The sequence below is a fragment of the Salvelinus namaycush genome, chromosome 21 (genome assembly GCF_016432855.1).
Source record: "Salvelinus namaycush isolate Seneca chromosome 21, SaNama_1.0, whole genome shotgun sequence".
Taxonomy (NCBI): Eukaryota; Metazoa; Chordata; class Actinopteri; order Salmoniformes; family Salmonidae; genus Salvelinus; species Salvelinus namaycush.
This window is the reverse complement of record NC_052327.1, coordinates 46,160,821-46,395,977: the sequence shown is the minus strand read 5'-3', so window position 1 is coordinate 46,395,977 and position 235,157 is coordinate 46,160,821. Positions and strand designations below refer to the sequence as shown.

General features: G+C 43.6%; 3 protein-coding genes and 2 pseudogenes across 3 annotated transcripts; 2 read left to right on the top strand and 3 right to left on the bottom strand.

The window, feature by feature from the left end:
* Positions 1–8,979: 8,979 nt before the first annotated feature.
* On the bottom strand, positions 8,980–171,264 carry LOC120065930 (SLIT-ROBO Rho GTPase-activating protein 1-like). Its single transcript, XM_039016971.1, has 22 exons — positions 171,096–171,264; positions 122,544–122,739; positions 102,507–102,669; positions 93,232–93,294; positions 78,382–78,561; positions 77,052–77,180; positions 71,306–71,527; positions 69,966–70,067; positions 62,791–62,988; positions 62,087–62,171; positions 60,733–60,760; positions 45,961–46,069; positions 43,637–43,697; positions 42,759–42,836; positions 40,705–40,839; positions 38,117–38,225; positions 37,159–37,383; positions 34,321–34,400; positions 26,101–26,281; positions 19,691–19,828; positions 11,217–11,598; positions 8,980–10,265 (listed from the first exon to the last, which is right to left on the bottom strand). Exons 1-22 carry the CDS (start codon positions 171,262–171,264, stop codon positions 9,864–9,866), a joined length of 3,435 nt encoding a protein of 1,144 aa, XP_038872899.1. The 3' UTR covers positions 8,980–9,863.
* A 14,863-nt stretch (positions 171,265–186,127) lies between these two features.
* Positions 186,128–191,766, bottom strand: LOC120066424 (annotated as a pseudogene).
* Positions 190,842–194,360, top strand: LOC120066423 (cytochrome b-c1 complex subunit Rieske, mitochondrial-like). The gene is made up of 2 exons (XM_039017786.1): positions 190,842–191,092; positions 193,630–194,360. The coding sequence occupies exons 1-2, from the start codon at positions 190,927–190,929 to the stop codon at positions 194,238–194,240; spliced, it is 777 nt and encodes a 258-aa protein (XP_038873714.1). The 5' UTR covers positions 190,842–190,926; the 3' UTR covers positions 194,241–194,360.
* Positions 194,361–195,283: 923 nt separating this feature from the next.
* Positions 195,284–196,583, bottom strand: LOC120066004 (annotated as a pseudogene).
* A 5,501-nt stretch (positions 196,584–202,084) lies between these two features.
* LOC120066422 (unconventional prefoldin RPB5 interactor 1-like) lies at positions 202,085–214,747 on the top strand. The gene is made up of 10 exons (XM_039017785.1): positions 202,085–202,541; positions 203,517–203,551; positions 203,836–203,914; positions 210,559–210,694; positions 211,768–211,859; positions 212,019–212,284; positions 212,433–212,697; positions 212,803–212,954; positions 213,182–213,422; positions 213,794–214,747. Exons 1-10 carry the CDS (start codon positions 202,470–202,472, stop codon positions 213,974–213,976), a joined length of 1,521 nt encoding a protein of 506 aa, XP_038873713.1. The 5' UTR covers positions 202,085–202,469; the 3' UTR covers positions 213,977–214,747.
* The last annotated feature ends 20,410 nt before the right edge of the window (positions 214,748–235,157 follow it).

The window sequence follows — 235,157 nt, the reverse complement described above, 5'->3', positions numbered from 1 at the left end:
AGTGTGGTCTACAGCTTATCATGAGATATTCTACCTCAGGCGAGCAAAACCTCAAGACTTCCTTAGATATCGTGTACCAGCTGTTGTTTACAAATATGCAAAGGCTCCCGCCCCGTGTCTTACCAGAGGCTGCTGTTCTATCCTGCCGATAGAGTGTATAACCCACCAGCTGTATGTTATTAATGCCAGCTGTATGTTATTAATGTCCTTGGTCAGCCACAACTCAGTGAAACATAAGATACTACAGTTTTTAATGTCCCGTTGGTAGGATATACGTGATTTCAGTTCATCCAATTTATTTTCCAGTGATTGAACGTTGGCTAACAGTATGGATGGCAAAGGCAGATTAGCCATTCGTCACCTGATCCTCACAAAGCACCCTGATCTCTTTCCGCGAAATCTCTGTTTCTTTCTCCAGCGAATGACGGGGATGAGGGTCTGTTCGGATGTTTGGAGTATATCCTTACCGTCCGACTCATTAAATAAAAATTATTTGTCCAATTAGAGGGGAGTAATCGCTGTTCTGATGTCCAGAAGCTCTTTTCAGTCATGAGAGATATTGAGAATTTTCCAGAACATGTGTGGCCATTATACATTTCAGGATAGTCAGCAAAATTAGTTCTCTCTATATGTGCTCTGGATCATTAGACACCATTAGACATACCTGTCTGGGGAGTGGAAACGACTGGTTATTCCTGTAACTGTGTTATGGCCTAATATGTACTGTTGCTATGGTTACACCTCTTGGGTCTTTTCCAGAACATGGGTGTCCCTTTCAGAGGAGTTAGCAATATGACATGTCTGGTTATTTCTGTAAAGTGCCAAGGACTGTTACTATGGTCCTACTGTCTTAAAAAATACAGACATGTACTTGCCTTAACTATTGGTGTGGCTCTACAGTTTCCATGCCCTAATATGAATCCAAACTAAAAATTAGTGCAAGGCAATAAGATAACGGTGGCTAAATGCCATAGAGGATGAGTCATTAAGAGGAGTTACAATGGGTGTGACGTAAGGAGGAAAAATGTATAAGAACTATGCGCCAAGACTGGAAAGTAGTTGCTTCATGAACCAGCTCGGCTTATATTACTTTGTAATAAAGTCTTATTGAACTCACTGGCTCCAGTATTTGAGAAATATTATTGACTGAATAATCCTACAACAGAGACGGTAGCAGCAACATTATGTACAAAATAAGTTACAAACAATGCGAAAAAACAAACAAAATAGCACGGTTGGTTAAGAGCCAATAAAACGGCAGCCATCCTCTCCGGTGCCATCTTTCAATCTCCCAGTCCCTGACGCTGACGCTGAAAAACATCTCCACAACATGATTCTGCCACCACCATGCTTCATCGTAGGGATGGTGTCAGGTTTCCTCCAGACGTGACGCTTGGCATTCAGGCCAAAGAGTTCAATTTTGGTTTCATCAGACCAGAGGATCTTGTTTCTCATGGTCTGAGAGTCTTTAGGTGCCTTTTGGCAAACTCCAAGCGGGCTGTCGTGTGCCTTTAACTGAAGAGTGGCTTCCGTCTGGCCACTACCATAAAAGCCTGATTGGTGGAGTGCTGCTGAGATGGTTGTCCTTCTGGAAGGTTCTCCCATCTCCACAGAGGAACTCTAGAACTCTGTCAGAGTGACCATCGGGTTCTTGGTCAACTCCCTGACCATGGCACTTCTCCCCCGATTTCTCAGTTTGGCCGGGCGGCCAGATCTAGGAAGAGTCTTGGTGGTTCCAAACTTCTTCCATTTAAGAATGATGGAGGCCACTGTGTTCTTGGGGACCTTCCCCAGATCTGTGCCTCAACAGAATCCAGTCTCGGAGCTCTTCGACCTCATGGCTTGGTTTTTATTCTGACATGCGCTGTCAACCGTGGGACCTTATACAGACAGGTGTGTGCCTTTCCAAATCATGTCCAATCAATTGAATTTACCACAAGTGGCCTCCAATCAAGTTGTAGAAACTTCTCAAGGATGATCATTGGAAACAGAATGCACCGGAGCTCAATTTTGAGTCTCATAGCAAAGGGTCTGAATACTTACGTAAATAAGGTATTTCAGTTTATTTTTAATATACAGTGGGGAGAACAAGTATTTGAGACACTGCTGATTTTGCAGGTTTTCCTACTTACAAAGCATGTAGAGGTCTGTAATTTTTATCATAGGTACACTTCAACTGTGAGAGACGGAATCTAAAACAAAAATCCAGAAAATCACATTGTATGATTTTCTCGGCTCATCATCTGCTGTAAATCAACTAGCCTACCTGGTTGAATAAAGGTGAAATAAATGTAAAAAAAAATAAATTAAGTGTGTAAGTTTTTCACCTTTTTTGCAGAAAACACAGATATCATGAATATCAACAAATGTGGACAACATAGAATTACATATATATATATATATATATATATATATATATATATATATATATATATATTGTAAAATCTTCAAGTGCACTTCCTTAAATGTGTTTGGTATTCCATATTTGTAAGGCATCAAGCAAGCTTTTTTTCAGACAATGTCAGGAATAAGCATGTTCCAAAAAACCTTTCCTCTTGGCATAAGTTGGTTCCGTTAAATTTGTATTTGTTACAAGATTTCTCAAGTAAGCCCACACCTTCCAAGCTGAGTTCTGCTTGTCTAGCTTGCTAGCTAAGATTTTGAGAGTATGATGTTGACATGATCAGTCCAATCAAAGCTATGGTAGATATAATGTGATTTGACGTCATTTTATCAGTGGTCAATGACCTTGAGCCTTCTTGGATGGGCACTTCTAATGTAAATCTATGGCAGCACCCAAGGTGTTTAAATTCCCGAGCTCTCCCTGTAGGTTTTGCGGTGACGTAGTGTCCATGAGTGACAGAACACTGAGCCAATCATGGCACAACTAGAGAACATTACCAACCCCTACGCTCCGTATTTTCTGCTGGCTGCCCTACCACCACAAAAAGCTCTGAGCTAGGCTGAAACACCTGAATTTTGGAGCTGCCTAACTCAAGAAAGCAAAAAAGAAACTATGCGGCTTTATTATCTCAATTATAATTGTTTTACATTGTTTGCAAACTGATATGTGACACGTATTAATGCAAAAAAAAGAAGAAAAAAACAGGCAACAAAAAGGTGAGACTAAAAAACAGGTGAGGCTCAGCCTCACCTGCCCTGAATGACAGGTCGTCACTCTTCCGCATACAAAGTATCTGCTCAGGTGTAAGTTGTCGCACTGAAGACACTCTTTAGGAAAGGATTGACAGACTCTTGGTGAAGTATTAGCAAGAAAAACACTGTCCTGGCTCATAACACGACCCAAAGCCTTTTCTTTGCCTTCACTGATGGCATATCTTCCACTGTCACAAAGTATTCCAAGTAGGACCACATCTGCAACAGTGAACTTTTGACCAACGATCTGGTCAAGCTGCTTGTCCAAACATCCTTGATTTCCACAGATCATTTTTTAAAACATTGAGACACTACAGACGACATCGTGTTACTGTAGGCACCTGGTATCTTTTAAGTGATAATGCCCTCGAAGCTGGTGTTTGGAGGATATATTGGCTCGGGTGTCGTTAGGCCCGAGACGAAGTCAATATATCCTCCAAACACCAGCTTCGAGGGCATTATCACTTTAATGCAACAGGTTACCAACATATTCAAATAATGATTAACATATTTTCATTCAAAACTTTATTTTGATGAATTTATTCATACTATTTCATCCTTCCACAAGATATAGTCCCGACTCGAATCTAGGGTTACTAGAGACACGACCCCGTCATTCAGTCTTTTTGTTCTGTATCTATGGACCCGACCCAGTCATTCAGTATTTTTGTTCTGTGTCTATGGACGCAACCCAGTCGTTCAGTCTTTTTGTTCTGTATCTATGGACACGACCCAGTCGTTCAGTCTTTTTGTTCTTTATCTATTGACGCGACCTAGTCATTGTCTTTTTGTTCTAAATGTTCCATTGCCATACTGGGTGGCAACGTTCTTATCCCTTGCTTGCTAGCTAGCCAACTACGGCTAGCTGCATTTGCCTTTGTTTTAACTGTTTTCTAGTGACATTTATTTGGATACATCCATAACAATGAGCTAATGAGGCGCAATTTCGCCTGGCATAGAAAATGTGCTCACTCATCAGGACACTATTGTTCAGAGGTGCTAGCTAATAATACAGACACAATCACTTTAAACAGAAGCTGGAAAGACTGCAAACTAGCTGCATTTCGTTGTACCTTTTTTTGTTTTTTTCTTTTGTGTGTATATCCGTAAAAATCAAACCAGCTGATTCAAGATTTCGACTGGCTGAGAAACGCTGCCTGCCTGTCTTTCTCGTCCTGACTCCCGACACATTCATTACTTTGGGACAGCATAATCGAATTTGAATTATTGAAATAATTTTGCAAATGTCAAAGAGACAGACAGCAAGGTTTATACAAATCTCCGCTATTGAAAACGAAATGTAAGTCTAAAAGAAATGTGAGATAATATCTAGATGCTTTTTATAGTGGAGATCAAGTTTATAAGTTCCCTGGCTGGGCTAATGAGACAGTGGATTGCACAGTCAGAGGGAACAAAGTAAATGGGCATTTTGACGTCATAGATTTAGTCGGTGGCAACTTGTGGAATGGACACCGGCTGGAATGCGGTTTTAACCAATCAGCATTCAGGATTAGACACACCCGTTGTATAAATGCTCATAACCTCACCCTAAATTCTTCGGTTGTCTGTCCCACTTCTGGTGAAATGAAACTGAAAGTCAAAGCTCATGCCCTATTTGGGATCCTTGGGACGTCCCTATCCCATTTAAAAATGGGTAAGGGTAGGGTTAGGGTTAGGGTTAGGATTAGGTAAAGGTTATGGTTAAGGTTAGGGTAAGGGTGGAGGTTAAAGTTTTGGGTAGGGACGTCCCAAGGAAGGATCTAAGGTGGCTGACCTTAAAATTACCTCTGCTTTCGACATGAACAATCTGGCATTTATTGAAAATTCACTCCTCTCTTCTGTTGATATGATTAACATAAGGTTTTGCCTTACATGGACCCCTCTGCTTTTTTTTCAACTGTGTTGTATGTAAAACATTAAATAAGTAAATCGATGCAATAATACTAATGGTCACATGATGGAACTACAGTGTTGCAAAGAACATTAACTTTTGTTACAATATACTGTCTATCATATTGGTGTAACTTATAACACAGGACACTTTGTGGGAACTTTGCATGCTTACATTGAGTTTTATTTGGAGTTCCCTTCCCTACATTCAATTATGATTTGTAATTCAAGAAATCATTTCAAATACATCAACTATGGAAGAGATTGGTTAGTCAGTAGACCTAACAGGTAGCCTATAAAGAAGGCTTATAGAGAGAGCAAGTAAAGTTGATGTTACCTGAGCTGTGTATGAGTCAGCTTTTAAAGTTACAAATACAGAAAACCCTCCCTGTTGTAACCTACTGCATTGCAAATTCATACTCATACTTGTATTACAGTAATGATGAACATTATAATTGTAATTGACAAGATATGTTGTATAGTTGGCCTATAGAAACCAAGATCTGTAGTTTCTCCTTCAGGCAGGAGAACTTCTCAGGAGACACTGGTTGTAGGGGAGAGTGGGTTAAGTTGAGCCACTTTTTACATTCAACATCACTCTGTCAAGGGAAATATAGTATTCTTTCTAACAAAGATATCTACATATATTTCAGGATGTTGTGTATCTCTGGAAATAATCAGAATTCATGTAAACATTACAGTTTTTAAAACATAGTTTCCAAAAAAAGTGGTCTCTTGTCACAACTTACCCCATGTATTGGGTAAATTAAATGAAATATTACCGCTACCTTTTTAAAACCATGTCTATATTTATTTCCCAAACATAATTCAACACAATCATGTCATTTTAAGCTTGTGTTAACACCTAACAAATGCTTATTTTTACACTTTTAACATATGACATAACAGGGCCTGGCCTATCTCAGAGAAATACGTTTTTTTGTGCAAATTGAGAATTTCTGGGATCTTTTATTTCAGCTCATGAAACATGGGACCAACACTTTACATGTTGCGTTTATATTGTTGTTCAGTGTATTTCCTTTATTAGACAGAAAAACCCTTGAGGAACAGCCCTCAGAGCTCTAAAAGTTGTTAAGAAGTTACATGCCAAATATACAGTTCTGTGCAATGTCACAATGGATAAGCAGTATCTTTATTATTAAAGGTAGACTCCGCAAAATTACATTGCCACGAGCAGCACCGCAGATATTGAGATGCAAGACTTCGCTCATTAATTAATTTGTCTCGCTTCCTACTCCACTTGCTCATAACACAGGGTCTAAAATAAGAATGCAACAGTACAGAACATTGAAAATGTTTTAGAGAAACTATGAACTAAGGCACTTTCATGTGTACATACTACAGATGTACATGGACACAAAGCAACAGTCAACAGGCAGGACTCCACTGCTAACTGTATATAATGGCATATAGAAAGACAACACAGATTACAACAGGCTCATGTTCATTAGGACACTGTTGCAAAACGGAAAACAAAATGAGCGTTTCTTATTGGGTTTGTTAGTTTTCTTCCGTTTGGTGTCTGATGAATACGACCGAAGTTTGGGTGGGACACCTGCAAATTCCGTGGCTCTGTTCTTTGGACCTTTGAATTTCTACAACCTTTGTTCTAAAAATCCCATAAAATTCTAACAAACAAAATCTTAAACAAAAATGATTACAAAATCCAGAAAGGGTTAGTAATCCAGAATTCAAATCATATTCACTTTTAATATACATGACATTTTGGCAACAGACAAAAATAAACCTGTTGCAGTTTGTATGCCAAGGAAAACATTGCTTATTGCAAACTTGAGACAATGCTTTTTGGAGTCCTTGTTCTTTAACCAGATGCAAGCTTCCCAACACATGCACCCATCAGTCTCTTGTCTTCAGCTACACAGCACCTTTAAAAGAGACCCGTAGAGGGCACTGTCACAGGGGAACATACAGTTACAGTATGAGGAGGTCATTTCCCTTGTGATGGTTAGTTGTCACATGCACCCACCAGTGGAGGCTGCTGAGGGGAGGACGGCACATAATAATGGCAGGAATGGAGTGAAGGGAATGGTATCAAACACATGGTTTTCATGTGTTTGATACCATTCCATTCTCTAGATTATACTCCATTCCATACATTATTATGAGCCGTCGTCCCCTCAGCAGCCTCCACACTGACACCCACATCATGTGACATGGTCTTCAGTGAACATGTGAGTATGCATTCCCCACGTCCACATGTGCTGCGTCTGCTCCTCTATTCAGCTGGGATCTGGCACACATCAATCATTCAAAAGGGGGTTTATAACCTAAATGTACTAACAAAGTCCTGATGGAGAATCTAAGCATCAGTCACATCTCCCCCACAGCATAATGGACCGGCCCATCTCCCCATCCACAACACAAGGATTAGCCTACAGGTCAGAAGGGGCTATGGGGATGGGATATAAAGCTCCTAAAACACTGACAAGAAGCAGTATGAACAAAATGGGTATTTTACAGTAACAGTCAGTCCAGCATTCCATCTTTGGGAGTTTACTGCCATGAGTTTAGGGAGTCTAAAAGAATGCTTACATTGCAGAAGGAGGGAGAGAGAGAAACAAACATCCATGCTGTAAAAGTATATGTCGTTGTTGGACAGAGAAAGCCAGGCATTGTGTGTTGTTGTAAACCAAGCTCTGGTGTGCTTTCTATACTCTGTTTTATATGCAAACCATTCTCAACCGCTCCCCTTGAATCTGAAGACAAAAAGCCAACGAAGGTTCGACACAGGTCTTCAAGAGTATATAAACATTTTCACAGGATTTCCATAACGGGTAATATTTCACAGTGGTTGTATCCTCTTGTCTCCTTCCAGACCTTGTTTAGAACTATGATGCTGCAATAAAATTATAGCGATATAAAATCAACATGTAGGCAATCTTGTAACATCTCGTAACATCATTCTCAGAACTTTTGGGAGGTGCGGCCTAGTCCTTGACAAAAGTGTATCCAGTTCATTTGTACTCTTCTGTTGCCAAGTGCACCAAATTAAACAAAATAAACATCTCATCATCTACTGTCCAACTATATATACAGTATATACAGTTGCAGCAAAATACATTGGCACCTTTGCACTTTTCTTAAATAATTCCCTATTTCTTCTCAAATAAGTAGACACTTAAAAAATAAATAAACTGGTCTCCACTCCTTATTGGATTTTCAACATTGCAGAACCAATTTTATATTTGTGAACTTAAGTTTACAATTTGAGAAAATAAAGAAAAATGGCATGGACAAAATGATTAGCACCCCAGAGCTTGAATTTGGTTACACAGCCTTTGGCCAAGATAACTTCAGATAAATGCTTCTTGGAGCCATCAGTGAGCTTGCTGTACCTTTCAACTGGCAATTTGGCCAACTTTTCTGCAGCAAACTGCTCTAATTCTTCAATGTTTGAGGGTGCCCTCCACCAGCGGCTGTTTTCAGATTCCTCCATATGTTATGGATGTGATTCAGATCTGAACTCCTCGCTGACCACTCCAGAACAGTTCAGCGTTTCTTCTTGAACCATTTCAGGGGTGCTTTTGACGTGCGTTTTGGATTGTTGTCCTGCTGGAAGACCCACAACCTTAAAGAAAGACACAATTTTTGGACACTGGGTTGAACATTGAACTCCAAAATACCTTGATAATCTGCTGATTTCATGATTCACGATGTCTTGCACACGTTCAAGGCCCCAGTACCAGAGGCAGCAAAGCAACCCCACAGCACAAGTACTAGCTCCTGGGTGCCAATAATTTTGCCCAGGCCATTTGTCTTAAGTTTACAAATTTAATTTAAATAAAGTTTACAAAAATAAAATAAGTTTTGCAATGTTGAAAATTCAATAACAAGATGTGGAGACCAAAGGTTTTTTTTCCAATTGCAATTTATTTGAGAAGAAATTGGGAATTATTTAAGAAAAGTGCAAGGGTGCTAATATATTTGGCCAAAACTTTATGTGAGAGTGCATCCTTATGATCACACACATATCTGAACTCTTGCCCTCCCTGCTTCAGTCTCAGCTATAAACATTAGCTACATCCAAACTTCCAACAGCTTTCAAATGGTGGTTTGAACTTTCACAATTGACAGCTTATATTTCTGAGTGGCAGTAAAGCCTTACGATCAGTACTCTAAATCTAAGCGTTGTCCATCTAAGTGAGAAGCAAACCATAGTCAGGTTCAGCTGACACGGACTACATTTCCCATAGTTCCCCTGGCTGAGTAGTAAGCAAAACAGAATTGCAACGTGCACTACTTTGTTTCTTTAGCGTTCATTCTTTTGTAGTTCTCTAGTTTTTGTAAACTACCAGAGTCGTTTCTCTAAACTCAAAGGAGGCCTTGTGATTTGTTGTTCTGTATACAGTAATGATCAAGGAGAAAAAGTTGACTTATCTAGCGATGCTAGGCATTTCAGCAGATTCTACAGTATTTTCCATATGGATCTTGACAATTTTTTGTCTGTTAAATAGTTAGTCACACTGAAACATGCCCCTTTCTTTGTGGTAGTTCAGTCTGTCTAGCAGACCTGAGAATGTTCCTGTTTTCATTGTTAATAAATGTGGTTAACTTACTGGACACTGGTTAACTTCTCGACACAAGAAAACACATCTTTCTCACAAAGCAAACAACTACAACTATGTCCAGGCAATGGACTGTTCTTATACTGTCTTACACAATATTGTTACTATTATTATTATCTATAGACAATGATAACATGTTGCTACTATATGTAGTCAGAGACACTCTCCCAGTTTCCTGTTGGTCCATGTTCCCATCCCAGAGTTCAAAGTTCACATGGTGCACGACTTGTCTAGGGGGTCTTGGGGAGGGTGTACAGGGGGAGGGTGAGCCGGGCCCGTCTTGGGCAGCACCAGGGGCTTGGGCCTCAGGGCAGGCGGCTTAAGCTGCACCCCCATACGGGGTACCACTACCGGCTTGAAGGTGCTCATGGTGTCGCTGGAAGAGCTGGTGCTGCGGCACATCGGAGGTCCCCTGGCCTCGCCGGTCTGAGCCCTCAGAAGGATGTTGTGGAGGGGGCTGAGGGACTCGCTGGAGCTGGCTGGGGTGGGACCCCCGGTCGACTGCCTCTGCTCCAGTGTGTCCAACACAACATCGGGAGCGTGCTTGGCCGAACTCTGCCTCTCCAGCTCACGCAGCTCGTTCAGCGCCGTGTTCATCGTCTCCTCTATGTCCTGCAGGGAGGGAGAGAGAGGCAAATCAAGGGAGGAGAGAAAGAGAAAAGAACGATAGACAAGTTAAGGGAATACAGTGACATCACACCACCAGCATGCATCATACATACAGTACATGTATGTGAGCACCGTCAGGATAAGAGTGTTGCTTAAGACTGAAATCCCTGGGTATGTTCCTGACTTAAAATAAGACAGGATGCAGCGATGACAGGACATTCATCCGAGCATCTCCCAGAGACCGACAACCCAACGGAGAGAGACATCGTCCTCTCTCTGATCCTCAGCTTCCTAATTAGAAGTCTCTCCACGCTGCTGATGGCTTCTCATGCTTTCGCACAATGCAGACTGCTACAGCCAAGATGTGCTACATTGTTATCAGAGCTCTGATAAGGTAATTGGGGCCTGTGCCGACAAAGTATTACCATGCAGACACTGACGCTGCTTTGTAATAATGACTTTCTATTTTCTGTTCTGACACGTAGCACTCGGACCAAATTAACAGCTTTTGTAACTGTACGTGACTGTGCGGAACATTATAAAAATAGTTAGTCTCAAAAGCTATTTTACTCAACATCAATGTCCCAGAATCTGTCTCTGAAGCTATTTGATGCTGTAACAGACACGAACATAGTATTTTTGATATTCTTACTAGTACTGAAGTTGCTGATAGTAGTTTTTTTAAAGAAAGTTTTGTTGCAATGATCGTGATATGTGGTCGTCTTGTCTCCCCTACTTTAGCTGACTGAATTTATTGTAAGTCACTCTGAATAAGAGCGTCTTGATAAGTATAAAGAAAAACTAGATTGTTAATGTGTTTGGGAGTGTTGTGACAGAGGTGTTCAGTAGTAGCAGAACTCAGAGTAAGCAGACTAACTAGGTTGACAGGGCGGGGCAGGGCTGTGCTGCTGCTGGTGGAGGGAGGTGCGCTCGTCCCGCGGTGCTGGCGCTGACCTGTGCAATGGTCTCCGGATCCAGGGGCTTGCCACCACCGCGCGGGTGGGGGTCCTGGAACACGGCCGTGTACTGGCCCGAGCTTGTGGAGCGTCGAATGGGCGGGCTCTCCATCTTTTTCAGTGACTCGTGGCGGCTGATGTTGGTCAGGCTGCCGTGGCCTGTTCGGCGCCGGTGCTCGGGGCTGTCCATGGGAAGCTGTCCGTGGTTGCGGCTCCGCAGCAGGTCCCGGGGGCTGAAGGAGTGACCCAGAACCGGGGAGCCCATCTCAGGCGTGTGAGCCTGGCCCCCTTGGGTCTGCTGGGAGGGGTGCACCATACAGTTGACATCATTGGGGCGCGCCGGGGGGCGGCGGGAAGGGGGCTCCGTCCTATTCTTATGCCTGCTGGGATATGGGAGAGGGCAGGAAGAGACAGACGGACACTGAGGTCAAGTCTATGGGTTTTAGCTAAACCTTAGAAATGTTGCAGTGTCTGTAAACAGCCGTGGTAATGTAGTCACACAGATTCTTAGTCAGTATGGGGTAATGTACAGTCACACAGATGCTTAGTCAGTATGGGGTAATGTACAGTCACACAGATGCTTAGTCAGTATGGGGTAATGTACAGTCACACAGATTCTAAGTCAGTATGGGGTAATGTACAGTCACACAGATTCTAAGTCAGTATGGGGTAATGTACAGTCACACAGATTCTTAGTCAGTATGGGGTAATGTAGTCACACAGATTCTTAGTCAGTATGGGGTAATGTAGTCACACAGATTCTTAGTCAGTATGGGGTAATGTAGTCACACAAGATTCCTAGTCAGTATGGGGTAATGTACAGTCACACAGATGCTTAGTCAGTATGGGGTAATGTACAGTCACACAGATTCTTAGTCAGTATGGGGTAATGTAGTCACACAGATTCTTAGTCAGTATGGGGTAATGTACAGTCACACAGATTCTAAGTCAGTATGGGGTAATGTACAGTCACACAGATTCTTAGTCAGTATGGGGTAATGTAGTCACACAGATTCTTAGTCAGTATGGGGTAATGTAGTCACACAAGATTCCTAGTCAGTATGGGGTAATGTACAGTCACACAGATGCTTAGTCAGTATGGGGTAATGTACAGTCACACAGATTCTTAGTCAGTATGGGGTAATGTAGTCACACAGATTCTTAGTCAGTATGGGGTAATGTACAGTCACACAGATTCTAAGTCAGTATGGGGTAATGTACAGTCACACAGATTCTTAGTCAGTATGGGGTAATGTAGTCACACAGATTCTTAGTCAGTATGGGGTAATGTAGTCACACAGATTCTTAGTCAGTATGGGGTAATGTAGTCACACAATATTCCTAGTCAGTATGGGGTAATGTAGTCACACAAGATTCATAGTCAGTATGGGGTAATGTAGTCACACAAGATTCCTAGTCAGTATGGGGTAATGTAGTCACACAAGATTCCTAGTCAGTATGGGGTAATGTAGTCACACAAGATTCCTAGTCAGTATGGGGTAATGTAGTCACACAATATTCCTAGTCAGTATGGGGTAATGTACAGTCACACAGATGCTTAGTCAGTATGGGGTAATGTACAGTCACACAGATTCTTAGTCAGTATGGGGTAATGTAGTCACACAGATTCTTAGTCAGTATGGGGTAATGTAGTCACACAAGATTCCTAGTCAGTATGGGGTAATGTAGTCACACAAGATTCCTAGTCAGTATGGGGTAATGTAGTCACACAATATTCCTAGTCAGTATGGGGTAATGTAGTCACACAAGATTCCTAGTCAGTATGGGGTAATGTAGTCACACAAGATTCCTAGTCAGTATGGGGTAATGTAGTCACACAAGATTCCTAGTCAGTATGGGGTAATGTAGTCACACAAGATTCCTAGTCAGTATGGGGTAATGTAGTCACACAAGATTCCTAGTCAGTATGGGGTAATGTAGTCACACAAGATTCCTAGTCAGTATGGGGTAATGTAGTCACACAAGATTCCTAGTCAGTATGGGGTAATGTAGTCACACAAGATTCCTAGTCAGTATGGGGTAATGTAGTCACACAAGATTCCTAGTCAGTATGGGGTAATGTAGTCACACAAGATTCCTAGTCAGTATGGGGTAATGTAGTCACACAAGATTCCTAGTCAGTATGGGGTAATGTAGTCACACAAGATTCCTAGTCAGTATGGGGTAATGTAGTCACACAAGATTCCTAGTCAGTATGGGGTAATGTAGTCACACAAGATTCCTAGTCAGTATGGGGTAATGTAGTCACACAAGATTCCTAGTCAGTATGGGGTAATGTAGTCACACAAGATTCCTAGTCAGTATGGGGTAATGTAGTCACACAAGATTCCTAGTCAGTATGGGGTAATGTAGTCACACAAGATTCCTAGTCAGTATGGGGTAATGTAGTCACACAAGATTCCTAGTCAGTATGGGGATATAGACTCTAGACAGAGTTGTTGAAGCCTTCTGTCAATGTAGTGTTCAGACGTAAACCTATATGTCAGTCCAAAAGTGCTCCTAGTAGCTTGTTCTGAGGCAGGGCTCCAGCTGCAGCACTGAGAGGCCTGCAGGCTGGGTCTTTATCTGAACCTTTAGCCACACAGTGCCCCCTTGCCTGCCCCCCTGCCTGCCTGGGAGAAGGTTCAGCTGGCTCAGCATTAAAGCTGTCCTCCATCTGAACCTGCTGTCTCAACACACCCTCCTGACTGAACATAGATATACACCTGACCTGCCACACACAGGTGTGCATCCCTTACGCATGGCACGCACACAGAGACCTAGTAGCACACAGGCACACAGACACGTACAGTACGCGTCTGGGTCCTGCCTCTTCACAGTAACTAATGGTCCCCTGAAGCCATCTCATTCCTCTGTAATGGGCCGGCAGAGTGGAGCAGCCCATCATCTCTACTGGGGCTCTGATAAGACCCTGCTCTGCTCTGCATATTTATGAAACCCAGCCTAGCAGGGGGCCGTCCTATAAAGTCCACTTTTTCTGACCAGGGCCCATTAGGCTCTGTTCAAAAGTAGTTCACTGTAGAGAGAATAGGGGGGCATTTGGGAGACAGCCATAATGTTTTATCCCCCTACCTAATCAGCACCAAATGTGATAGGCTGCCTGTCTGGCAGCGATATGATAACAGAAATATATAAAGATATTTAACCATAGAGAGATAACAATTTACGATTGTTCCAGTGGATATACTCTGAGGAAAAAGTTAATTGAAAGATGGTTATGAGAGGAGATTGTGAGGGGATAAAAGTATTTTGAGGATTTGATAAGGGGTGATAGGGGACTTTTTCATTCACTAACTGTTTTTGTTCGGTCCTTTTTAATTCAATAAACCATTGAGAGATGACAATTTTTGCCTCACCACTAACATAATATCAAACTAATATTCCCTACACAACACCAGGCAGAAAACCTAAATCAATTACTTGTTATGCAACGACACAGAAACTGACAAATAACATCTACTAAAGGGGTTTAACATTTGTCCAAATGGGTATTGTTGCGCTGTAGCCTGGTCCCAGATCTGTTTGTGCTGTATAGCCAACTCCTTCAGTCATTAACATGCCACAAGACCATAGTAGTCGGCAAGACAGCACAAACCGATCTGGGACCAAGCTAGCTGCACAGTACTTCCTGTCTCATATCTCAAAACCTTTATCTCCATCAAGTGTCATTCATGAGTCATTCTGGGCTCCCGAGTGGCGCAGCGGTCTAAGGCACTGCATCTCAGTGCTAGAGGCGTCACTACAGACCCTGGTTTGATTCCAGGTTGAATCACAACCGGCCGTGATTGGGAGTTCCATAGGGTGGAGCACAATTAGGCCAGCGTCGTCCGGGTTTGACGACCGGGGTAGGCCGTCATTGTAAATAAGAATTGGTTCTTAACTGACTTGCCTAGTTAAATAAAGGTTAAATAAACAATAAAAATGAGTCTAGCAGCTATTCATCCCTTAATCATCCTTCCTAGGCGTGTTTCAAGTCTCAGTCTAATTCCTGCCTAATTAACACGGTCTGTCTCAACCACCGTCATTAAGAGTGGAGATTCATTATGGAGCTAAATATGGGACATGATGTGTTCTGATACAGATGGAGGATTGACTGGGGATTTGTGGAGTAAACACGTGCAGGGGTAAACACGTGCATGGACTCTTCATGACCAGTAGGGGGAGTAAGATCACAACTCAATCTATGGACAGGCTTATAGAAAGGAAAACAACTGCTACAGTACAATCTACAGACAGTCATTGGGTACTTATAAACCATATTATAATATGAATCATGACTGCCATGTTTTCCATACTATTGATAATGTCATACAAAAGCAAACCAGATAATACAATAATGTTCTCTGGTTGACTACAATTCTAGGCTGTAATTACTGCTGTTGTATAATAGAAATGCTGTAAATGGGAGTAGAAGGAGAGAGATCTAAATAAAGCCAAAGATATGAATGATTCAACAGTGCTGAGCCATAGAACAGTAGAGAGGGAAAGAGAGAAAGAGAGATGGAGGGAGGGGGGGTAGAGAGGGAGGGAGGGAGGGTGGGAAGAGAGGGAGGGATGGAGGGAAGAGAGGGAGGTAGGGGTGATAGAGAGGGAGGCAGGGATGGAGAGAGAAGGAGGAAGGGGGGGTAGAGAAGGAGGAAGGAGGGAGGGAGGGGGGGTAGAGAGGGAGGGAGCAGGGGGTAGAGAAAGTAGTCCTGGGTCAAGGGGTAGAGGGGTGCCAGGGGTAGCGAGGGAGGGGATAACAAGGAATGGAACACATAGCTAGTCAAAAGTATGATTCATTAACATTTCTCCAGCAGAGAGAGGTGAAGTGAGCAAGCCTTTCAATAAAACTATCTAAACTTATAGGGATGATGCCAGTAGCAGATTTCTCAAGGTTGCCTACTACGTCACACAAATTAGAATGCAGCAATGAACAGAAGAACGAGTGAGAAAATACTGTCGCTCTCCCAGAAGCCTTTATAGTCCCTGCCAAAAAGATACGCCAGGAGTGTGTGTGTGTGTGTGTGTGTGTATGAGTCTGCCCTAGATTGCTCTGAGAATGACAACTATGAAATAACCCCTCTAATGTATTTACACCCTGATGTTGACTGAAGCAAACCATCTGAAAATGGACTTAGATTACCCACTGACTGGGACAACTCATCATCAACGATGATTCTATTGGCCATTAGGCTGAGAGTAGGAGCGCTGACCTAGAATCAGGTCTCAGCTTAGCTGACAGGTTTAGCTGACAGGTTTAGCTAACAGTGTGGATGACCCTGCATGTAAGATGACATCTGGTCCGACTCATGTAGACTCACTGACTAACTCCAGTACTGTCCCTCAGTGTTAGTCAGTGAAAGAGCTGCTTCCTGTGCTTGGCCCTCCTATGTTGAACATAATAAACGGCTCTCTATCCACCGGATGTGTACCAAACTCACTAAAAGTGGCAGTAATAAAGCCTCTCTTGAAAAAGCCAAACCTTGACCCAGAAAATATAAAAAACTAATTGGCCTATATCGAATCTTCCATTCCTCTCAAAAATTTTAGAAAAAGCTGTTGGGCAGCAACTCACTGCCTTCCTGAAGACAAACAATGTATACGAAATGCTTCAGTCTGGTTTTAGACCCCATCATAGCACTGAGACTGCACTTGTGAAGGTGGTAAATTACCTTTTAATGGCGTCAGACTGAGGCTCTGCATCTGTCCTCGTGCTCCTCGACCTTAGTGCTGCCTTTGATACCATCGATCACCACATTCTTTTGGAGAGACTGGAAACCCAAATTGGTCTATACGGACAAGTTCTGGCCTGGTTTAGATCTTATCTGTCGGAAAGATATCAGTTTGTCTCTGTGAATGGTTTGTCCTCTGACAAATCAACTGTTCATTTCGGTGTTCCTCAAGGTTCCGTTTAGGACCACTATTGTTTTCACTATATATTTTACCTCTTGGGGATGTCATTCGAAAACATAATGTTAACTTTCACTGCTATGCGGATGACACACAGCTGTACATTTCAATGAAACATGGTGAAGCCCCAAAATTGCCCTCGCTAGAAGCCTGTGTTTCAGACATAAGGAAGTGGATGGCTGCAAACGTTCTACTTTTAAACCCGGACAAAACAGAGATGGTTGTTCTAGGTCCCAAGAAACAAAGAGATCTTCTGTTGAATCTGACAATTAATCTTGATGGTTGTAAAGTCGTCTCAAATAAAACTGTGAAGGACCTCGGCGTTACTCTGGACCCTGATCTCTCTTTTGACGAACATATCAAGACTGTTTCAAGGACAGCTTTTTTCCATCTACGTAACATTGCAAAAATCAGAAACTTTATGTCCAAAAATAATGCAGAAAAATTAATCCATGCTTTTGTTACTTCTAGGTCAGACTACTGCGATGCTCTACTTTCCGGCTACCCGGATAAAGCACTAAATAAACTTCAGTTAGTGCTAAATACGGCTGCTAGAATCCTGACTAGAACCCAAAAAATGTATCATATTACTCCAGTGCTAGCCTCCCTACACTGGCTTCCTGTTAAGGCAAGGGCTGATTTCAAGGTTTTACTGCTAATCTACAAAGCATTACATGGGCTTGCTCCTACCTATCTTTCCGATTTGGTCCTGCCGTACATACCTACACGTACGCTACGGTCACAAGACGCAGGCCTCCTAATTGTCCCTAGAATTTCTAAGCAAACAGCTGGAGGCAGGGCTTTCTCCTATAGAGCTCCATTTTTATGGAATGGTCTGCCTACCCATGTGAGAGACGCAGACTCGGGCTCAACTTTTAAGTCTTTACTGAAGACTCATCTCTTCAGTGGGTCATATGATTGAGTGTAGTCTGGCCCAGGAGTGTGAAGGTGAACGGAAAGGCTCTGGAGCAACGAACCGCCCTTGCTGTCTCTACCTGGCCGGTTCACCTCTCTCCACTGGGATTTTCTGCCTCTAACCCTATTACAGGGGCTGAGTCACTGGCTTTCTGGTGCTCTTTCATGCCGTCCCTAGGAGGGGTGCGTCACTTGAGTGGGTTGAGTCACTGATGTGATCTTCCTGTCTGGGTTGGCGCCCCCCCTTGGGTTGTGCCGTGGCGGAGATCTTTGTGGGCTATACTCGGCCTTGTCTCAGGATGGTAAGTTGGTGGTTGAAGATATCCCTCTAGTGGTGTGGGGGCTGTGCTTTGGCAAAGTGGGTGGGGTTATATCCTTCCTGTTTGGCCCTGTCCGGGGGTATCATCGGATGGGGCCACAGTGTCTCCTGACCCCTCCTGTCTCAGCCTCCAGTATTTATGCAGCAGTAGTTTATGTGTCGGGGGGCTAGGGTCAGTTTGTTATATCTGGAGTACTTCTCCTGTCTTATCCGGTGTCCTGTGTGAATTTAAGTATGCTCTCTCTAATTCTCTCTTTCTTTCTCTCTCTCGGAGGACCTGAGCCCTAGGACCATGCCTCAGGACTACCTGGCATGATGACTCCTTGCTGTCCCCAGTCCACCTGGCCGTGCTGCTGCTCCAGTTTCAACTGCTCTGCCTGCGGCTATGGAACCCTGACCTGTTCACCGGACGTGCTACCTGTCCCAGACCTGCTGTTTTCAACTCTCTAGAGACCGCAGGAGCGGTAGAGATACTCTTAATGATCGGCTATGAAAAGCCAACTGACATTTACTCCTGAGGTGCTGACCTGCTGCACTCTCGACAACCACTGTGATTATTATTATTTGACCATGCTGGTCATTTATGAACATTTGAACATCTTGGCCATGTTCTGTTATAATCTCCACCCGGCACAGCCAGAAGAGGACTGGCCACCCCTCATAGCCTGGTTCCTCTCTAGGTTTCTTCCTAGGTTTTGGCCTTTCTAGGGAGTTTTTCCTAGCCACCGTGCTTCTACACCTGCATTGCTTCCTGTTTGGGGTTTTAGGCTGGGTTTCTGTACAGCACTTTGAGATATCAGCTGATGTAAGAAGGGCTATATAAATACATTCGATTTGATTTAGTCATAAGTAAGGCCAGGTACGCAAAACAGTTTTTCCTCTATTGGAACTCATTCTAGATTCATCTCCATTCCACAGAATGTTTATATTTCTACATTTCATTATTTTTTTAACATGCATCTACCTAATGTCATGTAGCCCTTTTGATCTTTTAAACTGTAGTTGACCACAGAGCACAGTGGAGTGGGTGGTGGTAGTCCAAGCCAGAGCCAGCCCCTGGCAGCCAGACACAGAAATCAGGCAGTTATTGGTTTGGCTGTGTGTCATTAGCGAGATGCCTGAGAAGATTCCACAGTGAGACGTCAAGGTGTGCTGTTCCAGTAGGCTAGGGGGTGTGTGTCATGCAATGTAAAACAGAAATGCTTGTTTCTTGTTGGAGTCCAAGTTGTCCCCCCCATGTTTCAGTCCATATTCTTCTGTTTGGTGCTTAATAAATACTGCCTCACTATGTAAGGTAGAGAGAGGTGAGATGTGGTTGAGCTCACCTGCCAATGTAGGCGTCAGTGATCCTGGTGTCAGTAGGAGAGCTCATGTCTTTTCCTGAACACTTGTCCTCAGCTCCATGGCCGCTGCTGGCCTCACTGTCAGCCTTCTGACTAAGTGTGTCTGAGAAATTATCATCCCTGTGACATGAACACACACACACACACACATGCACGCAAAAGAAGACAAAAAGACAATCCGGCAAAAGTCCAAGCAATGTTTTTATGCAACAATAATTTAGAAGTCATCTGATACCACAGTGAATAGTTTAGAAGATAAAGTCATCTGATACCACAGTGAATAGTTTAGAAGATAAAGTCATTTGATACCACAGTGAATAGTTTAGAAGATGAAGTCATCTGATACCCCAGTGAATAGTTTAGAAGATGAAGGCATCTGATACCACAGTGAATAGTTTAGAAGATAAAGTCATTTGATACCACAGTGAATAGTTTAGAAGATAAAGGCATCTGATACCACAGTGACTAGTTTAGAAGATGAAGTCATCTGATACCACAGTGAATAGTTTAGAAGATGAAGGCATCTGATACCACAGTGAATAGTTTAGAAGATGAAGGCATCTGATACCACAGTGAATAGTTTAGAAGATGAAGGCATCTGATACCACAGTGAATAGTTTAGAAGATGAAGGCATCTGATACCACAGTGAATAGTTTAGAAGATAAAGGCATCTGATACCACAGTGAATAGTTTAGAAGATGAAGTCATCTGATACCACAGTGAATAGTTTAGAAGATGAAGGCATCTGATACCACAGTGACTAGTTTAGAAGATGAAGGCATCTGATACCACAGTGAATAGTTTAGAAGATGAAGTCATTTGATACCACAGTGAATAGTTTAGAGGATGAAGTCATCTGATACCACAGTGAATAGTTTAGAAGATGAAGGCATCTGATACCACAGTGAATAGTTTAGAAGATAAAGTCATTTGATACCACAGTGACTAGTTTAGAAGATGAAAGCATCTGATACCACAGTGAATAGTTTAGAAGATAAAGTCATTTGATACCACAGTGAATAGTTTAGAAGATGAAGGCATCTGATACCACAGTGAATAGTTCAGTGCATTGAGTTCAGTCAAGCATTCCTGACTAGCCTCTCCTCCAGGCTCATGTTGACTTATAGGCCTGGATCTATTATCCTTCCATTAGTAGTGGTGTGTCCAGGGCTGCCAGGCAGCATGACCAGAGCCAGCTGTATGGGTTATCTCAGTGGGCTGCGTGCGTGACTGAGCTGAGCGCTAGCTGCATACACTATAGATGGTGACTGATCTTGTCAGGTGGTAGCAATCAGAGCTGCTTAGTAGCCACAGAGCCTGGTTGAGTGGGGAATAATGGACTGGACAATAAACCACACACACACACACACACACCTAAGGTTGCAAAGCACAGGAATATTACCGGTCATATCCTAATGTTACTAGTAAACTACTGGAATTTTTCAGAAAATTACAGTAACTTTGGTAAATTACCGGGGTTTTGCAATCATACACACACACCACAGATTACCGACCATTTCGAATCCCACCGTACCTTCTCCGCTATGCAATCTGGTTTCAGAGCTGGTCATGGGTGCACCTCAGCCACGCTCAAGGTCCTAAATGATATCATAACCGCCATCGATAAGAGACATTACTGTGCAGCCGTATTCATCGACCTGGCCAAGGCTTTCGACTCTGTCAATCACCACATTCTTATCGGCAGACTCAACAGCCTTGGTTTCTCAAATGATTGCCTCGCCTGGTTCACCAACTACTTCTCTGATAGAGTTCAGTGTGTCAAATTGGAGGGCCTGTTGTCCGGACCTCTGGCAGTCTCTATGGGGGTGCCGCAGGGTTCAATTCTCGGGCCGACTCTCTTCTCTGTATACATCAATGATGTCGCTCTTGCTGCTGGGGATTCTCTGATCCACCTCTACGCAGACGACACCAATCTGTATACCTCTGGCCCTTCTTTGGACACTTTGTTAACTAACCTTCAGACGAGCTTCAATGCCAAACAGCTCTCCTTCCGTGGCCTCCAACTGCTCTTAAATGCAAGTCAAATTAAATGCATGCTCTTCAACCGATCGCTGCCCGCACCTGCACGCCCGTCCAGCATCACTACTCTGGACGGTTCTGACTTAGAATATGTGGACAACTACAAATACCTAGGTGTCTGGTTAGACTGTAAACTCTCCTTCCAGACTCACATTAAGAATATCCAATCCAAAATTAAATCTAGAATCAGCTTCCTATTTCGCTACAAAGCATCCTTCACTCATGCTGCCCAACATACCCTCGTAAAACTGACCATCCTCAACTTCGGCGATGTCATTTACAAAATAGCCTCCAACACTCTACTCAACAAATTGGATGCAGTCTATCACAGTGCCATCCGTTTTGTCACCAAAGCCCCATATACTACCCACCACTGCGATCTGTACGCTCTCGTTGGCTGGCCCTCGCTTCATACTCGTCGCCAAACCCACTGGCTCCAGGTCATCTACAAGTCTCTGCTCGGTAAAGCCCCGCCTTATCTCAGCTCACTGGTCACCATAGCAGCACCCAACCGTAGCACGCGCTCTAGCAGGTATAACTCACTGGTCACCCCCAAAGTCAATTCTTCCTTTGGCCGCCTCTCCTTCCAGTTCTCTGCTGCCAATGACTGGAACGAACTGCAAAAATCACTGAAGCTGGAGACTCATATCTCCCTCACTAGCTTTAAGCACCATCTGTACATAGCCCATCTGTAAATAGCCCATCCAACTACCTCATCCCCATACTGTATTTATCTTGCTCCTTTGCACCCCAGTATCTCTACTTGCACATTCATCTTCTGCACATCTACCATTCCAGTGTTTTAATTGCTATATTGTAATTACTTTGCCACCATGGCCTATTTATTGCCTTGCCTCATTTGCACATGCAGTATATAGACTTTTTCTACTGTATTATTGACTGTATGTTTGTTTATTTATTCCATTTGTAACTCTGTATTGTTGTATGTGTCAAACTACTTTGCTTTATCTTGGCCAGGTCGCAGTTGCAAATGAGATCTTGTTCTCAACTTGCCTACCTGGTTAAATAAAGGTGAAATAAATCAAATAAAATGTGCACGCATGCTACGTCCACACAAGTATCACAAGAAGGATGACTGAGGCCCAGCAATCTGATACACAAAGCTCATCTTACTGTATTTCACCCAAGTGCTTCTATACACAACATGAAGAACACCTGCTCTTTCCATGACATAGACTGACCAGGTGAATCCAGGTGAACACTAGGATCCCTTATTGATGTCAATTGTTAAATCCACTGGATTGTGTATGTGTGCCATTCAGAGGGTGAATGGGCAAGACAAAATATTGAAGTTCCTTTGAACGGGGTATGGTAGTAGGTGCCAGGCACACCGGTTTGTGTCAAGAACTGCAACGCTGCTGGGTTTTTCACTCTCAACAGTTTCCTGTGTGTATCAAGAATGGTTCACCACAAGGACATCCAGCCAACTTGACTGTGGGCATTGGAGTCAACAATGGCCCTGTGGAACGCTTTTGACACCTTGTAGAGTCCATGGCCCGACGAATTGAGGCTGTTCTGAGGGTAAAATAGAGGGGGGGTAACTCAATATTAGGAAGGTGTTCCTAATGTTTGGTAAACTCAGTGTATGTCACACTGTGAATTTGTTTAGTAGTGATATCCGCCCACTAGTGCCTTGGAGAGAGTTTTCCTGGACCAATAGCTCAGCTCTGAAAGAGGATACAGATGCGGACAAAGAGCGAGACATCACTTTATCCGGGCTCCTTTTTGGGGGCTGAGTGTCTCAACACTGTCTCTGAGCCCTAAGAACCAACGCACCCACACACACAAACTCAGCAAAAAAATAAACATCCCTTTTTCAGGACCCTGTCTTTCAAAGATAATTTGTAAAAATCCAAATAACGTCACAGATCTTCATTGTAAAGGGTTTAAACACTGTTTTCCATGATTGTTCAATGAACCATCAACAATTAATGAACATGCACCTGTGGAACGGTCGTTAAGACACTAACAGCTTACAGATGGTAGGCAAATAAGGTCACAGTTATGAAAACTTAGGGCACTAAAGAGGACTTTCTACTGACTCTGAAAACACCAAAAGAAAGATGCCCAGGGTCCCTGCTCATCTGCGTGAACGTGCCTTAGGCATGCTGCAAGGAGGTATAAGGACTGCAGATGTGGCCAGGGCAATAAATTGCAATGTCCGTACTGTGAGATGCCTAAGACAGCGCTACAGGGAGACAGAACGGACAGCTGATCGTCCTCGCAGTGGCAGACCACGTGTAACAACACCTGCACAGGATCGGTACATCCGAACATTACATCTGCGGGACAGGTACAGGATGGCAACAACAACTGCCTGAGTTAGACCAGGAATGCACAATCCCTCCATCAGTGCTCAGACTGTCCGCAATAGGCTGAGAGAGGCTGGACTGAGGACTTGTAGGCCTGTTATAAGGCAGGTCCTCACCAGACATCACCGGCAACAACGTTGCCTATGGGCACAAAACCACCGTCGCTGGACCAGACAGGACTGGCAAAAAGTGCTCTTCACTGACGAGTCGCGGTTAGCTTTCACCAGGGGTGATGGTCGGATTTGTGTTTATTGTCGAAGGAATGAGCGTTACACTGGAGCGGGATCGATTTGGAGGTGGAGGGTCCATCATGGTCTGGGGCGGTGTGTCACATCATCATCGGACTGAGCTTGTTGTCATTGCAGGCAATCTCAACGCTGTGCGTTAAAGGGAAGACATCCTCCTCCCTCATATGGTAACCTTCCTGCAGGCTCATCCTGACATGACCCTCCAGCATGACAATGCCACCAGCCATACTGCTCATTCTTTGCGTGATTTCCTGCAAGACAGGAATGTCAGTGTTCTGCCATGGCCAGCGAAGAGCCCGGATCTCAATCCCATTGAGCACGTCTGGGACCTGTTGGATCGGAGGGTGAGCGCTAGGACCATTCCCCCCAGAAATATCCGGGAACTTGCAAGTGCCTTGGTGGAAGAGTGGGGTAACATCTAACAGCAAGAACTGGCAAATCTTGTGCAGTACATGAGGAGGAGATGCACTGCAGTACTTAATGCAGCTGGTGGCCACAACAGATACTGACTGTTACTTTTGATTTTGACCCCCCTTTGTTCAGGGACACATTATTCCATTTCTGGTAGTCACATGTCTGTGGAACTTGTTCAGTTTATGTCTCTGTTGAATCTTGTTATGTTCACACAAATATTTACACATGGTAAGTTTGCTGAAAATAAACGCAGTTGACAGTGAGAGGACGTTTCTTTTTTTGCTGAGTTTATATCCCCTCCACACACTAGTACAGTATGCTTGGCCATGCTACAGGACACCTGGCTGTACATTCTCTGGGTCATTCCTTTAACTAAGTAAACAGCCATCAGCGCCAGTGCCTCCCCCAGTGAATTATTGATACAGGCACATGTAGGGACAGCTGGTAAAGGACCTGCAGCACTAACGGAGGAGGAGAGCTTTAAACATGCGTTTCTCTGGCTAGCTACTAAACAATATCTCTCTCACACGCTTAATGAGGGTGTAACTCCACCCCATTAGGCAGGGATCATTGCCAGGGCAGGGGGAAGGTTGCCAGTGTGAAGGGGCGCTTGGGGTTTGTCGGGGGGGGGGGGGGGGGGGCGTTGATTGAGGGCAGAAGGGGTAATTAAGGACCCCTAGGGAACAGTTGTTCATCATAGAGTGGGTAGGACAGACAGAGGCCCCCAGCCTGCAGCCCAGGACCTTGCTTCACACAGCCCCAGAGCCTTGGCCCCTCAGAGTCATTGTTAGTAAGAAAAAGCCGTGATTAATTCAGAGGAAGAACATTAAAGATGGACGGATGTCGTCACTTTCACTCTGAAAAGGAACCCCAAATGGGATTAAGGGAGGGTGGGTCTTCTCTGTTAAGAGTGAAAATAAAATGCTAAATACAATGTGATTGAGTGACTGATTGGTCAGTTACGTGAGTGAGCAATAGCTTGAACAGGACGCAAGTTGTAATGAGGAATCCTCTTCAAGGAAGTGGACAAATTTACTGCATACAAGAGTCTTCTCTAAACAGCAGTCTTATGTATTGTTAAGGGAGTTGTGGTCTAGACTTCAAGGATGAGGAAATATTGTGCAAGTACCATTATTGGAGAGCAACTACAAATCCTGCCCCACTAACGATTCCTGTGCAAAACCACCTGTAGAGTCTTTAAAAAATCATTGATTTAATTCAAAATATTGTTATGTCACCAGATGTATTTATATTACCTGTCCACTGATGTCTGAAATGGAATAAGAATATGTAGATAATAAATATGCCAGTGTCTCCTCTAGAAGCTGTGTGTGTGTCTATGGGCTGCATACTCACATGTCCTGCACCACGATGTACTGGTGAGGTACCAGGCCGTCAATTCCGTTGTGCCGTCCCTCCCACCAGTCGTCCGATGCCCGCTGGTACAGCAGCAGGGAGGCGCCCTTCTTGAAGCACAGCTCTCGGGCAGAACGCCCCACGTAGTCAAACTTGGCAATTGCTTCGATGGGCTCGCCCTCTGCAGAAGAAAACGAGGAACACACAGTCAGGTATGTCTGACAAAGCTGATAAAGTACATGAAGGAATCCATTTTTGTTTTTAGCAGAGTGGTGTCATAAGAGTATAAACATTTCTGGCAATTATATGTCATGATTATGTATGTCTGAATGATGTCACAAATGTGTCTGGTATTATTGATCTGAGATTGAAAGCAGCAGTCAGTCTATTTTAGTTAGTGTCAATAACAACCGAGCTACACACATACAATAGAACACCCTGGACAACAGGCCCTGAAGGCCCTGAACAGGGATGATTATAGCTCTTAGTGAAAGGAGATCTATACTGCTCAGTACACAGTACGTTAGCCAGAGTATGGACTTCTGCTGAGGTTAGACTACGACGAGCTATCACAAAGACCTATGGCGATTCTGCATGGGATGTCTGAGTGAGGACAGTGTTTATAAGGTAAACCCAATACAAACACTGTCATCTGCCTTTTGTTGCGAGTGTCTGTGTTGGGAGTACATTACCACACCACATATTATTTTAAATGTTGTTAGAAACCTTTACCACATAGTCCCTTGTAACACAGTCAGTATCACACTAACATGCTGACCAGACCGGACACGTCGCATGCGCCAACGAGCGTCTGCGATGCCAAGGGCTAAAATAGAACTCATTTCTATTTCTGACGCAGATCGTGCTGGAAGTCCTGCCTCTCCCATCTCCTCATTGGTTTATAGAAGCAGGTACCCACGTGCCATCTCCTCATTGGTTATACCCACGTGGGTGATTGAAAGACGAACTGTTTTGCCGGTAGTCGTGGTAATACTATGAAAGTTTAGACGCCAATCACCATATAAATTCAAAGATGAAAAAGCCTGGAAGGAGGAGAGATGACTAGAAACGATTCGGTTGGCTGTTTTATGTGTGGATTAATTGTCGGAGTAGAGGTTCATGTGCATTTCAGGTAAAATAACAACTCAATGTTTATATCCCAGGACAAATTAGCTAGCAACAGCAAGCTAGCTAAATAGGACAAATTAGCTAGCAAGTGCAAGCTAACTAGCTAAATTGCCATACATGTTTAATGCTTTTCGACCTGTCCCCAAATTAAGCTAATTGGTTCAGAGTTTGTTTTGATATTTCAACCTGCGTGTCGTGATCGCGTTTGGTGTGGGGGGACAAAATACATTTATGCACGATGGCGCACGATGGCACACGCGCACAGCCGGTTTGGCTTCTGTGTAAGACATACTGCTGCCAGGTGAGCTAAAAACATCAAGGAACAGTCATATGGGCCTTTCCTCTTAGGTGGTGCCAGCCATGACTCTCGACCAATGACGATACAGCAATCATCATTGGTCAGTTTCCTCCAAACCCCAACCCCATCCACCCCCAAGAACATCCAACCACCAGAACCCCTCAAGTCAGACATGGGGTCCCTGCCTTTCCCTGCTGCTCCTCCCCACAGCAAGGCTTCCTCGATAAGAGGTATCAGTGGAGAAGCACCACAGAGCTCAGATAGCAGGAAACCAGAGCAGTATGTGTGAAAAGCCACCATGACATTCTTTTCACAGAAACAACTCAGTGAGATTCCCTGATGAGCATCCTGGTGAGAGGAGCAGTGGAGAGGACAGTGATTCCAAGATAACATGTACCTTGGTTCTCTTGTTTTTTCTCCCTCTCTCCCCTCTCTGCCGTGGGGAATGACAGGGGTGTTGTGGAGTCAATGAGACATGACAGACAGGAATTTGATCTCTGATTACATTTTAATTCCATAGTGCCCAAGCTCATAGACAAGGACACTCATAGAAGTGCGTGCGCACACACACAAAAATAGCTGAACTGAAAAAGTAAGAGGTTCTGATATAACAGCAGTGCAATGTAGGATGCCGTTACACCCCAGTAGACTAGTCCCATGACTCGCTCTGCTCATGCATGTGAATAGGGATCCCCACCTTGGAGTGAGATACGGCAACAATCGATAAAGTGAGAGGCAGAAAAGCAGCAGCTAGGCAGGCCCCAATGAATTCTCTCTCGCTCGCTCTGAAAATAAATCTAAGATCCTGCTTATCTGCTACAGGACATGATGAGCAGAGACAGATGGGGGGGGGGGGGGGGGGGGGGGGGGGGGGGGGGGGTCATAGGGGAAGAGTAATGACCTGTTCCGTGTTTACTGCACTGGGTAAAGAGAATGCACTACTCCAACCATGGCTGTCTAACACCCTATAGTGTTTGACCAGCAGAGGGAAGGGACATCAATGTATTGACAGAGCGAGAGAAATGGGCATCTAAAAAAAGGACACTGTCACTCGCAGTGACAGTCATATTACGCTACGATGTCATGCATGTCATTGCCAACCAGAAACTTGTTACAGGAGTTGACGAAATGCAGGTCATTAAAATTGAGTACTGTCTGTAGCACGTGAAAGAATTTAGGCACACTGGGAAGTTACAACCATTTTTCACAGTTTTCCCCATGTGATGCACGTGTTCCTATCACACACACACACACACACGTTGTCAGTTCTGTAAATGTGGCCTCTCCAGTTCATCCATAATGGGAGTAAACGGGCTTTAACACACCAGGAGGGCTGAGAGGAGAGGGCTTGGCCTTATTGGCTGGTTACAAAAGGTGGCTGATACAACAAGAGCTAACAAAGACATTGAAGCTCTGAAGACAACTAGGATCGAACATTGACGTCATACAGCAGAACTGTAATTCTGAGTAAGATCCTAAGTATTTTCAACCACTAACTGAGGACAATAGGTCTGAATGGGCTTCAAGAGCCCACAGGGAATGGCAATAACATCAGGGTCAGAAAGACCTTCCGCTCAACCCTAACAGGGAGACAATATTTGGACCAATACCATGGTAGCCCGAGTTAGGTTCATATGGTTTATTAGGCTTGCTTGTCCATAATTAATTGCTTTGCAATGGATAGCTGCCATGTGTGTTTTTACCGTTCTAGAATGGAAAACTACGTGCTCTAGTCTATACCATCAGGTGCCATTCATTAGGAAAAATAGTTTTTCTTATTGGACATGTCCAAGCAGTCAGTCCCTCCCCCATTTCATTCCTTTTTCTTCCATTTGGTGCCGAATGATCACGCCCCAGGTGTCTTCATTAGTTAGAATGGACATAAATGTGTCTGACTCTGTAAGAGGGTGTGCTAGAAAAGCTATGTAATGAGAAGTGAGGGTTTACATTTCCATCCTGGAGCTCATGTATAAATTATGTTTAAAGACTGATGGTGAATGATGAAAAGGACAATCTAAAAACACTTTCAGACCTAAAGGGAAAGGAGATGGGATTGTGCCTGTTATTATGATTAGGCTACTAATGTGTGTTTTTATTATTCCTATGGAAGCGGGTTGGGCTCCATTGTAGTGGACGGCAATGTGGACGGCTACAACACAACTTTGAAAGTTTTTGTAAAGTTTTTGTTACGTAGTTGTACAGCATTTTTGTAAAATGTTTGTTACGTACAGTGCCTTCAGAAAGAATTCATACCCCTTGACTTATTTCACATTTTGTTGTATTACAGCCTGAATTAAACGTTAAATAGATTTTTTTCTCTCACCTATCTACACATAATACTACATAATGATAAAGTCCTTCTGGGTAAGTCTCTAAGAGCTTTGCACACTTGGATCGTACAATATTTGCACATTATGCTTTTTTAAATTATTCAGGCTCTGTCAAGTTGGTTGTTGATCATTGCTAGACAGCCATTTTCAAGTCTTGCCATAGATTTTCAAGTCGATTTAAGTCAAAACTGTGACTAAGCCACCCAGGAACATTCAATGTCGTCCTGGTAAGCAACTCAGTGTCTACACTGGTTCAGTGTATATTTGGCCTTGTGTTTTAGGTTATTGGGGCGGCAGGTAGCCTAGTGGTTAGAGCGTTGGACTAGTAACTGAAAGGTTGCAAGATCGAATTCCCGAGCTGACAAGGTAAAAATTTGTCGTTCTGCCCCTGAACAAGGCACTGTTCTTAGGCCGTCATTGAAAATAAGCATTTGTTCTTCACTGACTTGTGTGACGACCCTCCCACTCTGTCTGCCATATTCTCTCTTTGCTCTTGTCTCCTTATTAGGATGCCGGTGGGCGGAGTTGGGAGGGTCGTCAGCTACATGGGAAACACCTGGGCCCGGGTGTGTCCCAGGATAAATAGACCTCTTCCACATTCATTGGGGAGACTCTCTCCATGCAGACACCTTCATAGATTTTATTGTGGTATTTTTGTGGCTTTTTGGTTGTTTGCTTTAGCACCTTTCAACACCCCGCATTATCACATTTATGCAAGCAAAACACTCACTTACACTACTGATTACTGATTACATACACCATTGTTAATTGCATTTAGGTTACCTTAGTTAATAAATATATTTTGTTTCTCCATGTTGTCTCCCTTTTGTTACGGGCTTTGAGCCGGTGCGTGACACTTGCCTAGTTAAATAAAGCTAAAATAAAAATTGTCCTGCTGAAAGGTCAATTTGTCTCCCAGTGTCTGTTGGAAAGCAGACAACCAGGTTTTCCTCTATGATTTTGCCTGTGCTTAGCTCTATTCCATTTATTTTTATCCTAAAAACAACTCCCTAGTCCATGCCGATGACAAGCATGCCCATAACATGATGCAACCACCACCATGCTTGAAAATATGAAGAATAGTACTCAGTGATGTGTTGGATTTGCCCCAAACCTAAGGCTTTGTATTCAGGACATAACGTACATTTCTTTGCCACATTCTTTGTAGTTTTACTTTAGTGCATTATTGAAAACAAGATACATGTTTAGGAATATATTTATTCTCTACAAAATGTCTAAAGGCACTTTAGCTGTACAGCGTTTTTGTAATGTTTCCCTGAGAAACAACCAGTTTCTGTCCTATTCAGCCAACCTGACCCCTCTGTAGCCCACGGAGGAGGTGAGTCAATGTATTTGATTTGGAACAGACCCCCCTCGTCTGAGACCGGGTCCAACAGACCAGATGGAAGAGCAGACATCTCAACTCACACTTTTTACTTAGTTTTAGAAGTATATCGTTCCCTGGCCTGCAGTGCAGTGTCTCTGAGGCTGGTTTGAGTGAGGCCTATCACATTAACACAAGCTGAAGTTGTTTAAAAGCATAGACAATACAGATGGTATTACAGACATAATCATTCATCGTCATCACTCCCCATTCATATTTGTAGTTCAAAATAATTCCCCAAAAAGTATTTATATGCTGGGTATCCTTGAGTGACCAACCCACAGGATTAGGTCTCGTTCAAATACTATCGGCTAACCCCAAAACTTAAAGATCCCTCATCACATCACCCGAGGGGGTCCGGAGGGATGCAAAAGAGCCCACCAGGGGCCTGGGAGGGGGGTGCTGCCATCACTGTGTGGCCCAGGTCCCATGGGGTGTTCGCGATACAGTAGGAATTAGAATATGAATAGATGCCCACATCTCTGGAGCCCAGTTCCCTGCCCCTCCAAGGTCATTCCATTTAGCAAGGCAGGATTATCCACACAGGTCAGTGGGCTCTTGGTTTAACCCTCGCTAGACCACAGCACAGACACTGGAGAAAGTCTGGATTTAACCCTCGCTAGACCACAGCACAGACACTAGAGAAAGTCTGGATTTAACCCTCAGTAGACCACAGCACAGACACTAGAGAAAGTCTGGATTTAACCCTCGCTAGACCACAGCACAGACACTAGAGAAAGTCTGGATTTAACCCTCGCTAGACCACAGCACAGACACTAGAGAAAGTCTGGATTTAACCCTCGCTAGACCACAGCACAGACACTAGAGAAAGTCTGGATTTAACCCTCAGTAGACCACAGCACAGACACTAGAGAAAGTCTGGATTTAACCCTCAGTAGACCACAGCACAGACACTAGAGAAAGTCTGGATTTAACCCTCGCTAGACCACAGCACAGACACTAGAGAAAGTCTGGATTTAACCCTCAGTAGACCACAGCACAGACACTAGAGAAAGTCTGGATTTAACCCTCGCTAGACCACAGCACAGACACTAGAGAAAGTCTGGATTTAACCCTCGCTAGACCACAGCACAGACACTAGAGAAAGTCTGGATTTAACCCTCGCTAGACCACAGCACAGACACTAGAGAAAGTCTGGATTTAACCCTCGCTAGACCACAGCACAGACACTAGAGAAAGTCTGGATTTAACCCTCAGTAGACCACAGCACAGACACTAGAGAAAGTCTGGATTTAACCCTCAGTAGACCACAGCAAAGACACTGGAGAAAGTCTGGATTTAACCCTCGCTAGACCACAGCACAGACACTAGAGGAAGTCTGGATTTAACCCTCAGTAGACCACAGCACAGACACTAGAGAAAGTCTGGATTTAACCCTCGCTAGACCACAGCACAGACACTAGAGAAAGTCTGGATTTAACCCTCGCTAGACTACAGCACAGACACTAGAGAAAATCTGGATTTAACCCTCAGTAGACCACAGCACAGACACTAGAGAAAGTCTGGATTTAACCCTCAGTAGACCACAGCACAGACACGAGAGAAAGTCTGGATTTAACCCTCGCTAGACCACAGCACAGACACTAGAGAAAGTCTGGATTTAACCCTCAGTAGACCACAGCACAGACACTAGAGAAAGTCTGGATTTAACCCTCGCTAGACCACAGCACAGACACTAGAGAAAGTCTGGATTTAACCCTCGCTAGACCACAGCACAGACACTAGAGAAAGTCTGGATTTAACCCTCAGTAGACCACAGCACAGACACTAGAGAAAGTCTGGATTTAACCCTCAGTAGACCACAGCACAGACACTAGAGAAAGTCTGGATTTAACCCTCGCTAGACCACAGCACAGACACTAGAGAAAGTCTGGATTTAACCCTCAGTAGACCACAGCACAGACACTAGAGAAAGTCTGGATTTAACCCTCGCTAGACCACAGCACAGACACTAGAGAAAGTCTGGATTTAACCCTCGCTAGACCACAGCACAGACACTAGAGAAAGTCTGGATTTAACCCTCGCTAGACCACAGCACAGACACTAGAGAAAGTCTGGATTTAACCCTCAGTAGACCACAGCACAGACACTAGAGAAAGTCTGGATTTAACCCTCAGTAGACCACAGCACAGACACTAGAGAAAGTCTGGATTTAACCCTCAGTAGACCACAGCAAAGACACTGGAGAAAGTCTGGATTTAACCCTCGCTAGACCACAGCACAGACACTAGAGGAAGTCTGGATTTAACCCTCAGTAGACCACAGCACAGACACTAGAGAAAGTCTGGATTTAACCCTCGCTAGACCACAGCACATACACTAGAGAACGTCTGGATTTAACCCTCAGTAGACCACAGCACAGACACTAGAGAAAGTCTGGATTTAACCCTCGCTAGACCACAGCACAGACACTAGAGAAAGTCTGGATTTAACCCTCGCTAGACTACAGCACAGACACTAGAGAAAGTCTGGATTTAACCCTCAGTAGACCACAGCACAGACACTAGAGAAAGTCTGGATTTAACCCTCAGTAGACCACAGCACAGACACTAGAGAAAGTCTGGATTTAACCCTCAGTAGACCACAGCACAGACACTAGAGAAAGTCTGGATTTAACCCTCAGTAGACCACAGCACAGACACTAGAGAAAGTCTGGATTTAACCCTCGCTAGACCACAGCACAGACACTAGAGAAAGTCTGGATTTAACCCTCGCTAGACCACAGCACAGACACTAGAGAAAGTCTGGATTTAACCCTCAGTAGACCACAGCACAGACACTAGAGAAAGTCTGGATTTAACCCTCGCTAGACCACAGCACAGACACTAGAGAAAGTCTGGATTTAACCCTCGCTAGACCACAGCACAGACACTGGAGAAAGTCTGGATTTAACCCTCGCTAGACCACAGCACAGACACTAGAGAAAGTCTGGATTTAACCCTCAGTAGACCACAGCACAGACACTGGAGAAAGAAAGTGTATGCTTTTCCCATGACGTTCACATCTGGTATGTCATTACATCATAGGGTTACAAGGGTACCTGGTTGAAGGGTACTCACCGTCCTCGCTGGTATGCGTCTCAGTGCCTCCCTCATTGTCCACCTCCTCTATGGCCCCATGCTCACTGTAGGGACTCTCACTGTGGGGGGAGAGAAGGTCAGAGGTCAGGGTTAGGGGTCAGAGATTATAGGTTGAGGTCAGGCTACCATGGATACAATTGTAACCGCTACTCAATTTCATCCATCCTCAGCGTGTATCTTGTTTAAAGTGGATTCCCCCATTTGCATGCTTTCCTTCTTCGGCAATGATGTGACACTACTGGACTGGTGAAAGCAAATACCTGGTAGTAGTATGCACTCACATAGATATCATCTATCAAAGACTTTTAGCGTAGATCAGGGGTGTCAAACTCATTTTCCCCCACAGCCCGCATACAGTCTTCACCGAGGTCTGGAGGGCCGCTGTTAAAGGGGGCTGAATGCACAAATTCCGCATGTGTTCTTCTGTTGCTCATTAAGAAAAACAAGATTTGGGTCATGGGGGTGTGGTTCGATGTGGGTGTGCTATGTTCGCATATCTTACCCTGGCAGTTACTGTCGTTTGTCCCTCCTGAGTCACGGTAGCAACAACCTAGCCACTACCACTTCCTCAAAATATAAATCAATAAATCTGTAATTCATTTTGACGTCTTTGCAGAGCAGGTCTTAGTTGCGCAATTGTACATCAGGTATTTGGTGCGGTATTTTTGTACCCGCTACAAAAGTCAGTGAACTGCAGACAGAATAAAGTCAGCTGCTGCTGGCTGCACTCAGGACTGATTTCTGAGAACAAGTTCATCATCAGCAGGCTGTTAAACTAAAATCACTACTAGCTAGCTGGCTAAGTTTCATCTTTGTGTTTGTCAATGAAGCTAGCTAGTAGTAGCTAGCAGGCACTTTGAGCAGGCAGGCCACGTTAGCTAAATCAGCTTATCAAGTCACTGTCGAGAGGCAACGTGTCGTCTTCGGTGCCGTTTTGTTTTTACAACTTTCTCACTATCTGTTACCAGAGTGTGCACCTGTCTGGCAGTGTTTCATAGCAAATCATGTTACAAAACAGGTTGCGGCAGGACAAAAGATGCTCGCAAATGGGTTTATAATTTTGTGCCAGTTGGGATGCAAGTGTGCATAATGTCAGTTGTCATTTTGGCCAAAACAGTAGCAGACTGGAGTGATCCCTATCAAACACATCAGGAAGTGGCCCCTGCATAAAGGGCTTAGGGTCCAAATAACATTGGCCACGTGTTGTCTTATGTAAACAAGTCAGTCAGAGCTCCTGCGTAATGGACAGGTCTGTCTCACTGACTTGACTTGAGATATTTTGAGATGCACCTACAGCCACATTGAGAGGCATCCACCGACTATTGGCAGCCACCGACTACCAAATAGAGGGCATCATCAGTATTCCCATGACACAGGCTGGGTGCTGTTTATCGGTTTTCAGACGTCCCTGGCATTAATGCCCCTTACATCTTCCACAGATTACCTCCGACTGGCACTTAGCGCCGCTTCCCAGGGTAAAACACCACAGCCACCCGCCTCACCCCCCGGGGGGGGAGGAGGGATGGAGAGACGACAACAAATCTTCTAGGTTTGATGTGGCTCGGTCAGGGATGGTGTCCTGATGGCTGTGACAGGTGATTATCTCTGGCAGAGCAAAGGCTTACACTCTGCCAAGGAACAGAGAGACAGACGTGCTCTTCAGAGGAAGAGACAGGCTCTCCTCACAGCTGTGGAGCCATCCTGCCAAACTTTACTTTGGTCTGTTAATGTACTTCTATGTGATGCACTTCAGGTTATAAATAGTGTTTCCTTCCCAATCGTGATCGCTTCGGTCCATCTCACCTCATCAAGGCCAATATCTAAAGCATAGGAGTTGGCAAGGCAGCACAAACAGATCTGGGACCAGGCTAGTGCTCTTCAGGGGAAGAGAACGATAAACTCTCCCTGCTCAGCTCCTCATAGCTGTGGAGCTAGCTGGCCCAGAGACGTTACTCTGCTCTGTTTTAACGTACTTTTACAAGCTGCATTACATGATGTTAAAATGGTCTCTTTTCTTCTGCGTCTGGGGTCATTATGGTGATCAATTCATTCAGTCTCATTTCGTCAAGGCAGATATCTAAAGGTCTGATACAGAAAAGAGAGCTGTACCCTGTCATATTGTCTCACCACGGACACTTTAATAATTTAGCATAATTACCTGCATTAACTCTAACGACATATTGAGACAGCTGCAGCTCCCACTGCAGTGCAGACACACACATACCGGCAGCATGGAGTATTACGTCCCATATGAAGGGATATTTGGCTGCGAGCCTGAGCTATGATACATTCACAGGACAGGAATGAGAAAAACACCCCTACTGGCTCCCCAGCCAACACCTCAGTGAAGCTTGTCAAAATGACATCATTGCAAGTCGCCCGCATAGTTTCACTAATGAATAACCTCTGACTCCATCGAAGGGCGACCCTGCTCAGTCAATCATCTCACAGGGTTCTCACAGGTCAGGGACCTTCTGCCAGAGAATTGAACACATCTATTGATACAATGAAGAAAAATCATGAAATGTCAGATGAATTGCTGTTTGGAAATTAAATGTTGATTCAAATGTATTCTTCTGTACATTTGTCACAAGGTGTTGCCCGGCACATGTTTAGCCACTGTCATACACATTCTCATTTGTAGACATGGGAAGTCATGAAAAAGTAATGGAATTTATAAAGTGTCTAAATGCAAGAACCCTGACCAGTAGTCTCCGCCAGCCATGCCCTTCTCACACACCCTGCTCAAATCATTTAGCTCAATCGTTCAGCTCACCAGTTGCCTTTCTAGTAATTCTATTTCTATGTTCAGCTCACCAGTAGTCTTCCCCGGCCATGCATTTCTCGTAGACGGGCCCGTCCAGCTCCTTGGTGTCGGGGAAGATGGTTTCGTGGTGGATGATGATGGTCTTGATGATCTCGTTGACGTGTGCCTGGCACAACACCTGATCCTCGATGTTGGGTGTGGGCATGAGGGTGGGGCCGAAGCAGATGGCCAGGTTATAGGGGTCCATCATGTTCTCATCGCTGTACTGGGACAGGCTGGGGGGCAGAGGGAGGACGGGGGAGAGGGAGCAAAGAGAGGGTGAGTGAGAGTGGTAGAGGGAGATAGACAGAGCGAGAGATAGGTGAGAGAGATAAAGGGTTTACACACTACAATCAACTTTACATTAAGTTAGCATAATCTCTTTAACAAGATAAAGCGGATAAACGTTGCACTTCTCAAACACAGAATGTTTATTTGATTGATTCTATCCTCTCACTGTCTGGATAGTGATCAATTCTCAAACATTTTTAATAACCTAACAGATCACACAACGGGATTATGCTCCTCTCTATCAGCTAAGCAGTAAAACAATGAGCGCATTTCAGGTGGAGTAAATTACTAAGGAGTAAATCTCTCCAGTCATCCATTAACCCCGGACATGTTTAATTTAACGCTAGCTTATTTTCTCTCTCTACATACAGTAACAAACAGGAGAAATGTACTGTACAATGATCTTAAAGGTGCAAGTTATTAGGGCTATTTGGTGATTGAGTAACATGTCCCCAAACAGTAGGCCAGTCAATGTGTGTTTTGTGCTTTCAAACCGTATATCAGACAATGAAGAGTCAGTGAACAAGCCTGGGTCATATTATTCATTAGGGCACGCAATGGAAAACCATTCACAACAGGAAACCAACATTTGCCAGGTAGTACCTCCCCCTTTCAGTACATTTTTTCAGTTTGATGCCTAATGAATATGACCCTGGAGTATGGTTGTTGAGGACTTACTGATTGAGAAAGGCAAAAAGGTAGCGCATCACGATGAGGATGGATCTGGGCACGGCGGTCAGGAGAATCTTACGGATGTACAGGGACCTTTCATACAGGTTCTCTATTCCTGGGGGGAGGGGAAGGAGATGGAGAGAGAGAGGGGGAAGGAGAGAGAGAGAGAAATGTTAGTACTATGGGGTTGTATTAAATCATTAGATATTACTCATCATCTAAATGTTAGTAGTACAGACCGAAGCTATTTAGACAATGCGGTTGAACTGTTTTTATCTTGATCTACATTTCTTATTAGTATGCACATATCAATTTAAAATACATGTATCCGAGGTGTGTTTATGTGTGTGTGTGTATTCACACAAGCGGGTGAACAGATCCGCCAAGAAGCCAACACATCCAGAGAACGTATCACTGTGATTTCTGTCACTGCGTCGTCCATGCTCTTCTCTAAAATGGGTCTGACCCGCCACTTTGCAGGGCTGCATATTTAATGAGAGTTATCCATCTGAATGTGACCACTTACTCATTGATACCGAGTGTGACTGCAGGCTGCAGCTATAAATAGCACAGCAGCATATTCAGGCCGAGGCCATTAGGATAGGTCACAAATTCTATAGCCTGGTTGAATCAGACTCAATGCTGCGCTCAATGGCGAGAGCAGTATCTGGAGCCCTCACCAAGTTAACCACTGATGAAGTTGTCTCAGAGCACAAAGCTGCTCCCAATAGCACTATGGATGCTAGCACTGTCCTTAGAATTCCTGGGAAGAACCGTTATAAATATCATAGAAGACAATTGCACAGCTATAAATCACACCGGTATAAGTTCTGCTGTTTCCAGTTCTGTTGCTGCACTAAATATGGTAAGAATGTTACAGTCTTCTATCAGAGGGGAGAGGGAGCGTGTGTCTTCTTGAGATGTTTCAGAGCACAACGTTCTGATTAGAAGTGTCTGGACAAGAATGTCTGCTGAAGCACTAAAACATGTCCAGACCTCATACTGTTTCTCTATCTCGGTCTCTCTCTAGTCAGCCAGAGAAAATGATCTTTGGCATTTTAAACTATTTTTGTCACTACTGCTATAATTATCAAGGACAAAGCATCTCACAAAACATCCCTTTGGTCTCATCTCAGAACGATCACAAATGGTGGAGCACTGATCTGTTTCACTCGAATCCGCCCAACTCCTCCGTTCCAAAGCAGCCCATTTCATTTTTTCATTGACGACAACGATGGCTGCCTGAAATAGTGCTGTCTCCGTGAAACGAGTTTGGGCCATCTGGGAGTTGGCTTTTGGGAATACTTGTGATGTTATTCATCTTACATGAGTACTTAACTCGGTTTCTTTCTGCATGGTTCCTGAACACTTCAGATGGATGCTATTTAAAGAACAGTCACCCCCCCCCCCCCCCCCCCCCCCTCCTCACAATCACCCCAGCCCACTCGTTGTGAATCTCAAATGAAAAGACCATAGACAGACTACACAGGCATTTGCAACTGTACAACAAAGACCAAGTTAAAGTTCAAATGCAGCACTGTCAAAAAGATAGACAACGTTCTGTACCTAGATAAATGTGTTTACCCAGTGCCCAGTGAGCCAACCATTTAAAGTAAAGGTGATACTGTGCTAAATATCTGGCTCATTCTGAAAGGAGTGGAGGGTTTTATTAATATGGAGACTGGTGGCTGGGCAAGAGGCCCACTCTCCAAGTGCTGGTATGTGAAGCCTGAGAATGTAGACAACAGGGAATCCCCATCACTCACACACTGACTGCACAATGTAAACCAATGCCATATCCCTCGCTCACATACACACACAGAATCCCCCCCCCCCCCCCCCCATTCTCACACACACCAAAGGCATTACGGCAAACATTGTGTACAGTACGTGACCCACACTAGCCAGTCCATTGTACTTGAACAACAGTGGCTACTCCACTAGTCCCCCCCCAAAGCCCCCACATGACATCTTATAAAATGTCAGAGCGAGTCCCACAAAGAGCGGACTGAACTATGCAAGACCGTGTCACACTGCCGTTACAGTAAGAGAACAACATGGCCGTCTGTGACAGAGTAGTGAACTCGTCACTGTATGGTTTGATGTAAACACTACTGTAGTTGTGCGTTTATACTTTTCATTACCCAACACCAGGCTGTATGGTGAGCTTTGTGTCCTAGCTCACCACATGAATGCTCTAGTCAGTGGAGAAGACAGTCAACAACACAAAGTGGTACTATTCACCTCCAAGCACAAAGACGGGATAACACAATGCTACTGATGAACACACCACAGAAGAGTAAGTAGTAGCTATGATGTTTGTGATGATTTCCCCATAGTGGGACATTAAGAGTTGACCTGTGGAGGGTATGTGAACACCAACTAATGACTTACATGGCTCCTAGAGGGCATGTAAGTCACAATGTATACACTTCCATTGAATATGAAGACATTAAGTTCAACTTTGCACATTTGCCCATAATATGTGTGGGTGTGCGCGCGTCTGTGTGTTTGTACATGCTTGCGTGTGTTTATTATAATGTAGCACCCCCAGCTGTGCTGGTCCAGAGACAACGTCAAGCAGAGGTACTTACTGACGCAGGAGAGGAGGTCATTAAATCTTTCCTTGGGCAAGAGGGATTTCTCCAGGCCCCGAAAGTAGAGTTTAAGAACCCCGGCAACCGAGTTGATGTCGTGGTTATTCTCTTCATCTGTCAATGGGTCGTTACCTGGGAGATCGATAAGTGTATGTGAGGGTGTTGTATGCAGGCAATCATTACATTTCCCCTGACTAGAAGGAAGTTTGAAACTTACAAACAAGCAGTGCCCATTTGACCAGGGTACATTGTAAACATGTCAATGTTTCTGCTTCTTTCATTAGCTTAAGTTCTTTCCAGTGTCAACTAATTATCTCAAAACAGAAAATTAACTAGCAATTAAGCAAAGTCATATTCTACAGCTCAAATGAACTATATCATTGATTTCCTGTGTTTGCTTTTCCTTCTGTCCCTATGTGCTGCAATCCACTGATGGTATCAAATGTGTGAAGTGTAATTTGACTGACTGAACTGTCAATCCTGGACAGTATAAAAGTATTGGGCTGACTGTACAATAATATGTTAACATCCTACAGTACCTTACAGTAACATAACATCCTACAGTACCTTACAGTAACATAACATCCTACAGTACCTTACAGTAACAGAACATCCTACAGTACCTTACAGTAACAGAACATCCTACAGTACCTTACAGTAACAGAACATCCTACAGTACCTTACAGTAACATAACATCCTACAGTACCTTACAGTAACAGAACATCCTACAGTACCTTACAGTAACAGAACATCCTACAGTACCTTACAGTAACAGAACATCCTACAGTACCTTACAGTAACATAACATCCTACAGTACCTTACAGTAACATAACATCCTACAGTACCTTACAGTAACATAACATCCTACAGTACCTTACAGTAACATAACATCCTACAGTACCTTACAGTAACAGAACATCCTACAGTACCTTACAGTAACAGAACATCCTACAGTACCTTACAGTAACAGAACATCCTACAGTACCTTACAGTAACAGAACATCCTACAGTACCTTACAGTAACATAACATCCTACAGTACCTTACAGTAACAGAACATCCTACAGTACCTTACAGTAACATAACATCCTACAGTACCTTACAGTAACAGAACATCCTACAGTACCTTACAGTAACAGAACATCCTACAGTACCTTACAGTAACAGAACATCCTACAGTACCTTACAGTAACAGAACATCCTACAGTACCTTACAGTAACAGAACATCCTACAGTACCTTACAGTAACATAACATCCTACAGTACCTTACAGTAACATAACATCCTACAGTACCTTACAGTAACAGAACATCCTACAGTACCTTACAGTAACATAACATCCTACAGTACCTTACAGTAACATAACATCCTACAGTACCTTACAGTAACAGAACATCCTACAGTACCTTACAGTAACAGAACATCCTACAGTACCTTACAGTAACATAACATCCTACAGTACCTTACAGTAACAGAACATCCTACAGTACCTTACAGTAACATAACATCCTACAGTACCTTACAGTAACATAACATCCTACAGTACCTTACAGTAACATAACATCCTACAGTACCTTACAGTAACAGAACATCCTACAGTACCTTACAGTAACATAACATCCTACAGTACCTTACAGTAACATAACATCCTACAGTACCTTACAGTAACAGAACATCCTACAGTACCTTACAGTAACAGAACATCCTACAGTACCTTACAGTAACATAACATCCTACAGTACCTTACAGTAACATAACATCCTACAGTACCTTACAGTAACATAACATCCTACAGTACCTTACAGTAACAGAACATCCTACAGTACCTTACAGTAACAGAACATCCTACAGTACCTTACAGTAACATAACATCCTACAGTACCTTACAGTAACAGAACATCCTACAGTACCTTACAGTAACAGAACATCCTACAGTACCTTACAGTAACATAACATCCTACAGTACCTTACAGTAACATAACATCCTACAGTACCTTACAGTAACAGAACATCCTACAGTACCTTACAGTAACAGAACATCCTACAGTACCTCTCTCGAATGAGTTCTTGATGTCATTGATTTCCATCTGAGACCCGGACACACGGAATATCCCTTGATGTTGAAGGCCTGCAGGGAACAAAGAATGGCAGAGGGGAGAGAGAAGTACAGACCCGAGAGAGAGAGAGAGAGGTGAAACAGAAAGGTAGACACACACGTTTAGTCCATTGTGACAGGCAGCCATTATAAAAGACCACCAGTGCAAAAAGAAAAGCCAGTTTAAGTCCCAACTAAAGGCCACATCCCATTCCTCTTGCCCTTCAGTTTCCCAATTAAAGATAATTAATGAGGGAGAGAGACCGCAACCAAGTCTTACTAAAGTGCCCTCCAGCCAGGATTAGCATTTAATAAGGAGAGAGGTCAGTTCGTAACTTAATTAGTCAGGGTCTTCCCCGCTAGAGACGGCTGCCCCAGTAAGACGTCGCCGGTGTCCGCAAAACACAGAGAGGTCATTAGCGTCACGCCTTCAAAAATTTAAGCCGACGTGTTTTGTTGGAGTTTTATTAATGCGTCTCACAGTGATAGTCTAACTAACCTATTTGACAGTGTGCGTGAAGGGAGTGTGTGTGTGTGTGTTGCATCCCATTGGCTGCATGGACAGATGCTGTAAACAAGATGCATCTGCATAGTCTTTCCCATGACTGTGACTAAAATGGAACGGATTTTAACACGGACACGGGAAGAATGGAAACACACAGACAATTAACACTGAAATTGCCGCAATGTTACCCTTGACCAGGGGAGAAGATTTAGCACCACACAGTCATTTTGGACTGTTACACTTAATTGGCCTGCAAGAGGTGAGAAAAGGAGAGAAAATCATAGCTGTCGCAAAACAAATACAAGTAATAGATGGATGACCAGCTCACCATAGAGATTGATGAATCGAACACAGCTCTCCACCACACGGGGAATAGCTTGTCCAGAGTCCTTCACAATGAGAGGAAGGACATGTCATATTAACAGACGGCTCATTCTGACCTCAAATACATTATATCATTCAGTCTTTACATGCTTATTTTTTTTCGAAATGCATGCCTCCATTCTTATACTTAATGGGTGAAGGGAGAAATGACCGGTGACATTTTACTGTAGCCACCCTTATGTATGCATTCATAAAGCCTTTATAATAACTACATATGATAATATAACATCTGCCATATGCATATAAGGGACTACAGTAAAGTGTTACCAATGATCATACTGAAGGTCTACAGAGACAGACTAAAGTTTTGCAGCTGCAGAACCATTCATGCCCAGTCCAGTCTCTCACAATGCCTCAATGATTTTTATAGATCACAAGATCTACCGTAGTGACTCATTGACTACGTTGACAGGCCCGTGCAAAGGGTTTCTCTTAGCCAATACAACTCAATGGGGCTTCAGTGGTACTAAACATGGCCTCTTTTTCTTGTTTTATTGTGTTACGTCAACACTTGAGAGCACACTTGGGACACTGATAAGGGATGTGAGGTTATGTAACAGAGCCACTACCACACACTCCATATGGAGTGGAGAGAGAGGAGGAAGAGTGAGAAAAGAGGAGAGTGAGAGAGGAGCTGTCCCTTTACAGAGAACACATTCCTCCCTCCCTCCCTCAGTAGAAGGGTACAAGAGCTGCACTCCAGAGTACACTTGGCCGAAGTACCAGCTGCTAGCTCCCTGCTGAGGCAGAGAACTCTTACATGCTTCTAATAATGTTGTGGATCGGTTTTCACCCAGGGGGAGTAGACACATGGCCCTAAACACATCAACCATGCCGGGATTCCAGGAACCACCGGGTACCAATGTTCTATAGCTGAGGACTAAGCAAGACAGACTATGTTGGGAGGAATTCAATATCTGTCAATGTAAATGTTGCAAGGTCTGAAATAAGTGTTGGGAATTCTACGAATTTTACAATGTAATCTAAACCAAATTGTAAGTATAGGGTACATTTTCAATTAATAGGGTACAGTTCAAATTGTACTTCATAATCCAGTTGTAACCCTGGCACAGGAATATATGAATAACGATGTCAATAAAATGACATCTATAGATGTGAGCACTTCAGTCTGTCAGAGCAAACCTCCAGGGAGTTAGTATTGCACATCAACACAAACGGGTGAAAGATTATCACAGACAGGAAGTGGAGGGCATGTTCGGGGCAGAAAAAGAGAGACAGACAGAGATAGGAAGTCAGCATAGACAGTAAGACTGTGACAATACCAGTATCGCAATATTTTTTCCATGGCAAAAATGAAAACACAAAGCAGACCAAACTATTGTATGTAAAATATTGTGTGCTATAGCTTGCAAAATAAATAAATGTGACTCTGGATGACAACATAATGATGTTTGTTTCCAACATTAGGGAGGTATTCCTAAAGAAGTTAAACCCGCTTCGTGTTTTGTTTCCTTGCCACGATACTAACGAGTATGGCAATACTGTTATCACCCCGGCCCTGACAGACAGACAGGTAGCAGTAGGGACGGGTCCCTCTCCACTCCACAGTGTCTCCACTCTACCTGGTGTCTGGCGTGCGAGTTCCGTCGTCCGCGGCTACGAGGAAGCGTAGAAGGAAGCAGAGAGAGCGAGAAAGAGGTGAAACCCAGATTAAATCACCACAGCAGCCAGCTACAGTACCAAAGCCCAGCCCTCACCCCCCACACACTGAGAACAGAGCTGGCGTCAAACGCAGGGGAAGCAGCAGGGCATTGTGGGGAGGTGGTGGATTCCTTATCGCTCTGGCCACCATCCCCTGGCTGTCACATATATCCTGCTGACAATGGCTGCTTTCATACCAGCCAGAGAAGAGAGAGAAGGAAGAGAGAGAAATAGGGAGGAATACCAATGCCCTAGCTGACAGCAGTGACTCGGGGGAAAGATGGAGACAAACATCTTCCCTCCATCCCGTCCTCCTTCCCCCCACCCTCCCCCTTCATCCCCCTCCACTGTGCTAGTGTGCCCTCTGCTCTGCCATCATACCTCCTTCCCTGGACGCACTCTGTCAGTAGCAATGCCGCCCCTGTGCTTCCCCAACGTTTGAGACTACAGAGAGAAACGAAAAGATAAAATCCCTGACTGGTGTGGTCAGCCTAATGATCGAACCCCAGGAAAAAGACAAAGTGTGAGTGGTTGAGTTACGGTCATTATTATGGAAACGGTCGGGGAGACGGTCGGTAGCAGTCCAAGGCCAGACTTGACCAGTACCTTGACAAAGGACTCCAGATTGCCATTAAACAACTTAACGTTAAAGACCGAGCGGGGCCTAGCCCTCCTATTTGTGCCACTGTGAGGTTTGGGCGGCACATTGGGAGGCCTGGAAAATGGAGACTGTGTTAGAGAAATCTCCCACCATGAACATACACAGTTTGTCTGAACTCACCAATGTCCGAAGTAAAAAAATCTGACATCTGAGATTTCAGACAAACTACGCACGCAAATGTGAACAATCCTAAACTATCACACAAAAGTGACTTCTTGTGTTGTGAAGTCGTGTATGGTGTCACCCAGCCTGTCCTGTGAGTTTGAGTGTTAGTCGTGAGATGATGCTGGGCCCGAATCCTGATATCCCCACTAGTCTGTCACCATCTCCTAGAGAGAGATTATTAGATGGTTTGATATCCCCATTAGTCTGTCACCATCTCCTAGAGAGAGATTATTAGATAGAGGGTTTGATATCCACACTAGTCTGTCACCATCTCATAGAGAGAGATTTTTAGATAGAGGGTTTGATATCCACACTAGTCTGTCACCATCTCCTAGAGAGAGATTATTAGATGGTTTGATATCCCCATTAGTCTGTCACCATCTCCTAGAGAGAGATTATTAGATGGTTTGATATCCCCACTAGTCTGTCACCATCTCCTAGAGAGAGATTATTAGATAGAGGGTTTGATATCCACACTAGTCTGTCACCATCTCCTAGAGAGAGATTATTAGATAGAGGGTTTGATATCCCCATTAGTCTGTCACCATCTCCTAGAGAGAGATTTTTAGATGGTTTGATATCCTCACTAGTCTGTCACCATCTCCTAGAGAGAGATTATTAGATGGTTTGATATCCCCATTAGTCTGTCACCATCTCCTAGAGAGAGATTATTAGATGGTTTGATATCCCCACTAGTCTGTCACCATCTCCTAGAGAAAGATTATTAGATAGAGGGTTTGATATCCACACTAGTCTGTCACCATCTCCTAGAGAGAGATTATTAGATGGAGGGTTTGATATCCCCATTAGTCTGTCACCATCTCCTAGAGAGAGATTATTAGATGGTTTGATATCCACACTAGTCTGTCACCATCTCCTAGAGAGAGATTATTAGATAGAGGGTTTGATATCCACACTAGTCTGTCACCATCTCCTAGAGAGAGATTATTAGATAGATGGTTTGATATCCCCATTAGTCTGTCACCATCTCCTAGAGAGAGATTATTAGATAGAGGGTTTGATATCCACACTAGTCTGTCACCATCTCCTAGAGAGAGATTATTAGATGGTTTGATATCCCCATTAGTCTGTCACCATCTCCTAGAGAGAGATTATTAGATAGAGGGTTTGATATCCAAAACATCAGCTACTCTTCCTGGGGTCCAGAAAAATGAAGGCAGGTTATACAATTTTAAAACATTACAATACATTCACAGATTTCACAACACACTGTGTGTCCTCAGGCCCCTACTCCACCACTACCACATATCTACAGTACTAAATCCATGTGTATGTATAGTGCCTATGTTATCGTATGTGTGTGTATGCATGTGTCTGTGCCAATGTTTGTGTTGCTTCACAGTCCCCGCTGTTCCATAAGGTGTTTTTTTATCTGTTTTTTAAATCAAATTTTACTGCTTGCGTTAGTTACTCGATGTGAAATAGAGTTCCATGTAGTCATGGCTCTATGTAGTACTGTGTGCCTCCCATAGTCTGTTCTGGATTTGGGGACTGTGAAGAGACCTATTGTGGCTTGTCTTGTGGGGTATGCATGGGTGTCCGAGCTGTGTGCCAGTAGTTTAGACAGACAGCTCGGTGCATTCAACATGGCAATACCTCTCATAAATAAAAGTAGTGATGAAGTCAATCTCTCCTCCACTTTCATCCAGGAGAGATTGACAAGCATATAATTAATATTAGCTCTCTGTGTACATCCAAGGGCCAGCCGTGCTGCCCTGTTCTGAGCCAATTGCAATTTTCCTAAGTCCTTTTTTGTGGCACCTGACCACACGACTGAACAGTAGTCAAGGTGCGACAAAACTAGGGCCTGTAAGACCTGCCTTGTTGATAGTGTTGTTAAGAAGGCAGAGCATCGCTTTATTATAGACAGACTTCTTCCCATCTTGGCTACTACTGCATCAATATGTTTCTACTGCATCAATATGTTTCCAATCCAGACAGTTTCCAATCTAGTGTTACTCCAAGCAGTTTAGTCACCCCAAATTGCTCAATTTCCACATTATTCATTACAATATTTAGTTGAGGTTTAGGGTTTAGTGAGTGTTTTTTCCAAATACAATGCTTTCAGTTTTAGAAATATTTAGGGCTAACTTATTCCTTGCCACCCACTCTGAAACTAACTGCAACTCTTTGTTGAGTGTTGCAGTCATTTCAATCGCTATAGTAGCTGACGTGTAAAGTGTTGAATCATCCGCATACATATAAACTATGGCTTTACTCAAAGTCAGTGGCATGTCGTTAGTAAAAATTGAAAACAGCAAGGGGCCTAAACAGCTACCCTGGGGAATTCCTGATTCTAACTGGATTATATGTGATAGGCTTCCATTAAAGAACACCCTCTGTGTTCTGTTAGACAAGTAACTCTTTATCCACATTATAGCAGGGGGTGTAAAGCCATAACACACACGTTTTTCCAGCAGCAAACTATGATCAATAATGTCAAAAGCTGCACTGAAGTCTAACAAGACAGCGCCCACAATCATTTTGTCATCAATTTCTCTCAGCCAATCATCAGTCATTTGTGTAAGTGCTGTGCTTGTTGAGTGTCCTTTCCTATAAGTATGCTGAAATTCTGTTGTCAATTTGTTTACTGTAAAATAGCATTGTATCTGGTTTCCAGAAGTTTACTAAGGGTTGGTAACAGGCTGATTGGTCGGCTATTTGAGCCAGTAAAGGGGGCTTTACTATTCTTGGGTAGAGGAATTACTTTAGCTTCTCTCCAGGCCTGAGGGCACACGCTCTCTAGTAGGCTTAAATTGAAGATGTGGCAAATAGGAGTGGCAATATCGTCTGCTATTATCCTCAGTAATTTTCATTAGACCCTGGTGGCTTGTCATTGTTGATGGACAAAAAAAAAGTACAATTCTTGTCTTTCATAACTTGGTCCGATATACTTGGATGTGTAGTGTCAACGTTTGTAGCTGGCATGTCATCCCTAAGTTTGCTTACCTTGCCAATGAAAAAGTAATTAAAGTAGTTAGCAATATCAGTGGGCTTTGTGATGAATGAGCCATCTGATTTTTTCCAAAATGTATTTTAAGGTGCCCCAAAGCTTTTTACTATCATTCTTTATATAATTTATCTTTGTTTCATAGTGTAGTGCAGTTTTTACAGTAATTTTCTTAATGGGTGCGTGCTTATTAGTAACTGGAGTAAGTTGTTTCATAAAAGCGTCAAGTATTTAAAGAGCAGCAGTAAAAAATACAAAAAAACTATATATACAGGGGGGTGCCGGTACAGAGTCAATGTGCGGGGGCACCGGTTAGTTGAGGTAGTATGTACATGTAGGTAGAGTTACTTAAGGTGACTACGCATAGATGACAACAGAGAGTGGCAGTGGTGTGGAGAGGGGAGGGGGGGCAATGCAAATAGTCTGGGTAGCATGTTGACTCGAAGCCTCTTGGATCTAGACTTGATGCTCCGGTACCGCTTGCTGTGTGATAGCAGGGAGAACAGTCTATGACTAGGGTGGCTGGAGTCTGACAATTTTTAGGGCCTTCTTCTGACACCGCCTGGTATAGAGGTCCTGGATGGCAGGAAGCTTGGCCCCAGTGACGTACTGGGCCGTTCGCACTACCCTCTGTAGTGCCTTGCGGTCAGAGGCCGAGCAGTTGCCATACCAGGCAGTGATGCAGCCAATCAGGATGCTCTCGATGGTGCAGCTGTAGAACCTTTTGAGGATCTGAGGACCCATGCCGAATCTTTTCAGTCTCCTGAGGGGAAATAGTCGTGAAGAGGGCACGACAAAACCTGTCATTGTGTGCTTGGATCATGATAGTTTGTTGGTGATGTGGACAGCAAGGAACTGGAAGCTTTCAACCTGCTGATGAGCTTTGAGGGCACTATGGTGTTGAACGCTGAGCTGTAGTCAACGAATACCATTCTCACATAGGTGTTCCTTTTGTCCAGGTGGGAAAGGGAAGTGTGGAGTGCAATAGAGACTGCATCATCTGTGGATCTGTTGGGGCGGTATGCAAATCGGAGTGGGTCTAGGGTTTCTGGGATGATGGTGTTGATGTGAGCCATGACCAGCCTTTCAAAGCACTTCATGGCTACAGACGTGAGTGCTACGGGTCGGTAGTCATTTAGACATGTTACCTTAGTGTTCTTGGGCACAGGTACTATGATGGTCTGCTTAAAACATGTTGGTATTACAGACTCGGACAGGGAGAGGTTGAAAATGTCAGTGAAGACACTTGCTAGTTGGTCAGCGCATGCTCGCAGTACACATTCTGGTAATCCTTCTGGCCCTGCGGCCCTGTGAATGTTGACCTGTCTAAAGGTCTTACTCACATCGGCTGCGGAGAGCGTGATCACACAGGTGCTCTCATGCCTGTTTCAGTGTTATTTGCCTCGAAGCGAGCACAGAAGTAGTTTAGCTCGTCCGGTAGGCTCGTGTCACTGGGCAGCTCTTGGGTGTGCTTCCCTTTGTAGTCTGTAACAGGCCCTGCCACATCCGACGAGCGTCAGAGCTGGTGTAGTACGACTGTATTAGACTGTGTTTCAAAACAAGTAGAGAGAATTTTCATAGAATCAACCTCAAATATTTCCTCCCAAGAGCCTTTGATCTTGATACTAACACAAAGTGCATTTGCATGCAATACAGTATTTCTCCCTCTTTCTCTCCCTGTGAGAGAAAATTCAAAGGGGGGAGAGATTCAGAACCATTCTGCAACCCAGAGCGAGAGAGAGTGATAGAAAGAGAGATAGAAAGAGAGAAAGAGAGAAAGAGAGAAAGAGAGAAAGAGAGTGAGATAGAAAGAGAGAAAGAAGGGTGAGAGTGAGATAGAAAGAGAGAAAGAGAGAAAGAGAGAAAGAGAGTGAGATAGAAAGAGATAAAGAGAGAAAGAGAGCGCGAGAGTAAGAGAAAGAGAGATAGAAAGAGAGAGAGCGAGCAAGCGTGAGAGAGAGAGCGAGCGAGCGAGCAAGAGAAAGAGGGAGAAAAAGAGCGAGAGAGAAAGAGAGAAAGAGAAAGAGAGAAAGAGAGAGAGAGAGAGCAAAAGAGGGAGAGAGAGTGAGTTTTAAATAATCTTTATTGGGTCTGGGAACCCACAAAACTATAAAAACTCATACAAAACCATAGTTACACATCAATTAAAAACACAGCACCAAATCCTCCTCCACAGTAACTAAACACAACAGACTCTGAATACCCCATATACTCAAAAACAGATCAATATTGTTAACCAGTTTGTAATAGGCAAACTCAACCCTCAGTCTCGCTGCCAACATTCCCTCTAGCATTCCCACCACATCCACAGACCCCTGTCCCCAAATACTGTTCTTTTGGGTCTTCCATATTGCTAATTTAGCTGCCCCTAACACAAAATTAAGCAAAATACCTACACCCCTTCGACTAAACCTGTAGTTTAGCCCAAATATAAACTGTTGGGAAGAGAAAACCTCTCCCAAAGCTGAGAACCAAGAAGTGATCAAGTCAATCATCCCGACCAACCTGGGACACTGTAAAAACAGATGTGCCAGAGTTTCAGACTCAGCACAGAATGGACACCCTTCCCCAACTGTCGGATCCAGGTGTACCAGATGCATATTGGTGGCTATGGCTCCATGTATTATCCTCCATTGGAGGTCAGCTGTCCTTTTTTCAATAGGCAGTTTGTATAAAGACCGCCAACAGCCTTTTGGGGATGCACCTGGACCAAACACACCCGCCCACCTCGTCGATTTTACCCCTTCCAGGGAAGAGGCATGGGACACTTTTACACACATTTTGTACAGGGCCTTCTTTCCCACCTCCTTGAACTCCCCCAGCTCTGGGGTATCGAAGGAAAGCAGCATCCCCACGTCCTCCTCGAATGACCACGCCGCAGCACTAACAATCAGTGCAGGGAACACATAATCCAGACCCTCCTTCCACTGATCAGAATTGGAAGTGTCAGTCACATACTGACGATGAAGAACTGGCAAGGAGTCACAGACCTCAGCTACGACCTTCCTCAGTAGGCGAGATGACCGGATCTCCGCTCTTTCTCCCAGCTCCTCCAACGATCTGCTCCTGCTCTGCATCAGATGACCCAGCTTAGTACACCCCACGCTTAACAGGCATGAACGTAGGCTGGCTGAACCCAGAACACGGGACTGGATGGCAGGATTGTAAAAAAGAGGCTCTTCAAAAAGCCACATCCCTGGTGGCATGCCGGCCTTACGGGACTTGACAAGAACTCTCCAAGCCTGCATAACAGACTCATAAAATGGAGTCAGGCCAGACAAATCACCCCCCTCCGGCTTTAAGAGGAAAGGGTGCTTGTCTAAGCCCAAACAGCCCGCTCTCCTCATCAATGTGTAGGCTGTGTCGACCCAGCTAGAACCGTCACTGTACAACAGTCTCTGGGCTGCTTGAAGTCGGAAAGCCATGATCCTGGAAGAAATGTCCACCAGGCCTTGCCCACCCTCGTGCAGTGGCAGGTACAGGGCTGCAGCTTTAATCCAGTGTTGTCCAGACCAGAAGAAATTGACAAGGGTCCTCAGAAGCTCTTGTATCAGACCCCCCAGTGGCTGCAAAATCATTAGTCTGTGCCACAGGGTAGAAGCAGCAAGATTATTAGCTACCAGTACCCTTCCCCTATAAGACAGCTGGGGTAGCACCCATTTCAACCTTGACAGTCTGGCACACACTTTCTCCACTACACCCTCCCAGTTCTTTTTCTGAAATACATCAGAGCCCAGATAAACCCCCAAAGTCTGCTGTGACAGCAGCAACAAATTTCCTCAAGCGAAAACGCTTCTTCTCACTCAGCTGGTCTAACCCCACCATCTTCTGTAACATCACAGCTGACCTCACAAACTTATCAACATCAAAACAAATCTGCCAATTTGACAGATTTCCCAAAAGACTGATCCAGGAACTCATTTACCTCCTCTAGATTGTAAATTGAGTCATCACCAGCTGCTATCTTATCAATAGAGATATCCATATCCTTCTCCTGATCCTCCTCAGCTGAGGCCACAGACCCCTGACTCCCTTCTACCACATCCCTCTCAACACTCCCCACTTTGCAGCCCATCACTCGTACCAGGCATCTCCTCCACTACCTGAGAGATTATCTCTACATGAACCCCCTCCTGTACCCCAGCACTCGTACTGGGCACCTCCTCACCAGTCTGAGGAAATGGCTCTTCAGATCCATCCTTACCTTCTACAACAATATTTTTCTGCTGCATAACATTTCCCTCTGGTACAAGTTGCAACTCCGTGCCCTTAACACGGACAACTTGTTCCTCAGCAACAGGTGCTTGTGGCTGCTCTACCGCTGTCGGCCCACCTCTCCCTACATCAGTGGGTCCAGGCGTTACGAGGACCACCTGCGCCCCTCCCTCTGCCTTCTCCCTTTTCGGTCAAGCATATCGCTTATGGCCAACATCCCCACACTCAAAACACTGTTGACTACCCGTACTAGCATAAGCCATATACAATCGGTTGTCATACTTGACTTTAAACAATAACTCCAAAGTCGGCTCCGGTGAGTCCAAAAACAAACACCTGTCGCCAAAACGACATAACCTGTTTCAATGCCAGGTGTTTGCAACCCAACGGGACAATCTTAATTGAACTTGCGAACTTCCCAAACCGCAATAACTCGCGCTCCAATAGCTCATTGGGTATAAACGGCGGTACATTCGAAATCATTACCCTTGTTGACGGAGAAAAAAGTGCCGTAACTTGAATAAACATTCCTTTAAGAAGTACGCCATACTCAAGCATACAATCTACAAGGCGCTCTTCTTTAAGAAAGACCACCACCGCTTTATTCATCCGTGACGCATAAACAACATCCTCATATCCTACCTTCTCTCCTACGGCAACCAGAAACTCCTCCACCGTGACAGTAGCTTCAGTAACACACCTAAAGCCGTGCCGAAGTGACCACCCACCAAAACCAGGGTAATTTCGACATGAAAAACAATATACTTAATTCTACCACAACAACTAAATAAAAATAATGATAACCTTAATCATGCATAGGAAGAAAAAAAAAGATAGCACCAAGAAAAAGAAACGTAAAAGAAAAACCAAGATATCTAACTCTACACAACCCTCGCACTCACATAATTCCCAGCATGCACCTAACACTCCCAGCATACAGAAAGAGAGAGAGCGAGCAATAGAAAGAGAGATAGATAGAAAGAAAGAGAGGGCGAGAGAAAGAGAGCGCGAGAGTGAGATAGAAAGAGAGCGTGAAAGAGCGAAAGAGAGCGAGAGAGAGAGTGAGGGAGAGTGAGCGAGAGAAAGCGAGAGGGCGAGTGAGAGAGAGAGCGAATGAGCAAGAGCGAAGGAGAGAGAGAGAGAGAGAGAGAGAGAGAGAGAGAGAGAGAGAGTGAGCGCCAGAGAAAGAGTGAGAGCGAGTGCCAGAGAAAGAGTGAGAGAGAGGGAGAAAGAGGGCGAGAGAGAGAGAGAGAAAGATAAAGAAAGAGAGCGATAGAAAGAGAGATAGAGAGAGAGAAAGAGCGATAGAAAGAGATAGAGAGAGAGAGAGAGAGGTCATGCAGAAGAACAGCTCCTGACTTGTTCTAACTTTCTAGTTGTTAAGAGTGAGATTAACACGATTAAACTAGCAAAAAATGTATAGGTAATCAAATTGTACAACTGAAAATCAACACCGTAGGAAAAAATTTACAGAGTGAGTTAAAAGACCAATCTTAATCGTGCTAGCTAGACAAATTCAAATCTGTCAGCTAGCTTACTTCTATCTCCAACTGTTTACTGGTGATAACCATAGCAACAAGTCCACAGGCAGAGCTAGCAGAACCAGCAGCAGCAGAGACATAGACTCCCACCCTTTTTTGAATTTCCAGCAGAAATCAAATCAAAGAAGGGAAGAATCAATTTTAAACACAGAATTCTGAGGGAGAACCCGGAAACTCTCTTTGCTGACTGCTCATACAACAGGACTGTTACACAGTTATTTTACACAGACCACACTACTGCCTGGCATACAGCTGTAACCAGGCATTTCAGCTATACCACAAAGATAGGCATCTGCAAGGGAAGGCAAATCCACATTTTTGAGTACAGCGATAAGCACCAGGAAAACAGGTTTCTGCCGGTAAACATGTATCAGAACGGCACTGTCATGGTCCAGGGCATAAAGACCAGTACTGTCATGGTCCAGGGCAGTGAGGCTGCACTTAGCTCTGTTGTGCAGGACTTCCCCACCCTAACAAAGATAGCGGAAACAAAAAAAGCCAAGGCCAGCACCCGACCTCTCACCTCACCTCAGGCACCCCAACAGCAGGAACCCAGGCCCAGAACTACACCCACACAACAGGTCTATCCTCCCCCTGCCTGCCTACAACCACCAAAGCCAAGACTACACTACCATCAGCCTGCTGAGAGAGGCTGGCTCTGTTAGAGGTATGGGTTACTGAGCTAAAGGAGCAGCTCCTCAGCTACACCACCTCGAGCCCAGACACAGAGCTTCTACAGGACCAGATCAACCAGTGCAGGACCAGGTTAAGAACTCTGTCCAGGAGCTACGACAGCGCTTGAGGAGGTAAAGGCTGTTTTCAACTCTTAATGATCGGCTATGAAAAGCCAACTGAAAATTATTCATGATTATTATTTGACCATGCTTGTCACTTATGAACATTTTGAACATCTTGGCATAGTTCTGTTATAATCTCCACCCGGCACAGCCAGAAGAGGACTGGCCACCCCTCATAGCCTGGTTCCTCTCTAGGTTTCTTCCTAGGTTTTGGCCTTTCTAGGGAGTTTTTCCTAGCCACCGTGCTTCTACACCTGCATTGCTTGCTGTTTGGGGTTTTAGGCTGGGTTTCTGTACAGCACTTTGAGATATTAGCTGATGTACGAAGGGCTATATAAAAAAATAAACTTGATTAAAGGCCACCATGAGGAGAGAGCCTTACCACAGCGCTTGAGGAGGTAAAGGCCACCATGAGGAGAGAGCTGGTGCAGGTAAAGGAGGAGATGGCAAAGGAGTTGTCTGTCATCAAGAGGGTGCTGCAGCACAGAGAGCAGACTGTAGAGCCTCCTAGAGAGAAGCTGCAGCCCCTCACCACCCCTAACAACCCCACTGACCCACCTTTACCCACAATCCCCCCCATACCGACAAACCTTTACCCACACCCCCAGTCAACAAGGAGGCTCACATGGGGACACCTACTACAGACACACCCCCACACACCTCTCCTTGTACACAGGTCCTGTGTACTCCAGCAACAGACCGTAAACCCACTACTCTGGTAAAACCCACTGAGGTGGCCATCCTCATTGACTCAAATGGGAAATTCATCCAAGAGGATAAACTCTTCCCCCACCACAAGGTGTCCAAAATATGGTGCCCAAAAACGCAGGATGCACTCCACATCCTGTCCCAGCCTGACTTTGGCACACCAGGCCACATTATTATTCAAACCGGCACCAAAAACCTGCGAGAGGAGCAGGAGAGAGTAGGCAGCCTGGTCAACAGAGTAGCAGAGAGGGCCTCTGAGCGGTTCCCCAACTCCCACATCACCATCTCCACTCTGCTGCATCGCAAAGACTTTCATCCCCGTACCATTCAGAAAGTCAACGCTGACATCACCAGAGGGCGTGGCCTACTCCCGAACGTGCACGTTGCTCACCACCCAACAATCACCACAGAGCATCTGTACCACTCCCACCTGAGGAAGCAGACAGTAGGGATGTTTGCCAAGTCTCTAAAGGAGGTGGCACTTGGTAGACAAACACCCCATGCCTCACTGGACAGAGGACCACCCAGAGACCCCTACCAGACCACTACCAGACCAGAAAGAAAGCACCACGGACCAGACCTGGCCCCCCTCCACTCCACAGGGCCCAAAAGCAGGACCAGTGCAGCTACGCAGATGTCGTCAGAGGACAGGAGAACCCTGTAGGATTGACTGAGATTAAACAGCTCCTCCAATACATCTACACTAAACACGCACACTCAAGGACGCATGCATGCACACACATATTGTACAAACAGTTTTCTTGTTCAATGAATAGGAATATATAAACTCAGCAAAAAAAGAAACATCCTCTCACTGTCAACTGCGTTTATTTTCAGCAAACTTAACATGTGTAAATATTAGTATGAACATAACAAGATTCAACAATAGAGACATAAACTTAACAAGTTCCACAGACATGTGACTAACAGAAATGGAATAATATGTCCCTGAACAAAGAGGGGGTCAAAATCAAAAGTAACAGTCAGTATCTGTAGTGGCCACCAGCTGCATTAAGTACTGCAGTACCATCACCGCTGGTGAGACAAAACCGCGACTCGTCAGTGAAGAGCACTTTTTGCCAGTCCTGTCTGGTCCAGCGACGGTGGGTTTGTGCCTATAGGCAACATTGTTGCCGGTGATGTCTGGTGAGGACCTGCCTTACAACAGGCCTACAAGTCCTCAGTCCAGCCTCTCTCAGCCTGATGCGGACAGTCTGAGCACTGATGGAGGGATTGTGCGTTCCTGGTTTAACTCAGGCAGTTGTTGCCATCCTGTACCTGTACCGCAAGTGTGATGTTCGGATGTACCGATCCTGTGCAGGTGTTGTTACACGTGGTCTGCCATTGCGAGGACGATCAGCTGTCCGTCCTGTCTCCCTGTAGCGCCGTCGTAGGCGTCTCACAGTCATTTCCATTGCAATTTATTGCCCTGGCCACATCTGCAGTTCTCATACCTCCTTGCAGCATGTCTGAGGCACGTTCACGCAGATGAGCAGGGACCCTGGGCATCTTTCTTTTGATGTTTTTCAGAGTCAGTAGAAAGGCCTCTTTAGTGTCCTAAGTTTTCATAACTGTGACCTTAATTGCCTACCGTCTGTAAGCTGTTAGTGTCTTAACAACCGTTCCACAGTTGCATGATCATTAATTGTTTATTGTTCATTGAACAAGCATGGGAAACAGTGTTTAAACCCTTTACAATGAAGATCTGTGAAGTTATTTGGATTTTTACAAATTATCTTTGAAAGACAGGGTCCTGAAAAAGGGATGTTTCTTCTGCTGAGTTTATCACATTTGGTTAAAACTGAAAAAATTACTTGTATTGACAGAAAAAGATGTGTGCCTTTGTGCAATATATATCCCACCCTCAGAATCCCCATATTACTCAGAGGAGATCTTCCCCACCCTTGAGGAAGACACGTGCCATTTCCAGGCCCAGGGAAATGTGCTCATCTGTGGGGACACAAATGCGCGCACAGGAACACTACCTGATCTAACGAGCACACGAGGGGACAGCTTTATTACAGGCCATACTGTTTCTAACTGTCTTCATCTCCCCCATAGAAACAACAGTGACAGCACCATCAACAAAAACGGAAGGGATCTGTTGCAGCTCTGTCGAAGCCTGGGTCTGTACTTTGTCAATGGTAGGTTACAGGGGTACTCTTTGGGGAGATTCACCTATTGCTCACCTCTTGGCAACAGCACAGTAGACTATATGATTATAGACATTGACCCTTTCTCTATCAGCTCATTCACTGTCAAGCCACTAACATCTCTGTCTGATCACAGACAAATTACATTGTTCCTCAAAAGAACAGACATGGAAACAACCACACATCCACAGCCCAGTAAGCTGGGAAAAATCTGAAATTCATACAGATGGGTCCAAAACAGCACAGAAGAATACCAGAAAGCAACCTGGAACCAAAATATCCAAACACTTTCTGGACACCACATTCACTCACAGTAAAGAAGGCATCAATCTAGCAGTAAAAAACATCAACTATATATTCAGGCAAATGGCAAAAGAGTGGTTAGTCTCCACAATTCAGAGGTTAAATGCCTACTCTTCGCAGATGACCTATGCCTGCTGTCACCCAGTAAACCCCAAAAAGACTAAAATAATGATTTTCCAGAGAAGATCCAGATCTCAGGGAATTAGACCAAAGTCCTCAATTGGTACAAAATATATAGAGTACTGCACACACTACAATTACTTAGGTTTAAAAATAAGCTCAACTGGACACCTTAATGATGCAGTGAATGAACTGAGAGAGAAAGCAAGCAGGGCATTCTACGCCATTAAAATACAAATTCAAATTGAAATACCTATTCAAATTTGGCTAAAACTAACTGAATGTGTCATTGAACCAATTGCACTTTATGGCAGCGAGGTGTGGGGTCCACTTGCAAAACAAGATTTTACCAAATGGGACAAACACCCCATTGAAACCCTGCATGCAGAGTTCTGTAAGATTATCTTACATGTCCAGAGGAAAACTACAAACAATGCATGCAGGGCAGAATTAGGCCAATATCCACTAATAATAATAACACGAAAAAGAGCAATTAAGTTTTGGAAACATCTAAAATACTTTGACCCCCTCTCATATCATTACCAAGCCCTGCAATATCAAGAGCTGAGCAAAGAAAAGAGTCCCCTCATTCAGCTGGTCCTGGGGCTGAGTTCACAAACCTGTCCTACTAATACACTGAAGCCTCAGGACCAGAACATCCAATCAATCAGAATAAACCAAATTACAACACAGTCAAAACAAAACTACATTGCTTATTGGGAAACACAAGCACAAAGCAAAATGCAGTGCTATCTGTCCCTAAATTGACAGTACACCGTGGCTAACTGCATTTCCCGGCAAAATGTTAAAAAATAAATAAAACAATTAGAGAGTATCATTTCCCCAAATTTGAAACCCTTATTCAAGGTTTCAAAGACCTCTCTGATGAGAATAGGGTACCTGTCCTGTTGGGGGAGGACGCAGAGAGCGGTGGGTTGGCAGCGCACTACATTGCTGCCTGCCATAAGTTGAGGGACAGTGTCTGACAGGGAAATGTCCTCTACTGTATGCTTATTGTTATTGTTCAATGTATGGTTCTTATTATTTTAATATTGTAAATATCCAAAGTAAGCTTTGGCAATATGTACATTGTTACATCATGCCAATAAAGCAAATTGAATTGAATTGAAAGAGAGAGAGAAAAAGAGAGAGAAAGAAAGAGATAGAGAGAAAGAAAGAGAGAGAAAGAGAGAAAGAGAGAGAAAAAGAGAAAGAGCGAGAGAGAAAAAGAGAAAGAGAGAAAAAGAGAAAAAGAGATAGAGCGAGAGCGAGAGCTAGAAAGACAGCGAGAGAGAAAGCGACAGAGCAAGAGGGTTGAGGCTCTTGGAAGGGGACAATATTACCAGGCCATACCATGCTGGGCATATGGCAAATTCAAACCCTGGGGAGTCTAGAGCAGTACCATCTGGTCTCTCTTCTCCAGGGTCAGCAGTTTGATAATAGCTCAAGTACAGTAGGGATTGTTCTACTCTGCACACAGTGATAAGTGAGAACTTTTCAAGTGGCAAACTTCAATTTTCTTTACAAACCAGTGGAAATATATATTTGTCTAGATATCGTTGGTCATTTTACTGTAGGAGAATAAAGAGAAATGGCATTCGCAAGGAAGAGTACACTGACTTTTACTTATGGGGATACGTTTTCAAAGAACTGAATAGGGACAGCTAAATATAGACAGAAAGGGTCTTATTAAAACCTAAGAGGTTAGTGTGTGAGGGAGAGAGAGAGCGTGGTAGTGTCTTACCTTGTGGTCATATAGTCCCCTTGGTGACCTGTGGAGACCGAGGGGAGAAAGGGGAAGGGAGAGAGAGGATGTGAGATGAGACATGGGACCTTTCCCAGAGGAGCCTGCAGAGCATTGTGCACACGCTCAGTAAAGCATATGCAGCCCTGCCATCTGCCCACAACCACTGGCTTCATGGTGACGCACACAATGACACATAATGACTCACACACAGTAACACACACTTATACTTTACCTGCAGTAAAAAAAGAAAGAACACCTGTCCAAGCACACACACACACACACACACACACACACACACACACACACACACACACACACACACACACACACACACACACACACACACACACACACACACACACACACACACACACACACACACACACACACACAACCTTCACTCGCAATTTTACCTTCACATGCAAAAACGCATGTTTTCACAAGTCAAGAAACTCCAAATCCCTCAAATTGCTCCTAACAAGAGGTTAAACTTTAAACCTGTGCTCATCCACTATGCACATGGACAGGATCCGACCTGTCAGGGTAACACCAGGGTGGGGCTAGCTTTACCTATACCTACTTAAACACACTCACCGACATTCACTGTAGCAGGCAGGAGTCCATGGCTAATTATTATCAAAGTTCCCATTCTCTTCCTCAACTCCCTGTACAGCCAACAGATTGACTGAGACTGACAGATTTAGACTACCCGAGAGCTTGCTGCCTGCATTGTTAGCTAGTTAGCTAGCATTCAGCAGCAGCTCAGTGTTGACAGTAGCTTAGTCAAAGGCCTTGAGGAGATCCCACCAATGTAGAACACAGTGAACCCAGCCATAATAGTCATACCGCGCTAATGCTGCCAGGCCATTAAGCTAACCACTAATCAATCACAACAGCACAATCCCTTTAGCTCTGACTTGGCTCGCTAATGCTGAGGTTAGCATCTCTGTTGTGAGGCCTGATGGAGAAAGTAGCACAATTGTCATTTTACCACAGAGGTTAGATTGAAGTGGACAATTTTAGAATCAACCAAATATGTTTTTAACGGTTTCTAATTAGCTCTACAGTTCTAAAGCACTGCACTTAGTTTGGAATGTGCATGCAATCTTTCCCTTTCATTTATTCAGGAGTTCCTTTACAAACCCACACAGACAATAGCGGAGACGTTCAGTATACCATTTCATACATATGGAAACCTGCTTAGATCACAACTCAGCCAAACAGACAGAAGGGACATACAGACAGAGGAGTCAGACAGATACAGACAGATAGACTAACTAACCAACAGACGGACAGACGGGACCGCCAGACAGGAAGTAGGCCAGCACAATGTGAGTCTCTGATCCCTTACCTTCTCCCAGAGTCCTCTTCAGTAGGTCGTGCTTGGCCTGCAGTTTGGAGATGAGATTGCTGCCCTCCAGAAACTCCCGGAATTTCTGTGGAGAATTCAGAGTGATTACTAGGGCTGATGAGCCAAGTAAGCGTTGCCTGCCCTTAAGACACCAATCTCTGATAAGGCAGCCAAGGGCAAAGGACAGGACGACAACGGGAGTCTTTTTAAAGCTTTATCGCACCATGTCCATCTTTAGACAGCCAGGAGGACAGAAGAAGAGAAAATAGCCTAACCGCTCGCTAAGGAAGAGATATTTTTGGAGAGCTTTGTTTCTGAGAGTTAAAATGCCAAGAGAGGGAATACATATGATATGCAGCATTTTAGAGCTCTAACAAATCCCTAGAAATACAAGCACAGCTTCTGTTCACATTCCTCAGATAGATTACAACTACAAAACCATGGATCACAACCATCCAAACTAGTCAAAATCCAATGTATTAATTTCCTAGCCATCTATCAACAGCAGTTTCCACAGTGACTGTCAGTCTGAATTTAAAGTCAGCAGGACTTACTGAACGTGTCCAATAAGAAACTATAGTTTTTGCTTTCCATTGCAAAACATTTTGCTATGTTTTGCTACTACAGTATGCACATGAATATGACCCTGCCCAGTTCTCTACAGTCATAACCTGGAGGTTACCAATAGGGGGCGCTCCACTCACCATGAAGTAGAACTGCTCTGTCTCCTGCTGGTTGGCCCTCCGTTTGGCGATACTGGGCTTGCTGAGGTAGGTCTCCGACACGGTGGACTTCACCGACTCGGTGGAGCGGCTGTGGTGGAAACACTCGGAGACGTCATAGTCCTCGATGGTCACCATGTCCTGGATGGTCGTCAGGGTGGCCTCTGACGTCTTCTTGATCTGGAGGGCACCCAAAGAGGATCGGAGCTTCAGGACCGGTTTACAGTGTCACAGGTGTAAACACATTCAAACACATTACACTGTCATTTGTTTTCCCTCAAGTACTCATAAGCTCACTCAAGTTTCCCCATCCGGCTCGAAGGACCAGTGCTCAGTGACGACCACTGACCAAATGACCCCTGAACTCCTAGGCAGTAAAATGTGATAAATGCATGGCTTTCTGACTGCCTTTCGTTTCACACTCAGCATGACAAATGCATCCGTCCTTGAGCATGACTCGAGACCAGAGCAATCAATTTGCATGCACTCAAAAACAATAGAGGTGGAAGGAAGGTAGGGGTGAAAGAATAGAGGTGGAAGGATGGTAGGGATGAAAGAATAGAGGTGGAAGGATGGTAGGGATGAAAGAATAGAGGTGGAAGGATGGTAGGGATGAAAGAATAGAGGTGGAAGGAAGGTAGGGATGAAAGAATAGAGGTGGAAGGAAGGTAGGGATGAAAGAATAGAGGTGGAAGGATGGTAGGGATGAAAGAATAGAGGTGGAAGGAAGGTAGGGATGAAATAATAGAGGTGGAAGGAAGGTAGGGATGAAAGGTACTCAGTCTCAGGCTTTTAAAACTCATTTCCATAGTGGCCACTTCACCGTCAGCCCAAGTGCTTTTCCAGGAGCTTATAAATGTCAAGGCTTGGCCAAGCATATCCCATCACTTACAACAGAGGGAGAACACCACAATGCAAGATTCCACTAGACACTGACAATAAACATATACTTCTTTCCAGTGGATATGATATAATAATTGTGTTAAAGCTTTAATGACTTCCATCTTATTTGCAAACAAACATTTCCCACCTCAGAAATGTCCAGTCTCAATTTGAGAGAAGTTTTGGCCACTTATAAAACTTCCATTCTGTGAGGAGGCCTAAACTGACGTCCTGATGTAATATATATTTGGGTGAGAAGGAGCGAAATGACAGTGAGAGAGTTAGGAGATAGATAGACAGGAGGGAAAGGATGTTTTTGTATGCCTATGGCTCACGCAATGGCAAAGCGCATGTGTTCACCTGATGGAGTGGTTCAGAGAGAGAGAACAAGAGCGTGCGAGAGAGAGGAAGCAGAGGAAGGAGAGAGAGAAAGAGGGAGAGAGCAAGAGCAAGCGAGAGAAAAGAACGGGGGGGGGGGGGGTAAAGAGAGGACGGAAAAAGAGAAAGGGGAGAGAAAGGAAATAGAGATCGAGTGACAAGGAGAGAGGAAGGAGAGAGACAGGAATGAGACAGAGTGAGAGAGAGGAAGGAGAGAAAGGAGACAGGAAGGAGAGATAGGAAATTGAGATCAAGTGACAGAGAGAGGAAGGAGAGATAGGAGACAAAGTGAGAGAGAGGAAGGAGAGAGAGAGGAAGGAGAGACAGGAAGGAGAGAGAGAAGGAGAGTGTGAGTGAGTGAGTAGACCTGGCTCTCAAGAGAATACAGGCTATGTGCACACTCCCCACAAAATGAGGTAGAAACTGAACTGCACTTCCTAACCTCCTGCCAAATGTATGACCATAGAGACACATATTTCCCTCAGATTACACAGACCCACAAAGAATTTGAAAACAAACCCAATTTTGATAAACTCCCATATCTACTGGGTGAAATACCACAGTGTGCCATCACAGCAGCAAGATTTGTGTCCTGTTGCCACAAGAAAAGGGCAACCAGTGAAGAACAAACACCATTGTAAATACAACCCATATTTATGTTTATTTATTTTCCCTTTTGTACTTTATCTATTTGCACATGATATGACATTTGAAATGTCTTTATTATTTTGGAACTTTTGCAAGTGTAATGTTTACTGAAACGTTTGTGGTTTGTGACCAAAGTAAGGATTGTGACCAAAGTCAGAAGCCATGTACAGTGGGGAGAACAAGTATTTGAAACACTGCCGATTTTGCAGGTTTTCCTACTTACAAAGCATGTAGAGGTCTGTCATTTTTTATCATAGGTACACTTCAACTGTGAGAGACGGAATCAAAAAAAAAAAATGCAGAAAATCACATTGTATGATTTTTAAGTAATTAATTTGCATTTTATTGCATGACATAAGTATTTGATACATCAGAAAAGCAGCACTTAATATTTGGTACAGAAACCTTTGTTTGCAATTACAGAGATCATACGTTTCCTGTAGTTCTTGACCAGGTTTGCACACACTGCAGCAGGGATTTTGGCCCACTCCTCCATACAGACCTTCTCCAGATCCTTCAGGTTTCGGGGCTGTCGCTGGGCAATACAGACTTTCAGCTGCCTCCAAAGATTTTCTATTGGGTTCAGGTCTGGAGACTGGCTAGGCCACTCCAGGACCTTGAGATGCTTCTTACGGAGCCACTCCTTAGTTGCCCTGGCTGTGTGTTTCAGGTCGTTGTCATGCTGGAAGACCCAGCCACGACCCATCTTCAATGCTCTTACTGAGGGAAGGAGGTTGTTGGCCAAGATCTCGCGATACATGGCCCCATCCATCCTCCCCTCAATACGGTGCAGTCGTCCTGTCCCCTATGCAGAAAAGCATCCCCAAAGAATGATGTTTCCACCTCCATGCTTCACGGTTGGGATGGTGTTCTTGGGGTTGTACTCATCCTTCTTCTTCCTCCAAACACGGCGAGTGGCGTTTAGACCAAAAAGCTCTATTTTTGTCTCATCAGACCACATGACCTTCTCCCATTCCTCCTCTGGATCATCCAGATGGTCATTGGCAAACTTCAGACGGGCCTGGACATGCGCTGGCTTGAGCAGGGGGACATTGCGTGCGCTGCAGGATTTTAATCCATGAGGGCGTAGTGTGTTACTAATGGTTTTCTTTGAGACTGTGGTCCCAGCTCTCTTCAGGTCATTGACCAGGTCCTGCCGTGTAGTTCTGGGCTGATCCCTCACCTTCCTCATGATCATTGATGCCCCACGAGGTGAGATCTTGCATGGAGCCCCAGACCAAGGGTGATTGACCGTCATCTTGAACTTCTTCCATTTTCTAATAATTGCGCCAACAGTTGTTGCCTTCTCACCAAGCTGCTTGCCTGTTGTCCTGTAGCCCATCCCAGCCTTGTGCAGGTCTACAATTTTATCCCTGATGTCCTTACACAGCTCTCTGGTCTTGGCCATTGTGGAGAGGTTGGAGTCTGTTTGATTGAGTGTGTGGACAGGTGTCTTTTATACAGGTAACGAGTTCAAACAGGTGCAGTTAATACAGGTAATGAGTGGAGAACAGGAGGGCTTCTTAAAGAAAAACTAACAGGTCTGTGAGAGCCGGAATTCTTACTGGTTGGTAGGTGATCAAATACTTATGTCATGCAATAAAATGCAAATTAATTACTTAAAAATCATACAATGTGATTTTCTGGATTTTTGTTTTAGATTCCGTCTCTCACAGTTGAAGTGTACCTATGATAAAAATTACAGACCTCTACATGCTTTGTAAGTAGGAAAACCTGCAAAATCGGCAGTGTATCAAATACTTGTTCTCCCCACTGTACTTCTGATAGGAGAGATAGTAACTAGGTCGAGCTGTGAGCCCTTGAATGAGAAATAGCTCAAGGGGGGCTTGACTACGTCAATTAATCTCAAAGTCAGACTCGGGCATACCATAGTCAAAGGGAGTGTTCCTTTGGTTCCACATAGCTACTATACACACAGAGACAGGAACATATTATAACTTGTGTTACTAATTGTAAGACCCATGACTCATTCAATGTTTGAGGCACCTTAGAAAAACAGGGTGGTATGAATGAAGGCATTCAACTCCCCTTTCATCTACATGTGGCAAGGTTCATAACTGATTCTGCATGCGCGCGCGCACACACACACACACACACACACGTGGCTGTATTACACTGTCATTCGTCTCTACGTGGAGGATAAACCAGAAACAACACTACAGGTCTGGACAGGGATAATGACAGTCTGCGAGATGAAATGTAGGATTGGCAGGCAATTCAACTTCTAATAAGAGACGTTTCAAATTAAAAAAAGTCCACCTGTCTGTTTGATCTATAGTGTGGTGATTTAGGACATCTGATGATGACATCACTATTATAGTTTTACCTTCAATTACTAAGGGAACTGGGTTATTTTACAGTTTTAGTAGTTTCAGATGAAGAGTGATAATACTGAGTGGAATGAGGGTGCTCAAAATACTTCCCTTCCTTTTCCAACATTCTGCTTTGATAGGACCGAAAGACCTGGGTCTTCCTAGAGGCTTTGTGAATACGGGTACAAGTCCAGAGTTGCACTATTTAGGACCAGCCCATGGGTTCAATCATCTCTGTGCCATGGGCATAGGAGTACCTTTCCTAACAAGGCCCTGAATAAGAGGCGAGCCCCTGCTCTCCCAGCCTCCCCCGGGTGGAACAGTGGAGACCAAGGTGCCCAGCTATCACAGTATGAAGAGGCGCTCTGACGAAGCTTATTAAAGAGCAGTGTGCGGGTTTTTCTTTTTCTCATCTTATTCAACTGTTACCATGCACCTGCAAAAAAGATAGCTCAGATGTGCGAGTGCCTTTTGAATTACAGTATAGAGAGTATAGAGAGTATCGAGAGGACCCATGCATGAAAGTCCCTCCATCATTCAGCAGACTACTAGTTACCAGTGTTGACTGCTAGGCTCAATTACAGCAGGGCTTTCAGATGGAGAGGCTCACTGAGATCTACCCACTGGTGCCCAGCAGGATCAGATCAGGAGGCCTGGAGGTAATGACATGGCACTTCACAACTAGCACGTCACCTCCAGTATAAACCTGTCTGGGGAATAGCAGGATTTCTATTCCTCAGGGCCTGTGGTGAGCAGCAAGCTAATCTCACGATCAGTGAATCAGGGCTGCCAACACTGAACTAACACTGAGCACACACCTCCCAGGTTTTGATGTGACACCCTGAGGTTTATCTGTAGAAAAACAAAACACAGGCTCCCTACAAAGGAGATCGTATTGGATTGCCGGGGTTAAGTACAAAACGACTTGAGAATATTTATTACGTTTGGTACACATCTAGCGAGAGATAGAGACGCTGTCTGTATCTGTCTAAAGCCAAGAAAATTTGAGGTAGAGGTTTAACCAACAAGGGGAGTTGATAACCAACACAGCAGAACATACTCCATTTCTTGCAGATATATCTGCAATACAGTATATACACTGTACATCCATACATCTTTGGAGGGCACGCAAACCAGACCAGGGGGCCACAGTGGGCCCAATGGGGATGAGAGACTTCCTACTCTCATGCTAATAAATTATTCATCCATGTTTTCCTTCATCCTCTCGTGCTGTCAATGAAACAGCTGCAGATCATGATACCAGAGAAAAACACAACAAATCCCAGCTTTTCACTTTTCCTGGCTGGAGTAGATCTTGGTCCATCAAATCCTTGCCTCCTCCTTCCTCGTTTCCTCAATTCCTCTCAAAGCGCATTGGAGGAGAGGATCCAATTCCCTCCCTCAGACCTGGGGAGGTTGAGCTTGGGGAGGAATTGAGGAAACAAGGAAGGAGGAAGCAAGGATTTGACAGCTAGTAATGTGTGTGTACAGTTCTGCTTCAGTGTCTCCAAATGACAGCCCCTGGAAAGGCCTTTTCAATGAGACACCATGAAGAGACCATCTTGTGGACTTGACACAGAGCAGTGGTTCCCCATCCTGATCCATATGGGGAGCTCCGTTTCATCCAGGCAGACAAGGGCATGCAGCACCATGTCTCTTCCTGACCCTCCACACCGATTGGTTCTGCCTGCACTGACTACATACAGGCAGTGTGAAAGCACCAGCTGGGCTTAGGTGTCAACAACAACTCCCATCCAGAAATACATCATACCCCCAGTGGGATAGCCTGAGCCTTGTACTCTACTCTATGAAACACACCACAAACATACAGTGAAGAGGTCAAAAAGATAGACATCTTGCAGACATTATGCATCTGACAAAAAAACAGATCTATACATTTTCTTTAGTTGTATAATCAAGCCGGTCTGAAATTGCTCTTCACATTTACAAGCATTCTTTCCCAAGTTATTATTTCTTTGCGAGATAAAAGACAGAAGGCTGTGTGCACTGGTGTGAGACAAGACGAGATGAAGCGGAGAAAGGAGAAGCAGGTCAGACGTGAGACAACAAGAGACAAGAAGCCAGACTGATGGACGTGACTGCACTCCCTAACACCACAGCAGCAGACAGTGTCATTTCCTTCCCATTGGCTTTTTATTTAGCAAGCACTCAGGCATGCCAGCCAGTCCGATTAAAATGTTACAGCCAGGGATGCACCTCCAATGTCGAAACCGAGAGAAGTGGGACAGTGTACAAATAAAAAGAGATTGTGTGTGTGTGTGTGTGTGTGTGTGTGTGTGTGTGTGTGTGTGTGTGTGTGTGTGTGTGTGTGTGTGTGTGTGAGTGAGTGAGTGAGTGAGTGAGTGAGTGAGTGAGTGAGTGAGTGAGTGAGTGAGTGAGTGAGTGAGTGAGTGAGTGAGTGAGTGAGTGAGTGAGTGAGTGAGTGAGTGAGTGAGTGAGTGAGTGAGATTTCTTCCCACCATTGGGAGCGAGGGAGAAGACTTCTCTGAGTGGTTCTGAAGGCTGCCTGCAGTGTAGGAGAGTTGTGTTGTATGGAAACTATTCCAACTTCGATTTCTGAAAGATTTAAGATATCAACTCCCCTTGGCTACTTTCTGACTGAAGTGAACTTTTCATACAGCATTTCAATTCCTTCCTAACATGTGACCACAATGGACCAAAATGCAAGCAGATGATGTTGGTTGGTTGGTGTCGTTGGCTACCCAAGTGAGTCAGGGTTGTGTTCATTAGGATCCAAATGAAAAAAAACTGACTGAAACAGGGAGGGACCACTTGGATTTAAGGACTAGCTGGTCCAATAAAAAAACACCCATTTGCGTTTTTCATTGCAATACTTTTCTGTTGCATACCCTACTGAATACGACCAAGATATGGCAGTGTTAGGCTCCCTCTTACCTCCTCGTTCTCGATGTTCAGAGTGGCCAGGCGGGACTGTAGCTGCTGGAACCTCAACATCAGCTCTCCGCTCACCGGCGGCTGCATCGCAATCTGGCACACCTGGGCAGGAAGAGGAAACACATCATCACTAAACTGAAAGTCACCACCATCTGACAGTGGGGTTACTTAATCTGACAGGGGGGTTACTTAATCTGACAGTGGGGTTACTTAATCTGACAGTGGGGTTACTTAATCTGACAGTGGGGTTACTTAATCTGACAGTGGGGTTACTTAATCTGACAGCGGGGTTACTTAATCTGACAGTGGGGTTACTTAATCTTATCCTAAAATGGCAAAGACATCAGAAATGTTTTTTATTTTATTTTGTATTTTTTGTATTTTTTTTAATCCCCTTTTCTCCCCAATTTTCGTGGTATCCAAACGCTAGTAATTACTATCTTGTCTCATCGCTACAACTCCCGTACGGGCTCGGGAGAGACGAAGGTCGAAAGTCATGCGTCCTCCGAAACACAACCCAACCAAGCCGCACTGCTTCTTAACACAGCGCGCCTCCAACCCGGAAGCCAGCCGCACCAATGTGTCGGAGGAAACACCGTGTACCTGGTCCCCTTGGTTAGCGCGCACTGCGCCCGGCCCGCCACAGGAGTCGCTGGAGCGCGATGAGACAAGGATATCCCTACCGGCCAAACCCTCCCTAACCCGGACGACGCTAGGCCAATTGTGCGTCGCCCCACGGACCTCCCGGTCGCGGCCGGCTGCGACAGAGCCTGGGCGCGAACCCAGAGACTCTGGTGGCGCAGCTAGCACTGCGATGCAGTGCCCTAGACCACTGCGCCACCTGGGAGGCCCAGAAATGTGTTTTAAACTACACCACAAACGTCACTGACCCAGATGTGAATCCAGACAGCCGCAGATCAATAGCTTGTAAACAGACATAATATCAGGGACCCCAGAGCCAACGACTCCACAGTAAAATTAATTCAGCGTGTTGCACTGCTCCATTTGACTTGAGGCTGAGAAATGAGACGTGCTTGTCATTGGCTTCAGCCTATAAACATCTCCTCTGCTGGCCCAGACACACTAAAACTGTGCAATTAAGCTGCCAAAACCAGGGCTCATTTAGTACAAGACCTTATAATCAACCTCACTTCCACCCTGTACAGCATATAGGACTGAACATATTGGGTCTGTTAAAAATACTGAGGCCTCCTCAACCATTAGGACAAACAGCACTAGCGTTCACTACAGTAATGGATGAATGAATGAATGAATGAGTGGATAGATGGATGGAGAAATGGACACAAAGAACAACGAGCCTGTGGGTCTCAATGTCTCACCTCATCGCCCATGTGGGGCTGGAACTGGAACTTGATGGGCGGGCAGAAGGCTGTGGGGTACAACTCCATGAAGCGCTGGCGGTCGCTGCGAGGGTCCAGACTGTCCACGGCGTTCTCGATGATGTCTAGGCCCTCGTGGCGACTTGTCTCCAGGTTGTACTCAGCCGATAGGTAGGTCCGCAGGGCACGGTTCAGGCTGGCGTGGTAGCCCAGATCACAGCACTGGTAGAGGGGAAGATGAGACTGTATTGGATCAGGATGCCCCGTTTACTGCAACTTCTGACAACCTGATGAGAAGCTTCTAAAATGTCAAGTCCAGCCACGGTACAAGGTTTAAAAAAAAACTAACTTTAGTGCCCACAATGGTACACCAAACATATTCTGCAGATTGTCCTAAAACATGACATTTATTTTCCAGCAAAAACACATACGTTTATGGAAAAACCAACAACTTTGTATTGGTTTCAACACGGTCAACAATGTCTGCTCTCTTAGTCTCTCGACACACTGCAGTCATGAACATTATTGGCCATTAACTGAGTAGTCTGATACATTCTCTGACTGCTGGCTTGGCCCGGAGTTATAGAACCTGAATAATGTTCCCAACATCTGATGCTGGATCTCATTAACTAGGATCTTTGGTAAGCCAGCACCTGTGAGTTCACACAGACAGCCTTGGAGGTGATGAAGACACCCAGACACAGGAGCATTGTCTGCCAGGCTACCTAACGCACTACTTGTCCACATTACATTGGATGTTATCTGTCCAATTCATCAACTATAATTTCTTTAACAATTGACTGTCAACTCTTATGACAGATTGCACAACATACTAAAACAAGTGTACGCACACACCCACAAACACTGGTACGCAAAAACACACATGCAAAACACGCAGGAGCTCACACACAGGTACGAACACACACACCCTCGTGATTTACATAGGCTAGAGAGCAGGAGGGAGGGAAGAGGAGCACATTTTAGCACCCAGAATGGCCCTTCCTCACCGTCTGTCTGGAATACACAATCGCTAAAAGTACTGAGCGTTCTCCCGTGTTGGCCTAGCAACACTGGACAAATGGTATAGTACATTATTTCTAAGGGTGAAAAAGAATATTCCAGGTAGCTAGTGTATAAATATGTCCCATTTATAGGTCTGGGTTCTGGAGGAGAAAACAAATCCATCTGCTTGGTAGGTAGAGTAGAGAACAGAAGACATAGTACAGAGTGGTGATATGAGAGACGGGATGGCTGACCTGCAACACACATCAGCAATTCCCAAATATTGGTTGAAGTGGCAGGGTCTTTCCCACACCCCATTCAAGCTAAAGATGTGATAATGTGTGTGTGTGTATATGTACAGTGCATTCGGAAAGTATTCAGATCCCTAGACTTTTTCCACATTTTGTTACCTTACAGCCTTACTCTAAAATGGATAAATTGTTTTTTTCCCCTTATCAATCTACACAAAATACCCCATAATGACAAAGCAAAAACAGGTTTTGAAAATTAAAAACAGAAATATCACATTTACATACAGTACCGGTCAAAAGTTTGGACACACCTACTCATTCAAGGGTTTTTCTTGATTTGTACTATTTTCTACATTGTAGAATAATAGTGAAGACATCAAAACTATGAAATAACAAATAGAATCATGTAGTAATCCAAAAAGTGTGTAAAACAAATACAAATCTACACACAATACCCCATAATGACAAAGCAAAACTGTTGAGAAATTTTTGCAAATGTATAAAAAAAAAAAAGAACTGGAATATCACATTTACATAAGTATTCAGACCCTTTACTCAGTACTTTGTTGAAGCACCTTTGGCGGCGATTACAGGATCGAGTCTTCCTGGGTATGACGCTACAAGCTTGACACACCTGTATTTGGGGAGTTTTTCCCCATTATTCTTTGCAGATCCTCTCAAACTCTGTCAGGTTGGATGGGGAACGTCACTGCACAGCTATTTTCAGGTCTCTCCAAATATATTAGATCGGGCTCTGGCTGGGCCACTTGAGGACATTGAGACTTGTCCCGAAGCCACTCTTGCATTGTCTTGGCTGTGTGCTTAGGGTCGTTGTCTGAGGTCCTGATCGCTCTGGAGCAGGTTTTTGTCAAGGATCTCTCTGTACATTGCTCTGATTATCTTTCCCTCGATTGTGAGTAAACTAGCCTCCCAGTCCCTGCTGCTGAAAAAGATCCCCACAGCATGATGCTGCCACCACCATGCTTCACCGTTGGGATGGTGCCAGGTTTCCTCAAGACGTGATGCTTGGCATTCAGGCCAAAGACTTTAATCTTGGTTTCATCAGACTAGAGAATTTAGTTTCTCATGGTAAGAGTCCTTTAGGTGCCTTTCGGCAAACTCCAAGGGGCTGCCCTGCCTTTTACTGAAGAGTGGCTTCCGTCTGGCCACTACCATAAAGGCTTGATTGGTGGAGTGCTGCAGAGATGTTTGTCCTTCTGGAAGGTTCTCCCATCTCCACAGAGGAACTCTGGAGCTCTGTCAGAGTGACCATTGGGTTCTTGGTCACCTCCCTGACCAAGGCTCTTCTCCCCCAATTACTGTTTGGTTGGGCAGCCAGCTCTAGGAAGAGTCTTGGTGGTTCCAAACTGCTACCATTTAAGAATGACGGAGGCCACTGTATTCTTGTGGACCTTCAATGCTGCAGAAATCTTTTGGTACCCTTTCCCAGATCTGTGCCTCAACACAATTGTGTCTCGGCGCTCAATGGAAAATTCCTTTGACCCCATGACTTGGTTTTTGCACTGACATGTACTATCAACTGTGGGACCTTATATAGACAGGTGTGTGCCTTTCCAAATCATGTCCAACCAATTGAATTTACCACAGGTGGACTCCAATGAAGTTGCAGAAACATCAAGGATGATCAATGGAAACAGGATGCGAGTCTCATAGCAAAGGGTTTGAATATTTACGTAAATAAGGTATCGTTTTTTTATATTTAATACATTTGCAAACATTTCTAAAAACCAGTTTTTGCTTTGCCATTGTGGGGTATTGTGTGTAGATTGGTGAGCAAAAAAACCAATTTAATCAATTTTAGAATAAGGCTGTTATGTAACAAAATGTGGAAAAAGTAAAGGGGTATACGTACGTACATTTGTGTGTGTGATATTATATATATCTCACACACACACACACACACACACACACACACATATATATATATATATATATGTATACTATATACACAAAAGTATGTGGACAGCCCTTCAAATTAGTACATTTGGCTATTTCAGCCACACCCGTTGCTGACAGGTGTATATAATCGAGCACACACCCAGTTAACTGGGGCAGCTCTAGCAGGGCATGCATTTGACCAACTGACTTGTTGGAAAGGTGGCATTCTACGACGATGCCATGTTGAAAGTCACTGAGCTCTTCAGTAAGGACATTGTACTGCCAATGTTTGTCTAAGGAGATTGCATGGCTGTGTGCTCGATTTCATACACCTGTCAGCAACGGGTGTGGCTGAAATAGCCGAATCAACTAATTTGAAGGGGTGTCCACATACTTTTGTATAAATAGTGCATGTATGTATGTATGTATGTATGTATGTATGTATGTATGTATGTATGTATGTATGTATGTATGTATGTATGTATGTATGTATGTATGTATGTACAGTGCCGTGCAAAAGTATTCAGCCCCTTGGCATTTTTCCTATTTTGTTGCATTACAACCTGTAATTTAAATTTATTTTTATTTGCATTTCATGTAATGGACATACACAAAATGGCCAAATTGGTGAAGTGAAAAGAAAAAATTCAAAAATATGTAAAACTGAAAAGTGGTGTGTGCATATGTATTCACCCCGTTTGCTATGAAGCCCTTAAATAAGATCTGGTGCAGCCAATTACCTTCAGAAAACACATAATTAGTTAAATAAAGTCCACCTGTGTGCAATCTAAGTGTCACATGATCAGTCACATGATCTCAGTATATATACACCTGTTCTGAAAGGCCCCAGAGTCTGCAAGACCACTAAGCAAGGGGCACCACCAAGCAAGCAGCACCATGAAGACCAAGGAGCTCTCCAAATAGGTCAGGGACAAAGTTGTGGAGAAGTACAGATCATGGTTGGGTTATAAAAAAATATCCAAAACTTTGAACATTCCACGTAGCACCATTAAATCCATTATTAAAAACTGGACAGAATATGGCACCACAACAAACCTGCCAAGAGAAGGCCGCCCACCAAAACTCACAGACCAGGCAAAGAGGGCATTAATCAGAGAGGCATATACGAGACCAAAGATAAACCTGAAGGCGCTGTAAAGCTCCACAGCAGAGATTGGAGTATCTGTCCATAGGACCACTTTAAGCCGTACACTCCACAGAGCTGGGCTTTACGGAAGAGCGACCAGAAAAAGGCCATTGCTTAAAGAAAAAAATAAGCAAACACGTTTAGTGTTCACCAAAAGGCATGTGGGAGACTCCCCAAACATATGGAAGAAGGTACTCTGGTCAGATGAGACTAAAATTTAGCTTTTTGTCCATCAAGGAAAACACTATGTCTGGCGCAAACCCAATACCTCTCATCACCCCGAGAACACCATCCACACAGTGAAGCATGGTGGTGGCAGCATCATGCTGTGGGGATGTTTTTTCCATCGGCAGGCAGTATGGTGTATAACATGAGGACTGAGAGTAGAATAGTAGAGTAGCTCGGATCACAAAAGCTAATAATCTCCTGGGCTTTTTAATTCTCTTCCTTCAGTAATTTCCATCCCACAGTCTGTCTGGTGTGTGTCCTCTCTCACCATCTCTCAGATTTCTGCTCTGCTGCTAAACTCATCAGTTTCTTTCTACAGTTCAGACCTCAAAAAGGGACTCAGAAAATACTGCTGAAAGGCAGGGTTTCTTCAGCATTATGAGGATATAAAAAAAGAGTAATACAATTTTCTGTAGCAGTGAGATGGGATTTTTGAAAAAAGACTGATTGGGTGGCAGACAACTTCATTTGAAGTCTGGAGTGAGGGAGAGGCTTAGACTGAGAAGCAGCTCTCCGTTTGTGGCAGAATCTCTCCGGCAGCTTGTCTCTCTGCAGCAGACATACACTGAGTGTACAAAACATTATGCTCTTTCCATGACAGACTGACCAGGTGAATCCAGGTGAAAGCTATGATCCCTTATTGCTGTCACTTGTTAAATCCACTTCAAATCAGTGTAGATGAAGGGTTAAAGGAGGATTTTTAAGCCTCGAGACAATTGAGACGGATTGTTTGTGTGCCATTCAGAGCGTGAATGGGCAAGATAAAAGACGCTTCTGGGTTTTTCATGCTCAACAGTTGCTTGTGTGTATCAAGAATAGTCCACCACCCAAAGGACATCCAGCCAACTTGACACAAATGTGTGAAGCATTAGAGTCAACATGGGCCAGCATCCATGTGGAGCGCTTTCGACACCTTGTAGAGTCTGTTTTGTACACTCAGTGTATACTTTCCTTCAGATCTTTAGGGTTGTGTCCGAAATGGCACCCTATACCCTTTATAGTTCACTACTTGTGATAAGGGCCCTTAGGGCTCAGGTCAAAAGAAGTGCACTATGTAGGGTATAGGGTGCCAATGAGGATGCAACCTAGGGGTTATTAACGAGAGAAGAGGGAGTAGACGCTGTTCGGTAACACACTGTCAACCAAACATTCCCCGTTTTAGAGTACAGATGAAGGAGTCTATTCTTTAGCTTGAAGTTTCTTCCAACGGTTTACTTACGTCAATTAAGTCAGACAAGTCGTGGATGTAGTACTTGAAGACGGAGGAATTTGTTGCCTCCAGTGTCAGCAGGTACTCGTTCCGTGCTTTGATTGACTTCAGCTTGTTCTCCGAGTACTTGGCCTGGCGCTGAGATAGATAGATAGGTATGAATGAGAGAGAGAGAGGGAGCGAGACAAATAGAGAGGAAGAGAGAGAGCGAGACAAATGGAGAGGAAGAGAGAGAGCGAGACAAAGAGAGAGAGAAAGAGAAACAGAGAGAAATTAATGAGCAAAAATGTCTTTATGAACAGCTGAGCATGCTTTCATGTCTGCATGTACACAGTCTGGTGGCTCGCTCACAACACAACTCAGGATGATTGGCAAACAGGAGCTGGTAGCCCTGCTCATTCAGACGTCCTCCTTCCTCCCTAGCTGCCTGCCAAACACAGACTGTTAGTCACTAGCCAATGACAATGGACACTGACTCACCCACTGACACGGTCTTCCATATTTTAACGCTTCCCCAATCCCAATGCATTCCAGGAAGAGCCTGTGAGAAAATGCTGTTCCTGTGGCCATTAAACCATTGGTCACAGAGTTCTAACATAAAACAGGCCTGTTCCTTCTGAGAATAACACAAAGCAATCTGGCTGTAAGTGATAGTGTTCATAGTGTTGTTTCCATTACACACACACACACACACACACACACACACACACACACACACACACACACACACACACACACACACACACACACACACACACACACACACACACACACACACACACACACACACACACACACACACACACACACACACACACACACACACACACACACACACACAGGCCAGAGGGGTGGCGGCCAGTAGAAGTCTGGCTGACCAGTAGTCTGGCTGGCCAATAGAAGTCTGTTTCTGTTACACTTTCTGTTACACTTTCAGGGACACCTGGATGTCAACCTGAGTTCAAGGTTTAGGCCATAGAAATGGAAAATATATTCATGTAGAGGAGAGCATCACCATAGAAATAGAAGCTATAATTGTCTGAGCTTGACTAATCGCAGCTGGCTGAGATTCACCCCTAACTGTGTTTAATGAGAAGACATTCCAACATTCCCTTCAGCAACCATTATCATCATTACCAGTGTAAAGACCTTCACAATACCCTTCTCTCACACCATCGTGCCATCACAAACCATACTGTGCTGTCTCTGATCCTTTTCACGTCGTCTTTTCTAGCACAGTTCCACCAACTATAATGGAGGCATAAGCAGGCCATCCCAGTACAGCTTTGCTTGGCTTGGTTTGGCCCTATAGTGTGAATCAGGCATAAGTGTGCTGTACCTTTTCCTTCATCTTCTCAATCTTCTTGACGGAGCTGCGTCTCTGGTGCTTGTCTTCCAGGCGGTAGCTGAAGACAGGCTCGGCCCGGCCGATCTGCTTCTCCTCCTGCTTCTCCGCCTCCTTCAGCTTGCTCTCTGCACTAATGCTCTCCGTGTGGTACATGTGGTAAGTCTTCATCACCTGGGGGTTGGATGAAGAGGTCAGAGTCATTCAACCTCACAATAAGAGTCAGAGGCTGCTTTGAACCAAACAAAGCTTTCATGTCCTACCCACCCACTCTTCACAGATCACTCCAGCTCTACTTCACAATAGGACTCTCCTACACCACCACAAATCATAGGCAGATTACCTCTATTTTTATATGATGCTCTTATAGTGGTACGACCTCAACAAACACGATTCACTGCCGTTCCCATTTACCATATTGCTCTGAGTTTGAAATTCCAGCTACAGAGAATTACATCTACACTTAGCAGTTTGCTGGAATTACCACCACCATTTTATTCAGGATGACAATTCCATCTGAGTTGTGTAGGAAATGCTATAGCTCTGTAATGGGGCACCGAGGGACTTCAATCCACCCACAGACACCCAATCATCCCTGGCTGCTGTAGCCCAAAGCAGAGTGCCGTCAGAGGGGTGCCAGCAGGCAGGGCCCACATCAGATCAGATGGTGACAGACTGACAGACTAAACCACTTACACAGCCCTGTTCTCTCCCCTTTGAAGTGGAAAGCAATGAAACCTCAAAATTAAAGCAGAATTCCTGAGGCCAGGAGTTTCAAAAGACACCAAATATGGCTTGGCATGAAGTGATATACAGACCTGGGTTCAAATACTATAGCTGTGCTTGACTGAGCATGCCAAGAGAATCAGTAGAACAGTCTGTAAAGTGTAAGCCCCGCCCACCTGGCACTCCAGGCAGGCTAAAGCAAATGCTCAAAGTATTTGAAAGATTTCAAATAGTATTTACTCAGATCAGGTGATACACTACATTTTAAGTGGTTATGTCAATACGTCAGAAGCATAATCGAGGAGGAGTGACGCATGCATAGTGGGAAGCATTACCTCCACAGTAACACGCTGATTAAAGCATTACCTCCACAGTAACACGCTGATTAAAGCATTACCTCCACAGTAACACGCTGATTAAAGCATTACCTCCACAGTAACACGCTGATTAAAGCATTACCTCCACAGTAACACACTGATTAAAGCATTACCTCCACAGTAACACGCTGATTAAAGCATTACCTCCACAGTAACACGCTGATTAAAGCATTACCTCCACAGTAACACGCTGATTAAAGCATTACCTCCACAGTAACACGCTGATTAAAGCATTACCTCCACAGTAACACGCTGATTAAAGCATTACCTCCACAGTAACACGCTGATTAAAGCATTACCTCCACAGTAACACGCTGATTAAAGCTACTTCCTTTTGTTTGACTCATTGTTATCCAAACAGGAGGGAGCTATTACTATTACTCACACTCAAATGACTGTAGAAAACATTAGGAAGTGACTCATGAATAGCCAGGTACAACTGCTGCTCAAGTAAACCACGATTTCTTCAAGGGCCATGACATGAGTTCAAGAGACTATTTTTAACACATCATAATGGCTCTTTGATTGGAATGGAAGGCTGACAGAAATTAAGGCAGGGACTCAATGAGACTGACAATCACCACCAACGGGAATCATGACCAGGGCTCTAAAGTGCGACCAAATATGAATCTGTGCAACCAAAAGTTGTATTTTGGGAGCACTATGCGATTATACATTCAAAAAGTAATAATAATCAGCCATATTATAATTTTTGTAATGATAAGGCTTCTCTGCACCGTTGTTTCTGAGTACCCTAGTGAAACGAGGCAAGTGAAAATGTGTTAGCGCCATGGTTGCACCATTATTACTACAGTGAAAACAGATTGCTTCTAGCCCAAGCAGGTCAAAATATCTGGCCCATATTACCGGCGCAACAATGTTATCTTCCTATAGCTGATAGCCAGGACTGCATTTTACATTCATAAACCATGCCATGAGCCGTTCAAAAACTACTCGCGTGTCGACGTCATTAAACATTTGTTTACACTTTGTTCAGTCATGTTACCTCATTGGCTAGCTAGCTGACAATCTGGTAACTTCACCAGTATATCCAAACATTTGGGGGTACAGAAAGAAAGAAAAAGGGATGGTTTCTTCAGGAGATCAATGATCATAGCAATGAATGAATGACAGATAGCGTGCATGTCATCGTCACAAACCTGACATTTTTTAAGAGATAATGTACAATTTTCAATGTAATGCGTCTCAGTAGGAAAATAGTGCTTTTACACAAGGTAGAAACCTGATATTCCACAAATGACTTTTTAATTTCAATGACGTGTTCTGATCAACATTTAGCTTTTATAATAAACAAATGTATTTAGAGTGTTAGATATTAGGTTCTAGGGCACAACATGTGATTAGCTAGAATTCATATAGGGCCAATATAGGCTGTATCTCTATCAATTAAAACAATCTTATTTTCTGGTGCTCCTAAATTTCATGTGGTGCTACTAACTTTTTTAAAGTTGGGAGCACCAGTGCTACCAATGGATTGTTATATATTGTTTTCGAGCCCTGGTCACAACTAACCTATGCACTCTAGTAAAGTTTATGTAAAAAATTGCTTTCCTCCGGTCTCAATTAGCTAGCTTGTTAAACCACTCAACAGCTATAAGATATCTGAACTTTGACAAACACACATTTCTCTCTTTCAGGATCGTTAGAGGTCATGAACATGTCGTGGACAGCAGGATGGGGGCAGTACTGCCAGAAGGCTGCTGGGGAGAGGCCTTAGCCTGGCTGTCACTGTGGCCCGCTGGGTCGGAGAGAACCAGCACCCTTTCCCCTGCTGTGGCAGGCCAGCCCTAGCCTGAGTCCCAGATTTATTCATGCTGTCTTGCCAACTCCATTGCTACTGTATCATTGTCTGTTGGCAAGATGGCACAAACAGAACTATTGCCATCCCCTGCCAAGCCACTGAAGATAGTCACCCCAAAGCAGATGGAAAAAATAAGAGAGATCATGCGGCATAACACAGAATGAACAGACTCTGGGTAGAGTAAATTACAGTCCCACCGGCCGGTATACATTATAACCTCAAATCGGAATTAAAATACAGACTGTGTTTAAAACCTAAACATCTCCTTTCCACCACCCCAAAAAATATATTTTGGTAATGGGTGGAACAACAGACTTCGCCCTGTTCATTTTGTGCTGGTGGAAGAGCCACGTAATAGGGACCAGTGGAGAGAGCCAGAGAGGGGCGACCAACCGCAGCCATACTCCTCACTTACTGGTCTGGAGCACCACTGGTGTGTTTACTTTGACTCTCCCCTGCTTCTTTTAGAGGGACAGATTTAGAAGGACTGGGACCAGACCTGTTATTTCACAGGCCCTGGCCACACAGGCCCCTGTGGCTGTGTGATGCAATCGCCTACTGAGTGTGTGTGTGTTTTTCTGCACCAAGGGGTAAATCAGGTCAAATTGAGCTGCAGCAAGAGGGACTAACACACTTTGAGCTGTGGCCGTTATACGTGTCATGGATGATTGTAAGTATAACACAACATAATCTTCATTCCGCTACAGGGAAGTTGAACCCCTGCTGAATGTCTCCTGGGACAACAGAGTAACTGTTACCCATCTGTTCCTTGGGTTTTACCATAACAATCAATGCTGTAATCATAGCATGATATCTGTTTTGTGGTTACACATCGGAATCGATTATTGGAATTGTCCCTGACCACTTACAATCACCAGTGCAGAGTGATTAAGTTAATTTGACGTTATTGACCTGACGTGGAGGGCTGTGGTCGGCTGGTTGAGAATGAGCCACACATTCACTACCTCATGATTGAGGATGGGTGAGAGGTTTGTAAAGAAGGTAGTTGTGTCCATGTTAACAGGGAACTCATCTAATATGGTGGTGCATAATGCACAAGGACTAACATTTCATAACAGTTCAAAGTGCCATAGATCAACTGTATTTATCTTGCCCTCAACTAGTGTAGTTTGCAGCAGCATTTCTAAGTCACAACATTAGGGGCCTCTATCCCCTGTGGTATGGGAATGGGGATAGGGGAAGGATTGCGATATTAATGCACTCAATAAAATAAACCCTAGGTTAAAATAACACTGGAATATTATGTGTTCCAGTGTTTGGCTTAGTTTCTGGTCAATGAAAGATCCCAACTGCTCTCTAGCCATTGAGCAAACTATCCTTCTAACAGAATCAACATCAGAAGGTTAGAAAATCTAATGAAGCAGATAGTATGGCCACCAGATGAATGGGAAAGTACATAAACTACGTGCCATACAATATATGTGAGTGGGTTATACGAGAGGGAAGATGCCAAGGCCATGTAGACCACACAAGCCATACCCTTCTACCTGGACGTATTAGCATGTCATTAGGGTAACCGTGGCCACTTGGGGGACTTGAATCTCTGCTGCCCCTATAACAGGCCTGAAAGCAGCAATAATGCTGCTGAATTAAATATTGATCAGTGGTTTAAGCGCCCTGCCTTCCCCCAAGGTCAGAAACATTTGTGACAATGACCATAGGCAAGACCGCACAAACTGTTCTGGGACCAGCCTATCCTCCACAGAATGCATGGGAAAGCAGATAAACATAGAAGCCTGCTGCTACTTTAAGGCCTGACCAGGTAGGCACTGTTCTGGGAGCCCTTTCTTAGTGCCCTGCTCAAGATTTAAGGCTGAGAGTTGTTCCTGACATGTGACCTGATTACAGTGATACCCAAGATACACCACCGGTGTTGTTGACAAATGGGAGCAAATTAAGCATCAAATCAAATGTTATTAGTCACATGTGCCGAATACAACATGTGTAGACCTTACAGTGAAATGCATACTTACGAGCCCCTAACCAACAATGCAGTTAAAAAAAATACGATAAGAAAAAGTAATAAAAGTAACAAGTAATTAAATAGCAGCAGTAAAGTAACAATAGTGAGACTTTTAACAGGGGGGTACCGGTACAGAGTCAATGTGCGGGGGCACCGGTTAGTTGAGGTAGTTTGTACATGCAGGTAGAGTTATTAAAGTGACTATGCATAGATGATAACAACAGAGACTAGCAGCGGGGGAGGGGTCAATGCAAATAGTCTGGGTAGCCATTTGAGTAGATGTTCAGGAGTCTTATGGCTTGGGGGTAGAAGCTGTTAAGAAGCCTCTTGGACCGAGATTTGGCGCTCCGGTACCGCTTGCTCTTGGTGGTGCAGCTGTAGACATTTTGAGGATCTGAGGACCCATGCCAAATCTTTTTAATCTCCTGAGGGGGAATAGGTTTTGTAGTGCCATCTTCATGACTGTCTTGGTGTGTTTGGACCATGTTGGTTTGTTGGTGATGTGGCCACCAAGGAACTTGAAACTCTCAACCAGCTCCACTGCAGCCCTGTCGATGAGAATTTGTGAGGGTGCACAGTCCTCTTTTTCCTGTAGTCCACAATCATCTCCTTTGTCTTGATCACGTTGAGGGAGAGGTTGTTGTCCTGGCACCACACGGCCAGGTCACTGAACTCCTCCCTATAGGCTGTCTCGTCATTGGTGATCAGGCCTACCACTGTTGTGCCATCTGCAAACTTAATGATGGTGTTGTAGTCGTGCCTGGCAGTGCAGTCATGAGTGAACAGGGAGTACAGGAAAGGGGACTGTGTATGCACCCGAGGGGCCCCTGTGTTGAGGATCAGCGTGGCAGATGTGTTGTTACCTACCCTTACCACCTGGGTCGGCCCGTCAGGAAGTCCAGGATCAAGTTGCAGAGGGAGGTGTTTAGTCCCAGGGTCCTTAGCTTAGTGATGAGCTTTGAGGGCACTATGGTGTTGAACGCTGAGCTGTAGTCAATGAATAGCATTCTCAAATAGTTGTTCCTTTTGTCCATGTGGGAAAGGGCAGCGTGGAGTGCAATAGAGATTGCATCATCTGTCGATCTGTTGGGGTGGTATGCAAATTGGAGTGGGTCTAGGATTTCTGGGATGATGGTGTTGATGTGAGCCATGACCAGCCTTTCAAAGCACTTCACGGCTACAGACGTGAGTGCTACGGGTCGGTAGTCATTTAGGCAGGTTACCTTAGTGTTCTTGGGCACAGGCACTATGGTGGTCTGCTTAAAACATGTTGACCTGTTTAAAAGTCTTACTCACATCGGCTGCGGAGAGCGTGATCTCACAGTCTTCAGGAACAGCTGGTGCTCTCATGCATGTTTCAGTGTAATTTGCCTCGAAGCGGGCATAGAAGTAGTTTAGCTCATCTGGTAGGCTTGTGTCACTGGGCAGCTCTCGGCTGTGCTTCCCTTTGTAGTCTGTAATGCGTTTGCAAGCCCTCCCACATCCGACGAGCGTCAGAGCCAGTGTAGTACGATTCGATCTTCGTCCTGTATTGACGCTTGCCTGTTTGATGGTTCGTCGGAGGGCATAGCGGGATTTCTTATAAGCTTCCGGGTTAGAGTCCCGCTCCTTGAAAGCGGCAGCTCTAGCCGTTAGCTCTGTGCGGATGTTGCCTCTAATCCACTTCTGGTTGGGGTATGAACATACGGTCACTGTGGGAACGAGGTCATCAATGCACTTATTGATGAAAGCAATGACTGATGTGGTGTACTCCTAAATGCCATCTGAAAAATCCCAGAACACATTCCAGTCTGTGCTAGCAAAACAGTCCTGTAGTTTAGCATCTGCTTCATCTGACCACACAGTGGGCAGAACAAGCAAGGAGGTGGGCAGAGCCAAGCACGAGCTAGAGAGATGCTATTGGCGCGTATGTATTTGCATACAGTGCTTTCATAAAGTATTCAGAGCCCTTGACTTTTTCCACATTTTCCACATTCCACATTAACGTTACAGCCTTATTCTAAAATTGATAAATTGTTTTTTCCCCCTCATCAATCTACACAAAATACCCCATAATGACAAAAATAAAACAGGTTTTGAAAATTAAAAAACTGAAATATCACATTTACATACAGTACCGGTCAAAAGTTTGGACACACCTACTCATTCAATAGTTTTTCTTTACTTTTACTATTTTCTACATTGTAGAATAATAGTGAAGACATCAAAACTATGAAATAACACATATAGAATCATGTAGTAACCCAAAAAAGTGTGTAAAACAAATCAAAATATATTTTATACTTGAGATTCTTCGAAGTAGTCACCATTTGCCTTGATGACAGCTTTGCACACTCTTGGCATTCTCTCAACCAGCTTCATGAGGTAGTCACCTGGAATGCATTTCAATTAACATGTGTGCCTTGTTAAAAGTTCATTTGTGGAATTTCTTTCCACAAATGGTATACATTACATAGTTAATTTGTGTAATTTCGTTCCTCCTTAATGCGTTTGAGCCAATCAGTTGTGTTGACAAGGTAGGGGTGGTATACAGAAGAAGCCCTATTTGGTAAAAGACCAAGTCCATATTTTGGCAAGAACAGCTCAAATAAGCAAAGAGAAACGACAGTCCATCATGACTTTAAGACATGAAGGTCAGTCAATCCAGAAAATGTCAAGTATTTTGAAAGTTTCTTCAAGTGCTGTCGCTAACGGAGTCGGTGCAGCCAGCTGGTTTCTTCACGCATCGCGCCGACAGAAACATACATCTTTCTGGTAAGAAGAGGGGCGGGGGGGTATGCCTTATGATTAACGAGACGTGGTGTGATCATAACAACATACAGGAACTCAAGTCATTCTGTTCACCTGATCTAGAACTCCTCACAATCAAATGTCGACCGCATTATCTACCAAGGGAATTCTCTTCGATTATAATCACAGCCGTATATATTCCCCCCCAAGCAGACACAACGATGGCCCTGAACGAACTTTATCTGACTCTTTGTAAACTGGAAACCACACACCCTGAGGCTGCATTCATCGTAGCTGGGGATTTTAACAAGGCCAATCTGAAAACAAAACTCCCTAAATTCTATCAGCATATCGATTGTGCTACAAGGGCTGGTAAAACCTTGGATCATTGTTATACTAACTTCCGCGACGCATATAAGGCCCTCCCCCGCCCTCCTTTCGGAAAAGCTGACCACGACTCCATTTTGTTGCTTCCAGCCTACAAACAGAAACTAAAACAACAAGCTCCCTCGCTCAGGTCTGTTCAACGCTGGTCCGACCAATCTGATTCCACGCTTCAAGACTGCTTCGATCACGCGGATTGGAATATGTTCCGCATTGCGTCCAACAACAACATTGACGAATATGCTGATTCGGTGAGCGAGTTCATTAGAAAGTGCATTGACGATGTCGTACCCACAGCAACGATTAAAACATTCCCAAACCAGAAACCGTGGATGACGGCAGCATTCGCGTGAAACTGAAAGCGCGAACCACTGCTTTTAACCAGAGCAAGGTGACCGGAAACATGACCGAATACAAACAGTGTAGCTATTCTCTCCGCAAGGCAATCAAACTAGCTAAGTCCCAGTACAGAGACAAAATAGAGTCGCAATTCAACAGCTCAGACACAACAGGTATGTGGCAGGGTCTACAGTCAATCACAGATTACAAAAAGAAAACCAGCCCCGTCGCGGACCAGGATGTCTTGCTCCCAGACAGGCTTAATAACTTTTTTGCTCGCTTTGAGGACAATACAGTGCCACTGACACGGCCCGCTACCAAAACCTGCGGGCTCTCCTTCACTGCAGCCGAGGTGAGTAAAACATTTAAACGTGTTAACCCTCGCAAGGCTGCAGGCCCAGACGGCATTCCCAGCCGCGTCCTCAGAGCATGCGCAGACCAGCTGGCTGGTGTGTTTACGGACATATTCAATCAATCCTTATCCCAGTCTGCTGTTCCCACATGCTTCAAGAGGGCAACCATTGTTCCTGTTCCCAAGAAAGCTAAGGTAACTGAGCTAAACGACTACCGCCCCGTAGCACTCACTTCCGTCATCATGAAGTGCTTTGAGAGACTAGTCAAGGACCATATCACCTCCACCCTACCGGACACCCTAGACCCACTCCAATTTGCTTACCGACCCAATAGGTCCACAGACGACGCAATCGCAACCACACTGCACACTGCCCTAACCCATCTGGACAAGAGGAATACCTATGTGAGAATGCTGTTCATCGACTACAGCTCAGCATTTAACACCATAGTACCCTCCAAACTCGTCATCAAGCTCGAGACCCTGGGTCTCGACCCCGCCCTGTGCAACTGGGTCCTGGACTTCCTGACGGGCCGCCCCCAGGTGGTGAGGGTAGGTAACAACATCTCCACCCCGCTGATCCTCAACACTGGGGCCCCACAAGGGTGCGTTCTGAGCCCTCTCCTGTACTCCCTGTTCACTCACGACTGCGTGGCCATGCACGCCTCCAACTCAATCATCAAGTTTGCGGATGACACTACAGTGGTAGGCTTGATTACCAACAACGACGAGACGGCCTACAGGGAGGAGGTGAGGGCCCTCGGAGTGTGGTGTCAGGAAAATAACCTCACACTCAACGTCAACAAAACAAAGGAGATGATTGTGGACTTCAGGAAACAGCAGAGGGAGCACCCCCCTATCCACATCGACGGGTCAGTAGTGGAGAAGGTGGAAAGTTTTAAGTTCCTCGGTGTACACATCACGGACAAACTGAATTGGTCCACCCACACAGACAGCGTTGTGAAGAAGGCGCAGCAGCGCCTCTTCAACCTCAGGAGGCTGAAGAAATTCGGCTTGTCACCAAAAGCACTCACAAACTTCTACAGATGCACAATCGAGAGCATCCTGTCGGGTTGTATCACCGCCTGGTACGGCAACTGCTCCGCCCACAACCGTAAGGCTCTCCAGAGGGTAGTGAGGTCTGCACAACGCATCACCGGGGGCAAACTACCTGCCCTCCAGGACACCTACACCACCCGATGTCACAGGAAGGCCATAAAGATCATCAAGGACAACAACCACCTAAGCCACTGCCTGTTCACCCCGCTATCATCCAGAAGGCGAGGTCAGTACAGGTGCATCAAAGCAGGGACCGAGAGACTGAAAAACAGCTTCTATCTCAAGGCCATCAGACTGTTAAACAGCCACCACTAACATTTAGCGGCCGCTACCAACATACTGACTCAACTCCAGCAACTTTAATAATGGGAATTGATGGAAATTATGTAAAAATGTACCACTAGCCACTTTAAACAATGCCACTTAATATAATGTTTACATACCCTACATTACTCATCTCATATGTATATGTATATACTGTACTCTATATCATCTACTGCATCTTGCCATCTCTATGTAATACATGTATCACTAGCCACTTTAAACTATGCCACTTTATGTTTACATACCTTACATTACTCATCTCATATGTATATACTGTACTCTATACCATCTACTGCATCTTGCCTATGCCGTTCTGTACCATCACTCATTCATATATCTTTATGTACATATTCTTTATCCCTTTACACTTGTGTGTATAAGGTAGTAGTTGTGGAATTGTTAGGTTAGATTACTTGTTGGTTATTACTGCATTGTCGGAACTAGAAGCACAAGCATTTCGCTACACTCGCATTAACATCTGCTAACCATGTGTATGTGACAAATAAAATTTGAACCATCAACCTCTATGATGAAACTGGCTCTCATGAGGACTGCCACAGGAAAGGAAGACCCAGAGTTAACTCTGCTGCAGAGGATAAGTTCATTAGAGTTACCAGCCTCAGAAATTGCAGCCTAAATAAATTATTCACAGAGTTCAAGTAACAGACACATCTCAACATCAACTGTTTAGAGGAGACTGCGTGAATCAGGCCTTCATGGTCTAATAGGCCAAAAAGATAATTAAGGACATCAACCACCCGAGCCACTGCCTGTTCACCCCGCTATCATCCAAGGTCAGTACAGGCAAGGTCAGTACAGGTGCATCAAAGCTGGGACCGGGATACTGAAAAACAGCTTCTATCTCAAGGCCATCAGACTGTTAAACAGCCATCACTAGCACATTAGAGGCTGCTGCCTATAGGCATAGACTAGAAATCACTGGCCACTTTAAGGAATGAAACACTAGTCACTTAATAATGTTTACATATCTTGCATTACTCATCTCATACAGTGGGGCAAAAAAGTATTTAGTCAGCCACCAATTGTGCAAGTTCTCCAACTTAAAAAGATGAGAGGCCTGTAATTTTCATCATAGGTACACTTCAACTATGACAGACAAAATGAGAAAAAAAATCCAGAAAATCACATTGTAGGATTTTTAATGAATTTATATGCAAATTATGGTGGAAAATAAGTATTTGGTCACCTACAAACAAGCAAGATGTCTGGCTCTCACAGACCTGTAACTTCTTCTTTAAGAGGCTCCTCTGTCCTCCACTCGTTACCTGTATTAATGGCACCTGTTTGAACTTGTTATCAGTATAAAAGACACCTGTCCACAACCTCAAACAGTCACACTCCAAACTCCACTATGGCCAAGACCAAAGAGCTGTCAAAGGACACCAGAAACAAAATTGTAGACCTGCACCAGGCTGGGAAGACTGAATCTGCAATAGGTAAGCAGCTTGGTTTGAAGAAATCAACTGTGGGAGCAATTATTAGGAAATGGAAGACATACAAGACCACTGATAATCTCCCTCGATCTGGGGCTCCACGCAAGATCTCACCCCGTGGGGTCAAAATGATCACAAGAACGGTGAGCAAAAATCCCAGAACCACACGGGGGGACCTAGTGAATGACCTGCAGAGAGCTGGGACCAAAGTAACAAAGCCTACCATCAGCAAGGGCATTGAAGATGAAACGTGGCTGGGTCTTTCAGCATGACAATGATCCCAAACACACCGCCCGGGCAATGAAGGAGTGGCTTCGTAAGAAGCATTTCAAGGTCCTGGAGTGGCCTAGCCAGTCTCCAGATCTCAACCCCATAGAAAATCTTTGGAGGGAGTTGAAAGTCCGTGTTGCCCAGCAACAGCCCCAAAACATCACTGCTCTAGAGGAGATCTGCATGGAGGAATGGGCCAAAATACCAGCAACAGTGTGTGAGAACCTTGTGAAGACTTACAGAAAACGTTTGACCTCTGTCATTGCCAACAAAGGGTATATAACAAAGTATTGAGATAAACTTTTGTTATTGACCAAATACTTATTTTCCACCATAATTTGCAAATAAATTCATAAAAAATCCTACAATGTGATTTTCTGGATTTTTATCCCTCATTTTGTCTGTCATAGTTGAAGTGTACCTATGATGAAAATTACAGGCCTCTCTCATCTTTTTAAGTGGGAGAACTTGCACAATTGGTGGCTGACTAAATACTTTTTTGCCCCACTGTATATATATACTGTATTCTATACTATTCTACTGTATCTTAGTCCGTTCCGCTCCGACATCGCTCGTCCATATGTAAAGAGTCTTATTTCATTCCTACTTAGATGTGTGTGTATTGGGTATATGTTGTGTAATTTGTTAGACATTTAGCTACACCCGAAATAACATCTACTAATCACGTATATGTGACCAATACAATTTGATTTGATTGCTGCAAAGAAACCACTACTAAAGGACACCAATAAGAAGAAGAGACTTGCTTGGGCCAAGAAACACGAGCAATGGACATTAGACCGGTGGAAATCTGTCCTATGGTCTGATGAGTCCAAATTTTTGATTTTTGATTCCAACCGTTGTGGCTTTCTTAGACGCAGAGTAGGTGAACGGATGATCTCCGCATGTGTAGTTCCCACCGTGAAGGATGGAGGTGGTGGTGTGATGGTGCTTTCCTGGTGACACTGTCAGTGATTAATTTAGAATTCAAGGCACACTTCTGAATTCTGCAGTAATACGCCATCCCATCTGGCTTGTACTTAGTGGGCCTATCAGGAGGAGAGTGATGGAGAGCTGCATCAGATGACCTGGCCTACACAATCACCAGACCTCAACCCAATTGAGATGGTTTGGGATGAGTTGGACTGCAGAGTGAAGGAAAAGTAGCCAACAAGTGCTCAGCATATGTGGGAACTCCTTCAAGCATTCGAGGTGAAGCTAGTTGAGAGAATGCTAATTGTGTGCAAAGCTGTCATCAAAGCAAAGGGTGGTTACTTTGAAGAATCTCAAATATATTTTGATTTGTTTAACACTTTTTTAGTTACGACATGATTCCATATGTGTTAATTCATAGTTTGAGCTCCACTATTATTTTACAATGTAGAAAACAGTAACAATAAAGAAAAACACTTAGTAAGTAAGTAGGTGTGTCCAAACATTTGACTGGTACTGTAAGTATTCAGACCCTTTTACTCAGTACTTTGTTGAAGCACCTTTGACAACGATTACAGCCTCGAGTCTTCTTGGGTATGACACTACAAGCTTGACACACCTATATTTGGGGAGTTTCTCTCATTCTTCTCTTCAGATCCTCTCAAGCTAATGTCAAGTTGGATGGGGAGCGTCGCTGCACAGCTATTTTCAGGCCTCTCCAGGGATGTTCGATCGGGTTCAAGTCCGGGCTCTGGCCGGGCCTCTCAAGGACATTCAGAAACTTGTTCCGCAGACACTCCTGCGTTGAATGGCTGTGTGCTTAGGGTCGTTGTCCTGTTGGAAGGTGAAACTTCACCCCAGTCTGAAGTGCTTTTACTGAGGAGTGGCTTCCATCTGGTTACTCTACCATAAAGTCCTGATTGGTGGAGTGCTGCAGAGATAGTTGTCCTTTCCATTTCCACAGAGGAACTCTGGAGCTCTGTCAAAGTGACCATCGGGTTTTTGGTCACCTCCCTGACCAAGGCCCTTTTCCCACGATTGCGCAGTTTGGCCGGTGCGTTCAGTTCTAGGAAGAGTCTCGGTGGTTCCAAATATCTTCCATTTAAGAATGATGGAGGCCACTGTGATCTTGGGGACCTTCAATGCTGCAGACATTTTTTGGTACCCTTCCCCAGAGCTCAATTTCAGGTCTCATAGCAAGGTGTCTGAATACTTATGTAAATAAGGGATGTTTTTTATGTTTAATACATTAGCAAAAAAAATCGGGAAAAACATTTTTGCTTTGTCATTATGGGGTATTGTGTGTATATCGATGAGGAAAAAAAGTATTTGATATATTTTAGAATAAGGCCGTAACGTAACAAAATGTGGAAAAAGGGAAGGGGTCTGAATACTTTCCGAATGCACTTTATTTCCTTTAGGGAATTCCTAATCTGTGAAGGGCACTTGTGCAATAACTCAATTCTCCCTTGCATTCCTTTTAAACAATGTCGTTTTTAGAAACGAGAAATGGTCAAGTCAACAAAACTTAGTCCACTCTGTTCGTAACGGATTCTAGATTTGGGAACAGAAAATTGTATTGAGATCGGATTGGCCTCCCGGGTGGCGCAGTGGTCTAGAGCACTGCATCGCAGTGCTAGCTGCGCCACCAGAGTCTCTGGGTTCGCGCCCAGGCTGGGCTGGGTTCGCGCCCAGGCTCTGTCGCAGCCGGCCGCAACCGGGAGGTCCGTGGGGCGACGCACAATTGGCATAGCGTCGTCCGGGTTAGGGAGGGTTTGGCCGGTAGGGATATCCTTGTCTCAGTATGTAAAAATGTAATAAAATGTATGCACTCTACTGTAAGTCGCTCTGGATAAGAGCGTCTGCTAAATGACTCAAATGTAAAATGTAAAAAATGGATGTTTCATTGATAAGAAACATGTTTCATCTAGCTCCATCTTCTCCCACTTCCTGCCACTGGACATAATTGGTGGTGAGAAGAAGTTCTAAACGGATGCTTCAGATCTATACATCCTGTGAGAGATCTTGCTCTAACTGTGGTGATATAGTAAGTCAGGAAACAGTCAATTAAATGACACATTCAAACTTACAGTGTAGAGCTCGTTGAGGACCTTCATCAAGTCTTCCTGAAGCTGAAACGTTATCTCCTTACTCTGAAAAAGAGAGAAAGAATGTGTTCAATGCGAGACATCTATCATCTTTGCAGTACTGTCACATATTCATACATTGTCACATGGAACAAACAAGCATACAGAGTTGGGAATAGAGTAGGGCACTGAGACCTGTAATGACGTCATCAAAAAGAGAGAGTTGCCCATAGAGCCATCTATCTGCATGGCGTGAGAGAGATCTCAAATTAATTAATTAAATCTGCCATCAGACATGAGCCCACAATTAATATTTCTGAGATTCTCCCTACAAGGAAATAACAGTTATTTGATTGATGCAGAGTTAAAGCAGGGGTCTCAAACTGGCAGCGTGCGGACCAGATGCGGAATAGACACCGGCTGGAATGCGGTTCTAACCAACCAGCATTCAGGATTTGACCCACCCGTTGTATAAGATGTGACAAGTCACATGGATATCCCATTCAACTTATGTATTACCTGGGCATTAGCACACAGTCTTCCACTCAGTCTCACACAAACCCTATTATCTGGCCCCTAACTCATTGTGGAGGCCTTCCCCAGTAATGGGCCCTGAGAGGGCTGTGAAAACATGATCTATCCCGCCACAACTGTGGTTTCCTGTATGGGCATGACGCCGTAACCGATGAGGAAGTGTCTCTGCTGAGGTCACCAACCTCCCTGATCCAGGTGGATCTGCACACATCCTAGTTGCCACAAACACCCATGTTAGAGTGAGCCACTGCAGACACAGTCAACAACACTACAATGGAACGTCATGGGTTGGAGTCGGGACTCTCTAGCCTAGCCGCCATATCTGAATAATATGCTTTAGCCAACACCTCTACGCTCTTGTCGTCATGCCATACATGTTTGGCATGACAACAAACACAGCATACCAGGGGAGTTGGCTAAAGCACCAACAGTTCTGCAACTAAGCCATGGTTAGGGTGAAACTCTTTGTTAGAGCATCTATGACTGTTTGAAGGAGGAAGTCAGGGCTCAAACAAACAGGTCCATCACAAAGAGAGCTCTGCTCTACTGTAAGTCCTGCTGACTGACTGGTGGAAGAGGTGGTGTCCAGTCCACACATGTGGACGTAAACCATAGAGGATTAGCCCCCGTTGTGTGTGTATGTGTGTTTGTGCATGTGTGCGTAATTTAGTAAATCAATCAGTCTCCTCTGGCTGACCCAGTCCAGCCCACACCTGTCCTGGCACTGGCCTACACCTACTCAGCCAGTTCTCTCTTTTACTTACATATTACCACACCGACAGGCACCGGACAAATAGACTTAGCCATGTATAAATAGAGCTAAGTCACCTAAGCTGAAGTTAAGGTGCTCTCACACACAGAGAATGAAGAGCAGAATCTATAAGCTGGTTGTGGCACTGAGTTTTGGGCCAGGTAAAATATGGACTGGTGAGATCATTCCTCTTGCTCAAATATGTGAAGCAGGCTGCAACAAATAAAATACACACACAACGGTTCAAAAGTTTGGGGTCACTTAGAAATTCTTGTTTTTGAAAGAAAAGCACATTTTTTGTCCATTAAAATAACATCAACTTGATCAGAAATACAGTGTAGACATTGTTAATGTTGTAAATGACTATTGAAGCTGGAAACGGCAGATTTTTTATGGAATATCTAGATAGGTGTACAGAGGCCCATTATCAGCAACAATCACTCCTGTGTTCCAATGGAAAACCCTTTTGCAATTATGTTAGCACAGCTGAAAACTGTTGTTCTGATTAAAGAAGCAATAAAACTGTCCTTCTTTAGACTAGTTGAGTATCTGGAGATTTGTGGGTTCGATTACAAGCTCAAAATGGCCAAAAACAAAGAACTTTCTTCTGACACTCGTCAGTCAATTCTTGTTCTGAGAAATGAAGGCTATTCCATGTGAGAAATTGCCAAGAAACTGAAGATCTCGTACAACACTGTGTACTACTCCCTTCACAGAACAGTGGAAACTGGCTCTAACCAGAATAGAAAGAGGAGTAGGAGGCCCCAGTGCACAACTGAGCAAGCGGACAATTACATTAGAGTGTCTAGTTTGAGAAACAGACGCCTCACAAGTCCTCAACTGGCAGCTTCATTAAATAGTACCCGCAAAACACCAGTCTCAACGTCAACAGTGAAGCGGTGACTCCGGGATGCTGGCCTTCTAGGCAGAGTTGCAAAGAAAAAGCTATATCTCAGACTGGCCATTAAAAAGAAAAGATTAAGATGGGCAAAATAACACATACACTGGACAGAGGAACTCTGCCTAGAAGGCTAGCATCGGACCAAATTATGAAAAGCAAGATTTGTACTTTTGAATTCCGTAAAGTCAGTGTGGAAGAGGTGATTTTTTTGTTGTTGTTGTCAATCAACAATGACACGCCACCAGGGTCTGACAATCTAGATGGAAAATTACTGAGGATAATAGCAGACGATATTGCCACTCCTACTTGCCACATCTTCAATGTAAGCCTACTAGAGAGCGTGTGCCCTCAGGACTGGAGGGAAGCTAAAGTAATTCCGCTACCCAAGAATAGTAAAACCCCCTTTACTGGCTCAAATAGCCGACCAATCAGCCTGTTACCAACCCTTAGTAAACTTCTAGAAAAAAATGTGTTTGACCAGATACAATGCTATTTTACATTAAACAAATTGACAACAGAATTTCAGCATGCTTATAGGAAAGGACACTCAACAAGCACAGCACTTACACAAATGACTGATGATTGGCTGAGAGAAATTGATGACAAAATGATTATGGGGCTGTCTTGTTAGACTTCAGTGCAGCTTTTGACATTATTGATCATAGTCCGCTGCTGGAAAAACATATGTGTTATGGCTATAATGTGGATAAAGAGTTACTTGTCTAACAGAACACAGAGGGTGTTCTTTAATGGAAGCCTATCACATATAATCCAGTTAGAATCAGGAATTCCCCAGGGTAGCTGTTTATGCCCCTTGCTGTTTTCAGTTTTTACTAACGACATGCCACTGACTGAGTAAAGCCAAAGTTTCTATGTATGCGGATGATTCAACACTTTACACGTCAGCTACTAAAGCGACTGAAATGACTGCAACACTCAACAAAGAGCTGCAGTTAGTTTCAGAGTGGGTGGCAAGGAATAAGTTAGCCCTAAATATTTCTAAAACTGAAAGCATTGTATTTGGAACAAAACACTCACTAAACCCTAAACCTCAACTAAATATTGTAATGAATAATGTGGAAATTGAGCGAGCTGGGGTGACTAAACTGCTTGGAGTAACACTAGATTGGAAACTGCCATGGTCAAAACATATTGATGCAATAGTAGCTAAGATGGGGAGAAGTCTGTCTATAATAAAGCGATGCTCTGCCTTCTTAACAACACCATGAACAAGGCAGGTCCTACAGGCCCTAGTTTTGTCGCACCTTGACTACTGTTCAGTCGTGTGGTCAAGTGCAACAAAAAAGGACTTTGGAAAATTGCAATTGGCTCAGATCAGGGCAGCATGGCTGGCCCTTGGATGTACACAGAGAGCTAATATTAATAATATGCATGCCAATCTCTCCTGGCTGAAAGTGGAGGAGAGATTGACTTCATCACTACTTTTATTTATGAGAGATATTGCCACGTTGAATGCACAGAGCTGTCTGTCTAAACTACTGGCACACAGCTCGGACACCCATGCATACCCCATAAGACATGCCACAAGAGGTCTCTTCACAGTCCCCAAGTCCGGAACAGACTATGGGAGGCACACAGTACTAATCTCGAAACGTCTCTTTTTCAGGGCCCTGTCTTTCAAAGATAATTAGTAAAAATCCCAAAAACGTCACAGATCTTCATTGTAAAAGGTTTAAACAGTGTTTCCCATGCTTATTCAATTAACCTTAAACAATTAATTAACATGCACCTGTGGAACGATCGTTAAAAAACTAACAGCTTACAGACGGTAGGCAATTAAGGTCACAGTTATGAGAACTTAGGACACTAAGGAGGCCTTTCTACTGACTCTGAAAAACACCAAAATAAAGATGCCCAGGGTCCCTGCTAATCTGCGTGAACGTGCCTTAGGCATGCTGCAAGGAGGCATGAGGACTGCAGATGTGGCCAGGGCAATAAATTGCAATGTCCGTACTGTGAGACACCTAAGACAGCGCTACAGGGAGACAGGACGGACAGCTGATCATCCTCGCACTGGCAGACCACGTGTAACAACACCTGCACAGGATCGGTAGATCTGAACATCACACAGGTTCAGGATGGCAACAACAACTGCCCGAGTTACACCAGGAACACACAATCCCTCCATCAGTAATCAGACTGTCCGCAATAGGCTGAGAGAGGCTGGACCGAGGGCTTGTAGGCCTGTTGTAAGGCAGGTCCTCACCAGACATCACCGGCAACAACGTCGCCTATGGGCACAAACCCACCGTCCTTGGACCAGACAGGACTGGCAAAAACTGCTCTTCACTGACGAGTCGCGGTTTTGTCTCACCGGGGATGATGGTCGGATGCGTGTTTATCGTCGAAGGAATGAGCGTCACACCGAGGCCTGCACTCTGGAGCGGGATCGTTTTGGAGGATCCGTCATGGTCTGGGGCGGTGTGTCACAGCATCATCGGACTGAGCTTGTTGTCATTGCAGGCAATCTCAACGCTGTGCGTTACAGGGAAGACATCCTCCTCCCTCATGTGGTACCCTTCCTGCAGGCTCATTCTGACATGACCCTCCAGCATGACAATGCCACCAGCCATACTGCTCGTTCTGTGCGTGATTTCGTGCAAGACAGCAATGTCAGTGTTCTGCCATGGCCAGCGAATTGCCCGGATCTCAATCCCATTGAGCACGTCTGAACCTGTTGGATCAAAGGGTGAAGGCTAGGGCCATTCCCCCCAGAAAAGTCCGGGAACTTGCAGGTGCCTTGGTGGAAGAGTGGGGTAACATCTCACAGCAAGAACTGGCAAATCTGGTGCAGTTTATGAGGAGAAGATGCACTGCAGTACTTAATGCAGCTGGTGGCCACACCACTGTTATTTTTTATTTTGACCCCCCCTTATTCAGGGACACATTATTCCATTTCTGTTAGTAACATGTCTGTGGAACTTGTTCAGTCTCAATTGTTGAATCTTATGTTCATACAAATATTTACACATGTTACGTTTGCTGAAAATAAACGCAGTAAACAGTGAGAGGACGTTTCTTTTTTTGCTGAGTTCACTTAGAGCCATGACTACATGGAACTCTATTCCACATCAAGTAACTGATGCAAGCAGTAAAATTAGATTTAAAAGACAGATAAAAAAACACCTGATGGAACAGCAGGGACTGTGAAGCAACACAAACATTGGCACACACACACACACACTATACATACACATGGATTTAGTACTGTAGATATGTGGTAGTGGTGGAGTAGGGGCCTATGGGCACACATTGTGTTGTGATATCTGTGAATGTATTGTAATGTTTTAAAATTGTATAAATTGCCTTAATTTTGCTAGACCCCAGGAAGAGTAGATGCATCTTTGGCAGGAACTAATAGGGATCCATAATAAATACAATACAAAACTGGTGTTTTGCGGGTACTATTTAATGAAGCTGTCAGTTGAGGACTTGTGAGGCGTCTGTTTCTCTAACTAGACACTCTAATGTAATTGTCCGCTTGCTCAGTTGTGCACTGGGGCCTCCTACTCCTCTTTCTATTCTGGTTAGAGCCAGTTTGCACTGTTCTGTGAAGGGAGTAGTACACAGCGTTGTACGAGATCTTCAGTTTCTTGGCAATTTCTCACATGGAATAGCCTTAATTTCTTAGAACAAGAATTGACTGACGAGTTTCAGAAGAAAGGTCTTTGTTTCTGGCCATTTTGAGCCTGTAATCGAACCCACAAATGCTGATGCTCCAGATACTCAACTAGTCTAATCTTTAAAATCATCCGTTTTAAAATCCATCCGTTTGAATTCTAAATAAAACACTGACAGTGTCACCAGCAAAGCACCCCCACACCATCACACCTCCTCCTCCTCCATGCTTCACGGTGGGAACCACACATGCTGAGATCATCCATTCACCTACTCTGCGTCTCACAAAGACACGGCGGTTGGAACCAAAAATCTCAAATTCGAACGCATTAAGGAAAGAAATTCCACAAATTCACTTTGAACAAGGCACACCTGTTAATTGAAATGCATTCCATATGACTACCCCATGAAGCTGGTTGAGAGAATGCCAAGAGTGTGCAAAGCTGTCATCAAGGCAAATGGTGGCTACTTTGAAGAATCTCAAATATAAAATATATATTGATGTTTTACACACTTTTTTTGGTTACTATATGATTCTATATGTGTTATTTCATAGTTTGATGTCTTCACTATTATTCTACAATGTAGAAAATAGCATAAATTATGAAAAACCCTTGAATGAGTCGGTGTGTCTGAACTTTTGACTGGTACTGTATATATACAATGTTAAGATTACCTTTAAAGGTCTTGCCCTCTATTAAAGGGGAATGTCAACTGGGGTTTTTCCAACACAGATAATTTATTAAAGGACTAACACAAATGGGCTTCCCCTTCTTTTAAGTGCACTGTTTATGAGTGATGCTAACCACATCTGAGTGAGACAGGAAGAGACAAGAATCCACTGAGCCCACCCAGGGGTGATGGGTTTCATGTTGCCTCCAACATTAATTAGGCCCCAGAGAGGGACTATACATAACCCTGGAGTCAATTTCTGGTGGCTGCTCCATATGGCAGAAGAAACACACTGGGACCCTAGTGAGAGGCTACACAAATCATATTGGCTCATATACTATACAGAAGCAGTCATTGGAGTTAGTCTAGTAATGGACCAAGCCGGGCAGTAAATCAGTAAATTGTCAAGCTCTAATCCTAATGAAGTGTTAAAACACTTTACACTGCGCTTGATCAAATTCCAAGACCAATTTAGTGGTACCTGGTGCAGTTTTGTGTCTCCCTCACCCTTCGTCCCTACCTCTGTAGTGAATGAATGGAGGAGTGTGCAATGGAGTAACTTGACAAACTAATACCTTCCTTTCTCCTTCCTCCATACAGATGAGGCTTTCAAGCATTGGGAGAAATTCACCTTGTAGTTCCACCAGAATGGGACTTCCATAAATAAAAGAGGACTGACTAAGCAAAACAAAAAGCGAGTTGTATGAATAATGAAAAGAGAATACATGTGATGAGACCTGCCCGACCATGAATGGACTGAGTGACAAAACTTGTATTTAGAGGTTTCTCCTTCGAACAAAGACAAAGCGAGGTAAGCTGTGACTTTCTTGTCCACAGTACTATTCATAAATAAACATAGCATGAACACAAGCCAATGGTCAACTCTAAAAGGTCCACCATGCAGAAGCCTGTTAGGATATGTCATTTAAGGTTCTATACGGCTACACCTCATAACATAAAAAGGTAGAAAACTTCAGAATTTGAAAATATAAAAACACTAGTCTTTGATGCCAGGATGACAAAACAGCAGCCCTCTTGTGTTAAAAGAAGAGGAGCTGTAGTAACTGTGTTGTAACTGGGGGGCCTCCCCCGGTGTTTGTCTCTCGTTAATGGAGAGATCAAAGACACGGACTTACTGATTAGAGGGCAGGGGTGTCTCTGCTCCCCTGTTACAGACTTCCCCACACCAGGAGGATGCCGATTGGTTTGGCCCCTGGCTGCGAAACATCACTATATGAGCCCGAGGGGAGACAGAAACACACACATGCACGAAACGCATCCACATAGTCACAAACACTGAAGACCAGTGTCTTCAGTGTTTGTGACGGTGTCTGATGACTGCAGGTCATTGCCTGTGTGTTCAAGCAGTCGTTGCCTGTTGTGTTCAAGGCCAACCAACAACTATAATTGGTGGAGCAATAAGGAGGGATAATCATTTGTTTCCCCTCATGCACTGTGTGTAATGTCTGAATGCAAACGTCTTCATATGAGGGATGCTATGAACTAAACCTCATACATTATATTTTCACTCTTATCAATGCTTCTCAGGTACCAACTAACAGAATGAAGTACAGTTTAGTCTTGATTTAAATATCCAAAAATGTATACATACAGTATAATTGCTTTGATTGCACTGCAGGAGGGGAACACATTGATGAGTTTAGTGGACTATCATTTTAAACATCAGTAATGTGGGTTGAGTGGGAGGAGAAAAAAACATCTGACAAAACACTGTCTGTCTGTCTGTGTGTGTGTTGTTAGTGTGTAGACCAGTCCTCTGTACCAACCAGTTTAAATCACTGAGACGATAATGACTTCTACCATAAATAAAAGACCCCTCTCTTTTAGTCTTGATCTAGCAGACAGATTTAAAGACCCCTCTCTTTTAGTCTTGATCTAGCAGACAGATTTAAAGACCTTTCTCTTTTAGTCTTGATCTAGCAGACAGATTTAAAGACCCCTCTCTTTTAGTCTTGATCTAGCAGACAGATTTAAAGACCCCTCTCTTTTAGTCTTGATCTAGCAGACAGATTTAAAGACCCCTCTCTTTTAGTCTTGATCTAGCAGACAGATTTAAAGACCCCTCTCTTTTAGTCTTGATCTAGCAGACAGATTTAAAGACCCCTCAGCGAAAGAGAAAGAAATAGGAAACATTTGATACAAAGCACCCCATTGAAACAGGCCCTGGTTTGTCATTTTCGGGGCTGTGGTTGGTTCATGTGACTCCTGGTGCATAGGAGAGCTCATAATCTGGTAGGGAGTTGTCCTCTTTGTGGCCGGAGTGAAACAGGCGGCGGCAGCATTAGTAACAGGGTTTCTGTCATGAGGTCAGACTTCAGATGGGAGGGTTAGGTAGGCCGTTTAGGCTTATGTGGGATGAGGAGGGTCCTCTGTACACAACCCAGCAACTGAGCTGCCATCAAGATGTCATCAAACACAACTTGAAACATAATAGTCCACTGATACACCCAACCATACATCAAATCTCTGAGAGCAGTCCAGTGTATCTAAGGCTGTAGATTGATAAATGTATCATTAGCAGCAGGGCCCAGTTTTGTTCTGACTATGTGAATGAGCCCAGGATTTATCCAACATAACGAGGTACCGGAGAACTCCATGATCAATTCAAGACAAGTGGTAAGGAACGACTCCTGTCCCTAATCAGTTGCACTTCATTACGTGAGATCACTGGGATCTCACCTCGTCTGACCTCTAACCTCTCTGTGACCGCATCTAGCCAGGTCAAAGGTCAAAGAGTACAAACTACATTACAGATCTCACCTTCTTGAGCAGGCGTGTGGAGTCCTCGCTGATCTGCATGAAGCGCATGATGACGTTGTTCAGGTAGATGTCACTGAGGGTGGCGTGGTCCTTGCTCTCCCTCCTCACCTGGTTCAGCAACAGGTACCAGCAGTTAACCGGGGACAGCAGGTTCTGGTCCTTCCTAAAAAGGATTTATAAGATACATTTTGTCAATCAACTGGGTCAAATTATTACGTACCAAACAGAAGAATACCGACCAAAACAGCGAAGGACAACCTGATCTTGTCCAATAAGAAATGCTAATTTTAGTTTTCCATTGCAAAATAGTTTTGCTACAGTGTGCTCTAATGAACATGACCCTCTTTACAGAAAGATTTTCACTTGACTCATGTTCATTCATATAAAACAGATCAGTGACTGTGCACAACTTCATTATCATACACTGATCACTGCATAGACAAACGAGACAGAGACACCGACAAGTAGAGACAGGGAAATGTAGGGATGTGTTCAGGCACCCTAAGAAACAGAGGTGTGTGTGCGCGTGTGTCTGTGTGCCCTCTTGCCTGTCTCTCTGAAGGCGGTCTTTGTCATCTGATTTGATTATTAGGATCCCCATGAGCCAACGCCAATGTCGACAGCTAGTCTTACTGGGGTTCGAAACATAACGAAAAAGACATTACAGACAAAAGACTTTATAATTTACATACAGTACCAGTCAAAGGTTTGGACACCTACTCACTCAAGGGTTTTTCTTTAGTTTTTACTATTTTCTACATTGTAGAATAATAGTGAAGACATCAAAACTATGAAATAACACATATGGAATCATGTACCGTAATTTCCGGACTATAAGCCGCTACTTTTTCCCACTCTTTGAACCTCGCGGCTTATACAATGACGCGGCTAATTTATGGATTTCTTTCACAAGATTCATGCCGCCAAAAAACTGAGCACCGTCACATAATGTGACTATGTGACGTAAATCGAGCGCGCTCAAACTTCCCATCATTCTGATTACGGTAGTCATTTTGTCACCCTCATCATGGCAAAGACACAGAGAAATGCATATGATGCAGCTTTCAATTTGAAGGCGATCGATCTGGCTGTTGGAAAAGGAAATAGAGCTGCTGCACGGGAGCTTGGCCTTAATGAGTCGATGATAAGACGTTGGAAACAGCAGCGTGAGGAACGGACTCAGTGCAAAAAGACAACAAAAGCTTTCAGAGGGAAGAAAAGCAGATGGCCCGAACTAGAAATAAATTCATTAGGCCTTAATGAATTTCACATGACTGGGCAGAGGCGTTTTTATATTTTTGTTTAGTATGTTTAGCCATAAACGTAATTGTTTAAAACCTGAATGTTTTGTCATTTTATGAATCATGTCTTACCTTGTTTCAAAGTAGCCTAGCCAAAAAATCTGACCATAGAAATGTTGACGGAATTATTTTGTAAACACTTCCTCATATGCCATTGAAACCAGCGTTTATCTCATGTTCTAACAACTTTCTTTCGTTGTCCGTTAGCCAAAAGCACAATACTCATATTAGCAACCCATGCTAGTTGTTACATCAATAGTCATATTAGCAACCCATGCTAGTTGTTGCATCAGTAGTAATATTAGCAACCCGTGCTAGTTGTTGCGTCAGTAGTCATATTAGCAACCCATGCTAGTTGTTGCATCAGTAGTCATATTAGCAACCCATGCTAGTTGTTGCGTCAGTAGTCATATTAGCAACCCATGCTAGTTGTTGCGTCAGTAGTCATATTAGCAACCCATGCTAGTTGTTGCGTCAGTAGTCATATTAGCAACCCATGCTAGTTGTTGCGTCAGTAGTCATATTAGCAACCCGTGCTAGTTGTTACATCAATAGTCATATTAGCAACCCGTGCTAGTTGTTGCATCAGTAGGCATATTTGCAACCCGTGCTAGTTGTTGCGTCAGTAGTCATATTAGCAACCCGTGCTAGTTGTTGCATCAGTAGTCATATTAGTCGATGATAAGACGTTGGAAACAGCAGCGTGAGGAACTGACTCAGTGCAAAAGGACAACAAAAGCTTTCAGAGGGAAGAAAAGCAGATGGCCCGAACTAGAAAATGAGCTTGAAGACTGGGTCAACACACAGAGAGCAGAAGGCCGAGGTGTTTCAACTGTGCAGATCTGACTGAAAGCCAAAACAATCGCCACCGCAATGAAGTTTGAGGATTTTAGAGGTGGACCATCGTGGTGTCTAAGATTGAGTCTGTGTCAGCAGCTCCCTCCCGACTACGAGGAAAAAGTTTCAATAGTAGCTTAATAGTCCGGAAATTACGGTAGTAACCCAAAAAAGTGTTAAACAAATCAAAATATTTGAGATTATTCCAAGTAGCCACCCTTTGCCTTGATGACAGCTTGGCACACTCTTGGCATTCTCTCAGCCAGCTTAATGCTTTTCCAACAGTCTTGAAGGAGTTACCACATATGCTGAGCACTTGTTGGTTGCTTTTCCTTCACTCTGCGGTCCAACTCATCCCAAACCATCTCAATTGGGTTGAGGTCAGGTGATTGTGGAGGCCAAGTCATCTGATGTAGCACTCCATCACTCTCATTCTTGGTCAAATAGCCCTTACATAGCCTGGCGGTGTGTTGGGTCATTGTCCTGTTGAAAAACAAACCATAGTCCCACTAATCGGAAACCAGATGGGATGGCGTATTGCTGCAGAATGCTGTGGTAGCCATATTGGTTAAGTGTGCCTTGAATTCTAAATAAATCACAGACAGTGTCACCAGCAAAGCACCCCGACACCATCACACCTCCTCCTCCTCCATGCTTCATGGTGGGAACCACACATGCGGAGATCATCCATTCATCTACTCTGCGTCACAAAGACACGGCGGTTGGAACCACAAATCTCAAATTTGGATTCATCAGACCAAAAGAACAGATTTCCACCGGTCTAATGTCCATTGCTCGTGTTTCTTGGCTGAAGCAAGTCTCTCTTTCTTATTGATGTCTTTAGTAGTGGTTTCTTTGTAGCAAATCGACCATGAAGGCCTCATTCACACAGTCTCCTCTGAACAGTTGATGTTGAGATGTGTCTGTTACTTGAACTCTGTGAAGCATTTACTTAGGCTGCAATTTCTCAGGCTGGTAACTCTAATGAAGTTATCCTCTGCAGCAGAGTTAACTCTGGGTCTTCCTGTCCTGTGGCGGTTCTCATGAGAGCCAGTTTTTGTGACTGCACTTTTAGAAATTTTCCGGATTGACTGACCTGCATATCTTAAAGTAATGATGGACTGTTGTTTCTCTTTGCTTATTTGAGCTGTTCTTGCCATAATATGGACTTGGTCTTTTACCAAATAGGCCATCTTCTGTATACCACCTCTACCTTGTCAACACAACTGATTGGCTCAAACGCATTAAGGAGGAACGAAATTACACAAATTCACTTTTAACAAGGGTCACCTGTTTAATTGAAATGCATTCCAGGTGACTACCTCATGAAGCTGGTTGAGATAATGCCAAGAGTGTGCAAAGCTGCCATAAAGGGAAAGGGTGGCTACTGAAGAATCTCAAATATAAAATATATTTTGATTTGTTTAACACTTTTTTGGTTACTACATGATTCTATATGTATTATTTCATAGTTTTGACATCTTCACTATTATTCTACAATGTAGAAAATAGTAAAAATAAAGAAAAACCCTGGAATGAGTAGGTGTCTAAACTTTTGACTGGTACTGTACATTTAAAAACATGTAATGTGTGTGCGCATCTATCAGTTATACATACATGTCAGTACATATACACAGCAAGTAGGTCACATGGGGGAGAGGCGTTGTGCCGTGAGGTGTTGCTTTATTTGTTTTTTTAAACCAGGTTTGCTGTTCACTTGTGCTATAGATGGAAGGGTGTTCCATGCACTCACGGCTCTGTATAATACTGTACGTTTTTATAAATTTTTCTGGACCTGGGGACTGTCAAAAGACCCCTGGTGGCATGTCTGGTGGGGTAAGTGTGTGTGTGTAAGTGCTGTGTGTAAGTTGACTATGAAAACTATTTGGAATTTCCAACAATGTTTCTTATAAAAGTGACGCAGTCAGTCTTTCCTCAACTCATAGCCAAGAGAGACTGGCATGCATAGTATTACTATTAGCCCTCTGATTACAATAAAGAGCAAGACGTGTGGCTCTGTTCTGGGCCAGCTGCAGCTTATTAAGGGTACATACATGGACTCACTTGCTTTTTTTAACCTCTCTGGGATATGTGGGACAGTAGCGTCCCACCTGGCCAACATCCAGTGAAAATGCAGAGCGCCAAATTCAAATAAATTACTATAGAAATTTTACTTTCATGAAATCACACATTCAATATACCAAATTAAAGCTACACTTGTTGTGAATCCAGCCAACATGTCAGATTTCAAAAATGCTTTACGGCGAAAGCAAACAATGCTATTATCTGAGGATAGCACGCCGCTAACAATCACAGACCATCATATTTCAACCCTCCCGGCGCGACACAAAACGCAGAAATAAAGATATAATTCATGCCTTACCTTTGACGAGCTTCTTCTGTTGGCACTCCAATATGTCCCATAAACATCACAAATGGTCCTTTTGTTCGATTAATTCCGTCGATATATATCCAAAATGTCCATTTATTTGGCGCGTTTGATCCAGAAAAACACCGGTTCCAACTTGCACAACGTGACTAGAAAATATCTCAAAAGTTACCTGTAAGCTTTGTCCAAACATTTCAAACTACTTTTGTAATACAAATTTAGGTATTTTTTAACGTAAATAATCGATAAAATTGAAGACGGGATGATCTGTGTTCAATACCGGAGGAAAACAATGTGTAGCATGCTTTCTGGTCACGCGCCTCTAACAAACAGTACACTTCACTGGAGCCTCATTCTGAACATGGCTACTTCTTCTTTCCTCAAAGGAAAAACCTCAACCAATTTCTAAAGACTGTTGACATCCAGTGGAAGCGATAGGAACTGCAGGAAGATCCCTTAGAAATCTGGATTCCCAATGAAATCTCATTGAAGGGATAGTGACCTCAAAAAAAAAAAACTGAATGGTTTGTCCTCAGGGTTTTGCCTTCCAAATAAGTTATCTTATAGTCACAGACATGATTCAAACAGTTTTAGAAACTTCAGAGTGTTTTTTATCCAATACTACTAATAATATGCATATATTAGCATCTGGGACTGAGTAGGAGGCAGTTTACTCTGGGCACGCTTTTCATCCAAACGTGAAAATGCTACCCCCTATCCTAGAGAAGTTAATCACATCAAACTCCGTCCAGGTCTCATGTGGAGATTCTGTAATTCCGTTCACAACCATGTTGTTCCGCCTTGATTGTCCCGAGATCCGATTTCTCAGTCATTGTTATCATGGATTCACATTCAGAACTGATGTCCTCTCTCAATGACTTACAGATTTCTGTCATCTTGCTGTTCTCCTGTTTAAACTCATCGAGCTGACCCTAGGAGAACTTCAAACTGTTCCTCAGGTCCTGGATCTCTCTGGTCAAGTCGTCCATTCTTTTATTAGTTGACTCCACCAGTATTTGGACACAACACTTGAAGCAATTTTTTTTTGTTGTAACAGCTGCTTGTAGAACAATTTTTGTTCATCTAAAAGATCCTTCACCTGTGATATAGATCCTTCACCACTCTCCTCAACGGTACTCCCACTGGCTTTGGTCTTTGTTGCGCTGTTACACCTTGCACTTCCAGACAGGGCAGATCGCAGGGATTGTGGACTACAGGAAAATGGGGGCCAAACACACCCCCATTCACATCGATGGGGCTGTCGTGGAGTGGGTCAAGAGCTTCAAGTTCCTTGGCATCCACATTACCAACAAACTACCATACTCCAAACACACCAAGACAGTCGTGAAGAGGGCACGACAAAACCTATTCTCCCTCAGGAGACTAAAAAGATTTAGCATGAGTCCTCAAATCCTCAAAAAGTTCTACAGCTGCACCATCGAGAGCATTCGGATTGGCTGCATCACTGCTTGGTATAGCAACTGCTCATCATCTGACTGCAAGGCGCTACAGAGGGTAGTGTGTACGGCCCAGTTCATCCCTGAGTTCAAGCTTCTTGCCATCCAGGACCTATATACTAGGCGGTGTCAGAGGAAGGCCCTAGAAATTGTCAAAGAATCCAGCCACCCTGATCATAAACTGTTCTCTCTGCTACCGCATGGGAAGCAGTACCACAGCACCAAGTCTAGGTCCAAAAGGCTCCTTAACAGCTTCTACCCCCAAACCATTAGACTGCTAAACATCAAATGGCTACCTGGACTATTTGCATTGACCACCTTTTTTTACGCTGCCACTACTCGCTGTTTATTATCTATGCATAGTCACTTCACCCCTACCTACATATACATATTACCTCGACTAACCTGTACCCCCGCACCTTGCCTCGTTACCCCATGTATATATTCTTGTTATTGTTATTTTATTGTGTTACTTTTACTATCACTTTTTTTTTGGGGGGGGGGGGGTATTCGCTTACTTTTTTTTACTGCCATTGTTGGTTAAGGGCTTGTAAGTAAGCATTTCACTGTAAGGTCTACATCTGTTGTATTAGGCACATGTGACAAATCACATTTTATTTGAAACAACAACAAACAGCAGGGATCTAGACAGCCACAAGCCCGGGACAATCAGCGGTCCCAGCCACAATGGCTAACTGTCGAGTGTGGCGTTCAAGCCCTCAAGAAAACACCGCTGGCTTGATTAGGCAGCTAGCTAGCACCTAGGCTAGCGGTCCCAGCAACTGATGCCAACCGCGTCACAGGATCAAAACTCAAAAGGTAGCTATCTAGTAACCAAACTTTTTCTATAGACTTTCACAACAAACTTTCCAAAATAACTAACCAAGCTCTCCCTTGTTCCACGTTCAACAGGAAGTGACGTGAAAAGCAAATGTGAGCTTGGAGATCAAGGTCTCGGTTACCTGACAGCTCTGTCCTGTCTGCTCAACACTCACCTAGCGAGATGTTGCAAGACTTCTTAATGTGGATCAGGCCCAAGCCTGGCCAAGGCTTTAGACTTTGTCAATCACCTTATTCTTATCGGCAGACTCAATAGCCTTGGTTTCTCAAATGACTGCCTCGCCTGGTTCACCAACTACTTCGCAGACAAACTTCAGTGTGTCAAATCGGAGGGCCTGTTGTCTGGATCTCTGGAAGTCTCTATGGGGGTACTACAATTCTCGGACCGACTCTTTTCTCTGTATATATCAACGATGTCGCTCTTGCTGCGGGTGATTCCCTGAGCCACCTCTACGCAGACGACACCATTCTGTATACATCTGGCCCTTCTTTGGACACTGTGTTAACTAACCTCCAAATGAGCTTCAATGCCATATAACACTCCTTCTGTGGCCTCCAACTGCTCTTAAATGCTAGTAAAACCAAATGCGTGCTTTTCAACCGTTCGCTGCCCGCATCCGCCCGCCCGTCCACCATCACAACTCTGGACGGTTCTGACTTAGAATATGTGGACAACTACAAATACCTAGGTGTCTGGCTAGACTGTAAACTCTCCTTCCAGACTCATATTAAACATCTCTAATCCAAAATCAAACCTAGAATCAACTTTCTATTTCGCAACAAAGCCTCCTTCACTCACGCAGCCAAACTTACCCTAGTAAAACTGACTATCCTACCGATCCTCGACTTCGGCGATGCCATCTACAAAATAGCCTCCAATACTCTACTCAGCAAACTGGATGCAGTCTATCACAGTGCCATCCGTTTTGTTACCAAAGCCCCTTACACCACCCACCACTGCGACCTGTATGCTCTAGTCGGCTGGCCCTTGCTACATATTCGGCGCCAGACCCACTAGCTCCAGGTCATCTATAAGTCTATGCTAGGTAAAGCTCCGCCTTATCTCAGCTCACTGGTCACGATAACAACACCCTCCCGTAGCACGCGCTCCAGCAGGTATATCTCACTGATCATCCCCAAAGCCAACACCTCCTTTGGCCGCCTTTCCTTCCAGTTCTCTACTGCCAGTAACTGGAACGAATTGCAAAAATCGCTGAAGTTGGAGACTTATGTTTCCCTCACTAACTTTAAACATCAGCTATCTGAGCAGCTAACCGATCGCTGCAGCTGTACATAGTCCATCTGTAAATAGCCCACCCAATCTACCTACCTCATTCCCATATTGTTTTAATTTACTTTTCTGCTCTTTTGCACACCACTATCACTACTTGCACATCATCATCTGCTCATCTATCACTCCAGTGTTAATCTGCTAAATTGTAATTACTTCGCTACTATGGCCTGTTTATTGCCTTACCTCCTCACACCATTTGCACACACTGTATATAGACTTTATTTTTTTCTATTGTGTTATTTACTGTACGCTTGTTTATTCCATGTGTAACTCTGTGTTGTTGTTTGTGTCACACTGCTTTGCTTTATCTTGGCCCGGTCGCAGTTGTAAATGAGAACTTGTTCTCAACTAGCTTACCTGGTTAAATAAAGGTGAAATAAAATAAAATCACAAAAAAATATTAGCTAGTAAGTATTAGCTTCCATAGCCCTCCCCAGGTGATGAGTGCCCTATATAATAGCATGCACTATATATCAGCACCGAGTGCACACTGCACCTGTGGGAGAGTTGGATTGGAGAGTGTGTGTCAACAACATTTCTGGGGCATAGCTGAAGCAATGTTTTAAGCTGATCTGATTTCTCGCAACAGGGGAGAGCGCCGCCACAAGCTTACGTAAACTTAGGAAACTAAAGACTTCCTTGTTAGATAATTTGTTAGAGAAGTTACTTTACATGTAGTAAAGTTTTAGAATAGAGCATTACAAGAGACAATACAGAAAGAGGAAAAGAAAATAGGCTAAGAGGGAGAAAGAGAGAAAGCGACAGACAGAGTGAGACATGGCTGTGCTTAAGCAGCGGCCTTCAGCAGGCTGAATTCCTCAATTTAATCTAAAACATTGCTCCTGCTGTGGAGCAGAGCAGTTCGCCGAGGAGAGGAAGGAGGACAGAAGAAAGGCCAGGTCCTGAGGCCTTAGGGCCAGCTGGCAGGAACCATATGGAAACTCTCCTCTGGAACTCTGGAAGAGCTCCACCCCGAAGGTCAGTCAGCAAAGACAGGCAGTACACCCGCACTTGTCAACGCAACAGGTGAAACTCTGTACCCTCGCCCTGGCACATGGCCAATGCTGCATCCCTGAACTACATAACTCTTTGATGATAGCTGCTGGAAGCGGACAAAACATCCCGGACCACAGAGCTGTAACATTCCATCTCTCTCTCAGAACTCTCTGGGAAGTTTGGAAAACAGGAACTATAGGGCATGTGACAAAAGACAGGACAGGAAATGAAAAACATCCTGGTGACTGCCAAACGCAAGGCCATTTTTCATAAAAGGAATAATCAAATTTAGCTAAAAGCATAAGTGACGCATGGGGGAAACATGTACAGAACATGGCATTGGCAGGGAAGTTACCAGGAAGAAACAAACAGTTATGGCAATAGAATACTTATGGCAGAGTTGCTGGACAGCATCACACCCACACACACACTCTCAAGACTGCAGTTACCGTAAATCTTTCCTGCCTTATGCCTCAGTGGCGTGGCGCTCTTTCATTTATTCTCTGTTCCTGCCTGTGTGTGCGCAAGTGTGTGTTTTTTTAGCCTAGTATGTATGAGAGAGCGAGGGCTACCAGAAAGTGAGTGTTTGTGTGAAGTGTATGTGTGTGCATGCACATGTGGGTCTACTATGTGTGCGTGTACACTTGAGTATGTGATTGGCCGGTCTCTACAGTAATGAGCTTGGTCATGGGACATCAGCTGTGACCGTGGGTTAGATAACTGGGCCTTTTAATATCCCCATCCGCTAGTGGAGGGGCTCTTATTGAGAGAGGGGTGCACTACAGTGTGTGTCCGTACGGCCGTCTACTTTTGACCAGAGTCATATGGGCCACTAGTCAACAGTAGTGCACTATATAGGGATTGGGAATAGGGTGCAATTTGGGATGTAGGCTAAAAGAGACAGCTGATGAGTCACCACACAGCCTTCTCTCATCACACGCTTTGTTCGCATAATGGCTGTAATGAACAACGGACAGGAACTTACAATTACAATCCCCCGAAACGTCCGAATGAATGGAAGAAAAGGCTTTGGGACCTAAAAGGGTCCTTATTCCAAATGTGTAACTAGTGTAGATGGAAACACTACGGGAGCCATTGAATGAACAGTAGCTGTTGTAATAAATCAATGGCCTAATAGTGGGGTTGTGTGCAGGCTATTGAGACATACTGCTGGACCAAGTGACAGGCCATTGAGTTAGGCGTGTGTGTGCAAGCGTTTTAGAGCTGTCCCTGACAACAACAAAAAATAACTTGGGTCGACCGAGTCTTGTCCTGTTCTTTCGACCAATCGATTGGTCAAAATGTTTCCATACAAAATGTTTCCATATATAGACAGATAAACCGTATTTGTTTGAATAACGTCAACTACATATGCACTGAGCTTGTCTGATGCTTTAAGCACACTTTGATTAGATAACAAAGACACACAAATGACTCAAGATGGTCACACTGTGTGACTGGCGAAAGTGGTCTCGCTCTCCTCCCTACTGCAGTGAAAAGGCACCACAGCACAACAAGTGTTTTTTTGGGCTGTCCATGAGGAAGCTGCAACATCATTACAGCCATTTAGTTTCTTGTTCGCTTCTGACTGAAAAGTTCTGTTACCGAAATCCCTAATTTGTTTTTGGAAAAATATTCCCTATTCCCTCAACCCTTGCTCTCTTTACGTGAAACATCTCATGCATGTGACAAATAGGGCCTGACCTATAGCCTATCATAATCACATCAATAAATTGGTTATAACAAACTATGAACACCATGACAGCGAAATGGATGCGGAGGACATGAAAAAGAAACTCGAAATGGGTGAATGTTTACTGGTTGCTCAGGAGGGAAAGGAGAAGTCAGATCTGTGGAAGACATTTTACTTAGTTGTGGAAACTACTGGAGATCCAGAAAAAAATAGGGTATAGGAACAAGCATTGAGTGAGTATTGTGTGTGCCAAACAGTTGCTGTTAGATGTATTATATATGGGGATCTTTTGGAACAGTGTAATCGACACTAAATAACTGTACCAGAGAGTCTTTTCTAACAAAAAAAAGATATATAAAGCCTTTATTACAGCATACTAAAAACAGTTGCAAGCATTCTTGAATTGCGGTTTATTTATTGTTTAGGCTAATTATTCAAAGCTCCCTTTGTTATTTAATTGAAAACTAAAATGCTTGATTGCATTTCAAAGCATTAACGTCCTGTATGCTGTGTGATTGATTGACTGATACAGTAGCCTATTGAAATATAGGCCTAAGTAAGTTACGGTATTAAGACTAAACAGGATGCTCTCTCAGGCCTACAGCTCGATGGTGGTTATACAAGGCTACTATACAAAGCCTACTAATGAAAACGACATTACTTATTACTCTATTGATTATCATAATAATACAATTCAAAACAGCTGAATCTGTGAAATTGCTTTACCCGACATTTTGACCTTGCATGAGGCTTGGTGCTCACGGAATCAGTAGGCTATTAAACAAAAACTCAAACAGGCAACAGAAGCAAGATCTATCTTATTTCTGTCGATATACAGTGCGTTCAGAAAATATTCAGACCACATTTTGTAACGTTACAGCCTTATTCTAAAATGTATTAAATCGTCCCCCCCCCCTCAAATCTACACACAATACCCCATTATGAAAAAGCAAAACAGGTTTTTAGAATTTTTTGATAATTTATAAACAAATGTAAACTGAAATATCAAATTTACATAAGTATTGAGACCCTTTGCTCAGTACTTTGTTGAAGCACCTTTAGCAGTGATTACAGCATCGATTCTTCTTGGGTATGAAACTACAAGCTTAGCACACCTGTATTTGGGGAGTTTCTCCCATTCTTCTCTGCAGATCCTCTCAAGCTCTGTCAGGTAGGATGGGGAGCGTTGCTGCACAGCTATTTTCAGGTCTATCCAGAGATGTTCCATCGGGTTCAAGTCCAGGCTCTGGCTGGGCCACTCCAGCACATTCAGAGACTTGTCCCGAAACCACTCCTGCGTTGTCATGGCTGTGTGCTTAGGGTAGTTGTCCTGTTGGAAGGTGAACCTTCACCCCAGTCTGAGGTCCTGAGCACTCTGGAGCAGGTTTTCATCAAGGGTCTCTCTGTACTTTGCTCCGTTCAGCTTTGCCTTGATCCTGATTAGTCTACCAGTTCCTGCTGCTGAAAAACATCCCCACAGCATGATGCTGCCACCACCATGCTTCACCGTAGGGATGGTGCAGGGTTTCCTCCAGACGTGACACTTGGCAAAGAGTTCAATCTTGGTTTCATCAGACCAGAGAATCTTGTTTCTAATGGACTGAGAGTCAATAGGTGCCTTTTGGCAAACTCCAAGCGGGCTGTCATGTGCCTTTTACTGAGGAGTGGCTTCCGTCTGGCCACTCAACCATAAAGGCTTGATTGGTGGAGTGCTGCAGAGATGTTTGTCCTTCTGGAAGGTTCTCCCATCTCCACAGAGGAACTCTGGAGCTCTGTCAGAGTGACCATTGGGTTCTTGGTCACCTCCCTGACCAAGGCCTTTGTCCCACAATTTCTCAGTTTGGCTGGGTGGCCAGCTCTAGGAAGAGTCTTGTTGGTTCCAAACTTCTTCCAGTTAAGAGTGATGTAGGCCACTGTGTTCTTGGGGACCTTCAATGCTGCAGCTGTTTATGTGTTTTTGTTCCCTTCCCCAGATCTGTGCCTTGACACAATCCTGTTTCTGAGCTCTACGGACAATTCCTTCGACATCAGGGCTTGGTTTTTGCTCTGGCATGCACTGTATAGATAGGTGTGTGCCTTTCCAAATCATTTTGGATCCAATCAATTTAATGTACCACAGGTGGACTTCAATCAAGTTGTAGAAACATCAAGGATGACCAATGGAAACAGGATGCACCTGAGCTAAATTACAATTTCTTGAATACTTATGTAAATAAGGTATGTTTTTTATTTTTAATGCATTAGCTAAAATAAAAATAAAAAACTGTTTTCGCTTTGGCATTATGGGGTATTGTGTGTAGATTGATGAGGGAAAATGAATTTAATACATTTCTGAATAACGTAACAAAATGTCAAGTGGTCTGAATACTTTCCCAACACACACACAACATTACCAAAAGTATGTGGACATCTGCTTGTCGAACATCTCATTCCAAAATCATGGACATTAATAAACACACACACACACACAGAAGTTTAGGGTCACTTAGAAATGTTTTTGAAAGATAAGCACACCTTTTGGCCATTAAAATAACATAAAATTGATCAAAAATACAGTGTTGACATTGTTATTGTTGTAAATGACTATTGTAGCTGGAAACAGCTGATTTTGTATGGAATATCTACAGAGGCCAATTATCAGCAACCATCACTCCTGTGTTCCAGTGGCACGTTGTGTTAGCTAATCCAAGTTTCTAATTTAAAAGGCTAATTGATCATTAGAAAACCCTTTTGCAATTATGTTAGCAGCTCAAATAAATAAATGACTGGCCATCATTACTTTAAGACATGACGGTCAGTCAATCCGGCGGAAAATTTCAAGAACTTTGAAAGTTTCTTCAAAAGCTTCAATGCCATACAACTCTCCTTCCGTGGCCTCCAACTGCTCTTAAATGCAAATAAAACTAAATACATGCTCTTCAACCGATCACTGCTCGCACCTGCTCGCCCGTCCAGCATCACTATTCTGGACGGTTCTGACTTAGAATATGTGGACAACACAATACCTAGCTGTCTGGTTATACTGTAAACTCACATGAGGCATCTCCAATCAAAAATTAAATCTAGAATCGGCTTCCTATTTCACAACAAAGCATCCTTCACTCATGCTGCCAAACATACCCTAGTAAAACTGACTATCCTACCGATCCTTGACTTCGGCAATGTAATTTAGAAAATAGCCTCCAACACTCTACCCAGCAAATTGGATGCAGTCTATCACAGTGCCATCCGTTTTGTCACCAAAGCCCCATATACTACCCACCACTGCGACCTGTATGCTCTCGTTGGCTGGCCCTCGCTTCATATTCGTCGCCAAACCCACTGGCTCCAGGTTATCTATAAGTCTTTGCTAGGTAAAGCTCCGCCTTATCTCAGCTCACTGGTCACCTTAGCAGCACCCACCCGTAGCACGCGGTCCAGCAGGTATATTTCACTGGTCACCCCCAAAGCCAATTCCTCCTTTGGCTGCCTTTCCTTCCAGTTCTCTGCTGCCAATGACTGGAACGAATTGCAAAAATCACTGAAGCTGGAGACTCATATCTCCCTCACTAACTTCAAGCATCAGCTGTCAGAGCAGCTCATACATACATAGCCCATCTATAAATAGCCCAACTACCTCATCCCCATACTGTTATTTAATTTTTATTTTTTTGCTCCTTTGCATCCCAGTATCTCTACTTGCACATTCATCTTCTGCACATCCATCACTCCAGTGTTTAATTGATAAATTGTAATTATTTCGTCACTATGGCCTATTTATTGCCTTACCTCCCTTATCTTACCTCATTTGCACACACTGTATATAGACGTTTTCTATTGTGTTATTGACTGTATGTTTGTTTATTCCATGTGTAACTCTGTGTTGTTGTTTGTGTCGCACTGCTTTGCTTTATCTTGGCCAGGTCGCAGTTGTAAATGAGAACTTGTTCTCAACTAGCTTACCTGGTTAAATAAAGGTTAAATTTTAAAAAATGACAATAAAGTCGCAAAAACCATCAAGCACTATGATAAAACTGGCTCTTATGAGGACTGCCACATGAAAGGAAGACCCAGAGTTACCTCTGCTGAAGAGGATAAATTCATTAGAGTTACCAAATAAATGCTTCAGAGTTCAAGTAACAGACATCAACATCAACTGTTCAGAGGAGACTGCGTGAATCAGGCCTTCATGGTCGAATTGCTGCAAAGAAACCCCTACTAAAGTACACCAATAAGAAGAGACTTGCTTGGGCCAAGAAACACGAGCAATAGACATTAGACCGGCGGAAATATGTGCTCAGCATTTGTGGGAACTCCTTCAAGACTGTAAAAGCATTCCTCAGGAAAAGCATTCCTCATGAAGCTGGTTGAGAGAATGCCAAGAGTGTGCAAAGCTGTCTAGGCAAAGTGTGGCTACTTTGAAGAATCTAAAATATATTTTGATTTGTTTAACACTTTTTTTGGTTACTACATGATTCCATATGTGTTATTTCGTCGTTGAGGTCTTCACTATTATTCTACAATGTAGAAAATAGTTAAAATAAAGAAAAACCCTTGAATGAGTAGGTGTCCAAACTAGAGGTCGGCCGATTAATCGGAATGGCCGATTAATTAGGGCCGATTTCAAGTTTTCATAACAATCGGAAATCGGTATTTTTGGACACCGATTTTGCCGTTTTTTTAAATTTTATTGTTATTAATTTTTTGTTACACCTTTATTTAATCTTTATTTAACTCGGCAAGTCAGTTAAGAACACATTCTTATTTTCAATGACGGCCTAGGAACGTTCTGACTCGTTCAGGGGCAGAACGACAGATTTTTACCTTGTCAGCTCAGGGGATTCAATCTTGCAACCTTACAGTTAACTAGTCCAACGCTCTAACCACCTGATTACATTGCACTCCACGAGGAGCCTGCCTGTTACGCGAATGCAGCAAGCCAAGGTAAGTTGCTAGCTAGCATTAAACTTATCTTATAAAAAACAATCAATCAATCAATCAATCAATCACTAGTTAAACTAGTAATATCATCAACCATGTGTAGTTATCTAGCGTGTCCTGCGTTGCATATAATCGATGCGGTGCATATCGTTGCTCCAACGTGTACCTAACCATAAACATCAATGCCTTTCTTAAAATCAATACACAGAAGTATATATTTTTAAACCTGCATATTTAGCTAAAAGAAATCCAGGTTAACAGGCAATATTAACCAGGTGAAATTGTGTCACTTCTCTTGCGTTCATTGCACGCAGAGTCAGTGTATATGCAACAGTTTGGGCCGCCTAATTTGCCAGAATTTTACGTAATTATGACATAACATTGAAGGTTGTGCAATGTAACAGGAATATTTAGACTTAGGGATGCCACCCGTTAGATAAAATACGGAACGGTTCCGTATTTCACTGAAAGAATAAACGTCTTGTTTTCGAGATGATAGTTTCCGGATTCGACCATAATAATAACCTAAGGCTCGTATTTCTGTGTGTTATTATGTTATAATTAAGTCTATGATTTGATAGAGCAGTCTGACTGAGCGATGGTAGGCACCAGCAGGCTCGTAAGCATTCATTCAAACAGCACTTTCGTGCATTTTGCCAGCAGCTCTGCTGTTTATGACTTCAAGCCTATCAACTCACCGATGTGAAATGGCTAGCTAGTTAGCGGGGTGCGCGCTAATAGCGTTTCAAACATCACTCGCTCTGAGACTTGGAGTGGTTGTTCCACTTGCTCTGCAAGGGCCGCGGCTTTTGTGGAGCGATGGGTAACGCTGCTTCGAGGGTGGCTGTTGTCGTTGTGTTCCTGGTTCGAGCCCAGGTAGGAGCGAGGAGAGGGACGGAAGCTATACTGTTACACTGGCAATACTAAAGTGCCTATAAGAACATCCAATAGTCAAAGGTTAATGAAATGCAAATGGTATAGAGAGAAATAGTCCTATAATTCCTATAATAACTACAACCTAAAACTTCTTACCTGGGAATATTGAAGACTCATGTTAAAAGGAACCACCAGCTTTCATATGTTCTCATGTTCTGCGCAAGGAACTTAAACGTTAGCTTTCTTAGATGGCACATATTGCACTTTAACTTTCTTCTCCAACACTTTGTTTTTGCATTATTTAAACCAAATTGAACATGTTTCATTATTTATTTGAGGCTAAATTGATTTTATTGATGTATTATATTAAGTTAAAATAAGTGTTCATTCAGTATTGTTGTAATTGTCATTAAAAATCGGCCGATTAATCGGTATCGGCTTTTTTGGTCCTCCAATAAATCGGTATCGGCGTTGAAAAATCATAATCGGTCGACCTCTAGTCCAAACTTTTGACTGGTACTGTATATCATAAAATATATTAACTACATTTGCCACCAGTCCATAGTTATCTAAGCATCCATAGCTAACCAAGCAGTGCTGCAGTTCTTGATACAAACCGATGCGCCTGGCACCTACTACCATACCCAGTTCAAAGGCACTTAAATCTTTTATCTTGCCCATGCACGCTCTGAATGGCACACATTCACAATCCATGTCTCAATTGTCTCAAGGCTCAAAAATCTTTAACTGGTCTCCTCCCCTTCATCTACATTGATTGAAATGGATTTAAAAGTGACATCAATAAGGGATCATAGCTTTTACCTGGATTTACCTGGTCAGTCTAGGTCATGCACTGAGTGTACAATGTTTTGTACAATCAGTGCACGGCTGCTGCAGAGAGACGAGAGAGCATGAGAAAATTAGTTTTGATCAGTCAGGGATATTAAAAGTGCTGAAAACATGTTAGCTCACTATTTAAAAGGAAGATGGAGAACAAACTATAGGATGAAAAATACTGGTGTTTTTGCGCAGGTACAGCCGACTAGCGCTAGCTAACGCTATCAAGCAAAAATAACATCCCTACCGCCTACCGCTGCTGCAGAGCTGTACCCTAGCAAGATTGTTCTAGGCCAACTGAGGTGCTGTAGCAATAATCCCATAGGTAGCACAAATTGTGTACTTCCTTACAGTCACTTTATCTCACTCCTGAAAGCGACCCGATAGAGTAGAAAAACATGGCTGACGAGACATTCCTTGTCCTGGACACTGAAATGTACCATAGCCCCTCTGTTTTCCTCCATTTGGAGAAAGAGAGTCAGAGGCCAGACATCAGGGCTAGTACAAAGCGTCCTACGTTACCTGACAAAGACTTGACTTCTCCAACTTCTCTGGTGATTTTTATTATTTGACCAACATAAACTGAATGAACATAACTTGGCTCCCTGTCAAATGTGGAAAAACTTCACAATAAATCTGTGACAATGCTCAACTCAGTTAGCAGCAGTTAGCAGCCCAACTGCACGCAGCTTGTCAGTATTCACTGCTCTCCAGTGCGGAAATGCCAGCTAATTAGCCAGTGATTTAAAGAGCGGATTTTAAAGCTAATCCATTTTATTACACACACAGCCAGCCCAAGCTAGGCTGAGGCACTGCACTAAAGTTAGGCCATGAAGCTCAGAGTCAGACGTAAGTGCACTTTTTCAACCTCACACAAGTCGTTCCAAAGAAAACATCCTAGAGAATGTGGAAAATACATAAGCTGTTCTGTATTAACCTTGTTTATACAAACACAAAAAATAAATAGGCCACGTCTTAAAACCCGGCAGCAGGGCATTCACTGTTAGTCAAACGTCTGGCATTTACAGAGCACCAAAATATGCTGCTTGACAAATGTTTACCCGACGAATGAACAGACTGGACTCTATATCACACGATGAAATCCACAGCTAGCGATCCATGCCATCAGATTCTCCTCCGTCTCCCAGTCATGCACACACAGCTGGTAGAGCCATTGTGGTTTTCAGGCGCAGTAGACTCAGTAGAGGCCTATGAGGACACTGAGGAGGGCAAACAGACGTTTTATTCTTTGGTCCCCGCCGCAAGTTCAAACAATATGCTAATGTTTCCTTTTCCATAAGCAGTATCCTCCAGCGTAATGAGACCACAAGTACAGCATTGCTCGACTGTGTCAACATTCCAATACGGCTCATCCATGGCATCAGGCCAGAGTCAAACGGTGCTTTACCACATAGACAGGGGGTAAGGAAAGAAGCCATGGGAAAGAGATGGAGGGATGGAGGGATAGTTCTTCTCTTACAGTGTGATCATACTTCAATTGATTTGGGGAGAGATTAACACATTTTCATCTTTTGTCATGTCAGGTCTTGTCTCATTTGTGGTTAAACTACATCCGACCGAGACCAACTCACTATAGACATAGTTAGGTTATTCTCCACAATAATGATTATAGAATTACGGTTCCTCTCACCATTCCATGTATTCTGTATTATGGATCTGGTCACCGTTGGAGAGCGTGAGCAGTCATCAATCTGATATCCATTTAAAAAAAAAAATCTATAACCATTCTGGGAGGTATCGGTTCGTTCATTGGAGTTTCTCCACTTCCATAATTCACATTGCGCTGGAAATACCATCTGCACATTGACAGAGAGGGTGACAGTTTGTGAATTGTGATGTAAGATGGGGGAAAGTATTTGAAATATAGGGCTACCCGTGCTAACCATCGGAAGTACCGATGAACAAAAGGGACGTTATGCAGAATGGGCTAAAGGGGAAATAGAGGATATGGATATTTATTGCTGGAGCTCCTGGTGTAACAGCCTGCCTTCATAGGATATTGCCTTTCAATAATTAATGTTAATTTATTCATAATCGGGAACACATACATTTGAAAATGTATGAAAAAAATGGGAAATAACACCCGCCCGTCTAAATCGATTTCAGTCGTCTAATGGAGGAGAGGAAATTAGTAGAATGACATGACAATTAAATGTCTTATGCAGTTTGATAATGTGAAATAAATAGGACAAGGAATCATTGAGTGCTGCTGGTGGGTGGGTGGGTGTGTGGGACCAGATTGATTATAATAAAAACCATTCATTGATTTGCCGGGTCAACATTGTAATCAAAGTTGAATGTATTTTCCAGATTGATAGTCATGAACATATAATCAAATATGACATTGATTCTGGTTGCCTAATGCAAAAGGTATTCATGAACACTGAACCTGAGAGAGGCATATTTCAGACAGAGACAGTTCCATCCAGTGACTTAACTTGTACAGAAGAAAGACATAAACCGACAAAGTCTCAGATCTAGACCCAGGCAGACAGACCCAAAGTCAGGGATAAAGATCGACACAGACCCAGGAAAAGAGAAAAACACATACAAGACCTATATACACTTGTACCCACTTGTACTGCTGGTGGTCCTTGGTGCTCCGAGTCTTAGCCATGAACCTCTCTGCCAGTTTCTCCAGGTTCCTGGAGTACTCCATCTCAATCTCTGACTTCTTCCTGAAGAAGTCCTGCAGGTCCTGGAGGAGCTGCACCCTCATCTCTGTCTGCTGGTCCAGGCATTTCTGCTGATCCACCAGCTGGGCACGGATCTCTGAGGACACAGACAGACACAATCAAGTCAGATGGATGTCGAGAACCACACACACACACACAAAAGTCAGAGGTTTGTAGATCTCTAAGAACCACACAGAGCAGACAGGTGAGAAATATGTCAATCTTAGTAGTCAACACCAGCCAATATTCGAATGGAATACAATTCCTTCAGAAAGTATCCATAACCCTTGACTTATTCCACATTTTGTTGTGTTACAGCCTAAGTATATTTTTCCCCCCTCACCCATCTACACACAATACCCCATAATGACAAAGTGACATGTTTTTAAAAAAATGTATTAAAAATAAAATACAGAAATATCTCATTTTACGTAAGTATTTACACCCTCGAGTCAGTACTTTGTAGAGGCACCTTTGGCAGCGATTATAGCTGTGAATCTTTCTGGCTAAATCTCTAAGAGCTTTCCACACATGGATTGTTCAACATTAGCCCATAATTATTTTCAAAATTATTCAAGCTCCGTCAAATTGGTTGTTGGTTATTGCTAGACAATTTTCAAGTCTTGCCATAGATTTTCAAGTAGATTAAAGTCAAAATTGTAACTTGGCCACTCAGGAACATTCATCGTCTTCTTGGTAAGCAACTCAAGTGTAGATTTGGTCTTGTGTTTCAGGTTATTGTTCTGCTGAAAAGCTGAAAATCTCCCAGTGTCTAGTGAAAAGCAGACTGAACCAGGTTTCTCTCTAGGATTTTGCCTGTGCTTAGCTCCATTCCTGTTTTATCCTGAAAAACTCCCCAGTCCTTAACAATTACAAGCATTCCTATAACATGATACAGCCACAACTATGCTTGAAAATATGGATAGTGATACTCAATAATGTGTTGTATTGGATTTGCCCCAAACATAACACTTTGTAATCAGGACAAAAAGTTTTGAAAAAAAAAAAGCCCCATTTTTTGCAGAATTACTTTGCAAACAGGATGTATGTTTTGGAATATATTTTTATTCTGTACAGGCGTCGTTCTTTTCACGCTGCCAATTAAGTTAGTATTGTGGAGTAACTACAATGTTGTTGATCCATCCTCTGCAATTACTCTGTAATTGTTATAAAGTCACCATTGGCCTCATGGTGAAATCCCTGAGCGGTTTCCTTCCTCTCAGGCAACTGAGTTAGGAAGGACGCCTGTATCTTTGTACTGACTGTGTGTAATTAACAACTTCAATTATGCTCAAAGGGATATTCAATGTCTGCTTTTTGTATTTTCCCATTTCCAAATGCCTGAAGGTACCACGTTCATTTGTACAAACAATAGTACGCAAATATAAACACCATGGGACCACGCAGCTGCCATAACGCTCAGTAAGGAGACGCGTTCTGTCTCCTAGAGATGAACGTACTGTGGTGCGAAAAGTGCAAATCAATTCCAGAACAACAGCAAAGGATCTTGTGAAGATGCTGGAGGTACAAAAGTATCTATATCCACAGTAAAACAAGTCCTATATCGACATAACCTGAAAGGCCGCTCAGCAAGGAAGAAGCCACTGCTCCAAAACCACCATTAAAAAAGCCAGACTACGGTTTGCAACTGCACATGAGGACAAAGATCGTACTTTTTGGGGAAATTTCCTCTGGTTTGATGAAACTGTTTGGCCATAATGACCATCGTTATGTTTGGAGGAAAAAGGAAGAGGCTTGCAAGCCAAAGAACACCATCCCAACCGTTAAGCATGGGGGTGGCAGCATCATGTTGTGGGGGTGCTTTGCTGCAGGGGCGACTGGTGCACTTCACAAAATAGATAGCATCATGAGGACGGAAAATTATGTGGATCTATTGAAGCAACATCTCAAGTCATCAGTCAAGAAGTTAAAGCTTGGTCGCAAATGGGTCTTCCAAGTGGACAATGACCCCAAGCATACTTCCAAAGTTGTGGCAAAATGGCTTAAGGACAACAAAGTCAAGGTATTGGAGTGGCCATCGCAAAGCCCTGACCTCAATCCCATAGAACATTTGTGGGCAGAACTGAAAAAGCGTGTGTCAGCAAGGAGGCCTACGAACCTGACTCAGTTACACCAGCTCTGTCAGGAGGAAGGAGCCAAAATGAATAAAGAAAAAACAATGCATTAAAAATCCATAAATGTATAATTATTGTGCAATTCATATCTACAGGCTACATTTATGTTTTTCTTTCGTAAGCCTAAGCTTTAGGGCCCAACTGTAAGCATGCCAAATATGCGCCAATTGCCAAATGCTTTTGGGAACTTGGCCAGAAAAAGTTAATGTCGATCCGCTGAGGCATAAGGACAATGTTGGAGTTAAATTCAAGAAGAGAAAAGCTGCGAAATGGAGAGTTGAAAATAAAGAAAAGGTAGGGCCAGAACAGTAATGTTTGGGAAAGATTTGGTGAGGTGGTAAAAGAGGACAATAGCAGTGCCCATGTTATAGAATGATGTTTGTGAGGCGCTATACAAATTGGACAGTAACAAGACAGGGACTTCAAATATGGCACATCAAGGGAACTGTAGTCTACTGTTCAAATGGGTTGAATGGAATAGTAACAGAAATCTGGAAACTGACTGTAGGTCTATAACCTCTCACATAGCCGAATATAATATTATCTCCTGCAGAATGAAGCAGTTCTTGCAGTAAAAAGATACACCAAATGTACATTTTCACTCGGGAACAGTAGTAGATAATGAATGCGCGGTTTGGGACTGTCTCTAAAGGTTCCATCTTTATCAGCATAATAAAAGCGGATAGAATTTCAACCGCATTTGCGTCAAGTCGAACTGAAATCTTATGATCAGAAATGTTGGGTCATTTTCACAGCTTTTCATTCCCGTAAAACAGGTCAAACTGATGTAATTTGCATTTTCTCCCAGGTCCCTAAGTCTTTGCTGTGCAAGAAAAGCAGAGATGAAAGACAAAACAAATTAAAGATGTCAGCTAGATTGAAGCATTCATCTGATCAATGTATGACAGATTTTCTTGTGAGCAAGGTTTATTTAGTCTTCTAGGGCAACAAGTAATGACAGAAGAGAAGCTGCATGCACGCAGTTATAGATAAGTTGAATAACAAATAGCCTACCAAAATGTTGGAAATCATAAGCAGAAACATAGGCCAATCTAAATTAGGCTTACAGCGCATTTTCTATATTTCTGGGTTAGGGTCAGGTGCGGGCCTCATTTTCACATATAGTTGGGCAGTTGCGGATGGGTTATTAGCAATTGCGGGTGGGTGCAGGTGAACAAACAGCTGACCACACTACTGCATGACACATTCACCAGCAAGGAAACGCCAGGGTCTTCACTAGTGGTACCTGTGACTGGAGGCTTTGCTTAACCAGGCTGTATATGGAACTAAATTACCCTCATGAGATATCTCACCTGTCACTGGGAATGTGTCTAATTTCATTTACATCACTCACTAATGTAGGCTACATCCACTACACGAACATGGGGTGGATGTGGGAGACAAGTCAATGTGTTGGAGAGGATTCCCTGTAAAAAGGTGAAACAACCATACATTATTTTATTTTTTAAATCAGTGTCACAAGTTAGATTTACATCCAATTGGCGATGTATAGGCAAGATGCAATAGATAGTCTGTTGCGGTTAAAGGCTGTGCGTGATGACGTAGGGCACATTCAAAAAAATTGCGGTTAAATTCCCATGTACCGAATAAAAAATACAAGTGAAATGGGTTTCCATCACATTTAACTCCTCGGATGGTTTTGTCACAACAACAAAAAATGGCGTTATATATTGATTGTGCCCACTCTGGTCTTGGAACATGCGCTCTAGCCAATAGCTGGCAGGTACGGTGCGGGTATAGCCTACAAAATGAGATCATTATGGACAAAAGAGTGAGATAAAACAAAAAAATTAAACGGCATCCAAACATCGATTATCATGCCACCAGAATAATACCCTAGAAAATTTATTTTAAAGGAGCCTCAAGCTCATCACCGTGCACTTTCTCCACCCTGTGAATTTCATCATAACTTATTTTATCTGTAGCCCAATAAACAGCATGCTTTCCCGAATCTTAGTGGGAGGCTCAAACATCATGGTTAGTATATCGATATTTGCACATAAAAGGCGTTTCCACCACCATTTCTCAAATAATTAATTTTACCGACAAAAATATCCTACCTAGTCTGGCATATTTTGTGTTGTCGACATTTGGAAAGTTTACCAACACATTTGCTGTTTCCATCCGGCCTGTCGTGATGTTTTTTAAACGACATGTACTTCAATCAAATAAAAAGGTTGGATGGAAATCTGGTTAATGTCTTCAGAGATTCTGGTTTTAGTAGTCAGCCAACATAAAACTGATACAATGACATACAGTAAATAGTCTAATACCACAAAACACACCTCAATGGCCAGTTATGGCAAAAGTTGAGAACTATACCTAATTTCACCTCAACTTTGTGCTTAATGACCACTCAGCCATCAATGACCGTAAAGTACAGGCTACGAAAACAGACTGCGATTAAATTTGCTCAAGAGGATAAAATGGGCATTTTCCAAACTGTCCGTAGGATCCCCCAAAGAGTAGACTCCTACATTTGGCATCCATCAATAACTGGCCAATACCAGCGATTGAGTCGAATCATTGATTAACTGCTGACTCAATTAAACTGGGCTCTGAGAGCTGCTCGTTGTGTGTTCCAAAATGCAATGGTGGAATTAGCCAAGAGCTTGGCTTCATTCATCAGCCTAAATGCCTTCCCAATCTTGATAAATTAATGATTTAAGTGGGGTCTATTAGAAATCCTTGATTAGGTATTTTCATTCCCAAGGTTTCAGGAGCGGCTCTTTCATCCGGGCACATTCAAATGGGGGCAGGCGGGACAGGAAAGGAGGGAGATAAACTGGGGCGGGGGTTGAGGGCTTTTGCTTAGTCTGATTTGTTAAGGGAAGAAACAGCAGAGATAAGCATTCAGTGTCTGAGTGGCCAGAGAGAAACCAACCATAAGCCGGAAGAACCCTATGGCTACAGGGCAGCAAAGACACCCTTCACCCCTGTATGGGTAACCAAGCCATAGCCACCTTATTCTACACCTCAACTTTAAATTTAACTTTTTAGATTGTAGGTCCAGTGCAGGTAAGGTAGGCCTATAAGGAAGCTGGGATTTGTGCCATCATGGTGGGCTTCCAAGGGCTGGTGGTCAATGTTTGGAAGTCACAAGATCAACCAGGTTCTTCAGCAACATTGAGAGAGCTGAAGGAGAAAGGATATTTCTAGAGGCTACCATAGCTTTGGGGTTTTTAAATGAATGAGAAACACAGAATTTCAAGTGTGTATAATTCCTAACTTTAAACAGTGGATGAGGATTTGGAATTAAAGCAAGGCAAGCATGACATTAATGCAAAAGAGCTGAGTGGATCATTTAACACAATTATATTCATGACTGAACATGGCATCTCCTTAAATCATTCATAGTGCATGTCAAACATTGACTAGTGGCACTATGCCATGTTGAAGCATTATGAATGACATTGCATATAAATCACCTGTCAACATTTAATGAATTATCGCTCATGATAATGTAGGCACATGTAAAACAGGGGACTGACTACACGGTATAAAACTAGGACTCCCTTTTTATTTTTTTTTGTCACTAAGCATAGGCTCTTATCCAGAGCGATTTACAGTAGTGAGTGCATATATTTTATGTAATTTTTCGTAATGGCCACTCGTGAAAATGAAACCCACAACACTCGCGTTGCATGCGCGAAGCTCTTCTAGAGGGATTCTAGAAGTTCATGGTTGGTTCATGGAACAAGGAATATTACGTTTCAGCCTGGTTTGGGCATGTCCTACCAACTGAGCCACACGCGACGCTCTGACAACGATATAATTATTTCTCTTGAATGACTCGGAGGCTGAAAAGGATATACATTTGACAGAGAAGCTTAATCCCCTAGCAGGACTGTGGCGGTCATGAAATTTTGTCAGCTGGTTATTGTCATGCAAAAAATACTGCCGGTTTCACAGTAACTGACGGTTAACATTAACACATTTAGCATCGCCAGCCCTCCACGCATACAAGCCGCTGGCTGATGCGCAACTTTGGAACGTCTAAAATCGATTGAATATACACAATCACAATAAATCCATGATATATTTTAGATAGGTCTAAAGAAACATTATGATATGAAGAAAATGTTCTTTAGAAGAACAGAATAGGAGTTGGCCTAATATATGTTATCCGGTTATTCGCCATGGCATTAGCTGTAGGCTTCTTCATTTAGCAGACAATATATGCGTATAAAGTCCCGTGCCATTATATGATTGAACTTCGCTTAATAAAATAGAAAGGAAATTTTTCCCATTCCGGAGCGAGAGTTCGCATACGAAGCGGCGATGTTGATCGTAAAAGTGATCATTTGAAACAGGTCCTATAAACTAGACTTACAGTTATTTGGCAACTTTAGTTGTGAATGAATTAAAACCTTAGAATGCCTTAGAAATCTAAAGATATGAGCTGCGTGATGCGACTATAGCTATTGATGATTTGAGAACGTTGCAAAAAAGCTTGCGCTTCGTTCCTCGCGCTTCCGCGCTTCATTCCGCTGCACACGCTGTTCTCTCATCAAGTAAACATATTTTCACCCACCAGACTATTCTCAATTTAATCTAGTCTTTAGTAATATGTAAAATTAGTTCCGATTTAGAATCGCCCATTATCAAATGAGCGGGAACAGGGACAAGAGAAAAATACGTAATCCATATGCACTCGAACAGCGAATGAAGGCCACTTTGCCCCCTTTCGTTTTTCACTCATGTCGGGCAGGTTATTTCGCAGTGGGACAAGTGATATTCCGCCCAAACTCCATATACCATGGGTTCTCCAACTCTGTTCCTGCAGCTACCAAGTGCTTAATTTGGGAAACCAAGTAAAATCAGTTCGGGAACATCGATAGTAACACCACAACAAAACATATTTCATTAAAACTGTTGACAGCCCGTCTGCGAGCTGGAGAAAGGAATGAAAGAGCGAGGGAAGGAGATGAAACGCATGGTGGTGAGATATTCTGTAGCTAAAATAATGTCAGCCTATTAGTTTATGAAAATATAAAAAATGCCATATTACTAGCCTATTCAAAATCTAATACATATTCACTTTAATTGTAGTATAACTCTGAACTTGCTTAATTTATGGTAGACCGCTTACGTACCAAAGATACTGTATCTTAAAATAGTATTTAAAAAAAAAAAAATGTATTGTATAACAGCAAAATCAGATTTTTTTAAATTCTTTTTTTGGGGGGGGGGGGGGGGGGGGGCTTGGGCTCATATATAGGCTTATGCTTGTGAATTAATAATCCCCTTAGAAAGCGCTGTCCATTTCATTGTGTTATAGGCTTTGAAACATCCACAACGACCATGTTTTCCACTCAGTTTCAACCCGTTGTTGAACTTATTTCTTCCAATTCCTCACAGTGAGGTGAGTTTTTTAAAAGCACATACTGTTTTAATGATAAGTGTTTGTGATTTAAGATAGCATTTGTATTGATGTCAGAGTGGTTAGAGGGACAATAGAGCCTTGAGCACCAGGCCATTAGTAACCTGGTGATCTTTAGCTAGTTGGATACTATTAATTCATGTCCAGAGTGCATAAGAGGTGATTACTGGGGTCATGACTCATGACTGCTGTGTGGTGGTAATATGGTCACCGCAACAGCCCTATCCCCTAGTCAGTGAGGAGCCATTCCACAGTAACTAGTATTTTTCACTTAAAATGTATGCCAAACAAAACCATTGATTTCAAAGTTTAACAAACCCTACAACTCCATGCACAAGGACTACTTTAACAATTTACACTGAATATTTTACAACACATTTACTGGAAGAACTGTGCAGATGCCAAGTTTGGTAGCAGCATTTCAGTAAAATCACCCTCAGTTTTTTGTGTACACGTTTTGCAAGAACTAATTTAAATATCTGATCCGAATTAAAGGGATCCTTTGGGATTTTGGCATTGAGGCCCTTTATATACTTCCCCAGAACTCGTGGATACTGGTTGTATGTCTCTGTGTCCAGTATGAAGGATGTTAGAGGTAGTTTCATGAGCCAATGCTAACTAGCATTAGCACAATGACTGGAAGTCTATGAGTAACGCTAGTTAGTAATTGAGCTAGCGCTAGTTAGCAACATTCTTCAAACTGCACTCAGAGACATAAAATGGTATCCACGAGTTAATCTGACTCTTGAAGTAACCCTTTAAGAGTCAAAGATGTCTGCAGAAATAATGTGGTGTCAGCTATGACATGACACAATCACACAGAAAAATCTATTTTGGTTATTTAACTACAGTAAGTGAAGTGGAATTGCTGTAACGGAATTGCATCATGGGTCCCTGATCTTTACTACATGAAAATGCATAATTATGGATATGAAAGCCATTCTCTTCATGGTGATGTATCCTAAATAGGTCCACAAAAAAGTACAAATATGCAATGTCTTCCTTTGCATATTTGGGTATTATTTTACACAGTGGCTATTATTTTAATGAGTTCTGCCCCAAAGGGGAAAAACCAAATTTGGCATCATAGACATCTATGTTTCACAAATTTGGATATCAAAGTACAGCACAGTAGAGTTCAGTACAGTACATTTGTGTACTCAAATCTAGTGTACTCTGTGCTTCATTGAACTCTACTGTACAGTACTATAGTCTACTTTTCTTTACTGTACTCTGTTCTGTACTGTCCAAACTTGTGAACCCAACTGTTGTTTGGCGCTAGAATGATTTCCCATTGTAGCCAAATCAATTGCAGAAATCCTGTTACCGATTTGATAACAGAATGAGTTTTAAATCACTTAATAATTCATAAACAAAACTGATATCAGTAAAAACACTAACTAATTGATAATTCTGTAAACTTTAATTATCCTCCCGCATGAGGGGGAGATTAGAAAGGATCTTAAAGGATGTGTGTTTTTAGGGCCTCCCGAGTGGCGCAGCGGTCTAAGGCTGTGTCACTACAGATCCTGGTTCGATTCCAGGCAGTATCGCAGCCGGCTGCTACTGGGAGACCCATGAGGCGGCGTACAATTGGCCCAGCATCGCCCGGGTTAGGGGAGGTCCTTGTCCCATCGCACTCCAGTGACTCCTGTGGTGGGCCGGTCACATGCACGCTGACACGGTCGCCAGGTGTACAGTGTTTCCTCCGACACATTGGTGCGGTTGGCTTCTGGGTTAAGCGGGTATTGTATCAAGAAACAGTGCAGCTTGGCAGGGTCATGTTTCGGAAGACACACGGCTCTTGACCTTCGCTTCTCCCGAATCTGTACGGAAGTTGCAGTGATCCAATTACCAATTGGATACCATGAAAAAGGGGTAAAACATTTTTTTTTTTTTTAAGAAAATAAGATGGGTTTTTGGTAACGGAATTTCAAGGCACAAGGCAATGTTTCTTAAAACTTACAGAAAGCAGAAAAATGTATCCAAAACCAAATATAAAAATGTGTTGATATTAGTTGGCGGGGTTCTTTACTTTTACATTTTGTCATTTTGCAGAAGCTCTAATCCAGAGCTATTTACAGGAAGTAGCAAGTGCATACATTTTCGTACTGGTCCCCCGTGGGAATCGAACACACAACCCTGGCTTTGCAAGCACCATGCTGTACCAACTGAGCCACACTAGGTGATGTATTTCTAATACCCTTAAAGATTTTTCATGTAGATGTTTTCTAAGAACCCTGTTCCATCTGTTTGACCAGAAATCAAAGCGTTTGTTTATTCCAAATGTTTAGGATGGAAAAATGTATATGCCTTAATGTCTCAAAAATATAGACTAAAATTTCATTTGACACCCAATTCTACATGCTCCTATGAACTTCACGTTGGTGCTCATGGGTCCTTTTACATGGAAATTACCTGAGACAACTAAGGGGATATCGCAGAGATTTCCACCGATTTTCTGTGGCATCTCAGGGCAACTGAACACCTTGCTCTGATCAAACTGATTGGGTATCAAGTCTTCTGCTAGTAAGTGTTTGATGTGATTTTCAATAGCATTTGGGGGGGGGGACAGTTTACAAGCACCTCTGTGGCTGTAAAAGAGGACAGTGCCAAGGAGGGAGTCTACGGATGGGCTTTGAGGGATTCTAGAGTTGGTTCATGTAAACAGTAATATCACGGTTCAGCTTGGTTTGGAAAAGGAGCATACAAGGACATGCATACTGACTCTGTGGGCCTTTTCGACCACAGCATGTCCAGGGCTGACAGCACAAAACCAACCATCCAATCCAAATGAAAGGTGTCCCAGAATGCACAGTGGGTGGACGTAGACAATGAGAGAAAGAGCCGTTTGGTCTTTGTGGTGATCAGATGGAACCAAAGGCCTTTTGTTCTGGACTGGATGTCATCCAACTAGCCCTTTCGAAGAGCACACGACAACATAGGCTACTTCCCATTACCCCAATCACGGTGGCAAATATGTCCAAAGTTGCAACTCATTGCTTTTAATTGCAGGCCCATTTGTTGTGAGAGAAAGTGCCATGTAGGCAGGGCGACAGAGAATGAAACACTGTTGATCTCCTGAAAGAAACGAGCATCGGTGAAAACAACTTGTCAGAGAAGCAGAGACAAGTGTTCCCTGCCTCTGCCATGCTAAAAGGCTCTCCATTCTCCCACCAATTCACTTTGCTATGAATCAAATCCACTAAAAAGCTCCCCTGGCCCATTCACTGCTCTTCTTTCCAGGTTATCTTTTACAATTAGTTGTATAATTAGTCCTCCAAGGGTCTCCACATGCTCATCAGCAGCACCTGAAATAGCTCAGCATGGGGTCTAGAGGGATGATGATGGAGGGTCCCCTGCCTCACCATCTGGTAGATACAGTGCATTTGGAAAGTATTTTGGACCCCTTGACTTTTTCCACATTGTTACGTTACAACCTTATTCTATAATGTATTAAAAAGCCAAACCTGGTTAAGATTTTTTTTGCAAATTTATGAAAAAATTAATAACTGAAATATAACATTTACATAAGTATTCAGACCCTTTGCTCAGTACTTTGTTGAAGCACCTTTGGCAGCGATTACAGCATCAAGTCTTCTTGGGTATGACGCTACAAGCTTGGCACACCTGTATTTGGAAAGTTTCTCCCATTCTTCTCTGCAGATTCTCTAAAGCTCTGTCAGGTTGGATGGTGAGCGTCACGGCACAGCTATTTTCAGGTCTCTCCAGAGAGGTTTGTTCGGGTTCAAGTCTGGGCTCTGGCTGGGCCACTCGGACATTCAGAGACTTTCCCGGAAGCCACTCCTGCGTTGTCTTGGCTGTATGCTTAGGGTAGTTGTCCTGTTGGAAGGTGAACCTTTGCCCCAGTCTGAGGTCCTGAGTGCTCTGAAGCAGGTTTTTAAACAAGGATCTCACTGTACTTTGCGCTGTTCATCTTTCCCTTGTTCCTGACTAGTCTCCCAGTCCCTGCTGCTGAAAAACATCCCCAAAGCATGATGCTGCCACCACCATGATTCACCGTAGGGATGGTGCCAGGTTTCCTCTAGATGTGACGCTTGGCATTCAGGCCAAAGAGTTCGATCTTGGTTTCATCAGACCAGAGAATCTTGTTTCTCATGGTCAGAGTCCTTTAGGTGCCTTTTGGCAAACTCCAAGCGGGCTGTCATGTGCCTTTTACTGAAGAGTGGCTTTTGTCTGGCCACTCTACCATAAAGGCCTGATTTGGTGAAGTGCTGCAGAGATGGGAGAACATTCCAGAAGGACAACCATCTCCACAGAGGAATTCTGTAGCTCTGTCAGAGTGACCATCGGGTTCTTGGTCACCTCCCTGACCAAGGACCTTCTCCCCCGTGGCTTGCCTCGTGGCTTGGTTTTTGCTCTGACATGCACTGTCAACTGTGGGACCTTATGTAAAACAGGTGCGTACCTTTCCAAATCATGTCCAATCAATTGAAAATAACACAGGTGGACTCCACTCAAGTTGTAGAAACATCTCAAGGATGATGAATGGAAACAGGATGCACCAGAGCTCAATTTCGAGTCTCATAGCGAAGGGTCTGAATACTTTTGTTTTGTATTTATTTGCAAAAATTCTAAAAACCTGTTTCCACTTTGTTGTTATGGGGTATCTTGTTGTAGATTGATGACAATTATTATTTTTTAAATCCATTTTATAATAAAGCTGTAATGTGACAAAATGTGGAAAAAGTGAAGGGGTCTAAAAACTTTCCGAATGCACTGTACGTGGGGTTAGGAGGGCTGCCCACCAAATCAAATCAAAATCATGGCTTCAAACGGAGGAAGATCGACTGGATATATAGCATCAAAAAGTAATTATGGACTAGGATCATGATTCTTTACCCGATAACACACTTTCAGTTACCGCTGAGAGCTGGATCACATGCCAGAGAGCTGGGTCTCTTGTGTTCTGACCTTTGGGGAGAGTATTCAATTGACCCATCGCTAAACCCAGTCCCAGAATTTTGGCTAACCGATTGCAGCGCTCCAATGGATAGCAACTCTTCTCGAGTCCGACACCTTGCTTACAGTGTTGCCAATAGTGATGGGCATTCCGGCTCTTTTCAATAATTAAATTATTAAATGATATCGCTCTACCTTAACCACAATGTATTTAAAAATGCATTGGTTTGTTATGAAAAAGAATGCTATTAAACATTTGCATTTAAAGTATAACTTTTTAATGTATATAAACAAAGTGCATTTAAATGTAACAATTCAAAACGAATACAATCTGAACAACAAAATAATAGAATATGTATCCATATCAAAGAAAAATAAATAACAATGTGCAAAACTGCAGTATCCCACTTAAAACGTTAAACTGGTCCCTCTTTTCGCTCTCTTCTTTATTGCCATGTTATAACCAGCAGCACACAGCAATGCTGACCCTATTTTGCTTTTATGAGAGATTTGCATTCAGAAATGCAAGCTGCCTCACTTGAGGGGCTTATGCGGTTTATTCTCTCAGTAATTATTTGTCCCGTGTTCGAGAAGAGGGGTGCCTCCAAATAGGATCGGACCTCCTTTATGGCATCTGCTGAGGGATTCCTTCGTGCTGCATCCCCCGTTGCTCTCTCGTCAAACAGCATCCAAACAGCAGACGTTTGTGGCACTACCGCTGGTGCAGTTCTGCTCAGTTGCTAAATGTTATACTGCAACTCCCATCTGCCCCAGCCCCCATCTGCCCCAGCCCCCATCTGCCCCAGCCCCCTGCCCCCATCCATCTGCCCCAATCCGCCCCAGCCGTCTTAAAAAAAGGTAGGGGCCTGGATCAGAAACCAGTCAGTTTCTGGTTTGACCACCATTTGCATCATGCAGCGTGACACATCTCCTTCGCATAGAGTTGATCAGGCTGTTGATTCATGGGGCCATACATTATCATGATGAAACGTGAGGTGATGTCGGCGTATGAATGGCACGACAATGGGCCTCTGGATCTCGTCACGGTATCTCTGTGCATTCAAATTGCCATCGATAAAATGCAATGTTGTTTATTGTCCGTAGCTTATGCCTGCCCATACCATAACCCTACCATGGGGCACTCCGTTCACAACGTTGACATCAACAAACAGCCCGCCCACACAATGCTATACACGTGGTCTGCGGTTGTGAGGCCGGTTGGATGTAATGCCAAATTCTCTAACACAACGTTGAGGTGGCTTATGGTAGAGAAATTAACCTTAAATTATTTTGCAACAGCTCTGGTGGACATTCCTGCAGTCAGCATGCCAATTGCATGCTCCCTCAAAACATCTGTGGCATTGTGGTGTGGCAAAACTGCACATTTTAGTGGCCTTTTATTGTCCCCAGCACAAGGTGCACCTGTGTAATGATCATGCTATTTAATCAGCTTCTTGATATGCCACACCGGTCAGGTGGATGGATTATCTTGGCAAAGGAGAAATGCTCACTAACAGGGATGTAAACAAATTATTTTGTTCACAAAATTTGAGAGAAATAAGCTTTTTGTGAGTATGGAACATTTCTGGGATCTTTTCCTTCAGCTCATGAAACATGGGACCAACACATTACATGTTGCATTTATATTTTTGTTCAGTGTAGTTAAGATGACCTCATGCAATGGAGAGACTGAGCTTAAAGTCTTTCAGATTTATTTTTAACATAATATCATGATAGCCTCAGTGTGTACAAATAAGTACTTTTCTCACATACTGTATTGATTCACAATCACAACTTTTGTTGAGAGATAAAAATCATTATGCAATGACTCAAATGTGTTGCAGTGAAGCGGTACCCATGTCACGACGCGTGTTATTACAAAGAGAGCCATTGAATGACATCAGTGGGAATAATATACTAAGCGATTAATCATTTATTGGTTATGTGAGAGACCGAGCTGCATACCAACAGTGGAGTCTCTTGTCAGTGACAACGCTGGGCAGATACAGGCAAGAATGTATCACCACCTTAGTGTTATGTCACAGAGCGGTCACTAAAGAACCCAGTGTCCAACTGTCTGTGGAGCTGCCACATCCAAGATGACAACATATAGAGATGAGAGAAGCTAAACAACGTTGCTAGTGTAGCGTGGTGGTCCCAGATCTGTGGTGCTGTTTTGACAACTCCTATTTGGGACCTCCAGAATAGGGCTTGTGGCCTACTGCCCTAAAAAATGGAATAGTGAATAGTCTAATTTACCCACCTGCAAAGTGACAGAAAAAAATAGGCTTAATTTCTCAAGGGTGGCTAAGAATATGTGTGTGTGTGTGTGTGTGTGTGTGTGTGTGTGCGCGCGCGCATTAAGCCAGGGCTGGCCAGGACACTCACAAACTGAGCATGCATCCTTGGGGACGCCTGTGTGAGGCAATGAGTCAGAGAGATGCTTCTTTCTCTGAGTCAGAGATCCTGATCGATAAACACTAGTAGCACACACCAAAAAAGGAGAGGCTGTTGGAAATGACAGAACACAATATTCTGAGATTTCAAGCATTCAATCCATGGGAGCCATCAAAAGTATATCTTCACACATTGTTTAAACCAACATTGTAAAGTCAATACAGTATGCAGTGATGTTGGGCTAGTTCCCACTTCGGTCTCTCTTGTTCCAGTATTTCTCTACGCCACAAGAATTTTGCTACACCTGCAATAACATCTGTTAAATATGCATATGCAACCAATAAAATTTTATTTTGTTTTCAGCCAGGGAGTCTTCAGGGTTGTTTTGTCAAGAGCAGCAGGAGCAGCTTTGTTTGTTTGTTACTACAGCCATATCAATACCGCTGGGGTGCAGAGGCCTGTGATCTACTATTAGCCTGTCACTATTTCCTGACTCGCACACCCTCTAAGTAACACACACTGGGTCACGGCCACACACACACACAGGAAATGCTGCTCTACTGGCCAGGTTTTTCCTTTAGTTTTCTCAACGGCCCAAGAGGATTGTGGACCGCTGACGCAGAGAGCTGCGGCTCCTTCCTGTTCACTGGTTTTGACTGACAGAGATGTTTTGTGAATCAGCCTCTCTCAGCCATGCCCTCTTACACATCATTAAATGCTATACTTAGACAGTAAGCAGTGACTAAGCAAATGCTTGTAACTCTGTAGTAGCAAAAAAAAGTTGCTGTTTTTCACAAAAAATTTGATAAAAGTTAATGTGCTGGGATTTATGAGTGAATTCTGATCAGGATTTATGCAAATTTATTTTTGATTGACGAGGCAAAATCCTTCACAAACAGGCCAGGCCAAAGCGGCTCATTATATATTGACATGAACAAATTTATCCCCCATTCAACAGGGTAATTATTCAAGTGTACAATCACACAGGCAATAACTGTAATAATCCTCAAATCAGCATTAGGTCATATCTGCCAAGCAGGCACAATAGCCAACAGCAGTGGTTGCTAAGGTGACGTTTCAACAAGAGTGAACACCGGCAGAGAGCGTAGAGGGGGGCATCAATCACTACCGGGCATCATTATGGTGGAATGTGAGGACCATCTTTCAGCTCCAACCCAAATAGAGGAGCAGAGTTCAAGGAGCTGAATGGTGGGAGAAGTAAGCACACTTTAGAAGGAAATGGTATTTATTCAGCAGCTGTCTTGTTTGCTCTGGACGCCTTTGGTTCTGCACTTTGACTCCGTGGCTGGTGGGGTTGAGTAAGTGTGGGGCTACAAATCCAGCATGTACACCCTCCCTAGAGCCTCGATAGGAGCTGTGACGTTAGATAGAGAAGAGAAAGGCAGAGAGAGAGAGAATGTCCATTCTCAGTCTTCTTCATCCTTTATGCATTTCCTTACCCACCCTGCCTCCACCCCCTGCTTTTACCAACTCAACAACCCCTTGGCCCTAGCCACTCAGCCTCCTCCATTTCCCTAGCCTCCTACAGCCTCAACCCTCCTGCTTCACCTCTTTAACCTCCCTCCTCCTCATTTATCTCCAGTCCCAGTCCAGCTGTGTCTGTCTGCCCTGAGGGGACAGCAGCGGAGAGGGAACTCCTTGGCTTTGGAAACTCAATACATGCATCCAGGCTACGGCTTTGTGTTGAACGGGGCCATTCCATCCCATACACTCCCACTTGGAAAATGACATCTCAACTCTGCGTTTCAGATCTACCGTCTCTTTTCTCCCACAGTGCTGAAAAATGACAAGGAGGCTAGCATCTGTAGTGGCTTTGTACTTTGGTTTGGTAATACCAGTGATGGGAGAGCGATAGAGGAGGCTAAGGATCGTATGTCAGACCACCACCTTCCTGCTCCTTCACACAATGAACTGTCTGTGCAGGCCCCAGCTCTTACAGTTAGGATGATTTGTTTGGGAAAACCCCCCCCGAAATCCTGTGGATTGGAACATCCCAAAACAACTTCAAGTACAGCACATATGAAAATTCCATATGAATGTTCATGCGTCCACTGAGGTAAACACTCAATACAGTTTGATAGTAAAGGCATGTCAAGGTTCAAATGGAATACGGATTCAGAAAAATGTATAGGTGAACCACATGAATGGCAGAGTAGTTGTAATGCCGAGGCTGTATTACTGCTGAGGCCTCAGCCTGAAGGGTCCCCTAGGATAAAGCATGAAACCTGAGGAGCCCCTGGGACAAAGCATGCAGCCTTGAGAGTAGAGGGGCAACACAATGAGGTGCCTAGTCCAACACCCATGCGTTGGGGAAGATATACAATACCATGCACCTGTGTATGGAGTTCAACCTAGCAATGCAGACCAGATGCAGACCATTCTTCTGATGTGTCACAGGGGAAAGTAATTCTGACACTCCTCCTCACCCCTGTTTCTTAATGCTCACCCAGTCTCCCTCCACTGCCAGGGTATCACTGTCTGCCAGCCCGGGCTGACAACACATCCCAACAGCCAGGACACTGTGGCACCAGGGAGCCAGAGGAGAGGACTGGTGAGTGAGTGCACACAACTACAGCTGAGGTGTCATTTTCAAAGTTAGATCCATTGCCCTGTGAAAGGTCATACATTACCACTTGCCTGATTGAATTCCAATGCACCAAGCGAAACTTCCTCAGTACAGAAACTATGAACAGCGCAGCTAGCACTATTGCTGCTTATAAAATGGCTATTGGTGGGCTAAGCCTTCCCATTAGCAACCTCAGTCTGATACAGATAACACAGGCCCAAGCCATTTCCATTCTATAAGTCTACATCAGGGGTGTCAAAATCAACCCATGTTCTTTTTTCTCCTTTCAATGAAGACCTAACAACCAGGTGAGGGGAGCTCCTTACTAATCATTGGCCTTATTCATTCATCAGATTGGAGGTCAATAGGGGTTGAGGATGCCTGGGAGGGCTTAGATAGATTTTTTCTCCCAAATGTCATATAAAAAGAGTAACTGCGAGTTTGGCCATTTCTCAATCCTTTTATTATAACTTCAAGAAACGATCAAAAGATGAAAGAGGCCGTCCTCTTCAAAGCACTTTAATGTAGGAATTTAAAGAGAAATACAAATCAATGGATTGCCCTCTAGATCAGTGATTCTCAACCAGGGAGCCTTAGGACCCCTGGGGCTTAGAGAGCTTATATGGGGGACCCTGAAAACGCTGGGATAAAAATAAGAAAGGCCAAAATACCTCACATTTAATGTTTGACAAGCATTAAAAACATGGACAATTTCATACTTTGAATACACTCTTACAAATGTGATCTCTGCTGTAGATTTTTTGAAAGTGTTTAAAAATCGGCCTCAGACCGGATCTAGTTGTGATCAGCAGTTGTGGTCCGGGCCTGACAGTCTCAATACATTCTCTCTTCAATCTCAATAGACTTTCTCCACATGACTAGAGGGCGGCCATGTCTAAAATGTCATAATCTCCCTTTATGAATCTCAATAACATTAGATTACATATTATCCTACACAGGCTGGGAATGAAAAGAGCATTCTTCCCCGTGGCAGAAACCCAACCGTAGACTCACACCAGACACCTTTAAATGGTGCTGGAGGGGATGGCTGCCGTTTTAAGGACTCTTAACCAACTGTGCCATTTTGTTAGTTTTTTTTGCATTGTTTGTAACTTATTTTGCACATAATGTTGCTGCTACCATCTCTCACTAAGCTAAGGACCCTGGGACTAAACATCTCCCTCTACAACTGGATCTTGGACTTCCTGACGGGCCGCCCACCAGGTGGTAAGGGTAGGCAACAACACATCTGCCACGCTGATCCTCAACACTGGTGCCCATTCCAGTACTCCCCGTTCACCCACGACTGCATGGCCAAGCACGACTCCAACAACGTAATGATGGTTTCTGACGACAGAACAGTGGTAGACCTGATCACTGACAATGAGACAGCCTATATGGAGGAGGTCAAAGACCTGGCAGTGTGGTTCCAGGACAACAACCTCTCCCTCAAATGTGATCAAGACAAAGGAGCTGATCGTGGACTACAGGAAAAGGAGAGCGGAACAGGCCCCCATTCACATCAACGGGGCTGTAGTGGAGCGGGTCGAGAGTTAAGTTCCTTGATGTCCACACCACCAACAAACTACCATGGTCCAAACACACCAAGACAGTCGTGAAGAGGGCACGACAACACCTTTCCCCCACCTCACGAGACTGAAAAGATTTTTCATGTGTCCCCAGATCCTCAAAAAGTTCTACAGCTGCACCATCGAGAGCATCCTGACAAGTTGCATCACTGCCTGATATGGCAACTGCTCTGCATCCGACCGTAAGGCGCTACATAGGGTAGTACGTACGGCCCAGTACATCACTGGGCCCAAGCTTCCTGCCACACAGAACCTACTGTATATACACTAGGCGGTGTCAGAGGAAGCCCCAAAAAATTGTCCAGGACTCCAGTCACGGCAAGCAGTACCGGAGAGCCAAGTCAGCTTCTACACACAAAACAATTCATCAAATGGCCACCCAAACTATTTACATTGACACCCCTCCCCATTTGTTTTTACACTGCTGCTACTCACTGTTCATTAATATGCATAGTCACTTTACCCCTAACTACATATACAATTTACCTCAACTAACCTGTACCCCCGCACATTGACTCGGTACCCCCTGTATATAGCCTCGTTGTTATTTTGTGTTACTTTTTATTTAGTAAATATTCAGCGCATGTGACAAATAAAATTTGCTTGGTGCAAATGATGTGTATAAGCCCTGGATGACTGACAGGGGGCGCTGTATCGAAGCCATCACGTAGACATCTTGGTACTCCCTTGAAAAACTATAGAAATATGTATATACATTTTTTCAATGTTTAACTCTATTACAGACACCTTAATGCATACTTTTAAATAATATAAAAATATTTTTAAAAACGTCACAGCAGAGTTGAAAAATATATGGCAAATGGAAATCCAATATGGATGGGGTTAAGAGATAGATGGGAGGGGTTGAATGCTGAAGGGTGGGACTAATAACAAGATAACAAATGTAAAGCATACGGGGTCTGTAAAACGTATATAGGTTCAGAAATTTTGTGAAATAGCAGTTACAAAAATATGGCAAATAGAAATCAAACTGGATGGACATCAGAAATAGAGGAAGGCCAGGACTCAAAACAAACAAAATGTAACTATTGTAAAATAGATTGTGTCTGTAAATTGCATAGTATGTATAAGCTGGAAGTAGAAGCCTAAGTGTTATTATTAGTTTACTCCAGTTGGGGGAGCGGTGGTAGGGTTCGCGGGGAATAATAAAGGAAGGTATATAAAATAAAATCCTGTTTGTTTGCACTCCAAAAAAGATATGGGGGATTGGAAATGATGCTGACAATTACATTGATGGAAGCAACAATCTATCCTCAATATTAAATATGATCCACCCCCCCCCCAAAAAAGTCCACTTAAAGTTGCATAAGGACAGTTCATGACTAGAACTGTCGACTAGAACCAATGACTTTCTTTCTGACATAAATCAAATGTTATTTGTCACGTGCCGAATACAACTAGTGAAGACTTTACTGTGAAATGCTTGCTTATGAGCCCTTCCAAACAATGCAGAGTATAAAAATAATGAGGAATGAAATAAAATACACAATAATGGAGCTACAGTGTATTGGGCCAGTGAAATTATGTTAAAGTGCAGACTGTCACCTTTAATTTTAAGGTATTTTCATCCATATCAGGTGAACCATTTGGAATTTACAGCACTTTTTGTACATGGGGGGGGGGGGGGGGGGGGGGGGATACCCACCCCCATTTTAGGGGACAAATTCACTTGTGTATTAAAAGTTTAGTATTTGGTTCCATATTCCTAGCATGCAATAATTACATCAAGCTTGTGACTCTACAAACTTGTTGGATGGATATTCTGTTTGTTTTGGGTGTTTCATAAAATCTTCTGCCAAATAGAAATGGTAAATCATGTATTGTGTAATTTTGGAGTCATTTTAAAACTGTAAATACAATTGTTTCTAAACACTTCGCAATTAATGTGGATGATTCCATTACTATGGATAGTCCTGAATAATGAGTGAGAAAGTTAGTTGCACAAATATCATACCCCCCCAAAAAAGGCTAACTTCCCTGTTATTGAAATGGTGAGAAGTTAGTATGTCTTGGGGGTATGCTATTTGTGCGTCTAACTTTCTCAATCATCATTATTCACAAATGATTACAGATAGTCCTGAATGGATCATGAATAATGATAAGTCAGAAAGTTAGACACACAAATATCATTACGCACAAAATAATCTGAATCCCAACCAAAACAAACAGCAAATGCATCCAACAAGTTTATAGAGCCACAAGCTTGATGTAATCATTGCGTGCTAGGAATATGAGACCGAATACTAAACTTTTCACTACTTTAATACACATCAGTGAATTTGAAATGGACAAAAATGCCTTCAAATTAAAGTTGACAGTCTGCACTTTAACCTCATAGTCATTGTACCATTTCAAATCCAAAGTGCTGGAGTACAGAACCTAAACACCACAAAATCTGTCACTATCCCAATATGTTTGGAGCTCACTGTATATTCACAGGAAGTACCAGTACCAGATCAAATGTGCAGAGGTATGAGGTATTTGAGTTAGATATGTAGATGGCAGGGTAAAGTGACTAAGCATCAGGATAGATAATAATACGAGCAAAATAAAGAAAAGCATGGCAGCAGCAAATGAGTGTAAAAGTGTGTGAGTGAATGTGTGTAACGTGCATGTACAGTGCATTCTGAAAGTATTCAGACCCCTTGACTTTTTCCACCATTACATTACAACCTTGTAAAACAATTTAATACATCTTAGAATAACACGCAATACCCCATAATGACAAAGCAAAAAGAGGGTGAGAAATTCTCATTTATAAAAATAAAACAAAAATATTACATTTACATAAGTATTCAGACCTTTTACTTCGTACTTTGTTGAAGCACCTTTGGCAGCGATTACAGCCTTGAGTCTTCTTGGGTATGACACTACAAGCTTGGCAAACCTGTATTTGGGGAGTTTCTCCCATTCTTCTCTGCAGATCCTTTCAAGCTCTGTCAGGTTGGATGGGGAGCGTCGCAGCACAGTTATTTTCAGATCTCTCCAGAGATGTTGGATCAGGTTCAAGTTCGGGCTCTGGCTGGGCCATTCAAGGACGTTCAGACTCCTGTGTTGTCCTGTTGGAAGGTGAACCATCACCACAGTCTGACATCCTGAGCAGGTTTTCATCAAGGACCTATGTACTTTGCTCCGTTCATCTTTTCCTCGATCCTGACTAGTCTCCCAGACCCTGCTGCAGAAAACAATCCCCACAGCATGGTGCTGCCACCACCATGCTTCACCGTAGGGATGGTGCAGGGTTTCCTCAAGATGTGATGCTTGGCATTCAGGCCAAAGAGTTCAATCTTGGATTCATCAGGACCAGAGAATCTTGTTTCTCAAGGTCGGAGAGTCCTTTAGGTGCCTTTTGGCAAACTCCAAGCGGGCTGTCATGTGCCTTTTACTGAGGAGTGGCTTCCGTCTGGCCACTATCATAAAGACCTGATTAGTGGAGTACTGCAGAGATGGTTGTCCTTCTGGTTCTCCCATCTCCACAGAGGAACTCTGGAGCTCTGTCAGAGTGACCATCGGGTTGTTGGTCACCTCCCTGACCAAGGCCTTTCTCCCCGATTGCTCAGTTTGGCTGGACGGCCAGCTCTAGGAAGAGTTTTGGTGGTTCCAAACTTCTTCCATTTAAGAATGGAGGCCACTGGATTCTTGGGGTTCTTCAATGCTTTCTGAACTCTGAGCTCTACGGACAATTCCTTTGACCTCACGGCTTGGTCTTTGCTCTGACATGCACGGTCAACTTTGAGACCTTTAATAGACAGGTGTGTGCCTTTCCAAATCATGTCCAATCAATTGAATTTACCACAGGTGGAGTCCAATCAAGTTGTAGAAACATCAAGGATGATCAATGGAAACAGGATGCACCGGAGCTCAATTTCGAGTCTCATAGCAAAAGGTTCTGAATACGTATGTAAATAAGGCATGTGTTAAATGTAATACTTTTGCCCCAAAAAATCCCAAAACCTGTGTTTACTTTGTCATTATGGGGTATTGTGTGCAGATTGATGAGGAAAACATTTACTTTCAATCCATTGTAGAATAAGGCTGTGGTGTAACAAAATGTGGAAAAAGTAAAGGGGTCCGAATACTTTCCGAAAGCACTGCGTGTGTGTTTGTGTTGTGTCGGTATGCGAGCACTCTGGGTGCGCGTGTGTGAATGTGTGTGGGTTTTGTGTGAGAGTGTCAATGTAATGTGTGAGTGAGTATATGGTGTGTTTATACACAGTATATTCTACTTAGGGTACGTAGGGTCAGTGCAAGATAGTGAATTAATGGTTCCTGAACTATTTAGCAGTTTGGCTATTTAGCAGTCTTCCGGCTTGGGGATAGAAGTTGTTTCAGAGCCTGTTGGGCCGAGGCCCGATGCACCGGGAGCGTTTGCTGGATGGTAGCAGTGTGAAAAGTCTATAGCTTAGTTGGCTGAAGTCTTCTGCAATTTTTCGGTCCTCTCTGACACCGCATGATATAGAGATCCTGGATGGCAGGGAGCTCGGCCCCAGTGATGTACTGGGCTGTGCGCACCACCCTTTGAATTGCTTTGCGGTCAAGGGAGGTGCATTTGCCGTACCAAGTGATGATGCAGGCAGTCAAGATGCTCTCGTTGGTGCAGCTATAGAACTTTTTGAGGAGCCGAGGGCCCATGTCAAATCTTTTCAGTCTCCTGAGGGGGAAGAGGCACTGCCGTGCTCTTTTCACACCTGTTTGGGTGTGTGTGGACCATGTTAAGTCCTTAGTGATCTGGGCGCCCAGGAACTTGAAGCTCTCAACCTACTCCGCAAAAGCCCTGTTGATGTGGATAGGCACGTGCTCTCCCTCTTTCTCCTATAGTCCACGATCAGCTCCTTGGTCTTACGGACATTGAGGATGTTGTCCTGGCACCACACTACTAAATCTCTGACCTCCTCCCTGTAGGCCGTCTCATCGCCGTCGGTGATCAGTACAGGAGGGTACTAAGCACACACCCCTGAGGGGCCCCCGTGTTGAGGGTCAGCGTGGCGGAGGTGTTGTTACCTACCCTCATCACCTAGGGCCGGCCCATCAGGAAGTCCAGGATCCAGTTGCAGGGGGAGGGGTTCAGTCCCAGAGTCCTTCGCTTGGGGATTAGCTTGGAGGTAACTACGGTGTTGAACACTGAGCTGTAGCCTATGAACAGCATTCTCACATCATTATTTCCCCTCTTGTCCAGGTGAAAGGGTAGTATTAAGTATAATTGAGATTGCATCATCTGTGGATCTGTTGGGGGCAGTATGCGAATTGGAGTGGGTCTATGGTGTCTGGGATGATGGTGTTGATGTGTGTCATGACCAGCCTTTCAAAGGACTTCATAATTACAGATGTAAGTGCTACAGGGCGATAGTCATTTAGGGAGGTTACCTTGGAGCTCTTGGGAACAGGGACAATGCTGGTCAGCTTGAAACATGTTGGGATTACAGACTGGAGCAAGGAGTGCCAGAGTGGTGTTGGCTTGTGGAGGCATGTAGACGCATACTTTTTTGCCGCAAGAAGTGTGTACGGACCCTCAAGTAAAGCACATTCCACCATGTCAAACCCAGAAGACCATGTTTCTTCTGCTGTTATTGTGGACAGAAGGCAGAGATTCCCCCCAGATGATCCCCTCTAATCATCCTGTAGTCGCTCTGCCATGCAGACAAGTGATGGACGACATCTCCTCAGGAAAGGGAACACACAGCCGGATGGCACGTCTTCTGCCAGAGAGACTGACCCAAGAGACTACAGACCTCAAACTACAGAGAGCCGAGGAGTGCATTAACCCCGAAAAAACCAACATGGGAAACATTAATAGTTCCTTTGTGATTTGTATGACCGTATCCTCTAAACAGTCCCCCCCAAAAAGTCTTATTGCACTCGTTTTCTTTCTCCATTCTTAACCACCCTTCTCCTCCCGTCCTCCTCCTCATTCGACCACAAAAGACAGCACTGTGGAGAATGTGTGGTTTAGCCCGCTTTTGATAGAATTGAGCCGATTAGAGGGAGGGTAACCAGAGAGCAACAGCGCTTCCATTCAAGACCAGCGCTTCCATTCAAGACCAGCGCTTCCATTCAAGGGGCTGGTTTAGAGTAACAACAGGGTAACCACCATGAAAGCCTAGACCAAGACACCGGATGGTTGGGAGTCCAGATGAGAAGCTAAGCTACAGCAGTGATGGGGGCCATGCCTCTTATTTCCTCATCTCTTATGGACTAATACTTTTGACCTGGAGCTATGAAGGATGTATGTGAGAGAATAGTTGGCGAGACAGTGAGGTGATCGTATAAGAGTATACATCTAGGGGTTGCATGCTACAGTATCTGGGTTTGTTTAACAAGTTATTTTTACCCAGAAAACATACGATTCATCCCACAACAAGAGCAATGCAAATTACCTGTAGCTAGTTTGTGTCACATCATAATACCATTCATCATTTAATAGTTGTATAAGCATAGAGGGAGTGGGTGGTATGGAAAGCTACAAGCTTGAGCATATTGATGACGCAATCTTTTCTGTACTGTACACAAAAGCATTTATATCTTGTGTTCACTTATCCTGGCCACAAATCTGCAGATTCTTTCCTTTCCTCCTAAATCAAGGTCTTTGCAAAGCACCCCCCCCCCCCCCCCCCCCCCCCAATTAGAAACAAAGATATCCTTGGAATAACAGAAAACACAGAAAAAGAAGACCGGTTTTATCTTTTCCGGTTTTTACAGGAAAAGGGGCTTTTGAAGAACAGGTCAGATTGGGGGGAAACTTATCTTCAAGTAGCAGCTGGCTGGTGGACAGAGGCAAAGCACAGCACAGCTGGAAGTTGATTGCTCACATGCACACAGTCTCTCTCTCCCCTTTTCAATTACACACATATATTGGCTTATCTAAAAATCCCAGTGTCTAAACAGTGGCAGTAACTTAAACAGTCGAGATCATCTTCACTGCAGCCAGACAGCCCGCTGACGTTTGAACCGTTTAAAGACTGTTCTGTTGTCAGTCTTAACAGGCAGCGAGCTCTTCTGAGGAAGAGCAGCCATATTCACCCTGCCTCATGCCTGGAGTTGTGACAGCTGAGATAATCCATTTGTATAGAGCTGCTTCAGCTCTGTGTAAACATCTTGATAGGAAGAATGTAAAGCAGCAGGATCTCTAATCAGAGGCTTAGAAGAGAGTGTCGGCAGCCAGGACCCATTTCACCACAGAAACACCTCGGGATATCTCCCTTACACATACACAACGAGCCTCACATCGATCTCAAGTTTGCTGATTTCCTCAGCTATTCCTTCTCCATTATCATGCGATATCTGTGCAAACCAATGTGTGCTAGCACCAGAGAAGTCTCAAAATCGCGAGACTCAAAAGATTCCATTACTTCCTGTAACTCCTGCAGGGAAGACTTAGACAAGTCAGTGAGAGAGTGGTATGTTCTCATTTCACAGGAAGTAATCACGTGTTGAGTCTTGGTTCTCAAGTTTCTCTGCTTCTAGCATGCATTGGCTTGCACGAATTTAGCGCGGAAAAATGGGAAATGGCTATTTTCACCATCAAACTAGCTCCCTTCTAAGCACTGACAATGCCCTCAACTCCCGGGGACAGAGGGATGATAGTGGAGGCAGCAGTGCAAACACCTGAGGTACATCTGGACATCTGGTCAGTCACAAAGAGAATGTGAGTGGGTCCAAGCCAAGGCCCTGAGACACAGTGGATCAGTAGAATGGATGGAGCCTGGCTCTGGATGGGGCTGACGGGCCAGGCTGACTCCGTACATAGCAGCATGCTCTCACAGGGACCCAGAGAGGAGATTCCTGTATGAAGGTATGACTCTTCACATTGGGGTTAAACCTCACTGATTCAAGATTAATTTGATGGTGATCGTAAGTGTTGACGAAAACATGCTATGAAGCTGGAGAATGAGGTAACTTAGAATGTTAGAATGCATCAGGCTTTGTTCAATTCAATTGCATCACTTCCCTTCTTACTGAAAAATCTTTCCCCTTGAAAATCAACTATTGAAGGCTCACACAATACTTCCGCAATCACGCTCATTATCATCACTTCAGACACTTGTGGAGCATTCTCTATCTGATGGCCACAGGAGAGGTATGCTCGCTGACATTTTGCCAAGAGCCCATCTTCAAAGCGCCAGCCTAACCTCAATTCAAAGAGACATAAATAACAGATAGGCACACATTTTGGAGTTTTACGACCAAAGATGTGCATGGATTTTGAATGGCTGTTTTAAAAGGCCTATCTGCTAATGACTCAGAATGCTGACGAATCCCAGCAGCCTCACACTGCAGGGGAAAGAGGGAGGTAGAGACACCCACCCACCCTGACTTGTGCAACACATGCCTATACAGACAAAATACTAAGTAGGAAAACTCAATTCCACCTCACCAAACTAAATTGACAACTCAAAAGAAAGAAAACGAACAGAAAAGATTGTAGCACTATAAATCAAGAGGACTTTGCTATGTGGGCATGAAGAGAAGTATCCCCTGATGAAGAAAGTTGATGGTAGTTGTGGCCATTCTGGTGGTTTTACCCTGGGCATGATGGGCAAACATTTCCTCACTCCCAAATCCATAGAGAGATGGCAGAATGACCTTGGGCTTGGAGATGAGACTGTGGTTGGATCCCCTACCTGATAATGGAGGAGGTGGTGGTTTAGGGAAGAGGTTGGTTAATTTGGGTTTACACCTGACATTTGACTGGGTGCGGAGTAGTGTGACAACGCTGTAGGAGTCACTCCCTATAGGAAAAACTATACTGTAATCATGCTTAACATGAGGAAAAACAAATTCCTTGCTATGCTTGTTATAATGCGGTAACAAGGATCTTGTCTGGGCCCTAACTCCTGTAAACAAAATGTATTTAATCTGTATAGCGTTCATCAAGTGTTGGATTTTTCACTTAAAAGTCTTCATAGGTTTGGTCCATGTGATATTTATTTTCCTGTTCACTCAGGTTTCAACTATTTTAGGATGGCCCTAACCCCGGCCCTACCACGCAGCCTGCGGCCAGCTCAGTCTCACTCCCCCTGTGTCCCAGTCAGCCAAACTATATTGATTTTTCAGCAGGCATCTGTAGTGAAAGCTTAGCCATGAAAAAATAGAAAGTGTACAAAAGACGAAAGAACCCGTCCCCACAGGGGACCAGAGGCCGGGGAGGCTAACGTAACGTCCCCCCCTCTCCCAGAGCCTTAATCTGGGGCCAGATCTGAGGAGAGGAAGATGCCTTATACAGCCCCCTTTCCCAGGTAATTACATTGGAAGGCAATGTGGAGGAAGTGACAGAGGGTCACATACTGTTGTCTCCTCATATGACTAGCCCTCAGGGGCTGTTCAATAGCCAGGTCCCACCCGCTTTCCCATGGCAAAGGTCTCTCTGTCTGGGCCAACAATCCTGTGTTTCAACACAATCTGTTCAGTTTCTCGTCCCGTTTCCTTTGATCCCTTAAAATCAGTAGACCTCTAAGTGACATTGATTGTCAGTTTGGCTTTTCACTTTGTGTTGACATATCCAGGCCTTTGAGATTAATCTATTAAATGATAACAGTTTCCCCAAAGCGCTTAACATGTAAAATGGATCATAAGTCATGCAGGATACAATAAAGACAGGAAGCCATTTTTTTTAATATTAGGCCACAGCACTAGAGAACCACAAGGCATCTACCCAGAGTGTGTGTATGAGAGAGAGAGAGAGTGAGAGAAGGAGGGAGGATATCAGCTTACAGACCCAGCCCTTTGTTTCTCCGCACTATAGAGAGCAGGTCTGTTTGGGCCTTTCTCTGTGGGTCAGTCTCCCTCAGAGCCATTACTCAATGGCGTGGCCCACTCCCTCCTCTGCACTGCGGGCGGGTGTGTGTATATGTGTATGCATGCATGCCAAAAAGTGTGTGTGTGGCCTCAGACCTCTGCTCACGCATGTGCCACATGCCCAGGTGACCATACATCACCCCTCTGACACCCCGTTAAACAGAAGAAATCACAGCACCCTGAGGAAGACTGACTCTTCCTCCAAGCACACGGCCTGATTAAAAAGTAAGAGAGACGAGTCGGGCGACACACACACACACAATGGACAGAGCACTAGTATTTGCAGGTGAATGCTACTTCACAGTATTCATTCAGTATGCCCATATTGCCAGGAAATTAGTTACCCTTAGTATTTAAGGATAAAGTGTTTTACTTTCAGACATCCTCAACAACCTTCTGTATTGCATATCTTAAATTAGATAACTCCTCTAGCAATCCTTTTGATTAAGCAACTAATAATGTAATTATAAACCAGGCTTAAAGGTAGCATTATAATAAGCAGTAGTCAAAAATATCCAATCCCTCTATGATAAAAAATAAATAAATGAAGCAGTTTATCGAAATACTGTGAATGCCCCTTTTCCATTCTTCTTGAGTGTCCACTTTGGCTAAAACTATCTTTGCTCTACTTGGGTCAATGACTTAAGAGTAACAGAACAAAACAGCATCAGGCAGGCAGTCTATTTCCAGACCAACGTGAGTTGAAAGACGAACAGGGATTGCTGTGTGCCTGCTGCTAGTGCCCTGCCAGTCTCAATCATTAGAAACATGAGCCTACAGGGACTCACTGTGCTCCACTTTCATTTCATTCAACTTCAAAAAACTAAAAAAGAATGCATGACAACAATGGGCATTAAACTGCAGTGCATCACCTGCTCCAATCCTTGTGCAATGATGACCTGACTTCCTGTAACAATGACATCATAAAAAAGCTGGATGGAAATACATGATAGCTCAGGCATCTGGTGTGTCTATTACCCCATGAACCGGCCCACTTGGTGGGCTATAAAAATACTAACTGGACATGAGAGAGAGGTAGAGCACTTTCTCATTTATGTCACAGTGGGGTAATCACCTAACCTGATGTAAAAGGAAAGAAGAGGGTGAATTTTTCAGTTGCATAGCCACGGGGCCATCCTGCAGCCACAGCTGTCAGGGCCAGAGGCTCCACATTACACCCACCAGTAAGGCAGCAACATGTGACTGGAGGAGCAGGGGTCGAGGGCCAGAGTGCACTGGACAGAGTGGAAACAGCAGGGGGTCAGGGGGGGGGGATAGAATAGGGGACCTGGTGTCATGTTGCGCTCTGCTAAGCCTGATCTTTATTCAAGACCCTTTATTTGACCTGTCAGGCATCTATGCTTTCAAGATGACACCAGCACTGATTGTGTGTGTGAAAGAGAATGTGTGGGTGTGTCTAACTAAGCATTTCCTGCAGCATAGGTGGTGACTCAGTGGGGATCTTCTACAGATCTTTTTTCTGTCCGTATGCCCCAGGATGATACAGTTGAAACCAGAACGTTTCCTTCTGAACTATTTCGTTTTTTGTTCCGTTCCACCCTTTCCAACCAGCAAAATAAAGTTCTGAACCAGTTTGAACACCCCAAAAAGTACCGGGTTATATCGTTCCTTTTTAAACCTCTGAAATATACAAAAACATTTTTTTTTTAATTACAACATTTAATTACTTCACCAATCAGTGAGGATAGAGCAGCTTGCTGTGGAGCGGGTAAGCCATTTAATCTGTATAGGAAAAAACTAATTGTATTTTGCTGTAACAGCATGGTTTAATCATAATGAAAAAAAAACAGTCACAGTATAGGGTGCGAGATGCAACTTAAATTGAGGGTGAGGAGAGAGCGAGAGAGAGAGAGAGAGGATGGAGGAAGCTTGCCTTGAAGAGCTGGGCATCTTGTTATGACATGCATTATCTGAATTAGGCCCACCGAATTATACCTACAGAGGAGCGGCTTCTATGGAGGAACTTTGAATGTCTGAACTTCCGAGTTGGTTTAACGTTAGACCAGAGCAAATGTTAGCTAACAAGCTTGTGAGCCCCAAAAATTATAAACACTTACCTTTTTGTAGTTTCTAAATTCAATTTGATTCGTGATAACTATAATATCCTTTACTAGCATTGAAAAAGTGAATCCCTTCTCTAATTAAACATGTCTCCCTAATTTCTGAATTACGTTTGTAACGTCATCAGTAGGCTACAGTAATCTATGCTTCAGAGGGGAAAGGTAGGTAGCCTACGCACACCCCTGGCAAAGATTTCCAGCTGGCATACAGCAGACGCTGAAATAGTTCTGTGTTCACGTGCTAGTCGGAACTCTAACATTTGACTTGCTAACTGGTTGTAGTTATACACATGCTGCGTGTATATACACTGTTGCAACCAATTAGCAAGCCGAACATTTGAGTTTCCAGTTCTGACTAGCACGTGAACACAGCATATATTTCTGAGTGACAGAGGGCTTTGCATAGGCGCTTGGTTCCCCGGAACATAAAATAATATTATTAACCCATTCCCATGCTTTTAATTTCATTATTTTCCAGTTTTGTTCCCTTAATAACCAGTTCCAACCCTTGGTAGAAACTAGTGATGGGGGAAAAAGAACAAAACATTATTTTTTATTTTTTTTAAGATGGATACAGATGCATATCGTAATATTTTTGGACGATATATCTAGAACTGCTCGGCTGTACCTGTGCCAAACTCCAATATTTTTCATCCCATCTTTTTAAATAGTGAGCCAACACTTATTTCCATGACTGATCAAAACAAATTCAGATGCTCTTGTCTCACTGTAGCAGACATATAGTGAGCAATATGTTTGGAACAGCAGATCGCAAGAAAATTGAAGTATCAAATCGCAGTAGAATACTGAGAATCACAATACATAGACACCTAAGTATCGTGACAATATCGTGAGGTCCCTAGCAATTCCCAAGCCTAGTAGAAACAAGGCTTTCAGGTTGGGAATCACAATGCGATATTATTATTATTTTTTCACTGTTATTTTTTAACCAGGTAGGCCAGTTGAGAACAAGTTCTCATTTACAACTGCGACCTGGCCAAGATAAAGCAAAGCAGTGCGACACAAACAGAGAATTACACATGGGATAAACAAACGTACAGTCAATGACACAATAGAAAAATCTATATGCAGTGTGTGCAAATGTAGTAAGATTAGGGAGGTAAGGCAATAAATAGGTCATAGTGGCGAAATAATTACAATTTAGCAATTAAACACTGGAGTGATAGATGTGCAGAAGATGAATGTGCAAGTAGGGATACTGGGGTGCAAAGGAGGGGAAAAAATATGGGGATGAGGTAGTTGGATGGGCTATTTACAGATGGGCTGTGTACAGGTGCAATGATCAGTAAGCTGCTCTGACAGGTGATGCTGTCAGAGGGAGATATAAGTGAAGCAGTTAGTGAGGGAGATAAGTCTCCAGCTTCAGTGATTTTTGCAATTCATTCCCGTCACTGGCAGCAGAGAACTGGAAGGACAGGCAGCCAAAGTAGAAGTAGGCTTTGGGGATGACCAGTGAAATATACCTGCTGGAGCGTGTGCTACTGGTGGGTGCTGCTATGGTGACCAGTGAGCTGCGATAAGGCGGGGCTTTACCTAGCAAAGACTTAGCGATGACCTAGAGCCAGTGGGTTTGGCGACGAATATGAAGCGAGGGCCAGCCAACTAGAGCATACAGGTCGCAGTGGTGGGTAGTATATGGGGCTTTGGTGACAAAACAGATGGCACTGTGATAGACTGCATCCAATTTGCTGAGTAGAGTGTTGGAGGCTATTTTGTAAATGACGTCGCCGAAGTCGAGGATCGGCAGGATAGTCAGTTTTACGGGGGTAAGATTTAATTTTGGATTGGAGATGCTTAACGTAAGTCTGGAAAGAGAGTTTAGTTTACCCAGACACCTAGGTATTTGTAGTAGTCCACATATTCTAAGTCAGAACCGTCCAGAGTAGTGATGCTAGAAGGGCGGGCGGGTGCGGGCAGCGATCAGTTGAAGAGCACGCATTTAGTTTTACTTGCATTCAAGAGCAGTTGGAGGCCACGGTAGGAGTGTTGTATAGCATTGAAGCTCGTCTGGAGGTTTGCTAACACAGTGTCCAAAGAAAGGCCAGAAGTATACAGAATGGTGTCGTCTGCGTAGAGGTGCATCAAAGAAGCGACATCATTGATGTATACAGAGAAAAGAGTCGGCCCGAGAATTGAACCCTGTGGCACCCCCATAGAGACTGCCAGAGGTCCAGACAACAGGCCCTCCGATTTGACACACTGAACTCTATCTGAGAAGTAGTTGCTGAGCCATGCAAGGCAGTCATTTGAGAAACCAAGGCTGTTGAGTCTGCCGATAAGAATGTGGTGATTGACAGAGTCGAAAGCCTTGGCCAGGTCGATGAAGACGGCTGCACAGTATTGTCTTTTATCGATGGCGGTTATGATATCGTTTAGGACCTTGAGCGTGGCTGAGGTGCACCCATGACCAGCTCGGAAACCAGATTGCATTGCGGAGAAGGTACGGTGGGATTCAAAATGGTCGGTGATCTGTTTGTTAACTTGGTGCATCCATTCTGTAAACAGACGGAATAGTGCAGTCTCGTGACAAATATACCATGTATGGAAAGCCAGACGGGTCATTACATTGAGACCTAAGCACATTTACGCCCATGATCTCAACATTACGACCCCTTTGGTTTTCCACAAATGTCCCATTTCTTCAGCAGTTATCATTGTGACCTAATTGCAGACAGAGGACAAATTCTGTCCAAGAAGCCCTGAAATAGACTGCAGGCGGAGGGAAGGAGAGAACAGAGGCGTTGCATTAAACACAGTGAAGACCAAAGGAAGGCCACGCCCTTGAAGAACCACTTGTCCATGCGTGACCGCTGGCAGCAGGCACACAATAAGGAATATGGCGCACAGCTCTCAATGTCCTAAATGGGCCTCAGAACAGAGCGCCCCTCACAGTCGTGGCAGGAAATGTACCCATGTCTCCAGTACAGGAGAGTTCACAAGACCAGCCTGGTGCTCCTGACTCAGACAGCCAGCCCTCCTTCAGACCTTCACACAGGCCCAAGCCCTCTCCTCAGTCTCCTGCTTCCTACAACAGCCCTTTCATGTGTGGGTGATAAGCCATGGGAGACCATGGGGAAACTCTTCCCTATTTCCGATACTACTCCAAAATGTTCCCAGCTTGGGCAAGAACGAGGTGGCAGTGGCCACAAACCAGTGGAAACATTTTACGTGTCCACAGTTATGAAACAGCATTGAATTTTTCCATAACTAAAGGACAGAGGGTTGCTCCTTTTGGCTCCAGGCTATAATCAAATCAGGTTTAGAGGATACAAAGGAGACGAGGCCTCTGGCTGACATTTCATTGACTGCTGCTTTTTAAAGAGCAGCTTCCCCCTCTCGTCTCCTCACGGTGGTCCCGGACGTCTGTTTGAGGCTGCCTTCGCTGAAGTGGTGGCCTTTAGCTATTGATTACGGTGGCAGTCAGCTCTAAGCCTCCTTTCCCGCAGGTCAAGATAGAAGGGGGGGATGTGGGGGACAAGAGGGGCAATTCCACATTAAAAGTATGATGCTGAGAAATCAGCTTTTTCACTTTAAAATGTCAAACAAAAAACAATTATCGCTAAGTTAAACAAACCATACAACTGTAAAAACACATTTACTTGAAGAGCAGTGCATATGCAAAGTTTGGTAACAGAATGACGGTTTGTGCTGTTGGTGCAGTCATTGCATCTTCACGTTTCTTGTAAAGCAATCAGTGGAAATTGTTAAAAGTCATCCTTGTGCATAGAGTTGTATGGTTTGTTTAACTTTGCAATCATTGGTTTTTGTTTGGAACACATTTTAAAGCAAAAAATCTCAGCATCACTCTGTTACCATGGAAATGCCCAGAGTCAAAGGATCAGTCAACATACAGTACCAGTCAAATGTTTGGACACACCTACTCATGACAGGGTTTTTATTTATTTTTACTATTTTCTACATTGTAGAATAATAGTGAAGACATCAAAACAATGAAATAACACATGGAATCATGTATTAATTAAATTTGAGATTCTTCAAAGTAGCCACTCTTTGCCTTGATGACAGCTTTGCACACTCTTAGAGAATGCCAAAACAGCTTCATGAGGTAGTCACCTGGAATGCATTTAATTTAACAGGTGTGCCTCAAAGTGAATGTGGAACTTCTTTCCTTCTTAATGCGTTTGAGCCAATCAGTTGTGTTGACACGGTAGGGGTGCTATACAAAAGATGCCCTTTTTGGTAACAGACCAAGTCCATATTATGGCAAGAACAGCTCAAATAAGCAAAGAGAAATGACAGTCCATCATTACTTTAAGACATGAAGGTCAGTTGATACGGAACATTTCAAGAACTTTGAAAGTTTCTTCAAGTGCAGTCGCAAAAACAATTATGAACTATGATGAAACTGGTTCTCATGAGGACCACCACAAAGAAAGAAAGACCCAGAGTTACCTCTGCTTCAGAGGATAACTTCATTAGTTACCAGCCTCAGAAATTTGCCTATGATATTCTTTTTTTTAAAGAAGCAGTTTATCGAAATACTGTGAATGCCCCTTCTCCATTCTTCTTGAGTGTCCACTTTGGCTAAAACTATCTTTGCTCTACTTGGGTCAATGACTTAAGAGTAACAGAACAAAACAGCATCAGGCAGGCAGTCTATTTCCAGACCAACGTGAGTTGAAAGACGAACAGGGATTGCTGTGTGCCTGCTGCTAGTGCCCTGCCAGTCTCAATCATTAGAAACATGAGCCTACAGGGACTCACTGTGCTCCACTTTCATTCTAACTTTTTAAAAAAGAAACAAAAAATATTTTGTACGAATTCACCTGGTCAGTCTGTCATGGAAAGAGAAGGTGTTCCGAATGTTTTGTACACTCAGTGTATAATATGGGAACAGGGTGCTGTTTGGGATGCAGACAGGGAGGCCATAGGGAACACACAAAACCAGAGCAAGTAAGCGTCGTTTTGGGCTGCATCTTTACAGTGGAGGACACGATTGAGACTTACATAGTCTTACATAGAGCCTTACATAATGGATAACACTGTGATGGACACTGTACATCAGTAACATTAGACAGTAAGGACACAAGGAGGTTTGGCCAAACAGCCATGATATCGAAGACAAAATATGTCAGGAAATATTGAGAGAAATAATCAGACATAAAAGAGGCCAAAATGTTTGGTTAGACACTGAAGAGGGGAGAGTGTTATTAGTTTACCTGATTTGGAGATGAACATTTGTCAACGAGAAGGCATCATCATCATCATCATGTCATCACTGTGACACACTAAACAGTCTCCTCTCTGAACGCATCCATAATGCATGGGATGACTTCATGACTCAATAGTGTACATGCCTTGGTAATGAAGTGGTTTCAGTACAGGGTCATTATGTTACCTTTCTTATGCACTTACAGTACCAACAACGTAGCTCATGTTTATAATGCATCTAGGGCCAGTTTCCCAGACAAAGATTAAGACTAATTCTGGACTAAGAGATATTCCACATTGAAATAGCCTCTTATCTTAGCCCAGGACTAGCCTTAATCTGTGTCTGGTTAACCGGCCCCTAGAGGTAACCCAAGTGCTGAAATTATTGTGTCTTTTAAAACAGGGAAGAAGTGGAGACTTGGGGAGATTTGTTGAGGACATGTAGCTGTAGCCTGATTTCTTCCCAGAGGGTTGTTACAGGACAAGCCGGGTACCTGAGCCGAGCAACAACAGCTTGTGGACCCATTGCTGTGGTCACTCTGGCTTTAAAAATAGAAAGGAGGAAGCCAAAGTGGCAGATGTCACATTGTTTAAGCAAATGGAGGAAATAGGGGGGACTGGGACCGGCTGCCTCAGCCTGCCTTGTAGGATGTTTACACTTGTCTTAAAGAGAGCCTCCACCGCAAAACACATAAACAGCTTACCTCCACACAAGAAATTTGTTTGCTAAACACGAACACAGATTAAAATGACTAGTTAACTGTGAGACAGAGGCGATGACCTGAACCGTCTAATTCCTAGTCTGACCTCATCCGTCTGTCTGCCCATTCACCCAAAAGATTTACACCCAACTCGCCCAACAGACAGGCAGTTGGTCTGTTTGTATGTCTATTTGCCCATGCGTCCCAAATAGTTACACCCAACTCAGCTGCAGGCAGCAGCCTCGTCCAACAGACAAGCTAGGAATCTGTCTGTCCTTCCATCTGTCAGTTCTCTCAGAACGTTCAAAGGAATGGAGTGGCTGCCAGGCAGGGTGGGTGAAATCCCACCAGCCTTGCTCAACAGCGTGGTCCAATTTCATTAACGCCGCATATATCATACCAGCACTGATGCAGAGCAGCTCCACGCAGCCAAATCCTGATTCCCATCCTGCAAATGACCGGGCTCTCTGGTGAGGTCTGGTCTAAACCAGACATCCCACTCCATGGCTAACACCACAAGCAGAGAGAGAGAAAGGGGGAGAGAAACAGTGCCAGCCTCAAACTATGCAAGAGGAATGGTCTCTTTATTCATATAGCCCTTCCATGATTTATTTCATCCACTCTCAGGTAGAGAAGTGTAGTGAATATATAATGTGTGGCTTGCATTTACTGGGTTATGGAGTAGAATGGAATTCAAATAACCAGTGTCCGTTACAGCCAAAGACAAAAGGGCTCCTTTTCTTTCATCTGTTGCCCCTGCATCAGTGCCACTTGAGTTACAGTTTTATTGTTTGGTTTTGGGATGGGGTCGAGCTCAGGGTTGGGCATGGGAGGAGGCTGCACTGTTGTCCTGATGGCTTTTGTGGACTGAGTGAAAAGCACAGCGGGGGGAGGTTTATTCAAACGGCAGAAAGGGCGAGTGACCACAGATGGTGCTGTCAATAACCTACCGCCCACACCCATCTCCATACCACCAGGGGTGAAGACAGCAAAGCACACAAACCAGGCAGCACACCTCAGCACAAAGCAGAGGGGGCTGGCGAGACAGATGGTAGGTGTATGAGTGTGGTAATTGTAAGACAACGTCCTGTAGGAAGTGAGAATTCCATTAATCCCAATCTTTATTAATACCTCCGAGTCATTAGTGAGCACACTGGTGATGACCTGAGCTTAAACAGGAGTAGGGGTTGAGCACTGTTAACAGGTCCCCTGTTACTGTTAGTAATATCCCTTTCAAATCAACACGAAAAGCAGCCAACTTTAAAAACACTCAACAAAAAAAAGCCACCTTTTCTTTATATTGCCGGTAACAAACCTGTACTTATGTCTGCCAAGCGAGGTAGTCATGAATGTGGTAAAGTTCTGCCTATGGCTTAATATAAAACGTAGCCGTAATGCTGAAGTGGCATTGGCACGCACTACGCTCTTGATGGTTGCTAGGCAGCTCCCGTTACTAGGCTGTTACCATCCTTGTGGCAGTTCTAAACTTTGCGAGGCAGGTCACTTCGCCCATCACGTCGCATAGCCCACCACGATGCATGACCCGTTTTCTTAACCACAACTGGATGGATCCATAAAGAATAACCGTGGGAATGAATATCACTGAATGATGAAAATATGGGCTAATGCAATTGAAACGGGCTAATGCAATTGAAGACATCAAATTGTTGCTTACTGAAACTCCCACAGCAGGGCTGGCGTTATGGGCGGGCCTTAGGGGGTCTGGCCCGCCCTAACGCACCTCATTGCCCGTCCAAATAAAATATTGAAATATTGATCATTTATTTGACCCGAGATGCGCACCGACAGAAAGGCGCATCAATCTCAAAGAAAGCATCTGAGCGAGCGAAACAGTGCCCCTCAGCATCAGATCCATGGTCTACAAATACTGAGACAGTCTGGACCAAAAGAGTATGGCGCGTCATACTATTTCTGTCCAAACAGCATCAGATACATGGTCTACATATAGTAAGACAGTGGGCTCACTCTGTCCAGAATAAGCCCAATGCGTTTCTTGCAAATTGGAAAAGAAAGTTGGCAGGTGCACAGTTAGGACGCTGGCTTCCCCTAAAGTAAATGAGATCACTTGTTTTGGTACTGCCCATATGTAGCTTGTTTTTGGTCGCAGGTTTAGGAATGACTGAAAAATTGCAACATTTATGTGTAGCTAACTCTGCAAATAGCGCCGCTGGGAGATTTAAAAAGTCATAATCGATCGATAATAAAATAGTCTTCGTAAATTAAAGATTTTTTTGCTATCTGTAAAAACTGCAGTGCATTCAGAAACTATCCAGACCCCTTGACTTTTTCCACAGTTACATTACAGCCTTATTCTAAAATGGATTAAGTAAAATGTTTTCCCCTCATCGAACTACACACAATACCCCATGACGAAGTGAACAGGTTTATACATTTTTGCAAATGTATAAAAAGTAACAAAAAACAGAAATACCTCATTTACATAGTCGTGCCCAAAAGTTGAGAATGACAGAAATATACATTTTCACAAAGTCTGCTGCATCAGTTTGTATGATGGCAATTTGTATATACTCCAGAATGTTATGAAGAGTGATCAGATGAATTGCAATTAATTGCAAAGTCCCTCTTTGCCATGCAAATGAACTGAATCCCAAAAAACATTCCCACTGCATTTCAGCCCTGCCACAAAAGGACCAGCTGACATGTCAGTGATTCTCTCGTTAACACAGGTGTGAGTGTTGACGAGGACAAGGCTGGAGATCACTCTGTCATGCTGATTGAGTTCAAATAACAGACTGGAAGCTTCAGAAGGAGGGTGGTGCTTGGAATCATTGTTCTTCCTTTGTCAACCATGGTTACCTGCAAGGAAACACGTGCCGTCTTCATTGCTTTGCAAAAAGGGCTTCACAGGCAAGGATATTGCTGCCAGTAAGATTGCACCTAAATCAACCATTTATCGGATCATCAAGAACTTCAAGGAGAGCGGTTCAATTGTTGTTAAGAAGGCTTCAGGGCGCTCAAGAAAGTCCAGCAAGCAGCAGGCAGGTGTGAATGCATCTGCACGCACAGTGAGGCGAAGACTTTTGGAGGATGGCCTGGTGTCAAGGGCATCAAAGAAGCCACTTCCCTCCAGGAAAAACATCAGGGACAGACTGATATTCTGCAAAAGGTACAGGGATTGGACTGCTGAAGACTGGGGTAAAGTCATTTTCTCTGATGAATCCCCTTTCCGATTGTTTGGGGCATCCGGAAAAAAAGCTTGTCCGGAGAAGACAAGGTGAGCGCTACCATCAGTCCTGTGTCATGCCAACAGTAAAGCATCCTGAGACCATTCATGTGTGGGGTTGCTTCTCAGCCAAGGGGGTGGGCTCACTCACAATTTGGCCTAAGAACACAACCATGAATAAAGAATGGTACCCAACACATCCTCCGAGAGCAACTTCTCCCAACCATCCATGAACAGTTTGGTGACGAACAATGCATTTTCCAGCATGATGGAGCACCTTGCCATAAGGCAAAAGTGATAACTAAGTGGCTCAGGGAACAAAACATTGATATTTTGGGTCCATGGCCAGGAAACTCCCCAGACCTTAATCCCATTGAGCACTTGTGGTCAATCCTCATGAGACAAACAAAAACCCACAAACTCCAAGCATTGATTATGCAAGAATGGGCTGCCATCAGTCAGGATGTGGCTCAGAAGTTAATTGACAGCATGCCAGGGTGGATTGCAGAGGTCTTGAAAAAGAAGGGTCAACACTGCAAAAATTGACTCTTTGCATCAACTTCATATAATTGTCAATAAATTTTTGACACTTATGAAAAGCTTGTAATTAAACTTCAGTATTCCATAGTAACATCTGACAAAAATATCTAAAGACACTGAAGCAGCAAACTTTGTGGAAATTAATATTTGTGTCATTCTCAAAACGACTGTACACTACCGTTCAAAAGTTTGGGGTCACTTAGAAATGTCCTTGTTAAAAAAAATAAAAAATTATACTTTGTTTTTATTGTAGGAACACAAAGAAAGTACAAATAAAGTAAAATAAAAGAACAAAAACGATCTGGCAGTTACAGTGCACGTCATTCCTTCATCATCATATTAGTTACATCGGCATTGTAACGGCAGTCTACTTCGTCCTCCTCCTCAGACGAGGAGAGGCGAGAAGGATCAGACGACCAATGTGCAGCGTGGTAATTTGACATAATGAATTTAATGGACAAAACAAAAACACTATACAAAATAACAAAATAACATACCGTCACAGTCCTAGCTGGTGCAGAACACAAACACAGAGACAGGAAACAACCACCCACAATCCCCAACACAAAACAAGCCACCTATATATGATTCTCAATCAGGGACAACGATTGACAGCTGTCTCTGATTGAGAACCATATCAGGCTGAACATAGAAACAGACGAACTAGACACACAACATAGAATTCCCACCCAGCTCACGTCCTGACCAACACTAAACAAGCTAAACACATAAGAACTATGGTCAGGACGTGACAGTACCCCCCCCCCCCCCCCCTGAGGTGCGGACTCCGAACGCACCCCTAAAACTCAAGGGGAGGGTCTGGGTGGGCATCTGTCCGCGGTGGTGGCTCCGGCGGTGGACGAGGACACCACTCCACCACTGTCTTTGTCCCCCTCCTTAGCGTCCTTTGAGTGGCGACCCTCGCCCACGACCTTGGCCTAAGAATCCTCCCCAAGGCCCCCACATGATTTAGGAGGTAGCTCAGGACAGAGAGGTAGCTCAGGACAGAGAGGTAGCTCAGGACAGAGAGGTAGCTCAGGACAGAGAGGTAGCTCAGGACAGAGGGGCAACTCCGGACAGAGAGGCAACTCCGGACAGAGAGGCAACTCCGGACAGAGAGGCAACTCCGGACGAATGGCAGCTCCGGACTGAATGGCAGCTCCGGACTGAATGGCAGCTCCGGACAGAGTGGCAGCTCCGGACCGAGTGGCAGCTCCGGACCGAGTGGCAGCTCCGGACCGGGTGGCAGCTCATGACCGGAGGGCAGCTCATGACCGGAGGGCAGCTCATGACCGGAGGGCAGCTCATGACCGGAGGGCAGCTCATGACCGTAGGGCAGCTCATGACCGTAGGGCAGCTCATGACCGTAGGGCAGCTCATGACTGTAGGGCAGCTCTGGCAGCTCCTGACTGGCTGGCGGCTCTGGCAGCTCCTGACTGGCTGGCGGCTCTGGCAGCTCCTGACTGGCTGGCGGCTCTGGCAGCTCCTGACTGGCTGGCGGCTCTGGCAGCTCCTGACTGGCTGGCGGCTCTGGCAGCTCCTGACTGGCTGGCGGCTCTGGCAGCTCCTGACTGGCTGGCGTCTCTGGCAGCTCCTGACTGGCTGGCGGCTCTGGCAGCTCCTGACTGGCTGGCGGCTCTGGCAGCTCCTGACTGGCTGGCGGCTCTGGCAGCTCCTGACTGGCTGGCGGCTCTGGCAGCTCCTGACTGGCTGGCGGCTCTGGCAGCTCCTGACTGGCTGGCGGCTCTGGCAGCTCCTGACTGGCTGGCGGCTCTGGCGGCTCCTGACTGACGGACGGCTCTAGCGGCTCCTGACAGACGGGCGGCTCTAATGGCTCGTGGCAGACGGATGGCTCAGATGGCGCTGGGTAGACTGATGGCTCATACGGCGCTGGGCAGACGGATGGCTCAGATGGCGCTGGGCAGACGGATGGCTCAGACGGCGCTGGGCAGACGGATGGCTCAGACGGCGCTGGGCAGACGGATGGCTCAGACGGCGCTGGGCAGACGGATGGCTCAGACGGCGCTGGGCAGACGGCCGACTCTGACCCGCTGAGGCGCACAGTAGGCCTGGTGCGTGGTACCGGAACTGGTGGTACCGGACTGGAGACACGCACCTCAAGGCTAGTGCGGGGAGCAGGAACAGGGCACACTGGACTCTCGATGCGCACTATAGGCCTGGTGCGTGGTATCGGCACTGGTGGTACCGGGCTGAGGGCACGCACCTCAGGGCGAGTGCGGGGAGAAGGAACAGTGCGTACAGGGCTCTGGAGACGCACAGGAGGCTTGGTGCGTGGTGCCGGAACTGTAGGTACTGGGCTGGAGACACGCACCACAGGGAGAGTGCGTGGAGGAGGAACAGGGCTCTGGAGACGCACTGGAAGCCTGGTGCGTGGTGTAGGCACTGGTGGTACTGAGCTGGAGCGGGAAGGTAGCGCCGGATATACCGGACCGTGCAGGCGTACTGGCTCCCTTGAGCACTGAGCCTGCCCAACCTTACCTGGTTGCATGCTCCCCGTAGCCCGTCCAGTGCGGGGAGGTGGAATAACCCACACTGGGCTGTGTTGGCGAACCGGGGACACCATGCGTAAGGCTGGTGCCATGTACACCGGCCCGAGGAGACGTACTGGAGGCCAGATATGTAGAGCCGGCTTCATGGCACTTGGCTCAATGCTCACTCTAGCCCGCCCAGTGCGGGGTGGTGGAATAACCCGCACCGGGCTATGCACCCGTACAGGAGACACCGTGCGCTCTTCCGCATAACACGGTGTCTGCCCGTACTCCCGCTCTCCACGGTAAGCATGGGAAGTGGGCGCAGGTTTCCTACCTACCTTCGCCACACTACCCTTTAGCCCCCCCCCCCCAATACATTTTTGGGGTTTCTTCACGGGCTTCCAGCCACGCTTCCGTGCTGCCTCCTCATACCACCGCTCCTGGGCTTTAGCTGCCTCCATCTCTTCCCGAGAGCGGCGATATTCTCCAACCTTAGCCCAGGGTCCTTCTCCGTTCAATATTTGCTCCCATGACCATTCCTCCTGGTACCGCTGCTGCTGTCGCTGCTGCCCGTTCTCACGCTGCTTGATCCGGGTTTGGTGGGTGGTTCTGTAACGGCAGTCTACTTCGTCCTCCTCCTCAGACGAGGAGAGGCGAGAAGGATCAGAGGACCAATGTGCAGCGTGGTAATTTGACATAATGAATTTAATGGACAAAACAAAAACACTATACAAAATAACAAAATAACATACCGTCACAGTCCTAGCTGGTGCAGAACACAAACACAGAGACAGGAAACAACCACCCACAATCCCCAACACAAAACAAGCCACCTATATATGATTCTCAATCAGGGACAACGATTGACAGCTGTCTCTGATTGAGAACCATATCAGGCTGAACATAGAAACAGACGAACTAGACACACAACATAGAATTCCCACCCAGCTCACGTCCTGACCAACACTAAACAAGCAAAACACATAAGAACTCTGGTCAGGACGTTACAGGCATCTTTGAATTAGACCTTTTCCAAGTATGAAACCCATTTCTCCCAGTATTCCTGACCTCTCTCCTGTTGAGTTCTTAAAGCAAAGGTCATACGCTCCATGTGGTGTATTTCTTCTACAATGTCTATCCATTGTGTCACTGTGGGAGGGTCTTTTTGTAGCCATTACTGGCTGCCAGTAGGACCTTCAAGAGGTACTTTTCTCTATTGTGTAAGTTATCAGGTATTTCACCCAAGTACAAAGAAATGAATGTTTGTTCTATGTCAAATCCCATTATTTTTCCAATGTTCGATCTTATTTCTCCCCAGTAAGTTTCGATTGCGGGGCAGGACCAAAAGATATGAGAGTGGTCCGCCCTCAATAGACCGCATTCTCTCCAACAAGGGTGTAGTGAGCGAGTCTGTTTTGATTTCAGTTTAGGTGTTATGAAGAAACGTATAACATTCTTCCAACAGAATTCTCTCCATGATCTTGAGTTGGTGGAGCTTTGTTGAGTCTCTAATATGTTCAACCATGTTTCATCAGTTATTTCAATGTTAAGTTCCTCCTCCCATTTCTGTTTAATATAGTTTGTAGAATGTTTCTTTGAGGATTGAATACCCAAGTAGAGATTTGAAATCGTTTTTTTGTTACTCCCCAAGTTGTATGCGTTAGTGAATACTTGGATTAATTTTGGAGGTGCTCGAGGGTCAGTCACTTTTGTCTCCCTTAAGAAATAGTGTCGGACTTGTAGGTATCTGTAAAAATCTTGTTCATCCCACCCATGTTTTTTTACTTAGGTCCTGGAAGTTATCTAGGTTCCCATTCCTTATAATTGTACTGAATGATGTGATACCTTTCTGCGTTCATTGTTTAAATCTGCTGTCCTGAGTTGCAGGGATGAAGCTGGGGTCGTATGCGGGCCAACTCAGCAGTTTGATCTCTCTGTCTAAATGATTTTGCTTAACTACCCTAAACCATGTCTTCAGAGAGAAATTAATCCACTGATTTTGTCTATTGTATATTTATTTTACCACCATGTCCTTATTTCCCAAAACTGACTGTATGGGTATCTCTGTCAAAGTAGTCTCGATGTCTTTCCATTTGGATTCGTATTCTGAATTGCACCAACAAACCAGAGGTCTCAATTGGGCTGACACATAATAATCTTTTAGGTTTGGTAAGGCCATACCCCCACAGTTTTTTGGTAATTGTAATGTTGTATATCTAGTTCTTGGTCTCTTACTGTTCCAGATAAACCTTGATATCCGTTTATCCCATTCCCTAAACTGTTTAGGCAGGATTTCTATGGGCAGCGATTGGAACAAATACAGTAACCTTGGCAGGATGTTCATTTTGATTGTTTCAATTCTACTACTAAGATCTAAGGGAAGTGAGTTCCACCTGTCTAGGTCATCATATATTTTCTTGTTGATGTGATCGTAATTCATGCAATAAAGTTTGGGTGTATCTTTTGGTAGGTATACTCCAAGATATTTAATGGATGAAGAGGTCCAGGTGAAGTTATACCTACTCTTCAGCTCTTCCTGTGGGGTATAATTATATACTAGGGCTTGGGTCTTGTGTACGTTAAGCACATACCCTGAATATGTTCCAAATGTTTGTAGAACATCCACCAATCTAGGTTCGCTTGAGCCTGGGTCTTTAAGGAATAACAGAACGTCATCAGCATACATGCATATCTTATGTTCACTGTCTCTTATTGTTATTCCCTCTAAGGTTGGGTCCTGTCTTATTGCCTGTGCTAATGGTTCGAGGTACAAGGAGAAGAGCGTGGGTGGAAGATTACAGCCTTGTCTTGCCCCTCACTCTAATTTTATCGTTCGTGTCAAATGTCCATTTATCTTTATTCTAGCGGTCGGACATGAATACAGTGTTTTGATGCACTGTATCACTTCTTTGTTGAAACCAAATCTTTCCATAACTTGGAATAGGTAATCCCATCCCACTGAATCAAATTCTTTTTCTGCATCTAGACTGATTAATATTGCACTTGTCTTATTCTGAGTAATGTGGTCCATGACATGTAGTGTTCTCCTTATATTGTCCTGTGTCTGCCTATTTTGTATGAAACCAGTTTGATCTCCGTCAATCAATTCTGGGATTATGTTCTCCATTCTTTTGGCTATTATTGATGCATATAGTTTATAATCTGTGTTAAGAATTGCAATAGGTCTATATGAACTGCATTCTTTCTTATCTTTACCCTCTTTTGGGATTACAGATATGATGGCCTCTCTCCATGACGGTGGGAGACCCCCCTCCCTCAGAGTCCAGTTAAAACAGGCCTTAAGTAGAGGTGCTAATTGTTCTCTGAAGGTCTTGAACCATTCTGAAGGGAAGCCATCAGTGCCTGGAGACTTGTTGACTTTTTGTTGAGATATTGCTTTATTAATCTCGTCGGTGGATATTTCTAAAGTTAGTCTATCATTTTGCTCTGTCCCAATTGAGGGGAGATCAAGTGAGTTCAAAAAGTGCTCTATTGTCTGTGCATCTGCCTTCTCTGGTTGCTTGTACAGATTTGTGTAATATGATTCAAATGCATTCTGTATTTCATCTAATTTGCATGTGATCTTTTTTGTTTTGGGGTCTTTTATTTTATAAATGGTATTCTGTGCTTGTTGTTTCCTGAGTCTCCATGCTAGTAATTTGGTTGCCTTTGAGCCTGCTTCATAATATCGTTGTTTCAGGAACCGAAGCTTTTTCTCTACTTCTTCTCTATAAATCTGGTCAATTTCCTGTTTTACCTTTTGAATCTCTCGTAATATAAGAGAAATAAGATAATTTCAGCAGTTTCTGTGCTTTAATCTTTTTCTTGAGAGACGATGTGGCTATGATCTTTCCTCTAATATCCGCCTTAGCTGCATCCCACAATATAGCAGGAGATACTTCCCCATTATCATTATTCTCCAGATAGATGTTCAATTCTGTCTTTATTGATTCCTTGAATGCTGGATCATTCAGCATGCTTGTATTAAGTCTCCATATAGTATTTCTTGGTTTGCTATCAAGGTGTAGAGTGAGGTAAACTCCATTATGATCTGATAAGTCGCTCTGCCCGATCCTACAACCCTTAAGCCTGTGTATCTGCACTGTACATAAAAAAGTAGTCTAACCTGGAGTATTCAGTGTGGCGGGCTGAGTAAAAAGTATATTCCTTATCGGTCTTGTGGGTGTCACGCCATACATCGAGCAGTCCTAGATCCTGCAGTATCCTATTGATCTTTTTGGCAACTAGGCTCATTTTCCTATTTTGATTTGTGCTGTCCAATTTTGAGTTTAGAATTGTGTTAAAATCCCCTCCACAGATAAGAGTGCCAGTGGTTTCTGTGGCAATTAAATCAAACACCTTCCTATAGAAGACCATGCCACTCCCTGGGGGTGCGTATACATTAAATAATGTAACTTCCTTGTTATCCAGTTTACATTTATCAAGTATAAATCTACCCTCCTTGTCTTTTATTTCTGACAAACTCAAAATTAACTGAATTTGGGATCAAGATTGCAACTCCCCTTCTACCCATTTTGTAAGAAGAAAAAAAAGTGTTCCTATATACCATTTTCTTGAGTTTCTCGTGTTCAGGTGTGGATAAGTGAGTTTCCTGCCAGAATAGTATGTCAACTCTCTCCCGTTTCATTTTTGCTATTACCTTACTTCTCTTGATGGCACTCCCCAGTCCGTTTACATTGAGACTTATGACCTTAAATTCCCGATGATGCATCGATATAAATAAAATGTGCACCATATCTGCCTGCTTATCATGAACCTAAAAATGAACGAAAAATCAAGAACGATAATAAAGTAAACCAAAGTGGGAAAATACTTTGGTATTTGGACTCCCATGTCAGAGGACTGTCTCTTGCCTCTGGGGTTTGAGGGGATGAGCCTGTCCGCAGGATGGGCCCCTCGCTCAGATATGAAAATGCGTGACGTTGTCAGTCACAAACAAGACCTGGTGGAACCGAAAATAATAAGGGCGCCTATTCTGTCGCTTATACACATCGGTTAATTACAAGTGAAAACTATATCGGTCATGTGCGCATATCATGAATCCTCCCCTTGATATGCCCTTCTGTCACCCCGTTGTCAATGTGTCATTAATCCTTAGCTAATATACATGTTATTAACGTGACGCTACTTAATGTGTTCATAAAGAACACATGCTTTTGGCTACTCACCCTTGTTCAGCATTGGGGGAAAATAGGGGAGATATTTTATCTATTGCAATGTCAACCGTAACAACCCAAAGTCTTAACAGCTGCGGTAACTATTAATTCTGTTAAATCCGATTCAGTGTCTTACATCTTCCTGTTGGAAATGCCTGAGTCTCTCTCAGATGTGAACGTCCTCTCGCCGAGATGGTTTCCCTCTTTCTCCATGACCCTGCTTGTCGACAACGATCCATGGGAGAGCCTGCTCGAGTCTTTCCGCTGGTGATGTCGCCTTTCTCCTGGCGGTATACTCCACTGGGAAGCCCCTTGACTTCAGGTCCTCAGCCGCCTCGTCTGCATGCTCGTATGTAACCGGGCCATTTTCCAGAAATATCCGCATTTTTGCCGGGTATGGTGTTTGGAAGCGAATACCCTTCTCTTTAAGTGCTTTCTTAATGGGGGTGTATTCTTTCCTTCTTTTCAGTATCTCTCCCGCGTAGTCATGATCAAAGAACACTCATTGGCCTTGGAAGTTAACAGGCTTTTTCCAGGTAGCATGTAAAACTTTCTCTTTGACTGAGAATTTTAGGAACCGTACTACTATGGATCTTGGTGGGGCGCTGCTGGGGGGTTTTGAGGCCAGAGCTCAGTGTGCTCTCTCGATTCCCAGGTCAGTGTCGTCGTCAAGTATGTCCTTGAATAGACCCTCCACGAAGTTGGGCATAGAGTCTTTTTCTGCGCCCTCTACTACGTTATAAAGTCTAATGTTGTTTCGACGTGAGAAACCTTCGAGTTCTGTCACTTTTGCCTGTAGTGCATGTTGGCTTTTCAGTGACTGTTCAAGTATTTCCTTGACTGCGAAGTTCCATGTGTCCGTTTCCCCAATGCGCTGTTCTGCGTCCCCCATTCTTGTAGATATGCTGTGAAGATCTAATTTGTTTTCTTCCAGTTTCTGGTTAATGTCCTTCTTGAACTCATTTAGTTCTTTTCTTACATCTTCTCGAAGTTCCTCTCGTAAGCCTGTGAGCGCCTTGCGCAAATCCTCCTTCATCACCTCACAAAATGAGGGTTCTTTTGCTGCTGCTATCTTATTTGCGCTAGCATTAGCCATTTCGGGTTCATCGACGATTATATATTCTGCTGTCTTGTTACGGGCTGTTGTTGTAGCGACCTTTTCCTATTTTCCCCTTTTCCATTTTGCGTAAGTTATTATAATGCTCAGAGTAAATACTTGAATTTGGGGGGGAAATACCCAACCGATGTGCAGTACGAAAAACTAGGCAGCCATTTCCTAAGTTGCGTCACCGGAAGCCCCAGAAATGTCCTTGTTTTTGAAAGAAAAGCTAATTTTTTGTCCATTAAAATAACATCAAATTGATCAGAAATACATTGTAGACATTGTTAATGTTTTTTAAAATCTGCCTGTTTCCAGCTACAATAGTCATTTTCAACATTAACCATTTCTACACTGTATTTCTGATCAATGATGTTATTTTAATGGACAAAAAAAAGTGTTTTTCTTTCAAAAACAAGGACATTTCTAAGTGACCCCAAACTTTTGAACGGTCGTGTAAGTATTCAGACCCTTTGGGCTGTAGAGATCAGAGAAAAGATTGTGTTGAGACACAGATCTGGGGAAAGGTACCAAAACATTTCTGCAGCATTGAAGGTCCCCAATAACACAGTGGCCTCCATCATTCTGAAATGGAAGAAGTTTGGAACCACCAAGACTCTTCCTAGAGCAGGCCAGCCTGAGCAATTGGGGGAGAAGGGCCTTGAACCGCAGGGAGGTGACCAAGAATTCAATGGTCACTCTGAAAGAGCTCCAGAGTTCCTCTGTGGAGATGGGAGAACATTCCAATAGGACAACCATCTCTGCAGTACTCCACCAATCAGGCCTTTATGGTGGAGTGGCCAGATGGAAGTAACTCCTCAGTAAAAGGCACAACAGCCTGCTTGGATGTTGCCAAAAGGCACCTAAAGGACTCTCAGACCATGAGAAACAAGATTCTCTGGTCTGAATGCCAAGTGTCACGTCTGGAGGAAACCTGGTACCATCTCGACGGTAAGGCATGTGTGGCAGCATAATGCTGTGGGGATGTTTTCAGTGGCAAAGACTGGGAGACTAGTCAGGAACAAGGGAAAGATGAACAGAACAAAGTACAGAGAGATCCTTAATGAAAACCTGCATCAGAGAGCTCAGGACCTCAGACTGGGTCGAAGGTTCACTTTCCAACAGGACAACAACCCTAAGCACATAGCAGAGACAACACAGGAGTCAATGACCTTGAGTGGCCCAGCCAGAGCCCGGACTTGAAGCCGATCCAACATCTCTGGAGAAACCTGAAAATAGCTGTGCAGCGACGCTCCCCATCCAACCTGACAGAGCTTGAGAGAATCTGCAGAGAAGAATTGGAGAAACTCCCAAAATACAGGTGTGCCAAGCTTGTAGCATCATACCCAAAAAGACTTGAGGCAGTAATCACTGCAAAAGATGCTTCAACAAAGTACTGAGTAAAGGTTCTGAATACTTATGTAAATGTGTGTGTGTTTAAAAACAAAATTGCAACTATTTCTAAAAACCTGTTTTTGCTTTGTCATTATGGGGTATTATGCGTAGATTGATGAGGGGAAAAAACTATTTATTACATTTTAGAATAAGGCTGTAACTGGGGCTCTCGCATTAGTTTTACTTCAGATTTTTGTGATTAACTACGTGACAAAGATTCACAAACTAAAACATTATTATTGAAATGAAACTGTTCCAGGACAATTAGCATATAAAAATAAATCTGAACTGTCACGTTGATTGGTCGAAACGGTAGGATAAGTTGTAAGCTTCCCCAAACTTGAAACTCACAAGCTGCCTATGGTCTTTACTAGAACACCTGTAAAGAAAAAAGTTGTGAACACCCGAGCACATATTTTCCTGTGAAAAAATAATAACGTGCCAGCCTATGATCAAAGGCCCGTCCAACTGATTAGTTCTGGCGCCGGCCCTGTCCCAAAATCACCCAAGCATTATATTAAATTTGAAGCAATACCTGCGTGTGGTCAACTATGATCATTTCATCACTGTTTTGACAGGGATAGCGCAATCACGCTGCTTTGAAACAAGCATGGGGACTAGTCTTGATAAATCAATGTCAGATTTTTGTTTTCACTGAATATCAGTTTGGATATTGGTTAGGCTACAATTAGGCTGGGGAAATGTTAGCTAAATTGACGTGAGAGCTGCTCATGATTAGTGTAGTGGATTATGTTGCTCTTCACCGGTTTAGTAGCCTACTCCAGACAAAAGCCTGCGACTTGTCTGATAATCAATGGGATTTTGTTTCACTCAATCTCCGTCTGTATTGGCTATTTTGTTCATTGTCTCTGGCTGGGAAAATAAGTGGAGGTGTAGCTCATCTGTCACTGATCAGAAACATTTAGCATCCAATAATGTCGCCCAAATCAAGTGTAGACCTATTATTTTGCTTGACTGCATATAAGCAACTGAAATATATAGACTCACGTGCTTTTGAAAATATAGATTGCTTTAATGTATTATCTAAATCGGTATCATGATGAAGATACTCCCAATTTAACACCCTACTCCAGGAGGTTCGTTCATCCAGGTCAGATTTTCTATTTCTTTACATGGTCGAAAAGAGCAGATGAAGATTTCTAAAGCACATACAGGCACCTACAAACTCTCAAAAAGATGATCATCGGCATGGGTTTGGGCTCCGTTTTAAAATGTAACTTTGTGTAGGGAAAATGTATAATTTATTCTGTTATAATTCATTAAAAGCTTTTTAAAAAGTGTGTTGACTGATCAGGGCAGGGGAATGTAAATGTCTTGTCTGTTTAATAAACAAAATTACTACTGATTTAATTTGCATGGCACAGCCATCTAGCCTATAGGCTGCACAGACCAGTAACATAATTAAACAAAAAATATGCTATTCTTTTGAAAATTCATTTTAGTGTTTCTTAGGACCTGCCTAAAATTAGTAACGGACTTTTGTGATGGTGTATTTTAAATGGATTTATTCAAATATACCTCCACTCACATCGGCCCACCCCTGCTCCCTCTCGTCAACTTGCCGGCATGCGCACAGGATTATATATCTGGTACAACACAATCATACCATTCAACCTTTCCTTCAAGGAAACACTTTTTTACAGCCTCACAAAACAGATTATCTGCAAAAATCATAGGTCATTACCAACTTCTTTCATAGTGTCAACAAAGCACAAGCCTTGGGCACTATACTAGCGCAGAAAAGACTACAATAAATCTGCTACTCTCTAGCTGTTCAATTTTACACCATTGTCTGCCTCCTCAACCAGAATGCAATCACACAGACCACAGAGTTTGAATGTCTCATAACCTTCTACATGATGACACCTTTTAGTGTGTTCCTGAATGAAGATGCTGAGGAAGAACAGCTGCCTGCCCATAAACTGCTCGCTGGTATCACCCAGCAGCCTCCTGGGCACAGTTAGATTGATTATATTGTTCCTAAAACCGCAGATATTACATGCGCCGAGGCATCGCCATAAAATCAACTGATCAAAGGAAGGCTGATACATGATTTGGATTGTGATCTCACAAGTATCATGAAAATCTCTGTAGAGGGCATTGGGTCTATTACATACTGTAGGAAACAGCTGGCAACTAAAAAGTACTTCCAGGTTGCCCATTTGAAAAAAAAAGTCCTGACCTTGGTTAGTATTTTTTATTTTTTCCCCCCATTGGGATGGACAGTAACAAAAGGAATGAAAAACAGGATATCCTAGACGAGTCAAGACTTTAGGAAACTAGTAGGCAGAGCAGACAGAAAACAGACAGCTTCCCATGTGTTCAACATTCTGAGAAAGCTTTCCATGAGCTGCCCTTTGTGGTGTCTTCTCTCAAAGTCAGGGGTTCTCAAAGTGGGGTCCGCAGCAAGAACTCAAAAAATATATAATATATTTTTATTAACATTACTAACAGATTAAACAAATTTTGGCCAAAGGATCCGTGGAATAAGTTGAAGGGTAATAGGATGTAATTTTTACTCTACAATTGATGTTCTTAACCATGGGCAACATGGGCCTGGGAGGCTCACAGAGATATTGGTATCAACAGTACTCCACCAATTACACATTTTTAATACATAAATGCACTGTAATTTTAGCTATAAACTGCAAAGTTCTTTCTGCCTCATGGAAAAATGCAAGATATTAGCTTTAAACCCGCAACAAATATCTGCCACATGGGAAATTTTATAAATATATATACACTGCTCAAAAAAATAAAGGGAACACTTAAACAACACAATGTAACTCCAAGTCAATCACACTTCTGTGAAATCAAACTGTCCACTTAGGAAGCAACACTGATTGACAATAAATTTCACATGCTGTTGTGCAAATGGAATAGACAAAAGGTGGAAATTATAGGCAATTAGCAAGACACCCCCAATAAAGGAATGGTTCTGCAGGTGGTGACCACAGACCACTTCTCAGTTCCTATGCTTCCTGGCTGATGTTTTGGTCACTTTTGAATGCTGGCGGTGCTTTCACTCTAGTGGTAGCATGAGACGGAGTCTACAACCCACACAAGTGGCTCAGGTAGTGCAGTTCATCCAGGATGGCACATCAATGCGAGCTGTGGCAAAAAGGTTTGCTGTGTCTGTCAGCGTAGTGTCCAGAGCATGGAGGCGCTACCAGGAGACAGGCCAGTACATCAGGAGACGTGGAGGAGGCCGTAGGAGGGCAACAACCCAGCAGCAGGACCGCTACCTCCGCCTTTGTGCAAGGAGGTGCACTGCCAGAGCCCTGCAAAATGACCTCCAGCAGGCCACAAATGAGCATGTGTCAGCATATGGTCTCACAAGGGGTCTGAGGATCTCATCTCGGTACCTAATGGCAGTCAGGCTACCTCTGGTGAGCACATGGAGGGCTGTGCGGCCCCACAAAGAAATGCCACCCCACACCATGACTGACCCACCGCCAAACCGGTCATGCTGGAGGATGTTGCAGGCAGCAGAACGTTCTCCACGGCGTCTCCAGACTCTGTCACGTCTGTCACATGTGCTCATGTGCTCAGTGTGAACCTGCTTTCATCTGTGAAGAGCACAGGGCGCCAGTGGCGAATTTGCCAATCTTGGTGTTCTCTGGCAAATGCCAAACGTCCTGCACGGTGTTGGGCTGTAAGCACAACCCCCACCTGTGGACGTCGGGCCCTCATACCACCCTCATGGAGTCAGTTTCTGACCGTTTGAGCAGACACATGCACATTTGTGGCCTGCTGGAGGTCATTTTGCAGGGCTCTGGCAGTGCACCTCCTTGCACAAAGGCGGAGGTAGCGGTCCTGCTGCTGGGTTGTTGCCCTCCTACGGCCTCCTCCACGTCTCCTGATGTACTGGCCTGTCTCCTGGTAGCGCCTCCATGCTCTGGACACTACGCTGACAGACACAGCAAACCTTTTTGCCACAGCTCGCATTGATGTGCCATCCTGGATGAACTGCACTACCTGAGCCACTTGTGTGAGTTGTAGACTCCGTCTCATGCTACCACTAGAGTGAAAGCACCACCAGCATTCAAAAGTGACCAAAACATCAGCCAGGAAGCATAGGAACTGAGAAGTGGTCTGTGGTCACCACCTGCAGAACCATTCCTTTATTGGGGGTGTCTTGCTAATTGCCTATAATTTCCACCTTTTGTCTATTCCATTTGCACAACACCATGTGAAATTTATTGTCAATCAGTGTTGCTTCCTAAGTGGACAGTTTGATTTCACAGAAGTGTGATTGACTTGGAGTTACATTGTGTTGTTTAAGTGTTCCCTTAATTTTTTTGAGCAGTGTGTATATATATATATATAAGAATTTGTTCTTAACTGAATTGCCTAGTTAAATAAAGGTTAAATAAAAATCAAATAAAAAACATGATGTTCAGTTTAGAGTTGTAGATTTTCCTGTAATATCGCCTATGAATAATTTCCTCTAACCTTGAATGCAAAAATAACTTCAACTTTAATTCCATTTGGTGGGGAAGGATAAAAAAAGCTTCTCCTGGAAGATGCTTAAGAAATGAATGTCAGTTGAATGACAGATTAGGCTCTGATTGAAAACACTGCCAGCCAGCCAAGAGAGACTGCGCCAAAGCCAGACAGCAAAGAACTAGAGAGGATGAAATACGAGGATAAACTATTGACTTGAATAATAATCACTCTTAGCTTTTCTCCATACAGCTCTCAGAAGTTGTCAGTAGAAAGAGTAGGAAATGCTTTATATTTATCTTTTAAGTAGAATCACTGGAGTTGGTGTCAGGCATAACTGCCAGATGGACAATGATGTTGCACTGCTAGTTGATAGGATACTGGAGGTTGAGAGGGTCCTTTCAGACAACTATTTGTCCAAATAAAGCAGACCAGTCCTCATCTTCCAAAAGAGAGGCTGCGAGGCTGGGAACTAGCACATCAAACATATTCCTCTCCTTTCCTCTGGGGTTGCTTGTGGTTCTGCTCCTTGAGTAATCAATGTCTGTACAAAACTCGCCTCCGGCTTCAGAGATATGCTTTGGCTAATAGAGACACCCGTTCAAAGATGCTACAAAACTGTGGTGACAAAAATATTTCAAAACCTTGCGTTTACAGTGAATGGAGAATGTTGTGTTTTTAGTAAGTATTTTACAAATACAACTTATGGCTTATGTCTGCAACACCAAATGTATTTGTGTGTAAAATTAGATAGTGACAGATTTAGCAGAGTTTGAAAGTTCACAACAGCATTAATCTCAAGGGTCAAGATTATGTTGAATAAAAGAGCCAAGGAATTTGTACAAATCAAGCGGCTGGGAGTAGCGACTGATGGCAATCTTCCCTGAACATAAGACTTTAAAAAAAATCCAAGTATAGCCACTTTCACCTCTTCATACAGACAAGCCTATGGACAAAGGATAAGGGAGACATCACATGCTTCCCCTTATTTCCAAACTACGCTGACAATCACATTATATACTTTTAGTTCATGCTGCCTACCACTATTCATGAAAAACAGAATGGCTATATAGGATGTATATACAACAAATCTAAGGTAAATAGTCTGGAACATACAGTTCTTACACCGAGTATACAAAAGTTAAAGATTTGCAATGCAAAGAGAACAGCAAGGTATGCAAATAAAAGGACATTGCCAATATCATGGAACTCACCCCTTCCCCTAATCATGGGTTAAATCAATCTTTCAAAAAAAGTAATATGGGGAAAAGTATGACTATCTATTGAGGCCAAATAACTCAACTTCAAAACCAACACAGTGAGATCAAGGCTGATAAGCCATAGAGTAACAGGTTGTCTCTGGTATATTCAGACCTCTGTTCCCCAAGAGGAATGCTCCAGTTGTATCAGCTGTGTTATTATTACCCCATTTGGCTCGCTTTGCATGACAAACGGGAGGTTCCGCACCCCCAGTGTCCCTTATGACTGTGCATCACACTTCTATTACAGCTGAAAGGCCTTAGTCATCACAAGCAAAGGGGCTACACACATTCCTCGCAAATGAGAGCTTCTGCTCAAGCGTACACAATCTGGTAATTCCTCAAGCAGCATTGCTCCCCCCCCCCCCCACCTCTCTGGATTTAAGGTTTGCTATGGAGACGTGAATAGGTGGTATGTCAGAGCTCCCAACAGCTCTGGAGAACAGCTCTGGTAACCAAGTCCCCATGGTTACCACAGAGCAGCAGTAACTGCCCATTTTCTGTGTACATTTGTCTGGAAAAAAGCCTCTTGTATGTTTGCAGGGGGCTTGGAGAGTGAAAACGTTGGGAAATTAATGTTAATGGCCCCAAGCCAAGTATCAAAAGAAGCAGCTGTATAAATCATGTATAAGCACCAGGTTTTATTGTTTGCGTTTGTTATTTTGAGACCCAGGCTAGTTTGATGTGACAAGAACAATCCAAAGCAGAGCCATTTAAATCAGAACGTTCTGTTAAAAAGGATTAGGACACGCCTGAAATAAGATGTGCCTACCTTTACCGACCTGTGCTGCAGACAAAGCCTGATGAAGGTATATTTGAAGTCATACAAAACATGAGGAAGGCAAATGAAGTGAACCCAAAATAAAGGATAGAGCATTTGAGAACAGTGAGAATGAAAGGGAACAGAGTACAGCCTGACAAATCGAGAGCTTGATAGTGTAAGGTTCTATCTGCAATGATCATTCTGAAATAATTGGCTTTAAAGTTCCGAACCCTCATTGGTTTGAATGGTGTCAGCAATTGTTATATTTTATTATTTTGAATTTAACATAATTTGGGGGTATTTAGAGTACTATATAGTTAACCTTGTTCTGTTCAATGTTCTGTCAAAAACTCAATGTTGACAAATGCATATAGAACCTTAGTCCCAAACGCTTGAAATGTTCATCTTTCAAACTAAATATATCTTTCTATCTACTGGTAAATAGGTCTCTCTTTCTCAATATTCAGTCAAACTGGTATATAATATTGGACACAAACACAGAATATAACAGTTTGTTATATTCTTCTTTAGTAGCCCAATCATATTGTTGATCTCTCATCAGTGACTGAAGTCTGGCAAAAGCTTTTACGGAGCACAGGGTCAGCTAGGCTATATATCTCATACTCTTGAGTTTAGACAAAACTCACTAAATTAACCCCATAATGGGGCCAAAATCAAAGTAGGCTAAATGTAGAACAAATTTACCTTTAACTTGACTCTCGTAATCAGCAATGATTTCTTTATCCTTTTTGAACTTTGTATTAGACATTTTCGGGTCGATTCAGAGTGGTTAGGAAATTAAACTATTAAAAGGCTCGTCTTGCTGCACGCCTATAACATCCGACGCATCACACAGATTGAGTAGTGTTCCCCTACCAAACAACAATTTGTAGTCACGAAAACTCAGCGCCAACTTTCAAATTAGACTTATTCCCTTGTAAAGTAGCTATTCAAGAAAACGTTTAGTCCATTGTTCTCCTTCTACACGAGTAGTCCTAGAAAAGGAGGCCAACACGAAATCCTGATATCAATCAATGAAATCACTGATAACTGCTGGCAATGCCAGGCAGAGCGGAGATGCCGAGTCGATGCAACTGCATAACCTTTAATAATCCGATAAATATAAATCTTCAATGTGGTGAGAAGGCGCGCGGTTTTATTGCACGCGGCACCAAGGTAGTACACGGCAACTGTACGTCACGTGTCCTACATATATCGTTCTTTTGGTGCTCTCTAGTTTCCCCGGTCCCACACTTCCCATTTGCTTCGTTTTCCCCAGACAAAACAGACTGCAGCACAGCTGCCACAGATTCAGTGTGGAATGGGAGGGATCGAAGAGGCATAGCGGAAACAAGAGATGGATTGACATGATTTGTATCTAACCAGTAGTGCCAATTATGTTTTCGGGCTAATTTCAGTGAAATTCCTGCTGGATTTTCCCCAGCCATGTACAGGGTGTGATCCACATACGCCCCAAGGCAGTGTTTATATTATAAGCACGGCTGTAAAATTGTATCAAAGTTGCACCAGTGACATTGGAATGATTATACAAAGTAACTGCTACCAGTGTTACAATGTTTCCATTGGTTAAATAGCCTTGGGGGGGGGGGGGGGGGGGGGGGGGGGGGGGGGGGGGGGGGGCTCTACACTTAAAAATGACTGTAAGAAAGAAAAAATATATTCAATACAATATTTTAGTTTTAATTCTTTACATTAGAAGTCATCCATCTATCCTCACTGTGCTGTGTGACATCTCCATTATGCCTATGGTACCACACTAGAACCTACGGATCTGTGTAACAAAAAAAATGTGAAAGTGCCATCAGTTTACGTACAGTTGTTTTCTTTACCAGGATCTGATGAGGGCCCTATGAGAAAATGGTGCACATTTGGTGTTAAGCATGCTTTGTGAGAAGAAACCTCTTAATATAACCATTCCCATTGTAACCAAGTGTTAATTCTGCTCACTATACCTGTACATTCAACAAAACAATATGTACTGAAATTACTGTGGTTCTATAACTCCATCTGCTGGAGATCATGTTATGGTGCAGATTCATTATTTCCAGTCTCCTGTACACATATCCTATTAAATAACAATTTTTAAAGTGTTACATGTTTTAATGGCAAGACAAACATTGCACAACATTTCACAGAAAAGGAACAGTGTTAATTTTTCAAGCTACATTTCATTAGCAGCATGAACACATCTTAGGATATGGTTTACAGCGATTGCATTGGAGATACACTTACCGCTGTCACAATAACAAACCCTACATAACAGTTTAAAGGTGGATCTATGACTAAACATAAAGGAAAACTAGATATCCAGCTGATAAATATCGAGATGGGTAAAAAATACTAAAAGGCCCATCACAATACTGCTTTGAATTGTGTGCATTCAGTATACGTAAGTTCAACCACAATTAAAGTGCTTTGAAAGGCTGGTCATGACACACATCAACACCATCATCCCAGACACCCTATACCCACACCAATTCGCATACCATCCCAACAGATCCACAGATGACGCAATCTCAATTGCACTTCACACTGACCCCTCCCACCTGGAAAAGACAGGAAATAACTTTGTGAGAATGCTGTTCATAGACTACAGCTCAGCGTTCAACACCATAGTCCCCTCCAAGCTCATCACCAAGCTCGGGGTCCTGGGACTGAACACCTCCCTCTGCAACTGGATCCTAGACTTCCTGACGATAGGCAACACACCTCCGCCACACTTACCAGGGGTGTGTGCTTAGTACCCTCTTGTACTCGCTGTTCACCCACGACTGCCTGGCCATGCACGACTCCAACACCATCATCACGTTTGCTGATGACACGACGGTGGTAGGCCTGATCACCGACGGAGATGAGACAGCCTACAGAGAGGAGGTCAGTGATTTGGCAGTGTTGTGCCAGGACAACAGCCTCTTCCTCAACATCAGTAAGACCAAAGAGATGATAGTGGACTACAGGAGAAAGAAGGGAGAGCACATCCCCATCGAGAAAGGCTGTAGTGAAGCGGGTCGAGAGCTTGAAGGTCCTTGGCGCCCACATTACTAAGGACTTACATGGTTCACACACAACCGCACAGTCGTTTAGAGGACACTTTCAGGAAGCTGAAAAGATTTGGCATGGGCCCTCGCATCCTCAAAAGGTTCTACAGCTTCACCATCAAGAGCCTCTTGAATGGCTGCATCACCGCTTGGCATGGCAAATGCACTGCCCTCGACTGCAAAGTGCTACATCCAGGACTTCTGTATCAGGCGATGTCAGAGGAAGGCCCCAAAGAATTGCCTACGGCTTCGGCCACCCAAGCCTTAGACTGTTCACACTACTACCGTCCAGCAAACGGTACCAGTATGGGCTCACGGAACAATAGGCTCCGAGACAGCTTCTACCCCAAGCCATAAAACTGCTAAATAGTCTGGGTAACCATTTCATAAACTATCTGCATTGACCCTACGAGAACAGGACACGAGGAGTATGCAATTGAGATCTTCCCATACACTATATACAGTACCTTCGGAAAGTATTCAGACTCCTTTTGACTTTCTCCAAATTTTGTTGTTACAGCCTTATTCTAAAATTGATTAAATGTTTTTTTTCCCTCCCTCAATCTACACATATCCCATAATGACAAAGAAAAAAAACAGGTTCAGAAATTTTTGCAAATGTATTAAAAATAAAAAACTGAAATATCACATTTACATAAGTATTCAGACCCTTTACTCAGTACTTTGTTGAAGCACCTTTGGTAGTGATTACAGCATCAAGTCTTCTTGGGTATGACGCTACAAGCTTGGCACACCTGTATTTGTGGAGTTTCTCCAATTCTTCTCTGCAGATGCTCTCAAGGTCTGTCAGGTTGTATGAGGAGTGTTGCTGCACAGCTATTTTCAGGTCTCTCCAGAGATGTTTGATCGGGTTTAAGTATGGGCTTTGGCTGGGCCACTCAAGGACATTCGGAGACTTGTCCCGAAGCCACTCCTGTGTTGTCTTGGCTGTGTGCTTTGGGTCGTTGTCCTGTTGGAAGGTGAACCTAGGCCCCAGTCTGAGGTCCTGAGCGCTATGGAGCAGGTTTTCATCAAGGATCTCTCTGTACTTTGCTCCGTTCATCTTTGCCTCGATCTTGACTTGTCTCCCAGTCCCTGCCAACCATCATGCATCACCATAGGGATGGTACCAGGTTTCCTCCAGATGTGACGCTTGACATTCAGGCCAAAGAGTTCAATCTTGGATTCATCAGACCAGGGAATCTTGTTTCTCATGGTCTGAGAGTCTTTAGGTGCATTTTGGCAAACTCCAAGCGGGCTGTCATGTGCCTAGTACTGAGGAGTGGCTTCCATCTGGACACTACCATAAAGGCCTGATTGGTGGAGTGATGCAGAAATAGTTGTCCTTCTGGAAGGTTCTCCCATCTCCACAGAGGAACACTAGAGCTCTGCCAGAGTGACCATGGGGTTCTTGATCACCTCCCTGGCCCTTTTCCCTTGATTGCTCAGTTTGTCTGGATGGCCAACTCTAGGAAGAGCCTAGGTGGTTACAAACTTATTTCATTTAAGAATGATGTAGCTCATGGCTTGGTTTCTGCTCTGATATGCGCTGTCAACTGTGGGACCTTATATAGACAGGTGTGTGCCTTTCCAAATCAAGTCCAATCAACTGAATTTACCACAGGAGGACTCCAATCAAGTTATATAAACATCTCAAGGATGATCAATGGAAACAGGATGCAACGGAGCTCAATTTCGAGTCTCATAGCAAAGGGTCTGAATTCCTACGTAAATAAGGTATTTCTGTTTTTTATTTTCAATGTTTTCGCTTTGTCATTATGGGGCATTGTCTATAGATTGCTGAGAAATGTATTTGATTTAATCCATTTTAGAATAAGGCTGTAACGTAACAAAATGTGGAAGAAGTCAAGGGGTCTGAACACACCGGCAAAAGGCGGCCCACAGGCCAAAACAAGCTCGCAAGTGATTTTTTGTGTAAAAGTTTAGTAAGAAAAAGACAGGAAAATCACCAAGAATTCAGCCCAAAATATATTGGGAAATCTGTTCAAGTAATCCCACAAATAAAAGAAGAGACAAGTGATCGTGTCTCAATGTAATCAAGGTTTGAAATTATTATTTTCAAATATAAATCTATTTTTGGGCTTAGGTGTTGTCAATTTTCCGTGTAAATGATTATGTTCCGGCCCCCTCAACCATCCGCTGAATCTAGTCGCCTACTCCTGGACTACACTGACACTCTCACACAAAACCCACACATTCACTACAGATGCACACACATGCAAACTGACACAACACACACTTTTACACTCATCATATGCTGCTGCTACGGTTTTTTATTTGACTCTTATTATCTATCCTGATGTCTAGTCACTTTACTCTGCTTTAATGTACACATCTACCTCGTACCGCTGCACATTGATCTGGTATTGGTACAATCTGTATATAGCTTAATTCTTGTGTATTTTATTTCTCATGCAACAACAAAAAAGTGCATTGTTGGGAAGGGTTAGGAAGCAAGCATTTCACGGTAAAGTCTACACCTGTTGTATTTGACGCATGTAACAAATACAATTTTATTTGTTGTCTAGTGGTAGCTTTACAAATTACCCACATAAACCCCAAGACATTTGGCTTCTCTCCCTGAAGACACACTTAAAATGAAATCCACATTGTTCCTTGTAAGTATGAGCCATTTTCCTCTGAGCTGTAAGTTTCTCTCAGCTGTTTTTGAAGAACGCCTCCTTAAATCAAATTACATTTTATTGGTCACATACACATGGTTAGCAGATGTTAATGCGAGTGTAGCGAAATGCTTGTGCTTCTAGTTCCGACAGTGCAGTAATATCTAACAATTCCCCAACCACTACCTAATACACACAAATCTAAAGGGATGGAATAAGAATATGTACATAAATATATGGATGAGCGATGGCCGAGCGGCATAGGCAAGATGCAATAGATGGTATAAGATACAGTATAAACATATGAGATGAGTAATATGAGATGAGTAATGTAAGACATGTAAACATTATTAAAGTGGCATTGTTTAAAGTGACTAGTGAGTCTATGTAGGCAGCAGCCACTCTGCGTTAATGATTGCTGTTTAGCAGTCTGATGGCCTTGAGATAGAAGCTGTTTTTCAGTCTCATGGTCCCAGCTTTGATACACCTGTACTGACCTCGCCTTCTGGATGGTAGTGGGGTGAACAGGCAGTGGCTCGGGTGGTTGTTGTCCTTGATGATCTTTTTGGCCTTCCTGTGACATCGGGTGCTGTAGGTGTCCTGGACGGCAGGTAGTCTGCGTTGTGCAGACCTCACAACCATCTGGAGAGCCTTGCGGTTGACCTCTAAGACCTCGGTGAACCTGTCCTTCATCTTCAGGCGGAAACTGCTATACCACTCCAGCAGTCTCCTCCTCTCAGTCCTCTTCTCCTTGCTCATCCCCTTCTCCAGGAAGCCTGGCAGCTCCTTCCAGTCCTTGAGAAAGATGAAGAGGGCTCCTGCAGCTTTGAGGAGACGCAGTGGGGAGCTGTGTACAGCAGAGCACCCACCTGGGGTCACAATGTCCTCCACCACGGGCACCGAACCATAGGCACAGGCCTCATAGATGCGTTAGCACTCCATGTAGATTCCCACCGGGCAGAGGGTGAGCTCGCTTTGGGCCAGGGCTGTCTGGTACCGTCTCAGACTCTTTGCTGTCTCCTGAGGAAGCCACCTGATGCAGGAGAGGAGGAGGAGTGACTGTAAGGAATAGTGAGCAGAGGGTTAATTTAATGTATTACACATTTAAACAGTGCTTCTGTTGTGAATATATACACAGTTCTTGTAAATTCTCCTTTCCTCTTCATAAAAAAAAAGATGCAAATTTAAGAATATTTCGAAGATAAATACACAACGTAGAGGACGAGAGGTCAAGAAGTCAATAGAGTACTAACGATCAATGGAAATAGTGTTTTTTTTTCTGTAATAGGGGATTAATGAGCAATGGGTCAGAGATGTGGGAGGAATTTGTCTATACAGTGAGCCTGAAATAGGATACTTGTTATTTGGCCATTGGCCCAGTTTTATTGCAAGGAATTGTAATTGGTCAACCACAGGCTAGGGCTAGGTTATAAACTACATCCTGTCACTTTGTTCACTGGAGAGAACCTTTGAGGACATTTGAGCATGACAATCTACCATCTACCTCTCAGCATAACATCTATGATTTATCCTCTTTGAATAAACCTATTTTCCTACACCTGATTTGCTTTGGAGTCTGTGTTATTAAAGAACAACATCAACTGCTAACACAAAGATCAAAAGAGTTGAACTGCTATTTGAGAATGTCAGAGTTGGTATTTTATTGGTAAACAAGGCCTAATAACAAGAGTATTTCCAATGAAGTGAGCCAGGATGCAAAAATTGGACTGAAAACCATTACCGTGAACTGAAACAAACGGTGCTCGACAGCGATAGCATAGCAACATACTTCTCTCAGGCAGTAATGATGCACTCTTTGTCCAGTCCTGTTTTTTTTCAAGATCCCCATTAGTGTTTCCCTCGCGGAGTTCTTGTAGACAGTTCCCAGGAAGTTACAGAGGAAGGGCCTGGTGGAGTTCACCATCTGGGAGTTTGCCATGACTACAGGAAACTGCCTGTATCTGAACAGAGAGAAACATAGAAATCCACAGTCAAATAACGCTTCTTTCTAGTACAATGGCTAGGTATAGTGTACTGAAATGGAAACATGAGCTAAATAAAAAGTGTATAGTGAGGGTAAAAGACAAACAAGAGAGGAACTCTTAGATCATGAGAAAAAAAATCTGGGTCCATATTCAAAGTGCTGATCAGTTCCCCCCTGTCCATATAATTATATCCAACTGATCCTAGATCAGCACTCATACTCTGAAAACCTTGTTACATGGCCCCAGATCCCAGAAAAGAAGACATATGTGGCTACTCCAACAGGCCACTGGAAGACATCCTTGTCATTGACCCAGGGGCTTCCATAGACCAGGAAGAGCAGGTCCACGAAGCCCCCATGCCTCCTCAGGTAGATGCTGATCCAGTCCTTGGTGCAGCGCTTGCTGCCTAGCAGTACCACGGCTAAACGGTTTACAGCATCAACCTACATGAGGGTCTGGATGTGCTGCAACCACCGGGTAGCGCAGGAGATCTTCTGTTGCTCCTGGCCATTCAGCACCAGAACCACACTGTCTGTGTCCAAAGGAACGTGGCCCTGGATCACCACTGGGCCTGTGTAGAAACTATAGACAAAGAAAAGAAAAAGGGAGAGAGAGAGATAGAAAGGGTGGGGGGACAGAAGAACTGACATCAGCAAGATCATATGTATCTTTTATTATGACATAAGTCTCATTTGTGATGCCTTATGTGAAATCTATCTTTCCCACCTAGATCTCCCCCTCTCTCCACTGTGCTGTTACAGTATGTTGGTGGGGTTGAAGGGCCCTTCTAAAATATGTTCCCAAAGGTAAAGTCCTGAAAGAAGAGAGGAGTTGCTTCGGTGTGACAATGTCCATAATAATTTGTGTTTTACACCATCATGTAGCTTAACTGTTACTGTAAGAGGAGATATCAAGCAATACTGGACATCTTGTCACAGAGCATCGCTAAAAAGGCATGGCTTACCTATGGCAGCTTTCCCCCAGATTTGAACTTTGTATCTCTTGGGCCTGTTCTTGTCAATGAGCTCCTGGTATATTGTCTGAAAGCCTCCCTCCGTTTGAGAAGAGCAGAGAGATCATCAGCCTGCTCAGCCTCCCAAGGGTTCCACTCCTCATCCCCATTGTATGGAGCCACAACACCATCACCTGTAATCACCAGAACAATAACAATATTGGAGCTAGCTAGCTTGTGGTCTTCAGTAGCCAATTCACATGACCTGTCCATAACCATCTCCAGATATTCACTTGTTTTTAAAATAATTTTATATACAGTACCAGTCAAAAGTTTGGACACACCAACCCATTCAATGTTTTTTCTTTATTTTTACTATTTTCTACATTAAACTAATGAAATATGAAATAACACTAATGGAATCATGTAGTAAGCAAAAAAAGTGTTATACAAATCAAAATATATTTTACATTTGAGGTTCTTCAAAGTAGCCACTCCTTGCCTTGACAGCTTTGCACACTCTTGGCATTCTCTCAAACAGCTTCATGAGGTAGTCACATTTAATGAATTTAATTTAACAGGTGTCCCTTGTTAAAAGTTAATTTGTGGAACTTCTTCCCTTCTTAATGCGTTTGAGCCAATCAGTTGTGTTGACAAGGTAGGGGTGGTATACAGAAGATAGCCCTTTTTGGTAACAGACCAAGTCCATATTATTGCAAGAACAGCTCAAATAAGCAAAGAGAAACGACAGTCCATCACAGATTTTGCTGCGAGAAGGCAGAGTCATTAAATCATTCATTTTGGGACTGTCCATATGTCGCTCATTTTTGGTCACAGGTCCAGGAATGGCTTAAAAATTGCAACAGTGAAGAGGAGACTCTGGGATACTGGCCTTCTAGGCAGAGTTGCAAAGAAAAAGCCATGTCTCAGACTGGCCAATAAAAATAAAAGATTAAGATGGGCAAAAGAACACAGACACTGGACCTCTGCCTAGAAGGCCAGCATCCCGGAGTCGCTTCTTAACTGTTGACGTTTAGACTGGTGTTTTGCTGATACTATTTAATGAAGCTGCCAGTTGACTTATGAGGCATCTATCTAGTTTGAGAAATATTCTAATGTACTTGTCCTCTTCTTCAGTTGTGCACCGGCGCCTCGCACTCCTCTTTCTATTCTGGTTAGAGCCAGTTCACGCTGTTCTGTGAAGGGAGTAGTATACAGCGTTGTACGAGATCTTGTGTTTCTTGGCAATTTCTCACATGGAATAGCCTTCACATCTCAGAACAAGAATAGACTGACGAGTTTCAGAAGGAAGGTCTTTGTTTCTGGCCATTTTGAGCCTGTAATCAAACCCACAAGTGCTGATAATCCACACACTCAACTAGTCTGAAGAAGGCCTGTTTTATTGCTTCTTTAATAAGGACAACAGTTTTCAGCTGTGCTAACATAATTGCAAAAGGGTTTTGTAATGATCAATTAGCCTTTTAAAATGATAAACTTGGATTAATTTACACACCGTGCCATTGGAACACAGGAGTGATGGTTGCTGATAATGGACCTCTGTAAGCCTATGTAGATATTCAATAAAAAAATCTGCCCGTTTCCAGCTACACTAGTCATTTACAACATTAATAATGTCTACATAATGTCAACACTATATTTCTGATCAATTTTATGTTATTTTAATGGACAAAAAATGTTTTTCTTTAAAAAACAAGGACCCCAAACTCTTGAACGGTAGTGTATATTTACCCCAAAAATATATGGAGGATTGGAAATGATGCAGACAATTACATTGATGGAAGTAACAATATATCCGCAATATTAAAGCTGATCCACCCCCTAAAAATAAAAAAATAAAGCATAAATCCCGAATATTTATAAAAATGTATCCTCTTAAATGTGATAAACCTAACCCTAGCCACACTGCTAACATTATGCCTAACCTTAAATAATAAGACCAAAAAAGCTAATTTTTGTTTAAATGATTTGTTACGATATAGCCAAAGATAAACTAAGTAATGTCTCTGCGATTTAGCCATACGATACTTTGTGGTGGTAGTATCTAGCTAGTGGAAACATTCATAAAGCGACTGTTTACAGTTCAAGGACCCAGCTTAAATGCTGGCATAAGAATTGCCGGAGAAAAATTACAAACTTTTTGGAATTAATCTACGTGAAGCATCTTCTTATTACGAAATAAGTCACCTATTTTATATTTTGATAATTAATGCTACTATTGAGGCATAATGGAAGCTAAATACTAAATACATTGCTAACAAATATGTTATAAGAATCGAAACTGCATCCTAAAATATACGTCAGGATTTTACGCAGGCCGATGACCTGCCAATAAAAGGAGGAACTCACTGGTCTTTTCAAAGGTCGGTGTGTCCCCCAACCGAGTTAAATTACTGGTTCGGATAAAGATGCTGTCCTTAGCCGCTCGTTCCGGGGCTTTGTCCCCGTACTTGCAGGCGACCAATGTAGCTGTGAATGGATCCCTCAAAGCACTGCTCCCTGGAGCGGTGAAGGGAGATTCACTGCTGAAATCCAGCTCACAGAAGGCGCCCGCTATTTCAGCTTGCGTCAGTGGTAAGGTCGCATTCAGAAAACTAGCTTGTTAGCTGCTGATCTTGGACAATGTATATTGTAATTTTTAACCCGCCTCAATGTCAGTGATTTTATTTTATTTTTTTAATGGGGGGGGTCTCAACCAGACCTTTTTGTACTTTGCTCCTTGGCTTTAGTTTAGGTTGATATGGTTCGTCTTGTCAACTTCATGTTGTGACCAAGACATGGCGCCCTGAGTGGTCTTGTCAACATCCTGTATAAGAAGCTTAACTATTACATATGAATACAAACTCCTCATAAAATAATGTAAAATCAGCTACGTTCTACATATCAACCGTTGCACTGTCTAATAGCCAGCAGAGCCGACTGCTTGAGTCTAGGGGTAATAGACTTCCTGTGTAGATTAAGACACCGCGGTGCCGACGGGAGATATGGCTCAGAAAATGTACCTCAATCCAGGGATGATGTCATGTTTCTCAGAATTATCCCAATTGATACGCCGAGCAAAAAAAAACGTAACTGTCATTTTCGTATTCATGCTATGTAGCAGAAGCCACAGTAGCCATTTTGGAATGGCAGTGTCCGCCAATCCGCTCCTTTGTTGTTCAACGTGACGTGTCTCCGTAAAGGCTGCTGTGGCTTCTGCAAGGTCCGGAAATTCCGGTACACTTTCTGAATTTCGTGCGTGAAGAAAGTGGCGCTGAGGCGTCGGAAATGGTGGGGAGTAGTGCAGAGGAAACTGAGAAAGTTGGTGAAGCAACCGCTGTGCTGGAATGCGAACAATATGCGTGTCATTTTTTGATGGTATGACGCGGGAGGATGAGGGTCAAGGACCGGATTGGTCTGTAGTGGAAAGACATAGGAAGAAGAGATCATGATACCGAAAGCAGTGGAGCATCTAGTAAAGAAGGCCATGGTAGGAAGCAAGTGTAATGATGTGGTGAGTGTTTGAGACCACAGGGCCTCACTCGCACCCTATTCGACCCACTTTTTTATTATAATTTTTTATTTAACCAGACAAGCTAGTTGAGAACTTGTTCTCATTTACAACTGCGACCTGGCCGAGATAAAGCAAAGCAGTGCGACATGCTGTAGTGAAAGAGGCAGGTGAAATTAGCTTGGTTCATTGGAAATGGTAGCTTGTTAATATTTTGTGGTAGCCAGGGTCAGCAAGAGATTATAAAAATGGATGTGCTTAATGGGAGGAAGATTAAAAACCATGTCCCTGGTGCTTATGCTAGATTGAGGGGAGTCATCACTGGGCTCCCAATATGTCTGTAGATGACATTAAAGAAAATGTGAAAGGAGAGAGTGATTGAGGCCAAAAGGTTGATAAGTAGGAAAGATCAGATGTGAAAGCCTATCAGTGCTGCAGAGGTTTGAGAAGGTTTTGCCTGGGAAAGTACAGAGAATTCCTTAGTTTCAATGCCAGAGGATTTGTCCCATCCCCATTGCAGTGTTTTAAATGCCAAATAATGGTACATGGAGCTGTTCAATGTAAAAGAAGGAAAATATGTGCCAAGTGTGGAGGGGACAATGGTTAAGAGGAATGTGGGAGCAATGTGAAGGTTGTGTTCTAATTGTGGGGGGGACGTAGTGCAGCATTTGGTTGACGCCAGGTGCAGAGACAGGCTAGAGAGGCTCAGAGATATAGAGTAAGTCATAATGTATTGTATGCAGAGGCTGTAAAACAGATTGGTGGAACTACACTGTGGCATGATGAAGCTTCCATGGCTGTTCCTTTAGTAAGTAGACCTAATGTCGGGGCTGGTGTTTCTGCTGGTCCTGGCGTAGTTTGGCGGTTGCTCTCATGAATGTGTGGTGTCGAAGGGCACTTTGATGATAAATAAAGTTGACATCATAGCTTTTATTGGTAAGGTTGTCAATATGACTCCGGTTGTGGAAAGCAGAAATGCCAGGTTGAAGGTTGTAGAGACGATAAAAGAGATTGGGGCTAACAGATATTACTGTTAGGATTGTTCAGCATGTCAACAACCATTAAGGGTGGAGTGTTTCAGCATGATAAAGGGGGAGGGTGACAGAAGTTAGTAGGGATTTAGTTTTATTTTCATGTTAATTCAGAATTGGGAAGATCATGATTGATCGTACATTCCAGCACAGTAGGTGGTGGCATGCACTTAAATTGTTTGCGGACCACCATGACACCCTAGAAGAAAAATAAGTTGGCTAGCAAAAAGATGAAAATGGCAGTTTCTTGAAACTGTTGTTCAATCCCTCGGTGTAATAGTTGGGCTAATGGGGCAATTTTGAAGTACACTGCCTTTGTCATCCCTGGATTGGGTTATGTTTTCTGAGCCATATCTCGTGCCGGCTCCGGGATGCCTTAATCTACATAGGTAGTCTGTGCGACCCTAGTGCAGCTGTAAGCAAGCGGGTCGGCTCTGTTGGCTACACTGTCTGCATGATCTCAAGTCACACTGTTGCCTTAGATGTACCACAGCTTTGATTGTCATCACTCTTATGTATAAAGAACCTGTCTAATAACTTGAACTATTAAGTGTGAACATAATTTTGCATATTATATTTCTCATATGTAGCCCCTGGTGGAATTCGCATGGCCCACACAGACATCAAGGTCCCAGACTTCTCTGACTACCGTCGTCCTGAGTTGCTGGACCCCAAGAAGTCCTCCCAGGAGAGCAGCGAGTCCAGGAAGACCTTCTCCTACCTGGTCACTGGGGCCACAGCTGTGGTGGGCGTCTACACAGCCAAGACGGTGGCCACCCAGTTCATCTCCTCCATGAGCGCCTCAGCCGACGTGCTGGCCATGTCCAAGATTGAGGTGAAGCTGGGAGAGATCCCAGAGGGCAAGAACATGACCTTCAAGTGGCGAGGCAAGCCTCTGTTCATCCGCCACCGAACTGAGAAGGAGATCGCCACCGAGGAAGCTGTGGATATGGCCATGCTACGTGACCCCCAACACGACAAGGACCGCGTAGCCAACCCGAAGTGGATCATTGTGATCGGTGTCTGCACCCACCTGGGCTGTGTGCCCATCGCCAACGCCGGAGACTACGGAGGATACTACTGCCCCTGCCACGGCTCCCACTACGACGCCTCAGGGAGGATTCGGAAGGGACCCGCGCCTCTCAACCTAGAGGTGCCCTATTACGAATTCACAGACGACGACACCGTTGTTGTGGGATAATGTTCGTGCTCCATTACTTCCCTCTCTAGTATGTTTATATATCTTTTTTCAAATGGGTCTGTCTGAGAACTTAGGTTAAAGAAAGGTTACTAATAAAGGGACATTTAAAATAACCTGAAACATGTTTTTGTGTATTTGTTCAAAGGTAAGATAAAACCAATTAACATTGGATCCAGCGCTTTGCTCTCAGGTGACCTACTCTGGGTAGTCTGTTATATCTCTTGCCAAAGATGGTTACGTTCTACATTTTGTCTGCAATGCTCTGAATTCTCCTGAAGAGTTTTAGGGCCTCCAGGATATCTTGGTAGGCTATAGTGTCAGGAACCAGGGTGATTTGCCTCACTGAACTGGAGGAACATCATTCTAACTGCTGCAAATCAACACAAACATTCCTGTTGCCTTTTAATTGTTGAAAATGTACCTTTCAGATTGTAGGCAGCAAACCGCAGTAGTGTTCACATTTGGATTGCTCCATGTCAAGGGGTGGTGATATTACCATCAACACAGGTAAGATGGGTACCCACTGGCCTATTGGTATACATCAGTGTGAACTTCAGTTTGTCAACATGATAATAGTTGAATGCATTCTTTATGGCACCGACTCAATAAAAGGACTGTTGTGAGTATAAACCAAACCCTGAAGAAGGGTTGGCCCCTATATTCTTATGTTTAGACATGCAGAGCACACCAGTCTAGCAACAACTGACTTGATAAGTGGCAGCTTTCACAGATGTAGCGTATGAGGGACTTCCAGAAGGACATAATTAAATAGGTATCTGTTCACAATTCTTAATTTGGGTAGTCCAAACAAAGGACAAACCTTTGAAGTCACAGTAAATAATTTCATGAACTTGTTCTTTCAATCAGTGTCTCCTTCTCATGGACCATGGAGGTTTTCCTCCTTCAGTGTACAGCCCCACTTAATAGTGTCTTGTCCTTCATTTGAAAATCTGCAATTGAGATTGTTCAAAATGGCATAACAGCATATTTTCCTTTGAGAACCCTAAAGAGATGTGTTCTCTTGACTCCCCTCAGAGGCCTTGTCAGTCTACATACTGCACCTCTGGCTGGTGCCCCTTGGTCACATAACCCACGAGGGCAGCAGTCACCTGCTGCTGTAGGGTGGTGTTACCCATGACCAGGGCAGTCAGCTGGGCCATGTTGGTCAACTAGACATCACCCATGACATCAGAGCTTCTGACGATGCACCGGGGTCAGTTCCATGATTGGAGGCAGCGGCATGAACTGCTCATCCAGCATCCCAGTAGGCCACTGACGGCACCCCCTGACAGATGATTCGGAAGAGGTAGGGAGATATGTCTGAAATAAAGCATCAGTTAAACAACCGTTTCAAATTTTACAGACCACAAGCCATTGTTCTCTATGAAGTTTACTTAGTTCGTGCATAATTCTTATGATTATTTTGAAGTGTATGGTCTAAGTGATCTCACCCCTTGACATGGAGCATTATTCACAGTTGGCTACTAACAATATTAGTTAGGAATTCTCATTAAGCTGACAAGAATTCTTTTCATTTTGATAATCCTCAGTGAACTTGAGTTTCAAATTCCTTGGTGTCCACCGCCAACGAACTATCATGGCTTAAACACACCAAGACCGTCGCGAAGAGGGCACGACAACGCCTCTTCCCCTTCAGGAGACTGAAAAGATTTGACATGGGTCCCCAGATCCTCAAAGTTCTACAGCTGTACAGTCAAGAGCATTCTGACCGGTTGCATCACCGCCTGGTATGGCAAATGCTCTGCATCTGACCATAAGGCGCTACAGAGGGTAGTGCATACGGCCCAGTACATCACTGGGGCCAAGCTTCCTGCCATCTAGGACCTATATACTAGGTGGTGTCAGAGGAAGGCCCCCAAAAAATTGTCAGACTCCAGTCACCCAAGTCAGACTATTCTCCCCCCCTTATTTTACAGTTCTGCTACTCACTGTTTTATCTGCATAGTCACTTTACCCCATCTACATGTACAAATTACCTCAACTAACCTGTACCCCCGCACATTGACTCGGTACCGGTACCCCCTGAATATAGCGTCATTGTTGCTTTTATACATTTTATTTTTTTATTATTTAGTAAATGTTTTCTTATGCCTATTTCCAGAAATGCATTGTTGGTTAAGGGCTTGTAACTAAGCATTTCACGGTAAGGTCTACCTACACCTGTTGTATTTGGCACATGTGACATAACATTTGATTTGAATAGCAATGCCAAGGGGGGCTCCAACCAGTCCTCTTGCAAAGGCTAGACCCCCTGCTGCCACGGCCCCTTTGTAAGATCACAGTGGCCTTTATCTGCTGTTTTACAGACAACTCAGAACACATATTTCCTTCGTTGGGACATTCTGGGGAACAAAGGTTGAGGGTTCAGACCCACATTCTTCAATAATCAAATGGGTATGATGACTTTAAAACATAAGTGACATTTGAACAGCAGGAAATATGTGGCCACAATAATAGATAAGCATTGTCAGGGTACTACAGTATAATAGAGATGTAAGTATTCTACTTGTTTCGGTTTTAACATTAATGCTAATTCCTATTTGCTACAGTTCAAGTTACAATGTATCACTTCATGATGAGGATACAAGTATAATTTGCTCTCTGACATTGCATGTGAGCTACACAGTGGTAAGATACAAATACTGCAATATAAACTAATAGTCAAACTACCTTGCTGATTAACTCAAATCCTTATTAAACTGTATGCTTGCTAGATTTATTTTAAGGTTTGATGCCAGTCAAAATTATTGTTTTTGTTTTTAACAATGTGCATATATCTACGTCATTGGTTTTAAAGCCTCATTCTTGATTTCCATTGAGCCTTGTCACGGTCGTTTTGCATGGCCCTGTGCCCAGGGTGAACGGAGTTAGCACATTTTAGACTATTCCATTGTTCCTTAATTGAAATCTCCACTCACCGGGCCATGCAAAACGCACTGGCCCAGTGCTTCATTGGATTGGTTAATTTCATCTAAAGCCACTAGAGGGCGATGAGCCAATGAAAAGCGGTCTGAAACGTGTTAATAGTTTTTCATATGGTCTGTTTTTCTTTTTCCAATAAGATTTAGTCATTCCCATATTGGGAGTCATGAGTTAATCATTAATTATCACATGAAATTAGCATACATCTCTAATGCATTTGATAAATATTGCTGGTAGAAGTTCTCTTTTTAATTTAATATTATTTAACTTTTATTTAACTAGGCAAGTCGGTTAAGAACAAATTCTTATTTACAATGACGGCCTACCAAAAAGTAAAAGGCCTCCTGAGGGGACGGGGCCCTATAAAAATATTGGACAAAACACACATCACGACAAGAGACAACACTACATAAAGAGAGACCTAAAACAACAGCACGGCAGCAACACATGACAACACAGCATGGCAGCAGCACAAAACCGGGTACAAACATTATTGGGCACAGACAACAGCACAAACGGCAACAAGGTAGAGAACAATACATCACGCAAAGCAGCCACAACTGTCAGTAAGAGTGTCCATGATTGGATGTGTGCGCTTTGGGGACCTTTAACAGAATGTGACTGGCAGAACGGGTGTTGTATGTGGAGGATGAGGGCTGCAGTAGATATCTCAGATAGGGGGGAGTGAGGCATAAGAAGGTTTTATAAATAATCAACCAGTGGGTCTTGCAATGGGTATACAGAGATGACCAGTTTACAGAAGACTATAGAGTGCAGTGATGTGTCCTATAAAGAGCATTGGTGTCAAATCTGATGGCTGAATGGTAAAGAACATCTAGCCGCTTGAGAGCACTCTTACCTGCCGATCTATAAATTACGTCTCCGTAATCTAGCATGGGTAGGATGATCATCTGAATCAGTGTTAGTTTGGCAGCTGGGGTGAAAGAGGAGCGACTATGATAGAGGAAATCAAATCTAGATTTAACTTTAGCCTGCAGCTTTTATATGTGCTGAGAGGAGGACTGTGTACTGTCTAGCCATACTCCCAAGTACTTGCATGAGGTGACTACCTCAAGCTCTAAACCCTCAAAGGTAGTAAACACACCTGTGGGGAGAGGGGCATTCTTCTTACCAAATGCCTTTTGTTTTGGAGGTGTTCAGAACAAGGTTAAGGGCAGATGGAGCTTGTTGGATACTAAGAAAGCTTTGTTGTAGAGAGTTTTAACACAAAATCTAGGGAGGGGCCAGCTGAGCATAAGACTATCATCTGTATATAAATGGACGAGAGAGCTTCCTACTGCCTGAGCTATGTTGTTGATGTAAATTGAGAAGAGCGTGGGACCTAGATTCAAGCCTTGGGGTACACCCTTGGTGACAGGCAGTGGCTGAGACGGCAGATGTTCTGACTTCATACACTGCATCCTGAGAGAGGTAGTTAGCAAACCAGGCCAAAGACCCCTCAGAGACACCAATACTCCTTAGCCGGCCGACAAGAATGGAATGGTCTACCGTATCAAAAGCTTTGGCCAAGTCAATAAAAATAGCAGCACAAGATTGATTAGAATCAAGGGCAATGGTGACGACATTGAGGACCTTTTAAGGTTGCAGTGACACATCCATAACCTGAGCGGAAACCAGATTGCAAACCAGAGAGAGGACTATAGACATCAAGAAAGCCAGTCAGTTGATTATTGACAAGTTTTCCAACACTAGATAAACATGGCAAAATATAAATAAGCCTATAACAGTTAGGATCAGCTTGATCTCCCCCTTTGATGGCGCCGACAGAGATGGTCGCCTCGCTTCGTGTTCTTAGGAAACGGCACTTTTTTTTTTTTATGTATTATTTCTTACATTGTTACCCCAGGAAATGTAAAGTCTTATTATATACAGCCAGGAAGAATTATTATATATACGAGCAACGTCAACTTACCAACATTACGACCAGGAATACGACTTTCCCGAAGTGGATCCCATGTTTGGACCACCACCCAGGACAATGGATCGGATCCCAGTAGGCGACCCAAAACAACGGCGCCGCAGAAGGGGCAGAAGGGGCACTACAAAGTGTAGCTATTCCCTCTGCAAGGCAATCAAACAAGCAAAGTGTCAATATAGAGAAAGTAGAGTTGCAATTCAACGGCTCACACACGAATCGTATGTGGCAGGGTCTACAGTCAATTTCGGATTACAAAAAGAAAACCAGCCCCATCGCGGACACCGATGTCTTGCTCCCAGACAAACTAAACAACTTCTTTGCTCGCTTTGAGGACAATACAGTGCCACTGACATGGCGCTCCATCACCGCAGCCAACGTGAGTAAAACATTTAAACGTGTTAACCCTCGCAAGGCTGACGGCCCAGACGGCATCCCTAGCCGCGTCCTCAGAGCATGCGCAGACCACCTGGCCGGTGTGTTTACGGACATATTCAATCAATCCCTATCCGTCTGCTGTTCCCACATGCTTCAAAAGGGCCACCATTGTTCCTGTTCCCAAGAAAGCTAAGGTAACTGAGCTAAACAACTATTGCCCCGTAGCACTCACTTCCGTCATCATGAAGTGCTTTGAGAGACTAGTCAAGGATCATATCACCACCACCCTACCTGACACCCTAGACCCACTCCAATTTGCTTACCGCCCCAATAGGTCCACATACATCGCAATCACACTGCACACTGCCCTAACCCATCTGGACAAGAGGAATACCTATGTAAGAATGCTGTTCATCGATTACAGCTCAGCATTTAACACCGTAGTACCCTCCAAACTCATTAAGCTTGAGACCCGGGGTCTCGACCCCACCCTGTGCACCTGGGTCCTGGACTTTCTGACGGGACGCCCCAGGTGGTGAGGGTAGGAAACATCTCCACCCCGCTGATCCTCAACACTGGGGCCCCACAAGGGTGCATTCTCAGCCCTCTCCTGTACTCCCTGTTCACCCATGACTGCGTGGCCATGCACGCCTCCAACACAATCATCAAGTTTGCAGACGACACTACAGTTGTAGGCTTGATTACCAACAACGACGAGACGGCTTACAGGGACGAGGTGAGGGCCCTCGGAGTGTGGTGTCAGGAAAATAACCTCACACTCAACATCAACAAAACAAAGGAGATGATCGTAGACTTCAGGAAACAGCAGAGGGAGCACCCCCCTATCCACATCGACAGGACAGCAGTGGAGAAGGTGGAAAGTTTAAAGTTCCTCTGTGTACACATCATGGACAAACTGAAATGTTCCGCCCACACAGACAGTGTGGTGAAGAAAGCGCAACAGCGCCTCTTCAACCTCAGGAGGCTGAATAAATCTGGCTTGTCACCTAAAACCCTCACAAACTTTTACAGATGCACAGTTGAGAGCATCCTGTCGGGCTGTATCACAGCCTGGTACGGCAACTGCACCGCCCTCAACCGAAAGGCTCTCCAGAGGGGTGGTGCGGTCTGCACAACGCATCACCGGGGGCAAACTACCTGCCCTCCAGGACACCTACAGCACCCGATGTCAAAGCTGGGACCGAAGAAGCTGTTTTACAGTCTCATCTCAAGGCCATCAGACTGTTAAACAGCCATCACTAACACAGAGAGGCTGCTGCCTACATACAGACTCGAAACATTGGCCACTGTAATAAATGGATCACTAGTCACTTTAAATAATTCCACTTTAATAATGTTTACATATCTTACATGTATATACTGTATTTATACTATCTATTGCATCTTGCCTATGCCGCACGGCCATCGCTTATCCATATATTTATATGTACATATTCTTATTCCATCCCTTTAGGTTTGTGTGTATTAGGTAGACTACTTGTTAGATATTACTGAACTGTCGGAACTAGAAGCACAAGGATTTTGCTACACTCACATTAACATCTGCTAACCATGTATGTGACCAATAAAATTTGATTTGAGTGTAATGTTTACTGTTTAAATCTTTTGTTTATTTCACTTTTGTTTATCTTTTTCACTTGCTTTGGCAATGTAAACATGTTTCTCATGCCAATAAAGACTCTTAAATTGAAATGATATTTGTACAACTGAATGCATTCAACTGAAATGTGTCTTCCGCATTTAACCCAACCCCTCTGAATCAGAGAGGTGCGGGGGGCTGCATTAATCGACATTCACGTCATCGGCACCCGGGGGTTAACTGCCTTGCTCAAGGGCCTCAAGGGCAGAACAACCTTGTCAGCTTGGGGATTTGATCCAGCAACATTTTGGTTACTTGCGCAATGCTCCTAGCCACCAGGTTACATGCCACCCCGATGGGGTGTGGCTTGATGCGAACATTACTGTTTAAAGGACAGCGGTACATTTTGAACCTGTTCCCACAACCTTTTTTAAACAGGTCGTTTAGAACAGCACCATTTCCGTTTAATTTAATGCTTATTGCTTGTTTTCGTACGCAGCCCTGAGCTTGTGTGACCTTTTCCTGAGATTTTGCCATTTGAACTTACAGTATATTTAGCAAAAGAGAAAGATAACTGATCTTCCCAACTATACTGCTGTCCTCTATCATGAGAGCATCTGACAAATGAATTCTATGTGCATCTTGGTGCAACATAAGTAGAAGATTCGATCTTGCATAATTCACAATAATGTAAAAGAATGATGGAATAAAGTTTTAACCAATGCTCTGTAACTACAGTGAATGTACAACTAACTATTTGATATAATTTGCAAGGTATGTAAATGTATGCACTCGCTACTGTAAATCGCTCTGTATAAGAGCTTCTGCTAAATTACTAAAATGAAAGTGCAAATATAAAGTAACGTAATGGGGAGGGGGGATTGGAACCAATCACACAATATATACAGTCAATTAACCTCACGGAATGTGGAAAGAGCCAGTTTGTAATATGTTTAATTTAACAACATTGCGAGAAAGGGAAATGCTCTCTGTCTGTAGCCTATTGTTTACATTATGTTATAATTTATCATGCATTTGCAACATTGTTGTGCTTGAGAGCATTTTACCCAGACTACACCGGGAAACGGGCAGAGGAACATGGCGCAGGGTCGGTGAGGAGGACGCTGAACAATTGAGGATTATATTCCGTGGATATTTCGGGGATCATGCTGAAATCCTAAAATGAGAATGTGAAATGGTTGCACTTCCGAAATCTTGGATATCTACCACTGCCCCTTTGATGAATAATAGGAAAACGCCTCTCAGGAATACCTGCAATTGCATTCATAAACATTTTTTTAGGACTTACAACCCCTGAGCATTGTTTTTTATTCACAAACGTCACATTTTCATCTAAATATTACATGGGAAAATGGCTGAGAGAAATAAAATGAATATAGAGGTCCCACAAGGAGTTGATAGACTTCGAGTGGAGCATAAAAAGGTAAAACAATGAATTAGCTTGCTACTGTAGCTAGCGTGAGCTGTGCGTGTTGATCATGCACGCGGTCGACAACAGAATTTTGCAAATCGTTTTGCATTTTCGTGAGATGAGACCTAACATGCATTCTCTTTCAGCAGGTTGCATATTCATTTATGCGCGCGTGGCCTCTTCGACAGATCATTTATCGTGGACATTTTCTTAACCTTTTTTTTCTAGAAGCTTCCTTGAGGTAGCGGTCACATGTTGCTTGTTGTTTATTTCATCGTGGATCCTGGACAAGCCATGTTGTGTACAACCATCTAGTATGCATCAAGTTTGTCAATTGCTCTGATATTGACCCATGTTTATCTATTTCAGCAAGTACAATGCATGAAAAGTAAACAAATTAACCATGCACGTAACAATACACAAACATTTCCTTGTGCGGTCGGCCTACTGCCCATTAAACATTAACCTAGATTCAACATCCATAACTAACTACTCTAATCTTATCTAAATGTAAAGCCAATATCAATCCAAAGTGTAGGTCATGTTCTTGTTTTGTTACATTAGAATTGGAGTCATGCAGTATGTAATGGAGGGTGCAACTTTATGCCTTTCAAATAGAAACATAGGCCTTAGGCCTAATGCTTCTACCTAAAGTGTAGTACTGTAGTAGGCTACTTCCTGGTATGATATCCATTGCAAAGTATGCAGATGCCCCTTCCTGCCCCCAGGTTGGTGCTCCTGTGTATGTAAGTATATACTGGGTGGTTCAGAAAAGCTTTTGATCCTTTAACATTTCGATACAATTCATCTTTGACAGCTGTTTAACCAAAACACTCTAAACTTCCCGAGAATTTGCTTCTGTGTTGTTTTCCCCCGGTGATTAAGTGTAAACAACTGTAAAATGGAGGGGGTTCTTCTGACAGTTTTTTTTAGGGAGAATAGAAATGCAAAGTTTGACCTAAATAATTGTCCCTCTGTTAACAACAGGTGGTGCAAGGCTGTGAAGGTCAGATCCATCACTGGTGAGTTTGTGTAGCGATTCCACGTAGTGACTATGGCATTGGAGTCAGCCACTACCACTCATACACACAGCATCTTGTGAGTTATGGTGCTACTGTGCTTCTAGATAACGTTACTAGTTCCACCACGATTCACTCACCACATCCTTGATAGTACATAGATAGATAGGCTAAACATGAGATCTGTGTGTCCTTTCAGGCATAACCTGTAGGTCAGGAAGGGCATGTGTAATGTTTTGTGTGTGTGCCATTTTTTAACTGAAATTAAAAAAACTTTGGACTTTCAGGGTGAAGGTAAAGGGTGACTATGAAACTCTCGAGGATCGACTCAAAACTCTTCCAGATCAGGTGTCCTATGACATCATGGTACGTTCCATCTTTCTCTTATCAAATCAAAGTTTATTGGTTGCGCACACAGATTTGCAGATGTTATCGCAGGTGCAACAAAATGCAATAACAATAGACACACAACCCCCCCCCCACACAATAAAATGTCAGAACGAGCAATATCAGAGTCCAGAGCATATATATAATATATATACAGTATTCAGACCCCTTCACTTTTACCACATTTTGTTACATTACAGCCTTATTCCAAAATGTATTACATTTTAAAAAATCCATCAGTCTACACACAATATTCCATAATGACAAAGCAACCTTTGCGATGAGATTTGAAATTGAGCTCAAGTGCATCTGGTTTCCATTGATCATCCTTGAGATGTTTCTACAACTTGATTGGAGTCCACCTGAGGTAAATTAATTGGACATGATTTGGAAAGGCACACACCTTTCTATATAAGGTCCCACAGTTGACAGTGCATGTCAAAGCAATTGTCCATAGAGTGCAGAGACAGGATTGTGTCCAGGCACAGATCTGGGGAAGGGTACCAAAAAATCTCTGCAACATTGAAGGTCTCCAAGAACACAGTGGCCATCATTCTTAAATGGAAGAAGTTTGGAACCACCAAGACTCTTCCTAGATCTGGCCGCCTGCCCAAACTGAGCAATCGGGGGAGAAGGGCCTTGATCAGGGAGGTGACCAAGAACCTGATGGTCACTCTGACAGACCTCCAGAGTTCCTCTGTGGAGATGGGACAATCTTCCAGAAGGACAACTATCTCTGCAGCCCTCCACCAATCAGGCCTTTATGGTAGAGTGGCCAGACGACGCCACTCCTCAGTAAAAGGCACAGGACAGCCCGCTTGGAGTTTGCCAAAAGGCATCTAATGACTCTCAGACCATGAGAAACAAGATTCTCTGGTCCTGATGAAACCAAGTTTGAACTCTTTGAACTGAATGCCAAGCGTCACGTCTGGAGGAAACTTGGCACCATCTCTACGGTGAAGCATGGTGGTGGCAGCATCATGCTGTGGGAGGTGTTTTTCAGCGGCAGGGACTGGGAGACTAGTCAGGATGAAGGAAAGAGAGATCCTTGATGAAAACCAGCTCCAGAGCGCTCAGGACCTCAGACTGGGACGACGGTTCACATTCCAACATGATAACAACCCTAAGCACACAGCCAAGACAATGCAGGAGTGGCTTCGGGACAAGTCTCAATGTCCTTGAGTGGCCTAGCCAGAGCCCGGACTTGAACCCGATCGAACATCTCTGGAGAGACCTGAAAATAGCTGTGCAGCAACGCTCCCCATCCAACCTGACACAGCTTGAGAGGATCAGCAGAGAAGAATGGGATGAAATTCCCAAATACAGGTGTGCGCAGCTTGTAGCATCATACCCAAGAAGACGAAAGGCTGTAATTGCTGCCAAAGGTGCTTCAACGAAGTACTGAGTAAAGGGTCTGAATACTTTTGTAAATGTAATATTTCTGTTTTTAATATATTTGCTAAAATTTATTAACCTGTTTTTGCTTTGTCATTATGGTGTATTGTGTGTAGATTGAGGGGGGAATAAAAAATTAAAAAATCAATTTTAGGTTAAGGCTGTAACTTTATTTTTTTTAAGTCAAGGGGTCTGAATACTTTCTGAAGGCACTGTGTGTATATCTAATGTATGGACAGCATATGATTAGAAAAAGGTGTGTATGGCAGTAGTTGTACAGGATGAGCCATGACTAGAATACTATATATATATATCCTAACCGTGGCAGGTAGCCTAGCGGTTAGGAGCATTGGGCCAGTAACCAAAAGGTTGCTGGTTCAAATCCCTGAGCTGACTAGGTGAAAAATCTGTCTGTGCCCTTTAGCAAGGCACTTAACCCTAATTGCTCCAGGGTTGCCATTGATAATAGCTGAGGGTGTCTCAGCTATTATCAACGGCAACAAATACATTAACAATTCGAACTTGTACATGTGTGAAATAGGATAAATGTAAGCACCCATATACAAAGTGGATAAAACAAAACAAAAATTCAGCTGTACGAAATTATACTGGAAACTTTCTGAGCAAATGTAAGAAATAATACAAAAATGTGAAATAATGCAAATTTGGCTAGAAAACAGGGTGACCGTGTCTGTCGGCGCCATCTTGTCCAGTCAAATGCAGTAAATGCACTGGGGAGTGAGTTTCCATAGCAGGGTATTATTTACAGTTTATTATGAGGTGTGTCGAGTGAATTCCCAAGCCATTGTCCCCTCTTGATCTGGAGCGAAAACACAGCAGTTAATACAGCGAGATGGGTGCTTTTGAGATGTTTACATATGGTGTGTTATAGGGAAGGCCTTATCTTTCACTATCAGTTTCTATTCTCCTTTTCTTTAAGCTATTCAGCTTCACTTTTAGTTTGTAAAAAAGTATGCAGAACCATGTTTAAATTGCCATAATATACAGTGCCAGTCAAAAGTTTGGACACACCTACTCATTCCAGGGTTTTTCTTTATTTGTACTATTTTTTCGTTTTGAAGACATCAAAACTATTAAATAGTGGCGCAGCGGTCTAAGGCACTGCATCTCGGCGCTAGAGGCGTCACTACAGAACCTGGTTCGATTCCAGGCTGTATCACAACCGGCCGTGATTGGGAGTCCCATAGGGTGGCGCGCAATTGGCCCAGCGTCGTTAGGGTTTGGCCGGAGTAGGCTGTCATTATAAATAATAATTTGTTCTTAACTGATGTGCCTAGTTAAACATTTAATAAATAAAATGCATATGGAATCATGTAGTAACCAAAAAAGTGTTAAATCAAAAATATATTTTAGATTTTAGATTCTTCAAAGTAGCCACCCTCTGCCTTGATGACAGCTTTTCATATTCTTGCCATTCTCTCAACCAGCTTCATGAGGTAGTCACCTGGAATGCATTTCAATTACATTGTAAAAAAAAATCTTTAGGGCCCATTTCTCAATACTTAGGTCACTTTTTCAAAACTCTTCACACAGTTCTCCTAACCAACTTTCAGCTTGGCACAGCAGTTAATTTCACATCCAAAATGCACTACAACTACCAAAACACTTCATACACGTCTCAGATTAACTCATTATTCCATAACACTCACAAAGTTTGTCGCCCAACAAGGACACTTTGTCACTCATAAAACAATGACCTAAAAAACACTAACAACAGGTAGCATTACACAATGTTTTCTTTTGTAAAAAAATAAATAATAATTTACAAACAAGAATGACACCTCTCCACTGTTTAGAATTCACTGCAGTATATGTTACAGGAATGAATCAGACATGATGCAATATGCTTCAATATGTTTAATGTAACTTTTTGTCATTGAGTGATTCCAAAATACAAGAATTTGTATATACACCATCTACCGATACAGATACAGTAGAAATGCTAGTCCACAGGTTTTCCTCCACATCACATCTTATGTCATCTTGGGCAATACACCTAGGAAATAATATTTTGACATGCCTGGTCCATCCCTGGCAATCTTCTGCAGATATGTCCAGGCATCCAGCATTCATTGCGTCCAGGAGGGACATTTGATCATGTGGATGGTGGTCATAAACCTTCCACCTCCATGAGGAAAATAATTCCTCTATGGGGTTGAGGAATGGAGAGTAAGGTGAGAGGAAAAGGGACACCATCCTGGGATGGGCTGCAAACCACTCTGTGACTGCACGTGAGTGGTGAGATGCCACATTGTCCCATACAATTACAAACGTTGGCCGATTTCGCCTCATCTGGCACAACCCTTCCATAGATGTCATCCAGGAATGAAAGGAGACGCTCGGTGTTGTATGGCCCAATTAGCGGTTTGTGTAACAACAATCCATCAGAGGATATTGCTGCACATATTGTGTTGTTGGCACCCCTCTGGCCCGGGACATCCACTGTGGCTCTTTTCCAAATCACATTCCTTCCTCGCCACTGTGTTTTGGCCAAGTTGAAACGAGCCTCATCCACAAAGATGAATATGTGGGGTTTTTGCCTTGCTTCAATCCCCATGACTCTCTCAAATAAATCCACAAGGCAACATAAGAGTTAGGCTATTACAGTAGTTTACATTATACCTAAAAACATGCCATTGTGTGCCTTTGCCCTGTTTGGTTTTGTTCAAAACCAGTTCTGTATTTTATAGTCATCTTACCTGGACATATTGGTTCCTGAGTTGCTTGACTTTCAGAGTTCCTCTCAAAGGGGACAGTGTACAACTGCTTTATCCTGACTTGATGTTGTTTCAGGACTCTAGAAATAGTTGTTATGCTTACATTGTGAATATTTCCAAATGTAATGTTGTCTGCCAACACTCTGTCCCGAATCTCTGAGTTTTATGCCATTGTTTCTGATGACCATATCAACGATTACAGTTTCCTGCACAGCAGTGAAAATCTACCTCTCCTACCTGTGGGATGTAACCGTTGTGTCATAGGCAGAAATACAAAAACAATTACACACAAGTGGGTTTGGAGGCTTTGCTCAATTTACTTCTGAAATGTGCAGAATGTGCCCTTGCAAAATGGACATCTTACGTGTTGTTTTGCCAGAAATGTCTCACAATAGATGCCACTGTTGAGCGTTGCAGATTTGGCTGCACTCAGACCAGCCTCTCATTGATAGACCATGATTTATTACATGATCAATTATAGTAGCCCTAATCTCATCTGAGACTACAGCTCTTGATCTTCCACTCAGTCTTCTTCCACCACGCACACGTACTCCTCTCCCTCTCCCAGCCACTCTTCTTCCTCTGTCAGCCACTTCTCTATCTCTGGCTGGGTCCATGTTTACATTACAGTCCAGCATTATTCATAAGATGTCCCCTTTTGTATAGATGGTAATGAAATTGAAAGACTAACACCTGGGTAGGTGTTCAGCTACAATGGGAATCAGCTGTGGTTGGTCTAATTGTTTTGATAGTATTATTTTTTTTAAATATTTGGAATATATTTCAATACGGTATTACTGTAGAAATGTAGCAAATTGCTGTCTTATTCAATTTTGTGTTATGTTAGGTTTTGAACTTAAGTTTAACAGTTTTGAAAAGAGTATGTAAACATTTGCAAATTGGCCTGTAGGTACATAGTTTTGGTGGTGGTTGTGTCGGAGTGAGAAAATAATTAGTGAAATTTGAAAGATTTTGTAATTGAATGCATTTTGTGCCAAAGCAAAGAAAAATGATACACAGTTTAGCCCACATAGACTGCTGTTGTGCTTACTGTGTGAAGAGTTTTGAAAAAGTGACCTAAGTATTGAGAAATGGGTCCTAGCGATTGTCAAAACTGTAACATTTGTGGAATTTCTTTCCTTAATGCGTTTGAGCCAATCAGTTGTGTTGTGACAAGGTAGAGGTGGTATACAGAAGATAGCATATTTGGTAAAAGACCAAGTCCATATTACTTTAAGACATAAAGGTCAGTCAAGGTGAACAGATGATCTCTGCATGTGTGGTTCCCACCGTGAATCATGGAGGTGTGGGGGTGCTTTGCTGGTGACACTGTCTGTGATTTATTTATAATTCAAGGAACACTTAACCAGCATGGCTACCACCGCATTCTGCAGGGATACGCCACCCCATCTGGTTTGCGCTTAGTGGGACTATCATTTGTTTTTCAACAGGACAATGACCCAACACACTTCCAGGCTGTGTAAGGGCTATTTTGACCAAGGAGGAGATTGCTGGGCCAATTGTGCGCCGCCCTATGGGACTCCCAATCACGGCCGGTTGTGATACAGCCTGGAATCGAACCAGGGTCTGTAGTGACGCCTCTAGCACCGAGATGCAGTGCCTTAGGCCGCAGCGCCACTATTTAATAGTTTTGATGTCTTCACTTTTATTCTACAATGTAAAAAATAAAGAAAAACCCTGGAATGAGTAGGTTTGTCTAAATGTTTGACTGGTACTGTCGCAAGACCCACTGGTTGATGCTTATTTATAAACCCTCTTAGGTTTCACTCCTCCCTATCTGAGATATCTACTGCAGCCCTCATCCTCCACATACAACACCCGTTCTGCCAGTCACATTCTGTTAAAGGTTCCCAGAGCACACACATCCTTGCGTTGCTCGTCTTTTCAGTTCGCTGCAGCTAACGACTGGAACAACCTGCAACAAACACTCAAACCGGACAGTTTTTTATCTCAATCTCTTCATTCAAAGACTCAATCATGGACACTCTTACTGACAGTTGTGGCTGCTTTGCGTGATGTATTGTCATCTCTACCTTCTTGCCCTTTGTGCTGTTGTCTGTGCCCAATAATGTTTGTACCGTATTTTGTCCTGTTACCATGTTGTGTTGCTACCATGTTGTTGTGTTGCTACCATGCTGTGTTGTCATGTGTTGTTGCCATGCTATGTTGTTGTCTTAGGTCTCTCTTTATGTAGTGTTGTCTCTCTTCTCGTGATGTGTGTTTTGTCCTATACATTATTATTTAATTTTTTTATCCCAGCCCCCATCCCCGCAGGAGGCCTTTTGCCTTTTGGTAGGCCGTCATTGTAAATAAGAATTTATTCTTAACGGACTTGCCTAGTTAAATAAAGGTTAAATAAAAGTACTGTATATATAACAAAAATTCAATAAAAACGATTGAAAGTCAAGTTGAAACTTGAACTCAACTTGAATAATGCAAGTTGATCTCTTCTCCTCTCTGCTGTAACAGGTGCCATTTGGCCCTCTGGCCTTCATGCCTGGGAAGCTGGTCCATACCAATGAGATCACCGTACTGCTGGGGGACAACTGGTTTGCAAAGTGCTCTGCCAAGCAGGCCCAGAAGCTCGTGGAGCACAGGAAGAAACGTGCGTTTGTTTTGGAAGCCATTTTGAATTTTCTCAGATACCATGGCACCTTGCCCAACTTTAACACTCACATAACTAATATTATTTAAAAAACGAGAGAACTCCTCAATTGTATGCCTATATATTGTTTCGCAATGTATGCTCGTGATAATTCTTATTGAGAAAGATTGAGGTCATGTTTTGAATGTCTTCTCAACACTACCACGGTTCATCCAGCAGGGGGGCTGTTGTCATGGACTTGCTGTCAGACAAACCGAAAAAGAGGTGATCACTCAGTTCAAACTAAAAGTTGAATGGCTACTTATTTTGTGAATCCTTGGATTGTTAGAATGTTTCATACATTTTTCTGATGGACAATTATCTATCAAATTACAATTGCATTAGCAAATAAGTAATAACACACAATCATCTTGGTCATAATTTGCAATACTGCAAGTTCATTTCTATTGAAAATGCGGAATTATGTCCAGATTGCTATTTGTTGGTTACTCATCGATTTTGGCCATCTGCAATTATTTTGTCACAATAGGTCCAGCCTTAAACCCTCCTGTCTAAAGAGAGTTTTTCCCCCTTCGCTCCCCTTTGGTATTCACTCTGCATCCGAAAAAGCTCTTTAATATATAGCGTCAGATGGGCCTAAATAACAATGTGTGATGATGATGCGGCCATTATTAGACTGGTGTTTACCTGAAGCGTGAATGTGACATAACCTTCCCTGACCCTGACCAGGCCGCTTTTACACAACTAAGTGCCATAATGCAAACATGGATCGCTGAGATTTGTCAAACAGCCCCGCTGAGTTGTCATGCGGTCCGCGTTTGACCCCTCCCCAACGTTTCGAGACGTACGGCTTGAAGGCTCGCTGTCGCCATGGCAACGGAGCCCCTGCTGCCTTTAGCGAATGGGGGTTTAATTGTTGTGAAGATTTAATGATCCGAAGTAGCACCGAGGGCTTGCGATGTTATGAACTGTTTGTCATAATTTGCCTTTTTATTTTTACTGTGTTAAGAGTTTAACCCCTTGCTGGCGGATTTTTCTATTCCATCACACAATTTTTGTGCTTTGTTTTTTAGATGTAAATAGTGCGCTGGATGACTTGCACAAGACGAGGAAGGACTTTGAAGCCAGAGTTGGGTTTACAGAGGATCTAGAAAAACTCTCAGGCGTAAGTGTAATTACAGTGATAACAAAGAGTTTTTAAGATCCTCTTCAGCCAGCTTATCCGATAGACAACTAACTCCCTGTGCAGAAAATCTATTTATATGATCAGAAACACACCCACAATTAAACACACCCACACTTATACCCTTCTCTGTTTCCTCAGGCTAAAGGGGACTATGTGGACATCAGAGAAGAGGTTGGAAGTATTGAAGAAATGGTCAGCAAAGGAAAGCAGCGTGTGGCTCTTAAGCCCCACTCTAAGCCCAAAATGGAGGTTGTTGTGAAGATAGAGGAAGAAGAAGAGGAGGAGGACGAAGAGGGCAGTGGAGAGGGAGATGGAGGGAGCAGAAGAGTGCTGTCTGAGGAGGAGCTATGGGCCAGACTGGATGAGCTGGAAGCGCAGGAGGAGCAGGAAGAGGAGCATCACCGGTAGAGTTAAATACACACACACACAAAACGCATAGATGTTCAAATTGAGGAGTAATTCAGCGCCACTCTATCCACCTTCACACCTGTTTCATGATAAAATATAGATTAGATTTCTCCTGGCTTGATACTTTGTTTCTATTGTTTTCAGACGGTTTGACAGTGCAGACACCAATGGCAACGATGACACAACATCCTCTGAGGAAGAGAAGGAGGGAGATAGCGGCAGCCATCATTGTGTCAATGGACATGATGAGAGGAGCAAAGGCAGGGCATTTGTGCCTCACAACGGCAGCCAACTCAACAGTACAGCCCAGTCAACCAGGGATGGGGAGGAGGAGGAAGATGAAGCAGAGGAGGAGGAAGGCGACTGTTTGCCTACCATCTATTTCTCTCATACGGTGGAACCTAAGAAGGTCAGTGTGTATGAAGCGTATTAAACTCATCGCAGTCAACTTGTAGTCCATTATGTTATTTGAGCTATGTAAATCAATGTACTTCAACTCCCTCTGTCTCTCCAGGTGAGGATAAACACAGGGAAGAACACCATGTTGAAGTTCAGTGAGCTGAAAGAACAGAAGCAGCAAGCCAAGAGGAAAAAGAAGAACGGCACCAGCAACGGTCACTCTCACCACGGGCTCCACAACATCACTACGCCCACAGACCTCTACAGGTACACACACACTACAGGCTACACATCAATCATTAAATGTTTGGTTGGCATAAACTTTTGGCAACATTTTGGATCAAATGTAAAAATGGCATATATGGAATGGTGTTTACTCTGAATGTTTCCAGATTTCTTTATTCTGATTCGGTATGGTGTCTGTCTATTAACAAGTTCTGCGATCTGATTGGGTATAATGGCTGACTGTGTGTATGTTTGTGGCCTTTTGTCAGGTTGTTTGTGGATGTGAAGAACGGCGAGCCCATCCCCAGGAAGTCAATCCTGAAGTCCCGGAGCAGAGAGAGCAGTGTGTGTAGCGACACCAGCGAGAGCAGCGCTGCCGACTTCGAGGAGCGCCGGACGTTTGGACGCACTCTGAGCCATGACGAGAACACGCACAGCGACACCAGCGACGGCATCACGGAGGAGGACAGCCCCACTGGGGTCCTCCTACACCCCACCAGCAGCTTTCAGGTAAACTCAGCTGGTCCTGATTCAATACTCCGTCAATATTCTAATACTGTAAAGATCTTCAATTCAGTGCCAACAACTTTATTTGTCCCTTTAGGGAAATTCTTATTACAGCAACAGCAGTGCTTCAGATACATACAACAAACCGGCACAGATACAATAAATAGACAAGAAACATGAGAGAAAATGATTTAAATGTACAGTGCAATAAATACGATCATCGGTATAAAACGTACAAGAGACAGGGGTGATTAGTTCACATTGAACAGCAATTTCTTTGAACTTAAATAAATGCTTAGAGCAGGAGTGGTCTATGTCCTGCCAAGTTTACAGCGTCACATTAACCGCCATCTTATTCTTTGTCATTGATCCAGGCCTTTTCAGGCACGGTGGTTGAGAAGGAGCCCATTCTCTTGTCGATCCCCCAATTCACCATTGCTCTGCCAGCACTGCCCACCATCCCAGAGAGGAAACTGGAGGAGGTGGCCCCCGAGGCCCCCCAAGATGCCCCAAAGAGGGTGTCCAAGTTCAAAGCTGCCCGGCTGCAGCAGAAGTGACCCAGCAGAGCCAGTCTCCAGGATCCACACTACGGGCTCCTTTTTTAACATTGATTTTCTATGCCAACACTTTTTTGAGTTGGACAGACCGTGAACCCACCCTATGATCTGCCATCCTTCTTCTTTTTTTGGCATCACTCTTCAAGCCTCTCTTCTTCTCTTTCATAATGTTTTTCCTGTTAGTACACATTGCAATATAAACAATATGCATATTCTGTAAGAGGCAGTACTCTGTAAGAGTAGCATAACATTGTTGAGAAAGCAACCCAACCCAACACACTCACTCTTAACCATTTACCTGCCTTGTATAATGGAACATCAAGCTTTTTAGCAAAGAACCCCATTATTTATGCATTAGTACTTCACTGCAATATGTTTTTAAGTAAAGAGGTAGTTTATTTAGAGCCCTCATCCTCCAACATTATGGCACTACATTAGTCAACACTGCCTAGGTGCGCATTTTATGGTGGTTGATCTTGTGTCAGTGTCTTGACTATACTCTGTGACAAAGCCAGTGGTTTACAACTCTATTCATTGTTTGATCCATGATTTTGCCTGCTATGCTAAGACGACATACTCTGCATCATTCAATTTATTTTTGCCTTTTCCTTTCTTAATTATTCTACGACAGGGTCAGATGTTAACTTCCCTTTATTTCCCCCAATCCCCTTGTACCTGCCTATTGAATGTATGTCCACCTCTGTGACCAGCTTTATGTCAAAAATAAATATTGTTGTAAACTGGAATGAAAATAAAAGATTTTTGGACAAAGTCAGGTGTTACTCCCCTTTGGGTAGATTTCTCAAACCTTATTTCCAATCCTCACTAAAGGACAAGACAGACCAACAGAAAAGTTGTACGTACGCAGTAGAAAACCTGCTGAGTGTCAACTATTCAACATGCACAATTGTCGGGAAATAACCAAGATGACGGTTGATGTTCTATGGTCAGAGGTGATAGGATGGCCATCCACTGCTGATGTACGTGTTGGTCTGTCCTGTCCATGACACAGGTATGCCACATGTCTTGACAATGTTGAACCACAATGACCAGCAATAGATCATCTCTCCTATGTAAAATGACTTGCCAACTCTATTTTTGTACCACCTCTTCATATGGCTGGGAATTCTGCATCAGTGAGCTCCATCCTTCCGGATTCGCTGTAATTAAAGTTGCACCTTGTGAGTTTGAAAAGCTATCACTAGCTGCTCGCTAAGTAGTGAGAGTGCAGAGTTCGATAAGCAGCTTTTAAACTGGTCCTTAGTTGATTCCCCCTCGTCAGGATTAGGGCTGCAATAGGAAAAATCTATCCAGGTAGCATGAGACAGATTAGCTAATGCTTAACATGGTTGAGCGCTGGCTAGACACAGATCATTGGACTTAAAAAGCTTTGAAGGTATATGTTGGAACATGTACTTAACATTTCAAAGAGATCTAGAGGAACACGTTAATAATTGAAAACAACAGAGAGATCTACATTGCAGGGTTTAAAGGGGATTTAAGAGTTAGGTAATTTAGGATCTCCTTGCAGAGACGAGCAGGTATTGTTGACCAGACAGATGCTCAGAGAAGAGGCTCTTGCTCCCAGCTACAAATGTCATGGGGCATTAAACTGTTCCTTGCTGTACACCTGGGCCGGTTTCATAGACCCAGATAAAGCCTACTCCTGTACTTAAAACTATGTTCTATAGAGAATTTCTGCTTTTAAATGTAGTTGTGCTTAATCTTGGTCTATGAAATATCCCCTGAAGTATTAAATCAACATGTTTCTATACTACAAGTATGCACACACTCACTTGTTCTTGAATCTATTTAACATTCAAACAATCTTAGGTCAAATAGTTCATTTGAAAGAAAGACCTCTGTAAATGGTGTCAGTGTGCACCAGCAGCTAACAACAACTAACGTCAGTACATTGAGACTATACATTTTATATAATAAATAAGTAGAATGCCTGAGGATGTATGCACAATTTGTGCATATATTGTGAGTGTGGTTATTGTATAAATAAACTCCCTCTCTCTATTTGAAAATAATCCAGTGAGAAAGTCATTGGGATGACAGCAATGTGATGGATGTGACAAGCATCCAATTAAGATTTCTGAAAAGAAGCCTCTGAGTGCTCTAAGCACTTATACAGCTGAATCACAAGTCAGAGCTTTCCCCGATGCCCTGAAACAATTGCAAAGCATCAATCCTGCATTATTCATTATGTTTTACAAAGGGTCAGAGTGGCTGAAATCCTCATTATAAATATTTGGAGAAGGAACACAGGGTCACAGAGGTCACAGGGCTACTTTTTGGATATTGACTTATTACAAGGGTTTAAGGAGCAGGCTGCACGCACCCACGCGCACACACACACACAGGAGAGAGTAAGATGAAAAGGTGGCGGGCCATATAACACAGTCGCACCAAACCTCTTCCTCTGTCTGTCACAAGAGTTTGCCTAAAATAGTCTAGGCGAGGTCTACTAAATGTGACGTTGTTACAGTGCACAAATGTACAGAATGTTGGTGCATAGTGAGTGACAAGGCCTAATTTAAAATAACCTACTACAATGTGACGTTTGTACAATGCACAAATGTACAGAATGTTGGTGCATAGTGAAAAGCATAATTGTGACAAGGCCTAATTTAAAATAACCCACTACAATGTGACGTTTGTACAGTGCATAAATTAACAGAATGTTATGTGCATCATGATGACTAGGCCTAATTTAAATAAAAGGAGTAGTTGATAATCTTGGATTTGGAGACGCAAATAACCTATGCGTAATTTACGCAGGAACAGGAGGCCTACAATGCTTGTCAACTACCAGATGGGGGAGCCCACGCACATCTCGAAGTGGTCATATCCCCTCCTTCCCACAGAAATTAAACTATAAGCTCATATGCTTCCATACTTCATTTCGAAAGCATGCATGAATAGTTGAAGGATGTTGACGGAGATCTGATTTGATTGTTATTCTTTAGCGCAGTATCACAGGAAAAGTCAGACACAGCTCATCACTCGTCACTGACTGAACTTAAGCTGTACTTCGAGTCCAATACGCGCTGCGGTTTTACATCCTCCGATCTGAATGCCCAGGTAAGGAAATGTATATATCAAAAAATATTTATAATCTCCTGCAACTCTAACTTTCAGTTTCTCCGAATGATGATTTCTCAGAATAACATGGTTTCTCAGAATATATTTGTGTGCATGCATAAACCGTTATAGTGAGGTTGGCTGCCCCTGGTAATGCCAATGACAGTAGGCTATTAAGTGAATGGAAATATCGTTAAAAACTAAGTAAAGTATAGGATAGTGTAGGCCCATGTAAAGTCATGTTGAATGGATAGAATACACTGTTTATAGGCTGATGTTTTTTTTTCCTCTCACACTGTGATATAGTGTAATGACAGCCTGCTGTGATCTTTGCATCCAAGATAATATGTTGCAGTAAATACTAATTTCAATACATCACATATCAAATGATCCACAGTAGTAATTGGGTTGAGGGCTGTGGCTGATGGACTGTTGGATGTAAAGACGTTTTTTCAAGGATGTTTGTCAGACTTCTGATACGTATAATAATGTGTGTAACGTGAATGGTGATATGCAGAGGTTATGTGAGTGTGTACTGTAAATACTTTGATAAAAGATCACCTCTTGTCACTGTCACCTGGATAGAGAGGTGATGGTTGAAATACCCCCCTCAATGCTCGCCTTTGAAGCGATGATGCCCCATCTGTCATATGTGAGCTAAGAGAGTCCATGATTCACTGCTTCTCTCCATTCCAGAGTTCTCCTCTCTCAGGCTCCAAGGGGACAGGAGGAGGAGCAGGTGGGTGGCAGCCAGTATGATCAATCAACATTAAATATTCAGCCTTGGAATTTACACATAATTTAACCGCAATGCACTTTATTAGAAAAACAAAAACTGGAGCTAGTTGATAAATGTGCTTGTTGTTGATGAGAGAATAAGCAAGCTGTGAAAAGCAATACATGTCTTGATTTGAAAAAGTTTTGAGTATTATCTGTTTATTATGATGGGGCCGGTATACCAGAGTTTGGCAATTCCCTAAAGAAGTTGTCAAGAGAGCAGAACACAGACTGGCACCCAGGCTAATGGAATTGTGGTTATGTTAGAAAAGCATTTAACTCACTGCTATTTCTATTATGATGCAGAATCCAAGTAGGGGTATTTTTTCATCAAATGCAAGTACATGTGCGTGAAGCAGGAAGGAGAAAATCAGAGTGAGGCTGAGTGAAGCTGAAATCAATGTCAAGTCATGTGCTAGTATCTTATTCTCTTTACTATGCTGCAAGTGCTGTTAGAAGACCTACATGGCAACTTTCTGATGGAATCACTTGTTTGAACACCAAGCACCTGATTTGAATATCTATAATCCAAGCTCAACTGAACAGCCCAAATTAACTTTTTGGCCCTCTCTTGCCATCATCATAAGTCGGATTTTCTCCCAAAAATTCTAAGCTGTTTTCTGGTTGGCTTAAATCACTTGGAAAAAGTGTAGCAAAAGTATTTGGAGGTGTTTGTCTGGACCCTCTGGTCCTCAGCAGTACAGTGACCAAGCTGTTATCCAGTCAGAGAAGGAGTTCAGAAACCCCAACCATCCAATCTGTTACTCTTTTCTTAACAGTTACTTTTATCTTAACACAGTGAAGTTTCATTTTAATACCTGGTTTATAATTAACAACACTCTCTAAGCATATTGCCAGTTCCATGGCCTTAAGTCTGTGTGAACTATGAGGCAATGGCATGAAAAGCACAGCTCCCTCATACAAGGATACTAAACAGTGAATAATTAATAACCTTTCTCCCAAATCCAGGAAAACAATAGTTTTGCATAGGAACATTTAACAGGAGAAAAAGACTCCTGTCAGCTTGAACAAATTGTGGAATGTATGAGATTCCTTTGTCGTTGCGTTTGTTGTTCTCTTTTTTTCTTTACGAGCAGCCATAGCTTTGCATGTCATCATTTAGAAAGTGCATTTCATGTGCACGTGTGTGTGTGCCTTTGTGTGTGCTTTGCGTGACCACACCTCTTAGATGAATTAGAATCCATTGAATCACCGACTTTTACCTGATGGCAGGAATGAGGGATGTTGAGTGGAGAAGGGGTGCACATACAGTATGCAGAAAGCTATTTGGACAGGCGTCTTCTTGGCTGTCAGTTTCGATTAAGAGGCGAGGTGTCATCACGGTAACACAGCTGAGTGCAGATGGCAGAGAGTATGAGATGGCTCACCGACTTAAACAATGATTAATGAACAGAGATGGAAAACAAATTGCATTGGACTATTGGAGGCAGAGAATTGTTTTTATGGAAATGTTAATTGTGTCTGCCAGGCCGATACTGGGCGAGGGGGATGGGTGAGGGCAACAACAGATCCAAGGGGATCCGATATGAAGTCTACTACCCTCCCTGCACTGATTATCAGGGTTCCTCACACATTATGCACTGTCAATACCACAACACCTTGGCTGAAAGACTTCTGACTAGATATTGTGAAAACCAAAGCAGGTATTTTATGATGAATCCCATTAAGAATTCCATAAGTTAGGGTTAATTATAATTGTAGTATAAATGACATTACTGTGAAAAAAAATTAACTTGCGGGTGTTGATATAAGCTTTTCGTATGCACTGCTTATGAATGGGCTATTAACGGGATATGAATGTCTTATGAAGTCTTTATGTAGGCACTCAAATAATGTGTTACCATTGCCGAATACTGTATTTACAGACCTGCTCCACTCAGCATTAGATATTTTCTTTACAAAGTTTCTATTGACCAAGATTCCAATTTATATTGTCATATTAAGCCCATATAGGGATGCCATAGTCCCACAAGGAAGCAGCCCCAGTTCTCCCAGTATATTACAATGTATATATTGTATGACACTTCAATATCTTGTCCATTGTTCATTAACTGGCGTGGTGTTATCATTATCTAAATGTCCTGTACCATAGGCATTATAATAATAACGATGTCCAATGTTCAGCAATATTGTAATAATAATAGTGTTCCTTTTATCCAATTAAGAGGGTGTCCTCATCATTGTCTTATGCTGAGGGCAGCATCATAGCCATTGTGCATGGATAGCATACCTGAGTATTGAGCCAGTCAAATTAGGAATAGCCTGTATCTGTCGTTTCATCTCCTTGCGTGTTGGGCTTGATGTGCTTCTACAATAAGTCTTGAGCCTCCTTGGCAGTGGAAAACGTGTGTTGTATTCGGGAAGGTCAAGATGAGTTTTGCCCGGTGAATGAAGCCGCATCTCAGGTTTAGCTTGCGTGGCTGGGGTCTCACCTCGTTGTAGGTCGCCCTCTGTTTCAGCAGCTCGGCCCTAAGATCTGGCTAGATGCTGATCCTCTTCTCAGCATAGGTCAGAGCCCCCGATTCTGCTGCGAGGAGAACAATTTGCACTTCAAAACTGTGGATTCGTACAATCATACACCAGGATCCGTTGCGGAGAAGACCTGTGCGTGCGGTGCGCAATGTTTATCAGCGGCATGGGGCCCAGCTTCTCCTGCCCAAACAGTTCATAGAAAAGATTGCTCATGAAGGAAGTTGGGTTGCTGGCTTCCACACCAGTTTCAAGTCCTGTGACCAACATATTTATTTTATTGGAATGATTTTCGAGTGATTCTTTTTTGGGGGGAGATTGATTTCCCCTTCTAGCTTAGTTCGTACTGTTTCCATATCATTGAGTCGACCCACTGTCACATTGGCCACTGTCTCCAAACTTTCCACTTTAGTTGAGTATGTATCCACTTTAGAAGTGAGCAGTGCAAGAGATTCATTTACCGGTTTTAATTGCAAGTCGAGGTAATTTCCTCACGAACAATCTCTCGGATAGTAGCTGCCAATGCTTTCTGTTGTCGGGTGTTGAGAGCTGCCATGTTCCCACAGGTGAATTTGCGAACAGACAGATTATGCTAGCTGCTGGAGCAAAATATATCTGCTAGTTTATACTTGTAATACAGTGAATATGGTGTTATATATTGATAATTATTTGGTAAAATAAGTAGTTATTTTGCAAAAGAAAGCCACGAGAAAGCCATGCGTTTCAATGCATGCCACCAGAAACCATGATTTCACTCAGCATTGTCTCTTATAATAATAAGTGATTATAAGGTATGATAGAAGGCACCCTGTTCTATTTGTAATTATTGCAGGCGGTGCAGCTGCAGTACTTTGGGAGATAATAATTATTTTGCACAAAAAAAAATTCATTGCAGTGTGATCATTTAAGAGCATCATCCACTCATCAGAGTAATCAGGGTAGAGTGATTAGTGAAAATCCAACAGCTGCCTCATTAAACTATTGGCTTTATTGGCAACACATGGTGACAGCTAGCTGCCTCATAGGACCATGAGAGAAAAATTACTTCACCTTAGGAACGCAAGGTGACAGGCAGTTTAGACTGGAGATTATGTATGGCCAAATACGCATGAAGAAAATCCTTTGCACCAAATGGCCCTTACTGTTATTCAATGTATCAAGCTTGACCAAAGTGTAAGGTCATTGTCATAGTGCACTGAGGGCATAGAAAAGTTTAACCTGAAATCTGAAAATGCTGGTTACATCCATTCTACTTAGCCATACTGCAATGTGTGTCACGTTCCTGACCTGTTTTCCTTTTTCTTGTATTTATTTAGTTGGTCAGGGCGTGAGTTGGGTGGGTTTGTCTATGTTTGATTTTCTATGTTGGGATGTTTGTGTTCGGCCGGGTATGATTCTCAATCAGAGACAGCTGTCAATCGTTGTCCCTGATTGAGAATCATACTTAGGCAGCCTGGGTTTCACGTGTGTTTTGTGGGTGTTTGTTCCTGTGTCTGTGTCCGTTGCACCACACGGTACTGTATCGGTTTATGCACTTCGTTTATTTGTTTTGTAATTCAGTATTCAGTTTCGTTTTAATAAATCATTATGAACACTAACCACTCTGCGTATTGGTCCGATCCGTCTCGCCTCTCCTCGTCCGAGGAGGAGGAAGAATATGACGACCGTTACAGAATCACCCACCAACCAAGGACCAAGCGGCGTGGGAGAAAGCAACAGCGATCGCAGGATTTCTGGACATCGGAGGATATATTGGACGGTAAAGGTCCATGGGCACAGCCAGGAGAATATCGCCGCCCCAAAGCTGAGCTGGAGGCAGCGAAAGCAGAGAGGCGGCGTTTTGAGGAGCTAGCTCGGATCCGAGCCAGCCAGGATCCGCAGGAGAAGGATCTGGGCTACACTACGTGGGAGGAGATCGACAGGTGGGCGATCGACCCGAGGAGAGTGCCGGAGCCCGCCTGGGATTCTCTGGCGCAGTGTGAGGAGGGATACCGGCGAATGGCGGCAGCACGACGACGCGGTAGGAAGCCTGTTAGTCAAGCCCAAAAATGTATTGGGGGGGGGGGGGGGGGGGGGCTAAAGGGTAGTGTGGCGAAGTCAGGTAGGAGACCTGCGCCAACTTCCCGATCTTACCGTGGAGAGCGAGAGTACGGGCAGACACCGTGTTATGCGGTAGAGCGCACGGTGTCTCCTGTACGTGTGCATAGCCCGGTGCGGGTTATTCCACCTCCCCGCACTGGCAGGGCTAGATTGAGTATTGAGCCGGATGTCATGAAGCCGGCCCAACGCATCTGGCCACCAGTGCGTCTCCTCGGGCCGGCATACATGGCACCAGCCTTACGCATGGTGTCCCCGGTTCGCCTACATAGCCCAGTGCGGGTTATTCCACCTCCCCGCACTGGTCGGACTACGGGGAGCATACAACCAGGTAAGGTTGGGCAGGCTCAGTGCTCAAGGGAGCCAGTACGCCTGCATGGTCCGGTATATCCGGCGCCACCTCCCCGCCCCAGCTCAGTACCACCAGTGCCTACACCACGCACCAGGCTTCCTGTGCGTCTCCAGAGCCCTGTTCCTCCTCCACGCACTAGCCCTATGGTGCGTGTCTTCAGCCCGGTACCACCAGTTCCGGCACCACGCACCAAGCCTCCTGTGCGTCTCCAGAGCCCTGTTCCTCCTCCACGCACTAGCCCTATGGTGCGTGTCTCCAGCCCATTACCACCAGTGCCTACACCACGTACCAAGCCTCCTGTGCGTCTCCAGAGTCCTGTGCGTCCTGTTGCTGCTCCCCGCACTAGCCTGAAGGTGCGTGTCCTTAGCCCGGTACCTCCAGTTCCGGCACCACGCACCAGGCCTACAGTGCGTCTCAGCCGGCCAGAGTCTGCCGTCTGCCCAGCGGCGCCTGAACTGCCCGTCTGCCCAACGCCGTCTGAACTGCCCGTCTGCCCAACGGCGCCTGAACTGCCCGTCTGCCCAACGCCGTCTGAACTGTCCGTCTGCCAAGCGCCGCATGAACTGCCCGTCTGTACTGAGCCTTCAAAGCCGCCCGTCTGTCATGAGCCTTCAGAGCCATCTGCCAGACAGGAGCCGCTAGAGCCGTCCGCCAGACAGGAGCAGCCAGAGCCGTCCGCCAGACAGGAGCAGCCAGAGCCTTCCGCCAGACAGGAGCAGCGAGAGCCTTCCGCCAGACAGGAGCAGCCAGAGCCTTCCGCCAGACAGGAGCAGCCAGAGCCTTCCGCCAGACAGGAACAGCCAGAGCCTTCCGCCAGACATGAGCAGCCAGAGCCGCCAGCCAGCCATGAGCAGCCAGAGCCGCCAGCCAGCCATGAGCAGCCAGAGTCGCCAGCCAGCCATGAGCAGCCAGAGCCGCCAGCCAGCCATGAGCAGCCAGAGCCGCCAGCCAGCCATGAGCAGCAAGAGCCGCCAGCCAGCCATGAGCAGCAAGAGCTGCCAGCCAGCCATGAGCAGCAAGAGCCGCCAGCCAGCCAGGATCCGCCAGAGCCAGCCAGCCAGGATCCGCCAGAGCCAGCCAGCCAGGATCCGCCAGAGCCAGCCAGCCAGGATCCGCCAGAGCCAGCCAGCCAGGATTCGCCCCTCAGTCCGGTGCTGTCCCTCAGTCCGGAGCTGCCCCTCAGTCCGGTGCTGCCCTTTGGTATAGTGGGATTGACATGGAGGGTGGCCATTGGGAGGAGGCCACGGAAGCGGGGTTTGACTATGGTGGGGTGGGGACCACGACCAGCGCCAGAGCCGCCACCGTGGACAGACGCCCACCCAGACCCTCCCCTAGAGTTTATGCTGGTGCGCCCGGAGTTCGCACCTTAAGGGGGGGGGGGGGTTATGTCACGTTCCTGACCTGTTTTCCTTTTTCTTGTATTTATTTAGTTGGTCAGGGCGTGAGTTGGGTGGGTTTGTCTATGTTTGATTTTCTATGTTGGGATGTTTGTGTTCGGCCGGGTATGATTCTCAATCAGAGACAGCTGTCAATCGTTGTCCCTGATTGAGAATCATACTTAGGCAGCCTGGGTTTCACGTGTGTTTTGTGGGTGTTTGTTCCTGTGTCTGTGTCCGTTGCACCACACGGGACTGTTTCGTTTGTTATTTCGTTTGGTTAGTCTGTTCCTGTTCGTGCGTTCTTCGTGTTATTGTAAGTTCTCATGTTCAGGTCTGTCTACGTCGTTTTGTTGTTTTGTAGTTATTCAAGTGTATTTCGTGTCAGTGTTCGTCTTGTTTAATAAATTCATTCATGTCTTCATACCTCGCTGCGTGTTGGTCCGATCCATGCTCCTCCTCGTCTGAGGAGGAGAACGACGTCGACAGCCGTTACAATGTGTTTATACACCACAGTGAAGTGGAGCTTAATAGCTAAACGTACGGACCACAATCTCTAAAATCTCAATCGCAAATATTGACACGCCCATGTTTTTTTTGTGTGTGTGTAATCTATCTAATGCACAAATTAGCACAATAAAATAAAATGAGAAGGTAGCCTCATGGCAGCGGTAGAAGGGTACATGTAATAATGTTTGCTAAAATAAAGGCTAATTCTCTGAGCCCAGTTGTTCCCTGAGCACAACAAGCACAACACAGAGATCCTACTGGGTTGATGAGCTCAATCAGTGAAATTATGAAAATATGATTTGGTCACTGATGACAGTATGTAAACTACTTAGCCAGTATTGTAAAATAAGTCATTTTATAATTATGACTGCTACACCATAGTCTACTGGTGGATGTTTTGTTTTGAGATAAGTAGGCCTGCTGTGATTTTGTGATGACTCGGTTAATTACTTACTTTTGTTCTAGTGCTTCTGAGAACTGCTGTGTAAACTGCTGTCAGCTCCTCCTTCTTGGGGTCTTATGGTGCACTGTAGTATGTATCACAGTTGATGCCAAATCAGTGCCAAGTAAGACATCATTATGTGTACTAAATAAGAAAGTGTAAAGTAAAACATCAGGTACACTGACTAGAATCTGTTTAGGGCATTCATATAACAGTATTTCAAGTTCAGTGTGTGCTCCTTTTATAGTGATCACATCCGTGTAGGACAATTTGATCACTGTAAGTGGTTGATCACTAAAACCCACATTCACTATAAATGGAGTGCACTTTCTGAAGAGAACACTATGGAGGATGTCCTTGTGAAATGACATGGTGGTTGGTGAGAGTGAAGGATTTGGCCACGGTATCTGGACTGATGCTGTTCTGAGTTGCGTTGGAGATGGTTGGAGAGCGCTGTTCCCCTGCAGAGTCTAACCATCTGAAGAGGAATACACCATGTGGATACACTGATGCACTGCTCACGTGCAAGACATCCCCTCCATGTCTGTCCCACTGTTAACACTTCCCGTGATATAAGCCAGAGCTTTGTTTGTGTCCAGAATGAACAGTTGGTCTATGCAAACAAGAGCAACTGTTTACACAGTAGTGATTTAATATCAGTGTGTGTGTGTTTCCTGATGGTGCTGTGTACACATGCCTTATGTGTGCACACACTGAGTCAAAGCCATGTTAAACGTGTGTAGCTCAAATCACACAGTGTGTGATTGTCAGGCCAAAACAGATCACCATGATCCCTGTCTCACTGTCTTGCATTTTTGGGAATGAAGGCATTGTTTGCCTCTGCCTCCTTTATTTGACAATTTACATATTGTTTGCTAGAATAAGCTACATGAAATGTTAATATTTCCCACCAAAAGAGTGGTAAATATACTACATACACAATAAATGCATGTGCCTTTATGAGTCTTCTCTATTGCTCACGTGTGCAAAAAGAGACTACTCATGAGAAGGGTTGCAAAAATGTGTGCTCTTTCTGTGCACCGTAGTGGTCCAGTAAGGAGTGGGGCTGGTTAGGCCGTTCTGTTTCAGGATGCCTACAGCGAAGCTCCTATAGGTTCTCATTAATCCCCTTGTCAAAAGAGCTGTGTGTATATTTGTGTTATCTTCTGTCTAGGGCTAGATAGGCCATGGTGGTCAGGTGCATTATCAGTATGTCTACCCTCTGCTTTAGTAAAAGGACTTCATCCACAGTTTGACAATCCACAGGCTGGGTGGGGCGGCAGGTAGCCTAGTGGTTAACAGCGTTGGGCCAGTAACCGACAGGTCGCTGGTTTGAAAGCCTGAGACTAGGTTAAAAATCTGACAATGTGCCCTTGAGCAAGGCACTTAACCCTAGTCGATCTGGATAAGAGCATCTGCTAAATGACTAAAATGTATATGTGGATAAGCAGAGTGCCTATACTTAGATTCTTAAAATGTAGATTTTTATACTTGAGCTCCATTTTTTAAATGAGTCATTTAAGTTATTTCGAGTCCTTTTTATGTCCATAGAAGTTTTAAATGTGACATTTCACTTCAAGGATTGAGAACATGATTTCTTTGGTGATCATGATGACACAATGCTAACCAAGGAATCTGGGTTATTCAGTCATGTGGGCCAACTACTGTATCTGCAGTTTTCTTTGCTCTTTGTTTATGTAAAAATGACTTTAGTATATAGGTCACAACATTACTGTGGTACTATGTCGTTATTGGACTTGGTTTAGGTCGCTGTTTGTTGTGTGTGAAAAGCAATTGCAGGCTCAGCAAATGTGTGGTATTTTCTTTTACCACAGTTGCACTGCTGAAAAGGTGCAGCATTGCATCAAAAACCATACCCATACTTGAAATTAGAACATGCTGAAATCAGAATCTTGTTTACAATTGTTTTTATATCTGTCCAATGTCTGTTGGATATCTGTCCAATGCTCTAGCACTGTTAAATGGTTGATATGAGCAGTTGGTCAATGAGCAAACCCACCCAACAATGAATATTCAAAGTACATAGCATTAGCATGTATATGGCCACATCTGGGGAGCCCAATCACGTGACACGAGGCTTTATACAATCACCCTCTTTCTCAATCTCCCCCTGAAAGAGTGTACTTCACTCTGAAAGATGGTACCTGACAGGTCTGCCTATTCGCTTCCCTAGCAACCCTGTCTTCCTCCACCACCACCGAGCCTGTCATATTAACTACCACCTGATCATGGTTCTAAGCCTTGTGATTACACACTTAGATGATCAGAACAACACCTTAAACAAGTGGTGGATATCTTTCAATGTTTCTCTCACACCTGTCAAATGTGCTTAGCTTCAGGAGGATTAGGTTGTATATTTAAGGGCATGTATTCAAAATGTGAGTAAGATTTCTGATCTGGGGTCAAGTCCCCGCTGTCCATATAATTTTTTATTCATTATTATCTAAAAAGCTAAACTAATCCTATACTAGCACTCTTTCTGAATACAGGCCCTTTTTTTTTTTTTTTTTTTCATTTAACCTTTATTTAACCAGGTAGGCCAGTTGAGAACAAGTTCTCATTTACAACTGTGACCTGGCCAAGATAAAGCAAAGCAGTGTGACACATACAACACAGAGTTACACGTGGGATAAACAAAAGTACAGTAAATAACACAATAGAAAAATATATATACAGTGTGTGCAAATGGAGTAAGGAGGTAAGGCAATAAATAGGCCATAGTAGCGAAGTAATTACAATTTAGCAAATGAACACTGGAGTGATAGATGTGCAGATGATGATGTGCAAGTAGAAATACTGGTGTGCAAAAGAGCAAAAAAGTAAATAAAAACAATATGGGGATGAGGTAGGTAGTCAGATGGGCTATTTACAGATGGGCTGTGTACAGCTGCAGCGATCGGTAAGCTGCTCAGATAGCTAATGCTTAAAGTTAGTGAGGGAGATATAAGTCCCCAACTTCAGTGATTTTTGCAATTCGTTCCAGTCATTGGCATCAGAGAAATGGAAGGTAAGGCAGCCAAAGAGGTGTTGGCTTTGGGAATGACCAGTGAGATATACCTGCTGGAGCGTGCTACGGGTGGGTGTTGTTATGGTGACCAGTAAGCTGAGATAAGGAGGAGCTTTACCTAGCATAGACTTATAGATGACCTGGAGCCAGTGGGTCTGGCGACGAATATGTAGCGAGGGCCAGCCGACGAGAGCATACAGGTCGCAGTGGTGGGTGGTATATGGGGCTTTGGTGACAAAACTGATGGCACTGTGATAGACTGCATCCACTTTGCTGAGTAGAGTGTTGGAGGCTATAAATGACATCGCCAAAGTTGAGGATCGGTAGGATAGTCAGTTTTACGAGGGTATGTTTGGCAGCGTCAGTGAAGGAGGCTTTGTTGCAAAATAGGAAGCCGATTCTAGAGTTAATTTTGGATTGGATATGCTTAATGTGAGTCTGGAAGGAGAGTTTACAGTCTAGCCAGACACCTAGGTATTTGTAGTTGTCCACATATTCTAAGTCAGAACCATCCAGAGTAGTGACGCTAGTCAGACGGGCGGGTGCGGGCAGCGATCGGTTGAAGAGCATGCATTTAGTTTTACTAGCGTTTAAGAGCAGTTGGAGGCCACGGAAGGAGTGTTTTATGGCATTGAAGCTCGTTTGGAGGTTTGTTAACACAGTGTCCAAAGAAGAGCCAGATGTATACAGAATGGTGTTGTCTGCGTAGAGGTGGATCAAGGAATCACCCGCAGCAAGAGCGACACCGTTGATATATACAGAGAAAAGAGTCGGCCGGAGAATTGAACCCTGTGGTACCCCCAAAGAGACTGCCAGAGGTCCGGACAACAGGCCCTCCAATTTGACACACTGAACTCTATCTGAGAAGTAGTTGGTGAACCAGGCGAGGCAGTCATTTGAGAAACCAAGGCTGTTGAGTCTGCCGATAAGAATAAGGTGATTGACAGAGTCTAAAGCCTTGGCCAGGTTGATGAAGACGGCTGCACAGTACTGTCTTTTATTGATGGCGGTTATGATATCCTTTAGTACCTTGAGCGTAGCTAAGGTGCACCCGTGACCAGCTCGGAAACCGGATTGCACAGCGGAGAAGGTACGGTGGGATTCGAAATGGTCAGTGATCTGTTTGTTAACTTGGCTTTCGAAGACTTTAGAACGGCAGGGCAGGATGGATATAGGTCTATAACAGTTGGGTCTAGAGTGTCAACCGCTTTGAGGAGGGGTATGACCATGGCAGCTTTCCAATCTTTAGGCATCTCAGACGATACAAAAGAGAGCTTGAACAGACTGGTAATAGGGGTTGCAACAATGGCGGCGGATCATTTTAAAAAGAGAGGGTCCAGATTGTCTAGCCCAGCTGATTTGTACGGGTCCAGCTTTTCAGCTCTTTCAGAACATCTGCTATCTGGATTTGGGTGAAGGAGAAGCTCGGGAGGCTTGGGCAAGTAGCTGTGGGGGGTGCGGAGCTGTTGGCCGGGGATGGGGTAGCCAGTAGGAAAGCATGGCTAGCCGTAGAGAAATGCTTATTGAAATCCTCGATTATTGTGGATTTATCGGTGGTGACTGTGTTTCCTACCCTCAGTGCAGTGGGCAGCTGGGAGGAGGTGCTCTTATTCTCCATGGACTTTACAGTGTCCCAAAACCTTTTGGAGTTAGAGCTACAGGATGCAAATTTCTGTTTGAAAAAGCTAGCTTTCCTAACTGCTGGTTTAGAGAATGCCAAGAGTGTGCAAAGCTGTCATCAAGGCAAAGGGTGGATATTTGAAGAACTGGTACTGTAGATCAGACATGGGAACAGAGTACTGTTTGGACTTAAGCTTGCAGGGTAGCTCTTTATCTGTGTGTTACAATATACATCCTTTTCATTACTGAGGTTTGAGCCCTGGATGATGTAAGCCTGTGTTAATTCTGTGTGGACAATGCAGGCTTTGTTCCATGCCCTTTGGTACTGCACTAAAGCAGTGTATGTTCTAATATGTGACCTCTACTATTGTAGAACGTTGAGAATTTGCCTCTTTGTTTGTTAGTATAGAGCAATGGAGAGGGAGTGGGTGGAAAAGAGGAGAGGAGGTTATGTTTAATTCTATTTAAACAGATTTTTAGATTTCTTCTCCTTGAACTTTTATTTGTACTCGTTTCTTAAAGTTACTAAGTTCCTTCGTTACTCGTTGAGATTTTAGTGACCTCTTATGTTGAGCACAGAGGGTTGTTTCAAAGCAACCACTGGACCTGCAGCAAAGACTGTTAAGTATTGTAGCTACATACTGTCCGTCTAAAAGGAGATCAAGAGACAGATTTCTACCTCACATCATAGTAGAGTCGATATATATGGAGAGGAAGACTGTGGTTAGAAGTAATCAGCATTTTAGCATCCTTCAACAATAAGCTGAGACCAAAAATATACTAAAGACAGGAAGAAGAGACACACAGCATTTGTTTTACTCTGCTTGATGACCTATTTCAGGTGCATTAGTTCCATGCGAAAATTATCAAAGCATGTTAACAACGTACATATTTGATTTGTCAGATACAGTACCTTCGGAAAGTATTCAGACCCCTTGACTTTTCCCCCATTTTTTAAAGTTACAGCGTTATTCTAAAATTGATTAAATATTTTTTTTTTTGTTACAATCTAGACACAATACCCCATAACGACAAGGCGAAAACAGGTTTTTAGATTGAAAAAACCCAGAAATACCTCTACATAAGTATTCAGACCCTTTGCTATGAGACTCGAAATTGAGCACAGGTGCATCCTGTTTCCATTGGTCATTCTTGAGATGTTTCTACAACTTGATTGGAGTCCACCTGTGGTAAATTCAATTCATTGGACATGATTTGGAAAGGAACACACCTGTCTATATAAGGTCCCTTCAGTTGACAATGCATGTCAGAGTAAAAACCAATCCATGAGGTCGAATGAATTCAAATCAAATCAAATACAATTTTATTTGTCACATGTGCCGAATACAACAGGTGTTGTATACGTGAACTGCTTATTTACAAGCCCTTAATCAACAATGCAGTTCAAGAAATAGAGTCACGAAAAGATTTACTAAATTAACTAAAGTAAAAAATAGAATAAAAAGTAACACAATAAAATAACAATAACGAGGCTATGTACAGAAGGCACCGGTACCGAGTCAATGTGCGGGGGTACAGCTTAGTCGAGGTAATTTGTACATGTAAGTAGGGGTGAAGTGACTATGCATAGATAATAAACAGCGAGTAGCAGCACTGTAAAATAAATGGGGGGGGGGTCAATGTAAATAGTCCAGGTAGCCATTTGATTAATTGTTCAGCAGTCTCATGGCTTGGGGGTAGAAGCTGTTAAGGAGCCTTTTGGACCTAGACTTGGCGCTCCGGGTACCACTTGTCGTGCGGTAGCAGAGAGAACAGTCTATGACTTGGGTGACTGGAGTCTTTGACCATTTCTGACACCGCCCAGTACATGTGTTCCAATGGCACTGTGTTCCTGTGTTCCAGTGTTCCAATGTTAGCTAATCCAAGTTCATAATTTTAAAAGGCTAGTTGAGTGTTAGAAACCCTTTTGCACTTATGTTAGCACAACTGAAAAATGTTGTCCTGATTAAAGAAGCATTAAAACTGGCCTTCTTTAGACTAGTTCTGGAGCATCAGAATTTGTGGGCTCGATTACAGGCACAAAATGGTCTGGGGTTTTCGGGATGATGTGAGCCATGACCAGCCTTTCAAAGCACTTCATGGCTACTGACGTGAGTGCTACAGGGCGGTAGTCATTTAGGCAGGTTACCTTCGCTTTCTTGGGCACCGGGACTATGGTGGTCTGTTTGAAACGGTTAGCTATTACAGACTCGGTCAGGAAGAGGTTGAAAATGTCATTGAAGACAGTTGCCAGTTGGTCTGCGCATGCTCTGAGTACACGTTCGGGTAATCCGTCTGGCCCCGCGGCCTTGTGAATGTTTAAAGGTCTTCCTCACATCGACTACGGAGAGCGTGATCACACAGTCGTCCGGAACAGCTGGTGCTCTCATACATGCTTCAGTGTTGCTTGCCTCAAAGTGAGCATAAAAGGCATTTAGCTCATCTGGTAGGCTCGTGTCACTGGGCAGCTCATGGCTGGGTTTCCCTTTGTAGTCTGCAATAGTTTCCAAGCCCTGCCACATCCGAGGAGCGTCAAAGCCGGTGTAGCAGGATTCAATCTTTGTCCTGTATTGTCCCTTTACCTGTTTGATGGTTCGTTAGAGGGCATAGCGGGATTTCTAATAAGAGTCCGGATTAGTGTCCCGCTCCTTGAAAGATGCAGCTCTAGCCTTTAGCTCGGTGCGGATGTTGCCTGTTATCTATGGTTTCTGGTTGGGATATGTACATACGGTCACTGTAGTGTAGCGTATTGAGTGAGACACGGGTACTTCCTGCTTTAGTTTTTGCATTGTAAGCAGGAATCAGGAGGATAGAATTATGGTCAGATTTGCCAAATGGAGGGCGAGGGAGAGCTTTGTATGTGTCTCTGTGTGTGGAGTAAAGGTGGTCTAGAGTTTTGTTCTATATTATCTGTGTCTTCGTTCAGCCACGACTCAGTGAAACATATGATATTTCAGTTTTTAATGTCCTGTTGGTAAGATAGTCTTGAATTGTCCGTAGAGCTCAGAGAAAGGATTGTGTCAAGGCACAGATCTGGGGAAGGGTACCAAAACATTTCTGCAGCATTGAAGGGCCCCAAGAACACAGTGGCCTCCACCATTCTTAAATTGAAGACGTTTGGAACTACCAAGACTCTTCCTAGAGCTGGCTGCCCGGCCAAACTGAGCAATTGGGGGAGAAGGGCCTTGGTCAGGGAGGTAACCAAGAACCAGATGGTCACTCTGAAAGAGCTCTAGAGTTCCTTTCTCTGCAGCACTCCACCAAGTAGGCCTTTATTGTAGAGTGGCCAGACGGAAGCCACTCCTCAGTAAAAGTCACATGACAGTCAGCCTGAAGTTTGGCAAAATACACCTAAAGACTCTCAGAGCATGAGAAACAAGATTGTCTGATCTAATGAAACCAAGATTGAACTCTTTGGCCTGAATGCCAAGTGTCACGTCTGGAGTAAACCTGGCACCATCCCTACGGTGAAGCATGGTGGTGGCAGCATCATACTGTGGGGATGTTTTTCAGCAGCAGGGACTGGGAGACAAGTCAGGATCGAGGCAAAGATGAACGGAGCGAAGTACAGAGAGATCCTTGATGAAAACTTGCTCCAGAGCACTCAGGACCTCAGACTGGGGAGAAGGTTTACCTTCCAACAGGACAACGACGCTAAGAAAATCAAATCAAATCAAATTTTATTGGTCACATACACATGGTTAGCAGATGTTATTGTGAGTGTAGCGAAATGCGTATGCTTCTAGATCTGACAGTGCAGCAGTATCTGACAGGTAATATCTAACAATTCCACAGCAAAAACCTAACTTCTAATAGATTCCACAACAAAACCTAATACACACAATCTAGTAAAAGAATGGGATGATATTATACAAGTATAAAATATATGGATGAGCAGTGACAGAGCGGCTAAGATAAAATAGATAATAAAGAACAGATAGTGAAGGATACAGTATACAGTATTTACAGTCGGAAGTTTACATACACCTTAATCAAATATATTTCAACTCAGTTTTTCACAATTCCTGACATTTAATCCAAGTAAAAATTCCCTGTATTAGGTCAGTTAGGATCACCACTTTATTTTAAGAATGTGAAATGTCAGAATAACAGCAGAAAAAATAATTTCTTTCAGATTTTATTTCTTTCATCCCATTCCTAGTGGGTCAGAAGTTTACATACACTCAATTAGTATTTGGTAGCATTGCCTTTAAATTGTTTAACTTAGGTCAAACGTTTCAGGTGCCTTCCACAAGCTTCCCACAATAAGTTGGGTGAATTTTGGCCCATTCCTCCTGACAGAGCTGGTTTAACTGAGTCAGGTTTGTAGGCCTCCTTGCTCGCACATGCTTTTTCAGTTCTGCCCACACATGTTCTATAGGATTGAGGTCAGGGCTTTGTGATGGCCACTCCAATACCTTGACTTTGTTGTCCTTAAGCCATTTTGCCACAACTTTGGAAGTATGCTTGGGGTCATTGTCCATTTGGAAGACCCATTTGTGACCAAGCTTTAACTTCCTGACTGATGTCTTGAGATGTTGCTTCAATATATCCACATAATTTTCCTACCTTATGATGCCATCTATTTTGTGAAGTGCACCAGTCCCTCCTGCAGCCAAGCAACCCCACAACATGATACTGCCACCCCCGTGCTTCACGGTTGGGATGGTGTTCTTTGGCTTGCAAGCTTCCCCCTTTTTCATCCAAACATAACGATGGTCATTATGGCCAAACAGTTCTATTTTTGTTTCATCAGACCAGAGGACATTTCTCCAAAAAGTACAATCTTTGTCCCCATGTGCAGTTGCAAACCATAGTCTGGCTTTTTTATGTCGGTTTTCTTCCTTGCTGAGCGGCCTTTCAGGTCGATAGAGGACTTGTTTTACTGTGGTTATATATACTTTTGTACCTGTTTCCTCCAGCATCTTAACAAGGTCCTTTGCTGTTGTTCTGGGATTGATTTGCACTTTTCGCCCCCAAAGTACGTTCATTTCTAGGAGACAGAACGCATCTCCTTCCTGAGCTGTATGACGGCTGCGTGGTTCCATGGTGTTTATTCTTGCGTACCATTGTTTGTACAGATGAACGTGGTACCTTCAGGCGTTTGGAAATTGCACCCAAGGATGAACCAGACTTGTGGAGGTCTACAATTTGGCTGATTTCTTTAGATTTTCCCATGATGTCAAGCAAAGAGGCACTGAGTTTGAAGGTAGGGCTTGAAATACATCCACAGGTACACCTCCAATTGACTCAAATGATGTCAATTAGCCTATCAGAAGCTTCTAAAGCCATGACATAATTTTCTGGAATTTTCCAAGCTGTTTCAAGGCACAGTCAACTTAGTGTATGTAAACTTCTGACCCACTGGAATTGTGATACAGTGAATTATAAGTGAAATA

Excerpts from the sequence above, each read along its gene's own strand:
- LOC120065930 (XM_039016971.1), bottom strand. The coding sequence starts at position 171,264 with ATGCGGATATTTCTGGAAAATGGCCCGGTTACATACGAGCATGCAGAC. Across the intron at positions 122,740-171,095 it reads GATCGTTGTCGACAAGCAGG|AGATCCGTGCCCAGCTGGTG; the intron begins GTCATGGAGAAA and ends CTGTGTCCTCAG. Across the intron at positions 26,282-34,320 it reads GACGCATACCAGCGAGGACG|AGGGCGAGCCCATCGAAGCA; the intron begins GTGAGTACCCTT and ends TTTCTTCTGCAG.
- LOC120066423 (XM_039017786.1), top strand. The coding sequence starts at position 190,927 with ATGCTGTCCTTAGCCGCTCGTTCCGGGGCTTTGTCCCCGTACTTGCAG. Across the intron at positions 191,093-193,629 it reads TATTTCAGCTTGCGTCAGTG|CCCCTGGTGGAATTCGCATG; the intron begins GTAAGGTCGCAT and ends TCTCATATGTAG.
- LOC120066422 (XM_039017785.1), top strand. The coding sequence starts at position 202,470 with ATGGCTGAGAGAAATAAAATGAATATAGAGGTCCCACAAGGAGTTGAT. Across the intron at positions 203,915-210,558 it reads AGGTGTCCTATGACATCATG|GTGCCATTTGGCCCTCTGGC; the intron begins GTACGTTCCATC and ends CTGCTGTAACAG. Across the intron at positions 212,698-212,802 it reads ATACGGTGGAACCTAAGAAG|GTGAGGATAAACACAGGGAA; the intron begins GTCAGTGTGTAT and ends CTGTCTCTCCAG.